The sequence below is a fragment of the Ranitomeya variabilis genome, chromosome 6 (assembly GCF_051348905.1).
Source record: "Ranitomeya variabilis isolate aRanVar5 chromosome 6, aRanVar5.hap1, whole genome shotgun sequence".
Lineage (NCBI taxonomy): Eukaryota > Metazoa > Chordata > Amphibia > Anura > Dendrobatidae > Ranitomeya > Ranitomeya variabilis.
The window spans coordinates 583,009,384-583,297,741 of NC_135237.1; the positions used below are offsets into that span (position 1 = coordinate 583,009,384).

At 49.0% G+C, this 288,358-nt stretch overlaps 3 protein-coding genes and 1 long non-coding RNA gene across 5 annotated transcripts; 3 read left to right on the top strand and 1 right to left on the bottom strand.

Moving 5' to 3' along the window:
* Positions 1 to 741: 741 nt before the first annotated feature.
* On the top strand, positions 742 to 53,813 carry HGH1 (HGH1 cochaperone). The gene is made up of 7 exons (XM_077271601.1): positions 742 to 1,052; positions 4,588 to 5,135; positions 27,903 to 28,003; positions 52,390 to 52,488; positions 52,671 to 52,762; positions 53,159 to 53,281; positions 53,389 to 53,813. Exons 1-7 carry the CDS (start codon positions 999 to 1,001, stop codon positions 53,521 to 53,523), a joined length of 1,152 nt encoding a protein of 383 aa, XP_077127716.1. The 5' UTR covers positions 742 to 998; the 3' UTR covers positions 53,524 to 53,813.
* LOC143783194 (uncharacterized) lies at positions 43,295 to 49,378 on the top strand. Its single transcript, XM_077271602.1, has 6 exons — positions 43,295 to 43,925; positions 44,024 to 44,073; positions 44,415 to 45,419; positions 47,849 to 47,916; positions 48,756 to 48,805; positions 49,146 to 49,378. The coding sequence occupies exons 3-6, from the start codon at positions 45,206 to 45,208 to the stop codon at positions 49,195 to 49,197; spliced, it is 384 nt and encodes a 127-aa protein (XP_077127717.1). The 5' UTR covers positions 43,295 to 43,925; positions 44,024 to 44,073; positions 44,415 to 45,205; the 3' UTR covers positions 49,198 to 49,378.
* Positions 53,814 to 66,520: 12,707 nt separating the features above from the next.
* MAPK15 (mitogen-activated protein kinase 15) lies at positions 66,521 to 215,123 on the bottom strand. Of its 2 annotated transcripts, none has more exons than XM_077268466.1 (15): positions 214,970 to 215,123; positions 204,461 to 204,628; positions 180,683 to 180,781; positions 180,543 to 180,572; positions 105,694 to 105,784; positions 96,627 to 96,757; positions 96,308 to 96,471; positions 96,093 to 96,232; positions 91,114 to 91,171; positions 90,882 to 91,019; positions 90,640 to 90,745; positions 79,864 to 80,143; positions 79,696 to 79,781; positions 70,319 to 70,483; positions 66,521 to 67,110 (listed from the first exon to the last, which is right to left on the bottom strand). In XM_077268466.1, the coding sequence occupies exons 2-15, from the start codon at positions 204,527 to 204,529 to the stop codon at positions 66,913 to 66,915; spliced, it is 1,755 nt and encodes a 584-aa protein (XP_077124581.1). In that variant the 5' UTR covers positions 204,530 to 204,628; positions 214,970 to 215,123; the 3' UTR covers positions 66,521 to 66,912. The 2 variants fall into 2 exon arrangements, with proteins under 2 accessions (XP_077124581.1, XP_077124580.1); XM_077268465.1 differs by having other exon boundaries at positions 204,461 to 204,595; positions 214,970 to 215,095.
* An 18,905-nt stretch (positions 215,124 to 234,028) lies between these two features.
* LOC143783195 (uncharacterized) lies at positions 234,029 to 236,123 on the top strand. The gene is made up of 3 exons (XR_013217117.1): positions 234,029 to 235,133; positions 235,325 to 235,858; positions 236,081 to 236,123. It is a non-coding gene; the product is annotated as an uncharacterized LOC143783195 (long non-coding RNA).
* The last annotated feature ends 52,235 nt before the right edge of the window (positions 236,124 to 288,358 follow it).

The window sequence follows — 288,358 nt, forward strand, 5'->3', positions numbered from 1 at the left end:
GACCACAAGAGGGAGCCCAAAAACAGAGTTCACAACACCCCCGATCCCCCCTCAGTGTCCCCGATCCCCCCAGTGTCCTCCAATCCCCCCCTCAGTGTGCCCCGGTCCCCCTCACTGCCCCCCCGATCCCCCCTCAGTGTCCCCCGTTCCTCTTGCTCCCCCCACGGCCACCAGCATCTTCCAGTAAGACAATGACGAGCACATGCGCAGTGACCCCCGAGATCTGCCGACACCCGGCAACAAGAGGAGGTTTTTGCTATTGGTTCATTTTGATCACGGTGATAAACCCTATAACCCTATTATTATTATACTATTATAAATAAACCGCCCCTTTATCACCCCCGACCTGGGGAGCAATAATGACATAAAATCTAGACATTTATTTCCATTTTTTTTAGGAGGGTTAGAGTCGGGCTAGAGTTGGGGTTCCGGGTGGCGGCAGCGAGTGGCTCCTGCTATAACTGTGGAGTCAGCGGTGACCGGGAGCTGTAACTATCTATATATATAATTGTCTAAGGGTTTTTCCGTCTGTCTGTCTGTCCTGGAAATCCCGCGTCTTTGATTGGTCGAGGCCTTCGGGCCTCGACCAATCAGCGACGGGCACAGTCTGCCGCGTATTCTGGAATCATCATTGTCCATATACTACGGGGACATGCATATTCTAGAATACCCGATGCGTTAGAATCGGGCCACAGTCTAGTATATATATATAACTACAGATAGAACCTGTGGGCGGAATCCGCCAGCCGCTGCCTCCATCACTCCTCACTGTGTCATTGTCCCGGTGACTGGCGGCAGCGGTGCTCTGTGCCCGCTTCTTCCTGCAGAGCGGCCATTGTGGCGCCTCACAGGGGGACACGGGACCGGCAGGCCGGACACTACGCACGGGGACTCCACCGGGAACCCAGTGACGTCACCACTCCGCGCCGCCGCGCACACAACTGCGACTGCGCAAAGCCATCCGGCGCACACACAATCTGCTCGGCGGTGATTGGAGGATGGCAGTGACGTCACACACCGGCCGGAAAACAAGTCACGTGTGCGGTACAACAGTAAGTGACCGAGTCCTGAACAACGGCCGCGTCCTGCCCGTGTGTCCCCCCCATTATACATATATATATATCCCCGGAGCCCCCCATTATATATATATATATACCCGGAGCTCCCCCTCCCCCATTATATCCCCGGAGCTCCCCCTCCCCCATTATATCCCCGGAGCTCCCCTCCCCCATTATATCCCCGGAGCTCCCCTCCCCCATTATATCCCCTGTGCTCCCCCCCATTATATCCCCGGAGCCCCCCCCCCCCATTATATCCCCGGAGCTCCCCTCCCCCATTATATCCCCGGAGCTCCCCCCTCCCCCATTATATCCCCTGTGCTCCCCCCCATTATATCCCCGGAGCCCCCCATTATATATATATATATATACCCGGAGCTCCCCCTCCCCCATTATATCCCCGGAGCTCCCCTCCCCCATTATATCCCCGGAGCTCCCCTCCCCCATTATATCCCCTGTGCTCCCCCCCATTATATCCCCGGAGCTCCCCCCCCCCCCATTATATCCCCGGAGCTCCCCCTCCCCCATTATATCCCCGGAGCTCCCCCCCATTATATCCCCGGAGCTCCCCCTCCCCCATTATATCCCCGGAGCTCCCCCCCATTATATCCCCGGAGCTCCCCCTCCCCCATTATATCCCCGGAGCTCCCCCTCCCCCATTATATCCCCGGAGCTCCCCCTCCCCCATTATATCCCCGGAGCTCCCCCCCATTATATCCCCGGAGCTCCCCCTCCCCCATTATATCCCCGGAGCTCCCCCCCATTATATCCCCGGAGCTCCCCCTCCCCCATTATATCCCCGGAGCTCCCCCTCCCCCATTATATCCCCGGAGCTCCCCCTCCCCCATTATATCCCCGGAGCTCCCCCCCATTATATCCCCGGAGCTCCCCCTCCCCCATTATATCCCCGGAGCTCCCCCTCCCCCATTATATCCCCGGAGCTCCCCCTCCCCCATTATATCCCCGGAGCTCCCCCCCCATTATATCCCCGGAGCTCCCCCTCCCCCATTATATCGCCGGTGCTCCCCCCCCATTATATCCCCGGAGCTCCCCCTCCCCCATTATATCCCCGGAGCTCCCCCCCATTATATCCCCGGAGCTCCCCCTCCCCCATTATATCCCCGGTGCTCCCCCCCATTATATCCCCGGTGCTCCCCCCCCCCATTATATCCCCGGTGCTTCCCCCCCATTATATCCCCGGAGCTCCCCCCTCCCCCATTATATCCCCGGAGCTCCCCCTCCCCCATTATATCCCCGGAGCTCCCCCCCATTATATCCCCGGAGCTCCCCCTCCCCCATTATATCCCCGGTGCTCCCCCCCATTATATCCCCGGAGCTCCCCCTCCCCCATTATATCCCCGGTGCTTCCCCCCCATTATATCCCCGGAGCTCCCCCCTCCCCCATTATATCCCCGGAGCTCCCCCTCCCCCATTATATCCCCGGAGCTCCCCCCCCCCCTATTATATCCCCGGAGCTCCCCCTCCCCCATTATATCCCCGGAGCTCCCCTCCCCCATTATATCCCCGGAGCTCCCCTCCCCCATTATATCCCCGGAGCTCCCCTCCCCCATTATATCCCCTGTGCTCCCCCCCATTATATCCCCGGAGCCCCCCTCCCCCATTATATTCCCGGTGCTCCCCCCCATTATATCCCCGGAGCTCCCCCTCCCCCATTATATCCCCGGAGCCCCCCCTCCCCCATTATATCCCCGGAGCCCCCCCTCCCCCATTATATCCCCGGAGCCCCCCTCCCCCATTATATCCCCGGAGCTCCCCTCCCCCATTATATCCCCGGAGCTCCCCCTCCCCCATTATATCCCCAGAGCTCCCCCTCCCCCATTATATCCCCGGAGCTCCCCCTCCCCCATTATATCCCCGGAGCTTCCCTCCATTATATCCCCTGTGCTCCCCCCCCCATTATATCCCCGGAGCCCCCCTCCCCCATTATATCCCCGGAGCCCCCCTCCCCCATTATATCCCCGGAGCTCCCCTCCCCCATTATATCCCCGGAGCTCCCCCTCCCCCATTATATCCCCGGAGCTCCCCCTCCCCCATTATATCCCCGGAGCTCCCCCTCCCCCATTATATCCCCGGAGCTCCCCTCCCCCATTATATCCCCGGAGCTCCCCCCATTATATCCCCGGAGCTCCCCCTCCCCCATTATATCCCCGGTGCTCCCCCCCCATTATATCCCCGGAGCTCCCCCTCCCCCATTATATCCCCGGAGCTCCCCCTCCCCCATTATATCCCCGGAGCTCCCCTCCCCCATTATATCCCCGGAGCTCCCCCTCCCCCATTATATCCCCGGAGCTCCCCCCCATTATATCCCCGGAGCTCCCCCTCCCCCATTATATCGCCGGTGCTCCCCCCCCATTATATCCCCGGAGCTCCCCCTCCCCCATTATATCCCCGGAGCTCCCCCCCATTATATCCCCGGAGCTCCCCCTCCCCCATTATATCCCCGGTGCTCCCCCCCCCCATTATATCCCCGGTGCTTCCCCCCATTATATCCCCGGAGCTACCCCTCCCCCATTATATCCCCGGTGCTTCCCCCCATTATATCCCTGGAGCTCCCCCCTCCCCCATTATATCCCCGCAGCCCCCCCTCCCCCATTATATCCCCGGTGCTCCCCCATTATATCCCCGGTGCTCCCCCCCCATTATATCCCCGGAGCTCCCCCATTATATCCCCGGAGCTCCCCCTCCCCCATTATATCCCCGGAGCTCCCCTCCCCCATTATATCCCCGGAGCTCCCCCTCCCCCATTATATCCCCGGAGCTCCCCCCCATTATATCCCCGGAGCTCCCCCTCCCCCATTATATCGCCGGTGCTCCCCCCCCCATTATATCCCGGGAGCTCCCCCTCCCCCATTATATCCCCGGAGCTCCCCCCCATTATATCCCCGGAGCTCCCCCTCCCCCATTATATCCCCGGTGCTCCCCCCCATTATATCCCCGGTGCTCCCCCCCCCCATTATATCCCCGGTGCTTCCCCCCATTATATCCCCGGAGCTCCCCCTCCCCCATTATATCCCCGGTGCTTCCCCCCATTATATCCCCGGAGCTCCCCCCTCCCCCATTATATCCCCGGAGCTCCCCCTCCCCCATTATATCCCCGGTGCTTCCCCCCATTATATCCCTGGAGCTCCCCCCTCCCCCATTATATCCCCGCAGCCCCCCCTCCCCCATTATATCCCCGGTGCTCCCCCATTATATCCCCGGTGCTCCCCCCCCATTATATCCCCGGAGCTCCCCCTCCCCCATTATATCCCCGGAGCTCCCCCTCCCCCATTATATCCCCGGAGCTCCCCCTCCCCCATTATATCCCCGGAGCTCCCCCTCCTCCATTATATCCCCGGTGCTTCCCCCCATTATATCCCCGGAGCTCCCCCTCCCCCATTATATCCCCGGAGCTCCCCCTCCCCCCATTATATCCCCGGAGCTCCCCCATTATATCCCCGGAGCTCCCCCTATCCCTACATCCTCCGCCTGTCGCGCTCGCTCACCGCTCCTCCGTCTCCTCCGGCAGGTTGCTGCGCAGTCTATGGATCCGGCGCTCTGCTCTGAGTTCTTGGCCTTCCTGAGGCCGGGCACGCGGGCGGACGTGAAGAGCCAGGCCCTGGAGTATGTGCTGGGTGTAAGTGCTACACCCGAGGGTAGGCGGAGCCTGTGTGAGCTGCCGGGATTGGTGCGTGCCGTGCTGGATGTGACCTCTGACCCCTCACCGCCACTGATCCAGGACTCTTACCACATACTGGTGAATCTGACCTCTGACCCCTGCACTCACCGCTTCTTGCTGGAGATCCCCCCTCTGCTCCCTGCTCTGGCGGAGCGGCTGACGGACCCTCACTACGTGTATGCGGACCCTGTGTGCACCGTGCTGTGTAACCTGAGCCGCGAGGAGGCGTCCTGCCGCGCCGTCATCACCTCGCTGACCGATCGGGGTCTGAACAAACTACTGGAGATGATCTGCAGCCCCCACTACAACGCAGCCGCGGCCCTCCACTACCTGGGGCCCCTGATGTGCAACCTGACGCAGCTGCCCGAGGGCCGCAGCTTTATACTGGACCGGAGCAGGTGAGCGCTGCTGTGCACCCGAAGCCCCCCGCCGGGTAATGTGTACCCCTCATATGTGACATCCCGGGGGTCCTCCCCACTGTCATGTATCACCGTCCAGTATGTGTATATGTACATGTATGACCCGGTCACCGGCCAGTATGTGTATATGTACATGTATGACCCGGTCACCTGCCAGTATCTGTATATGTACATGTATGACCCGGTCACCGGCCAGTATGTGTATATGTACATGTATGACCCGGTCACCGGCCAGTATGTGTATATGTACATGTATGACCCAGTCACCGGCCAGTATGTGTATATGTACATGTATGACCCGGTCACCGGCCAGTATGTGTATATGTACATGTATGACCCGGTCACCGGCCAGGATGTGTATATGTACATGTATGACCCGGTCACCGGCCAGTATGTGTATATGTACATGTATGACCCGGTCACCGGCCAGTATGTGTATATGTACATGTATGACCCGGTCACCGGCCAGTATGTGTATATGTACATGTATGACCCGGTCACCGGCCAGTATGTGTATATGTACATGTATGACCCGGTCACCTGCCAGTATCTGTATATGTACATGTATGACCCGGTCACCGGCCAGTATGTGTATATGTACATGTATGACCCGGTCACCGGCCAGTATGTGTATATGTACATGTATGACCCGGTCACCGGCCAGTATGTGTATATGTACATGTATGACCCGGTCACCGGCCAGTATCTGTATATGTACATGTATGACCCGGTCACCGGCCAGTATCTGTATATGTACATGTATGACTCGGTCACCGGCCAGTATGTGTATGTGTATATGTACATGTATGACCCAGTCACCGGCCAGTATGTGTATATGTACATGTATGACCCGGTCACCGACCAGTATGTGTATATGTACATGTATGATCCGGTCACCAGCCAGTATGTGTATATGTACATGTATGACCCGGTCACCGGCCAGTATGTGTATATGTACATGTATGACCCGGTCACCGGCCAGTATGTGTATATGTACATGTATGACCCGGTCACCGGCCAGTATGTGTATATGTACATGTATGACCCGGTCACCGGCCAGTATGTGTATATGTACATGTATGACCCGGTCACCGGCCTGTATATGTACATGTATGACCCAGTCACCGGCCAGTATGTGTATATGTACATGTATGACCCGGTCACCGGCCAGTATGTGTATATGTACATGTATGACCCGGTCACCGGCCAGTATGTGTATATGTACATGTATGACCCGGTCACCGGCCAGTATGTGTATATGTACATGTATGACCCGGTCACCGGCCAGTATGTGTATATGTACATGTATGACCCGGTCACCGGCCAGTATGTGTATATGTACATGTATGACCCGGTCACCGGCCTGTATATGTACATGTATGACCCGGTCACCAGCCAGTATGTGTATATGTACATGTATGACCCGGTCACCGGCCAGTATGTGTATATGTACATGTATGACCCGGTCACCGGCCAGTATATGTACATGTATGACCCGGTCACCGGCCAGTATGTGTATATGTACATGTATGACCCGGTCACTGGCCAGTATCTGTATATGTACATGTATGACCCGGTCACCGGCCAGTATGTGTATATGTACATGTATGACCCGGTCACCGGCCAGTATGTGTATATGTACATGTATGACCCGGTCACCGGCCTGTATATGTACATGTATGACCCAGTCACCGGCCAGTATGTGTATATGTACATGTATGACCCGGTCACCGGCCAGTATGTGTATATGTACATGTATGACCCGGTCACCGGCCAGTATGTGTATATGTACATGTATGACCCGGTCACCGGCCAGTATGTGTATATGTACATGTATGACCCGGTCACCGGCCAGTATGTGTATATGTACATGTATGACCCGGTCACCGGCCAGTATGTGTATATGTACATGTATGACCCGGTCACCGGCCTGTATATGTACATGTATGACCCGGTCACCAGCCAGTATGTGTATATGTACATGTATGACCCGGTCACCGGCCAGTATGTGTATATGTACATGTATGACCCGGTCACCGGCCAGTATATGTACATGTATGACCCGGTCACCGGCCAGTATGTGTATATGTACATGTATGACCCGGTCACTGGCCAGTATCTGTATATGTACATGTATGACCCGGTCACTGGCCAGTATCTGTATATGTACATGTATGACCCGGTCACCGGCCAGTATATGTACATGTATGACCCGGTCACCGGCCAGTATGTGTATATGTACATGTATGACCCGGTAACTGGCCAGTATCTGTATATGTACATGTATGACCCGGTCACCGGCCAGTATATGTACATGTATGACCCGGTCACCGGCCAGTATGTGTATATGTACATGTATGACCCGGTCACCGGCCAGTATGTGTATATGTACATGTATGACCCGGTCACCGGCCAGTATATGTACATGTATAACCCGGTCACCGGCCAGTATGTGTATATGTACATGTATGACCCGGTCACCGGCCAGTGTGTGTATATGTACATGTATGACCCGGTCACCGGCCAGTATGTGTATATGTACATGTATGACCCGGTCACCGGCCAGTATGTGTATATGTACATGTATGATCCGGTCACCGGCCAGTATCTGTATATGTACATGTATGACCCGGTCACCGGCCAGTATATGTACATGTATGACCCGGTCACCGGCCAGTATGTGTATATGTACATGTATGATCCGATCACCGGCCAGTATCTGTATATGTACATGTATGACCCGGTCACCGGCCAGTATCTGTATATGTACATGTATGACCCGGTCACCGGCCAGTGTCTGTATATGTACATGTATGACCCGGTCACCGGCCAGTATCTGTATATGTACATGTATGACCTGGTCACCGGCCAGTATCTGTATATGTACATGTATGACCCGGTCACCGGCCAGTATCTGTATATGTACATGTATGACCCGGTCACCGGCCAGTATCTGTATATGTACATGTATGACCCGGTCACCGGCCAGTATGTGTATATGTACATGTATGACCCGGTCACCGGCCAGTATCTGTATATGTACATGTATGACCCGGTCACCGGCCAGTGTCTGTATATGTACATGTATGACCCGGTCACCGGCCAGTATCTGTATATGTACATGTATGACCTGGTCACCGGCCAGTATCTGTATATGTACATGTATGACCCGGTCACCGGCCAGTATCTGTATATGTACATGTATGACCCGGTCACCGGCCAGTATCTGTATATGTACATGTATGACCCGGTCACCGGCCAGTATGTGTATATGTACATGTATGACCCGGTAACTGGCCAGTATCTGTATATGTACATGTATGACCCGGTCACCGGCCAGTATATGTACATGTATGACCCGGTCACCGGCCAGTATGTGTATATGTACATGTATGACCCGGTCACCGGCCAGTATGTGTATATGTACATGTATGATCCGGTCACTAGCCAGTATGTGTATATGTACATGTATGACCCGGTCACCGGCCAGTGTCTGTATATGTACATGTATGACCCGGTCACCGGCCAGTGTGTGTATATGTACATGTATGACCCGGTCACCGGCCAGTATGTGTATATGTACATGTATGACCCGGTCACCGGCCAGTATGTGTATATGTACATGTATGACCCGGTCACCGGCCAGTATGTGTATATGTACATGTATGACCCGGTCACCGGCCAGTATGTGTATATGTACATGTATGACCCGGTCACCGGCCAGTATGTGTATGACCCGGTCACCGGCCAGTATCTGTTATTGTACATGTATGACCCGGTCACCGGACAGTATCTGTATATGTACATGTATGACCCGGTCACCAGCCAGTATGTGTATGACCCGGTCACCGGCCAGTATGTGTATATGTACATGTATGACCCGGTCACCGGCCTGTATATGTATGACCCGGTCACCGGCCAGTATGTGTATATGTACATGTATGATCCGGTCACCGGCCAGTATGTGTATATGTACATGTATGATCCGGTCACCGGCCAGTATGTGTATATGTACATGTATGACCCGGTCACCGGCCAGTATGTGTATATGTACAGGTATGACCCGGTCACCGGCCAGTATCTGTATATGTACATGTATGATCCGGTCACCGGCCAGTATGTGTATATGTACATGTATGACCCGGTCACCGGCCAGTATGTGTATATGTACAGGTATGACCCGGTAACCGGCCAGTGTGTGTATATGTACATGTATGACCCGGTCACCGGCCAGTGTGTGTATATGTACATGTATGACCCGGTCACCGGCCAGTGTGTGTATATGTACATGTATGACCCGGTCACCGGCCAGTGTGTGTATATGTACATGTATGACCCGGTCACCGGCCAGTATCTGTATATGTACATGTATGACCCGGGCACCGGCCAGTATCTGTATATGTACATGTATGACCCGGTCACCAGCCAGGATGTGTATATGTACATGTATGACCCGGTCACCAGCCAGGATGTGTATATGTACATGTATGACCCAGTCACCGGCCTGTTATGAACTGGTGGTTTAGGAGCAACATGGGACGTGCTCTGGAGGAGGTGGTACCTGTACTGACCGCAGTTCCTGAGCTTAACACAACACTAGAAGTAGCCGTGGGATGTTCCTGTCACTTCCTAGACACCTCGTCACAGCCGGAGGACTAGCTACCCCTAAAGATAGAAACAGGAAAGCTATCTTGCCTCAGAGAAAATTCCCAAAGGACAGACAGCCCCCCACAAATATTGACTGTGAGTGGAGAGGGAAATGACATACACAGAATGAAACTAGGATGTAGCAAAGGAGGCCAGTCTAGCTAGATAGATAGAACAGGACAGAATACTGTGCGGTCAGTATAAAAATACTAGAAAAATCCACCACAGAGTTTTACAAAAATCTCCACACCTGACTAAAGGTGCTAAATCCAAGGAGCAGCAGTACCACTTAAAACCACCGGAGGGAGCCCAAGAGCGGAAATCACAACAGTACCCCCCCCCCCCCCCCCCCCCTTGAGGAGGGGTCACCGAACCCTCACCAGAGCCCCCAGGCCGATCAGGACGAGCCAAGTGAAAGGCACAAACCAAATCGGCGGCATGGACATCGGAGGCAACAACCCAAGAATTATCCTCCTGGCCATAACCCTTCCACTTGACAAGATACTGAAGCCTCCGCCTCGAAAAACAAGAATCCAAAATTTTCTCCACCACATATTCCAACTCCCCCTCAACCAACACCGGGGCAGGAAGATCAACCGACGGAACAACGGGCACCACATATCTCCGCAACAAAGATCTATGAAAAACATTATGGATGGCAAAAGAGCCTGGAAGGGCCAACACACCGACGGCGGTTAGCAAAACGTTGAGCCTTTTCCTGAAACAACGTCAAATTGTCTACCACATGAGTCCAAATCTGCTGTAACCTGTCCACCACAGAATCCACACCAGGACAATCAGAAGGCTCAACCTGCCCTGAAGAAAAACGAGGATGAAAACCAAAATTACAAAAGAAAGGCGAAACCAATGTAGCCGAACTAGCCCGATTATTAAGGGCAAACTTGGCCAACGGCAAGAAAGCCACCCAATCATCCTGATCAGCAGACACAAAGCATCTCAAATAGGTTTCCAAGGTCTGATTAGTTCGCTCAGTTTGGCCATTTGTCTGAGGATGGAACGCCGAAGAAAAAGACAAATCAATGCCCATCCTAGCACAAAAGGCCCGCCAAAACCTAGAAACAAACTGGGAACCTCTGTCAGACACAATATTCTCCGGAATGCCATGCAAATGAACCACATGCTGAAAAAACAATGGAACCAAATCAGAGGAGGAAGGCAGTTTAGGCAAAGGTACCAAATGGGCCAGTTTAGAGAACCGGTCACAAACCACCCAGATAACAGACATCTTCTGGGAAACAGGAAGATCCGAAATAAAATCCATGGAAATATGCGTCCAGGGCCTCTCAGGGACTGGCAAAGGCAAAAGCAACCCACTAGCGCGGGAAAAGCAAGGCTTGGCCCGGGCGCAAGTCCCACAGGACTGCACAAAAGAACGCACATCCCGCGACAAGGAAGGCCACCAAAAGGACCTAGCAACTAAATCTCTGGTACCAAAAATCCCAGGATGACCAGCCAACACTGAACAATGAACCTCAGAAATTACCTTACTAGTCCATCTATCAGGAACAAACCGCTTCCCCACTGGACAGCGGTTAGGTTTATCAGCCTGAAATTCCTGAAGCACCCGCCGCAAATCAGGGGAGATGGCAGAAAGAATCACTGCTTCTTTAAGAATGCCAACCGGCTCAAGGACTCCAGGAGAATCAGGCAAAAAACTCCTAGAGAGGGCATCAGCCTTAACATTCTTAGATCCCGGAAGATACGAGACCACAAAATCAAAACGGGAGGAAAACAGGGACCATCGAGCCTGTCTAGGATTCAGCCGCTTGGCCGACTCGAGGTAAATCAGATTCTTATGATCGGTCAAGACCACAACGCGGTGCTTGGCTCCCTCAAGCCAATGTCGCCACTCCTCAAATGCCCACTTCATAGCCAACAACTCCCGATTGCCAACGTCATAATTGCGCTCCGCAGGCGAAAACTTTCTGGAAAAAAAGGCACACGGTTTCATCAAAGAACCATCAGAATTCCTCTGAGACAAAACGGCCCCTGCCCCAATCTCAGAAGCGTCAACCTCAACCTGAAAAGGAAGAGAAACATCCGGCTGACGCAACACAGGGGCAGAAGTAAATCAGCGTTTAAGCTCCTGAAAGGCCTCAACAGCCGCAGAGGGCCAATTTGTCACATCAGCACCTTTCTTCGTCAAATCGGTCAGGGGCTTAACCACACTGGAAAAGTTGGCAATGAAACGGCGATAAAAATTAGCAAAGCCCAAAAATTTCTGAAGACTCTTCACCGATGTGGGTTGAATCCAGTCATGAATGGCTTGGACCTTAACAGGATCCATTTCTATAGACGAAGGAGAAAAAATAAACCCCAAAAAAGAGACCTTCTGAACTCCAAATAGGCACTTAGACCCCTTCACAAATAAAGCATTATCACGAAGGATCTGGAATACCATCCTGACCTGCTTCACATGAGACTCCCAATCATTGGAAAAAATCAAAATATCATCCAAATACACAATCAAGAATTTATCAAGATAATTGCGGAAAATATCATGCATGAAGTACTGAAATACAGAAGGAGCATTAGAGAACCCGAATGGCATCACAAGGTATTCAAAATGGCCTTCGGGCGTATTAAATGCAGTTTTCCATTCGTCACCCTGTTTAATATGAACAAGATTATATGCCCCTCGAAGGTCAATCTTAGTAAACCAACTAGCCCCCTTAATCTTAGCAAACAAATTAGAAAGCAAAGGCAAAGGGTATTGTAATTTGACCGTGATCATATTCAGAAGGCGATAATCAATACAGGGTCTCAAGGAGCCATCCTTCTTGGCAACAAAAAAGAATCCCGCTCCCATTGGTGACGAAGACGGCCGAATATGCCCCTTCTCCAAAGACTCCTTGACATAACTCCGCATGGCTGCATGTTCTGGCACAGACAGATTGAAAAGTCGGCCCTTAGGGAACTTACAGCCAGGAATCAAGTCAATAGCACAATCACAGTCCCTATGTGGAGGAAGGGAGCTGGACTTGGGCTCATCAAATACATCCTGGAAATCCGACAAAAACTCAGGGACTTCAGAAGAGGGGGAAGAGGAAATAGACATAAAAGGAACGTCACAATGTACCCCCTGACAACCCCAACTAGTCACAGACATAGATTTCCAATCCAGCACCAGATTGTGTACCTGCAACCATGGAAAACCCAGCACAATAGCATCATGCAAATTATGCAACACCAGAAAGCGACAATCCTCCCGATGGGCTGGAGCCATGTACATGGTCAACTGTGTCCAGTACTGAGGTTTATTCTTGGCCAATGGTGTAGCATCAATGCCCCTTAAAGGAATAGGGCTCTGCAAAGGCTGCAAGGAAAAACCACAGCGCCTGGCGAATTCCAAGTCCATTAAGTTCAGGACAGCGCCTGAATCCACAAATGCCATGACAGAAAAGGACGATAATGAGCAAATCAGGGTCACAGATAAGAGAAATTTAGGCTGTACAGTACTGATGGTAACAGACCTAGCGACCCTCTTAATACGCTTAGGGCAATCAGAAATAACATGAGCAGAATCACCACAGTAAAACCACAGCCCATTCTAACGTCTGAATCCCTGTCATTCCGCTCTAGACACAATCCTATCACACTGCATAGGCTCAGGACTCCGCTCAGATGACACTGCCATATGGTGCACCACTTTGCGCTTGCGCAGGCGCAGATCAATCTGAATGGCTAGAGACATAGATTCGCTCAAACCAGCAGGCGTGGGGAACCGCACCATAACATCTTTAAGGGCTTCAGAAAGACCCTTTCTGAAAATTGCTGCCAGAGCGTTCTCATTCCATTTAGTGACCACAGACCATTTTCTAAATTTCTGGCAGTATAATTCTGCCGCTTCCTGACCCTGACATAGGGCCAACAAGGTTTTTTCTGCATGATCCACAGAATTAGGTTCGTCATACAATAATCCGAGCGCTTGAAAAAATGCGTCTACATTAAGCAATGCCGGATCCCCTGATTCAAGGAAGAATGCCCAGTCCTGAGGGTCACCACGCATCAGAGAGATGACGATTTTAACCTGCTGAATGGGATCACTAGAGGAACAGGGTTTCAGAGCAAAAAACAATTTGCAGTTATTTTTAAAGTTCAAAAAGTTGGATCTGTCCCCAAAAAACAAATCAGGAGTTGGAATTCTAGGCTCTAAAGCCGGAGTCTGGACAACATAATCTTGGATACTCTGTACCCTTGCAGCAAGTTGATCCACACGAGAAAACAAACCCTGAACATCCATGCCAGCGCCAAAATCCTGAACCACCCAGAGATTAAAAGGAAAAAAAAGACAAAACGGACTGCAAAAAAAAAAATGGCTCAGAATTTTTTTTTCCTTCTTTTGAGATGCATTTAATTCATTTTCGGCCAGTTGTACTGTTATGAACTGGTGGTTTAGGAGCAACATGGGACGTGCTCTGGAGGAGGTGGTACCTGTACTGACCGCAGTTCCTGAGCTTAACACAACACTAGAAGTAGCCGTGGGATGTTCCTGTCACTCCCTAGACACCTCGTCACAGCCGAAGGACTAATTACCCCTAAAAATAGAAACAGGAAAGCTATCTTGCCTCAGAGAAAATTCCCAAAGGACAGACAGCCCCCACAAATATTGACTGTGAGTAGAGAGGGAAATGACATACACAGAATGAAACTAGGATGTAGCAAAGGAGGCCAATCTAACTAGATAGATAGGACAGGACAGAATACTGTGCGGTCAGTATTAAAATACTAGAAAAATCCACCACAGAGTTTTACAAAAATCTCCACACCTGACTAAAGGTGTGGAGGGTAAATCTGCTTTCCAGAGGTTCCAGCTTAAAGAATAAATCCATACTGACAAGCTGGACAAGAAAAAACATAGAATGTGCTGAACGATTAAGTCCACAATATGTGGACAGCAAAAGAACAAGCAAGGACTTATCTTTGCTGAACTGGTCAGAATACCAGGGAAATCCAAGCAGAGATGTGAATCCAACCAGGAACCATTGACAACTGGCACTGGCTGAAGGATAGAGCCAGGCTATATAGCCGAGCCAGAATAGACGATCAGTGGAAGCAGCTGCTGACTGTTAAATCCAAGGAGCAGCAGTACCACTTAAAACCACCGGAGGGAGCCCAAGAGCAGAACTCACAAAAGTGCCACTTACAACCACCGGAGGGGAGCCCAAGAGCGGAAATCACAACACCCGCCAGTATGTGTATATGTACATGTATGATCCGGTCACCGGCCAGTATGTGTATATGTACATGTATGACCCTGTCACCGGCCAGTATATGTACATGTATGATCCAGTCACCGGCCAGTATGTGTATATGTACATGTATGACCCGGTCACAGGCCAGTATACAGTGCCTACAAGTAGTATTCAACCCCCTGCAGATTTAGCAGGTTTGCACATTTGGAGTTAACTTGGCATTGTGACATTTGGACTGTAGATCAGCCTGGAAGTGTGAAATGCACTGCAGCAAAAAAGAATGTTATTTCTTTGTTTATTTTTTTTTTTTAAATTGTGAAAAGTTTTTTCAGAGGGTCATTTATTATTTAACCCCTCAACCCCCCAGAATTCTGTTTGGTTCCCCTAAAGTATTAAGAAGTAGTTCAGGCACAAAGAACAATGAGCTTCACATGTTTGGATTAATTATCTCTTTTTCCAGCCTTTTCTGACTATTTAAGACCCTCCCCAAACTTGTGAACAGCACTCATACATGGTCAACATGGGAAAGACAAAGGAGCATTCCAAGGCCATCAGAGACAAGATCGTGGAGGGTCACAAGGCTGGCAAGGGGTACAAAACCCTTTCCAAGGAGTTGGGCCTACCTGTCTCCACTGTTGGGAGCATCATCCGGAAGTGGAAGGCTTATGGAACTACTGTTAGCCTTCCACGGCCTGGAGAGCCTTTGAAAGTTTCCTCCCGTGCCGAGGCCAGGCTTGTCCGAAGAGTCAAGGCTAACCCAAGGACAACAAGGAAGGAGCTCCGGGAAGATCTCATGGCAGTGGGGACATTGGTTTCAGTCAATACCATAAGTAACGTACTCCACCGCAATGGTCTCCGTTCCAGACGAGCCCGTAAGGTACTTTTACTTTCAAAGATTCATGTCAAGGCTCGTCTACAGTTTGCTCATGATCACTTGGAGGACTCTGAGACTGACTGGTTCAAGGTTCTCTGGTCTGATGAGACCAAGATCGAGATCTTTGGTGCCAACCACACACGTGACGTTTGGAGACTGGATGGCACTGCATACAACCCCAAGAATACCATCCATACAGTCAAGCATGGTGGTGGCAGCATCATGCTGTGGGGCTGTTTCTCAGCCAAGGGGCCTGGCCATCTGGTCCGCATCCATGGGAAGATGGTTAGCACGGCCTACCTGGAGATTTTGGCCAAGAACCTCCGCTCCTCCATCAAGGATCTTAAGATGGGTCGTCATTTCATCTTCCAACAAGACAACGACCCAAAGCACACAGCCAAGAAAACCAAGGCCTGGTTCAAGAGGCAAAAAATCAAGGTGTTGCAGTGGCCTAGTCAGTCTCCTGACCTTAACCCAATTGAAAACTTGTGGAAGGAGCTCAAGATTAAAGTCCACATGAGACACCCAAAGAACCTAGATAACTTGGAGAAGATCTGCATGGGGGAGTGGGCCAAGATAACTCCAGAGACCTGTGCCGGCCTGATCAGGTCTTATAAAAGACGATTATTAGCTGTAATTGCAAACAAAGGTTATTCCACAAAATATTAAACCTAGGGGTTGAATAATAATTGACCCACACTTTTATGTTTAAAATTTATAAAAATTTAACTGAGCAACAAAACTTTTTGGTTTGTAAGATTTATGCATCTGTTAATAAATCCTGCTCTTGTTTGAAGTTTGAAGGCTCTAACTTATTTGCATCTTATTAAACCTGCTAAATCTGCAGGGGGTTGAATACTACTTGTAGGCATTATATATATATGTACATGTATGACCCGGTCACCGGCCAGTATGTGTATATGTACATGTATGATCCGGTCACCAACCAGTATCTGTATATGTCCATGCATGACCCGGTCACTGGCCAGTATGTGTATATGTACATGTATGACCCGGTCACCGGCCAGTATATGTACATGTATGACCCGGTCACCGGCCAGTATGTTTACATGTATATGTATGACCTTGTCACCGGCCAGTATGTGTATATGTATATGTATGACCCCGTCACCGGCCAGTATGTGTATATGCACATGTATGACCCGGTCACCAGCCAGTATGTGTATATGTACATGTATGACCCGGTCACCGGCCAGTATCTGTACATGTATGACCCGGTCACAGGCGAGTATGTGTATATGTACATGTATGACCCGGTCACCGACCAGTATGTGTATATGTACATGTATGACCCGGTCACCAGCCAGTATATGTACATGTATGACCCGGTCACCGACCAGTATTTGTATATGTACATGTATGACCCGGTCACCGGCCAGTATGTGTATATGTACATGTATGACCCGGTCACCGACCAGTATGTGTATATGTACATGTATGACCCGGTCACCGGCCAGTATGTGTATATGTACATGTATGACCCGGTCACTGGCCAGTATGTGTATATGTACATGTATGACCCGGTCACCGGCCAGTATGTGTATATGTACATGTATGACCCGGTCACCGGCCAGTATGTGTATGTGTACATGTATGACCCGGTCACCAGCCAGTATGTGTATATGTACATGTATGACCCGGTCACCGGCCAGTATATGTACATGTATGACCCGGTCACCGGCCAGTATGTGTATGTGTACATGTATGACCCGGTCACCGGCCAGTATGTGTATATGTACATGTATGACCCGGTCACCGGCCAGTATATGTACATGTATGACCCGGTCACCGGCCAGTATGTGTATATGTACATGTATGATCTGGTCACCGGCCAGTATGTGTATATGTACATGTATGATCTGGTCACCGGCCAGTATGTGTATATGTACATGTATGACCCGGTCACCGGCCAGTATGTGTATATGTACATGTATGATCCGATCACCGGCCAGTATGTGTATATGTACATGTATGACCCGGTCACCGGCCAGTATATGTACATGTATGATCCGATCACCGGCCAGTATGTGTATATGTACATGTATGACCCGGTCACCGGCCAGTATATGTACATGTATGACCCGGTCACCGGCCAGTATGTGTATATGTACATGTATGATCTGGTCACCGGCCAGTATGTGTATATGTACATGTATGATCTGGTCACCGGCCAGTATGTGTATATGTACATGTATGATCTGGTCACCGGCCAGTATGTGTATATGTATGACCCGGTCACCGGCCAGTATGTGTATATGTACATGTATGATCTGGTCACCGGCCAGTATGTGTATATGTACATGTATGACCCGGTCACCGGCCAGTATGTGTATATGTACATGTATGACCCGGTCACCGGCCAGTATGTGTATATGTACATGTGTGACCCGGTCACCGGCCAGTATGTGTATATGTACATGTATGACCCGGTCACCGGCCAGTATCTGTATGTGTACATGTATGACCCGGTCACCGGCCAGTATGTGTATATGTACATGTGTGACCCGGTCACCGGCCAGTATGTGTATATGTATGACACTGTCATGTCCTGCCTCTCTCTGAAACTGAACTCCTCGTGTTCTCTCCCTCTACTAACCTACCTTTGCCCGACATTGCCATCTCCGTGTGCGGTTCCACCATTACTCCAAAGCAACATGCCCGCTGCCTTGGAGTCATCCTTGATTCCGAGCTTTCATTCACCCCCCACATCCGATCACTGGCTCGCTCTTCTTATCTTCATCTCAAAAACATTTCTAGAATTCGCCCTTTTCTTACTTTCGACTCTGCAAAAACTCTTACTGTCTCACTTATTCATTCTCGTCTGGACTATTGTAACTCTCTACTAATCGGCCTCCCTCTTACCAAACTCTCCCCGCTCCAATCTGTCCTGAATGCTGCTGCCAGGATCATATTCCACACCAACCGTTACACCAATGCCTCTACCCAGGCTGGGTGCTTGTGTGCGAGCGGTGCTTGTGTGTGTGTGTGTGTGTGTGTGTGCGGTGCTTGTGTGTGTGTGTGTGTGTGTGTGTGTATGTGTGTGTGTACGTGTGTGTGTGTGCGCGCGCGGTGGGTGTGTGTGTGTGCGCGCGCGGTGTGTGTGCGTGCGTGCGCGGTGCGTGTGTATGTGTGCGCGCGGTGCGTGTGTGCACGCGGTGCTTGTGTGCACGCAGTGCTTGTGCGTGTGCACGCGGTGCTTGTGTGTGTCGTGTGTATGGGGCTTATTGTATACACCTTGTTCTTACAGCGTGACGTGTTATTTAGAGGTGGGGACCCGCACACAATTCCTGCACTAGGGCCCTTTGCTCTCAGTTTCGGTTCCTGACCTCTGTATAATGCACATATTTAGAATTACTTACGTTAATGTTCTGTCCTATACTACAACCTTTTAGGTGCACGCGGTCAGTAAACGCTGCGGGTTGGATTCTACGTACTTGTGCAGATGTTATAGCACAGTGGGTGGGATATCGGGAAGCCCCATGTCCACTATGGGTCCTGACACAGCTCACCTGTGGAGACGGACATGCGGCGTTCCCTCCAGACAGCAGCATGTACGGTACATTTCTTTCCGGTGAGCGAGGCCTTGGTAAGATGGTGGTTATGAATTGCACTGCAGCGCTTCTGTTTTGCTCGTTTGGCCGTAATTCAGTGTGCGGCCTATAATCCCGTTATGCTGCAGATACAATGCGCGATAACGTGGGAACGTGGCTGCAGTGCATCCGGGACACAAGTGGGAAAAGCCAAATCATAGCTGTTTTCACCAGGGATCACATTTGTTCCCGTTCTGGTGCTTTGAGGTCGGTTACTCGTGATCTTTGGAGTCGTGGGCAAATAGAAATAATCGACCTCTGGATAGGCGGTACCTTTCCAATGGCTGGGGTCCGAATGCTGAGACCACCACGATCCTGAGAACCAGCGCTCTGATGACACCATGTAATGGAGCTGTGGTCGATCATACACCCTGCGCCGCCATTCACATGTGACTCCTCAAATGTCTCCTTTAAGAGAGTGGTGAGGGGCCGAACCGAGGAACGGAAAACTCACTGCTCGGGGTGGGGAGTGTGTGGTGTGTGTGCTGGTGAGGAGTGTGCGGTGTGTGCTGGTGAAGAGTGTGTGGTGTGTGCTGGTGAGGAGTGTGTGGTGTGTGCTGGTGAGGAGTGTGGTGTGTGCTGGTGAGGAGTGTGTGGTGTGTGCTGGTGAGGTGTGTGGTGTGTGCTGGTGAGGAGTGTGTGTGGTGTGTGCTGGTGAGGAGTGTGTGGTGTGTGCTGGTGAGGAGTGTGTGGTGTGTGCTGGTGAGGAGTGTGGTGTGTGCTGGTGAGGAGTGTGTGGTGTGTGCTGGTGAGGAGTGTGTGGTGTGTGCTGGTGAGGAGTGTGTGGTGTGTGCTGGTGAGGAGTGTGCGGTGTGTGCTGGTGAGGAGTGTGCGGTGTGTGCTGGTGAGGAGTGTGCGGTGTGTGCTGGTGAGGAGTGTGCGGTGTGTGCTGGTGAGGAGTGTGCGGTGTGTGCTGGTGAGGAGTGTGCGGTGTGTGCTGGTGAGGAGTGTGCGGTGTGTGCTGGTGAGGAGTGTGCGGTGTGTGCTGGTGAGGAGTGTGCGGTGTGTGCTGGTGAGGAGTGTGCGGTGTGTGCTGGTGAGGAGTGTGCGGTGTGTGCTGGTGAGGAGTGTGCGGTGTGTGCTGGTGAGGAGTGTGCGGTGTGTGCTGGTGAGGAGTGTGCGGTGTGTGCTGGTGAGGAGTGTGCGGTGTGTGCTGGTGAGGAGTGTGCGGTGTGTGCTGGTGAGGAGTGTGCGGTGTGTGCTGGTGAGGAGTGTGCGGTGTGTGCTGGTGAGGAGTGTGCGGTGTGTGCTGGTGGGGATTGTGCGGTGTGTGTGCTGGTGAGGAGTGTGCGGTGTGTGCTGGTGAGGAGTGTGCGGTGTGTGCTGGTGAGGAGTGTGCGGTGTGTGCTGGTGAGGAGTGTGCGGTGTGTGCTGGTGAGGAGTGTGCGGTGTGTGCTGGTGAGGAGTGTGCGGTGTGTGCTGGTGAGGAGTGTGCGGTGTGTGCTGGTGAGGAGTGTGCGGTGTGTGCTGGTGAGGAGTGTGCGGTGTGTGCTGGTGAGGAGTGTGCGGTGTGTGCTGGTGAGGAGTGTGCGGTGTGTGCTGGTGAGGAGTGTGCGGTGTGTGCTGGTGAGGAGTGTGCGGTGTGTGCTGGTGAGGAGTGTGCGGTGTGTGCTGGTGAGGAGTGTGCGGTGTGTGCTGGTGAGGAGTGTGCGGTGTGTGCTGGTGAGGAGTGTGCGGTGTGTGCTGGTGGGGAGTGTGCGGTGTGTGCTGGTGAGGAGTGTGCGGTGTGCTGGTGGGGATTGTGTGGTGTGTGGGCTGGTGGGGAGTGTTACGGTGTGTGCGCTGGTGGGGAGTGTTACGGTGTGTGCGCTGGTGGGGAGTGTTACGGTGTGTGCGCTGGTGGGGAGTGTTACGGTGTGTGCGCTGGTGGGGAGTGTTACGGTGTGTGCGCTGGTGGGGAGTGTTACGGTGTGTGCGCTGGTGGGGAGTGTTACGGTGTGTGCGCTGGTGGGGAGTGCGTGGTGTGTGCGCTTGTCACGATTCACACCGTGACCGTCACCCCTACGTCACGGATTGGGGTGACTTTAGGCCAACGGACGGCAATCACATGTGCAGGGGGGCTTATCTTAGTTATCCCTCCACTGCTACAATGTGATGAAAAACACACACAAGTCTATTGACCTCCTAGTTTACAGCAGGGGCTTATTTTAGGTATCCCACTGCTCTTCCATATACCACAAGCTGCAGGGATTTATGTATATCCCGCTTTACAGCTCTGCTTAAACTTGCAGCTCTCTGGCGCCCCCCCTTACCCTCAGGTCAGATTAGGTACTGCACCTAGGGTAATTAGTCGCCAGAAAGGCTGCCTGCTATGTACTGGCTATTGGGCACGCTGCAGCGAGGCGATTTAACTACTCTCGCTCAGGCAGGAACAATATCAACGCTGCAGTCGCTACAACGACACCCAAAAGCCTGCACACGGTATGCTGCCACCAGCTTTGATTACACGGGTCCGAAGCTAACCCAACACAGCGTAATTCCCTTCAGAAGCCTTAGGGTACGTTTTAGAGCATGAAGAACGAATCTAGTATTTTAAATATTTTACTCCATTAAAGATTAAGGGGAGTGTGTGGTGTGTGCGCTGGTGGGGAGTGTGTGGTGTGTGCGCTGGTGGGGAGTGTGGTGTGTGCGCTGGTGAGGGGTGTGGTGTGTGCGCTGGTGTGGTGTGTGGGCTTCTGGAACTCAGTTTTCGATGCCTTTCACTTGATGACTGGGGTCCGCCCCGAACCCTCCCCCCAAATGGCCCTACTGTCCCTGATACCCAGTTCGATAGCTTCCGTTAAAAAGGGGATCCTGAGATTTTGCCTAATAGCTGCCAGGGCAGTTATTCCCCGGCATTGGAGGTCTACTGAGGTCCCCTCCACGGAGGAATGGATAGCTGAAATGGATAGATTACATCGTCTGCAGTCGCTGGTGGCGGGTGATGGTGATGCTGCATATGTCCAGGGGCGCACCTGGTCCCTCTGGCAATCCTTCAAGGAGAGCACAGGGTTCCTGACTTGGCTGCGTACATACTCATAATTCTCAATACGTGGGCGTGTACATTGCTGGTTTCCCCTTTTCCCCCATTCCCCCCCCCCCTTTTTTTTTTTCTCTCTTTCTTTCCTTTCTCCTATTTCTACAATTGCTTTTCTTACAGGTTCTGTATTTTGTATATAAGGTCTATGTCCCGAGGTGATTCTCAAGATGAGGACCATGTACCCTTTATGTGCCAGAGTTCTTGTTCAACTACACTTGTGCTGTGTTCTCAGAGGCGTAATGTATAGCTCTGGACATTGTAATGATTCTTTTTACTGTTTTTCCTGTTTAAAATTTCAATAAATATATTTACTGAAAAAAAAAAAGAATGCCAAGAGTGTGCAAAGCAGTCATCAAAGCAAAAGGTGGCTACTTTGAAGAACCTAGAATATAAGACATAATTTCAGTTGTTTCACAATTTTTTGTTAAGTATATATTTCCACATGTGTTAATTCATAGTTTTGATGCCTTCAGTGTGAATGTACAATTTTCATAGTCATCAAAATACAGAAGAATCTTTAACCCCTTAACGACCGCCGATACGCCTTTTAACGGCGGCCGCTAAGGGTACTTAATCCACAGCGCCGCTAATTAACGGCGCTGTGGAAAAAGTGAATAGCGCCCCCCAGAGTCGGATTTTCTCTGGGGTCTCGGTTGCCGAGGGTAGCCGAGACCCCAGAGAACATGATTCGGGGGGTTTTTACCGACCCCCGAGTTGCGATCGCCGGTAATTAACCGTTTACCGGCGGTCGCAACAAAAAAAAAAAAAAAACGCGATTTGCCGTTTAATTTCTCTGTCCTCCGATGTGATCGCACATCGGAGGACAGAGAAATGTGGTCCCCAATGGCCCCCAATAGCCCCCCAATACTTACCTACCTCCCCCGGTGCTCCTCGTGTCTCCCCATGGGCGCCGCCATCTTTCTTCCGGGAAAAAATGGCGGGCGCACGCGCAGTGCGCCCGCCGCCCGGCACCCGGATGTTCTTTGGGGTCTCGGCTGCCGGGGGTAGCCGAGACCCCAAAGAACATGATCGGGGTCGGTTTGCACCGACCCCTGCTTTGCGATCGCCGGTAATTAACAGTTTACCGGCGACCGCAAAAAAAAAAAAAAGCGATCAGTTATTTCTCTGCCCTCTGATGTGATCGCACATCAGAGGACAGAGAAATAGGGGGATTCGGGGACCCTATCATACTCACCCGGGGTCCCTGGGTCCTCTTCTGTCTTCTCCTGCCAGCCGGCTTTTTCATCATGGCGGGCGCATGCGCAGTGCGCCCGCCATCTGCTGCCATCTGCCGGCCGGCAGGAGAAGACAAGTTGGGGCTAAAATTAGGGTTAGGGTTAGGGTTAGGGTTAGAGTTAGGGTTAGGGTTAGAGTTAGGGTTAGAGTTAGGGTTAGGGTTGGGGCTAAATTTAGGGTTAGGGTTAGGGCTAGGGTTAGGGTTAGGCTACTTTCACACTAGCGTTTTTGGCTTCCGTCGCAATGCGTCGTTGGAGAAAAAACGCATCCTGCAAAAGTGCTTGCAGGATGCGTTTTTTCTCCATTGGCTTGCATTAGCGACGCATTGCGACGGATTGCCACATGTCGCATCCGTCGTGCGACGGATGCGTCGTGCTTCGGCGGACCGTCGACACAAAAAAAACTACATGTAACTTTTTTGTGCGACGTGTCCGCCATTTCCGACCGCGCATGCGTGGCCGGAACTCCGCCCCCGCCTCCCCGCACCTCACAATGGGGCAGCGGATGCGTTGAAAAAACAGCATCCGCTGCACCCGTTGTGCGGCGCTTACAACGCTAGCGTCGGTACGTCGGCCCGACACACTGCGATGGGCCGAGTACGACGCTAGTGTGAAAGTAGCCTTAGGCTTCTTTCACACTTGCGTCGGTACGGGGCGGTCGCAATGCGTCGGCCCGATGTACCGACGCACGTTGTGAAAATTGTGCACAACGTGGGCAGCGGATGCAGTTTTTCAACGCATCCGCTGCCCAGTCTATGTCCTGGGGAGGAGGGGGCAGAGTTACGGCCACGCATCCGCGGAAATGGCGGACGCGACGTACAAAAAAAAGGTTACATTGAACTTTTTTTGTGACGACGGGGGCTAAAGTTATGGTTAGGGTTGGGGCTAAAGTTAGGGTTGGGGCTAAAGTTAGGGTTAGAGTTGGGATTAGGGTTAGGGTTTGGATTAGGGTTGGGATTAGTGTTACGTTTGGGATTAGGGTTGGGATTAGGGTTAGGGTTGGGATTAGGGTTAGGGGTGTGTTGGATTTAGGGTTTTGATTAGGGTTATGGTTAGGGTTGAGATTAGGGCTGTTTTGGGGTTAGGGTTGTGATTATCGTTAGGGTTGTGATTAGGATTATGGATCGGGTTGAGATTAGGGTTAGGGCTGTGTTGGGGTTAGGGTTGGAGTTAGAATTGGGGGGTTTCCACTGTTTAGGTACATCAGGGGGTCTCCAAACACGACAGCCAATTTTGCGCTAAAAAAGTCAAATGGTACTCCCTCCCTTCTGAGCTCTGCCGTGCGCCCAAACAGTGGTTTACCCCCACATATGGGGCATCAGCGTACTCGGGATAAATTGGACAACAACTTTTGGGGTCCAATTTCTCCTGTTACCCTTGTGAAAATAAAAACTTGGGGGCTAAAAATCTTTTTTGTTGGAAAAAAATATATTTTTTTATTTTCACTACTCTGCATTATAAATTTCTGTGAAGCACTTGAGCTTTCAAAGTTCTCACCACATATCTAGATAAGTTCCTTAGGGGGTCTAGTTTCCAAAATTTGGTCACTTGTGGGGGTTTCTACTGTTTAGGTACATTAGGGGTCTGCAAACGCAACATAACGCCCGCAGACAATTCTATCAAAGTCTGCATTCCAAAATGGCGCTCCTTCCCTTCCGAGCTCTGCCGTGCGCCCAAACAGTGGTTTACCCCCACATATGGGGTACCAGCATACTCAGGACAAATTGGACAACAACTTTTGGGGTCCAATTTCTCTTGTTACCCTTGTGAAAATAAAAACTTGGGGGCTAAAAATCTTTTTTGTTGGAAAAAAATATATTTTTTTATTTTCACTACTCTGTATTATAAATTTCTGTGAAGCACTTGAGCTTTCAAAGTTCTCACCACATATCTAGATAAGTTCCTTAGGGGGTCTAGTTTCCAAAATTTGGTCACTTGTGGGGGTTTCTACTGTTTAGGTACATTAGGGGTCTGCAAACGCAACATAACACCCGCAGACAATTCTATCAAAGTCTGCATTCCAAAATGGCGCTCCTTCCCTTCCGAGCTCTGCCGTGCGCCCAAACAGTGGTTTACCCCCACATATGGGGTACCAGCATACTCAGGACAAATTGGACAACAACTTTTGGGGTCCAATTTCTCTTGTTACCCTTGTGAAAATAAAAACTTGGGGGCTAAAAAATCTTTATTGTTAAAAAATATATATTTTTTATTTTCACAACTCTGCATTATAAACTTCTGTGATGCACTTGGGCATTCAAAGTTCTCACTACACATCTAGATAAGTTCCATGGGGGGTCTAGTTTCCAAAATGGGGTCACTTTTGGGGGGTTTCTGCTGTTTAGGCACATCAGGGGCTCTCCAAACGCGACATGGCGTCCGATCTCAATTCCAGTCAATTTTGCATTGAAAAGTCAAATGGCGCTCCTTTGCTTCCGAGCTCAGCCATGCGCCCAAACAGTGGTTTACCCCCACATATGGGGTGTCGGCGTACTCAAGACAAATTGTACAACAGCTTCTGGGGTCCATTTTCTCCTGTTACCCTTGGTAAAATAAAAATTTGGAGGCAAAAAGATCATTTTTGTAGAAAAAATGCGATTTTTTTATTTTCTTGGCTCTACGTTATAAACTTCTGTGAAGCACCTGGGGGTTTAAAGTGCTCACCACACATCTAGATAAGTTCCTTAAGGGGTCTAGTTTCCAAAATGGTGTCATTTGTGGGGGGTTTCCACTGTTTAGGCACATTAGCGGCTCTCCAAACGTGACATGGCGCCCGATCTCAATTCCAGCCAATTCTACATTGAAAAAGTAAAACGACACTCCTTCTCTTCCAAGCTCTGCGGTGCGCCCAAACAGTGGTTTACCCCCATATATGGGGTATCGACGTACTCAGGAGAAATTGCACAACAACTTTTGTGGTCTAATTTCTCCTGTTACCCTTGTGAAAATAAGAATTTGTGGGCGAAAAAATCATTTTTGTGAAAACAAATGCGATTTTTTATTTTCACGGCTCTACGTTATAAACTTCTGTGAAGCACTTGGGGGTTCAAAGTGCTCACCACACATCTAGATAAGTTCCTTGGGGGGTCTAGTTTCCAAAATGGTGTCACTTGTGGGGGGTTTCCACTGTTTAGGCACATTAGGGGCTCTCCAAACGCGACATGGCGTCCGATCTCAATTCCAGCCAATTCTGCATTGAAACAGTCAAACGGTGCTCCTTCACTTCCAAGCTCTGCGGTGCGCCCAAACAGTGGTTTACCTCCACATATGGGGTATCGGTGTACTCAGGAAAAATTGCACAACAAAATTTGTGGTTAAATTTCTGTTTTTACACTTGTGAAAATTAAAAAAAATGGTTCTGAAGTAAAATGTTTGCAAAAAAAAGTAAAATGTTCATTTTTTTCTTCCACATTGTTTTAGTTCCTGTGAAGTACGTAAAGGGTTAATAAACTTCTTGAATGTGGTTTTGAGCAGCTTCAGGGGTGCAGTTTTTAGAATGGTGTCACACTTGGTTATTTTCTATCATATAGACCCCTCAAAATGACTTCAAAGGTGATGTGGTCCCTAAAAAAAACATGGTGTTGTAAAAATGAGAAATTGCTGGTCAACTTTTAACCCTTATAACTCCCTAACAAAAAAAAAAATTGTTTCCAAAATTGTGCTGATGTAAAGTAGACATGTGGGAAATGTTATTTATTAACTATTTTTTGTGACATATCTCTCTGATTTAAGGGCATAAAAATACAAAGTTTGAAAATTGCAAAATTTTAAAAATTTTCGCCATATTTCCATTTTTTTCATAAATAATCGCAAGTAATATCGAAGAAATGTTACCACTAACTTGAAGTACAACATGTCACGAAAAAACAGTCTCAGAATCAGCGGGATCCGATAAAGCGTTCCAGAGTTATAACCTCATAAAGTGACACTGGTCAGAATTGTAAAAATTGGCTCGGTCATTAAGTACCAAATTGGCTCTGTCACTAAGGGGTTAAATGAGAAGGTGTGTCCAAACTTCTGGTCTGTATTGTATATATGCGTCTGTGTGTATATGTATATGTGTGTGTGTATAAATCACATTTATACTTCTCTGTACACGTAGATACCACATAACATTGGCGGCTTCTACTTGTGCCGCCCCCAGGTGCGTGTTGCAGCGTCTCCTACCGTACACTCATTTCCAGGGGTCAGTTGTGCGCAGAGGAGGCATCGTGGGGACCCTGAGGAACTGCTGCTTCAGTCACGGTGAGTTATACTGCTGCCTCTCCTCCAGCTTTCGGCTTCCATTCTTACCTGACATTCCCATGGCTGATACACTGTAGCGCTACTTTTGGCGCCCCTGCATGGTGCCCCCCCGTCTCCCTCCATGTAGGGATGCAGGCTTACTCGCTGCCCCAGCATGCCCCTGCTCCTGGTTTGTGTACACCCACAGTTCTGGCCGTCCTGTCTGCACAGTCAGTACCTGTCCCAAGTAGCCATCCTGTCTGCACAGTCAGTACCTGTCCCAAGTGGCCGTCCTGTCTGCACCTGTCCCAAGTGGCCATCCTGTCTGCACAGTCAGTACCTGTCCCAAGTGGCCGTCCTCTCTGCAACTGGCCCAAGTGGTTATCCTGTCTGCACCTGTCCCAAGTGGCCGTCCTGTCTGCACCTGTCCCAAGTGGCCGTCCTGTCTGCACCTGTCCCAAGTGGCCGTCCTGTTATGTTGAGCTGGTGGTTAGGAGCACTAGAAATGACCAGATGAGCAAACTAGCAATACAGGACAAGCTCTGGGAAGTGGGAGCTCTGCTGACCGCAACCCCTAATCCTATCACAACAACTAGAAATAGCCGTGGGGCGTACCTGACTCTGCCTAGACGCCTCTTCACAGCCTAAGAGCTAACTACCCCTAAAGATAGAAAATACAGCCTACCTTGCCTCAGAGAATTTCCCCAAAGAAATAGGCAGCCCCCACATATATTGACTGTGAGTTAAGATGGAAGTCACAAACACAGGAATGAAATAGGTTTCAGCATAGGAGGCCAGACTTAACTAAACAAACTGAGGATAGAAAAGGTATCTTTGCGGTCAGCATAAAAAACTAACAAAAAACCACGCAGAGTGTGCGAAAGAAACCACCGCACCGACTCGGCGCGGTGGTGCCACTCTGCATCCCAGAGCTTCCAGCTAACAAGATAAAATCATAATAGCAAGCTGGACAAAAACACAGTGGTAACAAATAAGCTAGCAGGGACTTAGCTTTTGCTGAAGTAGACAGGTCATCTGAAAGATCCAAGAGAACTGAACCAGTACTAGGACATTGACAGCTGGCATCAGGTAACGATCTGAGTGGAGTTAAATAGAGCAGCCAGCCAAGACCTGAACGAGATCAGCTGGAGAAGGAATCTCAGAACCAGCAGCTCCACTCACAGCCACCAGAGGGAGTCCATGAACAGAACTCGCCGAAGTACCATTCATAACCACAGGAGGGAGCTCGAGAACAGAATTCACAACAGTACCCCCCCCTTGAGGAGGGGTCACCGAACCCTCACCAGAGCCTCCAGGCCGCTCCGGACGAGCCAAATGAAAGGCACGAACAAGATCGGCAGCATGAACATCAGAGGCAACCACCCAGGAATTATCCTCCTGACCATAACCTTTCCACTTGACTAGGTACTGAAGTTTCCGTCTCGAAATACGAGAATCCAAAATCTTCACCACATACTCCAACTCCCCCTCAACCAACACCGGGGCAGGAGGATCAACGGAGGGAACCATAGGAGCCACATATCTCCGCAACAACGACCTATGGAACACATTATGGATGGCGAAAGAAGCTGGAAGGTCCAAACGAAATGACACAGGATTAATAATTTCAGAAATCTTATAAGGACCAATGAAACGAGGCTTAAACTTAGGAGACGAAACCTTCATAGGAACAAAACGAGACGACAACCAAACCAAATCCCCAACACGAAGTCGGGGACCAACACAGCGACGGCGGTTAGCGAAACGTTGAGCCTTCTCCTGGGACAATGTCAAATTGTCCACTACGTGAGTCCAAATTTGCTGCAACCTGTCCACCACAGAATCCACACCAGGACAGTCCGAAGGCTCAACCTGCCCTGAAGAAAAACGAGGGTGGAAACCAGAATTACAGAAAAAAGGCGAAACCAAAGTGGCCGAGCTGGCCCGATTATTAAGGGCGAACTCAGCCAAAGGCAAGAAGGACACCCAATCATCCTGATCAGCAGAAACAAAGCATCTCAGATAGTTCTCCAAAGTCTGATTGGTTCGTTCAGTTTGGCCATTTGTCTGAGGATGGAAAGCAGAAGAAAAAGACAAATCAATGCCCATCTTAGCACAAAAGGACCGCCAAAACCTCGAAACAAACTGGGAACCTCTGTCCGACACAATGTTCTCCGGAATGCCATGCAAACGAACCACATGCTGGAAAAACAACGGAAACAAATCAGAGGATGAAGGCAACTTAGGCAAGGGTACCAAATGGACCATCTTAGAGAAGCGATCACAAACCACCCAGATGACCGAAATCCTTTGAGAGACAGAGAGATCTGAAATAAAATCCATGGAAACATGCGTCCAGGGCCTCTTCGGGACCGGCAAGGGCAAAAGTAACCCACTGGCATGAGAACAGCAGGGCTTCGCCCGAGCACAAGTCCCACAGGACTGCACAAAAGCACGCACATCCCGGGACAAGGAAGGCCACCAAAAGGACCTAGCCACCAAATCTCTGGTACCAAAAATTCCAGGATGACCAGCCAACACCGAACAATGAACCTCCGAGATAACCCTACTAGTCCATCTATCAGGGACAAACAGTCTCTCTGCAGGACAGCGGTCAGGTCTATCCGCCTGAAACTCCTGCAGAACCCGCCGCAAATCAGGGGAGATGGCAGACAAAATCACCCCCTCTTTGAGAATACCAGCCGGCTCAGAAACTCCCGGAGAATCAGGCACAAAACTCCTTGAAAGGGCATCAGCCTTCACATTCTTAGAACCCGGAAGGTATGAAACCACGAAATCGAAACGGGAGAAAAACAGTGACCATCGAGCCTGTCTAGGGTTCAACCGCTTGGCAGACTCGAGATAAATCAGATTCTTGTGATCCGTCAAGACCACCACACGATGCTTGGCGCCCTCAAGCCAATGTCGCCACTCCTCAAACGCCCACTTCATAGCCAACAACTCCCGATTGCCAACATCATAATTACGCTCAGCAGGCGAAAACTTTCTAGAAAAGAAAGCACATGGTTTCACCACAGAGCCATCAGAACCTCTTTGAGACAAAACAGCCCCTGCTCCAATCTCAGAAGCATCCACCTCGACCTGAAACGGGAGCGAAACATCTGGCTGACACAACACAGGGGCAGAAGAAAAACGACGCTTCAGCTCCTGAAAAGCCTCAACGGCCGCAGAGGACCAATTGACCACATAAGCACCTTTCTTGGTTAAATCAGTCAATGGTTTAACAACACTAGAAAAATTAGCGATGACCGACGGTAAAAATTAGCAAAGCCCAGAAATTTCTGAAGGCTCTTCACAGAAGTAGGCTGAGTCCAATCATAAATGGCCTGAACTTTAACAGGGTCCATCTCAATAGTAGAAGGGGAAAAAATGAAGCCCAAAAATGAAACCTTCTGAACTCCAAAGAGACATTTAGACCCCTTCACAAACAAGGAATGAGCACGAAGGACCTGGAACACCATTCTGACCTGCTTCACATGAGACTCCCAATCAACCGAAAAGACCAAAATATCCAAATATACAATCATGAATCTATCCAGGTACTTTCGGAAGATGTCATGCATAAAGGACTGAAACACAGATGGAGCATTAGAAAGCCCGAATGGCATCACCAAGTACTCAAAATGGCCCTCGGGCGTATTAAATGCTGTTTTCCATTCGTCGCCCCGTTTAATACGCACAAGATTATACGCCCCTCGAAGATCTATCTTGGTGAACCAGCTAGCTCCCTTAATCCGAGCAAACAAATCAGACAGTAGCGGCAAAGGGTACTGAAATTTGACGGTGATTTTATTAAGAAGGCGGTAATCTATACAAGGTCTCAGAGAACCATCCTTCTTGGCCACAAAAAAGAACCCTGCTCCCAACGGTGACGACGACGGGCGAATATGCCCTTTCTCCAAGGACTCCTTTATATAACGCCGCATTGCAGCGTGTTCTGGCACAGATAAATTGAACAGTCGACCCTTCGGAAACTTACTACCAGGAATCAAATTAATAGCACAATCGCAATCCCTATGAGGAGGTAGAGCACTGGATTTGGGCTCATCAAATACATCCCGGTAATCTGACAAGAACTCAGGGACTTCAGAAGGATGGGAAGACGAAATAGACAACAATGGGACATCCCCATGTACCCCTTGACACCCCCAACTGGATACAGACATTGATTTCCAATCCAATACAGGATTATGGACCTGTAGCCATGGCAAACCCAAAATGACCACATCATGCAGATTATGCAACACCCAAAAGCGAATATCCTCCTGATGTGCAGGAGCCATGCACATGGTCAACTGAGTCCAGTAATGAGGCTTATTCTTGGCCAAAGGTGTAGCATCAATTCCTCTCAATGGAATAGGATACTGCAAGGGCTCCAAGAAAAAACCACAGCGCCTGGCAAACTCCAAGTCCATCAAATTCAGGGCAGCGCCTGAATCCACAAATGCCATAACAGAATAGGACGACAAAGAGCAAATCAGAGTAACGGACAAAAGAAATTTTGGCTGTGCCGTACCAATGGTGGCAGACCTAGCGAACCGTTTAGTGCGCTTAGGACAATCAGAGATAGCATGAGTGGAGTCACCACAGTAAAAACACAGCCCATTCTGACGTCTGTATTCTTGCCGTTCAGCTCTGGTCAAGGTCCTATCACATTGCATAGGCTCAGGCCTCTGCTCAGAAAACACCGCCAAATGGTGCACATTTTTGCGCTCACGTAAGCGTCGATCGATCTGAATGGCCAAGGACATAGACTCATTCAGACCAGCAGGCGTGGGGAATCCCACCATAACATCCTTAAGGGCTTCAGAAAGACCCTTTCTGAAAATTGCCGCCAGTGCACACTCACTCCACTGAGTAAGCACAGACCACTTTCTGAACTTCTGACAATATACCTCCGCTTCATCCTGACTCTGACACAAAGCCAGCAAAATTTTCTCTGCCTGATCCACTGAATTTGGTTCATCATAAAGCAATCCAAGCGCCAGAAAAAACGCATCTACATTACGCAATGCAGGATCTCCTGGCGCAAGGGAAAATGCCCAGTCTTGAGGGTCGCCACGTAGCAAAGAAATAACAATTTTTACTTGCTGAATGGGGTCACCAGAGGAGCGGGGTTTCAAAGCAAAAAACAGTCTACAATTATTTTTGAAATTCAGGAACTTAGATCTATCCCCAGAAAACAAATCAGGAATTGGAATTCTGGGTTCTAACATCGGGTTCTGAACTACATAATCTTGAATGCTTTGTACCCTTGCAGTGAGTTGATCCACACAAGAGGACAGACCTTGAATGTCCATATCTACACCTGTGTCCTGAACCACCCAGAGGTTAAGGGGAAAAGAAATACACAACACACTGCAGAGAAAAAAAAATGGTCTCAGAGCTTCTCTTATCCCTCTATTGAGATGCATTAACACTTTGTGGGCCAGCTGTACTGTTATGTTGAGCTGGTGGTTAAGAGCACTAGAAATGACCAGATGAGCAAACTAGCAATACAGGACGAGCTCTGGGAAGTGGGAGCTCTGCTGACCGCAACCCCTAATCCTATCACAACAACTAGAAATAGCCGTGGAGCGTACCTGACTCTGCCTAGACGCCTCTTCACAGCCTAAGAGCTAACTACCCCTAAAGATTGAAAATACAACCTACCTTGCCTCAGAGAAATTCCCCAAAGAAATAGGCAGCCCCCACATATATTGACTGCGAGTTAAGATGGAAGTCACAAACACAGGAATGAAATAGGTTTCAGCATAGGAGGCCAGACTTACCTTTTCTATCCTGTTTGTTTAGTTATCTTTGCGGTCAGCATAAAAAACTAACAAACCACGCAGAGTGTGCAAAAGAAACCACCGCACCGACTCTCACGGCGCGGTGGTGCCACTCTGCATTCCAGAGCTTCCAGCTAACAAGATAAAATCATAATAGCAAGCTGGACAAAAACACAGTGGTAACAAATAAGCTAGCAGGGACTTAGCTTTTGCTGAAGTAGACAGGTCATCTGAAAGATCCAAGAGAACTGAACCAGTACTAGGACATTGACAGCTGGCATCAGGTAACGATCTGAGTGGAGTTAAATAGAGCAGCCAGCCAAGACCTGAACGAGATCAGCTGGAGAAGGAATCTCAGAACCAGCAGCTCCACTCACAGCCACCAGAGGGAGTCCATGAACAGAACTCGCCGAAGTACCATTCATAACCACAGGAGGGAGCTCGAGAACAGAATTCACAACACCGTCCTGTCTGCACCTGTCCCAAGTGGCCGTCCTGTCTGCACCTGTCCCAAGTGGCCGTCCTGTCTGCACCTGTCCCAAGTGGCCGTCCTGTCTGCACCTGTCCCAAGTGGCCGTCCTGTCTGCACCTGTCCCAAGTGGCCGTCCTGTCTGCACCTGTCCCAAGTGGCCGTCCTGTCTGCACCTGTCCCAAGTGGCCGTCCTGTCTGCACCTGTCCCAAGTGGCCGTCCTGTCTGCACCTGTCCCAAGTGGCCGTCCTGTCTGCACCTGTCCCAAGTGGCCGTCCTGTCTGCACCTGTCCCAAGTGGCCGTCCTGTCTGCACCTGTCCCAAGTGGCCGTCCTGTCTGAACCTGTCCCAAGTGGCCGTCCTGTCTGCACCTGTTCCAAGTGGCCGTCCTGTCTGCATCTGTCCCAAGTGGCCGTCCTGTCTGCATCTGTCCCAAGTGGCCGTCCTGTCTGTACCTGTCCCAAGTGGCCGTCCTGTCTGTACCTGTCCCAAGTGGCCGTCCTGTCTGAACCTGTCCCAAGTGGCCATCCTGTCTGAACCTGTCCCAAGTGGCCGTCCTGTCTGTACCTGTCCCAAGTGGCCGTCCTGTCTGTACCTGTCCCAAGTGGCCGTCCTGTCTGCACCTGTCCCAAGTGGCCGTCCTGTCTGCACCTGTCCCAAGTGGCCGTCCTGTCTGCACCTGTCCCAAGTGGCCGTCCTGTCTGCACCTGTCCCAAGTGGCCGTCCTGTCTGCACCTGTCCCAAGTGGCCGTCCTGTCTGCACCTGTCCCAAGTGGCCGTCCTGTCTGCACCTGTCCCAAGTGGCCGTCCTGTCTGCACCTGTCCCAAGTGGCCGTCCTGTCTGCACCTGTCCCAAGTGGCCGTCCTGTCTGCACCTGTCCCAAGTGGCCGTCCTGTCTGAACCTGTCCCAAGTGGCCGTCCTGTCTGCACCTGTTCCAAGTGGCCGTCCTGTCTGCATCTGTCCCAAGTGGCCGTCCTGTCTGCATCTGTCCCAAGTGGCCGTCCTGTCTGTACCTGTCCCAAGTGGCCGTCCTGTCTGTACCTGTCCCAAGTGGCCGTCCTGTCTGAACCTGTCCCAAGTGGCCATCCTGTCTGAACCTGTCCCAAGTGGCCGTCCTGTCTGTACCTGTCCCAAGTGGCCGTCCTGTCTGTACCTGTCCCAAGTGGCCTTCCTGTCTGCACCTGTCCCAAGTGGCCGTCCTGTCTGCACCTGTCCCAAGTGGCCGTCCTGTCTGTACCTGTCCCAAGTGGCCGTCCTGTCTGAACCTGTCCCAAGTGGCTGTCCTGTCTGTACCTGTCCCAAGTGGCCATCCTGTCTGCACAGTCAGTACCTGTCCCAAGTGGCCGTCCTGTCTGAACCTGTCCCAAGTGGCCGTCCTGTCTGCATCTGTCCCAAGTGGCCGTCCTGTCTGTACCTGTCCCAAGTGGCCGTCCTGTCTGCACCTGTCCCAAGTGGCCGTCTTGTCTGCACCTGTCCCAAGTGGCCGTCCTGTCTGCACCTGTCCCAAGTGGCCGTCCTGTCTGCACCTGTCCCAAGTGGCCGTCCTGTCTGCACCTGTCCCAAGTGGCCGTCCTGTCTGTGCCTGTCCCAAGTGGCCGTCCTGTCTGAACCTGTCCCAAGTGGCCGTCTTGTCTGTACCTGTCCCAAGTGGCCATCCTGTCTGCACAGTCAGTACCTGTCCCAAGTGGCCGTCCTGTCTGCATCTGTCCCAAGTGGCCGTCCTGTCTGTACCTGTCCCAAGTGGCCGTCCTGTCTGTACCTGTCCCAAGTGGCCATCCTGTCTGCACAGTCAGTACCTGTCCCAAGTGGCCGTCCTGTCTGAACCTGTCCCAAGTGGCTGTCCTGTCTGTACCTGTCCCAAGTGGCCATCCTGTCTGCACAGTCAGTACCTGTCCCAAGTGGCCGTCCTGTCTGAACCTGTCCCAAGTGGCCGTCCTGTCTGCATCTGTCCCAAGTGGCCGTCCTGTCTGTACCTGTCCCAAGTGGCCGTCCTGTCTGCACCTGTCCCAAGTGGCCGTCTTGTCTGCACCTGTCCCAAGTGGCCGTCCTGTCTGCACCTGTCCCAAGTGGCCGTCCTGTCTGCACCTGTCCCAAGTGGCCGTCCTGTCTGAACCTGTCCCAAGTGGCCATCCTGTCTGAACATGTCCCAAGTGGCCATCATGTCTGCACAGTCAGTACCTGTCCCAAGTGGCCATCATATCTGCACAGTCAGTACCTGTCCCAAGTGGCCGACGTGTCTGAGCCTGTCCCAAGTGGCCGTCATGTCTGCACAGTCTGAACCTGTCCCAAGTGGCCGTCCTGTCTGCACAGTCTGTACCTGTCCCAAGTGGCCGTCCTGTCTGCACAGTCTGAACCTGTCCCAAGTGGCCGTCCTGTCTGCACAGTCTGAACCTGATCCAAAAGGCCGTCCTGTCTGCACAGTCTGAACCTGTCCCAAGTGGCCGTCCTGTCTGCACAGTCTGAACCTGATCCAAAAGGCCGTCCTGTCTGCACAGTCAGTACCTGTCCCAAGTGGCCGACGTGTCTGAGCCTGTCCCAAGTGGCCGTCCTGTCTGCACAGTCTGAACCTGTCCCAAGTGGCCGTCCTGCCCTCTCTTGGACTCTATCCGAGTTACGTCTCTGACTCTTGGCGTCAGCTGCTACTGCTGGACGCTGTCCTTGCCACCTGCCACACAACCCTGACTTCACCACTAGAGGCTCCAGTGAACACCAAGGTAGTGGCTTAGTCACGCCTCTCCATGGTATGTACAGACCGTGGCACAGTGGGTCCGCAAACCATGTGCGCCACCTGCGAGCGTGACATATACACAGTGACTGCAGTTCTGTCGTCCTGTGTCTCATGGACAAATGGTAACTCCATCACACAAGAGAACCTCAGGAACAAGTATGATTCCAGCACATGTTCGGTGTAGGTGGACGCCATACAACCTCACATGTGTCTGTATTGAGCGGGAGACTTCCTTCAGCCTGTGCACTGGTTCGTTAATGATGGAGGAAGCTCGGTGCTGCTGGCCATCATTACACACTAAAGCATGACCGAGGCTCATGATGGCTTCTCTTTCTGTCAGAGGAGTCCATGCAGCTTCTCATGTGTCTACTTAGAGTGAGATTTAAGTGTAGATGTAGGCACCACTAGGGGGGGTGGTGCTCAAGTAGGGGCCCAAGCCGTATACAGTCACTGGACAAGCGGTGGATACTGCGTCCACGGTCTGCAGACACTGAAAGACACTGGTCTCCTCCCACTTTGCGGTCTGCTCCCGCTCAACTTGCAGGAGCTATTCCTCCATAATAGGGACTTCTTGTCCACTGCACGAATTGGGGCACCCCATTTATAAACTGAGTGAGGTACATTGATGAAGGTCTATTGATTAGACCGAAACGTCTACTGTATGTACTCAACCTCATTTAATAAATCCCCCTCTTTTTCACTACAACTAATTGGTGTGTGCCGAGTCTATCACTATACTTAGAGTGAGAGGCCTACCCTGGCCTATGTACTGTAGTAATTATTGCTGGAGGAAGCCTCGGTAGTGGCTTCCTGTCCTGTAGGAGGGGGCATATGTAGTCATGCTGTTTACATGCATGGCGTCTCATTTGATCAGAGGGGTTCTGCTGTTTGGATCCCTGCCTTCTCATTCCATCATGGAGGTCTTGCTGTTTGGGTGTTGGATTGTCATGCAAATTGAGAGGCTGTTTTGGGTAAAGGCTTTTCCTTCTGCCAGAGGGGTCTGTGCAGCCTCTCTTGTGTCTGCGGCAAGTGGGTAACACTCCAGTATCATGTGACTGCCAGAAAATGACAGACACTTGCCCAATCTCCTCATGTCTCATAAAGCTGATAGAATAGCATTTGGCAGGTGGAGATGAAAATGGGCACTCACTCCATTCCTCACCTCTCCTGGAGCTGATAGACCAGCAGGTGGAGATGAGGACAGGCGCTCGCCCCATTCCTTATCTCTCCTGGAGCTGATAGACCAGTAGTTGGCAGAGGAGGACAGGCGCTCACTCCATTCCTTATCTCTCCTGGAGCTGATACACCAGTAGTTGGCAGAGGAGGACAGGCGCTCACTCCATTCCTTATCTCTCCTGGAGCTGATAGACCAGTAGTTGGTAGGTGGAGATGAGGACAGGCGCTCACCCCATTCCTCACCTCTCCTGGAGCTGATAGACCAGCAGGTGGAGATGAGGACAGGCGCTCACCCCATTCCTTATCTCTCCTGGAGCTGATACACCAGCAGGTGGAGATGAGGACAGGCGCTCGCCCCATTCCTTATCTCTCCTGGAGCTGATAGACCAGCAGGTGGAGATGAGGACAGGCGCTCGCCCCATTCCTTATCTCTCCTGGAGCTGATACACCAGCAGGTGGAGATGAGGACAGGCGCTCGCCCCATTCCTTATCTCTCCTGGAGCTGATAGACCAGCAGGTGGAGATGAGGACAGGCGCTCACCCCATTCCTTATCTCTCCTGGAGCTGATACACCAGTAGTTGGTAGGTGGAGATGAGGACAGGCGCTCACTCCATTCCTTATCTCTCCTGGAGCTGATAGACCAGCAGGTGGAGATGAGGACAGGCGCTCGCCCCATTCCTTATCTCTCCTGGAGCTGATACACCAGTAGTTGGTAGGTGGAGATGAGGACAGGCGCTCGCCCCATTCCTTATCTCTCCTGGAGCTGATAGACCAGCAGGTGGAGATGAGGACAGGCGCTCACTCCATTCCCCGTCTCTCCTGGAGCTGATAGACCAGTAGTTGGTAGGTGGAGATGAGGACAGGCGCTCACCCCATTCCTCATGTCTGCTGTTGCTGACAGACCAGCGTGTGGAGATGAGGACAGGCGCTCGCCCCATTCCTTATCTCTCCTGGAGCTGATAGACCAGCAGGTGGAGATGAGGACAGGCGCTCACCCCATTCCTTATCTCTCCTGGAGCTGACAGACCAGCGTGTGGAGATGAGGACAGGCGCTCGCCCCATTCCTTATCTCTCCTGGAGCTGATAGACCAGCAGGTGGAGATGAGGACAGGCGCTCGCCCCATTCCTTATCTCTCCTGGAGCTGATAGACCAGCGTGTGGAGATGAGGACAGGCGCTCGCCCCATTCCTTATCTCTCCTGGAGCTGATAGACCAGCGTGTGGAGATGAGGACAGGCGCTCGCCCCATTCCTTATCTCTCCTGGAGCTGATAGACCAGCAGGTGGAGATGAGGACAGGCGCTCACCCCATTCCTTATCTCTCCTGGAGCTGATACACCAGTAGTTGGTAGGTGGAGATGAGGACAGGCGCTCGCCCCATTCCTTATCTCTCCTGGAGCTGATACACCAGTAGTTGGTAGGTGGAGATGAGGACAGGCGCTCGCCCCATTCCTTATCTCTCCTGGAGCTGACAGACCAGTAGTTGGTAGGTGGAGATGAGGACAGGCGCTCACCCCATTCCTTATCTCTCCTGGAGCTGATAGACCAGCAGGTGGAGATGAGGACAGGCGCTCGCCCCATTCCTTATCTCTCCTGGAGCTGATAGACCAGCAGGTGGAGATGAGGACAGGCGCTCGCCCCATTCCTTATCTCTCCTGGAGCTGATAGACCAGCAGGTGGAGATGAGGACAGGCGCTCACCCCATTCCTCATGTCTGCTGTTGCTGACAGACCAGCGTGTGGAGATGAGGACAGGCGCTCGCCCCATTCCTTATCTCTCCTGGAGCTGATAGACCAGCAGGTGGAGATGAGGACAGGCGCTCGCCCCATTCCTTATCTCTCCTGGAGCTGACAGACCAGTAGTTGGTAGGTGGAGATGAGGACAGGCGCTCACCCCATTCCTTATCTCTCCTGGAGCTGACAGACCAGCGTGTGGAGATGAGGACAGGCGCTCACCCCATTCCTTATCTCTCCTGGAGCTGATAGACCAGCAGGTGGAGATGAGGACAGGCGCTCGCCCCATTCCTTATCTCTCCTGGAGCTGATAGACCAGCAGGTGCAGATGAGGACAGGCGCTCGCCCCATTCCTTATCTCTCCTGGAGCTGATAGACCAGCAGTTGGTAGGTGCAGATGAGGACAGGCGCTCGCCCCATTCCTTATCTCTCCTGGAGCTGATAGACCAGTAGTTGGTAGGTGCAGATGAGGACAGGCGCTCGCCCCATTCCTTATCTCTCCTGGAGCTGATAGACCAGCATGTGGAGATGAGGACAGGCGCTCACCCCATTCCTCATGTCTGCTGTTGCTGATAGACCAGCAGGTGGAGATGAGGACAGGCGCTCGCCCCATTCCTTATCTCTCCTGGAGCTGACAGACCAGTAGTTGGTAGGTGGAGATGAGGACAGGCGCTCGCCCCATTCCTTATCTCTCCTGGAGCTGATACACCAGTAGTTGGTAGGTGGAGATGAGGACAGGCGCTCGCCCCATTCCTTATCTCTCCTGGAGCTGATACACCAGTAGTTGGTAGGTGGAGATGAGGACAGGCGCTCACCCCATTCCTTATCTCTCCTGGAGCTGATAGACCAGCAGGTGCAGATGAGGACAGGCGCTCGCCCCATTCCTTATCTCTCCTGGAGCTGATAGACCAGCATGTGGAGATGAGGACAGGCGCTCACCCCATTCCTCATGTCTGCTGTTGCTGATAGACCAGCATAGTATAGGAAAAATCAGCCGCACTCAATTGGTTGAAAGTTCAGCAAACTGTGTAGTTTCTTTATTAACATATACAATAAACATCACCAGGTGCTTTTTTAGGAGGTAAATGGGTGGCGGACTATTCAATTCGGGTAACGTTTCGACCCCAGCGGGTCTTTATCAAAACCTCACTGTAAAACAGATACAAACATATAAGTGAACTGTACATATATACATGTAATCTATTAAAAAGAACCGAAAAAAAAGGGAAAACAAGAAAAATAACAACAACAACAACAACATCAGGTCCAAAATTAATAATGGTACTAATTGACAGCTGTAACAACAGTATTTCTGCCCCATACAATTACAAGAACATACTGTGAATACCCTATCATAGGGGTGGGGAGTCCCCCAATTCTTTGCAGGTAGGAGCAAGGCTATTACGGAGAAACAGTCATATAGAGCACATATATAGGTCTAGAGCAGGAAACCAGGTGCAGCGATCAGGTCGCTGATGCAATGTACTGACCTTGTGCCAAAGAGGTAGAGGAGAGGAGAAAGAGCCGAGTTCCCATAGGGCTAAAGGGAAGTAGAGAGAAAAAACAACAGGGAATAAGCAAATAGCCAGTAAAGCAAGTAAGCCACTATAAGCAAGAGGAGAACGACTTAATAATTACCAGCTCTGGTGCAGTTGTGTGGAAGCGCGTCCGCCTGGTGGGTGATGTAGGAGCAAATGTGTAAGGCTGCAAGTATTTATACACAAGACCCATGCGGTGATATCCGGGTCTGCGCAGTGGCTCAGACTGGGAAAGAGGCTAGGAACGCTGTGTATTCAGACCGAGTCTGCGCTGTGGCCGCAGAGTAGACGCCAGCAGCGTGATAGTCCGGCGCCTGCGTAGTGTGTTCAGGGAGATATGTAGAGCGCTCTGGCTAAAGCTACTGCAGGTTGGGGCGGAGTCCAAGCAACCAGCGTGGAGGACTAAGGGAGCGTGTATGTAAAGAGAGAAGTTAGGGAGCGTGTATAAAGAGAAAACAAAAAGAACATGAAAGTAAAAGGCTGGGAACCGAGTGTATGTGTATTGGAGGTATAGATGGAGGTGTCTCAGAGTCAGCAAAAGAAAAAGAAGATGGAAAAAATAAAACGCTGTGAATGAAAAAAATAAAAAATAGTAATAGAAAAAAAGGAGAAGAGAGGAAGGTGTGTATGTTTAAAGTAAGCAGAGTTATGTCTAATATCGGTAAGCAAGCTTCTTTTCACAAGCTGTCATCCTAGGTCTACCCGTGAGAGTCTCCCACGCTCCCAATTCCTGCGGGTCACCAACATTGTTTCTGATCCAGACTTGGTTGGTTCACGGTTGGAGGACATGGCCCAAAAATTCAGGAGCAGGAAATACCCAGAAAAAATTCTTACAATGGAAAAACAGAGGGCACTTGAACGCCCTCCTAGTAGATCCAGCGTTTCTAAACCTGAACGGGTTCCTTTCGTACACACACACCACCCCGTCATGCCACTAATCTATAAAACCATCAACAAGCACTGGCCTCTCCTTTCAGAAGCCTACCCACAAGTAGCATCCTTCCAAACACCAGCACTGATGTGCAAACGCAGACCTAGGAACTACAAAGACTCCCTGGTCAGGGCCGACATTGGCAGTCTCACTAAACAACCTATACAACAATTCCTGAGCTCGCAGCGAATGGGTACATTCCCATGCTTGAATTGCGCATGTTGTGCCAATGTAATTAGATCCAGTGAATTCCTACATCCGCACACAGGCAAGAGTTTTAAGATTAATGGATTTTATACTTGTGAAACCAACTTTGTGGTGTACCTTATTAAATGCCCGTGTGGCCTCCTGTATATAGGGGAGACCACGCAGCATGTGCGTGACAGAATTTCGAGCCACAAATCTACAATTAGACTGAAAAAAACTTGGCTCCCACTTCCACACCACTTTGCTCTGGCCAACCACTCCGTTTCCCAACTCCGCTACCAGGTGATAGAAAGGGTGAAAAAACCCAGACGTGGGGGTGATCACGTTAAACTCCTGAAGGAAAGAGAATCCTTTTGGATTTATACGCTACAAACTATGGCCCCCAAAGGTCTCAACAGGGAATTAGATTTGATCTTTTAGTTGAGTAGATTGTTCTATATGTAACTTTGATATGTTGTAACTATATCTGCCGCAGGTTCTCCAGGTTCTTCGGTCAAGGTCGCCCCTGTTTCTAACCTATGTCATTCTTTTTGTCTCCACTCTTCCTTCCCACATCAGACCTCTTGAGCAAATATTATAAGAAAAATGTGTATTTGGTTTTCTTTTCCTCTATTCGGCTGCTCTGGGTAAGTCCCTTATATTTTTCTCATTTTTTCATTTTTTCATTTCTCATTTTTCCTCCTTTTCTTTGAGATTTTTATTTTTTATTTTTGATATTACTTTTGTATATTTTTTTATTTATGTACCATTCCCTATTTTTTCCTCCCGTCTAGAGGGAGTGTATACCCCCATTTTAACTTGCTTACCGATATTAGACATAACTCTGCTTACTTTAAACATACACACCTTCCTCTCTTCTCCTTTTTTTCTATTACTATTTTTTATTTTTTTCATTCACAGCGTTTTATTTTTTCCATCTTCTTTTTCTTTTGCTGACTCTGAGACACCTCCATCTATACCTCCAATACACATACACTCGGTTCCCAGCCTTTTACTTTCATGTTCTTTTTGTTTTCTCTTTATACACGCTCCCTAACTTCTCTCTTTACATACACGCTCCCTTAGTCCTCCACGCTGGTTGCTTGGACTCCGCCCCAACCTGCAGTAGCTTTAGCCAGAGCGCTCTACATATCTCCCTGAACACACTACGCAGGCGCCGGACTATCACGCTGCTGGCGTCTACTCTGCGGCCACAGCGCAGACTCGGTCTGAATACACAGCGTTCCTAGCCTCTTTCCCAGTCTGAGCCACTGCGCAGACCCGGATATCACCGCATGGGTCTTGTGTATAAATACTTGCAGCCTTACACATTTGCTCCTACATCACCCACCAGGCGGACGCGCTTCCACACAACTGCACCAGAGCTGGTAATTATTAAGTCGTTCTCCTCTTGCTTATAGTGGCTTACTTGCTTTACTGGCTATTTGCTTATTCCCTGTTGTTTTTTCTCTCTACTTCCCTTTAGCCCTATGGGAACTCGGCTCTTTCTCCTCTCCTCTACCTCTTTGGCACAAGGTCAGTACATTGCATCAGCGACCTGATCGCTGCACCTGGTTTCCTGCTCTAGACCTATATATGTGCTCTATATGACTGTTTCTCCGTAATAGCCTTGCTCCTACCTGCAAAGAATTGGGGGACTCCCCACCCCTATGATAGGGTATTCACAGTATGTTCTTGTAATTGTATGGGGCAGAAATACTGTTGTTACAGCTGTCAATTAGTACCATTATTAATTTTGGACCTGATGTTGTTGTTGTTGTTGTTATTTTTCTTGTTTTCCCTTTTTTTTCGGTTCTTTTTAATAGATTACATGTATATATGTACAGTTCACTTATATGTTTGTATCTGTTTTACAGTGAGGTTTTGATAAAGACCCGCTGGGGTCGAAACGTTACCCGAATTGAATAGTCCGCCACCCATTTACCTCCTAAAAAAGCACCTGGTGATGTTTATTGTATATGTTAATAAAGAAACTACACAGTTTGCTGAACTTTCAACCAATTGAGTGCGGCTGATTTTTCCTATACTTGGACTATTTTTGTTCATGCCTGCACCAACCCAGTGACAGTGTGCACATCTTTTTCCTGGATTTGCATGATCTCGTTGATGACTGCACCTGTCTTCCAATGTCTACTCAAACATTCGCATTCGACGATGTAACAGCTTCAACTATCCTCTCCAAAATCACTAAGTCTGGTGATTTCTTACGGACACCAACGCAGGATATTAGAAGCAAGGACTATGAAAGAGAACGTAGAAGATTAATGTCTTACGATCTTCATTCTATCACTTTGGCAGAATACTACAAACTGGGCCATATTCCGAGGGGTTTGCGATGTAATCTGCGTCCAACACTTTTTTCGGACAGACCCGCTTATTGTGAGAAGTATAAGCAGATCTTAAACAAGTGTTCCTTGGACATAATTCTCCTGACTATAGAAACCCTCCAGACGGCCATTGAAGAAACAGAAGCCAAAGTTAAATCCATTGAAGAACAACTTTGCTCAACTACCTCTTCCTCGGATTGGCAGAACTTAAAGTCTAAAATTGACAAAATTATTGAAGACAACCGCAGATCATTACAAGAAAAGAAAAGAAGTAAATTCTATAGGGACTCAGAAGACTACAGACTGGAACGTGTTTACAGATGGAACGAATCAACAAATTATGGACGAGGACAATTCTCTACAAGGCGCCCTGGCTCATTCAGTTCGGACAGCAGTGGTTCTTCCCACAATTACAATCAGAGACATTTTTTAGGCAAGGGACCTCCTCCGAGGGGCAACTCACGACAACAAGGAGGAGACCGACCAGGAGATCGTACCGTAAATCCAACAGATCGCATGGTGACGAGGTCGCAGGTAGGGATTCCAAATCCGTCATAAACATTTCCTCTTATACCCTGAGCCCCTCTGAGCTTTCTGTTTTACAATGTGGTCTTTCTTTTTGCCCAACCCCCCCATGGGATAGCTTTAAACTTGAGCAGGACCTCCAACATTTTTTTCGCAATATTAGATTAAAAACACACTTTGGCCTACAGAATGATCGTGTCCGGGATAGACCTCCCTTTAACTCAGGGAGCCCCATCCCCGAATTATCCATCTCATCCTTAGGTTTATTTAACAAGAGCTCTTTCCATCCGCCACGTACGTACCATGCAGCAGAAACTTGTATTGATTTAATACATAGAGATGTACAAAGTATTCTCGTCAAACAACAAAAGGGGTTGCTCCCAACTAAAAACAACATTACACCCTTGGAAAGACAAGCCTTAGAATCTCTACGCCATAACAATAATATAGTAATCAAGCCGGCAGACAAAGGGGGTGCCATAGTCATCATGAATAAAAACGATTACCTAAGAGAAATCAACAATCAATTGGCGGACACATCTACTTATCTAAAAATCTCCCATGATCCCACTCCCGTGACTAGGTCCAAGATCAACACTATTCTCAGTAAATACCTCGCCCTTGGATGCATTGACCAAAAAACAGCTACCTTTCTATCCAACCCACACCCCACATTACCTGTCTTTTATGTTCTCCCCAAAATTCATAAATCCCTCACGAATCCCCCGGGCCGCCCCATAGTCGCATCAACAGACTCCATCCTAGCACCTCTGTCCATTTTTTTAGAAAAGTATCTGACCCCATTGGTTAAAAATACAAAATCTTTTATCCTGGATACAGGCCACTTTATCAGGACAATCAAGCAGTTTTCCACGGTCACATCACATTGCCTTTTGACTACTCTTGATGTCAAGAGTTTATACACATCCATCAAGCACGAACTAGGCTTGGAGGCGGTGGATAACCTACTACAGACCCTAGATCTTAGCCCACAATCCCAGCAGTTTATTTTAGACCTTCTCTCTGTAGTCCTCAAGGACAATTTTTTTATGTTTGGGGATCAGTTCTACCTTCAAACCTGCGGGACCGCCATGGGCTCTAATGTGGCACCAGCATACGCGAACATCTACATGGACACATTTGAGAACGAACACATTTACAACAACACACTGTTCCTGAAACACTCTAAATGCTGGCTCCGATACATCGATGATGTGTTCTGCCTATGGGATGGAACACCAGATACTTTTTCTTCTTTTGTTTCACAGATCAACAACATCAGACCAGAGCTGCAGTTCACCCCTAGCTGTGACACCCAGAAAATCCCATTTTTGGACACCTTGGTGACCAAAAATGACAAAGGGGGTTTGGACACGGATATTTTTGTAAAACCCACTGACTCTAATAATTTACTTCTTTTCACAAGCTGTCATCCTAGGTCTACCCGTGAGAGTCTCCCACGCTCCCAATTCCTGCGGGTCACCAACATTGTTTCTGATCCAGACTTGGTTGGTTCACGGTTGGAGGACATGGCCCAAAAATTCAGGAGCAGGAAATACCCAGAAAAAATTCTTACAATGGAAAAACAGAGGGCACTTGAACGCCCTCCTAGTAGATCCAGCGTTTCTAAACCTGAACGGGTTCCTTTCGTACACACACACCACCCCGTCATGCCACTAATCTATAAAACCATCAACAAGCACTGGCCTCTCCTTTCAGAAGCCTACCCACAAGTAGCATCCTTCCAAACACCAGCACTGATGTGCAAACGCAGACCTAGGAACTACAAAGACTCCCTGGTCAGGGCCGACATTGGCAGTCTCACTAAACAACCTATACAACAATTCCTGAGCTCGCAGCGAATGGGTACATTCCCATGCTTGAATTGCGCATGTTGTGCCAATGTAATTAGATCCAGTGAATTCCTACATCCGCACACAGGCAAGAGTTTTAAGATTAATGGATTTTATACTTGTGAAACCAACTTTGTGGTGTACCTTATTAAATGCCCGTGTGGCCTCCTGTATATAGGGGAGACCACGCAGCATGTGCGTGACAGAATTTCGAGCCACAAATCTACAATTAGACTGAAAAAAACTTGGCTCCCACTTCCACACCACTTTGCTCTGGCCAACCACTCCGTTTCCCAACTCCGCTACCAGGTGATAGAAAGGGTGAAAAAACCCAGACGTGGGGGTGATCACGTTAAACTCCTGAAGGAAAGAGAATCCTTTTGGATTTATACGCTACAAACTATGGCCCCCAAAGGTCTCAACAGGGAATTAGATTTGATCTTTTAGTTGAGTAGATTGTTCTATATGTAACTTTGATATGTTGTAACTATATCTGCCGCAGGTTCTCCAGGTTCTTCGGTCAAGGTCGCCCCTGTTTCTAACCTATGTCATTCTTTTTGTCTCCACTCTTCCTTCCCACATCAGACCTCTTGAGCAAATATTATAAGAAAAATGTGTATTTGGTTTTCTTTTCCTCTATTCGGCTGCTCTGGGTAAGTCCCTTATATTTTTCTCATTTTTTCATTTTTTCATTTCTCATTTTTCCTCCTTTTCTTTGAGATTTTTATTTTTTATTTTTGATATTACTTTTGTATATTTTTTTATTTATGTACCATTCCCTATTTTTTCCTCCCGTCTAGAGGGAGTGTATACCCCCATTTTAACTTGCTTACCGATATTAGACATAACTCTGCTTACTTTAAACATACACACCTTCCTCTCTTCTCCTTTTTTTCTATTACTATTTTTTATTTTTTTCATTCACAGCGTTTTATTTTTTCCATCTTCTTTTTCTTTTGCTGACTCTGAGACACCTCCATCTATACCTCCAATACACATACACTCGGTTCCCAGCCTTTTACTTTCATGTTCTTTTTGTTTTCTCTTTATACACGCTCCCTAACTTCTCTCTTTACATACACGCTCCCTTAGTCCTCCACGCTGGTTGCTTGGACTCCGCCCCAACCTGCAGTAGCTTTAGCCAGAGCGCTCTACATATCTCCCTGAACACACTACGCAGGCGCCGGACTATCACGCTGCTGGCGTCTACTCTGCGGCCACAGCGCAGACTCGGTCTGAATACACAGCGTTCCTAGCCTCTTTCCCAGTCTGAGCCACTGCGCAGACCCGGATATCACCGCATGGGTCTTGTGTATAAATACTTGCAGCCTTACACATTTGCTCCTACATCACCCACCAGGCGGACGCGCTTCCACACAACTGCACCAGAGCTGGTAATTATTAAGTCGTTCTCCTCTTGCTTATAGTGGCTTACTTGCTTTACTGGCTATTTGCTTATTCCCTGTTGTTTTTTCTCTCTACTTCCCTTTAGCCCTATGGGAACTCGGCTCTTTCTCCTCTCCTCTACCTCTTTGGCACAAGGTCAGTACATTGCATCAGCGACCTGATCGCTGCACCTGGTTTCCTGCTCTAGACCTATATATGTGCTCTATATGACTGTTTCTCCGTAATAGCCTTGCTCCTACCTGCAAAGAATTGGGGGACTCCCCACCCCTATGATAGGGTATTCACAGTATGTTCTTGTAATTGTATGGGGCAGAAATACTGTTGTTACAGCTGTCAATTAGTACCATTATTAATTTTGGACCTGATGTTGTTGTTGTTGTTGTTATTTTTCTTGTTTTCCCTTTTTTTCGGTTCTTTTTAATAGATTACATGTATATATGTACAGTTCACTTATATGTTTGTATCTGTTTTACAGTGAGGTTTTGATAAAGACCCGCTGGGGTCGAAACGTTACCCGAATTGAATAGTCCGCCACCCATTTACCTCCTAAAAAAGCACCTGGTGATGTTTATTGTATATGTTAATAAAGAAACTACACAGTTTGCTGAACTTTCAACCAATTGAGTGCGGCTGATTTTTCCTATACTTGGACTATTTTTGTTCATGCCTGCACCAACCCAGTGACAGTGTGCACATCTTTTTCCTGGATTTGCTGATAGACCAGCAGGTGGAGATGAGGACAGGCGCTCGCCCCATTCCTTATCTCTCCTGGAGCTGATAGACCAGCAGGTGGAGATGAGGACAGGCGCTCACCCCATTCCTTATCTCTCCTGGAGCTGGTAGACCAGCAGGTGGAGATGAGGACAGGCGCTCGCCCCATTCCTTATCTCTCCTGGAGCTGATAGACCAGCAGTTGGTAGGTGCAGATGAGGACAGGCGCTCACCCCATTCCTCATGTCTGCTGTTGCTGATAGACCAGCAGGTGGAGATGAGGACAGGCGCTCACCCCATTCCTTATCTCTCCTGGAGCTGATAGACCAGCAGGTGGAGATGAGGACAGGCGCTCGCCCCATTCCTTATCTCTCCTGGAGCTGATACACCAGTAGTTGGTAGGTGGAGATGAGGACAGGCGCTCGCCCCATTCCTTATCTCTCCTGGAGCTGATAGACCAGCAGTTGGTAGGTGCAGATGAGGACAGGCGCTCACCCCATTCCTCATGTCTGCTGTTGCTGATAGACCAGCAGGTGGAGATGAGGACAGGCGCTCACCCCATTCCTCATGTCTGCTGTTGCTGACAGACCAGCAGGTGGAGATGAGGACAGGCGCTCGCCCCATTCCTTATCTCTCCTGGAGCTGACAGACCAGCGTGTGGAGATGAGGACAGGCGCTCGCCCCATTCCTTATCTCTCCTGGAGCTGATAGACCAGCAGGTGGAGATGAGGACAGGCGCTCACCCCATTCCTCATGTCTGCTGTTGCTGACAGACCAGCAGGTGGAGATGAGGACAGGCGCTCGCCCCATTCCTTATCTCTCCTGGAGCTGACAGACCAGCGTGTGGAGATGAGGACAGGCGCTCGCCCCATTCCTTATCTCTCCTGGAGCTGATAGACCAGCAGGTGGAGATGAGGACAGGTGCTCACCCCATTCCTCGTCTCTCCCGGAGCTGATAGACCAGCATGTGGAGATGAGGACAGGCGCTCACCCCATTCCTCATGTCTGCTGTTGCTGACAGACCAGCAGGTGGAGATGAGGACAGGCGCTCGCCCCATTCCTTATCTCTCCTGGAGCTGATAGACCAGCAGGTGGAGATGAGGACAGGCGCTCGCCCCATTCCTTATCTCTCCTGGAGCTGATACACCAGTAGTTGGTAGGTGGAGATGAGGACAGGCGCTCGCCCCATTCCTTATCTCTCCTGGAGCTGATAGACCAGCAGGTGGAGATGAGGACAGGCGCTCGCCCCATTCCTTATCTCTCCTGGAGCTGATAGACCAGCAGGTGGAGATGAGGACAGGCGCTCGCCCCATTCCTTATCTCTCCTGGAGCTGATACACCAGTAGTTGGTAGGTGGAGATGAGGACAGGCGCTCGCCCCATTCCTTATCTCTCCTGGAGCTGATACACCAGTAGTTGGTAGGTGGAGATGAGGACAGGCGCTCGCCCCATTCCTTATCTCTCCTGGAGCTGATACACCAGTAGTTGGTAGGTGGAGATGAGGACAGGCGCTCGCCCCATTCCTTATCTCTCCTGGAGCTGATAGACCAGCAGGTGGAGATGAGGACAGCCGCTCGCCCCATTCCTTATCTCTCCTGGAGCTGATAGACCAGTAGTTGGTAGGTGCAGATGAGGACAGGTGCTCACCCCATTCCTCGTCTCTCCCGGAGCTGATAGACCAGTAGTTGGTAGGTGGAGATGAGGACAGGCGTTCACCCCATTCCTTATCTCTCCTGGAGCTGATAGACCAGCAGTTGGTAGGTGCAGATGAGGACAGGCGCTCGCCCCATTCCTCGTCTCTCCCGGAGCTGATAGACCAGCAGGTGGAGATGAGGACAGGCGCTCGCCCCATTCCTTATCTCTCCTGGAGCTGATACACCAGTAGTTGGTAGGTGGAGATGAGGACAGGCGCTCGCCCCATTCCTTATCTCTCCTGGAGCTGATAGACCAGCATGTGGAGATGAGGACAGGCGCTCACCCCATTCCTCATGTCTGCTGTTGCTGACAGACCAGCAGGTGGAGATGAGGACAGGCGCTCGCCCCATTCCTTATCTCTCCTGGAGCTGATAGACCAGCAGGTGGAGATGAGGACAGGTGCTCACCCCATTCCTCGTCTCTCCCGGAGCTGATAGACCAGCATGTGGAGATGAGGACAGGCGCTCCCCCCATTCCTCATGTCTGCTGTTGCTGACAGACCAGCAGGTGGAGATGAGGACAGGCGCTCACCACATCTCCTCATGCCCCCTGTAGCTGACAGACCAGCAGGTGGAGATGAGGACAGGCGCTCGCCCCATTCCTTATCTCTCCTGGAGCTGATAGACCAGCAGGTGGAGATGAGGACAGGCGCTCACCACATCTCCTCATGTCTGCTGTTGCTGACAGACCAGCAGGTGGAGATGAGGACAGGCGCTCGCCCCATTCCTTATCTCTCCCGGAGCTGATAGACCAGCATGTGCAGATGAGGACAGGCACTCACCCCATTCCTCATGTCTGCTGTTGCTGACAGACCAGCAGGTGGAGATGAGGACAGGCGCTCGCCCCATTCCTTATCTCTCCTGGAGCTGATAGACCAGTAGTTGGTAGGTGGAGATGAGGACAGGCGCTCACCCCATTCCTTATCTCTCCTGGAGCTGATAGACCAGCAGGTGGAGATGAGGACAGGCGCTCGCCCCATTCCTCGTCTCTCCCGGAGCTGATAGACCAGCAGGTGGAGATGAGGACAGGCGCTCACCCCATTCCTCATGTCTGCTGTTGCTGACAGACCAGCAGGTGGAGATGAGGACAGGCGCTCACCCCATTCCTCATGTCTGCTGTTGCTGACAGCCCAGCAGGTGGAGATGAGGACGGGCGCTCACCACATCTCCTCATGCCCCCTGTAGCTGACACACCAGCAGTGGGGTGAGAGGTTGTGCTCATCTCCACCTATCTCATGTCCCCTTGAGCTGACAGACCAGGTTTTTGCTGGTGGAATTTGTGGAGGTGCTCACCCTGTTTCCTCATGTGTTGCAGGAGATCATTCATGGCTGCTGGGAGATGACATTGATTTGCTGCCATTCCTGTTGCTGCCTTTGGCCGGAGGAGAAGAGTACGGAGAAGATGAAGTGGAAGGTAAGAGAGAGGTTGGAGCAGCAGATAAGATAGTGTTCTTTTAATGATAGAGCAGTTATGGGGTGAACCATTCATATGCCCTTCTGTCCATGCTGCAGTGTTCACCTCCATAGTTCATCAATGTATAGCATGTGTATTTCGGTATAATCAGTTCATCTCTCTTTCCTCTTCTGTGTCTGCAGTCTTGCCACCAGATCTGCAGTACCTGCCCGAGGACAAACAACGGGAGCCCGACCCTGATATAAGGAAGATGCTGATCGAATGCCTGCAGTTGGTGAGGTGTAATGCTGGCCACACTAAACCTTCCCTGGAGGTTATCTTCTGCCTCCAGGCTGCTGAAGTCCTACATGACTGACTGGCAGGTGTCCACTCGGTACCATAGCATCACATTCCCTGGTGAAGGGCTGGTGGTGTTCCCGAATGTAATGTGTGGCTCAGGTCTGTGGCCGAATCTACTGCTCCCAATATATTCTGGTATACCCACCGGGGGCCGGGATTATCCTCCTCAGATGACAAGGCTGCAAATTTCTGAAATTGTGGTTTATCAAGTCATTTGTTTATACTCGGAAGAGAACGAAGGTCCACGTGGTGATGGTCAGACTGTCACCCACACACGGTCTGTGTACCCAATTCTACTGCTGTGTTGAACTGTTCTGTTTGCTTACTGCAGCTCTGTGCTACCCCAGACGGGCGCCGTATTCTTAAAGGTCGAGGAACCTACCTAATCCTGAGATCATTGCATTCCTGGGAGACAGAGGCTGATGTGAAAAGGAGTTGTGAAAAAGTCATTCAGGTGAGCAGCGCCGAAGGTCTAATGTGACCCCCAGCATAACATGCCGTAAGGTTTACAGCCACGGTGTCTGAGATACTGACCTGATGATCCTTGTTCCTCCATGTTAGATACTAATTGGTGATGAGCCGGAGTCTGGATTAGAAAACCTGTTAGAAGTGAGTGTGCCCCCAGAGGTGGAGAAACAGCTGAAGCGGCTGGACGAAGAGGAGGAGCGAGCGCAGCAGGAAGAGGCAGCCGAGTGACTCCTCAGCTTGGTTCTCCTTCATATTTGCGTCTTCTGCTACCGCCGGACATTGGGTTCATCGACTAATGACGGACTGTGCACCATAACCAGATCAAAACTGCTGTGTGACAGTGTGTACTTCCTACAGAAGACATCTATACACCCCAATGTAAGACTGAGCGCTGTGGAGGAGGGTGCTCTTCATGAGACAGCAAATTACTGGATCTTTCCAAGCTTCCGGAAGCATTCCCGCCATCCACATCCACCCAGCAATAATCGAAAGCTGAAATAATAAACTTTTGTAACATATCTTATTAACGATAAACTTTCTGACTAATTGTCACTGCATTGATGTGAGCAAGGCTGATCAGCTACATCACGGTGGTGTATAACCTTTGGCCCCAACTCTATAATATCCACCCACATTGAACCTTTTCCATAATATTGCCCCTCACTGCTGCTCTCCATAATGTCCTCCCCACAGTGCACCTCTCCAAAATATCTCCCCCAAACGGCTTCTCTACATAATATTTCTCATTCCATAATATCCCCTCAAACTGCCACTCTATAAAATCCCCCCATGCTGAACCTTTTCCATAATATTCCTCCACACTGCTCCTCTCCAAAATATCCCCACTCTGCTTCTCTCCAATGTCTCCCCAATACTTTCTATAATACTTGCCAACCCTGTCCCTCTCCAAAATATCCCATACATTGCACCTCTATCATGTCCCCCCACACTGCCCCTGTACATAACATCCCCTCACAGTGGCCCTCTATAAATATCCCACACACTGCTCCTCTCCAACATGTTCCCCCAATGCCCCTTTCTATAATACTCGCCCACACTGCCCTTCTCCATAATGTCCCTCCAATGCTCCTTTCCAGAATATCCACTCACTACCCTTCTCCAAAATATATCCCCCACACTGTCCCTCTTCATAAATATCCTTCCCCACTGCACCTCTTTAAAATACCTCCCAATACTTCTCTCCATAATGATCCTCCACACTTCCCCTTTCCGTAATATCCCCCACATACTGTCCTCCTTCGTAATGTCCTCCCCACACTGGCCCTCTATAAATATCCCACACACTGCCCTTTTCTAAAATATGCCCTCACACACACTGATCCTCTATAATAGGATCAACACCAGAGCTGCTGCAACCCCCGACCTGCCTCTTCCCCACCACCCTGTAGAATGTAAGTCCGCAGTTTACTGTAAACGATATCTATGACCCTGTATGTAACCCCTTCTCATGTACAGCACCATGGAATTAATGGTGCTATAATAATAATAATATCCCCACCACACACTCTCCCTTGCTATACTGTGCTCCCTTCCACAATTTCCCCCCATTGCCCCATAATGTATCCTCACAGTAATGCCGACCCTCCCCTTACCCCTCTTCTAAAAATTATTAAGAATTGGGCTCCTCCATTGTGCACTTACCATTGCCCTCAGTCTCCACTGCCTCGTCTCTGGTGCCAATAGCAGCGTGATGATGTCAGCAGAGTGACGAGGTCGGCAGCGTGACGAGGTCGGCAGCGTGACGAGGTCGGCAGAGTGACGAGGTCGGCAGCGTGACGAGGTCGGCAGCGTGACGAGGTCGGCAGCGTGACGAGGTCGGCAGCGTGACGCGGTCGGCAGAGTGACGAGGTCGGCAGCGTGACGAGGTCGGCAGAGTGACGAGGTCGGCAGCGTGACGAGGTCGGCAGCGTGACGAGGTCGGCAGAGTGACGAGGTCGGCAGCGTGACGAGGTCGGCAGAGTGACGCGGTCGGCAGAGTGACGAGGTCGGCAGCGTGACGAGGTCGGCAGCGTGACGAGGTCGGCAGAGTGACGAGGTCGGCAGCGTGACGAGGTCGGCAGAGTGATGACCTCATCACGCTGCTGCACACGTGAGTAGGGGCTGAGGAGAGCTGCTCTGCTCCAGTTCCGGCACTCAAGTGATTAAATATATTTGCGTCTGTAATATGTGAATACATTTGGATATAAAAAGAAGGGAGCCAACATCTCCTAGTTCCTGCAGGCCGCATGAAACGCTTTGGTGGTCCACGCTTTGGTGGACAATAATTTTACAGGGTATATACACTAGATTCCTTGATAGGGCGTTGATCCAGGGAACTAGTCTGATTGCCGTATGTGGAGTCGGGAAGGAATTTTTTTCCCCATGGTGGAGTTACTCTTTGCCACATGGGGTTTTTTGCCTTCCTCTGGATCAACATGTTAGGTTAGGCTATAGGCTGAACTAGATGGACTTAAAGTCTTCCTTCAACCTTAATAACTATGTAACTATGTAGACTGTGCAGGCCTGATCTACATCGATAGATAGAAAAACCTAGCCCTCAACTTAAAGGCAAATACAGAAGAACTTTATTCAGTCCATAGGGAGTAGTACAGCAAAATGTTTCGGTCAAACGTGACCTTCGTCAGTTACGCACTATGCAAGAGACAAGCGGTGGATACTGCGTCGACGAGTACTCAGGCGTACCCAATCCATTATACAAGGCCATTCTTTGTACTAGTTCTCGGACTGCCCATTATAGTCCTCAGATTACCCACTACATACAGTCCTGACGGATGCTGAGACATCCATATGAACACACTCTGATATCTATGTGAATCCCCTACTTGCATAGTACGTAACTGACGGAGGTCACGTTGGACCGAAACGTTTTGCTTTACTACTCCCTATGGACTGAATAAAGTTCTCTATTTGCATTTAAATGCTAGGTTTTTCTATCATATTACGGTTTGGGAACCTCATCTACATCCATAGATGCTGTGGGGGAAGCTGGGCTCACAATCTGCATTATTTGTGCTGGATGGGGTTGGGGTCCAGGCTCTGTGCGGCCACTCATGTCCACCTCCATGTCTTACTGGGCACAAATTCGGGTCTTCCTCAAACTGTTCCCACAAAGCTGAAGCTATAATGGTTCACAGTGTCTTGTGCTGAAGATTAAGATGACCCATCCCTGGAGCTGAGGGTCTGAGGCGGCCCCCTGATAACAGCCCATAGCACTATCCCCTCCACCATCTGTACAGGGAGCACAATGCAGTCAGGGGTAACGTTCTCCTGGAATCACCAGACCCAAGCTCCTCCATCAGACGCAGATAGAGAAGTGCAATCCGTCATTGTACAGAACACATCTCCTCCAGAGTCCAGCAGTGGCGGCTTTACACCACTTCATACAACACACGCCATTGTGCGCGGTAATGTATGGCTGCATGCAGCTGTTCGGCCATGACGCTCCTGGCCCGGTCGCAATGTTTGTACTGATGTTAATACCAGAGGAGATCCGGACTCTTCAGTTGCGGGGTCAGGAAAGCCATGTGAGTGGTGAAGAGCAGAGGGCAGATGAGTCAGTCTCCCACTCTGTAACATTACGGGGTCTCCACTTTGTGACTGAGTTGCTGCTGTTCTTTCCACTAAATAATATTACAAAAAGGTGATGAGGGAACATTCAGGAGAAAGTAATGTTGTGGACGGACTTGTTACCCCGGTGGCTTCTATTACTGCTGGCTCTGCGCTGGTATCGGGGCGCTCTGCACCACCGGCCGCTCTGTCACATGGTAGTAAAGGTTTCTATCTATCCATAAAAGAAGTCATTGCTGGGAGAGGTGTCCACATTCACCCAGGAATTCAGACATCAGCCTGAGGTATTCATACATGTAGGGACTAGTGATGAGCGAATATACTCGTTACTCGAGATTTCCCGAGCACGCTCGGGTGTCCTCCGAGTATTTTTTAGTGCACGGATATTTAGTTTTCATCGCCGCAGCTGAATAATTTACAGCTACTAGCCAGCCTGAGTACATGTGCCTGGTTGCTAGGGAATCCCCACATGTACTTATGCTGGCTAACAGATGTAAATCATTCAGCTGCGGCGATGAAAACTAAATCTCCGAGCACTAAAAAATACTCGGAGGTCACCCGAGCATGCTCGAGAAATATGGAGTAACGAGTATATTCACTCATCACTAGTAGGGACCCATCAGTGTTTTCTGAGACCACATTAACGTTAGTTGATGTGCAGAAATAACTTGGCCAAATTATGTGCAAAGCGTCTCTTTCATTGTACTGGTTGCTCGGGTTTTCCCCAGCACGCTCAGGTGTCCTCCGAGTATTTGTGACGGCTCGGAGATTTAGTTTTCATCACCGCAGCTGAATGATTTACATCTATTAGCCAGCCTAGTGCATGTGGGGGTTGCCTGGTTGTTAGGGAATCCCCACATGTAATCAAGCTGTCTAATAGCTGTATATCATTCAGTTGAGGTGATGAAAACAAAATATCCGAGCAGTTACAAATACTCGGAGATCACCCGAGCGTGTCGGGGAAAACCTGAGCAACGAGTACACTCGCTCATCGCTAGTTAGCACCTATTCACACTAGCTTGGATGTGCCCGTTAGATTTTTGTTATTTCTATGGTAGTAAAGGCCGACGGCTTGGAGGGATATTATGGAGAAAAGCAGGGTGGGGGTGGGGTGGGGTGGAGTAATATGGCAAGCACTACTATCTGGCATGTAGTGGATCAATTCTTCAAGATGTCTACACTGCTCAAAAAAATAAAGGGAACACTACAATCCCACATCCTAGATATCACTGAATGAAATATTCCAGATGTAAATCTGTATTCATTACATAGTAGAATGTGTTGAGAACAATAAAATCTAAAAATTATCAACGTAAATCACAACTAATATCCCACGGAGGTCTGGAGTTGGAATGATGCTCAAAATCAAAGTGGAAACTGAAGTTACAGGCTGATCCAACTTCAGTGGAAATGCCTCAAGACAAGGAAATTATGCTTAGTAGTGTGTGCGGCCTCCACGTGCCTGTATGACCTCCCTACAATGCCTGGGCATGCTCCTGATGAGGCGGCAGATGGTCTCCTGAGGGATGTCCCACACCTGGACTACAGCATCCGCCAACTCCTGGACAGTCTGTGGTGCAACGTGACGTTGGTGGATGGAGCGAGACATGATGTCCCAGATGTGTTCAATCGGATTCAGGTCTGGGGAACGGGCGGCCAGTCCATAGCTTCAATGCCTTCATCTTATAGGAACTGCTGACACACTCCAGCCACATGAGGTATGGCATTGTCCTGCATTAGGAGGAACCCAGGGCCAACCGCACCAGCATATGGTCTCACAATGGGTCTGAGGATCTCATCTCGGTACCAAATGGCAGTCAGGCTACCTCTGGTGAGCACATGGAGGGCTGTGCAGCCCTCCAAAGACATGCCACCCCACACCATTACTGACCCACTGCCAAACCGGTCATGCTGAAGGATGTTGCAGGCAGCAGATCGCTCTCCATGGCGTCTCCAGACTCTGTCACATCTGTCACATGTGCTCAGTGTGAACCTGCTTTCATCTGTGAAGAGCACAGGGTGCCAGTGGTGAATTTGTCAATCCTGATGTTCTGTGGCAAATGCCAAGCATCCTGCATGGTATTAGGCTGTGAGCACAACACCCAACTGTGGATGTCGGGCACTCAGACCATCCTCATAGAGTCGGTTTCTAACCGTTTGTGCAGACACCTGCTGGAGGTCATTTTGCAGGGCTCTGGCAGTGCTGCTCCTGTTCCTTCTTGCACAAAGGCTGAAGTAGCGGTCCTTCTGCTGGTAGCGCTTCCAGCTTCTGGACACTACGCTGACAGACACAGCAAACCTTGCCACAGCTCGCATTGATGTGCCATCCTGGATGAGCTGCACTACCTGAGCCACTTGTCTGGGTTGTAGAGTCCATCTCATGCTACCACAAGTGTGAAAGCACGACCAACATTCAAAAGTTACCAAAACATCAGCCACAAAGCATTGGTACTGAGATGTGGTCCCCACCTGCAGAACCACTCCTTTATTGAGTGTGTCTTGATAATTGCTAATAGATTCCATCTTTTATCTTTTCCATTTCCACAACAGCATGTGAAATTTATTGTCAATCAGTGTTGCTTCCTAAGTGCACAGTTTGATTTCACAGAAGTTTGATTTACTTGGAGTTAGATTCTGTTGTTTAAAGGCCCCGTCTCACATAGCGATTTACCAACGATCGCGACCAGCGATATGACCTGGCCGTGATCGTTGGTAAGTCGTTGTGTGGTCGCTGGGGAGCTGTCACACAGACAGCTCTCTCCAGCGACCAACGATCAGGGGAACGACTTTGGCATCGTTGAAACTGTCTTCAACGATGCCAAAGTCCCCCTGCAGCACCCGGGTAACCAGGGTAAACATCGGGTTACTAGCGCAGGGCCGCGCTTAGTAACCTGATGTTTACCCTGGTTACCAGCGTAAATGTAAAAAATAACAAACAGTACATACTTGCCTTCTGATGTCCGTCAGGTCCCTTGCCGTCTGCTTCCTGCTCTGACTGAGCCGCCGTACAGTGAGAGCAGAGCGCAGCGGTGACGTCACTGCTGTGCTGTGCTCTCACTGTACGGCGGCACTCAGAGCAGGAAGCAGACGGCAAGGGACCTGACGGACATCAGAAGGCAAGTATGTACTGTTTGTTATTTTTTACATTTACGCTGGTAACCAGGGTAAACATCGGGTTACTAAGCGCGGCCCTGCGCTTAGTAACCCGATGTTTACCCTGGTTACCAGTGAAGACATCGCTGGATCGGTGTCACACACACCGATTCAGCGATGTCAGCGGGACCTCAACGACCAAAAAAAGGTCCAGGCCATTCCGACACGACCAGCGATCTCACAGCAGGGGCCTGATCGCTGGTACGTGTCACACATAGCGAGATCGCTACTGAGGTCGCTGTTGCGTCACAAAACTTGTGACTCAGCAGCGATCTCGCTAGCGATCTCGCTATGTGAGACGGGGCCTTTAGTGTTCCCTTTATTTTTTTGAGCAGTGTAGCTCTGTACCTTTACCTGGTCTTTCATCCACTCCACAGGTGGCTCTGCATTTTCTAGAGAAATTTTCTAGTTCCATGGCCTTTCCACTCGTGTTTCCAGGAGCTGGAGACGGCTCTGCAAGAACTTAATCATTTCTCTGGACTTTTTGTCGGCCTTGTGACGAAACCAGATTGTATCTTAATTTCCCAGACAACCATGTTTTGCAAAAACAAAAGAACTGGCTTTTTATCTGTATATTGGCTTGTGAATTTAAGTGTTTATGTCTGGTGGGTCAAGAAGACAGACTTGCCCACTAATATATTATCTAACATACTGTGTAAGGGTACTGTCACACATTGAAATTTCCATCGCTACGACGTTACGATTCGTGACGTTCTAGCGATATCGTTACGATATCGCTGTGTCTGACACGCTACTGCGATCAGACACCCTGCTGAGAATCGTACGTCGTAGCAGATCGTTTGGAACTTTCTTTCGTCGCTTGATCACCCGCTGACATCGCTGGATCGTTGTGTGTGACAGCGATCCAGCGATGTCTTCGCTTGTAACCAGGGTAAACATCGGGTAACTAAGCGCAGGGCCGCGCTTAGTAACCCGATGTTTACCCTGGTTACAAGCGTAAACGTAAAAAAACAAACCGTACATGCTCACCCGTCGGTGTCCTTCAGGTCCCTTGCCGTCTGCTTCCTGCTCTGAGTGCCGGCCGGAAAGTGAGAGCAGATCACAGCGGTGCTGCACTCTGCTCTCACTGTACGGCTGCACTCAGAGCAGGAAGCAGACGGCAAGGGACCTGAAGGACACCGACGGGTGAGTATGTACTGTTTGTTTTTTTACATTTACGCTGGTAACCAGGGTAAACATCGGGTTACTAAGCGCGGCCCTGCGCTTAGTTACCCGATGTTTACCCTGGTTACCCGGGGACTTCGGCATCGCTCCAGCGCCGTGATTGCAACGTGTGACCGCAGTCTACGACGCTGGAGCGATGATTATACGACGCTGCGACGTCACGAATCGTGCCGTCGCAGCGATGAAAATTTCAATGTGTGACGGTACCCTTAGTCTGTAATAGTGACTGTACATTGAGTGGGTTTAGCTTTGTTTATTGATGTGTGCTTATATGCTAATAGTGCTACTTAATCCTATCACCATTGTTTACCTTATCTTGATGTTGGACTGAAAGACCCTGGGTAATTCTAAAAATAGCTTACATGTCTTGGGTATAAAAAGACTCAGAGATCACATCCTGGGAGACTGAAGTAACATAGAGCTACCAGCAAGAGATTCTGCAAACCACCCAACAGACAAGAGAAAGGACTGCAGCCAATTCATCATGGCACCATCACAAGGGACACTGATCTATGATTCTACAGGAAACAACCCAGGGGTTTTCGGCTCCGGTTGGAAGGACATAGATCTGATCCAGTGACCATCTCTGCACCATGGATATGTTTGGAGAAAGCCAGGGTTGGGACCCGCTGCTCGCCTGGTTCCATGGAGATGGTCAGATAAGCCAGGTGGTGACTCTCGTGTCAACTGGCTTTGGACCTTGTATGGACTCTATGGACAGTTCTTGGTCATCTCCCTATGCTTGTCGTTACCCCTTCTCTGTGCGTACATCCACAGATGGAGTAGCGACCCTGGGAGCTCTGACATCATGTCATACTGGAAATACATGGAGACGCAGTGATCTTTTATATGCGCCCATGTGACCCTGGGAGCTCTGACATCGTGTCATACTGGAACTACGTGGAGACGCAGTGATATTTTATATGCGCCCATGTAACCAAACAATTCCAGCCATGGTGAGATTGTTCTGTTTGCTATTGTGTGTTGTGGTTCAATAAAGTATTGCCACACTGTTTTACCTTAACCCTGTCTGTGTAGTGTATTGCCGACGGGGAGATAGAGCGGGCATTCAGTGGTATGAGCCGTGGTCCATGCAGTCTTGCTAAAGACAGCCGGGCCAGCGGACGAGAGCACCCACTGACCCCGTTTCTCTGTTACAGGCCTATCACACTCAAAGTAATGGACAGACTGAAAGAATCAGTCCATGGAACAGTATTGACGAACCTTCTCTGATTCTCACCAAGATAACGACGCAGACCAGCTTCCTTGGGCTGAGTTCACTCTTAACAATTCTACTTCGGAGTCTTCTGGGAGATCTCCATTGGTTACGCGTTTGATCTGGAACCTGCCTATTCCAGCTAAAAGCCTATGTCCTGTTGTGAACGGCGTCTATCAGGACATCCATACATCTGGACTGAGGTACAAGCTAAGACAAGTAATGACAGACATCGCTGACTGTCCCCAACATCGCCCCCAAAGATCAGGTGTGGCCTTCCACTAAAATATCAGATTGAAGATTCAATGCACTCAAATGCAAAAAACTGGCACCCAAGTTCATTGGCCCATTCCAAATTATTGAGCAAATAAACCCAGTGCCCTTCCGTCTTACACGACCGTCTCTGAGAATCCCTAATGCCTTTTGTGTCTCTCTTCGACGTCCTCTAGTCCTCAATAGGTTCTCTCAAACGATCTGTTCCTGCTCCTGCTACGGAATATGCGATAAACCAAATTCTGGACGGTAACAAGGTTCCCGGTTACCTCCTCTACTTGATTTACTGAAAGGGATATGATCCTCAGGAGAGATCAAGAAAGCCAAATAAAGGACTTAAATGCTCCAAAGTTGCTCAGAAAATTTCATGCTAAGCATCTGCTTTCTTGCATCAGGGAGGGGTCCTAAAAGGGGGAGGGTACTGTTACGCACCTGTCCCAGATCTGGGCTTTGCTCCTCTCACCTCGGTCCACTGAACTCTGTTGTGCTCCACGTCGGCATTTGCAGATGGCCCGCTGTGATCCCGTATGATCATCTGCCTTAACCTATATAAGGCTCACTAAGACACACACCTGTGTCTTGGTATTAAGACTTTTAAGTGTTCCACAGACCTGTCCACCTGCAGGCTCGAGGACCCCTGCTAAGTGTTCCTGGTCTCCTGACCGCCTATAGTCTCCAGGACCTCTGGTACCTGGTCCTGGTCTCCTGACCGCCTTCGACCTCCAAGACCTTTGCCATCTGTTGTCGGTCTCCTGCAACCTCCAATATCTCTGCTAAATATTCCCTGTCTCCTGTCTGCCTCTTGTCTCCAATACCTTTGCTGCCGGATCCCACGAGACTCGCCTGCTTCACCAACTCGTGAGGCCAGTGTGAGCACCCGGACCTTAGAGGATCCATCGCACCAGCTGAGCCTAATATGCAAGTTCACACTGATTTTTTGGGGAGAAGAAACTCTTGGAATCATCTTCAAATACTCCGGAGGTGGATGTGGGGGCACATACTTTCTCCATATTAATGTCTATGGATGTAGATGAGGACAGAGAAGCCCCCGGAGGTGGATGTGGGGGGCACATACTTTCTCCATATTAATGTCTATGGATGTAGATGAGGACAGAGAAGCCCCCGGAGGTGGATGTGGGGGGCACATACTTTCTCCATATTAATGTCTATGGATGTAGATGAGGACAGAGAAGCCCCCGGAGGTGGATGTGGGGGGCACATACTTTCTCCATATTAATGTCTATGGATGTAGATGAGGACAGAGAAGCCCCCGGAGGAGGATGTGGGGGGCACATACTTTCTCCATATTAATGCCTATGGATGTAGATGATGACACAGAAGCCCCCGGAGGTGGATGTGGGGGGCACATACTTTCTCCATATTAATGTCTATGGATGTAGATGAGGACAGAGAAGCCCCCGGAGGAGGATGTGGGGGGCACATACTTTCTCCATATTAATGTCTATGGATGTAGATGAGGACAGAGAAGCCCCCGGAGGAGGATGTGAGGGGCACATACTTTCTCCATATTAATGTCTATGGATGTAGATGAGGACAGAGAAGCCCCCGGAGGAGGATGTGGGGGGCACATACTTTCTCCATATTAATGTCTATGGATGTAGATGAGGACAGAGAAGCCCCCGGAGGAGGATGTGGGGGGCACATACTTTCTCCATATTAATGTCTATGGATGTAGATGAGGACAGAGAAGCCCCCGGAGGTGGATGTGGGGGGCACATACTTTCTCCATATTAATGTCTATGGATGTAGATGAGGACAGAGAAGCCCCCGGAGGAGGATGTGGGGGCACATACTTTCTCCATATTAATGTCTATGGATGTAGATGAGGACAGAGAAGCCCCCGGAGGTGGATGTGGGGGGCACATACTTTCTCCATATTAATGTCTATGGATGTAGATGAGGACAGAGAAGCCCCCGGAGGAGGATATGGGGGGCACATACTTTCTCCATATTAATGTCTATGGATGTAGATGAGGACACAGAAGCCCCCGGAGGTGGATGTGGGGGGCACATACTTTCTCCATATTAATGTCTATGGATGTAGATGAGGACAGAGAAGCCCCCGGAGGAGGATGTGGGGGGCACATACTTTCTCCATATTAATGTCTATGGATGTAGATGAGGACAGAGAAGCCCCCGGAGGTGGATGTGGGGGCACATACTTTCTCCATATTAATGTCTATGGATGTAGATGAGGACAGAGAAGCCCCCGGAGGTGGATGTGGGGGCACATACTTTCTCCATATTAATGTCTATGGATGTAGAGGAGGACAGAGAAGCCCCCGGAGGAGGATGTGGGGGGCACATACTTTCTCCATATTAATGTCCATGGATGTAGATGAGGACAGAAAAGCCCCCGGAGGTGGATGTGGGGGCACATACTTTCTCCATATTAATGTCTATGGATGTAGATGAGGACAGAGAAGCCCCCGGAGGAGGATGTGGGGGGCACATACTTTCTCCATATTAATGTCTATGGATGTAGATGAGGACAGAGAAGCCCCCGGAGGAGGATGTGGGGGGCACATACTTTCTCCATATTAATGTCTATGGATGTAGATGAGGACAGAGAAGCCCCCGGAGGAGGATGTGGGGGGGCACATACTTTCTCCATATTAATGTCTATGGATGTAGATGAGGACAGAGAAGCCCCCGGAGGAGGATATGGGGGGCACATACTTTCTCCATATTAATGTCTATGGATGTAGATGAGGACACAGAAGCCCCCGGAGGTGGATGTGGGGGGCACATACTTTCTCCATATTAATGTCTATGGATGTAGATGAGGACAGAGAAGCCCCCGGAGGAGGATGTGGGGGGCACATACTTTCTCCATATTAATGTCTATGGATGTAGATGAGGACAGAGAAGCCCCCGGAGGTGGATGTGGGGGCACATACTTTCTCCATATTAATGTCTATGGATGTAGATGAGGACAGAGAAGCCCCCGGAGGTGGATGTGGGGGCACATACTTTCTCCATATTAATGTCTATGGATGTAGATGAGGACAGAGAAGCCCCCGGAGGTGGATGTGGGGGGCACATACTTTCTCCATATTAATGTCTATGGATGTAGATGAGGACAGAGAAGCCCCCGGAGGAGGATGTGGGGGGCACATACTTTCTCCATATTAATGTCTATGGATGTAGATGAGGACAGAGAAGCCCCCGGAGGAGGATGTGGGGGGCACATACTTTCTCCATATTAATGTCTATGGATGTAGATGAGGACAGAGAAGCCCCCGGAGGTGGATGTGGGGGGCACATACTTTCTCCATATTAATTTCTATGGATGTAGATGAGGACAGAGTAGCCCCCGGAGGAGGATGTGGGGGGCACATACTTTCTCCATATTAATGTCTATGGATGTGGATGAGGACAGAGAAGCCCCCGGAGGTGGATGTGGGGGGCACATACTTTCTCCATATTAATGTCTATGGATGTAGATGAGGACAGAGAAGCCCCCGGAGGTGGATGTGGGGGGCACATACTTTCTCCATATTAATTTCTATGGATGTAGATGAGGACACAGAAGCCCCCGGAGGAGGATGTGGGGGGCACATACTTTCTCCATATTAATTTCTATGGATGTAGATGAGGACAGAGTAGCCCCCTGGAGGTGGATTTGGGGGAACATACTTTTCTCCATATTCATGTCTGTGGATAGAGAAGCCCTTGGAGGTGCACCTGGGGGGTACATACTTTTGGCCACATTTTGTGAAATTTGAAGACATTTCCTACCTTACAGAAGTTTCCTCCCACTCCCAGAGAATTCAACCACACAAGACGCAATAAATAATCACCTCTATTATCAGTAGAAAACAGGAGCTGTGAGGGGCGCTCGTGCCTCACCTGGACCTCCCCGCTGGGTCCGTGCCTCACCTGGACCTCCCCACTGGGTCAGTGCCTCACCTGGACCTCCCCGCTGGGTCCGTGCCTCACCTGGACCTCCCCACTGGGTCAGTGCCTCACCTGGACCTCCCTGCTGGGTCCGTGCCTCATCTGGACCTCCCCGCTGGGTCCGTTTCCCCCCCCGGGTGGATCATGTACAAGGCACATAGTTCTGAGAGGACACCAGCGCGCATCGCTAAATGGAAGAAGGCACTTATACAGCTGCTGATGCGGAAGACCCTGCACCGCACAGGCCCGTACGTGGCCCCCAGATGCTGTGGCCAGTTCATTCATGGTCTCGGGTCACTCGGCAGCGGGAGATTCTGCAGCGCTGATTTACTGATGGTTCCATAGGCCTGCGTGTAACTGTGCAGTGAAGCTTTGGGGTCCCCAGATGTGCTCACGTTGGACGCTGCCTGAAACATCTTTCTACTGAACTTCGGGGCAGGTCTCACTTCGCGGGTCTGCACCAGTGGAGTTCGCAGGTTCTGGAGGGGACAGAAAATCCAGATCAACGGATTTGTGATAACAGTCTTACCAGTAGGGAGTGGAGCTCAGATGCCACCAGTACAGAGAAATCCTCCATCACCACCAGTAATCAGTACAGAAAATCCCCCATCGCCACCAGTATCACCAGTAGAGAAATCCTCCATCACCGCCAGTATCACCAGTACAAAAAAATCCTCCATCACCACCAGTATCACCAGTACAGAGAAATCCTCCATCACCACCAGTATCATCAGTACAGAGAAATCCTCCATCGCCACCAGTATCACCAGTACAGAAAAATCCTCCATCACCACCAGTATCACCAGTACAGATACATCCTCCATCACCACCAGTATCACCAGTACAGAGAAATCCTCCATCACCACCAGTATCATCAGTACAGAGAAATCCTCCATCGCCACCAGTATCACCAGTACAGAAAAATCCTCCATTACCACCAGTATCACCAGTACAGAAAATCCTCCATCACCACCAGTATCACCAGTACAGAGAAATCCTCCATTACCACCAGTTTCACCAGTACAGAGAAATCCTCCATCACCACCAGTATCATCAGTACAGAGAAATCCTCCATTACCACCAGTTTCACCAGTACAGAGAAATCCTCCATCACCACCAGTATCATCAGTACAGAAAATCCTCCATCTCCACCAGTATCATCAGTACAGAGAAATCCTCCATCGCCACCAGTATCACCAGTACAGAGAAATCCTCCATTACCACCAGTATCACCAGTACAGAGAAATCCTCCATTACCACCAGTATCACCAGTACAGAGAAATCCTCCATTACCACCAGTTTCACCAGTACAGAAAATCCTCCATCACCACCAGTATCACCAGTACAGAGAAATCCTCCATTACCACCAGTATCACCAGTACAGAGAAATCCTCCATTACCACCAGTTTCACCAGTACAGAGAAATCCTCCATCACCACCAGTATCATCAGTACAGAAAATCCTCCATCACCACCAGTATCACCAGTACAGAGAAATCCTCCATCACCACCAGTATCATCAGTACAGAAAATCCTCCATCACCACCAGTATCACCAGTACAGAGAAATCCTCCATTACCAGCAGTATCACCAGTACAGAAAATCCTCCATCACCACCAGTATCACCAGTACAGAGAAATCCTCCATTACCACCAGTATCACCAGTACAGAGAAATCCTCCATTACCACCAGTATCACCAGTACAGAGAAATCCTCCATTACCACCAGTTTCACCAGTACAGAGAAATCCTCCATCACCACCAGTATCATCAGTACAGAAAATCCTCCATCACCACCAGTATCACCAGTACAGAGAAATCCTCCATCACCACCAGTATCACCAGTAAAGAGAAATCCTCCATCACCACCAGTATCACCAGTACAGAGAAATCCTCCATTACCACCAGTATCACCAGTACAGAGAAATCATCCATCACCACCAGTATCACCAGTACAGAGAAATCCTCCATCACCACCAGTATCATCAGTACAGAAAATCCTCCATCTCCACCAGTATCACCAGTAGAGAAATCCTCCATCACCGCCAGTATCACCAGTACAAAAAAATCCTCCATCACCGCCAGTATCACCAGTACAGAAAAATCCTCCATTACCACCAGTATCACCAGTACAGAGAAATCCTCCATCACCACCAGTATCATCAGTACAGAAAATCCTCCATCACCACCAGTATCACCAGTACAGAGAAATCCTCCATTACCACCAGTATCACCAGTACAGAGAAATCCTCCATTACCACCAGTATCACCAGTACAGAGAAATCCTCCATTACCACCAGTATCACCAGTACAGAGAAATCCTCCATTACCACCAGTTTCACCAGTACAGAGAAATCCTCCATCACCACCAGTATCATCAGTACAGAAAATCCTCCATCACCACCAGTATCACCAGTAAAGAGAAATCCTCCATCACCACCAGTATCATCAGTACAGAGAAATCCTCCATCACCACCAGTATCACCAGTACAGAGAAATCCTCCATCACCACCAGTATCACCAGTACAGAAAATCCTCCATCACCACCAGTATCACCAGTACAGAGAAATCCTCCATTACCACCAGTATCACCAGTACAGAGAAATCCTCCATCACCACCAGTATCATCAGTACAGAAAATCCTCCATCACCACCAGTATCACCAGTACAGAGAAATCCTCCATTACCACCAGTATCACCAGTACAGAGAAATAATCCATCACCACCAGTATCACCAGTACAGAGAAATTCTCCATTACCACCAGTATCACCAGTACAGATACATCCTTCATCACCACCAGTATCACCAGTACAGAGAAATAATCCATCACCACCAGTATCACCAGTACAGAGAAATCCTCCATCACCACCGGTATCACCAGTATAGAAAATCCTCCATCACCACCAGTATCACCAGTACAGATACATCCTCCATCACCACCAGTATCACCAGTACAGAAAATCCTCCATCACCACCAGTATCACCAGTACAGAGAAATCCTCCATTACCACCAGTAAAGATACATCCTCCATCACCACCAGTATCACCAGTACAGAGAAATCCTCCATCACCACCAGTATCACCAGTAAAGAGAAATCCTCCATCACCACCAGTACAGAGAAATCCTCCATTACCACCAGTAAAGATACATCCTCCATCACCCCCAGTATCACCAGTACATATACATCCTCCATCACCACCAGTCCTCACCAGTACAGAGAAATCCTCCATCACCACCAGTATCACCAGTACAGAGAAATCCTCCATTACCGCCAGTATCACCAGTACAGAGAAATCCTCCATTACCACCAGTATCACCAGTACAGATACATCCTCCATCACCACCAGTATCACCAGTACAGAAAATCCTCCATCACCACCAGTATCATCAGTACAGAAAATCCTCCATTACCGCCAGTATCACCAGTACAGAGAAATCCTCCATCACCACCAGTATCACCAGTACAGAGAAATCCTCCATCACCACCAGTATCATCAGTACAGAAAATCCTCCATCACCACCAGTATCACCAGTACAGAGAAATCCTCCATTACCCCCATTACCACCAGTAAAGATACATCCTCCATCACCCCCAGTATCACCAGTACATATACATCCTCCATCACCACCAGTCCTCACCAGCCGCTTCCCTAGCCCTTGTATATCAGTATTTCCAGTTGTACGTACCAGTCTGGCGCTGATGGCGGCTACGCTCACTGTGGTAGCGGGCACTGTATCCTTCCGAGTGAGAAGGTTGTTGGGTGCCGCTGCCCGCGCCTGCTGGGTCAGTGAGAATGAGCGGGTCCTTGTGACAGGAGCAGTTTTCCCTCGAGACTCTAGACCTTTATTCACCTTGAGGAGAAATCAGAATGTACGTAGATTATGTGTGAACAGCACTAACATCAGAAAGGCCTCTACACCGAGGATGCGATTACAGGGCAGCTCCACTCACCCAGCAGAGGCGCTGTATGCCTCATCATGGGGCAGGAGGATCAGCGTTGCCCTGCACCGTGCATTTTGTCAGAGAGGTGGAAGGGCAGGATTGGAGTTACCGTGCACATTGTCAGAGGGGACGAAGGGCAGGATTGGAGTTACCATGCACATTGTCAGAGGGGACGAAGGGCAGGATTGGAGTTACCATGCACATTGTCAGAGGGGACGAAGGGCAGGATTGGAGTTACCATGCACATTGTCAGAGGGGTGGAAAGGCAGGATTGGAGTTACCGTGCATTTTGTCAGAGGGGTGGAAAGGCAGGATTGGAGTTACCATGCACATTGTCAGAGGGGACGAAGGGCAGGATTGGAGTTACCATGCACATTGTCAGAGGGGACGAAGGGCAGGATTGGAGTTACCATGCACATTGTCAGAGGGGACGAAGGGCAGGATTGGAGTTACCATGCACATTGTCAGATGGGTGGAAGGGCTGGATTTGAGTTACCATGCACTTTGTCAGAGGGGTGGAAGGGCAGGATTGAAATTACCATGCATTTTGTCAGAGAGGTGGAAAGGCAGGATTAGAGTTACCATGCACTTTGTCAGAGAGGTGGAAAGGCAGGATTAGAGTTACCATGCACTTTGTCAGAGAGGTGGAAAGGCAGGATTAGAGTTACCATGCACTTTGTCAGAGGGGTGGAAGGGCAGGATTGAAGTTACCATGCACTTTGTCAGAGAGGTGGAAGGGCAGGATTGGAGTTACCGTGCATTTTGTCAGAGAGGTGGAAGGGCAGGATTGGAGTTACCGTGCATTTTGTCAGAGAGGTGGAAGAGCAGGATTGGAGTTACCATGCATTTTGTCAGAGAGGTGGAAGGGCAGGATTGGAGTTACCATGCACTTTGTCAGAGAGGTGGAAGAGCCAGGATTGGAGTTACCATGCATTTTGTCAGAGAGGTGGAAGGGCAGGATTGGAGTTACCACGCATTTTGTCAGAGAGGTGGAAGGTCAGGATTGAAGTTACCGTGCATTTAGTCAGAGAGGCGGAAGAGCAGGATTGCAGTTACCATGCATTTTGTCAGAGAGGTGGAAAGGCAGGATTGGAGTTACCATGCATTTTGTCAGATGGGTGGAAGGGCAGGATTGAAGTTACCATGCACTTTGTCAGAGAGGTGGAAAGGCAGGATTGGAGTTACCATGCACTTTGTCAGAGGGGTGGAAGGGCAGGATTGGAGTTACCACGCATTTTGTCAGAGAGGTGGAAGGTCAGGATTGAAGTTACCGTGCATTTAGTCAGAGAGGCGGAAGAGCAGGATTGGAGTTACCACGCATTTTGTCAGAGAGGTGGAAGGGCAGGATTGGAGTTATCGTGCATTTTGTCAGAGAGGTGGAAGGGCAGGATTGGAGTTACCGTGAATTTTGTCAGAGAGGCGGAAGAGTAGGATTGGAGTTACCATGCATTTTGTCAGAGAGGTGGAAGGGCAGGATTGGAGTTATCATGCATTTTGTCAGAGGGGTGGAAAGGCAGGATTGGAGTTACCGTGCATTTTGACAGATGGGTGGAAGGGCAGGATTGAAGTTACCATGCACTTTGTCAGAGAGGTGGAAAGGCAGGATTGGAGTTACCATGCACTTTGTCAGAGGGGTGGAAGGGCAGGATTGGAGTTACCATGCACTTTGTCAGAGAGGTGGAAGGGCAGGATTGGAGTTACCGTGCATTTTGTCAGAGAGGCGGAAGAGCAGGATTGGAGTTACCATGCATTTTGTCAGAGAGGTGGAAAGGCAGGATTGGAGTTACCACGCATTTTGTCAGAGAGGCGGAAGAGCAGGATTGCAGTTATCATGCACTTTGTCAGAGGGGTGGAAGGGCAGGATTGGAGTTATCGTGCATTTTGTCAGAGGGGTGGAAGGGCAGGATTGGAGTTACCGTGAATTTTGTCAGAGAGGCGGAAGAGTAGGATTGGAGTTACCATGCACTTTGTCAGAGAGGTGGAAGGGCAGGATTGGAGTTACCATGCACATTGTCAGAGGGGTGGAAAGGCAGGATTGGAGTTACCATGCACATTGTCAGAGGGGACGAAGGGCAGGATTGGAGTTACCATGCACATTGTCAGAGGGGACGAAGGGCAGGATTGGAGTTACCATGCACATTGTCAGATGGGTGGAAGGGCTGGATTTGAGTTACCATGCACTTTGTCAGAGGGGTGGAAGGGCAGGATTGAAATTACCATGCATTTTGTCAGAGAGGTGGAAAGGCAGGATTAGAGTTACCATGCACTTTGTCAGAGAGGTGGAAAGGCAGGATTAGAGTTACCATGCACTTTGTCAGAGAGGTGGAAAGGCAGGATTAGAGTTACCATGCACTTTGTCAGAGGGGTGGAAGGGCAGGATTGAAGTTACCATGCACTTTGTCAGAGAGGTGGAAGGGCAGGATTGGAGTTACCGTGCATTTTGTCAGAGAGGTGGAAGGGCAGGATTGGAGTTACCGTGCATTTTGTCAGAGAGGTGGAAGAGCAGGATTGGAGTTACCATGCATTTTGTCAGAGAGGTGGAAGGGCAGGATTGGAGTTACCATGCACTTTGTCAGAGAGGTGGAAGAGCCAGGATTGGAGTTACCATGCATTTTGTCAGAGAGGTGGAAGGGCAGGATTGGAGTTACCACGCATTTTGTCAGAGAGGTGGAAGGTCAGGATTGAAGTTACCGTGCATTTAGTCAGAGAGGCGGAAGAGCAGGATTGCAGTTACCATGCATTTTGTCAGAGAGGTGGAAAGGCAGGATTGGAGTTACCATGCATTTTGTCAGATGGGTGGAAGGGCAGGATTGAAGTTACCATGCACTTTGTCAGAGAGGTGGAAAGGCAGGATTGGAGTTACCATGCACTTTGTCAGAGGGGTGGAAGGGCAGGATTGGAGTTACCACGCATTTTGTCAGAGAGGTGGAAGGTCAGGATTGAAGTTACCGTGCATTTAGTCAGAGAGGCGGAAGAGCAGGATTGGAGTTACCACGCATTTTGTCAGAGAGGTGGAAGGGCAGGATTGGAGTTATCGTGCATTTTGTCAGAGAGGTGGAAGGGCAGGATTGGAGTTACCGTGAATTTTGTCAGAGAGGCGGAAGAGTAGGATTGGAGTTACCATGCATTTTGTCAGAGAGGTGGAAGGGCAGGATTGGAGTTATCATGCATTTTGTCAGAGGGGTGGAAAGGCAGGATTGGAGTTACCGTGCATTTTGACAGATGGGTGGAAGGGCAGGATTGAAGTTACCATGCACTTTGTCAGAGAGGTGGAAAGGCAGGATTGGAGTTACCATGCACTTTGTCAGAGGGGTGGAAGGGCAGGATTGGAGTTACCATGCACTTTGTCAGAGAGGTGGAAGGGCAGGATTGGAGTTACCGTGCATTTTGTCAGAGAGGCGGAAGAGCAGGATTGGAGTTACCATGCATTTTGTCAGAGAGGTGGAAAGGCAGGATTGGAGTTACCACGCATTTTGTCAGAGAGGCGGAAGAGCAGGATTGCAGTTATCATGCACTTTGTCAGAGGGGTGGAAGGGCAGGATTGGAGTTATCGTGCATTTTGTCAGAGGGGTGGAAGGGCAGGATTGGAGTTACCGTGAATTTTGTCAGAGAGGCGGAAGAGTAGGATTGGAGTTACCATGCATTTTGTCAGAGAGGTGGAAGGGCAGGATTGGAGTTATCATGCATTTTGTCAGAGGGGTGGAAGGGCAGGATTGGAGTTACCGTGCATTTTGACAGATGGGTGGAAGGGCAGGATTGAAGTTACCATGCACTTTGTCAGAGAGGTGGAAAGGCAGGATTGGAGTTACCATGCACTTTGTCAGAGGGGTGGAAGGGCAGGATTGGAGTTACCATGCACTTTGTCAGAGAGGTGGAAGGGCAGGATTGGAGTTACCGTGCATTTTGTCAGAGAGGCGGAAGAGCAGGATTGGAGTTATCGTGCATTTTGTCAGAGAGGTGGAAGGGCAGGATTGAAGTTACCATGCATTTTGTCAGAGAGGTGGAAAGGCAGGATTGGAGTTACCACGCATTTTGTCAGATGGGTGGAAGGGCAGGATTGGAGTTACCGTGCATTTTGTCAGAGAGGTGGAAGGGCAGGATTGAAGTTACCATGCATTTTGTCAGAGAGGTGGAAAGGCAGGATTGGAGTTACCACGCATTTTGTCAGAGGGGTGGAAGGGCAGGATTGGAGTTACCGTGCATTTTGTCAGAGAGGCGGAAGAGTAGGATTGGAGTTACCATGCATTTTGTCAGAGAGGTGGAAGGGCAGGATTGGAGTTACCGTGAATTTTGTCAGAGGGGTGGAAGGGCAGGATTGGAGTTACCGTGCATTTTGTCAGAGAGGTGGAAGAGCAGGATTGGAGTTACCATGCATTTTATCAGAGAAGTGGAAGGGCAGGATTGGAGTTACCATGCATTTTGTCAGATGGGTGGAAGGGCAGGATTGGAGTTACCATGCACTTTGTCAGGGAGGTGGAAAGGCAGGATTGGAGTTACCATGCATTTTGTCAGAGGGGTGGAAGGGCAGGATTGGAGTTACCATGCACTTTGTCAGAGAGGTGGAAGGGCAGGATTGGAGTTACCGTGCATTTTGTCAGAGAGGCGGAAGAGCAGGATTGGAGTTACCATGCATTTTATCAGAGAAGTGGAAGGGCAGGATTGGAGTTACCATGCATTTTGTCAGATGGGTGGAAGGGCAGGATTGGAGTTACCATGCACTTTGTCAGGGAGGTGGAAAGGCAGGATTGGAGTTACCATGCATTTTGTCAGAGGGGTGGAAGGGCAGGATTGGAGTTACCATGCACTTTGTCAGAGAGGTGGAAGGGCAGGATTGGAGTTACCGTGCATTTTGTCAGAGAGGCGGAAGAGCAGGATTGGAGTTACCATGCAATTTGTCAGAGAGGTGGAAGGGCAGGATTGGAGTTACCGTGCATTTTGTCAGAGAGGCGGAAGAGCAGGATTGGAGTTACCATGCATTTTGTCAGAGAGGTGGAAGGGCAGGATTGGAGTTACCATGCATTTTGTCAGAGAGGTGGAACGGCAGGATTGAAGTTACCGTGCATTTTGTCAGAGAGGTGGAAGGGCAGGATTGAAGTTACCATGCATTTTGTCAGAGGGGTGGAAGGGCAGGATTGGAGTTACCGTGAATTTTGTCAGAGAGGCGGAAGAGTAGGATTGGAGTTACCATGCATTTTGTCAGAGAGGTGGAAGGGCAGGATTGGAGTTATCATGCATTTTGTCGGAGAGGTGGAAGGGCAGGATTGAAGTTACCGTGTATTTTGTCAGAGAGGCGGAAGAGCAGGATTGCAGTTACCATGCACTTTGTCAGAGAGGCGGAAGAGCAGGATTGCAGTTACCATGCATTTTGTCAGAGAGGTGGAAGGGCAGGATTGGAGTTACCATGCATTTTGTCAGAGAGGCGGAAGAGCAGGATTGGAGTTACCATGCATTTTGTCAGAGAGGTGGAAGGGCAGGATTGGAGTTACCATGCATTTTGTCAGAGAGGTGGAAGGGCAGGATTGAAGTTACCGTGCATTTTGTCAGAGAGGTGGAAGGGCAGGCTTGGAGTTACCGTGCATTTTGTCAGAGAGGTGGAAGGGCAGGATTGGAGTTACCGTGCATTTTGTCAGAGGGGTGGAAAGGCAGGATTGGAGTTACCGTGCATTTTGTCAGAGAGGTGGAAGGGTAGGATTGGAGTTACCGTGAATTTTGTCAGAGAGGCGGAAGGGTAGGTTTGGAGTTATCATGCATTTTGTCAGAGAGGTGGAAGGGCAAAATTGGAGTCACCGTGCATTTTGTCAGAGAGGTGGAAGGGCAGGATAGAAGTTACCATGCATTTTGTCAGAGAGGCGGAAGAGCAGGATTGCAGTTACCATGCATTTTGTCAGAGGGGTGGAAAGGCAGGATTGGAGTTACCATGCACTTTGTCAGAGGGGACGAAGGGCAGGATTGGAGTTACCATGCACATTGTCAGATGGGTGGAAGGGCTGGATTTGAGTTACCATGCACTTTGTCAGAGGGGTGGAAGGGCAGGATTGAAGTTACCATGCATTTTGTCAGAGAGGTGGAAGAGCAGGATTGGAGTTACCGTGCATTTTGTCAGAGAGGTGGAAGGGCAGGATTGGAGTTACCGTGCATTTTGTCAGAGGGGTGGAAGGGCAGGATAGGAGTTACCGTGCATTTTGTCAGAGTGGTGGAAGGGCAGGATTGAAGTTACCATGCATTTTGTCAGAGAGGTGGAAGCGCAGGATTGAAGTTACCGTGCATTTTGTCAGAGGGGTGGAAAGGCAGGATTGGAGTTACCATGCACTTTGTCAGATGGGTGGAAGGGCTGGATTTGAGTTACCATGCACTTTGTCAGAGGGGTGGAAGGGCAGGATTGAAGTTACCGTGCATTTTGTCAGAGAGGTGGAAGGGCAGGATTGAAGTTACCATGCATTTTGTCAGAGAGGTGGAAGAGCAGGATTTGAGTTACCGTGCGTTTTGTCAGAGAGGTGGAAGGGCAGGATTGGAGTTACCGTGCATTTTGTCAGAGGGGTGGAAGGGCAGGATAGGAGTTACCGTGCATTTTGTCAGAGGGGTGGAAAGGCAGGATTGGAGTTACCATGCACTTTGTCAGAGGGGACGAAGGGCAGGATTGGAGTTACCATGCACTTTGTCAGATGGGTGGAAGGGCAGGATTGGAGTTACCATGCACTTTGTCAGAGGGGTGGAAGGGCAGGATTGAAGTTACTATGCATTTTGTCAGAGAGGTGGAAGGGCAGGATTTGAGTTACCATGCATTTTGTCAGAGAGGTGGAAGGGCAGGATTGGAGTTACCGTGCATTTTGTCAGAGAGGTGGAAGAGCAGGATTGGAGTTACCATGCATTTTGTCAGAGAAGTGGAAGGGCAGGATTGGAGTTACCATGCACTTTGTCAGAGAGGTGGAAGAGCAGGATTGGAGTTACCATGCATTTTGTCAGATGGGTGGAAGGGCAGGATTGAAGTTACCATGCACTTTGTCAGGGAGGTGGAAGGGCAGGATTTGAGTTACCATGCATTTTGTCAGAGAGGTGGAAGGGCAGGATTGGAGTTACCGTGCATTTTGTCAGAGAGGTGGAAGAGCAGGATTGGAGTTACCATGCATTTTGTCAGAGAAGTGGAAGGGCAGGATTGGAGTTACCATGCACTTTGTCAGAGAGGTGGAAGAGCAGGATTGGAGTTACCATGCATTTTGTCAGATGGGTGGAAGGGCAGGATTGAAGTTACCATGCACTTTGTCAGGGAGGTGGAAAGGCAGGATTGGAGTTACCATGCACTTTGTCAGAGAGGTGGAAGAGCAGGATTGGAGTTACCATGCATTTTGTCAGATGGGTGGAAGGGCAGGATTGAAGTTACCATGCACTTTGTCAGGGAGGTGGAAAGGCAGGATTGGAGTTACCATGCACTTTGTCAGAGGGGTGGAAGGGCAGGATTGGAGTTACCATGCACTTTGTCAGAGAGGTGGAAGGGCAGGATTGGAGTTACCGTGCATTTTGTCAGAGAGGCGGAAGAGCAGGATTGGAGTTACCATGCATTTTGTCAGAGAGGTGGAAGGGCAGGATTGAAGTTACCGTGCATTTTGTCAGAGAGGTGGAAGAGCAGGATTGGAGTTACCATGCATTTTGTCAGATGGGTGGAAGGGCAGGATTGAAGTTACCATGCACTTTGTCAGGGAGGTGGAAGGGCAGGATTTGAGTTACCATGCATTTTGTCAGAGAGGTGGAAGGGCAGGATTGGAGTTACCGTGCATTTTGTCAGAGAGGTGGAAGAGCAGGATTGGAGTTACCATGCATTTTGTCAGAGAAGTGGAAGGGCAGGATTGGAGTTACCATGCACTTTGTCAGAGAGGTGGAAGAGCAGGATTGGAGTTACCATGCATTTTGTCAGATGGGTGGAAGGGCAGGATTGAAGTTACCATGCACTTTGTCAGGGAGGTGGAAAGGCAGGATTGGAGTTACCATGCACTTTGTCAGAGAGGTGGAAGAGCAGGATTGGAGTTACCATGCATTTTGTCAGATGGGTGGAAGGGCAGGATTGAAGTTACCATGCACTTTGTCAGGGAGGTGGAAAGGCAGGATTGGAGTTACCATGCACTTTGTCAGAGGGGTGGAAGGGCAGGATTGGAGTTACCATGCACTTTGTCAGAGAGGTGGAAGGGCAGGATTGGAGTTACCGTGCATTTTGTCAGAGAGGCGGAAGAGCAGGATTGGAGTTACCATGCATTTTGTCAGAGAGGTGGAAGGGCAGGATTGGAGTTACCATGCATTTTGTCAGAGAGGTGGAAGGGCAGGATTGAAGTTACCATGCATTTTGTCAGAGAGGTGGAAGGGCAGGATTGGAGTTACCATGCATTTTGTCAGAGAGGTGGAAGGGCAGGCTTGGAGTTACCGTGCATTTTGTCAGAGAGGTGGAAGGGCAGGATTGGAGTTATCATGCATTTTGTCAGAGAGGTGGAAGGCCAAGATTGGAGTTACTGTGCATTTTGTCAGAGAGGCGGAAGGGTAGGATTGGAGTTACTGTGCATTTTGTCAGAGAGGCGGAAGAGCAGGATTGCAGTTACCATGCATTTTGTCAGAGAGGTGGAAGGGCAGGATTGGAGTTACCGTGCATTTTGTCAGAGAGGTGGAAGGGCAGGATTGGAGTTACCATGCACTTTGTCAGAGAGGCGGAAGAGCAGGATTGCAGTTACCATGCATTTTGTGAGAGAGGTGGAAGGGCAGGATTGGAGTTACCGTGCATTTTGTGAGAGAGGGGGAAGGGCAGGATTGGAGTTACCGTGCATTTTGTCAGAGAGGTGGAAGGGCAGGATTGGAGTTACCGTGCATTTTGTGAGAGAGGGGGAAGGGTAGTATTGGTTACCAGGCATTTTGTCAGAGAGGTGGAAGGGCAGGATTGGAGTTACCATGCATTTTGTGAGAGAGGGGGAAGGGTAGTATTGGTTACCAGGCATTTTGTCAGAGAGGTGGAAGAGCAGGATTGGAGCAGTTGTACATGCTGTTTGCACCTGGACAGGTGGGACGCTATACAAAGTAGATCCTGTGACCAATAACACAAGTGGCATCAGCAATTCTCTGTCTGTGTGATGAACACTCCTCTTACCCCTGGGCTGGTCATGGTGTGCTCCTGGCTTTGCCGACTTCCTGATCTTTTTTGGTGTGATGCAGCTCGCCAATGTACAGACCCCTCTGAAAGAAAAAACATGTTCTTATGTTGTGTGGGCTGCGGTAATAACACATTCTTCAGTGATCGAGGGTGCATAGCACATACGCTGGCTGACACTGTGGGTGATGGGATTGTATACGGGTGACTTGGGTTTCGTTGCGCCCTGTGGATTGTGCTGGTCACAGCCTTCAGTTTTTGGAGCAGATTCACAAGTAATGGTTTTTCTGGGAGCCTCTGATACACGGCTAGTGCTTGATACTGGAGACAACGCATCCTTCGACTGTGGACATCCAGCATCGTGTATGTTTTCGGTCACGGGTTCAGCACGTTCCTTAAGGGTCTCTCTTTTCTGCCTTCGAGCGTTAGTCTTCCTTTCAAGAATCATCTACACGACAAAAGTAAAGATGGGACAGGAAGCCGGCATCATCTTTCCCAAACCCTAACCCGAGAACCGATATCCGATCATGAGCAGCACACAAACCTGCTGTGCAACCTGGAGGTAATTCAAGGCGACAGGTTCCAAATAGAAGGAGCAGGCCGGCCTATCCAAGCAGCCAGCGAGCCTAAGTAGTCGCCCGCCCACCTATCTAAGCAGCCAGTCCAAGCAGTCTCCCCGCCCCCTATTCAAGCAGTAAGCCCAAGCAGTCGCCGGCCTATCCAAGCAGCCAGCCTAAATAGTCGCCCGCCCACCTATCTAAGCAGCCAGTCCAAGCAGTCGCCCCGCCCCCTATTCAAGCAGTGAACCCAAGCAGTCGCCGGCCTATCTAGGAAGCCAGCCAGCCTAAGTAGTTGCCCGCCCACCTATTTAAGCAGCCAGTCCAAGAAGACACCCCGCCCCCTATTCAAACAGCGAGCCCAAGCAGTCGCCGGCCTATCTAGGAAGCCAGCCAGCCTCAGTAGTCGCCCGCACACCTATCTAAGTGGCCAGTCCAAGAAGACGCCCCGCCCCCTATTCAAGCAGTGAGCCCAAGCAGTCGCCGGCCTATCTAGGAAGCCAGCCAGCCTAAGTAGTTGCCCGCCCACCTATTTAAGCAGCCAGTCCAAGAAGACAACCCCGCCCCCTATTCAAACAGCGAGCCCAAGCAGTCGCCGGCCTATCTAGGAAGCCAGCCAGCCTCAGTAGTCGCCCGCACACCTATCTGTTATGATGGACCTGGTGGTTAGGTGCACCTGGAATGACCTGATAATCAAAACTGCAAAATTGAGCGAGCTCTGGGAAGTGAGAGCTCTGCTGACCGCAGCCCTAATCTATTATCACACACACTAGAATTAGCCGTGGATCGTACCTGACTCTGCCTAGACGACTCTTCACAGCCTGAGAGGTAACTACCCCTAAAGAGAAATATAGCCTCACCTTGACTCAGAGAAATTCCCCAAAGGAAAAGAGCAGCCCCCCACATATATTGACGGTGAGTTAAGAGGAAGGCACAAACATAGGAATGAGACAGGTTTCAGCAAAGGAGGCCAGACTTACTAAATAGACAGAAGATAGATAAAGGGATCTTTGCGGTCAGCACAAAAAACTACAAAAAGCCACGCAGAGTGAGCAAGAAACCCCCCGCGCCGACTCACGGGGCGGTAGGTGCCACTCTGCAACCCAGAGCTTCCAGCTAGCGAGACAATATCATGATAGCCAGCTGGACAAAACTTAGCAGGTACTTAGAAATATATTCAGCACACAAATGAACAACAAATGAGCTTAACAGGGACTTAGCTTCTGCTGAAGTAGACAGGTCATCAGGAGATCCAAGTGAGATCTGAACCAGTACAGAGACATTGACAACTGGCATCAGGTAACGATCTGAGCAGAGTTAAATAGAGGAACCAGCCCAGTCCTAAACGATGCAGCTGAGGAAGCCACTTCCAGACCAGCAGCTCCACTTTCAGCCACCAGAGGGAACCCACGGACAGAACTCACAGAAATACCATTCCTGACCACAGGAGGGAGTTCGAAAACATAGTTCACAACAGTACCCCCCCCTTGAGGAGGGGTCACCGAACCCTCACCAGAACCCCCCGGCCGATTAGGACGAGCCAAATGAAAGGCACAAACCAAATCGGCAGCATGGACATCAGAAGCAAGAACCCAGGAATTATCTTCCTGACCATAGCCCTTCCATTTGACCAGATACTGAAGTTTCCGTCTCGAGATACGAGAATCTAAAATCTTCTCCACCACATACTCCAATTCTCCCTCGACCAACACCGGAGCAGGAGGGTCAACGGAAGGAACCATAGGCGCCACATATCTCTGCAACAACGACCTATGGAACACATTATGGATGGCAAAAGAAGCTGGAAGGTCCAAACGAAATGACACAGGATTGAGGATTTCAGAAATCTTATAAGGCCCAATAAAACGAGGCTTAAACTTAGGAGAAGAAACCTTCATAGGAACATAACGAGATGACAACCAAACCAGATCCCCAACACGAAGTCGAGGACCAACACGGCGACGGCGGTTAGCGAAACGTTGAGCCTTCTCCTGTGACAATGTCAAATTGTCCACTACATAAGTCCAAATTTGCTGCAACCTGTCCACCACTGAATCCACACCAGGACAGTCCGAAGGCTCAACCTGCCCTGAAGAGAAACGAGGATGGAAACCAGAATTACAATAAAAAGGTGAAACCAAAGTAGCCGAACTGGCCCGATTATTAAGGGCGAACTCAGCCAATGGCAAGAAGGTCACCCAATCATCCTGATCAGCAGAAACAAAGCATCTCAGATAGTTCTCCAAAGTCTGATTGGTTCGTTCAGTTTGGCCATTTGTCTGAGGATGGAAAGCAGAAGAAAAAGACAAATCAATGCCCATCTTAGCACAAAAGGACCGCCAAAACCTCGAAACAAACTGGGAACCTCTGTCCGACACAATGTTCTCCGGAATGCCATGCAAACGAACCACATGCTGGAAAAACAACGGAAACAAATCAGAGGATGAAGGCAACTTAGGCAAGGGTACCAAATGGACCATCTTAGAGAAGCGATCACAAACCACCCAGATGACCGAAATCCTTTGAGAGACAGAGAGATCTGAAATAAAATCCATGGAAACATGCGTCCAGGGCCTCTTCGGGACCGGCAAGGGCAAAAGTAACCCACTGGCATGAGAACAGCAGGGCTTCGCCCGAGCACAAGTCCCACAGGACTGCACAAAAGCACGCACATCCCGGGACAAGGAAGGCCACCAAAAGGACCTAGCCACCAAATCTCTGGTACCAAAAATTCCAGGATGACCAGCCAACACCGAACAATGAACCTCCGAGATAACCCTACTAGTCCATCTATCAGGGACAAACAGTCTCTCTGCAGGACAGCGGTCAGGTCTATCCGCCTGAAACTCCTGCAGAACCCGCCGCAAATCAGGGGAGATGGCAGACAAAATCACCCCCTCTTTGAGAATACCAGCCGGCTCAGAAACTCCCGGAGAATCAGGCACAAAACTCCTTGAAAGGGCATCAGCCTTCACATTCTTAGAACCCGGAAGGTATGAAACCACGAAATCGAAACGGGAGAAAAACAGTGACCATCGAGCCTGTCTAGGGTTCAACCGCTTGGCAGACTCGAGATAAATCAGATTCTTGTGATCCGTCAAGACCACCACACGATGCTTGGCGCCCTCAAGCCAATGTCGCCACTCCTCGAATGCCCACTTCATGGCCAACAACTCCCGATTGCCAACATCATAATTACGCTCAGCAGGCGAAAACTTTCTAGAAAAGAAAGCACATGGCTTCATCACAGAGCCATCAGAACTTCTCTGAGACAAAACAGCCCCTGCTCCAATCTCAGAAGCATCAACCTCCCCCTGAAAAGGGAGCGAAACATCTGGCTGACACAACACAGGAGCCGAATAAAAACGACGTTTCAGCTCCCGAAACGCCTCAACGGCCGCAGAGGACCAATTCCCCACATCCGCACCTTTCTTGGTCAAATCAGTCAGTGGTTTGACAACACTAGAAAAATTAGCGATAAAGCGACGGTAAGAATTCGCAAAGCCCAGGAATTTCTGAAGGCTCTTTACAGATGTAGGCTGAGTCCAATCATAAATGGCCTGGACTTTAACTGGATCCATCTTGATAGTAGAAGGGGAAAAAATGAAGCCCAAAAAGGAAACCTTCTGAACTCCGAAGAGACACTTAGACCCCTTCACAAACAAGGAATTAGCACAAAGGACTTGGAACACCATTCTGACCTGCTTCACATGAGACTCCCAATCATCCGAAAAGACCAAAATATCATCCAAATATACTATCATGAATCTATCCAGATACTTTCGGAAGATGTCATGCATAAAGGACTGGAATACAGATGGCGCATTAGAAAGCCCGAATGGCATCACCAGATACTCAAAATGGCCCTCAGGCGTATTAAATGCGGTTTTCCATTCATCGCCCCGCTTAATACGCACAAGATTATACGCTCCTCGAAGATCTATCTTGGTAAACCAATTAGCCCCCTTAATCCGAGCAAACAAATCAGACAATAGAGGCAAAGGGTACTGAAATTTGACCGTGATTTTATTAAGAAGGCGGTAATCTATGCAAGGTCTCAGAGAACCATCCTTCTTGGCCACAAAAAAGAACCCTGCTCCCAACGGTGACGACGACGGGCGAATATGCCCTTTCTCCAAGGACTCCTTTATATAGCTCCGCATAGCGGCGTGTTCTGGCACAGATAAATTGAAAAGTCGGCCTTTAGGAAACTTACTACCAGGAATCAAATTAATAGCACAATCACAATCCCTATGAGGAGGCAGGGCAATGGGCTTGGGCTCATCAAATACATCCTGGTAATCCGACAAAAACTCAGGTACTTCAGAAGGAGTGGAAGAAGAAATTGACAACGCTGGAACATCACCATGGGCCCCTTGACAACCCCAACTGTACACAGACATAGATTTCCAGTCCAATACTGGATTATGGACCTGTAGCCATGGCAAACCCAACACGACCACATCATGCAAATTATGCAACACCAAAAAGCGAATATCTTCCCGATGTGCAGGAGCCATGCACATGGTCAACTGGGTCCAGTACTGAGGCTTATTCTTGGCCAAAGGCGTAGCATCAATTCCCCTTAAAGGAATAGGATGCTGCAAGGGCTCCAAGAAAAAACCACAGCGCCTGGCATACTCTAAGTCCATCAAATTCAAGGCTGCGCCTGAATCCACAAACGCCATAACAGAGTAGGACGACAAAGAGCAAATCAAAGTAACGGACAAAAGAAATTTAGGCTGTATAGTACCAATGGTGACAGACCTAGCGGACCGCTTAGTGCGCTTAGGACAATCAGAGATAGCATGAGTGGAGTCACCACAGTAAAAACACAGCCCATTCTGACGTCTGTGCTCTTGCCGTTCAGCTCTGGTCAAAGTCCTATCACATTGCATAGGCTCAGGCCTCTGCTCAGAGAACACCGCCATATGGTGCACAAAATTCCGCTCCCGCAAACGCCGATCGATCTGAATAGCCAAGGACATTGATTCATTCAGACCAGCAGGTGTGGGGAACCCCACCATAACATCCTTAAGGCCCTCAGAAAGACCCTTTCTGAAAATTGCTGCCAGAGCACACTCATTCCATTGAGTAAGCACAGACCACTTTCTAAACTTCTGACAATACATTTCAGCATCATCCTGACCCTGACATAGAGCCAGCAAGATTTTCTCTGCCTGATCCACAGAATTTGGTTCGTCATAGAGCAATCCAAGCGCCAGAAAAAACGCATCTACATTAAGCAATGCAGGATCTCCTGGCGCAAGGGAGAATGCCCAGTCTTGAGGGTCACCACGCAACAAGGAAATAATGATTTTTACTTGCTGACTAGGGTCACCAGAGGAGCGAGGTTTCAGGGCAAGAAACAGTTTACAATTATTCTTGAAATTCAGAAACTTAGATCTATCCCCAGAAAACAAATCAGGAATTGGGATTCTAGGCTCTAACATAGGATTCTGAACTATATAATCCTGAATGCTTTGTACCCTTGCAGTGAGATTATCCACACAAGAGGACAGACCTTGAATGTCCATATCTACACCTGAGTCCTGAACCACCCAGAGGTCTAGGGGAAAAAAAAGACTAAACACACTGCAGAGAAAAAAAAATGGTCTCAGAACTTCTCTTATCCCTCTATTGAGATGCATTAACACTTTTTGGCCAGTTGTACTGTTATGATGGACCTGGTGGTTAGGTGCACCTGGAATGACCTGATAATCAAAACTGCAAAATAGAGCGAGCTCTGGGAAGTGGGAGCTCTGCTGACCGCAGCCCTAATCTATTATCACACACACTAGAATTAGCCGTGGATCGTACCTGACTCTGCCTAGACGACTCTTCACAGCCTGAGAGGTAACTACCCCTAAAGAGAAATATAGCCTCACCTTGCCTCAGAGAAATTCCCCAAAGGAAAAGAGCAGCCCCCCACATATATTGACGGTGAGTTAAGAGGAAGGCACAAACATAGGAATGAGACAGGATTCAGCAAAGGAGGCCAGACTTACTAAATAGACAGAAGATAGATAAAGGGATCTTTGCGGTCAGCACAAAAAACTACAAAAAGCCACGCAGAGTGAGCAAGAAACCCCCCGCGCCGACTCACGTCGCGGTAGGTGCCACTCTTAGAAGGTACTTAGAAATATATTCAGCACACAAATGAACAACAAATGAGCTTAACAGGGACTTAGCTTCTGCTGAAGTAGACAGGTCATCAGGAGATCCAAGTGAGATCTGAACCAGTACAGAGACATTGACAACTGGCATCAGGTAACGATCTGAGCAGAGTTAAATAGAGGAACCAGCCCAGTCCTAAACGATGCAGCTGAGGAAGCCACTTCCAGACCAGCAGCTCCACTTTCAGCCACCAGAGGGAACCCACGGACAGAACTCACAGAAATACCATTCCTGACCACAGGAGGGAGTTCGAGAACATAGTTCACAACACCTATCTAAGCGGCCAGTCCAAGAAGACGCCGCGCTCCCTATTCAAGCAGTGAGCCCAAGCAGTCTCAGGTCTATCTAGGAAGCCAGTCAGCCTAAGTAGTCGCCCGCCCACCTATCTAAGTAGCCAGTCCAAGAAGACACCCCGACCCCTATTCAAGGAGTGAGCCCAAGCAATCTCCATCCTATCTAGGAAGCCAGCCAGCGTAAGTAGTCGCCCACCCACCTATCTAAGCAGCCAGTTAAAGCAGTCAGCCAACCCCCTATTCAAGCTGTGGGCCCAAGCAGTCGCTAGCCTATCTAGGAAGCCAGGCAGCCTAAGCAGTCACCTGCCCACCTATCTAAGCAGCTAGTCCAAGCAGTCGCCCTGCCTCCTATTCAAACAGTGAGCCCAAGCAGTCGCCCCGCCTCACCTATCCAAACAGCCAGCCCAAGCAGTTGCCCGTCTATCCAAGCAGCTAGCCAGTAAGTCGGAGCAGCCACACCACCCACCAATCCGACAAGCTAGCCCTAGCCAAACAGCCAGCCAGCTAGCCTACGCAGCCACCCTGCCCTCCTATCCAATCAGCTGCCCAGCTCGCTAATGCAAGCAGCTAGCCAGATAGTCCAAGCAGCCACCCCACATGCCTATCCAAGTAGCCGGCCTTCAAAAAGAAGCAGCCACCCTGCCCCTTGACCTAAGGAACCAGCCAGCCTGAGCAGCCACTTATCTATGCAACAAGCCAGCTAGCCTAAGCGGCCAACCAGCCCATTTATCCAAGCAGCTATCTTACTCGCCTATGCAAGCAGCCGACCCGAGCAGCCACCCATGCAGCCAACCAGCACGAGCAGCCACCCCACCCACCGATTCAAGCAGTCATCCCAAGTTGCCACCCTGCTCGCCTATCCAAGCAGTCAGACAAACAGCTATGCCAACCACCTAGCCACACAGCAAACACAAGCAGCCAGCCCGCTCGCCTATCCATGCAGCAAGCCAGCGAACCTGGTAAGCAGCCAGCTTGTGATCCCGAGCTGCCACCTCGTCAGTCTATCCATGCAGCAAGCCTGAGTAGCCATCACTCCCACCTATCCAAGCAGCCAGCCAGTGAGCCCGAGCAGCCACCCCGTCCGCCTATACCAAGCAGCCAGCCAGCAAACCCAAACAGCCATCCTAATTGCTAATCCAAGCAGCCAATCAGTGAGCATGAGCAGCCACCCTGCCTGCCTATCAAAGCAGCTACCACACCAGTCTATCCATGCAGTAAGTCAGCTAGCCCTAGTGGCCACCCCACACTCCTACCCAAGTAGCCAGTCAGCCCAAGCAGCCACCACGCCAGTCTATCTATGCAGAAAGCCAGCTAGCCCAAGCAGCCACCCTGTCCGCCTATCCAAACAGCCAGCCCGAGCAGCCACCCCGCCCGCCTATCCAAGCAGCCAGCAAGCCCGAGCATCAACTCCACTCACCTATCCAGCCACCTAGCTTGAGCAGACACCCTGCCCTCCTATCCAGGCAGCTGCTCCCCTCGTCTTTGCAAGCAGCTAGCCAGATAGTCTGAGCAGCCACACCACATGTCTATAGCCGGCCTTAGAGAACAAGCAGCCACCCTGCCTGCCGACCTGAACAGCCAGCCAGTCTGGGCAGCCACCCCATCCACGTATCCAAGCAGCCATCTTACTCGCATGTGCAAGCAGCCAGCCAGCTATCCCGAGCAGCCAACCAGCTAGCCCTACCCATGCAACCAGCCTGAGCAGCCACCCTGCCCACCTATTCAAGCAGCCATCCCAAACTGCATGCCCGCCTATCCAAGCAGCCAGACAGCTACCCCAATCACCTAGACACAAAGCAAACATGAGCAGCCTCCCCGCTCGCCTATTCATGCAGCAAGCCAGTGAACCTGGGAAGCCACCCCACCTAACCAACCAGCCAGCTAGTGAGCCCGTGCAGCCACCTCGTTAGTCTATCCATGCAGCAAGCCTGAGTAGCCATCAGCCATCCTGCCCACCTATCCAAGTAGCCAGTCAGTGAGCCCGAGCAGCCACCGCGTTCACCTATCCCAAGCAGCCAGCCTGTAAGCCGAGCATCCACCACACCGGCCTATCCAAGCAACCAGCCAGTAAACCTGAGCAGCCACCCTGGTCGCTTATCCAAGCAGCCAATCAGTGAGCCCAAGCAGCCACCCTGCCCACGTATCCAAGAAGCCATGACGCCAGTCTATCCATGCAGCAAGTCAGCTAGCCCGAGGGGCCACCCCGCACACCTACCCAAGCAGCCATCACGCCAATCTATGCATGCAGTAAGCCAGCTAGCTAGAACAACCACCCTGTCTGCCTATCCAAGCAGCCAGCCAGCCTGAGCATCAACTCCACCCACCTATGCAGCCACCTAATCTGAGCATTCACCCAGCACACCTATCTAAGCAGGCAGCCCGAGCAGCCACTACACCTGCCTATCAAAGCAGCCAGCCAGCTAGTCGGAGCAGCCTCCTTACATGCCTATCCAAGCAGCCAGCCATCGTGTCCCAGCAGCCAACCTGCCCACCTATCCAAGGAGCCAGTCCAAGCAGCCACCACCCCTGCCTATCCAAGCAGCCAGCCAGACCGAGCATCAACTCCACCCACCTATCCAGCCAGCTAGTCTGAGTAGGCATCTACTGACGAAGCCACGTTGTGGCGATACGCGTTGGGCCTCTTGCCCCCTTTGACCGGCTTCACACTCCATGGCTGCTGTCTCTTGCTCTGGGCAGGTTCTATGGCGCATTTTTTGATATCTACATGCCTTTTCATCTTGTTATGGTCTAGGCCCTTCTATCTTCTTCAGGCAGGTCTGGTATGATGTTCTGCGACGTCTCTATCTCATATATACATCTCCTTTGTACTGGCTGAAATCGATGCTTAGGCACTGCTTTGCAGCCTATACTATATATTTAAATATTTAATACTTCATGTATCTAAATAATTGATGGGTACATTCAAGTGTTTGTTCACCTGGTGCATCATACCAGGTTCACTTGGTATCTAGGGTGCCTTGATATATGATAAGATTAATTATTTTATTGAGACTTCACACCTCACTAAGATCTGCATTCATTAGTGGCGCTGGGCCATACCTGCTATATCAATTTAAAGGCTACATTGATTAGATGCCTGTAAAAACAACTATTTTAGCTTTATTATTATTTTTTTGAGCAGCAGCATATTCCATATTCCATATTCATTGTGTATGCTCATAGGAATTGTATAATGCTATTTGAATAGTATATTACACACGCATATATTTGTTGTGGAGTGAGCCTTCTTTTTGGTCTTGGGGGGCATCCCCCCTGTTTTTGGGGTATGTACCATTTCTGGTTTTTAAATGTTTTTAATTGTTTGTTGTGCCTTGTTTGATCATAATAAAATTTATTCTATTATTATATATAATTTCTTGGTGATCCCTGGACTTGTGTATGTCTCTTTTTTCTCTTGACATTACTTGGTTATGACATACTCCGGGTGGATCCCAGCTAGCGATTATGCGATGGTGCCCTCCATTTCTTCTTTTTTCTTCAGTCTGAGTAGGCACCCCGCACACCTATCCAAGAACCAGCCCGAGCAGCCACCACCCCTGCCTATCCAAGCAGCCAGACCAAGAATCAAATCCACTCTACCTGTCTATCCAGTTAATCTGCGTAGGCACCCCGCACAGCTATACAAGCAGCCAGCCCGTCTATCCAAGCAGCCACTCAACTCGCCTATCCAAGCAGCCAGCTAGCCCGAGCAGCCAGGTAGCCAGCCTGAGCAGCAAACCCCAGCTGTCTATCCAATCAGTCTGACAGCCCACACAACCATCCGCCTGCCTATCCAAGTAGCCAGCCATCCAGTCTGGGCAGCCAGGGTGAGCAACAGAGACACTTCTTCACTACTGCCCTTTATAAGACCCTCTTGAGAATATCCCCCACCAATGTGTGACTTCCGTGGCCATCACCTCGTACAACTTGTTCCGATACTCGGCAACAGATAACTGAATGTCGTCATCCAGAGGGAGAATGACATCGTAATCCAACGCCGGCTCCCGAGCTGCAGAGTGAAATCTGGACAACAGATGAGAGGAGAAATGCGGCCGTGTAAACACAAACATATACAGGCCATAAGATGGGGGGAACGCACAGTACAGATGTAATAGGATGGGGGTCCACACGCAAAACAGAACTGGTGCCAATCACGAACCTACGCACATACGGGTGCTCCAGGGCCTCCTCCGCCGTCAGCCTCCTGTCCGGATTGAAGACCAGCAGCTTGGTCAGAAGATCAATGGCATCTGGGGGGCAACTAGGGGGAAGCAGCTCCAAGAGTGGGACCCTCTGACTGCAATCACAGAAGACCGCACAACTTCATGTCACTTACATGCTACATCCACATGCAGCTCCGAGCCCAGGATGTGGCACAGACTGTCACTTACCGAGCATTCATCCTGCTGACAACCGATGCTCCATAGTCTGAACGTATAGCTGAGATGTCTACAAAAGGTGCGAGGAAAAGTCACTGAGTAGGAAAAGCTGTGACTGGGTGATACGGGCAGTATGTCTAGGTAACATGGAGCCACTTCCTCCCACACCCTGGTGACACGGCGGCACTTCCCCTTTCCCACACCACCCCCAGGTGACAAGACGGCGCTCCCTCCCACACCCAGGTGACACTGAGGCGCTCTCCCACACCCAGGAGACACTGAGGCGCTCTTCCACACCCAGGAGACACTGAGGCGCTCTCCCACACCCAGGAGACACTGAGGCGCTCTCCCACACCCAGGAGACACTGAGGCGCTCTCCCACACCCAGGAGACACTGAGGCGCTCTCCCACACCCAGGAGACACTGAGGCGCTCTTCCACACCCAGGAGACACTGAGGCGCTCTCCCACACCCAGGAGACACTGAGGCGCTCTTCCACACCCAGGAGACACTGAGGCGCTCTCCCACACCCAGGAGACACTGAGGCGCTCTTCCACACCCAGGAGACACTGAGGCGCTCTCCCACACCCAGGAGACACTGAGGCGCTCTCCCACACCACCCCCAGGTGACAAGACGGCGCTCCCTCCCACACCCAGGAGACACTGAGGCGCTCTCCCACACCCAGGAGACACTGAGGCGCTCTCCCACACCCAGGAGAAACTGAGGCGCTCTCCCACACCCAGGAGACACTGAGGCGCTCTCCCACACCACCCTCAGGTGACAAGACGGCGCTCCCTCCCACACCCAGGTGACACTGAGGCGCTCTCCCACACCACCCCCCGGAGACAATGAGGCGCTCTCCCACATCCAGAAGACACTGAGGCGCTCTCCCACAACCAGGAGACACTGAGGCGCTCTCCCACACCACCCCCAGGTGACAAGATGGCGCTCCCTCCCACACCCAGGAGATACTGAGGCGCTCTCCCACACCACCCCCAGGTGACACGGCGGCACTCCCTCCCACACCCAGGAGACACTGAGACGCTCTCCCACACCACACCCAGGTGACATGGCAGCGCTCCCTCCCAAACCCAGATAACACGGCGGCACCCTCTCCCACACTCAGGTGACACTAAGGAGCTCCCTCTCATACCCAGGTGACACGAAGGTGCTCCCTCCCATACCCAGATAACATGGCGGAACTCCCTCCTACACCCAGGTGACACTAAGGAGCTCCCTCTCATACCCAGGTAACAAGGAGGCGCTCCCTCCCACACACAGGTGACACAGCGGACCCCCTCCCACACCCAGGTGACACTAAGGTGTTCCCTCCCATACCCAGGTGACAAGGAGGCGCTCCGTCCCATACCCAGGTGACAAGGTGGCGCTCCCTCCCACACACAGGTGACATGGCGGAACTCCCTTCCACACTCAGGTGACATGGAGGTGCTCCCTCCGACACTCAGGTGACACTCCATCCAATACCCAGAAAACACGGCACTCCCGACCAAACCCAGGTGACACGGCGGCACTCCCTCCCACACCCAGGTGACACTCCCTCCTATACCCAGATAACACTGCACTCCCTCCCAAACCCAGGTGACTCGGCGGCACTCTCTCCCACACCCAGGTGACACAGAGGCGCTCCCTCCCACACCCAGATAAGATCGCGGAACTCCCTCCCACACCCAGGTGACACAGCAGCACTCCATCCCACACCCAGGGGACATGGAGGCGCTCCCTCCCACACCCAGGTGACACGGAGGCGCTCCCTCCCACACCCAGGTGACACGGAGGCGCTCCCTCCCACACCCAGATAAGATCGCGGAACTCCCTCCCACACCCAGGTGACACAGCAGCACTCCATCCCACACGCAGGTGACATGGAGGCGCTCCCTCCCACACCCAGGTGACACGGAGGCGCTCCCTCCCACACCCAGGTGACACGGAGGCGCTCCCTCCCACACCCAGGTGACACGGAGGCGCTCCCTGCCACACCCAGATAAGATGGCGGAACTCCCTCCCACACCCAAGTGACACAGCAGCACTCCATCCCACACCCAGGGGACATGGAGGCGCTCCCTCCCACACCCAGGTGACACGGAGGCGCTCCCTCCCACACCCAGATAAGATCGCGGAACTCCCTCCCACACCCAGGTGACACAGCAGCACTCCATCCCACACCCAGGGGACATGGAGGCGCTCCCTCCCACACCCAGGTGACACGGAGGCGCTCCCTCCCACACCCAGGTGACACGGAGGTGCTCCCTGCCACACCCAGATAAGATGGCGGAACTCCCTCCCACACCCAAGTGACACAGCAGCACTCCATCCCACACCCAGGGGACACGGAGGCGCTCCCTCCCACACCCAGATAAGATCGCGGAACTCCCTCCCACACCCAGGGGACACAGCAGCACTCCATCCCACACCCAGGTGACATGGAGGCGCTCCCTCCCACACCCAGGTGACACGGAGGCGCTCCCTCCCACACCCAGGTGACACGGAGGCGCTCCCTGCCACACCCAGATAAGATGGCGGAACTCCCTCCCACACCCAAGTGACACAGCAGCACTCCATCCCACACCCAGGGGACATGGAGGCGCTCCCTCCCACACCCAGGTGACACGGAGGCGCTCCCTCCCACACCCAGATAAGATCGCGGAACTCCCTCCCACACCCAGGTGACACAGCAGCACTCCATCCCACACCCAGGGGACATGGAGGCGCTCCCTCCCACACCCAGGTGACACGGAGGCGCTCCCTCCCACACCCAGGTGACACGGAGGTGCTCCCTGCCACACCCAGATAAGATGGCGGAACTCCCTCCCACACCCAAGTGACACAGCAGCACTCCATCCCACACCCAGGGGACATGGAGGCGCTCCCTCCCACACCCAGGTGACACGGAGGCGCTCCCTCCCACACCCAGATAAGATCGCGGAACTCCCTCCCACACCCAGGGGACACAGCAGCACTCCATCCCACACCCAGGTGACATGGAGGCGCTCCCTCCCACACCCAGGTGACACGGAGGCGCTCCCTCCCACACCCAGATAAGATGGCGGAACTCCCTCCCACACCCAGGTGACACAGCAGCACTCCCTCCCACACCCAGGTGACACGGAGGCGCTCCCTCCCACACCCAGGTGACACGGAGGCGCTCCCTGCCACACCCAGATAAGATGGCGGAACTCCCTCCCACACCCAGGTGACACAGCAGCACTCCATCCCACACCCAGGTGACATGGAGGCGCTCCCTCCCACACCCAGGTGACACGGAGGCGCTCCCTCCCACACCCAGATAAGATGGCGGAACTCCCTCCCACACCCAGGTGACACAGCAGCACTCCCTCCCACACCCAGGTGACACGGAGGCGCTCCCTCCCACACCCAGGTGACACGGAGGTGCTCCCTGCCACACCCAGATAAGATGGCGGAACTCCCTCCCACACCCAAGTGACACAGCAGCACTCCATCCCACACCCAGGGGACATGGAGGCGCTCCCTCCCACACCCAGGTGACACGGAGGCGCTCCCTCCCACACCCAGATAAGATCGCGGAACTCCCTCCCACACCCAGGGGACACAGCAGCACTCCATCCCACACCCAGGTGACATGGAGGCGCTCCCTCCCACACCCAGGTGACACGGAGGCGCTCCCTCCCACACCCAGATAAGATGGCGGAACTCCCTCCCACACCCAGGTGACACAGCAGCACTCCCTCCCACACCCAGGTGACACGGAGGCGCTCCCTCCCACACCCAGGTGACACGGAGGCGCTCCCTGCCACACCCAGATAAGATGGCGGAACTCCCTCCCACACCCAGGTGACACAGCAGCACTCCATCCCACACCCAGGTGACATGGAGGCGCTCCCTCCCACACCCAGGTGACACGGAGGCGCTCCCTCCCACACCCAGATAAGATGGCGGAACTCCCTCCCACACCCAGGTGACACAGCAGCACTCCCTCCCACACCCAGGTGACACGGAGGCGCTCCATCCCACACCCAGGTGACACGGAGGCGCTCCCTGCCACACCCAGATAAGATGGCGGAACTCCCTCCCACACCCAAGTGACACAGCAGCACTCCATCCCACACCCAGGGGACATGGAGGCGCTCCCTCCCACACCCAGGAGACACAGCAGCACTTCTTCCCACACCCAGGTGACATGGAGGCGCTCCGTCCCATACCCAGGTGACAAGGTGGCGCTCCCTCCCACACACAGGTGACATGGCGGAACTCCCTTCCACACTCAGGTGACACTCCCTCCTATACCCAGAAAACACAGCGCTCCCTCCCACACCCAGGTGACACGGAGACGCTCCCTCCCACACCCAGATAACACGGCACTCCCTCTCACACCTAGAAGACATGGCGGCACTCCCTCCCACACCCAGGTGACACAGCAGCACTCCTTCCCACATCCAGGTGACACGGAGGCGCTCCCTCCCACACCCAGGTGACACGGAGGCGCTCCCTCCCACACCCAGATAAGATGGCGGAATTCACCCCTACACCCAGGTGAAATGGAGGCGCTCCCTCCCACACCCAGATAAGATGGCGGAATTCACCCCCACACCCAGGTGACACGGCAGCGCTCCCTCCCACACCCAAGTGACACGGCGGCACTCCCTCCCACACCAAGATAATACGGCACTCCCTCATGCACTTAGGAGACATGGCGGCACTCCCTCCCACACCCAGATAGGATGACGGCACTCCCTCCCACACCCAGATAGGACGACGGCACTCCCTCCCACACCCAGATAGGACGACGGCACTCCCTCCCACACCCAGATAACACGGCACTCCCTCCCAAACCCATGTGACACAGAAGCACTCCCTCCCACACCCATATAATACGGTGCCACTCCCTCCCACATCCAGATAATACAACGGCACTCCCTTCCACACCCAGGTGACACATTGACATACCTTCCCTTCCACCCCATCTTTCCCAAGTGACACCGCGGCACGCTCACCTTCCTGTGACGGCGCTGGGATGACGTTCATGATGCGTTCGATCTGGTTGATGGTGGAAGTTCCCGGGAAGAGTGGTTTCCCCAGCAGCATCTCGGCCAGGATACAGCCAACACTCCACATGTCCACACCCTTCGTGTACCTGTGGGAGACGACAGCAGGCATCAGCTCACCAGTAGATGGGGGGTACTGCCTGCCCACTACATTCCCCACATACCTGTGAGATGCCAGTAATATCTCGGGGGCGCGGTACCAGCGCGTGGCTACGTACTCTGTAAGTGCTGGATTCCCAGGATCCTCCTGGATCTGATATAGTGAGCGGGCCAGGCCAAAGTCACACAGCTTCACCAGGCAGTCAGCATCCAGCAGGATATTAGAGGGCTGAAGGCACAGAGCGAAGCCCCATATGAGAGACCGAACAAGGGGTCCTCACCCCGAAGAATGACACCTGCCCTGGACACCGCCTCGTGGGATGACGCCTGCCAACGGCACTGACCCCATCAACCTGAGGCATGATGCCCATCCCAACCTCTCACCTTCTGGTCTCTGTGGATGACGTTCCCGGAGTGAAGGAACTTGGTGGCCTTCAGCAGCTGGTGCAGGATGTATCTCATGTGCACATCCTTCAGGAGACTGCCCTTCTTTATCACCGCATGAAGGTCGGTCTCTAAGGGGACGACACCATGAAGTACAATGTACAGCACACCTCATCATGTACCATATCCCCATCACTACAGACTGAGGCACTCCATATCTCAGTAAACAGTGAGGAAAATAAGTATTTGATACTCTGCCAATTTTGCAAGTTTTCCCAACTACAAAGAATGAAGAGGTCTGTAATTTTTATAGTAGGTACACTTCACCTGTGAGACAAAATCTAAAAAATAATAAACAGAAAATCACATTGTATGATTCTTACATAATTAATTTGCCTTTTATTGCATGAAATAAGTATTTGATAAAATAGAAAACAGAACTTAATATTTGGTACAGAAACCTTTTTTTTGCAATTACAGAGGTCAGACATTTCCTGTAGTTCTTGACCAAGTCTGCACACACTGCAGCAGGGATTTTGGCCCCCTCCTCTATAAAGATCCTCTCTAGATTTTTCAGGTTTCGGGACTGTCGCTGGGCAACATTGAGTTTCAGCTCCCTCCAAAGATTTTCTATTGGGTTCAGGTCTGGAGACTGTCTAGGCCACTCCAAGACCTTGAAATTCTTCTTACAGAGCAACTCCTTAGTTGGCCTGGCTGTGTGTTTTGGGTCATTATCATCCTGGAAGACCCAGCCACGACCCATCTTCAATGCTCTTACTGGGGGAAGGAGGTTGTTGGCTAAAATCTTGTGATACATGATATTTTTTATTCCATAAATCCATGGTTGTACAACACATCAATGTAGATGGCCAAAATACAATGTCCTAAGTCCACAAGTTCCCAATCTGAGATCGATAGTTTCACTGTATAGTGTGCAGTCACAGCCTATGTTCCTCAAGATGATGGATATCACAACCTTAGCTCACGGATACCCCTCCAGCCATCAATCAATCTCCAAACCTCCATAGATCATCCATCCATCCCAGCTTGGATCCTCTCCCTCCAAATTCCCTCCAACAACTGTCCGATTCAAACCCCATGTCTTTTTCTCCCTACCCCTTAAACATTTTCCTTTAGCTCCCAGAATGAGGCATATTACATCACCTGGGGCTGATGTGAGACCCGTTGTGGTGACGGCTCCCCTGGGTCTACTATCTCCATCCACACAATGGGCCTAGGGTTGCGAGTCCAATGGGAGTGAGACCTTGAGACACAGAGGGGGGTTGATGGAATGATTGCTTTACATTTATCTTTAGAAATCTACTGTCTGGCCTTAAGGCCCCGTCTCACTTAGCGATTTACCAACGATCACGACCAGCGATACGACCTGGCCGTGATCGTTGGTAAGTCGCTGTGTGGTCGCTGGGGAGCTGTCACACAGACCGCTCTCTCCAGCGACCAACGATCAGGGGAACGACTTCGGCATCGTTGAAACTGTCTTCAACGATGCCGAAGTCCCCCTGCAGCACCCGGGTAACCAGGGTAAACATCGGGTTACTAAGCACAGGGCCGCGCTTAGTAACCCGATGTTTACCCTGGTTACCAAAAAAAACAAACAGTACATACTCGCCTTTCGGTGTCCAGGTCCCTTGCCGTCTGCTTCCTGCTCTGACTGACTGAGCCGCCATACAGTGAGAGCAGAGCGCAGCGGTGACGTCACTGCTGTGCTCTCACTTCTCACTGTACGGCGGCACTCAGAGCAGGAAGCAGACGGCGAGGGACCTGACGGACATCAGAAGGCGAGTATGTATTGTTTGTTTTTTTTTACATTTACGCTGGTAACCAGGGTAAACATCGGGTTACTAAGCGCGGCCCTGCGCTTAGTAACCCGATGTTTACCCTGGTTACCAGTGAAGACATCGCTGGATCGGTGTCACACACACCGATTCAGTGATGTCAGCGGGGCCTCAACGACCAAAAAAAGGTCCAGGCCATTCCGACACGACCAGCGATCTCGCAGCAGGGGCCTGATCGCTGGTACGTGTCACACATAGCGAGATCGCTATGGAGGTCGCTGTTGCGTCACAAAACTTGTGACTCAGCAGCGATCTCGCTAGCGATCTCGCTATGTGAGACGGGGCCTTTAGCTATACATAAGATCCATCCAGCACGTCCTTCTCTGCTTGCCATTACTGAATGGAAACATTAATTCCTGAGGATGAACTGATGAGCAAAAAACTCACTAATAAAACACAGTAATAAAATATCTAATAAAACACAACAATATCGACGCTACCGGTGCTCCGTGCTCTATCCCTTAGTGCTGTGGACTCCACTCTACGTCCATAAGTCCATTCATCCTATAGCCTTTAGTGAGTGGCCATAACCTCACAAGGTTGTACTTCTCCTTCTTCTTCCTCCAAACATAGCGAGTGCAGTTGATACCAAAAGTTTTAGTAAATGCCATTGTAGGCATTTACTACAGGCCACCTGTGCAAGCTAAAGATATGGATGAACTCTTTATGCATCAAATGGCCAAGTTCTCCAAAAAATATGACATAGTGGTCATGGGAGACTTCAACTATCCAGACATTTGTTGGGAATCTCTCTCAAGCAAAACTAACAGGTCAAGCAAATTCTTATCCTCTCTTGTTGACAACTTTATCTTCCAAAAGGTAGGGGCGAAAACAAGGGGATCTGCTACCTTGGATCTAATCCTTATAAACAGGGAGGAAATGGTTGAGGAGGTAAGAGTGGCTGGGACCCTAGGAGTTAGCGACGATGCTATTTTAGAATTTTGGATAACTAGAAGAGGAAGACCTGTGAAGACTCAGACGTCAAGGTTAGATTTCAGAAAGGAAAGTTTTAAGGGACTCAGAAAGAGAATCAGAGGGATCCAATGGCTGGATATCCTTAAGGACAAAAATGTCCAGGAAGGATGGGAAATCTTGAAAAATTAGATTCTCAAAGCACAATCGTTAACAATTCCGAAAAGAGGGAAGAATAGGAAGCATTTAGGGAAACCAGGATGGATGAACACAGAACTTAAACACATGCTAAAAAGGAAGAAAGAAATGTTTATCTAATGGAAAGAGGGAGGCATATCTAAAGAATATAATGCTGTCTGCAGAACCTGCAGGGCACAAATCAGATTAGCTAAAGCTGACAATGAATTAAGGCTTGCAAGAGACGTCAAAAGCAATAAAAAAGGATTTTGGGGATATGTCAAACGTAAAAGAAAAGTCAAAGATGCAATAGGATTTTTACAGGATGAAAATGATGAAATGGTAAGAAAGGATGTTGAGAAGGCCGAACTTTTAAATTCCTATTTTGCATCTATTTTCTCTCAGGAAGGAAATGTAACTGTGAAGAAACCAGATTGTATCTTAATTTCCCAGACAACCATGTTTTGCAAACCAAAAGAACTGGCTTTTTATCTGTATATTGGCTTGTGAATTTAAGTGTTTATGTCTGGTGGGTCAAGAAGACAGACTTGCCAACTGATATACTATCTAACATACTGTGTAAGGGTACTGTCTCACAGTGGCACTTTTGTCGCTACGACGGTACGATCCGTGACGTTCCAGCGATATCCATACGATATCGCTGTGTCTGACATGCAGCAGCGATCAGGGACCCTGCTGAGAATCGTACGTCGTAGCAGATCGTTTGGAACTTTCTTTCGTCGCTTGATCTCCCGCTGTCATCGTTGGATCAGTGTGTGTGACACCGATCGAACGATGCGTTCGCTTGTAACCAGGGTAAACATCGGGTTACTAAGCACAGGGCCGCGCTTAGTAACCCGATGTTTACCCTGGTTACCATCGTAAAAGTAAAAAAAAAAAAACACTACTCACATTCCGGTGTCCGTCAGGTCCCTAGCCGTCTGCTTCCCGCTCTGACTGACTGCCGGCCGTAAAGTGAATGCACAGCACAGCGGTGACGTCACCGCTCTGCTGTTAGGGCCGGGGCTCAGTCAGTGCGGGGAAGCGGACGCCGGGGGAGGCGAATGTGAGTATGTACGGTTTGTTATTTTACATTTTACACTGGTAACCAGGGTAAACATCGGGTTACTAAGCGCGGCCCTGCGCTTAGCAACCCGATGTTTACCCTGGTTACCCGGGGCCTTCGGCATCGTTGGTCGCTGGAGAGCTGACTGTGTGACAGCTCTCCAGCGACCAAACAACGACTTACCAACGATCATGGCCAGGTCGTATCGCTGGTCGTGATCGTTGGAAAGTCGCAGAGTGTGACAGTACCCTAAGTCTGTAATAGTGACTGTACATTGGGTGTGTTAAGCTTTGTTTATTGATGTGTGCTTATATGGTAATAGTGCTACTTAATCCCATCACCATTGTTTGCCTTATCTTGATGTTGGACTGAAAGACCCTGGGTAATTCTAAAAATAGCTTACATGTCTTGGGTATAAAAAAGACTCAGAGATCACATCCTGGGAGACTGAAGTAAGACAGAGCTACCAGCCGGACATTCTGCAAACCTCCCAACAGACAAGAGAAAGGACTGCAGCCAATTCATCATGGCACCATCACGAGGGACACTGATCTATGATTCTATAGGAAACAACCTAGGGGTTTTCGGCTCTGGTTGGAAGGACACAGATCTGATCCAGTGACCATCTCTGCACCATGGATCTGTTTGGAGAAAGCCAGGGTTGGGACCCGCTGGTTGCCTGGTTCCATGGAGATGGTCAGATAAGCCAGGTGGGGACTCTTGTATCAACTGGCTTTGGACCTTGTATGGACTCTATGGACAGTTTTTGGTCATCTCCCTATGCTTGTCGTTACCCCTTCTCTGTGTGTTCATCCACAGATGGAGTAGTGACCCTGGGAGCTCTGACATTGTGTCAACTGGCTTTGGACCTTGAACATAAATTAGACGTCAGTAAATTTCCTTACACTTACAGCCACTCGATCATAGACTTATTTAAACTGGAGAAAAACGAGTCATATTACGCCTGGATATGAAAAAAATATCCTTTATTACAAGACTATAAACAATCTTGCTTTTGAAACAATAGTACATACAATACATATATTGGTAAGTCCACTAGGTTACTAGACAGTGACTACAAAGGTGCAACCCATGAACCGGGACACATGGCAGGATATAAATATTTAAAAAGTAATAAAATTAATATCCAATAAATACCAACAAACAGAAAGGCCCAAAACTGCAGCACATAGCAGAATTCAATATTTTTAACATGGCTAAATTGCCACAGTGAGTACCGCCATCATGTGCCACATTAATATGCCCATATTCGCTGTATTAACAAAAGTAAGTACACAGATTTACCCATTTAGTGGTGAAATGTCCTGGCTGGGTCCCGGTCCCGTACCCCAACGCGCGTTTCGCGTTCACGTGTGCCGCTTCCTCAGGGGGCGTGGCTAAATCCGGCTCTACATCCGGTATATATGCGTGTTAAATTAGATCACATGTGAAGTAAAAGAAGGGGGCGTGCGCTGCGGTGAACCGCAGGTGACTGAGACGTGCAGCGCCTCAAGCCTCGATCTCGTCACATAAGGCCGGGTCACATGAGCGGGTCGGCGCCACGCCCACTCCACATGACACCGGACCGTCGGCGAGAAAGAGGTAAACAGAGGCAACTATATGTGCAAATAGTTATAAATCAGTACGAAATAAAGTGCAGAGATGAATATGCATGTCAATATACATGCGCATATATTATAAAAGTGAAAAAGTGCATAAAAAGTGACTTGTGCAAATTACAATATAAACCTAGTGATTTAAACCACTTAAAAACTGAATCACTTTATTTCTCTTTCAAGCGCTTGAAATACCTTAGAAGACGTCCGCAGCTTCTGATTGGTCGCGTAGCGGACGCGTGACCGCTACGCGACCAATCACAAAGCCGTGACGTCACCTACGCGACCAATCAGAAGCTGCGGACGTCTTCTAAGGTATTTCAAGCGCTTGAAAGACCTTAGGTGACGTCACGGCTTTGTGATTGGTCACGTAGCGGTCACGCGACCGCTACGGACCAATCACAGCGCAGTGACGTCATCTAAGGCCCTTCAAGCGCGCATTCTTAGGTACAACGGCTCCCGGTTACGGCGGTAAAGTCCAGGCTGCGTCGGAGGGGTGAGTATATCCCTATTTTTTATTTTAATTCTTTCTTTTACACATTGATATGGATCCCAGGGCCTGAAGGAGAGTTTCCTCTCCTTCAGACCCTGGGAACCATCAGGATACCGTCCGATACTTGAGTCCCATTGACTTGTATTGGTATCGGGTATCGGTATCGGATTAGATCCGATACTTTGCCGGTATCGGCCGATACTTTCCGATACCGATACTTTCAAGTATCGGACGGTATCGCACAACACTACTTATTACATACAATACAATGATAATTAATTATGTAAAAATCATACATTGTGATTTTATTTTTAGATTCTGTTTTCTGTGTATTTTTTGTAGGTGGGAAAACCTGAAAAATCGACATTGTATCAAATACTTATTTTCTTATTTTCCATACTGTACAATGGGCGGTACATTCTGATATACAGACATGTCTGAAAATGTTGGCACCCTTGAAATTGTTCCAGAAAATTAAGTATTTCTCCCAGACAATTACTGCAATTACACGTTTTGTTATACACATGTTTATTCCCTTTGTGTGTATTGGAACAACACAAAAAAAGAGAAAAATAGGCAAATTGGACATAATTTTACACAAAACCCCCAAAATGGCCGGACAAAATAGTTGGCACACTCAATTTAATATTTGGCTGCACTCCCTTTGGAATAAATAACTGCAAATCAATCGCTTCCTCTAATCCACAAGTATCTTACTCCTCTCAGCCGGGATCTTGGACTCTTCTTTAAGAAACTGCTCCCGGTCTCTCAAATCTGAAGGCGCCTTCTCTTAACAACAATTTTCAGATCTCTCCACAGGTGATCAATGGGATTTACATCCGGACTCATTGCCGTCACTTCAGAACTCTGCAGCATTTTGCTTCCATCCATTTCTGGGGGCTTTTTGAAGTATGTTTGGAGTCGGTGTCCTGCTGGAGTACCCAAAACCTAGGTGGCAAATCCAGATTTCTGACACTAGGCAGTACATTGTGACCCAAAATCAGTTGGTAATCTTCAGATTTCATGATGCCTTGCACAGCCTAGGCAGCAAGTAACAGAGGCAGTAAAACAACCCCAAAACATCTTTGAACCTCCACCATATTTGACTGTAGGTAGTGTGTTCTTTTCTTTGTAGACCTAATTCAGTTTTCAGTAAACATTATTATTATTATTATTATTATTATTTATTTATATAGAACCATTAATTCCATGGTGCTGTACATGAGAAGGGGTTACATCAAAATACAAATATCACTTACAGTAAACAAAACTAACAATGACAGACTGGTACAGAGAGAAGAGGACCCTGCCCTTGCGGGCTTACATTCTACATTAGAATGAAGTGCTTTATCAAAAAGCTCTATCTTGGTCTCCTCTGTCCACAAGACACTTTCCCAGAATGATTTTGACTCGTGTACATTTTGGCAAACTGCAGTCACATGTGGACAGATAATTTGCGCTGACAATGATGCACGCTGAGCCTGCAAGAGAGCTTGAATTTCTTTGGAACTTGATTAGGGCTGCTTTTCCGCCATCCGGACTATCATGCATTGCAAACTGTCATCAATTTTTCTCTGCAGTCCATGCCCAGGGAGATTAGCTACAGTGCCATGGGTTCTAAACTTTTTGATTATGTCGTGCACCGTAGACAAAGGAACATTAAGATCTCTGGAGATGGACTTCTAACCTTGAGATTGTTGAAATATTTCAACAATTTTGGTTCACAAGTCCTCAGACAGAGCTCTTCTCCTCTTTCTGTTCTCCATGCTTGGTGTGGAATCCAAGGGGTAATGTTTCTCCTTGCGGAGAGTGACATGTTAAGAATGCCGAGATGAGGAGACTTTTAATCCGCAATGTTCCTCTGGGAAATATGCAAATTATCTTTTCAGAAAGGTAGAGGACTAGAACTCTAGTGCCACCTATACGAAGTAGCAATCCTAAAAGTCAATGTCGACCCTTTAACGAGCCTTGTCACATGACTTAGGTTTTGACTTTTATCCTAAGTCGTGTGACAAGGCTCGTTAAAGGGTCGACATTGACTTTTAGGATTGCTACTTCATATAGGTGGCACTAGAGTTCTAGTTCTCTTCCTCTCTGAAGAGACAATTAGAGATTATCTACAGCGCCATGGGTTGTAAACTTCTTGACTGTGTTGTGCACCTTGGACAAAGGAACATCAAGATCTCTGGAGATGGACTTGTAACCCTGAGATTGTGGATAATGTCCACAATTTTGGTTCTCAAGTCCTCAGACAGTTCTCTTCTTCTCTTTCTGTTCTCCATGCTTATTGTGGCACACAGACTCACAATGCAAAGACTGAGTCAACTTCTCCCCTTTGTATCTGGTTTCAGGTGTGATTTTCATATTGTGCACACCTGTTACTTGCCACAGGTAAGTGACAACGAGCATCACATGCTTAAAACAAGGTTGTTTATCCACAATCTTGTAAAGGTGACATCAATTTTGTTCGGCCCATTTTTTAGTTTTTATGTGGAATTATGTCCAACACAAACACACAAAATTAACGTGTGTATAACAAAAAGTGTAATTGCAATAATTTTCTGGGAGAAATACTTAATTTTCTGGACCAATTTCAAGGGTGCCAAAACGTTTGGCCATGACTGTACCCATCACTACAGACTGAGGCGCCATATACCTCATTATATACAGCAGTGTTCCCCGGTCCTCAAGAGCCATAACAGGTCATGTTTTCAGGATTTCCTTAGTATTGCTCAGGTGATTGAATGCTTGGTTATCCAGGTGATGCAATTATCACTTGGGCAATACTAAGGAAATCCTGAAAACATGACCTGTTGTGGCTCCTGAGGACCGGAGTTGGGGAACACTGATATACAGTATAATGGGGGGGACATTACCATAAACCCATCACTACAGACTAAGGCGCCTCGTACCTTACACATCAGTATATATAATGGTGGAACTTTACCCATATACTCAAACACCAGGTAGATGTCTTTGTCGTTCTGAGCTCGGATGACATTCAGCAACTTAATGATGTTTGGATGTTCCCCGAACTCCTAGAAATACAGAACAGATCACATGATCGGGTGACAGCGGTGATGTCGTGTCCTATATTATCGTCAGAGACAAACATGTGTCATGTGATTGAGACATCTGTAGTGAGGTCACGTCCTATACTGTCACCGGAGAGAAGATAGAGTTATCAGGCATCTGTAGTGATGTCACATCCTATAGCGGCCCTGGAGACAATCGTGTGGTCAGATGTCAGTAGTGATGTCACGTCCTATACCGGCCCCAGATATGGTCATGTGAATGGGGCATCTGTAGTGATGTCACGTCCTATACTGGCCCCAGATATGATCATGTGAATGGGGCATCTGTAGTGATGTCACGTCCTATACCGGCCCCAGATATGGTCATGTGAATGGAGCATCTGTAGTGATGTCACGTCCTATACCGGCCCCAGATATGATCATGTGAATGGGGCATCTGTAGTGATGTCACGTCCTATACCGGCCCCAGATATGATCATGTGAATGGGGCATCTGTAGTGATGTCACGTCCTATACTGGCCCCAGATATGATCATGTGAATGGGGCATCTGTAGTGATGTCACGTCCTATACCGGCCCCAGATATGGTCATGTGAATGGAGCATCTGTAGTGATGTCACGTCCTATACCGGCCCCAGATATGATCATGTGAATGGGGCATCAGTAGTGATGTCACGTCCTATACCGGCCCCAGATATGGTCATGTGAATGGGGCATCTGTAGTGATGTCACGTCCTATACCGGCCCCAGATATGATCATGTGAATGGGGCATCTGTAGTGATGTCACGTCCTATACCGGCCCCAGATATGATCATGTGAATGGGGCATCTGTAGTGATGTCACGTCCTATACAGGCCCCAGATATGATCATGTGAATGGGGCATCAGTAGTGATGTCACCTCCTATACCGGCCCCAGATATGGTCATGTGAATGGGGCATCAGTAGTGATGTCACGTCCTATACCGGCCCCAGATATGGTCATGTGAATGGGGCATCTGTAGTGATGTCACGTCCTATACCGGCCCCAGATATGGTCATGTGAATGGGGCATCTGTAGTGATGTCACGTCCTATACCGGCCCCAGATATGATCATGTGAATGGGGCATCTGTAGTGATGTCACGTCCTATACCGGCCCCAGATATGGTCATGTGAATGGGGCATCAGTAGTGATGTCACGTCCTATACCGGCCCCAGATATGGTCATGTGAATGGGGCATCTGTAGTGATGTCACCTCCTATACCGGCCCCAGATATGATCATGTGAATGGGGCATCAGTAGTGATGTCACGTCCTATACCGGCCCCAGATATGGTCATGTGAATGGGGCATCTGTAGTGATGTCACGTCCTATACCGGCCCCAGATATGATCATGTGAATGGGGCATCAGTAGTGATGTCACCTCCTATACCGGCCCCAGATATGGTCATGTGAATGGGGCATCAGTAGTGATGTCACCTCCTATACCGGCCCCAGATATGGTCATGTGAATGGGGCATCAGTAGTGATGTCACGTCCTATACCGGCCCCAGATATGGTCATGTGAATGGGGCATCTGTAGTGATGTCACGTCCTATACCGGCCCCAGATATGATCATGTGAATGGTGCATCTGTAGTGATGTCACCTCCTATACCGGCCCCAGATATGATCATGTGAATGGGGCATCTGTAGTGATGTCACGTCCTATACCGGCCCCAGATATGGTCATGTGAATGGGGCATCTGTAGTGATGTCACGTCCTATACCGGCCCCAGATATGATCATGTGAATGGAGCATCAGTAGTGATGTCACGTCCTATACCGGCCCCAGATATGGTCATGTGAATGGGGCATCTGTAGTGATGTCACGTCCTATACCGGCCCCAGATATGATCATGTGAATGGGGCATCAGTAGTGATGTCACCTCCTATACCGGCCCCAGATATGGTCATGTGAATGGGGCATCAGTAGTGATGTCACGTCCTATACCGGCCCCAGATATGGTCATGTGAATGGGGCATCTGTAGTGATGTCACGTCCTATACCGGCCCCAGATATGATCATGTGAATGGGGCATCAGTAGTGATGTCACGTCCTATACCGGCCCCAGATATGATCATGTGAATGGAGCATCTGTAGTGATGTCACGTCCTATACCGGCCCCAGATATGATCATGTGAATGGGGCATCAGTAGTGATGTCACGTCCTATACCGGCCCCAGATATGATCATGTGAATGGGGCATCTGTAGTGATGTCACCTCCTATACCGGCCCCAGATATGGTCATGTGAATGGAGCATCAGTAGTGATGTCACGTCCTATACCGGCCCCAGATATGATCATGTGAATGGGGCATCTGTAGTGATGTCACGTCCTATACCGGCCCCAGATATGATCATGTGAATGGAGCATCTGTAGTGATGTCACGTCCTATACCGGCCCCAGATATGATCATGTGAATGGAGCATCTGTAGTGATGTCACCTCCTATACCGGCCCCAGATATGATCATGTGAATGGGGCATCTGTAGTGATGTCACGTCCTATACCGGCCCCAGATATGATCATGTGAATGGGGCATCTGTAGTGATGTCACGTCCTATACCGGCCCCAGATATGATCATGTGAATGGGGCATCTGTAGTGATGTCACGTCCTATACCGGCCCCAGATATGATCATGTGAATGGGGCATCTGTAGTGATGTCACGTCCTATACCGGCCCCAGATATGATCATGTGAATGGGGCATCAGTAGTGATGTCACCTCCTATACCGGCCCCAGATATGGTCATGTGAATGGAGCATCAGTAGTGATGTCACGTCCTATACCGGCCCCAGATATGATCATGTGAATGGAGCATCTGTAGTGATGTCACGTCCTATACCGGCCCCAGATATGATCATGTGAATGGGGCATCAGTAGTGATGTCACGTCCTATACCGGCCCCAGATATGGTCATGTGAATGGGGCATCTGTAGTGATGTCACGTCCTATACCGGCCCCAGATATGGTCATGTGAATGGGGCATCTGTAGTGATGTCACCTCCTATACCGGCCCCAGATATGGTCATGTGAATGGGGCATCAGTAGTGATGTCACGTCCTATACCGGCCCCAGATATGGTCATGTGAATGGAGCATCTGTAGTGATGTCACGTCCTATACCGGCCCCAGATATGGTCATGTGAATGGAGCATCAGTAGTGATGTCACGTCCTATACCGGCCCCAGATATGGTCATGTGAATGGGGCATCTGTAGTGATGTCACGTCCTATACCGGCCCCAGATATGGTCATGTGAATGGAGCATCAGTAGTGATGTCACGTCCTATACCGGCCCCAGATATGGTCATGTGAATGGGGCATCTGTAGTGATGTCACGTCCTATACCGGCCCCAGATATGATCATGTGAATGGGGCATCTGTAGTGATGTCACGTCCTATACCGGCCCCAGATATGATCATGTGAATGGAGCATCTGTAGTGATGTCACGTCCTATACCGGCCCCAGATATGATCATGTGAATGGAGCATCTGTAGTGATGTCACGTCCTATACCGGCCCCAGATATGATCATGTGAATGGGGCATCTGTAGTGATGTCACGTCCTATACCGGCCCCAGATATGATCATGTGAATGGAGCATCAGTAGTGATGTCACGTCCTATACCGGCCCCGGATATGGTCATGTGAATGGGGCATCTGTAGTGATGTCACGTCCTATACCGGCCCCAGATATGACCATGTGAATGGAGCATCAGTAGTGATGTCACGTCCTATACCGGCCCCAGATATGACCATGTGAATGGAGCATCAGTAGTGATGTCACGTCCTATACCGGCCCCGGATATGGTCATGTGAATGGGGCATCTGTAGTGATGTCACGTCCTATACCGGCCCCAGATATGGTCATGTGAATGGGGTATCTGTAGTGATGTCACGTCCTATACCGGCCCCAGATATGATCATGTGAATGGGGCATCAGTAGTGATGTCACGTCCTATACCAGCCCCAGATATGGTCATGTGAATGGAGCATCTGTAGTGATGTCACGTCCTATACCGGCCCCAGATATAATCATGTGAATGGGGCATCTGTAGTGATGTCACGTCCTATACCGGCCCCAGATATGATCATGTGAATGGAGCATCAGTAGTGATGTTACGTCCTATACCGGCCCCAGATATGATCATGTGAATGGGGCATCTGTAGTGATGTCACCTCCTATACCGGCCCCAGATATGATCATGTGAATGGAGCATCTGTAGTGATGTCATGTCCTATACCGGCCCCAGATATGGTCATGTGAATGGGGCATCTGTAGTGATGTCACGTCCTATACCGGCCCCAGATATTATCATGTGAATGGGGCATCTGTAGTGATGTCACCTCCTATACCGGCCCCAGATATGATCATGTGAATGGAGCATCTGTAGTGATGTCATGTCCTATACCGGCCCCAGATATTATCATGTGAATGGAGCATCTGTAGTGATGTCACGTCCTATACCGGCCCCAGATATGGTCATGTGAATGGAGCATCAGTAGTGATGTCACGTCCTATACCGGCCCCAGATATGGTCATGTGAATGGAGCATCTGTAGTGATGTCACGTCCTATACCGGCCCCAGATATGGTCATGTGAATGGGGCATCAGTAGTGATGTCACGTCCTATACCGGCCCCAGATATTATCATGTGAATGGGGCATCAGTAGTGATGTCACGTCCTATACCGGCCCCAGATATAATCATGTGAATGGAGCATCAGTAGTGATGTCACGTCCTATACCGGCCCCGGATATGGTCATGTGAATGGGGCATCTGTAGTGATGTCACATCCTATACCGGCCCCAGATATGGTCATGTGAATGGGGCATCAGTAGTGATGTCACGTCCTATACCGGCCCCGGATATGGTCATGTGAATGGGGCATCTGTAGTGATGTCACATCCTATACCGGCCCCAGATATGGTCATGTGAATGGGACATCTGTAGTGATGTCATGTCCTATACCGGCCCCAGATATGATCATGTGAATGGAGCATCTGTAGTGATGTCACGTCCTATACCGGCCCCAGATATGGTCATGTGAATGGGGCATCTGTAGTGATGTCACGTCCTATACCGGCCCCAGATATGATCATGTGAATGGAGCATCAGTAGTGATGTCAGGTCCTATACCGGCCCCAGATATGGTCATGTGAATGGGGCATCTGTAGTGATGTCACGTCCTATACCGGCCCCAGATATGATCATGTGAATGGAGCATCTGTAGTGTAGTGATGTCACGTCCTATACCGGCCCCAGATATGATCATGTGAATGGGGCATCAGTAGTGATGTCACGTCCTATACCGGCCCCAGATATAATCATGTGAATGGAGCATCAGTAGTGATGTCACCTCCTATACCGGCCCCAGATATGATCATGTGAATGGGGCATCTGTAGTGATGTCACGTCCTATACCGGCCCCAGATATGATCATGTGAATGGGGCATCAGTAGTGATGTCACCTCCTATACCGGCCCCAGATATAATCATGTGAATGGGGCATCAGTAGTGATGTCACCTCCTATACCGGCCCCAGATATGGTCATGTGAATGGAGCATCTGTAGTGATGTCACGTCCTATACCGGCCCCAGATATGATCATGTGAATGGAGCATCTGTAGTAATGTCACGTCATATACCGGCCTCAGATATGGTCATGTGAATGGAGCATCTGTAGTGATGTCACGTCCTATACCGGCCCCAGATATGATCATGTGAATGGGGCATCTGTAGTGATGTCACCTCCTATACCGGCCCCAGATATGATCATGTGAATGGGGCATCAGTAGTGATGTCACGTCCTATACCGGCCCCAGATATAATCATGTGAATGGAGCATCAGTAGTGATGTCACCTCCTATACCGGCCCCAGATATGATCATGTGAATGGGGCATCTGTAGTGATGTCACCTCCTATACCGGCCCCAGATATGGTCATGTGAATGGGGCATCTGTAGTGATGTCACGTCCTATACCGGCCCCAGATATGGTCATGTGAATGGAGCATCTGTAGTGATGTCACGTCCTATACCGGCCCCAGATATAATCATGTGAATGGGGCATCTGTAGTGATGTCACGTCCTATACCGGCCCCAGATATGGTCATGTGAATGGAGCATCTGTAGTGATGTCACGTCCTATACCGGCCCCAGATATGATCATGTGAATGGAGCATCTGTAGTGATGTCACGTCCTATACCGGCCCCAGATATGATCATGTGAATGGAGCATCAGTAGTGATGTCACGTCCTATACCGGCCCCAGATATGATCATGTGAATGGAGCATCTGTAGTGATGTCACGTCCTATACCGGCCCCAGATATGATCAAGTGAATGGAGCATCAGTAGTGATGTCACGTCCTATACCGGCCCCAGATATGATCATGTGAATGGAGCATCTGTAGTGATGTCACGTCCTATACCGGCCCCAGATATGGTCATGTGAATGGAGCATCTGTAGTGATGTCACCTCCTATACCGGCCCCAGATATGATCAAGTGAATGGAGCATCTGTAGTGATGTCACGTCCTATACCGGCCCCAGATATGATCATGTGAATGGAGCATCTGTAGTGATGTCACGTCCTATACCGGCCCCAGATATGATCATGTGAATGGAGCATCTGTAGTAATGTCACGTCATATACCGGCCTCAGATATGGTCATGTGAATGGAGCATCTGTAGTGATGTCACGTCCTATACCGGCCCCAGATATGATCATGTGAATGGGGCATCTGTAGTGATGTCACGTCCTATACCGGCCCCAGATATGATCATGTGAATGGGGCATCAGTAGTGATGTCACCTCCTATACCGGCCCCAGATATGATCATGTGAATGGAGCATCAGTAGTGATGTCACGTCCTATACCGGCCCCAGATATAATCATGTGAATGGAGCATCTGTAGTGATGTCACCTCCTATACCGGCCCCAGATATGGTCATGTGAATGGGGCATCTGTAGTGATGTCACGTCCTATACCGGCCCCAGATATGGTCATGTGAATGGAGCATCTGTAGTGATGTCACGTCCTATACCGGCCCCAGATATAATCATGTGAATGGGGCATCTGTAGTGATGTCACGTCCTATACCGGCCCCAGATATGATCATGTGAATGGAGCATCAGTAGTGATGTCACGTCCTATACCGGCCCCAGATATGATCAAGTGAATGGAGCATCTGTAGTGATGTCACGTCCTATACCGGCCCCAGATATGATCATGTGAATGGAGCATCTGTAGTAATGTCACGTCATATACCGGCCTCAGATATGGTCATGTGAATGGAGCATCTGTAGTGATGTCACGTCCTATACCGGCCCCAGATATGATCAAGTGAATGGAGCATCTGTAGTGATGTCACGTCCTATACCGGCCCCAGATATGATCATGTGAATGGAGCATCTGTAGTAATGTCACGTCCTATACCGGCCCCAGATATGATCATGTGAATGGAGCATCTGTAGTGATGTCACGTCCTATACCGGCCCCAGATATGATCATGTGAATGGAGCATCTGTAGTAATGTCACGTCATATACCGGCCTCAGATATGGTCATGTGAATGGAGCATCTGTAGTGATGTCACGTCCTATACCGGCCCCAGATATGATCATGTGAATGGGGCATCTGTAGTGATGTCACGTCCTATACCGGCCCCAGATATGATCATGTGAATGGGGCATCAGTAGTGATGTCACGTCCTATACCGGCCCCAGATATGATCATGTGAATGGGGCATCAGTAGTGATGTCACGTCCTATACCGGCCCCAGATATGATCATGTGAATGGGGCATCTGTAGTGATGTCACGTCCTATACCGGCCCCAGATATGATCATGTGAATGGGGCATCAGTAGTGATGTTACGTCCTATACCGGCCCCAGATATGATCATGTGAATGGGGCATCTGTAGTGATGTCACCTCCTATACCGGCCCCAGATATGATCATGTGAATGGGGCATCTGTAGTGATGTCACGTCCTATACCGGCCCCAGATATGATCATGTGAATGGGGCATCTGTAGTGATGTCACGTCCTATACCGGCCCCAGATATGATCATGTGAATGGAGCATCAGTAGTGATGTCACGTCCTATACCGGCCCCAGATATGATCATGTGAATGGGGCATCTGTAGTGATGTCACCTCCTATACCGGCCCCAGATATGATCATGTGAATGGGGCATCTGTAGTGATGTCACGTCCTATACCGGCCCCAGATATGATCATGTGAATGGGGCATCTGTAGTGATGTCACGTCCTATACCGGCCCCGGATATGATCATGTGAATGGGGCATCTGTAGTGATGTCACGTCCTATACCGGCCCCAGATATGATCATGTGAATGGAGCATCAGTAGTGATGTCACGTCCTATACCGGCCCCAGATATAATCATGTGAATGGAGCATCTGTAGTGATGTCACATCCTATACCGGCCCCAGATATGGTCATGTGAATGGAGCATCAGTAGTGATGTCACGTCCTATACCGGCCCCAGATATGATCATGTGAATGGAGCATCTGTAGTGATGTCACGTCCTATACCGGCCCCAGATATGATCATGTGAATGGAGCATCAGTAGTGATGTCACGTCCTATACCGGCCCCAGATATGGTCATGTGAATGGGGCATCTGTAGTGATGTCACGTCCTATACCGGCCCCAGATATGATCATGTGAATGGAGCATCTGTAGTGTAGTGATGTCACGTCCTATACCGGCCCCAGATATGGTCATGTGAATGGAGCATCAGTAGTGATGTCACGTCCTATACCGGCCCCAGATATGATCATGTGAATGGGGCATCTGTAGTGATGTCACCTCCTATACCGGCCCCAGATATGGTCATGTGAATGGAGCATCAGTAGTGATGTCACCTCCTATACCGGCCCCAGATATGATCATGTGAATGGAGCATCAGTAGTGATGTCACGTCCTATACCGGCCCCAGATATGATCATGTGAATGGGGCATCTGTAGTGATATCACGTCCTATATCGGCCCCAGATATGGTCATGTGAATGGAGCATCTGTAGTGATGTCACGTCCTATACCGGCCCCAGATATGATCATGTGAATGGAGCATCTGTAGTGATGTCACGTCCTATACCGGCCCCAGATATGATCATGTGAATGGGGCATCTGTAGTGATGTCACGTCCTATACCGGCCCCAGATATGATCATGTGAATGGGGCATCTGTAGTGATGTCACGTCCTATACCGGCCCCAGATATGATCATGTGAATGGGGCATCTGTAGTGATGTCACGTCCTATACCGGCCCCAGATATGGTCATGTGAATGGAGCATCAGTAGTGATGTCACGTCCTATACCGGCCCCAGATATGATCATGTGAATGGAGCATCTGTAGTGATGTCACGTCCTATACCGGCCCCAGATATGATCATGTGAATGGAGCATCAGTAGTGATGTCACGTCCTATACCGGCCCCAGATATGGTCATGTGAATGGGGCATCTGTAGTGATGTCACGTCCTATACCGGCCCCAGATATGATCATGTGAATGGAGCATCTGTAGTGTAGTGATGTCACGTCCTATACCGGCCCCAGATATGGTCATGTGAATGGAGCATCAGTAGTGATGTCACGTCCTATACCGGCCCCAGATATGATCATGTGAATGGGGCATCTGTAGTGATGTCACCTCCTATACCGGCCCCAGATATGGTCATGTGAATGGAGCATCAGTAGTGATGTCACCTCCTATACCGGCCCCAGATATGATCATGTGAATGGAGCATCAGTAGTGATGTCACGTCCTATACCGGCCCCAGATATGATCATGTGAATGGGGCATCTGTAGTGATATCACGTCCTATATCGGCCCCAGATATGGTCATGTGAATGGAGCATCTGTAGTGATGTCACGTCCTATACCGGCCCCAGATATGATCATGTGAATGGAGCATCTGTAGTGATGTCACGTCCTATACCGGCCCCAGATATGATCATGTGAATGGGGCATCTGTAGTGATGTCACGTCCTATACCGGCCCCAGATATGATCATGTGAATGGGGCATCTGTAGTGATGTCACGTCCTATACCGGCCCCAGATATGATCATGTGAATGGGGCATCTGTAGTGATGTCACGTCCTATACCGGCCCCAGATATGATCATGTGAATGGAGCATCTGTAGTGATGTCACGTCCTATACCGGCCCCAGATATAATCATGTGAATGGAGCATCTGTAGTGATGTCACCTCCTATACCGGCCCCAGATATGGTCATGTGAATGGGGCATCTGTAGTGATGTCACGTCCTATACTGGCCCCAGATATGATCATGTGAATGGGGCATCTGTAGTGATGTCACCTCCTATACCGGCCCCAGATATGATCATGTGAATGGGGCATCTGTAGTGATGTCACGTCCTATACCGGCCCCAGATATAATCATGTGAATGGGGCATCTGTAGTGATGTCACGTCCTATACCGGCCCCAGATATAATCATGTGAATGGAGCATCAGTAGTGATGTCACGTCCTATACCGGCCCCAGATATGATCATGTGAATGGAGCATCAGTAGTGATGTCACGTCCTATACCGGCCCCAGATATAATCATGTGAATGGAGCATCTGTAGTGATGTCACCTCCTATACCGGCCCCAGATATGGTCATGTGAATGGGGCATCTGTAGTGATGTCACGTCCTATACCGGCCCCAGATATAATCATGTGAATGGAGCATCTGTAGTGATGTCACCTCCTATACCGGCCCCAGATATGGTCATGTGAATGGGGCATCTGTAGTGATGTCACGTCCTATACCGGCCCCAGATATGGTCATGTGAATGGGGCATCTGTAGTGATGTCACGTCCTATACCGGCCCCAGATATGGTCATGTGAATGGGGCATCAGTAGTGATGTCACGTCCTATACCGGCCCCAGATATGGTCATGTGAATGGAGCATCAGTAGTGATGTCACGTCCTATACCGGCCCCAGATATGGTCATGTGAATGGGGCATCAGTAGTGATGTCACGTCCTATACCGGCCCCAGATATGGTCATGTGAATGGGGCATCTGTAGTGATGTCACGTCCTATACCGGCCCCAGATATAATCATGTGAATGGGGCATCTGTAGTGATGTCACGTCCTATACCGGCCCCAGATATAATCATGTGAATGGAGCATCAGTAGTGATGTCACGTCCTATACCGGCCCCAGATATAATCATGTGAATGGAGCATCTGTAGTGATGTCACCTCCTATACCGGCCCCAGATATGATCATGTGAATGGGGCATCTGTAGTGATGTCACGTCATATACCGGCCCCAGATATGGTCATGTGAATGGGGCATCTGTAGTGATGTCACGTCCTATACCGGCCCCAGATATAATCATGTGAATGGGGCATCTGTAGTGATGTCACCTCCTATACCGGCCCCAGATATGGTCATGTGAATGGGGCATCTGTACTGATGTCACCTCCTATACCGGCCCCAGATATAATCATGTGAATGGAGCATCTGTAGTGATGTCACCTCCTATACCGGCCCCAGATATGGTCATGTGAATGGAGCATCTGTAGTGATGTCACGTCCTATACCGGCCCCAGATATGATCATGTGAATGGAGCATCAGTAGTGATGTCACGTCCTATACCGGCCCCAGATATAATCATGTGAATGGAGCATCTGTAGTGATGTCACGTCCTATACCGGCCCCAGATATAATCATGTGAATGGGGCATCTGTAGTGATGTCACGTCCTATACCGGCCCCAGATATAATCATGTGAATGGAGCATCAGTAGTGATGTCACATCCTATACCGGCCCCAGATATGATCATGTGAATGGGGCATCAGTAGTGATGTCACGTCCTATACCGGCCCCAGATATGATCATGTGAATGGAGCATCTGTAGTGATGTCACGTCCTATACCGGCCCCAGATATGGTCATGTGAATGGGGCATCTGTAGTGATGTCACGTCCTATACCGGCCCCAGATATGATCATGTGAATGGGGCATCTGTAGTGATGTCACCTCCGATACCGGCCCCAGATATGATCATGTGAATGGAGCATCTGTAGTGATGTCACCTCCTATACCGGCCCCAGATATGGTCATGTGAATGGAGCATCTGTAGTGATGTCACGTCCTATACCGGCCCCAGATATGGTCATGTGAACGGGGCATCAGTAGTGATGTCACGTCATATACCGGCCCCAGATATAATCATGTGAATGGAGCATCAGTAGTGATGTCACGTCCTATACCGGCCCCAGATATGACCATGTGAATGGGGCATCTGTAGTGATGTCACGTCCTATACCGGCCCCAGATATGGTCATGTGAATGGAGCATCTGTAGTGATGTCACGTCCTATACCGGCCCCAGATATGATCATGTGAATGGAGCATCTGTAGTGATGTCACCTCCTATACCGGCCCCAGATATGGTCATGTGAATGGAGCATCTGTAGTGATGTCACTTCCTATACCGGCCCCAGATATGGTCATGTGAATGGAGCATCTGTAGTGATGTCACGTCCTATACCGGCCCCAGATATGGTCATGTGAATGGAGCATCTGTAGTGATGTCACGTCCTATACCGGCCCCGGACATGGTCATGTGAATGGAGCATCTGTAGTGATGTCACGTCCTATACCGGCCCCAGATATGATCATGTGAATGGAGCATCTGTAGTGATGTCACGTCCTATACCGGCCCCAGATATGATCATGTGAATGGGGCATCTGTAGTGATGTCACGTCCTATACCGGCCCCGGATATGATCATGTGAATGGAGCATCAGTAGTGATGTTACGTCCTATACCGGCCCCAGATATGGTCATGTGAATGGGGCATCTGTAGTGATGTCACGTCCTATACCGGCCCCAGATATGATCATGTGAATGGGGCATCTGTAGTGATGTCACCTCCGATACCGGCCCCAGATATGATCATGTGAATGGAGCATCTGTAGTGATGTCACCTCCTATACCGGCCCCAGATATGGTCATGTGAATGGAGCATCTGTAGTGATGTCACGTCCTATACCGGCCCCAGATATGGTCATGTGAACGGGGCATCAGTAGTGATGTCACGTCATATACCGGCCCCAGATATGATCATGTGAATGGAGCATCTGTAGTGATGTCACCTCCTATACCGGCCCCAGATATGGTCATGTGAATGGAGCATCTGTAGTGATGTCACGTCCTATACCGGCCCCAGATATGATCATATGAATGGGGCATCTGTAGTGATGTCACGTCCTATACCGGCCCCAGATATGGTCATGTGAATGGAGCATCTGTAGTGATGTCACGTCCTATACCGGCCCCGGACATGGTCATGTGAATGGAGCATCTGTAGTGATGTCACGTCCTATACCGGCCCCAGATATGATCATGTGAATGGAGCATCTGTAGTGATGTCACGTCCTATACCGGCCCCGGATATGATCATGTGAATGGAGCATCTGTAGTGATGTCACGTCCTATACCGGCCCCAGATATGATCATGTGAATGGAGCATCTGTAGTGATGTCACGTCCTATACCGGCCCCAGATATGATCATGTGAATGGGGCATCAGTAGTGATGTCACGTCCTATACCGGCCCCAGATATGATCATGTGAATGGGGCATCTGTAGTGATGTCACGTCCTATACCGGCCCCAGATATGATCATGTGAATGGGGCATCTGTAGTGATGTCACGTCCTATACCGGCCCCAGATATGATCATATGAATGGGGCATCTGTAGTGATGTCACGTCCTATACCGGCCCCAGATATGATCATATGAATGGAGCATCAGTAGTGATGTCACGTCCTATACCGGCCCCAGATATGATCATGTGAATGGGGCATCTGTAGTGATGTCACGTCCTATACCGGCCCCAGATATGGTCATGTGAATGGAGCATCAGTAGTGATGTCACGTCCTATACCGGCCCCAGATATGACCATGTGAATGGAGCATCTGTAGTGATGTCACGTCATATACCGGCCCCAGATATGATCATGTGAATGGGGCATCTGTAGTGATGTCACGTCCTATACCGGCCCCAGATATGATCATGTGAATGGGGCATCTGTAGTGATGTCACGTCCTATACCGGCCCCAGATATGGTCATGTGAATGGGGCATCTGTAGTGATGTCACGTCCTATACCGGCCCCAGATATGATCATGTGAATGGAGCATCAGTAGTGATGTCACGTCCTATACCGGCCCCAGATATGATCATGTGAATGGGGCATCTGTAGTGATGTCACACGTCCTATACCGGCCCCGGATATGATCATGTGAATGGGGCATCTGTAGTGATGTCACCTCCTATACCGGCCCCAGATATGATCATGTGAATGGGGCATCTGTAGTGATGTCACGTCCTATACCGGCCCCAGATATGATCATGTGAATGGAGCATCTGTAGTGATGTCACGTCCTATACCGGCCCCAGATATGGTCATGTGAATGGGGCATCTGTAGTGATGTCACGTCCTATACCGGCCCCAGATATGATCATGTGAATGGGGCATCTGTAGTGATGTCACGTCCTATACCGGCCCCAGATATGATCATGTGAATGGGGCATCTGTAGTGATGTCACCTCCTATACCGGCCCCAGATATGATCATGTGAATGGGGCATCTGTAGTGATGTCACGTCCTATACCGGCCCCAGATATGATCATGTGAATGGAGCATCTGTAGTGATGTCACGTCCTATACCGGCCCCGGATATGGTCATGTGAATGGAGCATCTGTAGTGATGTCACGTCCTATACCGGCCCCAGATATGATCATGTGAATGGGGCATCTGTAGTGATGTCACCTCCTATACCGGCCCCAGATATGATCATGTGAATGGGGCATCTGTAGTGATGTCACGTCCTATACCGGCCCCAGATATGATCATGTGAATGGAGCATCTGTAGTGATGTCACGTCCTATACCGGCCCCAGATATGATCATGTGAATGGGGCATCTGTAGTGATGTCACCTCCTATACCGGCCCCAGATATGATCATGTGAATGGGGCATCTGTAGTGATGTCACCTCCTATACCGGCCCCAGATATGATCATGTGAATGGGGCATCTGTAGTGATGTCACGTCCTATACCGGCCCCAGATATGGTCATGTGAATGGAGCATCTGTAGTGATGTCACGTCCTATACCGGCCCCAGATATTATCATGTGAATGGGGCATCTGTAGTGATGTCACGTCCTATACCGGCCCCAGATATGGTCATGTGAATGGAGCATCTGTAGTGATGTCACGTCCTATACCGGCCCCAGATATTATCATGTGAATGGGGCATCTGTAGTGATGTCACGTCCTATACCGGCCCCAGATATGATCATGTGAATGGGGCATCTGTAGTGATGTCACGTCCTATACCGGCCCCAGATATGATCATGTGAATGGAGCATCTGTAGTGATGTCACGTCCTATACCGGCCCCAGACATGATCATGTGAATGGAGCATCTGTAGTGTTGTCACGTCCTATACAAGCCCCAGATATGGTCATGTGAATGGGGCATCTGTAGTGATGTCACGTCCTATACCGGCCCCAGATATGGTCATGTGAATGGAGCATCTGTAGTGATGTCAGGTCCTATACCGGCCCCAGATATGATCATGTGAATGGGGCATCTGTAGTGATGTCACGTCCTATACCGGCCCCAGATATAATCATGTGAATGGGGCATCAGTAGTGATGTCACGTCCTATACCGGCCCCAGATATGATCATGTGAATGGGGCATCTGTAGTGATGTCACGTCCTATACCGGCCCCAGATATGATCATGTGAATGGGGCATCTGTAGTGATGTCACGTCCTATACCGGCCCCAGATATGATCATGTGAATGGGGCATCAGTAGTGATGTCACGTCCTATACTGGCTCCAGATATGATCATGTGAATGGAGCATCTGTAGTGATGTCACGTCCTATACCGGCTCCAGATATGATCATGTGAATGGAGCATCTGTAGTGATGTCACGTCCTATACCGGCCCCAGATATGATCATGTGAATGGGGCATCTGTAGTGATGTCACGTCCTATACCGGCCCCAGATATGATCATGTGAATGGGGCATCAGTAGTGATGTCACGTCCTATACCGGCTCCAGATATGATCATGTGAATGGAGCATCTGTAGTGATGTCACGTCCTATACCGGCCCCAGATATGATCATGTGAATGGAGCATCAGTAGTGATGTCACGTCCTATACCGGCTCCAGATATGATCATGTGAATGGAGCATCTGTAGTGATGTCACGTCCTATACCGGCCCCAGATATGATCATGTGAATGGGGCATCTGTAGTGATGTCACGTCCTATACCGGCCCCAGATATGGTCATGTGAATGGGGCATCAGTAGTGATGTCACGTCCTATACCGGCCCCAGATATGGTCATGTGAATGGGGCATCTGTAGTGATGTCACCTCCTATACCGGCCCCAGATATGGTCATGTGAATGGGGCATCTGTAGTGATGTCACCTCCTATACCGGCCCCAGATATGATCATGTGAATGGGGCATCAGTAGTGATGTCACGTCCTATACCGGCCCCAGATATGATCATGTGAATGGGGCATCTGTAGTGATGTCAGGTCCTATACCGGCCCCAGATATGATCATGTGAATGGAGCATCAGTAGTGATGTCACGTCCTATACCGGCCCCAGATATGATCATGTGAATGGGGCATCTGTAGTGATGTCACGTCCTATACCGGCCCCAGATATGGTCATGTGAATGGGGCATCTGTAGTGATGTCACCTCCTATACCGGCCCCAGATATGGTCATGTGAATGGGGCATCTGTAGTGATGTCACCTCCTATACCGGCCCCAGATATGATCATGTGAATGGGGCATCAGTAGTGATGTCACGTCCTATACCGGCCCCAGATATGATCATGTGAATGGGGCATCTGTAGTGATGTCACGTCCTATACCGGCCCCAGATATAATCATGTGAATGGGGCATCAGTAGTGATGTCACGTCCTATACCGGCCCCAGATATGATCATGTGAATGGGGCATCAGTAGTGATGTCACGTCCTATACCGGCTCCAGATATGATCATGTGAATGGAGCATCTGTAGTGATGTCACGTCCTATACCGGCCCCAGATATGGTCATGTGAATGGGGCATCTGTAGTGATGTCACGTCCTATACCGGCCCCAGATATGGTCATGTGAATGGGGCATCTGTAGTGATGTCACCTCCTATACCGGCCCCAGATATGGTCATGTGAATGGGGCATCTGTAGTGATGTCACCTCCTATACCGGCCCCAGATATGATCATGTGAATGGGGCATCAGTAGTGATGTCACGTCCTATACCGGCCCCAGATATGATCATGTGAATGGGGCATCTGTAGTGATGTCAGGTCCTATACCGGCCCCAGATATGATCATGTGAATGGAGCATCAGTAGTGATGTCACCTCCTATACCGGCCCCAGATATGATCATGTGAATGGAGCATCTGTAGTGATGTCACGTCCTATACCGGCCCCAGATATGGTCATGTGAATGGAGCATCAGTAGTGATGTCACGTCCTATACCGGCCCCAGATATGATCATGTGAATGGGGCATCTGTAGTGATGTCACGTCCTATACCGGCCCCAGATATGATCATGTGAATGGGGCATCTGTAGTGATGTCACGTCCTATACCGGCCCCAGATATGATCATGTGAATGGGGCATCTGTAGTGATGTCACGTCCTATACCGGCCCCAGATATGATCATGTGAATGGAGCATCTGTAGTGATGTCACGTCCTATACCGGCCCCAGATATGATCATGTGAATGGGGCATCTGTAGTGATGTCAGGTCCTATACCGGCCCCAGATATGATCATGTGAATGGAGCATCAGTAGTGATGTCACCTCCTATACCGGCCCCAGATATGATCATGTGAATGGAGCATCTGTAGTGATGTCACGTCCTATACCGGCCCCAGATATGGTCATGTGAATGGAGCATCAGTAGTGATGTCACGTCCTATACCGGCCCCAGATATGATCATGTGAATGGAGCATCTGTAGTGATGTCACGTCCTATACCGGCCCCAGATATGGTCATGTGAATGGGGCATCTGTAGTGATGTCACGTCCTATACCGGCCCCAGATATAATCATGTGAATGGAGCATCAGTAGTGATGTCACGTCCTATACCGGCCCCAGATATGATCATGTGAATGGAGCATCAGTAGTGATGTCACGTCCTATACCGGCCCCAGATATAATCATGTGAATGGAGCATCAGTAGTGATGTCACCTCCTATACCGGCCCCAGATATAATCATGTGAATGGGGCATCTGTAGTGATGTCACGTCCTATACCGGCCCCGGATATGATCATGTGAATGGGGCATCAGTAGTGATGTCACGTCCTATACCGGCCCCAGATATAATCATGTGAATGGAGCATCTGTAGTGATGTCACGTCCTATACCGGCCCCAGATATGATCATGTGAATGGGGCATCAGTAGTGATGTCACGTCCTATACCGGCCCCAGATATGGTCATGTGAATGGGGCATCTGTAGTGATGTCACGTCCTATACCGGCCCCAGATATGGTCATGTGAATGGGGCATCTGTAGTGATGTCACCTCCTATACCGGCCCCAGATATGATCATGTGAATGGAGCATCTGTAGTGATGTCACGTCCTATACCGGCCCCAGATATGATCATGTGAATGGGGCATCTGTAGTGATGTCACCTCCTATACCGGCCCCAGATATGATCATGTGAATGGAGCATCTGTAGTGATGTCACGTCCTATACCGGCCCCGGATATGATCATGTGAATGGAGCATCTGTAGTGATGTCACGTCCTATACCGGCCCCAGATATGGTCATGTGAATGGAGCATCTGTAGTGATGTCACGTCCTATACCGGCCCCAGATATGATCATGTGAATGGGGCATCTGTAGTGATATCACGTCCTATACCGGCCCCGGATATGATCATGTGAATGGGGCATCTGTAGTGATGTCACGTCCTATACCGGCCCCAGATATGGTCATGTGAATGGGGCATCAGTAGTGATGTCACGTCCTATACCGGCCCCAGATATGGTCATGTGAATGGAGCATCTGTAGTGATGTCACGTCCTATACCGGCCCCAGATATAATCATGTGAATGGAGCATCTGTAGTGATGTCACGTCCTATACCGGCCCCAGATATGGTCATGTGAATGGGGCATCTGTAGTGATGTCACGTCCTATACCGGCCCCAGATATAATCATGTGAATGGAGCATCTGTAGTGATGTCACGTCCTATACCGGCCCCAGATATGGTCATGTGAATGGAGCATCTGTAGTGATGTCACGTCCTATACCGGCCCCAGATATAATCATGTGAATGGAGCATCTGTAGTGATGTCACGTCCTATACCGGCCCCAGATATAATCATGTGAATGGGGCATCTGTAGTGATATCACGTCCTATACCGGCCCCAGATATGGTCATGTGAATGGAGTATCAGTAGTGATGTCACGTCCTATACCGGCCCCCGATATGATCATGTGAATGGAGCATCTGTAGTGATGTCACATCCTATACCGGCCCCAGATATGGTCATGTGAATGGGGCATCAGTAGTGATGTCACGTCCTATACCGGCCCCAGATATGATCATGTGAATGGGGCATCTGTAGTGATGTCACGTCCTATACCGGCCCCAGATATGATCATGTGAATGGGGCATCTGTAGTGATGTCACGTCCTATACAGGCCCCGGATATAATCATGTGAATGGAGCATCAGTAGTGATATCACGTCCTATACCGGCCCCAGATATGGTCATGTGAATGGAGCACCAGTAGTGATGTCACGTCCTATACCGGCCCCAGATATGATCATGTGAATGGAGCATCTGTAGTGATGTCACGTCCTATACCGGCCCCAGATATGATCATGTGAATGGAGCATCTGTAGTGATGTCACATCCTATACCGGCCCCAGATATGGTCATGTGAATGGGGCATCAGTAGTGATGTCACGTCCTATACCGGCCCCAGATATGATCATGTGAATGGGGCATCTGTAGTGATGTCACGTCCTATACCGGCCCCAGATATGGTCATGTGAATGGGGCATCTGTAGTGATGTCACGTCCTATACCGGCCCCAGATATGGTCATGTGAATGGAGCATCTGTAGTGATGTCACCTCCTATACCGGCCCCAGATATGATCATGTGAATGGGGCATCTGTAGTGATGTCACGTCCTATACCGGCCCCAGATATGGTCATGTGAATGGGGCATCTGTAGTGATGTCACGTCCTATACCGGCCCCAGATATGGTCATGTGAATGGGGCATCTGTAGTGATGTCACGTCCTATACCGGCCCCAGATATGGTCATGTGAATGGAGCATCTGTACTGATGTCACGTCCTATACCGGCCCCAGATATGATCATGTGAATGGGGCATCTGTAGTGATGTCACGTCCTATACAGGCCCCGGATATAATCATGTGAATGGAGCATCAGTAGTGATATCACGTCCTATACCGGCCCCAGATATGGTCATGTGAATGGAGCACCAGTAGTGATGTCACGTCCTATACCGGCCCCAGATATGATCATGTGAATGGAGCATCTGTAGTGATGTCACGTCCTATACCGGCCCCAGATACGATCATGTGAATGGAGCATCTGTAGTGATGTCACGTCCTATACCGGCCCCAGATATGATCATGTGAATGGGGCATCTGTAGTGATGTCACGTCCTATACCGGCCCCAGATATGATCATGTGAATGGAGCATCAGTAGTGATGTCACGTCCTATACCGGCCCCAGATATGATCATGTGAATGGGGCATCTGTAGTGATGTCACGTCCTATACCGGCCCCAGATATGATCATGTGAATGGAGCATCAGTAGTGATGTCAGGTCCTATACCGGCCCCAGATATGATCATGTGAATGGGGCATCTGTAGTGATGTCACGTCCTATACCGGCCCCAGATATGGTCATGTGAATGGAGCATCTGTAGTGATGTCACGTCCTATACCGGCCCCAGATATGATCATGTGAATGGAGCATCTGTAGTGATGTCACCTCCTATACCGGCCCCAGATATGGTCATGTGAATGGGGCATCTGTAGTGATGTCACGTCCTATACCGGCCCCAGATATGATCATGTGAATGGAGCATCAGTAGTGATGTCACGTCCTATACCGGCCCCAGATATAATCATGTGAATGGAGCATCTGTAGTGATATCACGTCCTATACCGGCCCCAGATATGATCATGTGAATGGAGCACCTGTAGTGATGTCACGTCCTATACCGGCCCCAGATATGATCATGTGAATGGGGCATCTGTAGTGATGTCACGTCCTATACCGGCCCCAGATATGGTCATGTGAATGGAGCATCTGTAGTGATGTCACGTCCTATACCGGCCCCAGATATGATCATGTGAATGGAGCATCTGTAGTGATGTCACGTCCTATACCGGCCCCAGATATGATCATGTGAATGGAGCATCTGTAGTGATGTCACGTCCTATACCGGCCCCAGATATGGTCATGTGAATGGGGCATCTGTAGTGATGTCACCTCCTATACCGGCCCCAGATATGATCATGTGAATGGGGCATCTGTAGTGATGTCACGTCCTATACCGGCCCCAGATATAATCATGTGAATGGGGCATCTGTAGTGATGTCACGTCCTATACCGGCCCCAGATATGATCATGTGAATGGAGCATCTGTAGTGATGTCACGTCCTATACCGGCCCCGGATATGATCATGTGAATGGAGCATCTGTAGTGATGTCACGTCCTATACCGGCCCCGGATATGATCATGTGAATGGGGCATCTGCAGTGATGTCACGTCCTATACCGGCCCCAGATATGATCATGTGATTGGGGCATCTGTAGTGATATCACGTCCTATACCGGCCCCAGATATGATCATGTGAATGGAGCATCAGTAGTGATGTCACGTCCTATACCGGCCCCAGATATGATCATGTGAATGGAGCATCTGTAGTGATGTCACGTCCTATACCGGCCCCAGATATGATCATGTGAATGGAGCATCAGTAGTGATGTCACGTCCTATACCGGCCCCCGATATGATCATGTGAATGGAGCATTTGTAGTGATGTCACGTCCTATACCGGCCCCAGATATGATCATGTGAATGGAGCATCAGTAGTGATGTCACGTCCTATACCGGCCCCAGATATGATCATGTGAATGGGGCATCAGTAGTGATGTCACGTCCTATACCGGCCCCAGATATGATCATGTGAATGGGGCATCTGTAGTGATGTCACGTCCTATACCGGCCCCAGATATGGTCATGTGAATGGGGCGTCAGTAGTGATGTCACGTCCTATACCGGCCCCAGATATGATCATGTGAATGGGGCATCTGTAGTGATGTCACGTCCTATACCGGCCCCAGATATGATCATGTGAATGGGGCATCTGTAGTGATGTCACGTCCTATACCGGCCCCAGATATGATCATGTGAATGGAGCATCTGTAGTGATATCACGTCCTATACCGGCCCCAGATATGATCATGTGAATGGGGCATCTGTAGTGATGTCACCTCCTATACCGGCCCCAGATATGATCATGTGAATGGGGCATCTGTAGTGATGTCACGTCCTATACCGGCCCCAGATATGGTCATGTGAATGGAGCATCAGTAGTGATGTCACGTCCTATACCGGCCCCAGATATGATCATGTGAATGGGGCATCTGTAGTGATGTCACGTCCTATACCGGCCCCAGATATGATCATGTGAATGGAGCATCTGTAGTGATGTCACCTCCTATACCGGCCCCAGATATGATCATGTGAATGGGGCATCTGTAGTGATGTCACGTCCTATACCGGCCCCAGATATGATCATGTGAATGGAGCATCTGTAGTGATGTCACCTCCTATACCGGCCCCAGATATGATCATGTGAATGGGGCATCTGTAGTGATGTCACGTCCTATACCGGCCCCAGATATGATCATGTGAATGGGGCATCTGTAGTGATGTCACGTCCTATACCGGCCCCAGATATGATCATGTGAATGGGGCATCAGTAGTGATGTCACGTCCTATACCGGCCCCAGATATGGTCATGTGAATGGGGCATCTGTAGTGATGTCACGTCCTATACCGGCCCCGGATATAATCATGTGAATGGGGCATCTGTAGTGATGTCACGTCCTATACCGGCCCCAGATATGATCATGTGAATGGGGCATCAGTAGTGATGTCACGTCCTATACCGGCCCCAGATATGGTCATGTGAATGGAGCATCAGTAGTGATGTCACGTCCTATACCGGCCCCAGATATGATCATGTGAATGGAGCATCAGTAGTGATGTCACGTCCTATACCGGCCCCAGATATGATCATGTGAATGGAGCATCAGTAGTGATGTCACGTCCTATACCGGCCCCAGATATGATCATGTGAATGGGGCATCTGTAGTGATGTCACCTCCGATACCGGCCCCAGATATGGTCATGTGAATGGGGCATCTGTAGTGATGTCACGTCCTATACCGGCCCCAGATATGATCATGTGAATGGAGCATCAGTAGTGATGTCACGTCCTATACCGGCCCCAGATATGATCATGTGAATGGAGCATCAGTAGTGATGTCAGGTCCTATACCGGCCCCAGATATGATCATGTGAATGGGGCATCTGTAGTGATGTCACGTCCTATACCGGCCCCAGATATGATCATGTGAATGGGGCATCTGTAGTGATGTCACGTCCTATACCGGCCCCAGATATGATCATGTGAATGGAGCATCAGTAGTGATGTCAGGTCCTATACCGGCCCCAGATATGATCATGTGAATGGGGCATCAGTAGTGATGTCACGTCCTATACCGGCCCCAGATATGATCATGTGAATGGAGCATCAGTAGTGATGTCACGTCCTATACCGGCCCCAGATATGATCATGTGAATGGAGCATCAGTAGTGATGTCACGTCCTATACCGGCCCCAGATATGATCATGTGAATGGAGCATCAGTAGTGATGTCACGTCCTATACCGGCCCCAGATATGATCATGTGAATGGAGCATCAGTAGTGATGTCACGTCCTATACCGGCCCCAGATATGATCATGTGAATGGGGCATCAGTAGTGATGTCACCTCCTATACCGGCCCCAGATATGGTCATGTGAATGGGGCATCTGTAGTGATGTCACCTCCGATACCGGCCCCAGATATGGTCATGTGAATGGGGCATCTGTAGTGATGTCACGTCCTATACCGGCCCCAGATATGGTCATGTGAATGGAGCATCTGTAGTGATGTCACGTCCTATACCGGCCCCAGATATGGTCATGTGAATGGGGCATCTGTAGTGATGTCACCTCCTATACCGGCCCCAGATATGATCATGTGAATGGGGCATCTGTAGTGATGTCACGTCCTATACCGGCCCCAGATATAATCATGTGAATGGGGCATCTGTAGTGATGTCACGTCCTATACCGGCCCCAGATATGATCATGTGAATGGAGCATCTGTAGTGATGTCACGTCCTATACCGGCCCCGGATATGATCATGTGAATGGAGCATCTGTAGTGATGTCACGTCCTATACCGGCCCCGGATATGATCATGTGAATGGGGCATCTGCAGTGATGTCACGTCCTATACCGGCCCCAGATATGATCATGTGAATGGGGCATCTGTAGTGATGTCACGTCCTATACCGGCCCCAGATATGATCATGTGAATGGGGCATCTGTAGTGATGTCACGTCCTATACCGGCCCCAGATATGATCATGTGAATGGGGCATCTGTAGTGATGTCACGTCCTATACCGGCCCCGGATATGATCATGTGAATGGAGCATCTGTAGTGATGTCACGTCCTATACCGGCCCCGGATATGATCATGTGAATGGGGCATCTGCAGTGATGTCACGTCCTATACCGGCCCCGGATATGATCATGTGAATGGGGCATCTGTAGTGATGTCACGTCCTATACCGGCCCCAGATATGGTCATGTGAATGGGGCATCTGTAGTGATGTCACGTCCTATACCGGCCCCGGATATGATCATGTGAATGGAGCATCTGTAGTGATGTCACGTCCTATACCGGCCCCAGATATGATCATGTGAATGGAGCATCAGTAGTGATGTCACGTCCTATACCGGCCCCAGATATGGTCATGTGAATGGAGCATCTGTAGTGATGTCACGTCCTATACCGGCCCCAGATATGGTCATGTGAATGGAGCATCTGTAGTGATGTCACGTCCTATACCGGCCCCAGATATGATCATGTGAATGGAGCATCAGTAGTGATGTCACCTCCTATACCGGCCCCAGATATGATCATGTGAATGGGGCATCAGTAGTGATGTCACGTCCTATACCGGCCCCAGATATGATCATGTGAATGGGGCATCAGTAGTGATGTCACCTCCTATACCGGCCCCAGATATGGTCATGTGAATGGAGCATCTGTAGTGATGTCACGTCCTATACCGGCCCCAGATATGGTCATGTGAATGGGGCATCTGTAGTGATGTCACGTCCTATACCGGCCCCGGATATGGTCATGTGAATGGGGCATCTGTAGTGATGTCACGTCCTATACCAGCCCCAGATATGGTCATGTGAATGGGGCATCAGTAGTGATGTCACCTCCTATACTGGCCCCAGATATAATCATGTGAATGGAGCATCTGTAGTGATGTCACCTCCTATACCGGCCCCAGATATGATCATGTGAATGGGGCATCAGTAGTGATGTCACCTCCTATACCGGCCCCAGATATGATCATGTGAATGGGGCATCAGTAGTGATGTCACCTCCTATACCGGCCCCAGATATGATCATGTGAATGGGGCATCAGTAGTGATGTCACCTCCTATACCGGCCCCAGATATGATCATGTGAATGGGGCATCTGTAGTGATGTCACCTCCTATACCGGCCCCAGATATGATCATGTGAATGGGGCATCAGTAGTGATGTCACGTCCTATACCGGCCCCAGATATGATCATGTGAATGGGGCATCTGTAGTGATGTCACGTCCTATACCGGCCCCAGATATAATCATGTGAATGGGGCATCTGTAGTGATGTCACGTCCTATACCGGCCCCAGATATGATCATGTGAATGGAGCATCAGTAGTGATGTCACGTCCTATACCGGCCCCAGATATGGTCATGTGAATGGGGCATCTGTAGTGATGTCACGTCCTATACCGGCCCCAGATATAATCATGTGAATGGGGCATCAGTAGTGATGTCACGTCCTATACCGGCCCCAGATATGATCATGTGAATGGGGCATCTGTAGTGATGTCACGTCCTATACCGGCCCCAGATATGGTCATGTGAATGGGGCATCTGTAGTGATGTCACGTCCTATACCGGCCCCAGATATGATCATGTGAATGGGGCATCAGTAGTGATGTCACGTCCTATACCGGCCCCAGATATGATCATGTGAATGGAGCATCAGTAGTGATGTCACCTCCTATACCGGCCCCAGATATGATCATGTGAATGGAGCATCAGTAGTGATGTCACGTCCTATACCGGCCCCAGATATGATCATGTGAATGGAGCATCAGTAGTGATGTCACGTCCTATACCGGCCCCAGATATGATCATGTGAATGGGGCATCAGTAGTGATGTCACGTCCTATACCGGCCCCAGATATGATCATGTGAATGGAGCATCAGTAGTGATGTCACCTCCTATACCGGCCCCAGATATGATCATGTGAATGGGGCATCAGTAGTGATGTCACGTCCTATACCGGCCCCAGATATGATCATGTGAATGGGGCATCAGTAGTGATGTCACGTCCTATACCGGCCCCAGATATGACCATGTGAATGGAGCATCTGTAGTGATGTCACGTCCTATACCGGCCCCAGATATGATCATGTGAATGGAGCATCAGTAGTGATGTCACGTCCTATACCGGCCCCAGATATGATCATGTGAATGGAGCATCTGTAGTGATGTCATGTCCTATAGCGGCCCCAGATATGATCATGTGAATGGGGCATCTGTAGTGATGTCACGTCCTATACCGACCCCAGATATAATCATGTGAATGGGGCATCTGTAGTGATGTCACCTCCTATACGGGCCCCAGATATGATCATGTGAATGGAGCATCAGTAGTGATGTCACGTCCTATACCGGCCCCAGATATAATCATGTGAATGGAGCATCTGTAGTGATGTCACGTCCTATACCGGCCCCAGATATGGTCATGTGAATGGGGCATCTGTAGTGATGTCACGTCCTATACCGGCCCCAGATATGATCATGTGAATGGGGCATCTGTAGTGATGTCACGTCCTATACCGGCCCCGGATATGATCATGTGAATGGAGCATCTGTAGTGATGTCACGTCCTATACCGGCCCCAGATATGATCATGTGAATGGAGCATCAGTAGTGATGTCACCTCCTATACCGGCCCCAGATATGATCATGTGAATGGGGCATCAGTAGTGATGTCACGTCCTATACCGGCCCCAGATATGGTCATGTGAATGGGGCATCTGTAGTGATGTCACGTCCTATACCGGCCCCAGATATAATCATGTGAATGGAGCATCTGTAGTGATGTCACGTCCTATACCGGCCCCAGATATGGTCATGTGAATGGAGCATCTGTAGTGATGTCACGTCCTATACCGGCCCCAGATATGATCATGTGAATGGAGCATCAGTAGTGATGTCATGTCCTATACCGGCCCCAGATATGATCATGTGAATGGGGCATCAGTAGTGATGTCACGTCCTATACCGGCCCCAGATATGGTCATGTGAATGGGGCATCTGTAGTGATGTCACGTCCTATACCGGCCCCAGATATAATCATGTGAATGGAGCATCTGTAGTGATGTCACGTCCTATACCGGCCCCAGATATGGTCATGTGAATGGAGCATCAGTAGTGATGTCACGTCCTATACCGGCCCCAGATATGATCATGTGAATGGAGCATCAGTAGTGATGTCATGTCCTATACCGGCCCCAGATATGATCATGTGAATGGGGCATCAGTAGTGATGTCACGTCCTATACCGGCCCCAGATATGATCATGTGAATGGGGCATCTGTAGTGATGTCACGTCCTATACCGGCCCCAGATATGATCATGTGAATGGGGCATCAGTAGTGATGTCACCTCCTATACCGGCCCCAGATATGATCATGTGAATGGAGCATCTGTAGTGATGTCACGTCCTATACCGGCCCCAGATATAATCATGTGAATGGGGCATCAGTAGTGATGTCAGGTCCTATACCGGCCCCAGATATGATCATGTGAATGGGGCATCTGTAGTGATGTCACGTCCTATACCGGCCCCAGATATGATCATGTGAATGGAGCATCAGTAGTGATGTCACGTCCTATACCGGCCCCAGATATGATCATGTGAATGGGGCATCTGTAGTGATGTCACCTCCTATACCGGCCCCAGATATGATCATGTGAATGGAGCATCTGTAGTGATGTCACGTCCTATACCGGCCCCAGATATAATCATGTGAATGGGGCATCAGTAGTGATGTCAGGTCCTATACCGGCCCCAGATATGATCATGTGAATGGGGCATCTGTAGTGATGTCACGTCCTATACCGGCCCCAGATATGGTCATGTGAATGGGGCATCAGTAGTGATGTCACGTCCTATACCGGCCCCAGATATGGTCATGTGAATGGGGCATCAGTAGTGATGTCACGTCCTATACCGGCCCCAGATATGATCATGTGAATGGGGCATCTGTAGTGATGTCACGTCCTATACCGGCCCCAGATATGGTCATGTGAATGGAGCATCTGTAGTGATGTCACCTCCTATACCGGCCCCAGATATGATCATGTGAATGGAGCATCGGTAGTGATGTCACGTCCTATACCGGCCCCAGATATGGTCATGTGAATGGGGCATCTGTAGTGATGTCACGTCCTATACCGGCCCCAGATATGGTCATGTGAATGGAGCATCTGTAGTGATGTCACGTCCTATACCGGCCCCAGATATAATCATGTGAATGGAGCATCAGTAGTGATGTCACGTCCTATACCGGCCCCAGATATAATCATGTGAATGGAGCATCAGTAGTGATGTCACCTCCTATACCGGCCCCAGATATGATCATGTGAATGGAGCATCAGTAGTGATGTCACCTCCTATACTGGCCCCAGATATGATCATGTGAATGGGGCATCTGTAGTGATGTCACGTCCTATACCGGCCCCAGATACGATCATGTGAATGGAGCATCTGTAGTGATGTCACGTCCTATACCGGCCCCAGATATGATCATGTGAATGGGGCATCTGTAGTGATGTCACCTCCTATACCGGCCCCAGATATGATCATGTGAATGGAGCATCTGTAGTGATGTCACGTCCTATACCGGCCCCAGATATGATCATGTGAATGGAGCATCAGTAGTGATGTCACCTCCTATACTGGCCCCAGATATGGTCATGTGAATGGAGCATCTGTAGTGATGTCACCTCCTATACTGGCCCCAGATATGGTCATGTGAATGGAGCATCAGTAGTGATGTCACGTCCTATACCGGCCCCAGATATGATCATGTGAATGGGGCATCTGTAGTGATGTCACCTCCTATACCGGCCCCAGATATGATCATGTGAATGGAGCATCTGTAGTGATGTCACGTCCTATACCGGCCCCAGATATGATCATGTGAATGGAGCATCAGTAGTGATGTCACCTCCTATACTGGCCCCAGATATGGTCATGTGAATGGAGCATCTGTAGTGATGTCACCTCCTATACTGGCCCCAGATATGGTCATGTGAATGGAGCATCAGTAGTGATGTCACGTCCTATACCGGCCCCAGATATGGTCATGTGAATGGGGCATCTGTAGTGATGTCACGTCCTATACCGGCCCCAGATATGATCATGTGAATGGGGCATCTGTAGTGATGTCACGTCCTATACCGGCCCCAGATATGGTCATGTGAATGGGGCATCAGTAGTGATGTCACGTCCTATACCGGCCCCAGATATGATCATGTGAATGGAGCATCAGTAGTGATGTCACGTCCTATACCGGCCCCAGATATGATCATGTGAATGGGGCATCTGTAGTGATGTCACGTCCTATACCGGCCCCAGATACGATCATGTGAATGGAGCATCTGTAGTGATGTCACGTCCTATACCGGCCCCAGATATGATCATGTGAATGGAGCATCAGTAGTGATGTCACCTCCTATACTGGCCCCAGATATGATCATGTGAATGGGGCATCTGTAGTGATGTCACGTCCTATACCGGCCCCAGATATGATCATGTGAATGGAGCATCTGTAGTGATGTCACGTCCTATACCGGCCCCAGATATGATCATGTGAATGGGGCATCTGTAGTGATGTCACCTCCTATACCGGCCCCAGATATGATCATGTGAATGGAGCATCTGTAGTGATGTCACGTCCTATACCGGCCCCAGATATGATCATGTGAATGGAGCATCAGTAGTGATGTCACCTCCTATACTGGCCCCAGATATGGTCATGTGAATGGAGCATCAGTAGTGATGTCACGTCCTATACCGGCCCCAGATATGATCATGTGAATGGAGCATCAGTAGTGATGTCACCTCCTATACCGGCCCCAGATATGATCATGTGAATGGAGCATCTGTAGTGATGTCACGTCCTATACCGGCCCCAGATATGATCATGTGAATGGAGCATCAGTAGTGATGTCACCTCCTATACCGGCCCCAGATATGGTCATGTGAATGGAGCATCAGTAGTGATGTCACGTCCTATACCGGCCCCAGATATGATCATGTGAATGGGGCATCTGTAGTGATGTCACCTCCTATACCGGCCCCAGATATGATCATGTGAATGGAGCATCTGTAGTGATGTCACGTCCTATACCGGCCCCAGATATGATCATGTGAATGGAGCATCAGTAGTGATGTCACCTCCTATACTGGCCCCAGATATGGTCATGTGAATGGAGCATCTGTAGTGATGTCACCTCCTATACTGGCCCCAGATATGGTCATGTGAATGGAGCATCAGTAGTGATGTCACGTCCTATACCGGCCCCAGATATGGTCATGTGAATGGGGCATCTGTAGTGATGTCACGTCCTATACCGGCCCCAGATATGGTCATGTGAATGGGGCATCTGTAGTGATGTCACGTCCTATACCGGCCCCAGATATGATCATGTGAATGGGGCATCTGTAGTGATGTCACGTCCTATACCGGCCCCAGATATGGTCATGTGAATGGGGCATCAGTAGTGATGTCACGTCCTATACCGGCCCCAGATATGATCATGTGAATGGAGCATCAGTAGTGATGTCACGTCCTATACCGGCCCCAGATATGATCATGTGAATGGGGCATCTGTAGTGATGTCACGTCCTATACCGGCCCCAGATATGATCATGTGAATGGAGCATCTGTAGTGATGTCACGTCCTATACCGGCCCCAGATATGATCATGTGAATGGAGCATCTGTAGTGATGTCACGTCCTATACCGGCCCCAGATATGATCATGTGAATGGAGCATCAGTAGTGATGTCAAGTCCTATACCGGCCCCAGATATGGTCATGTGAATGGAGCATCTGTAGTGATGTCACGTCCTATACCGGCCCCAGATATGGTCATGTGAATGGGGCATCTGTAGTGATGTCACGTCCTATACCGGCCCCAGATATGGTCATGTGAATGGGGCATCTGTAGTGATGTCACCTCCTATACCGGCCCCAGATATGGTCATGTGAATGGGGCATCTGTAGTGATGTCACGTCCTATACCGGCCCCAGATATGGTCATGTGAATGGAGCATCAGTAGTGATGTCACGTCCTATACCGGCCCCAGATATGGTAATGTGAATGGAGCATCTGTAGTGATGTCAGGTCCTATACCGGCCCCAGATATGATCATGTGAATGGGGCATCTGTAGTGATGTCACGTCCTATACCGGCCCCAGATATGATCATGTGAATGGGGCATCTGTAGTGATGTCACGTCCTATACCGGCCCCAGATATGGTCATGTGAATGGAGCATCTGTAGTGATGTCACGTCCTATACCGGCCCCGGATATGATCATGTGAATGGAGCATCTGTAGTGATGTCACCTCCTATACCGGCCCCAGATATGGTCATGTGAATGGGGCATCTGTAGTGATGTCACGTCCTATACCGGCCCCAGATATGATCATGTGAATGGAGCATCTGTAGTGATGTCACGTCCTATACCGGCCCCAGATATAATCATGTGAATGGAGCATCAGTAGTGATGTCACGTCCTATACCGGCCCCGGATATAATCATGTGAATGGAGCATCAGTAGTGATGTCACGTCCTATACCGGCCCCAGATATGATCATGTGAATGGGGCATCTGTAGTGATGTCACGTCCTATACCGGCCCCGGATATGATCATGTGAATGGAGCATCAGTAGTGATGTCACGTCCTATACCGGCCCCGGATATAATCATGTGAATGGAGCATCAGTAGTGATGTCACGTCCTATACCGGCCCCGGATATGATCATGTGAATGGAGCATCTGTAGTGATGTCACGTCCTATACCGGCCCCGGATATGATCATGTGAATGGGGCATCTGTAGTGATGTCACGTCCTATACCGGCCCCAGATATGGTCATGTGAATGGAGCATCAGTAGTGATGTCACGTCCTATACCGGCCCCAGATATGATCATGTGAATGGGGCATCAGTAGTGATGTCACCTCCTATACCGGCCCCAGATATAATCATGTGAATGGAGCATCTGTAGTGATGTCACGTCCTATACCGGCCCCAGATATGATCATGTGAATGGAGCATCAGTAGTGATGTCACCTCCTATACCGGCCCCAGATATAATCATGTGAATGGAGCATCTGTAGTGATGTCACGTCCTATACCGGCCCCAGATATGGTCATGTGAATGGGGCATCAGTAGTGATGTCACGTCCTATACCGGCCCCAGATATGATCATGTGAATGGGGCATCTGTAGTGATGTCACCTCCTATACCGGCCCCAGATATGATCATGTGAATGGGGCATCTGTAGTGATGTCACGTCCTATACCGGCCCCAGATATGATCATGTGAATGGGGCATCTGTAGTGATGTCACGTCCTATACCGGCCCCAGATATGGTCATGTGAATGGAGCATCAGTAGTGATGTCACCTCCTATACCGGCCCCAGATATAATCATGTGAATGGAGCATCTGTAGTGATGTCACGTCCTATACCGGCCCCAGATATGGTCATGTGAATGGGGCATCAGTAGTGATGTCACGTCCTATACCGGCCCCAGATATGATCATGTGAATGGGGCATCTGTAGTGATGTCACGTCCTATACCGGCCCCAGATATGATCATGTGAATGGGGCATCTGTAGTGATGTCACGTCCTATACCGGCCCCAGATATGATCATGTGAATGGGGCATCTGTAGTGATGTCACGTCCTATACCGGCCCCAGATATGGTCATGTGAATGGAGCATCAGTAGTGATGTCACGTCCTATACCGGCCCCGGATATGATCATGTGAATGGAGCATCTGTAGTGATGTCACGTCCTATACCGGCCCCAGATATGGTCATGTGAATGGGGCATCTGTAGTGATGTCACGTCCTATACCGGCCCCAGATATGATCATGTGAATGGGGCATCTGTAGTGATGTCACGTCCTATACCGGCCCCAGATATGATCATGTGAATGGGGCATCTGTAGTGATGTCACCTCCTATACCGGCCCCAGATATAATCATGTGAATGGAGCATCTGTAGTGATGTCACGTCCTATACCGGCCCCAGATATGGTCATGTGAATGGGGCATCAGTAGTGATGTCACGTCCTATACCGGCCCCAGATATGATCATGTGAATGGGGCATCTGTAGTGATGTCACGTCCTATACCGGCCCCAGATATGATCATGTGAATGGGGCATCTGTAGTGATGTCACGTCCTATACCGGCCCCAGATATGATCATGTGAATGGGGCATCTGTAGTGATGTCACGTCCTATACCGGCCCCAGATATGATCATGTGAATGGAGCATCAGTAGTGATGTCACGTCCTATACCGGCCCCGGATATGATCATGTGAATGGAGCATCTGTAGTGATGTCACGTCCTATACCGGCCCCAGATATGATCATGTGAATGGGGCATCTGTAGTGATGTCACGTCCTATACCGGCCCCAGATATGATCATGTGAATGGGGCATCTGTAGTGATGTCACGTCCTATACCGGCCCCGGATATGATCATGTGAATGGAGCATCTGTAGTGATGTCACGTCCTATACCGGCCCCAGATATGATCATGTGAATGGGGCATCAGTAGTGATGTCACGTCCTATACCGGCCCCAGATATGATCATGTGAATGGGGCATCAGTAGTGATGTCACGTCCTATACCGGCCCCAGATATGGTCATGTGAATGGAGCATCAGTAGTGATGTCACGTCCTATACCGGCCCCAGATATGGTCATGTGAATGGGGCATCTGTAGTGATGTCACGTCCTATACCGGCCCCAGATATGATCATGTGAATGGGGCATCTGTAGTGATGTCACGTCCTATACCGGCCCCAGATATGATCATGTGAATGGGGCATCTGTAGTGATGTCACGTCCTATACCGGCCCCGGATATGATCATGTGAATGGAGCATCTGTAGTGATGTCACGTCCTATACCGGCCCCGGATATGATCATGTGAATGGGGCATCTGTAGTGATGTCACGTCCTATACCGGCCCCAGATATGGTCATGTGAATGGAGCATCTGTAGTGATGTCACGTCCTATACCGGCCCCAGATATAATCATGTGAATGGGGCATCTGTAGTGATGTCACGTCCTATACCGGCCCCAGATATGATCATGTGAATGGAGCATCTGTAGTGATGTCACGTCCTATACCGGCCCCAGATATGGTCATGTGAATGGGGCATCAGTAGTGATGTCACGTCCTATACCGGCCCCAGATATGATCATGTGAATGGAGCATCAGTAGTGATGTCACGTCCTATACCGGCCCCAGATATGATCATGTGAATGGAGCATCTGTAGTGATGTCACGTCCTATACCGGCCCCAGATATGATCATGTGAATGGGGCATCTGTAGTGATGTCACGTCCTATACCGGCCCCAGATATGGTCATGTGAATGGAGCATCAGTAGTGATGTCACGTCCTATACCGGCCCCAGATATGGTCATGTGAATGGAGCATCAGTAGTGATGTCACGTCCTATACCGGCCCCAGATATGGTCATGTGAATGGGGCATCTGTAGTGATGTCACGTCCTATACCGGCCCCAGATATGGTCATGTGAATGGGGCATCTGTAGTGATGTCACGTCCTATACCGGCCCCAGATATGGTAATGTGAATGGAGCATCTGTAGTGATGTCAGGTCCTATACCGGCCCCAGATATGATCATGTGAATGGGGCATCTGTAGTGATGTCACGTCCTATACCGGCCCCAGATATGATCATGTGAATGGGGCATCTGTAGTGATGTCACGTCCTATACCGGCCCCAGATATAATCATGTGAATGGAGCATCAGTAGTGATGTCACGTCCTATACCGGCCCCGGATATAATCATGTGAATGGAGCATCAGTAGTGATGTCACGTCCTATACCGGCCCCGGATATGATCATGTGAATGGAGCATCTGTAGTGATGTCACGTCCTATACCGGCCCCGGATATGATCATGTGAATGGGGCATCTGTAGTGATGTCACGTCCTATACCGGCCCCAGATATGATCATGTGAATGGGGCATCTGTAGTGATGTCACGTCCTATACCGGCCCCAGATATGATCATGTGAATGGGGCATCTGTAGTGATGTCACGTCCTATACCGGCCCCAGATATGGTCATGTGAATGGAGCATCAGTAGTGATGTCACGTCCTATACCGGCCCCGGATATGATCATGTGAATGGGGCATCTGTAGTGATGTCACCTCCTATACCGGCCCCAGATATGGTCATGTGAATGGGGCATCTGTAGTGATGTCACGTCCTATACCGGCCCCAGATATGATCATGTGAATGGGGCATCAGTAGTGATGTCACGTCCTATACCGGCCCCAGATATGGTCATGTGAATGGGGCATCTGTAGTGATGTCACGTCCTATACCGGCCCCAGATATGGTCATGTGAATGGGGCATCTGTAGTGATGTCACGTCCTATACCGGCCCCAGATATGGTCATGTGAATGGGGCATCTGTAGTGATGTCACGTCCTATACCGGCCCCAGATATGGTAATGTGAATGGGGCATCAGTAGTGATGTCACGTCCTATACCGGCCCCAGATATGATCATGTGAATGGAGCATCAGTAGTGATGTCACGTCCTATACCGGCCCCAGATATGATCATGTGAATGGGGCATCTGTAGTGATGTCACGTCCTATACCGGCCCCAGATATGATCATGTGAATGGGGCATCAGTAGTGATGTCACCTCCTATACCGGCCCCGGATATGATCATGTGAATGGGGCATCAGTAGTGATGTCACGTCCTATACCGGCCCCAGATATGATCATGTGAATGGAGCATCAGTAGTGATGTCACGTCCTATACCGGCCCCAGATATGGTCATGTGAATGGAGCATCTGTAGTGATGTCACCTCCTATACCGGCCCCAGATATGATCATGTGAATGGGGCATCTGTAGTGATGTCACGTCCTATACCGGCCCCAGATATGATCATGTGAATGGGGCATCAGTAGTGATGTCACGTCCTATACCGGCCCCAGATATGGTCATGTGAATGGGGCATCTGTAGTGATGTCACGTCCTATACCGGCCCCAGATATGATCATGTGAATGGAGCATCTGTAGTGATGTCACCTCCTATACCGGCCCCAGATATGATCATGTGAATGGGGCATCTGTAGTGATGTCACGTCCTATACCGGCCCCAGATATGATCATGTGAATGGGGCATCTGTAGTGATGTCACCTCCTATACCGGCCCCAGATATGATCATGTGAATGGGGCATCTGTAGTGATGTCACGTCCTATACCGGCCCCAGATATGATCATGTGAATGGGGCATCAGTAGTGATGTCACGTCCTATACCGGCCCCAGATATGGTCATGTGAATGGAGCATCAGTAGTGATGTCACGTCCTATACCGGCCCCAGATATGGTCATGTGAATGGAGCATCTGTAGTGATGTCACCTCCTATACCGGCCCCAGATATGATCATGTGAATGGGGCATCTGTAGTGATGTCACGTCCTATACCGGCCCCAGATATGATCATGTGAATGGGGCATCTGTAGTGATGTCACGTCCTATACCGGCCCCAGATATGATCATGTGAATGGGGCATCTGTAGTGATGTCACGTCCTATACCGGCCCCAGATATGATCATGTGAATGGAGCATCTGTAGTGATGTCACGTCCTATACCGGCCCCAGATATGGTCATGTGAATGGAGCATCAGTAGTGATGTCACGTCCTATACCGGTCCCAGATATGGTCATGTGAATGGGGCATCAGTAGTGATGTCACGTCCTATACCGGCCCCAGATATGGTCATGTGAATGGAGCATCTGTAGTGATGTCACCTCCTATACCGGCCCCAGATATGATCATGTGAATGGGGCATCTGTAGTGATGTCACGTCCTATACCGGCCCCAGATATGATCATGTGAATGGGGCATCAGTAGTGATGTCACGTCCTATACCGGCCCCAGATATGATCATGTGAATGGGGCATCTGTAGTGATGTCACGTCCTATACCGGCCCCAGATATGGTCATGTGAATGGGGCATCAGTAGTGATGTCACGTCCTATACCGGCCCCAGATATGGTCATGTGAATGGGGCATCTGTAGTGATGTCACGTCCTATACCGGCCCCAGATATGGTCATGTGAATGGGGCATCTGTAGTGATGTCACGTCCTATACCGGCCCCAGATATGGTCATGTGAATGGGGCATCAGTAGTGATGTCACGTCCTATACCGGCCCCAGATATGATCATGTGAATGGGGCATCTGTAGTGATGTCACGTCCTATACCGGCCCCAGATATGATCATGTGAATGGGGCATCAGTAGTGATGTCACCTCCTATACCGGCCCCAGATATTATCATGTGAATGGAGCATCTGTAGTGATGTCACGTCCTATACCGGCCCCAGATATGGTCATGTGAATGGAGCATCTGTACTGATGTCACCTCCCATACCGGCCCCAGATATGATCATGTGAATGGGGCATCTGTAGTGATGTCACGTCCTATACCGGCCCCAGATATGATCATGTGAATGGGGCATCTGTAGTGATGTCACGTCCTATACCGGCCCCAGATATGATCATGTGAATGGGGCATCAGTAGTGATGTCACGTCCTATACCGGCCCCAGATATGGTCATGTGAATGGAGCATCAGTAGTGAGGTCACGTCCTATACCGGCCCCAGATATGATCATGTGAATGGGGCATCAGTAGTGATGTCACGTCCTATACCGGCCCCAGATATGGTCATGTGAATGGGGCATCAGTAGTGATGTCACGTCCTATACCGGCCCCAGATATGATCATGTGAATGGGGCATCTGTAGTGATGTCACGTCCTATACCGGCCCCAGATATAATCATGTGAATGGAGCATCTGTAGTGATGTCACGTCCTATACCGGCCCCGGATATGGTCATGTGAATGGAGCATCAGTAGTGATGTCACGTCCTATACCGGCCCCAGATATGATCATGTGAATGGGGCATCTGTAGTGATGTCACGTCCTATACCGGCCCCAGATATGATCATGTGAATGGGGCATCTGTAGTGATGTCACCTCCTATACCGGCCCCAGATATGATCATGTGAATGGGGCATCTGTAGTGATGTCACGTCCTATACCGGCCCCAGATATGGTCATGTGAATGGGGCATCAGTAGTGATGTCACCTCCTATACCGGCCCCAGATATGATCATGTGAATGGGGCATCTGTAGTGATGTCACGTCCTATACCGGCCCCAGATATGGTCATGTGAATGGGGCATCAGTAGTGATGTCACCTCCTATACCGGCCCCAGATATGATCATGTGAATGGAGCATCAGTAGTGATGTCACGTCCTATACCGGCCCCAGATATGATCATGTGAATGGGGCATCAGTAGTGATGTCACCTCCTATACCGGCCCCAGATATGATCATGTGAATGGGGCATCAGTAGTGATGTCACGTCCTATACCGGCCCCAGATATGGTCATGTGAATGGAGCATCAGTAGTGAGGTCACGTCCTATACCGGCCCCAGATATGATCATGTGAATGGGGCATCAGTAGTGATGTCACGTCCTATACCGGCCCCAGATATGGTCATGTGAATGGGGCATCAGTAGTGATGTCACGTCCTATACCGGCCCCAGATATGGTCATGTGAATGGAGCATCTGTAGTGATGTCACGTCCTATACCGGCCCCAGATATAATCATGTGAATGGGGCATCTGTAGTGATGTCACGTCCTATACCGGCCCCAGATATGATCATGTGAATGGAGCATCTGTAGTGATGTCACGTCCTATACCGGCCCCAGATATGGTCATGTGAATGGGGCATCAGTAGTGATGTCACGTCCTATACCGGCCCCAGATATGATCATGTGAATGGAGCATCAGTAGTGATGTCACGTCCTATACCGGCCCCAGATATGATCATGTGAATTGAGCATCTGTAGTGATGTCACGTCCTATACCGGCCCCAGATATGATCATGTGAATGGGGCATCTGTAGTGATGTCACGTCCTATACCGGCCCCAGATATGGTCATGTGAATGGAGCATCAGTAGTGATGTCACGTCCTATACCGGCCCCAGATATGGTCATGTGAATGGAGCATCAGTAGTGATGTCACGTCCTATACCGGCCCCAGATATGGTCATGTGAATGGGGCATCTGTAGTGATGTCACGTCCTATACCGGCCCCAGATATGGTCATGTGAATGGGGCATCTGTAGTGATGTCACGTCCTATACCGGCCCCAGATATGGTAATGTGAATGGAGCATCTGTAGTGATGTCAGGTCCTATACCGGCCCCAGATATGATCATGTGAATGGGGCATCTGTAGTGATGTCACGTCCTATACCGGCCCCAGATATGATCATGTGAATGGGGCATCTGTAGTGATGTCACGTCCTATACCGGCCCCAGATATAATCATGTGAATGGAGCATCAGTAGTGATGTCACGTCCTATACCGGCCCCGGATATAATCATGTGAATGGAGCATCAGTAGTGATGTCACGTCCTATACCGGCCCCGGATATGATCATGTGAATGGAGCATCTGTAGTGATGTCACCTCCTATACCGGCCCCAGATATGATCATGTGAATGGGGCATCAGTAGTGATGTCACGTCCTATACCGGCCCCAGATATGGTCATGTGAATGGGGCATCAGTAGTGATGTCACCTCCTATACCGGCCCCAGATATGATCATGTGAATGGGGCATCTGTAGTGATGTCACGTCCTATACCGGCCCCAGATATGATCATGTGAATGGGGCATCTGTAGTGATGTCACGTCCTATACCGGCCCCGGATATGATCATGTGAATGGGGCATCTGTAGTGATGTCACGTCCTATACCGGCCCCAGATATGATCATGTGAATGGGGCATCTGTAGTGATGTCACGTCCTATACCGGCCCCAGATATGATCATGTGAATGGGGCATCTGTAGTGATGTCACGTCCTATACCGGCCCCAGATATGGTCATGTGAATGGAGCATCAGTAGTGATGTCACGTCCTATACCGGCCCCGGATATGATCATGTGAATGGGGCATCTGTAGTGATGTCACCTCCTATACCGGCCCCAGATATGGTCATGTGAATGGGGCATCTGTAGTGATGTCACGTCCTATACCGGCCCCAGATATGATCATGTGAATGGGGCATCTGTAGTGATGTCACGTCCTATACCGGCCCCAGATATGGTCATGTGAATGGGGCATCTGTAGTGATGTCACGTCCTATACCGGCCCCAGATATGGTCATGTGAATGGGGCATCTGTAGTGATGTCACGTCCTATACCGGCCCCAGATATGGTAATGTGAATGGGGCATCAGTAGTGATGTCACGTCCTATACCGGCCCCAGATATGATCATGTGAATGGAGCATCAGTAGTGATGTCACGTCCTATACCGGCCCCAGATATGATCATGTGAATGGGGCATCTGTAGTGATGTCACGTCCTATACCGGCCCCAGATATGATCATGTGAATGGGGCATCAGTAGTGATGTCACCTCCTATACCGGCCCCGGATATGATCATGTGAATGGGGCATCAGTAGTGATGTCACGTCCTATACCGGCCCCAGATATGATCATGTGAATGGAGCATCAGTAGTGATGTCACGTCCTATACCGGCCCCAGATATGGTCATGTGAATGGAGCATCTGTAGTGATGTCACCTCCTATACCGGCCCCAGATATGATCATGTGAATGGGGCATCTGTAGTGATGTCACGTCCTATACCGGCCCCAGATATGATCATGTGAATGGGGCATCAGTAGTGATGTCACGTCCTATACCGGCCCCAGATATGGTCATGTGAATGGGGCATCTGTAGTGATGTCACCTCCTATACCGGCCCCAGATATGATCATGTGAATGGGGCATCTGTAGTGATGTCACGTCCTATACCGGCCCCAGATATGGTCATGTGAATGGAGCATCAGTAGTGATGTCACGTCCTATACCGGCCCCAGATATGGTCATGTGAATGGAGCATCAGTAGTGATGTCACGTCCTATACCGGCCCCAGATATGATCATGTGAATGGGGCATCAGTAGTGATGTCACGTCCTATACCGGCCCCAGATATGATCATGTGAATGGGGCATCTGTAGTGATGTCACGTCCTATACCGGCCCCAGATATGATCATGTGAATGGGGCATCTGTAGTGATGTCACGTCCTATACCGGCCCCAGATATGATCATGTGAATGGAGCATCTGTAGTGATGTCACGTCCTATACCGGCCCCAGATATGGTCATGTGAATGGAGCATCAGTAGTGATGTCACGTCCTATACCGGTCCCAGATATGGTCATGTGAATGGGGCATCAGTAGTGATGTCACGTCCTATACCGGCCCCAGATATGGTCATGTGAATGGAGCATCTGTAGTGATGTCACCTCCTATACCGGCCCCAGATATGATCATGTGAATGGGGCATCTGTAGTGATGTCACGTCCTATACCGGCCCCAGATATGATCATGTGAATGGGGCATCAGTAGTGATGTCACGTCCTATACCGGCCCCAGATATGGTCATGTGAATGGGGCATCTGTAGTGATGTCACGTCCTATACCGGCCCCAGATATGGTCATGTGAATGGGGCATCTGTAGTGATGTCACGTCCTATACCGGCCCCAGATATGGTCATGTGAATGGGGCATCAGTAGTGATGTCACGTCCTATACCGGCCCCAGATATGATCATGTGAATGGGGCATCTGTAGTGATGTCACGTCCTATACCGGCCCCAGATATGATCATGTGAATGGGGCATCAGTAGTGATGTCACGTCCTATACCGGCCCCAGATATGATCATGTGAATGGAGCATCAGTAGTGATGTCACGTCCTATACCGGCCCCAGATATGATCATGTGAATGGGGCATCAGTAGTGATGTCACCTCCTATACCGGCCCCAGATATTATCATGTGAATGGAGCATCTGTAGTGATGTCACGTCCTATACCGGCCCCAGATATGGTCATGTGAATGGAGCATCTGTACTGATGTCACCTCCCATACCGGCCCCAGATATGATCATGTGAATGGGGCATCTGTAGTGATGTCACGTCCTATACCGGCCCCAGATATGATCATGTGAATGGGGCATCTGTAGTGATGTCACGTCCTATACCGGCCCCAGATATGATCATGTGAATGGGGCATCAGTAGTGATGTCACGTCCTATACCGGCCCCAGATATGGTCATGTGAATGGAGCATCAGTAGTGAGGTCACGTCCTATACCGGCCCCAGATATGATCATGTGAATGGGGCATCAGTAGTGATGTCACGTCCTATACCGGCCCCAGATATGGTCATGTGAATGGGGCATCAGTAGTGATGTCACGTCCTATACCGGCCCCAGATATGATCATGTGAATGGGGCATCTGTAGTGATGTCACGTCCTATACCGGCCCCAGATATAATCATGTGAATGGAGCATCTGTAGTGATGTCACGTCCTATACCGGCCCCGGATATGGTCATGTGAATGGAGCATCAGTAGTGATGTCACGTCCTATACCGGCCCCAGATATGATCATGTGAATGGGGCATCTGTAGTGATGTCACGTCCTATACCGGCCCCAGATATGATCATGTGAATGGGGCATCTGTAGTGATGTCACCTCCTATACCGGCCCCAGATATGATCATGTGAATGGGGCATCTGTAGTGATGTCACGTCCTATACCGGCCCCAGATATGATCATGTGAATGGGGCATCTGTAGTGATGTCACGTCCTATACCGGCCCCAGATATGGTCATGTGAATGGGGCATCAGTAGTGATGTCACCTCCTATACCGGCCCCAGATATGATCATGTGAATGGGGCATCTGTAGTGATGTCACGTCCTATACCGGCCCCAGATATGGTCATGTGAATGGGGCATCAGTAGTGATGTCACCTCCTATACCGGCCCCAGATATGATCATGTGAATGGGGCATCAGTAGTGATGTCACCTCCTATACCGGCCCCAGATATGATCATGTGAATGGGGCATCAGTAGTGATGTCACGTCCTATACCGGCCCCAGATATGGTCATGTGAATGGAGCATCAGTAGTGAGGTCACGTCCTATACCGGCCCCAGATATGATCATGTGAATGGGGCATCAGTAGTGATGTCACGTCCTATACCGGCCCCAGATATGGTCATGTGAATGGGGCATCAGTAGTGATGTCACGTCCTATACCGGCCCCAGATATGGTCATGTGAATGGGGCATCAGTAGTGATGTCACGTCCTATACTGGCCCCAGATATGATCATGTGAATGGGGCATCTGTAGTGATGTCACGTCCTATACCGGCCCCAGATATAATCATGTGAATGGAGCATCTGTAGTGATGTCACGTCCTATACCGGCCTCAGATATGGTCATGTGAATGGGGCATCAGTAGTGATGTCACGTCCTATACCGGCCCTAGATATGATCATGTGAATGGAGCATCAGTAGTGATGTCACGTCCTATACCGGCCCCAGATATGATCATGTGAATGGAGCATCTGTAGTGATGTCATGTCCTATACCGGCCCCAGATATGATCATGTGAATGGAGCATCAGTAGTGATGTCACGTCCTATACCGGCCCCAGATATGATCATGTGAATGGAGCATCTGTAGTGATGTCATGTCCTATACCGGCCCCAGATATGATCATGTGAATGGAGCATCAGTAGTGATGTCACGTCCTATACCGGCCCCAGATATGATCATGTGAATGGAGCATCTGTAGTGATGTCACGTCCTATACCGGCCCCAGATATGATCATGTGAATGGGGCATCTGTAGTGATGTCACGTCCTATACCGGCCCCAGATATGATCATGTGAATGGAGCATCTGTAGTGATGTCATGTCCTATACCGGCCCCAGATATGATCATGTGAATGGAGCATCAGTAGTGATGTCACGTCCTATACCGGCCCCAGATATGATCATGTGAATGGGGCATCTGTAGTGATGTCACGTCCTATACCGGCCCCAGATATGGTCATGTGAATGGGGCATCAGTAGTGATGTCACGTCCTATACCGGCCCCAGATATGATCATGTGAATGGAGCATCAGTAGTGATGTCACGTCCTATACCGGCCCCAGATATGATCATGTGAATGGGGCATCAGTAGTGATGTCACGTCCTATACCGGCCCCAGATATGATCATGTGAATGGGGCATCTGTAGTGATGTCACGTCCTATACCGGCCCCAGATATAATCATGTGAATGGAGCATCAGTAGTGATGTCACGTCCTATACCGGCCCCAGATATGGTCATGTGAATGGAGCATCTGTAGTGATGTCACGTCCTATACCGGCCCCAGATATGATCATGTGAATGGAGCATCAGTAGTGATGTCACGTCCTATACCGGCCCCAGATATGATCATGTGAATGGAGCATCTGTAGTGATGTCACCTCCTATACCGGCCCCAGATATGATCATGTGAATGGAGCATCAGTAGTGATGTCACGTCCTATACCGGCCCCAGATATGATCATGTGAATGGAGCATCAGTAGTGATGTCACGTCCTATACCGGCCCCAGATATGGTCATGTGAATGGGGCATCAGTAGTGATGTCACGTCCTATACCGGCCCCAGATATTATCATGTGAATGGAGCATCTGTAGTGATGTCACGTCCTATACCGGCCCCAGATATGATCATGTGAATGGAGCATCTGTAGTGATGTCACGTCCTATACCGGCCCCAGATATTATCATGTGAATGGAGCATCTGTAGTGATGTCACGTCCTATACCGGCCCCAGATATGATCATGTGAATGGAGCATCAGTAGTGATGTCACGTCCTATACCGGCCCCAGATATTATCATGTGAATGGAGCATCTGTAGTGATGTCACGTCCTATACCGGCCCCAGATATGATCATGTGAATGGAGCATCTATAGTGATGTCACGTCCTATACCGGCCCCAGATATTATCATGTGAATGGAGCATCTGTAGTGATGTCACGTCCTATACCGGCCCCAGATATGATCATGTGAATGGAGCATCTGTAGTGATGTCACGTCCTATACCGGCCCCAGATATTATCATGTGAATGGAGCATCTGTAGTGATGTCACGTCCTATACCGGCCCCAGATATGGTCATGTGAATGGAGCATCAGTAGTGATGTCACGTCCTATACCGGCCCCAGATATGATCATGTGAATGGGGCATCAGTAGTGATGTCACCTCCTATACCGGCCCCAGATATGATCATGTGAATGGAGCATCTGTAGTGATGTCACGTCCTATACCGGCCCCAGATATGGTCATGTGAATGGGGCATCAGTAGTGATGTCACCTCCTATACCGGCCCCAGATATGATCATGTGAATGGAGCATCAGTAGTGATGTCACGTCCTATACCGGCCCCAGATATGGTCATGTGAATGGAGCATCAGTAGTGATGTCACGTCCTATACCGGCCCCAGATATGGTCATGTGAATGGAGCATCAGTAGTGATGTCACGTCCTATACCGGCCCCAGATATGATCATGTGAATGGAGCATCTGTAGTGATGTCACCTGCTATACCGGCCCCAGATATAATCATGTGAATGGGGCATCTGTAGTGATGTCACGTCCTATACCGGCCCCAGATATGATCATGTGAATGGAGCATCAGTAGTGATGTCACGTCCTATACCGGCCCCAGATATGGTCATGTGAATGGAGCATCTGTAGTGATGTCACGTCCTATACCGGCCCCAGATATGGTCATGTGAATGGGGCATCTGTAGTGATGTCACGTCCTATACCGGCCCCAGATATGATCATGTGAATGGAGCATCTGTAGTGATGTCACGTCCTATACCGGCCCCAGATATGATCATGTGAATGGGGCATCTGTAGTGATGTCACCTGCTATACCGGCCCCAGATATAATCATGTGAATGGGGCATCTGTAGTGATGTCACCTCCTATACCGGCCCCAGATATGATCATGTGAATGGAGCATCTGTAGTGATGTCACGTCCTATACCGGCCCCAGATATGGTCATGTGAATGGAGCATCAGTAGTGATGTCACGTCCTATACCGGCCCCAGATATGGTCATGTGAATGGAGCATCAGTAGTGATGTCACGTCCTATACCGGCCCCAGATATGGTCATGTGAATGGAGCATCAGTAGTGATGTCACGTCCTATACCGGCCCCAGATATGGTCATGTGAATGGAGCATCTGTAGTGATGTCACGTCCTATACCGGCCCCAGATATGGTCATGTGAATGGAGCATCAGTAGTGATGTCACGTCCTATACCGGCCCCAGATATGATCATGTGAATGGAGCATCAGTAGTGATGTCACGTCCTATACCGGCCCCAGATATGGTCATGTGAATGGGGCATCTGTAGTGATGTCACGTCCTATACCGGCCCCAGATATAATCATGTGAATGGAGCATCAGTAGTGATGTCACGTCCTATACCGGCCCCAGATATGGTCATGTGAATGGGGCATCTGTAGTGATGTCACCTCCTATACCGGCCCCAGATATGATCCTGTGAATGGGGCATCAGTAGTGATGTCACGTCCTATACCGGCCCCAGATATGATCATGTGAATGGGGCATCTGTAGTGATGTCACGTCCTATACCGGCCCCAGATATGGTCATGTGAATGGGGCATCAGTAGTGATGTCACGTCCTATACCGGCCCCAGATATGGTCATGTGAATGGAGCATCAGTAGTGATGTCACATCCTATACCGGCCCCGGATATGATCATGTGAATGGGGCATCTGTAGTGATGTCACGTCCTATACCGGCCCCAGATATGATCATGTGAATGGGGCATCAGTAGTGATGTCACGTCCTATACCGGCCCCAGATATGATCATGTGAATGGAGCATCTGTAGTGATGTCACGTCCTATACCGGCCCCAGATATGATCATGTGAATGGGGCATCAGTAGTGATGTCACGTCCTATACCGGCCCCAGATATGATCATGTGAATGGAGCATCTGTAGTGATGTCACGTCCTATACCGGCCCCAGATATAATCATGTGAATGGGGCATCTGTAGTGATGTCACGTCCTATACCGGCCCCAGATATGATCATGTGAATGGAGCATCTGTAGTGATGTCACGTCCTATACCGGCCCCAGATATTATCATGTGAATGGAGCATCTGTAGTGATGTCACGTCCTATACCGGCCCCAGATATGGTCATGTGAATGGAGCATCAGTAGTGATGTCACGTCCTATACCGGCCCCAGATATGATCATGTGAATGGGGCATCAGTAGTGATGTCACCTCCTATACCGGCCCCAGATATGATCATGTGAATGGAGCATCTGTAGTGATGTCACGTCCTATACCGGCCCCAGATATGGTCATGTGAATGGGGCATCAGTAGTGATGTCACCTCCTATACCGGCCCCAGATATGATCATGTGAATGGAGCATCAGTAGTGATGTCACGTCCTATACCGGCCCCAGATATGGTCATGTGAATGGAGCATCAGTAGTGATGTCACGTCCTATACCGGCCCCAGATATGGTCATGTGAATGGAGCATCAGTAGTGATGTCACGTCCTATACCGGCCCCAGATATGATCATGTGAATGGGGCATCTGTAGTGATGTCACGTCCTATACCGGCCCCAGATATGATCATGTGAATGGGGCATCAGTAGTGATATCACGTCCTATACCGGCCCCAGATATGATCATGTGAATGGGGCATCTGTAGTGATGTCACGTCCTATACCGGCCCCAGATATGATCATGTGAATGGAGCATCTGTAGTGATGTCACCTGCTATACCGGCCCCAGATATAATCATGTGAATGGGGCATCTGTAGTGATGTCACGTCCTATACCGGCCCCAGATATGATCATGTGAATGGAGCATCAGTAGTGATGTCACGTCCTATACCGGCCCCAGATATGGTCATGTGAATGGAGCATCTGTAGTGATGTCACGTCCTATACCGGCCCCAGATATGGTCATGTGAATGGGGCATCTGTAGTGATGTCACCTGCTATACCGGCCCCAGATATAATCATGTGAATGGGGCATCTGTAGTGATGTCACCTCCTATACCGGCCCCAGATATGATCATGTGAATGGAGCATCTGTAGTGATGTCACGTCCTATACCGGCCCCAGATATGGTCATGTGAATGGAGCATCAGTAGTGATGTCACGTCCTATACCGGCCCCAGATATGGTCATGTGAATGGAGCATCAGTAGTGATGTCACGTCCTATACCGGCCCCAGATATGGTCATGTGAATGGAGCATCAGTAGTGATGTCACGTCCTATACCGGCCCCAGATATGGTCATGTGAATGGAGCATCTGTAGTGATGTCACGTCCTATACCGGCCCCAGATATGGTCATGTGAATGGAGCATCAGTAGTGATGTCACGTCCTATACCGGCCCCAGATATGATCATGTGAATGGAGCATCAGTAGTGATGTCACGTCCTATACCGGCCCCAGATATGGTCATGTGAATGGGGCATCTGTAGTGATGTCACGTCCTATACCGGCCCCAGATATAATCATGTGAATGGAGCATCAGTAGTGATGTCACGTCCTATACCGGCCCCAGATATGGTCATGTGAATGGGGCATCTGTAGTGATGTCACCTCCTATACCGGCCCCAGATATGATCCTGTGAATGGGGCATCAGTAGTGATGTCACGTCCTATACCGGCCCCAGATATGATCATGTGAATGGGGCATCTGTAGTGATGTCACGTCCTATACCGGCCCCAGATATGGTCATGTGAATGGGGCATCAGTAGTGATGTCACGTCCTATACCGGCCCCAGATATGGTCATGTGAATGGAGCATCAGTAGTGATGTCACATCCTATACCGGCCCCGGATATGATCATGTGAATGGGGCATCTGTAGTGATGTCACGTCCTATACCGGCCCCAGATATGATCATGTGAATGGGGCATCAGTAGTGATGTCACGTCCTATACCGGCCCCAGATATGATCATGTGAATGGAGCATCTGTAGTGATGTCACGTCCTATACCGGCCCCAGATATGATCATGTGAATGGGGCATCAGTAGTGATGTCACGTCCTATACCGGCCCCAGATATGATCATGTGAATGGAGCATCTGTAGTGATGTCACGTCCTATACCGGCCCCAGATATAATCATGTGAATGGGGCATCTGTAGTGATGTCACGTCCTATACCGGCCCCAGATATGATCATGTGAATGGGGCATCTGTAGTGATGTCACGTCCTATACCGGCCCCAGATATGATCATGTGAATGGAGCATCTGTAGTGATGTCACGTCCTATACCGGCCCCTGATATGGTCATGTGAATGGAGCATCAGTAGTGATGTCACGTCCTATACCGGCCCCAGATATGATCATGTGAATGGGGCATCTGTAGTGATGTCACGTCCTATACCGGCCCCAGATATGATCATGTGAATGGGGCATCTGTAGTGATGTCACGTCCTATACCGGCCCCAGATATGATCATGTGAATGGGGCATCTGTAGTGATATCACGTCCTATACCGGCCCCAGATATGGTCATGTGAATGGAGCATCTGTAGTGATGTCACGTCCTATACCGGCCCCAGATATGGTCATGTGAATGGGGCATCAGTAGTGAGGTCACGTCCTATACCGGCCCCAGATATGATCATGTGAATGGAGCATCAGTAGTGATGTCACGTCCTATACCGGCCCCAGATATGATCATGTGAATGGGGCATCTGTAGTGATGTCACGTCCTATACCGGCCCCAGATATGATCATGTGAATGGAGCATCAGTAGTGATGTCACGTCCTATACCGGCCCCAGATATGGTCATGTGAATGGGGCATCTGTAGTGATGTCACGTCCTATACCGGCCCCAGATATGATCATGTGAATGGGGCATCTGTAGTGATGTCACGTCCTATACCGGCCCCAGATATGGTCATGTGAATGGGGCATCTGTAGTGATGTCACGTCCTATACCGGCCCCAGATATGATCATGTGAATGGGGCATCTGTAGTGATGTCACGTCCTATACCGGCCCCAGATATGGTCATGTGAATGGAGCATCAGTAGTGATGTCACGTCCTATACCGGCCCCAGATATGATCATGTGAATGGGGCATCAGTAGTGATGTCACGTCCTATACCGGCCCCAGATATGATCATGTGAATGGAGCATCAGTAGTGATGTCACGTCCTATACCGGCGCCAGATATAATCATGTGAATGGAGCATCTGTAGTAATGTCACGTCCTATACCGGCCCCAGATATGATCATGTGAATGGGGCATCTGTAGTGATGTCACCTCCTATACCGGCCCCAGATATGGTCATGTGAATGGAGCATCAGTAGTGATGTCACGTCCTATACCGGCCCCAGATATGATCCTGTGAATGGGGCATCAGTAGTGATGTCACATCCTATACCGGCCCCAGATATGGTCATGTGAACGGGGCATCTGTAGTGATGTCACGTCCTATACCGGCCCCAGATATTATCATGTGAATGGGGCATCTGTAGTGATGTCACGTCCTATACCGGCCCCAGATATGATCATGTGAACGGGGCATCTGTAGTGATGTCACCTCCTATACCGGCCCCAGATATGATCATGTGAATGGGGCATCAGTAGTGATGTCACGTCCTATACCGGCCCCAGATATGGTCATGTGAATGGAGCATCTGTAGTGATGTCACGTCCTATACCGGCCCCAGATATGGTCATGTGAATGGAGCATCAGTAGTGATGTCACCTCCTATACCGGCCCCAGATATGGTCATGTGAATGGGGCATCTGTAGTGATGTCACCTCCTATACCGGCCCCAGATATGATCATGTGAATGGGGCATCTGTACTGATGTCACCTCCTATACCGGCCCCAGATATGATCATGTGAATGGGGCATCAGTAGTGATGTCACCTCCTATACCGGCCCCAGATATGATCATGTGAATGGAGCATCTGTAGTGATGTCACGTCCTATACCGGCCCCAGATATGATCATGTGAATGGAGCATCAGTAGTGATGTCACGTCCTATACCGGCCCCAGATATGATCATGTGAATGGGGCATCTGTAGTGATGTCACCTCCTATACCGGCCCCAGATATGATCATGTGAATGGAGCATCAGTAGTGATGTCACGTCCTATACCGGCCCCGGATATGATCATGTGAATGGAGCATCAGTAGTGATGTCACGTCCTATACCGGCCCCAGATATGGTCATGTGAATGGGGCATCAGTAGTGATGTCACGTCCTATACCGGCCCCAGATATGATCATGTGAATGGGGCATCAGTACTGATGTCAGGTCCTATACCGGCCCCAGATATGGTCATGTGAATGGGGCATCTGTACTGATGTTACGTCCTATACCGGCCCCAGATATGATCATGTGAATGGGGCATCTGTAGTGATGTCACCTCCTATACCGGCCCCAGATATGGTCATGTGAATGGGGCATCTGTAGTGATGTCACGTCCTATACCGGCCCCAGATATGGTCATGTGAATGGAGCATCAGTAGTGATGTCACGTCCTATACCGGCCCCAGATATGATCATGTGAATGGGGCATCTGTACTGATGTCACCTCCTATACCGGCCCCAGATATGATCATGTGAATGGGGCATCTGTAGTGATGTCACGTCCTATACCGGCCCCAGATATGGTCATGTGAATGGAGCATCAGTAGTGATGTCATGTCCTATACCGGCCCCAGATATAATCATGTGAATGGAGCATCAGTAGTGATGTCACCTCCTATACCGGCCCCAGATATGATCATGTGAATGGAGCATCTGTAGTGATGTCACCTCCTATACCGGCCCCAGATATGATCATGTGAATGGGGCATCTGTAGTGATGTCACGTCCTATACCGGCCCCAGATATGATCATGTGAATGGGGCATCTGTAGTGATGTCACGTCCTATACCGGCCCCAGATATGATCATGTGAATGGAGCATCTGTAGTGATGTCACGTCCTATACCGGCCCCAGATATGATCATGTGAATGGGGCATCTGTAGTGATGTCACGTCCTATACCGGCCCCAGATATGGTCATGTGAATGGGGCATCAGTAGTGATGTCACGTCCTATACCGGCCCCACATATGGTCATGTGAATGGAGCATCAGTAGTGATGTCACGTCCTATACCGGCCCCAGATATGGTCATGTGAATGGAGCATCTGTAGTGATGTCACGTCCTAAACCGGCCCCAGATATGATCATGTGAATGGAGCATCAGTAGTGATGTCACCTCCTATACCGGCCCCAGATATGATCATGTGAATGGAGCATCAGTAGTGATGTCACCTCCTATACCGGCCCCAGATATGATCATGTGAATGGGGCATCTGTAGTGATGTCAGGTCCTATACCGGCCCCGGATATGGTCATGTGAATGGGGCATCAGTAGTGATGTCACCTCCTATACCGGCCCCAGATATGACCATGTGAATGGAGCATCAGTAGTGATGTCACGTCCTATACCGGCCCCAGATATAATCATGTGAATGGAGCATCAGTAGTGATGTCACGTCCTATACCGGCCCCAGATATGATCATGTGAATGGGGCATCTGTAGTGATGTCACGTCCTATACCGGCCCCAGATATGGTCATGTGAATGGGGCATCTGTAGTGATGTCACGTCCTATACAGGCCCCAGATATGGTCATGTGAATGGGGCATCTGTAGTGATGTCACGTCCTATACCGGCCCCAGATATGATCATGTGAATGGGGCATCTGTAGTGATGTCACGTCCTATACCGGCCCCAGATATGGTCATGTGAATGGGGCATCTGTAGTGATGTCAGGTCCTATACCGGCCCCAGATATGATCATGTGAATGGAGCATCTGTAGTGATGTCACGTCCTATACCGGCCCCAGATATGATCATGTGAATGGAGCATCTGTAGTGATGTCACGTCCTATACCGGCCCCGGATATGATCATGTGAATGGGGCATCTGTAGTGATGTCACGTCCTATACCGGCCCCAGATATGATCATGTGAATGGAGCATCAGTAGTGATGTCACGTCCTATACCGGCCCCAGATATGATCATGTGAATGGAGCATCTGTAGTGATGTCACGTCCTATACCGGCCCCAGATATGATCATGTGAATGGAGCATCTGTAGTGATGTCACCTCCTATACCGGCCCCAGATATGATCATGTGAATGGAGCATCTGTAGTGATGTCAGGTCCTATACCGGCCCCAGATATGATCATGTGAATGGAGCATCTGTAGTGATGTCACGTCCTATACCGGCCCCAGATATGATCATGTGAATGGAGCATCTGTAGTGATGTCACCTCCTATACCGGCCCCAGATATGGTCATGTGAATGGAGCATCAGTAGTGATGTCACCTCCTATACCGGCCCCAGATATGATCATGTGAATGGAGCATCAGTAGTGATGTCACGTCCTATATCGGCCCCAGATATGATCATGTGAATGGGGCATCAGTAGTGATGTCACGTCCTATACCGGCCCCAGATATGATCATGTGAATGGGGCATCAGTAGTGATGTCACGTCCTATACCGGCCCCAGATATGATCATGTGAATGGGGCATCAGTAGTGATGTCACGTCCTATACCGGCCCCAGATATGATCATGTGAATGGGGCATCAGTAGTGATGTCACGTCCTATACCGGCCCCAGATATGGTCATGTGAATGGAGCATCTGTAGTGATGTCACGTCCTATACCGGCCCCAGATATGGTCATGTGAATGGAGCATCTGTAGTGATGTCACGTCCTATACCGGCCCCAGATATGATCATGTGAATGGGGCATCTGTAGTGATGTCACGTCCTATACCGGCCCCAGATATGATCATGTGAATGGAGCATCTGTAGTGATGTCACGTCCTATACCGGCCCCAGATATGATCATGTGAATGGAGCATCTGTAGTGATGTCACCTCCGATACCGGCCCCAGATATGATCATGTGAATGGAGCATCTGTAGTGATGTCACGTCCTATACCGGCCCCAGATATGATCATGTGAATGGAGCATCTGTAGTGATGTCACGTCCTATACCGGCCCCAGATATGGTCATGTGAATGGGGCATCTGTAGTGATGTCACGTCCTATACCGGCCCCAGATATTATCATGTGAATGGAGCATCTGTAGTGATGTCACGTCCTATACCGGCCCCAGATATGATCATGTGAATGGAGCATCTGTAGTGATGTCACGTCCTATACCGGCCCCAGATATGATCATGTGAATGGAGCATCTGTAGTGATGTCACGTCCTATACCGGCCCCAGATATGGTCATGTGAATGGGGCATCTGTAGTGATGTCACCTCCTATACCGGCCCCAGATATGATCATGTGAATGGGGCATCTGTAGTGATGTCACGTCCTATACCGGCCCCAGATATGATCATGTGAATGGGGCATCTGTAGTGATGTCACGTCCTATACCGGCCCCAGATATGATCATGTGAATGGAGCATCAGTAGTGATGTCACGTCCTATACCGGCCCCAGATATGATCATGTGAATGGGGCATCAGTAGTGATGTCACGTCCTATACCGGCCCCAGATATAATCATGTGAATGGGGCATCAGTAGTGATGTCACCTCCTATACCGGCCCCAGATATGATCATGTGAATGGGGCATCTGTAGTGATGTCACGTCCTATACCGGCCCCAGATATGATCATGTGAATGGGGCATCTGTAGTGATGTCACCTCCTATACCGGCCCCAGATATGATCATGTGAATGGGGCATCTGTAGTGATGTCACGTCCTATACCGGCCCCAGATATGGTCATGTGAATGGGGCATCTGTAGTGATGTCACGTCCTATACCGGCCCCAGATATGATCATGTGAATGGGGCATCTGTAGTGATGTCACGTCCTATACCGGCCCCAGATATGATCATGTGAATGGGGCATCTGTAGTGATGTCACGTCCTATACCGGCCCCAGATATGATCATGTGAATGGAGCATCTGTAGTGATGTCACGTCCTATACCGGCCCCAGATATGATCATGTGAATGGAGCATCTGTAGTGATGTCACCTCCTATACCGGCCCCAGATATGATCATGTGAATGGGGCATCAGTAGTGATGTCACGTCCTATACCGGCCCCAGATATGGTCATGTGAATGGGGCATCAGTAGTGATGTCACGTCCTATACCGGCCCCAGATATGATCATGTGAATGGAGCATCTGTAGTGATGTCACCTCCTATACCGGCCCCAGATATGATCATGTGAATGGAGCATCAGTAGTGATGTCACGTCCTATACCGGCCCCAGATATGATCATGTGAATGGAGCATCAGTAGTGATGTCACGTCCTATACCGGCCCCAGATATGATCATGTGAATGGGGCATCTGTAGTGATGTCACGTCCTATACCGGCCCCAGATATGATCATGTGAATGGAGCATCAGTAGTGATGTCACGTCCTATACCGGCCCCAGATATGGTCATGTGAATGGAGCATCAGTAGTGATGTCACGTCCTATACCGGCCCCAGATATGATCATGTGAATGGGGCATCAGTAGTGATGTCACGTCCTATACCGGCCCCAGATATGATCATGTGAATGGAGCATCAGTAGTGATGTCACGTCCTATACCGGCCCCAGATATAATCATGTGAATGGAGCATCTGTAGTAATGTCACGTCCTATACCGGCCCCAGATATGATCATGTGAATGGAGCATCTGTAGTGATGTCACCTCCTATACCGGCCCCAGATATGGTCATGTGAATGGAGCATCAGTAGTGATGTCACGTCCTATACCGGCCCCAGATATGATCCTGTGAATGGGGCATCAGTAGTGATGTCACATCCTATACCGGCCCCAGATATGGTCATGTGAACGGGGCATCTGTAGTGATGTCACGTCCTATACCGGCCCCAGATATTATCATGTGAATGGGGCATCTGTAGTGATGTCACGTCCTATACCGGCCCCAGATATGATCATGTGAACGGGGCATCTGTAGTGATGTCACCTCCTATACCGGCCCCAGATATGATCATGTGAATGGGGCATCAGTAGTGATGTCACGTCCTATACCGGCCCCAGATATGGTCATGTGAATGGAGCATCTGTAGTGATGTCACGTCCTATACCGGCCCCAGATATGGTCATGTGAATGGAGCATCAGTAGTGATGTCACCTCCTATACCGGCCCCAGATATGGTCATGTGAATGGGGCATCTGTAGTGATGTCACCTCCTATACCGGCCCCAGATATGATCATGTGAATGGGGCATCTGTACTGATGTCACCTCCTATACCGGCCCCAGATATGATCATGTGAATGGGGCATCAGTAGTGATGTCACCTCCTATACCGGCCCCAGATATGATCATGTGAATGGAGCATCTGTAGTGATGTCACGTCCTATACCGGCCCCAGATATGATCATGTGAATGGAGCATCAGTAGTGATGTCACGTCCTATACCGGCCCCAGATATGATCATGTGAATGGGGCATCTGTAGTGATGTCACCTCCTATACCGGCCCCAGATATGATCATGTGAATGGAGCATCAGTAGTGATGTCACGTCCTATACCGGCCCCGGATATGATCATGTGAATGGAGCATCAGTAGTGATGTCACGTCCTATACCGGCCCCAGATATGGTCATGTGAATGGAGCATCAGTAGTGATGTCACGTCCTATACCGGCCCCAGATATGATCATGTGAATGGGGCATCTGTACTGATGTCACCTCCTATACCGGCCCCAGATATGATCATGTGAATGGGGCATCTGTAGTGATGTCACGTCCTATACCGGCCCCAGATATGATCATGTGAATGGGGCATCTGTAGTGATGTCACGTCCTATACCGGCCCCAGATATGGTCATGTGAATGGGGCATCTGTAGTGATGTCACGTCCTATACCGGCCCCAGATATGATCATGTGAATGGGGCATCTGTAGTGATGTCACGTCCTATACCGGCCCCAGATATGGTCATGTGAATGGGGCATCTGTAGTGATGTCACGTCCTATACAGGCCCCAGATATGGTCATGTGAATGGGGCATCTGTAGTGATGTCACGTCCTATACCGGCCCCAGATATGATCATGTGAATGGGGCATCTGTAGTGATGTCACGTCCTATACCGGCCCCAGATATGGTCATGTGAATGGGGCATCTGTAGTGATGTCAGGTCCTATACCGGCCCCAGATATGATCATGTGAATGGAGCATCTGTAGTGATGTCACGTCCTATACCGGCCCCAGATATGATCATGTGAATGGAGCATCTGTAGTGATGTCACGTCCTATACCGGCCCCGGATATGATCATGTGAATGGGGCATCTGTAGTGATGTCACGTCCTATACCGGCCCCAGATATGATCATGTGAATGGAGCATCAGTAGTGATGTCACCTCCTATACCGGCCCCAGATATGATCATGTGAATGGAGCATCAGTAGTGATGTCACCTCCTATACCGGCCCCAGATATGGTCATGTGAATGGAGCATCAGTAGTGATGTCACCTCCTATACCGGCCCCAGATATGATCATGTGAATGGAGCATCAGTAGTGATGTCACGTCCTATACCGGCCCCAGATATGATCATGTGAATGGGGCATCAGTAGTGATGTCACGTCCTATACCGGCCCCAGATATGATCATGTGAATGGAGCATCAGTAGTGATGTCACGTCCTATACCGGCCCCAGATATGATCATGTGAATGGGGCATCAGTAGTGATGTCACGTCCTATACCGGCCCCAGATATGATCATGTGAATGGGGCATCAGTAGTGATGTCACGTCCTATACCGGCCCCAGATATGATCATGTGAATGGGGCATCAGTAGTGATGTCACGTCCTATACCGGCCCCAGATATGGTCATGTGAATGGAGCATCTGTAGTGATGTCACGTCCTATACCGGCCCCAGATATGGTCATGTGAATGGAGCATCTGTAGTGATGTCACGTCCTATACCGGCCCCAGATATGATCATGTGAATGGGGCATCTGTAGTGATGTCACGTCCTATACCGGCCCCAGATATGATCATGTGAATGGAGCATCTGTAGTGATGTCACGTCCTATACCGGCCCCAGATATGATCATGTGAATGGAGCATCTGTAGTGATGTCACCTCCGATACCGGCCCCAGATATGATCATGTGAATGGAGCATCTGTAGTGATGTCACGTCCTATACCGGCCCCAGATATGATCATGTGAATGGAGCATCTGTAGTGATGTCACGTCCTATACCGGCCCCAGATATGGTCATGTGAATGGGGCATCTGTAGTGATGTCACGTCCTATACCGGCCCCAGATATTATCATGTGAATGGAGCATCTGTAGTGATGTCACGTCCTATACCGGCCCCAGATATGATCATGTGAATGGAGCATCTGTAGTGATGTCACGTCCTATACCGGCCCCAGATATGATCATGTGAATGGAGCATCTGTAGTGATGTCACGTCCTATACCGGCCCCAGATATGGTCATGTGAATGGGGCATCTGTAGTGATGTCACCTCCTATACCGGCCCCAGATATGATCATGTGAATGGGGCATCTGTAGTGATGTCACGTCCTATACCGGCCCCAGATATGATCATGTGAATGGGGCATCTGTAGTGATGTCACGTCCTATACCGGCCCCAGATATGATCATGTGAATGGAGCATCAGTAGTGATGTCACGTCCTATACCGGCCCCAGATATGATCATGTGAATGGGGCATCTGTAGTGATGTCACGTCCTATACCGGCCCCAGATATGATCATGTGAATGGAGCATCAGTAGTGATGTCACCTCCTATACCGGCCCCAGATATGATCATGTGAATGGGGCATCTGTAGTGATGTCACGTCCTATACCGGCCCCAGATATGGTCATGTGAATGGGGCATCTGTAGTGATGTCACGTCCTATACCGGCCCCAGATATGATCATGTGAATGGAGCATCAGTAGTGATGTCACCTCCTATACCGGCCCCAGATATGATCATGTGAATGGAGCATCTGTAGTGATGTCACGTCCTATACCGGCCCCAGATATGATCATGTGAATGGAGCATCTGTAGTGATGTCACGTCCTATACCGGCCCCAGATATGATCATGTGAATGGAGCATCTGTAGTGATGTCACCTCCTATACCGGCCCCAGATATGATCATGTGAATGGGGCATCAGTAGTGATGTCACGTCCTATACCGGCCCCAGATATGGTCATGTGAATGGGGCATCAGTAGTGATGTCACGTCCTATACCGGCCCCAGATATGATCATGTGAATGGAGCATCTGTAGTGATGTCACCTCCTATACCGGCCCCAGATATGATCATGTGAATGGAGCATCAGTAGTGATGTCACGTCCTATACCGGCCCCAGATATGATCATGTGAATGGAGCATCAGTAGTGATGTCACGTCCTATACCGGCCCCAGATATGATCATGTGAATGGAGCATCAGTAGTGATGTCACGTCCTATACCGGCCCCAGATATGGTCATGTGAATGGAGCATCAGTAGTGATGTCACGTCCTATACCGGCCCCAGATATGGTCATGTGAATGGGGCATCTGTAGTGATGTCACGTCCTATACCGGTCCCAGATATGATCATGTGAATGGGGCATCTGTAGTGATGTCACGTCCTATACCGGCCCCAGATATGATCATGTGAATGGAGCATCAGTAGTGATGTCACGTCCTATACCGGCCCCAGATATGATCATGTGAACGGGGCATCAGTAGTGATGTCACGTCATATACCGGCCCCAGATATGATCATGTGAATGGGGCATCTGTAGTGATGTCACATCCTATACCGGCCCCAGATATGATCATGTGAATGGAGCATCAGTAGTGATGTCACGTCCTATACCGGCCCCAGATATGGTCATGTGAATGGAGCATCAGTAGTGATGTCACGTCCTATACCGGCCCCAGATATGATCATGTGAATGGGGCATCTGTAGTGATGTCACGTCCTATACCGGCCCCAGATATGGTCATGTGAATGGGGCATCTGTAGTGATGTCACGTCCTATACCGGCCCCAGATATGATCATGTGAATGGAGCATCAGTAGTGATGTCACCTCCTATACCGGCCCCAGATATGATCATGTGAATGGGGCATCTGTAGTGATGTCACCTCCTATACCGGCCCCAGATATGATCATGTGAATGGGGCATCTGTAGTGATGTCACCTCCTATACCGGCCCCAGATATGATCATGTGAATGGGGCATCTGTAGTGATGTCACGTCCTATACCGGCCCCAGATATGATCATGTGAATGGGGCATCTGCAGTGATGTCACGTCCTATACCGGCCCCAGATATGGTCATGTGAATGGAGCATCTGTAGTGATGTCACGTCCTATACCGGCCCCAGATATGGTCATGTGAATGGGGCATCTGTAGTGATGTCACCTCCTAAACCGGCCCCAGATATGATCATGTGAATGGAGCATCAGTAGTGATGTCACGTCCTATACCGGCCCCAGATATGGTCATGTGAATGGGGCATCAGTAGTGATGTCACGTCCTATACCGGCCCCAGATATGATCATGTGATTGGGGCATCTGTAGTGATATCACGTCCTATACCGGCCCCAGATATGATCATGTGAATGGGGCATCAGTAGTGATGTCACGTCCTATACCGGCCCCGGATATGATCATGTGAATGGAGCATCTGTAGTGATGTCACATCCTATACCGGCCCCAGATATGATCATGTGAATGGAGCATCAGTAGTGATGTCACGTCCTATACCGGCCCCAGATATGATCATGTGAATGGAGCATCAGTAGTGATGTCACATCCTATACCGGCCCCAGATATGATCATGTGAATGGAGCATCAGTAGTGATGTCACGTCCTATACCGGCCCCAGATATTATCATGTGAATGGGGCATCTGTAGTGATGTCACGTCCTATACCGGCCCCAGATATGGTCATGTGAATGGAGCATCTGTAGTGATGTCACGTCCTATACCGGCCCCAGATATGGTCATGTGAATGGGGCATCAGTAGTGATGTCACGTCCTATACCGGCCCCAGATATTATCATGTGAATGGGGCATCAGTAGTGATGTCACGTCCTATACCGGCCCCAGATATAATCATGTGAATGGAGCATCAGTAGTGATGTCACGTCCTATACCGGCCCCAGATATGATCATGTGAATGGGGCATCTGTAGTGATGTCACCTCCTATACCGGCCCCAGATATGATCATGTGAATGGGGCATCTGTAGTGATGTCACCTCCTATACCGGCCCCAGATATGATCATGTGAATGGGGCATCTGTAGTGATGTCACGTCCTATACCGGCCCCAGATATGATCATGTGAATGGGGCATCTGCAGTGATGTCACGTCCTATACCGGCCCCAGATATGGTCATGTGAATGGAGCATCTGTAGTGATGTCACGTCCTATACCGGCCCCAGATATGGTCATGTGAATGGGGCATCTGTAGTGATGTCACGTCCTAAACCGGCCCCAGATATGATCATGTGAATGGAGCATCAGTAGTGATGTCACCTCCTAAACCGGCCCCAGATATGATCATGTGAATGGAGCATCAGTAGTGATGTCACGTCCTATACCGGCCCCAGATATGATCATGTGAATGGAGCATCTGTAGTGATGTCACGTCCTATACCGGCCCCAGATATGATCATGTGAATGGAGCATCAGTAGTGATGTCACCTCCTAAACCGGCCCCAGATATGATCATGTGAATGGAGCATCTGTAGTGATGTCACGTCCTATACCGGCCCCAGATATGGTCATGTGAATGGGGCATCTGTAGTGATGTCACGTCCTATACCGGCCCCAGATATGGTCATGTGAATGGGGCATCAGTAGTGATGTCACGTCCTATACCGGCCCCAGATATGATCATGTGATTGGGGCATCTGTAGTGATATCACGTCCTATACCGGCCCCAGATATGATCATGTGAATGGGGCATCAGTAGTGATGTCACGTCCTATACCGGCCCCAGATATGATCATGTGATTGGGGCATCTGTAGTGATATCACGTCCTATACCGGCCCCAGATATGATCATGTGAATGGGGCATCTGTAGTGATGTCACATCCTATACCGGCCCCAGATATGATCATGTGAATGGAGCATCAGTAGTGATGTCACCTCCTATACCGGCCCCAGATATGACCATGTGAATGGGGCATCTGTAGTGATGTCAGGTCCTATACCGGCCCCAGATATGGTCATGTGAATGGAGCATCTGTAGTGATGTCACGTCCTATACCGGCCCCAGATATTATCATGTGAATGGGGCATCTGTAGTGATGTCACGTCCTATACCGGCCCCAGATATGATCATGTGAATGGAGCATCTGTAGTGATGTCACGTCCTATACCGGCCCCAGATATGACCATGTGAATGGAGCATCTGTAGTGATGTCACGTCCTATACCGGCCCCAGATATAATCATGTGAATGGAGCATCTGTAGTGATGTCACGTCCTATACCGGCCCCAGATATGATCATGTGAATGGAGCATCTGTAGTGATGTCACGTCCTATACCGGCCCCGGATATGATCATGTGAATGGGGCATCTGTAGTGATGTCACGTCCTATACCGGCCCCAGATATGATCATGTGAATGGAGCATCTGTAGTGATGTCACGTCCTATACCGGCCCCGGATATGATCATGTGAATGGAGCATCAGTAGTGATGTCACGTCCTATACCGGCCCCAGATATGATCATGTGAATGGGGCATCTGTAGTGATGTCACCTCCTATACCGGCCCCAGATATGGTCATGTGAATGGAGCATCAGTAGTGATGTCACGTCATATACCGGCCCCAGATATGATCATGTGAATGGGGCATCTGTAGTGATGTCACGTCCTATACCGGCCCCAGATATGATCATGTGAATGGAGCATCTGTAGTGATGTCACGTCCTATACCGGCCCCAGATATGATCATGTGAATGGGGCATCTGTAGTGATGTCACGTCCTATACCGGCCCCGGATATGATCATGTGAATGGGGCATCTGTAGTGATGTCACGTCCTATACCGGCCCCAGATATGGTCATGTGAATGGAGCATCAGTAGTGATGTCACCTCCTATACTGGCCCCAGATATAATCATGTGAATGGGGCATCAGTAGTGATGTCACCTCCTATACCGGCCCCGGATATAATCATGTGAATGGAGCATCAGTAGTGATGTCACCTCCTATACTGGCCCCAGATATAATCATGTGAATGGGGCATCAGTAGTGATGTCACGTCCTATACCGGCCCCAGATATGGTCATGTGAATGGGGCATCTGTAGTGATGTCACGTCCTATACCGGCCCCAGATATGATCATGTGAATGGAGCATCTGTAGTGATGTCAGGTCCTATACCGGCCCCAGATATGGTCATGTGAATGGGGCATCAGTAGTGATGTCACGTCCTATACCGGCCCCAGATATGATCATGTGAATGGAGCATCAGTAGTGATGTCACGTCCTATACCGGCCCCAGATATGGTCATGTGAATGGAGCATCTGTAGTGATGTCAGGTCCTATACCGGCCCCAGATATGGTCATGTGAATGGGGCATCAGTAGTGATGTCACGTCCTATACCGGCCCCAGATATGATCATGTGAATGGAGCATCAGTAGTGATGTCACGTCCTATACCGGCCCCAGATATGATCATGTGAATGGAGCATCTGTAGTGATGTCACGTCCTATACCGGCCCCAGATATGGTCATGTGAATGGAGCATCAGTAGTGATGTCACGTCCTATACCGGCCCCAGATATGATCATGTGAATGGAGCATCTGTAGTGATGTCACGTCCTATACCGGCCCCAGATATGATCATGTGAATGGAGCATCTGTAGTGATGTCACGTCCTATACCGGCCCCAGATATGATCATGTGAATGGAGCATCAGTAGTGATGTCACGTCCTATACCGGCCCCAGATATGGTCATGTGAATGGAGCATCAGTAGTGATGTCACGTCCTATACCGGCCCCAGATATGATCATGTGAATGGGGCATCAGTAGTGATGTCACGTCCTATACCGGCCCCAGATATGATCATGTGAATGGGGCATCTGTAGTGATGTTACCTCCTATACCGGCCCCAGATATGATCATGTGAATGGGGCATCAGTAGTGATGTCACGTCCTATACCGGCCCCAGATATGATCATGTGAATGGAGCATCAGTAGTGATGTCACGTCCTATACCGGCCCCAGATATGGTCATGTGAATGGGGCATCTGTAGTGATGTCACGTCCTATACCGACCCCAGATATAATCATGTGAATGGGGCATCTGTAGTGATGTCACGTCCTATACCGGCCCCAGATATGATCATGTGAATGGAGCATCAGTAGTGATGTCACGTCCTATACCGGCTCCAGATATGATCATGTGAATGGGGCATCAGTAGTGATGTCACGTCCTATACCGGCCCCAGATATGATCATGTGAATGGGGCATCAGTAGTGATGTCACGTCCTATACCGGCCCCAGATATAATCATGTGAATGGGGCATCTGTAGTGATGTCACGTCCTATACCGGCCCCAGATATGATCATGTGAATGGGGCATCAGTAGTGATGTCACCTCCTATACCGGCCCCAGATATGGTCATGTGAATGGAGCATCTGTAGTGATGTCACGTCCTATACCGGCCCCAGATATGATCATGTGAATGGGGCATCAGTAGTGATGTCACGTCCTATACCGGCCCCAGATATAATCATGTGAATGGGGCATCAGTAGTGATGTCACGTCCTATACCGGCCCCAGATATGATCATGTGAATGGGGCATCAGTAGTGATGTCACGTCCTATACCGGCCCCAGATATGATCATGTGAATGGGGCATCAGTAGTGATGTCACGTCCTATACCGGCCCCAGATATGATCATGTGAATGGGGCATCAGTAGTGATGTCACGTCCTATACCGGCCCCAGATATAATCATGTGAATGGGGCATCTGTAGTGATGTCACGTCCTATACCGGCCCCAGATATGATCATGTGAATGGGGCATCTGTAGTGATGTCACGTCCTATACCGGCCCCAGATATGGTCATGTGAATGGGGCATCTGTAGTGATGTCACGTCCTATACCGGCCCCAGATATGATCATGTGAATGGAGCATCTGTAGTGATGTCACGTCCTATACCGGCCCCAGATATGGTCATGTGAATGGGGCATCTGTAGTGATGTCACGTCCTATACCGGCCCCAGATATGATCATGTGAATGGGGCATCAGTAGTGATGTCACCTCCTATACCGGCCCCAGATATTATCATGTGAATGGGGCATCCGCAGTGATGTCACTTTCTGTACCAGCCCTGGAGATGATCACATGATCAGGTGTCAGTAGTGATCTCACATCCATACAGGGTAAATTGCATGTCAGTGCCATATCGATTACATATTTTGTTCTCCCGCAACCTCATGGACAGTTTGTGTCTCAGGGTCTTTGGTCACTGACATCACCTCAGACCCCTATCATCATTAGTTGCCAGGTGCCCAATTAAAGGGAAACTACTTAAGAACTTTCCACATTATTAAGCAGCCACAAGTTTCCAGCAACATGGGAAAGAGAAAGGATCTCTGTTAAAAAGCGTGACATAGTGCAATACCTCAGGCCAGGTATGAAAACATTAGATATTTCATGAAAACTTAAGTGTGATCATCATACTACTGTGATGAGACTTGTGGCTGATACAGAGCACAGACGAGTCTGTGCAGATAAAGGCATAATGAGGAAGGTTTCTGTCAGATAAATTCCATCAAATAAAGATGCTAAAATACTATTACAAAGCAGCAAATTGGTATACGAAGCTCCTGGAACCTCTGCTGTCCGCGAACCTCAAGCTGTAGGATCCTTAGAGCAGCTGTGCAAAACAATGGCCGCCCTAAACACAAGCAGAAACTGCTGCACTGGCCACAACAGACATGAAAGAATACAGCGGGCTCTGTAACGGCAGAGGTATCTGCAAACATGGAATATATCAATCTGAATGGCATTACAGCTATACAGAATGTACTCATATAATGAAGGGACTTACAGTGGGGCATTGCATGGGGCATAAGCTGGCCAATTCATGCGAGCCCATCAGCCATGGCATGGTCCTTTTCTGCCTGTGCCCTCCTCCCATCATCAGCCTTAGGCCAGAGACACACAAGCGTATCATATCCGATGTGATATGCTAATGACCCGCGTGCGAGCGTGAGCCCAGTGTCCGTGATCTGAGGATCGCAGCACAGCGGAGAAATTCATTTCTCCATCTCCTCCATTGCTGACGTCCACAGGAATCTCACTGCACTTGGGTGACATCCGAGTGCAGTGCGATGTGTCACACACACCTATACACTTATATGGGTGTGTGTGATATCCAAATTTAGCATCCTGGTGTTTTTTTTCCATTCATTTGCGATCCGATCGCAACAGGGAAAAAAAACTCCATTGAGGACACAAACATTAAGGAACTTGATTCCAGCTCACCCAGTTGCTCCATGCTCATCCACCTGGGGCCCAGACTCCGGCCTCGCCCTGGCCTCACATCAAGGAAAATGGAAAAAATTGGAGTCCGGTTCAACAGGACTGGATTTTCCTTTTCAAAAGAAATTATAGTGCATGCAAAAGAAAAATGTACATGGCCGACATGACATGGCCGACATGACCCGTCCGATGCGTTTCGCCTGTACTAGGCAGTCTACTCAGGAGATGCATTTCGCCTGTACTAGGCAGTCTGCTCCGGAGACGCGTTTCGCCTGTACTAGGCAGTCTGCTCAGGAGACGCATTTCGCCTGTACTAGGCAGTCTGCTCAGGAGACGCGTTTCGCCTGTACTAGGCAGTCTGCTCAGGAGACGCGTTTCGCCTGTACTAGGCAGTCTGCTCAGGAGACGCGTTTCGCCTGTACTAGGCAGTCTGCTCAGGAGACGCGTTTCACCTGTACTAGGCAGTCTGCTCAGGAGACGCGTTTCGCCTGTACTAGGCAGTCTGCTCAGGAGACGCGTTTCGCATGTACTAGGCAGTCTGCTCAGGAGACGTGTTTCGCCTGTACTAGGCAGTCTGCTCAGGAGACGCGTTTCGCCTGTACTAGGCAGTCTGCTCAGGAGACGCGTTTCGCCTGCGTTTTCGCGCAGCAGAAAAAATTCTATATAAAGTCACACCAAAATGATAAAAAACACATGCAATAGTGAGATGGTGAAATAAGAAAAAATGAATCATGCACCAGAAGAAAAACCCCAAAGTGTATTTAATAATGACATGATAGAATGATACCATGTTATGGAGGTGAATGTGAATTCTACCAATTTTTATTTTTTTAAATACTAAAAAATTATTTTTATTTAATATATAAAAAATGTGCAATTTTGGTGTTTAATTATTATTGCAATTTTTCTAATTCCATATTTCAACATTATTAAGAAAGAATATAAAGTGAAATCTGCACCATTTTCCACAACGTGAGCACGTGGCCTAAAGAGGATTGTTTCTACACAGAAAAAGAAAACAAAACAAAACATTTCTGTCTCATATGAGACCACGGGGAGCTGGTTACAAGGTAGAACAAGCTGCAAACAGCGGCACATCCTCCTAGGTAACACACTCGCAGCTCATTGATACATACTCATAGAAACATTGTGTTCTCTCTTTCATGCGTTTCTTATCCACCTTTAGGAGCAGTTAAGGTGATGAATTAGTGTAAGTGTTACAAACTAATCCGATACACAATGGCATCATAACTAATTCAATGACATCGCATCATCTGTGCATGTGCCGGGGTGTAACCTCACTGGGAAATTATATCCATTGTACCCCGAGGTCTGAGAATCAGAACATGGCATCATTCTATCATGCCATTATTAAATACACTTTGGGGTTTTTCTTCTGGTGCATGATTTCGTTTTTCTTATTTCACCATCTCACTATTGCATGTGTTTTTTATCATTTTGGTGTGACTTTATATAGAATTTTTTCTGCTGCGCTGTGGTACAGTTCATGAACACTAATAATTTGCGGTTTTGTAATGTCCTTCTAGTATTTGTTACATCGCTTGCTATATGTAACACCCAATTGTTACGTGAATTAGGAACATCTGTGCTAGACCTTGTAAAGAATATATAAAAGCCTGCATGTTATCTGACCAGGAGTCCTGAGCAGACTGCCTAGTACAGGCGAAACACGTCTCCTGAGCAGACTGCCTAGTACAGGCGAAACGCGTCTCCTGAGCAGACTGCCTAGTACAGGCGAAATGCGTCGGTCGGGTCATGTCGGCCATGTACATTTTTTCTCATGTACGCACTATAATTTCTTTTGGAAAATCCAGTCCTGTTGATCCGGACTCCAATTTTTCTTATTTTCCACAAACATTAAGGATTAAATTGGTACGAATGCAATCAGACTTTGGATAGGACTGCATTCATCCGATTTAACCCCTTTACCCCCGAGGGTGGTTTGCACGTTAATGACCGGGCCAATTTTTACAATTCTGACCACGGTCTCTTTATGAGGTTATAACTCTGGAGCTTCCACAGATCCTGATGATTCTGACAATGTTTTTTCGTGACATATTGTACTTCATGATAGTGGTAACATTTATTTGATATTACCTGCGTTTATTTGTGAAAAAAATGGAAATTTGGCAAAAATGTAGAAAATTTGGCAATTTTCAAGCTTTGAGTTTTTATGCCCTTAAATCACAGAGAGTTATGTCACACAAAATAGTTAATAAGTAACATTCTCCACATGTCTACTTTACATCAGCACAATTTTGGAACCTAATTTTTTTTTTTGTTAGGAAGTTATAACTGTTAAAAGTTGACCAGCAATTTCTCATTTTTACACCATTTTTTGGGGGGACCACATCACATGTGAAGTCACTTTGAGGAGTCTATATGATAGAAAATACCCAAATGTGACACCATTCTAAAAACTGAACCCCTCAAGGTGCTCAAAACCACATTCAAGAAGTTTATTAACCCTTCAGGTGCTTCAAAATAATTTTTGGAATGTTTAAAAAAAATTAACATTTAACTTTTTTTCACAAAAAATTAACTTCAGATCCAATTTTTTTTATTTTCCCAATGGTAACAGGAGAAAGTGGACCCCAAAAGTTGTTGTACAATTTCTCCTGAGTACGCTGATACCCCATATGTGGGGGGGAACCACTGTTTGGGCGCATGGCAGAGCTCAGACGGGAAGGAGCGCCCGCCGTTTGACTTTTTCAATGCAGAATTGACTGGTATTGAGATCGGACGCCATGTTGCGTTTGCAGAGCCCCTGATGTGGCTAAACATTGAAACCCCCCACAAGTGACACCATTTTGTAAACTAGACCCCCCCAAGGAACTTATCTAGATGTGTTGTGAGAACTTTGAACCCCCAAGCGCTTCACAGAAGTTTAGAACGTAGTCGTAAAAATAAAAAATCATGTTTCTTCCACAAAAATAATCCTTTCGCCCAAAATTTTTTATTTTACCAACGAAAACAGGAGAAATTAGACCCCAAAGTTGTTGTGCAATTTCTCCTGAGTACGTGGATACCCCATATGTGGGGGAATACTACTTTTGAGGCACAGTGCAAAGCTCAGAAGGGAAGAGGCGCCATTTTGGAGTTATGATTTTGCTGGAATGGTGTGAGGGGCCATATCACATTGGCAGAGCCCCTGAGGGGCCAGAACAACAGAAACCCCCCATATGTGACCTCATTTTACAAACTACGCCCCCCAATGAATTCCTCTAGGGGTGCAGTGATCATATTGACACCACATGAGCCTCACAGAATTTTATCCCACTGAGCGGTGACGAAAGAATAAATTACATTTTTACCCCTGAAATGTTGCTATAGCCCCAAGTTTGTAATTTTTCTAAGGGCTAATAATTTTTTTTACAACAAGCTACATTTTTACCACCAAAATTTTTTGTTTTAGCCAAAGATTTTACATTTTCACACAAAAAGTGGGTAAAAATGGCAACAAAATTTGTCCCACAATTTCTGCTAAACGTGGCAATACCCCATATGTGGCCGTACAGTGCTACTTAGCCATGTGGAGAGACTCGGGAGGGACGGAGCGCTATTTGCCTATTCAAGTGAATGGGTCTGTGCACACGTCAGTGTGTTTCCACGCAAAACACGCAGACATGTCTGTTTTTTAATGTCAGCACGGACCATAAAATGTCCCACACTCGTGCACACGCATAACACACATTGATGTCATCCATGTGACACGCATCGGCACCGGGGAAGAAGCGTTACAGTAAGCGCTGCTCCCCGGGTGCTGAACACGGCTCTCTTCATTCTTCCCTGCTCTGCCGGTGATCAGCGCGAGAATGATGATAGTTACATTTAAGAGATAAGAGACAGCAGGCTGCAGCTGATAGGACTATTATTCCTATCAGCCTACCCCTGCTGCTGCTAATAACAGTGACACCCGGAGAGGCTGATGGGGGTATTCATCAGCCGCCGCCTGCCCTATAAATAAATGAAAAAAATGGAGTGCGTTACCCTGTATTTTATTTAACCAGCCAGGCAAAACTCTCAGCTTCAGCAAGGTCGGTTATCAAGAATAAAGGGGTCCCCCCCATTTTTGACAACCAGCCTTGCTAAAGCTCACAGCTGGGGCTGTTATTCTCAGGCTGGTAATGGGCCATGGCTATTGACCCTCCCAGCCTAAAAACAGCAGCCTGCAGCTGCCCAGAAAAGGTACATATATTAGATGCGCCAATTCTGGCGCTTTGCCCAGCTCTTCCCACTTGCCCTGTAGCGGTGGAAAGTAGGGTTCATATTTGTGGGGTTGATGTCACCTTTGCACTGTCAGGTGACATCAAGCCCACAGGTTAGTAATGGAGAGGCATCTGTAAGACACCTATCCATTACTAATCCTATAGTTACATGGTAAATAAAGACACAACCAGAATAAAGTCCTTTACACTGTGTGCAGAATTATTAGGCAAGTTGTATTTTAGAGGAATATTTTTATTATTGATCAACAACTATGTTCTCAACCCAAAAGACTCATAAATATCAAAGCTTAATATTTTTGCAAGTCGGGTTGGTTTTTTTTTTATTTGGCTATCTTATGAGGATATCTGTTTGTGCAGGTAACTATTAATGTGCAGAATTATTAGGCAACTTAATAAAAACCAAATATATTCCCATCTCACTTGTTTATTTTCACCAGGTAAACCAATATGACTGCACAAAATTTAGAAATAAACATTTCTGACGTGCAAAAAAAAAACCCAAAATGAGTGACCAATATAGCCCCCTTTCTTTATGATGACGCTCAGCAGCCTCCATTCATAGATTCTGTCAGTTGCTTGATCTGGTTACGACCAACATTGCGTGCAGCAGCCACCACAGCCTCCAGACACTGTTCTGAGAGGTGGACTGTTCTCCCTCCCTGTAGATCTCACATTTTATGAGGGACCACAGGTTCTCTATGGGGTTCAGATCAGGTGAACAAGGGGGCCATGTCATTATTTTTTCTTCTTTGAGACCTTTACTGGCCAGCCACGCTGTGGAGTAGTTGGAGGCATGTGATGGAGCATTGTCCTGCATTAAGATCATGTTTTTCTTGAACGATACCGACTTCTTCATGTACCACTGCTTGAAGAAGTTGTCTTCCAGAAACTGGCAGTAGGTCTGGGAGTTGAGCTTCACTCCATCCTCAACCCGAAAAAGGTCCCACAAGTTCATCTTTGATGATACCAGCCCATACCAGTACCCCACCTCCACCTTGCTGGCATCTGAGTCGAAGTGGAGCTCTCTGCCCTTTACTGATCCAGCCTCTGGCCCATCCAGAGTCAGAGTCACTCTCATTCCATCAGTCCATAAAACCTTTGAAAAGTCAGTCTTAAGATATTTCTTGACCCAGTCTTGACGTTTTATCTTATGTTTCTTGTTCAAAGGTGGTCGCTTTTCAGCCTTCCTTACCCTTGGCCATGTCCCTGAGTATCGCACACCTTGTGCTTTTTGTTACTCCAGTAACGTTGCAGCTCTGAAATATGGCAAAACTGGTGGCAAATGGCATCTTGGCAGCTTCACCCTTGGTTTTCCTCAATTCATGGGCCTTTATTTTGCACCTTTTTTGCCCAACATGCTTTTTGCGACTCTGTTGGCTGTTTGCCATGAAACGCTTGATTGTTCGGTGATCACGCTTCAAAAGTTTGGCAATTTCAAGATTGCTGCATCCCTCTGCAAGACATCTCACAATTTTGGACTTTTCAGAGCCGTCAAGTCTCTCTTATGACCCATTTTGCCAAATCAAAGGAAGTTGCCTAATAATTAAGCACACCTTATATAGGGTGTTGGTGTCATTAGACAACACCCCTCCTCATTACAGAGATGCACATCGCCTGATTTACTTAATTGGTAGTTGGCTCTCAGCCTGAACAGCTTGGAGTACGACAACATGTATAAAAAGTATCATGTGATCAAAATACAACTGCACACAGTGTATTAGAAAAAAGACTAAACACAGTTTTACTATTTTATTTAAAAAAAACAAACACAGTTATACTCACCTGACGCTTAATTCTACTGAAGCCCTCGATCTCCTGTAATAAAACTAAAATAAAAAAACAACAATATACCATACCTGTCTGTCGTTCTGTCCCACGCCGTAATCCATGTCTGGGGGATAGTTTTCAACCTGGACTGTGCCAAGATGCAACTGTCCAGGCTGAGAAGCACTGGTGAATGAGCTGCGGGGAATGCAGCATCAGTGACCAGGGGTGATGTCCTCGAGGTTACCTCCGGTCACTGAGGCTGCGTTCCCAGTAGGGCTGAACTGCGGCGACTTCGGTGAGATCCCAGCTAGCACCATGTGCCATGCACAGCAGATCATGATGACGTAATGATCCGTACCTGGTCAGATAGACCCAGGTCACATGGATGGACCATTACGTCCGATGTCAGAGAGGGGTTAACAGCAAGTGGGAGTGAGCCCTAAGACTGTTTTTCATTAATTCTGGATCCTAGATGCCCTTTCTATTTGTAGGCTAATAGCTCAGCAGAGGCATACATAAATATTAGGGTCAGGGTCCCATCAAAGAAAGGTCGCCTTGCCATGGTTGATGGGCTCTGATCAATTGGCCAATTTATGCACCAAGTCCCTTCATTATATAAGATTATTCTACACAGCAGTAATGCAGTTCAGGTTTCATAAATTCAATGTTTGCAGACATCTTGGGACTTACAGAGCTGGCTGGATTTACTTGTTCATATACTATGCAGTTATGGCAGCTTGTACTTGTTCACACCTGCTTTATCCTGTTCAGAGGTGCTGGTTACTTCTTTGCAGATATACATGAAGACTAATTGCAAACAAGCCAGGTTTACTGATGATGCTGTGTAACCCTGGATGGTGCAGGTGGAGTAGTGGATGGTTGGTGGACGGTGGTTGAGGTCACTACGTCCCAACAGGACTGCGGTGTCAGCAAGGAGCTGGTGGAGTCATGTTTTTAGCAGGAATCATGAGGAGAGAGCTGGTAGCCCTTTTAGGGTCTCTGAAGGTGTGAAAATGACCTCATCAAAGTGTATAGTGTCTAACTGACCACAATCATCTTCATGCTGACAATGTCCCATCTCACACTACAAAGAAACCTCTGACTCGCTGGCTGCTATGGACATAAAAGGAGAGAATCTCATGGAGCGGCCATCACCCTCACCTGACCTCAACCCTATTGAGAACTTTTGGAGTATCCTCAGCAGAAGATTTATGAGAGTGGGAGGCCGATCCCATCAGAACAGCAGCTCTGGAGACGATTCTGATATGAGGAGTAATGTGTGAATTGTGACCAGGAGCGACTCACCTGAAGAAACATGATTTCCCGGAAGGTTCGCTGAAATGAGAGGGGAAGACATTAGATTAGGCATAAGTGTCACAGTGCTCCCAGCCCTCACACATGTTGGGGGATGGGGATATCACATTGTGGGCAGTGCGCCTCCTCACCTGAGCGTCTGTCCTGTTTCTAAATGCATCAAAAATTTTCTTCACAGCCACAATTTCTCCAGATTTGCGGTCAATGGCCTTCCACACAATCCCATATGCCTACAAGAGGAAGCATGGACAGGTGAAAGGCCCCTGAGGGACAGCGACAAGAGACTCATCAGCAAGGCAGAGGAAATCTCCCCTGTGAAAAATAACACCTCACAGCCCAGCCTGACCTCACTAATACATCAGGGATCACACGGTACAGTCTCCGCACTTTCACCAATATGAGAAGAACCGCAACTCACAGCCCCTCCTGACGTCACTAATACATCAGGGATCACACAGTACAGTCTCCGCACTTTCACCAATATGAGAAGAACCGCACCTCACAGCCCCGCCTGACGTCACTAATACATCAGGAATCACACGGTACAGTCTCCGCACTTTCACCAATATGTGAAGAACCGCATCTCACAGCCCCGCCTGACGTCACTAATACATCAGGAATCACACGGTACAGTCTCCCTACTTTCACCAATATGAGAAGAACCGCAACTCACAGCCCCGCCTGACCTCACTAATACATCAGGGATCACACGGTACAGTCTCCTCACTTTCACCAATATGTGAAGAACCGCACCTCACAGCCCCGCCTGACGTCACTAATACATCAGGGATCACACGGTACAGTCTCCCTACTTTCACCAATATGAGAAGAACCGCACCTCACAGCCCCGCCTGACCTCACTAATACATCAGGGATCACACGGTACAGTCTCCTCACTTTCACCAATATGTGAAGAACCGCACCTCACAGCCCCGCCTGACGTCACTAATACATCAGGGATCACACGGTACAATCTCTACCATCTCACCAATATGTGAAGAACCGCACCTCACAGCCCCGCCTGACGTCACTAATACATCAGGGATCACACGGTACAGTCTCCGCACTTTCACCAATATGAGAAGAACCGCACCTCACAGCCCCGCCTGACGACACTAATACATCAGGGATCACACGGTACAGTCTCCGCACTTTCACCAATATGAGAAGAACCGCACCTCACAGCCCCGCCTGACGTCACTAATACATCAGGGATCACACGGTACAATCTCTACCATCTCACCAATATGTGAAGAACCGCACCTCACAGCCCCGCCTGACGTCACTAATACATCAGGGATCACACGGTACAGTCTCCGCACTTTCACCAATATGTGAAGAACCGCACCTCACAGCCCCGCCTGACCTCACTAATACATCAGGGATCACACAGTACAGTCTCCCTACTTTCACCAATATGTGAAGAACCGCACCTCACAGCCCCGCCTGACGTCACTAATACATCAGGGATCACACAGTACAGTCTCCCTACTTTCACCAATATATGAAGAACCGCACCTCACAGCCCGCCTGATGTCACCAATACATCAGGGATCACACAGTAAAGTCTCCTCACTTTCACCAATATGTGAAGAACCGCACCTCACAGCCCTGCCTGACGTCACTAATACATTGGGGATCACACAGTACAGTCTCCCTACTTTCACCAATATGTGAAGAACCGCACCTCACAGCCCCGCCTGACCTCACTAATACATCAGGGATCACACGGTACAGTCTCCCTACTTTCACCAATATGTGAAGAACCGCACCTCACAGCCCCGCCTGACCTCACTAATACATCGGGGATCACACAGTACAGTCTCCCTACTTTCACCAATATGTGAAGAACCGCACCTCACAGCCCCGCCTGACATCACTAATACATCAGGGATCACACTGTACAGTCTACTCACTTTCACCAATATGAGAAGAACCGCACTTCACAGCCCCGCCTGACCTCACGAATACATCGGGGATCACACAGTACAGTCTCCCTACTTTCACCAATATGAGAAGAACCGCACTTCACAGCCCCGGCTGACGTCACTAATACATCAGGGATCACACGGTACAGTCTCCTCACTTTCACTAATATGTGAAGAACCGCACCTCACAGCCCTGCCTGATGTCACTAATACATCAGGGATCACACAGTACAGTCTCCGCACTTTCACCAATATGTGAAGAACCGCACCTCACAGCCCCGCCTGACCTCACTAATATATCAGGGATTACACGGTACAGTCTCCGCACTTTCACCAATATGAAAAGAACCGCACCTCACAGCCCCGCCTGACGTCACTAATACATCAGGGATCACACGGTACAATCTCCACCATCTCACCAATATGTGAAGAACCGCACCTCACAGCCCTGCCTGACATCACTAATACATCAGGAATCACAGAGTACAGTCTCCGCACTTTCACCAATATGTGAAGAACCGCACCTCACAGCCCTGCCTGACGTCACTAATACATCAGGGATCACACAGTACAGTCTCCCCACTTTCACCAATATGTGAAGAACCGCACCTCACAGCCCCGCCTGATGTCACTAATACATTAGGGATCACACAGTACAGTCTCCCTACTTTCACCAATATGTGAAGAACCGCACCTCACAGCCCCGCCTGACATCACTAATACATCAGGGATCACACTGTACAGTCTACTCACTTTCACCAATATGAGTAGAACCGCACCTCACAGCCCCGCCTGACGTCACTAATACATCAGGGATCACACGGTACAGTCTCCACACTTTCACCAATATGTGAAGAACCGCACCTCACAGCCCCGCCTGACCTCACTAATACATCAGGGATCACACAGTACAGTCTCCCCACTTTCACCAATATGTGAAGAACCACACCTCACAGCCCCGCCTGACGTCACTAATACATCAGGGATCACACAGTACAGTCTCCTCACTTTCACCAATATATGAAGAACCGCACCTCACAGCCCGCCTGATGTCACCAATACATCAGGGATCACACGGTACAGTCTCCGCACTTTCACCAATATGTGAAGAACCGCACCTCACAGCCCGCCTGACCTCACTAATACATCAGGGATCACACGGTACAGTCTCCCTACTTTCACCAATATGTGAAGAACCGCACCTCACAGCCCCACCTGACCTCACTAATACATCAGGGATCACACAGTACAGTCTCCTCACTTTCACCAATATGTGAAGAACCGCACCTCGCAGCCCTGCTTGACGTCACTAATACATCAGGGATCACACGGTACAGACTCCCTACTTTCACCAATATATGAAGAACCGCACCTCACAGCCTCGCCTGTCCTCACTAATACATCAGGGATCACACGGTACAGTCTCCACACTTTCACCAATATATGAAGAACCGCACCTCACAGCCCCGCCTGACATCACTAATACATCAGGGATCACACAGTACAGTCTCCCCACTTTCACCAATATGAGAAAAACCGCACCTCACAGCCCGGCCTGACGTCACTAATACATCAGGGATCACACAGTACAGTCTCCCCACTTTCACCAATATGAGAAGAACCGCACCTCACAGCCCGCCTGACGTCACTAATACATCAGGGATCACACAGTACAGTCTCCGCACTTTCACCAATATGAGAAGAACCGCACCTCACAGCCCCGCCTAACCTCACTAATACATCGGGGATCACACAGTACAGTCTCCATACTTTCACCAATATGAGAAGAACCGCACTTCACAGCCCCGCCTGACGTCACTAATACATCAGGGATCACACGGTACAGTCTCCTCACTTTCACTAATATGTGAAGAACCGCACCTCACAGCCCCGCCTGACCTCACTAATACATCAGGGATCACACAGTACAGTCTCCTCACTTTCACTAATATGTGAAGAACCGCACCTCACAGCCCCGCCTGACGTCACTAATACATCAGGGATCACACAATAAAGTCTCCTCACTTTCACCAATATATGAAGAACCGCACCTCACAGCCCGCCTGATGTCACCAATACATCAAGGATCACACGGTACAGTCTCCGCACTTTCACCAATATGTGAAGAACCGCACCTCACAGCCCCGCCTGACGTCACTAATACATCAGGGATCACACAGTACAGTCTCCGCACTTTCACCAATATGTGAAGAACCGCACCTCACAGCCCCGCCTGACCTCACTAATATATCAGGGATTACACGGTACAGTCTCCGCACTTTCACCAATATGAAAAGAACCGCACCTCACAGCCCCGCCTGACGTCACTAATACATCAGGGATCACACGGTACAATCTCCACCATCTCACCAATATGTGAAGAACCGCACCTCACAGCCCTGCCTGACATTACTAATACATCAGGAATCACAGAGTACAGTCTCCGCACTTTCACCAATATGTGAAGAACCGCACCTCACAGCCCTGCCTGACGTCACTAATACATCAGGGATCACACAGTACAGTCTCCCCACTTTCACCAATATGTGAAGAACCGCACCTCACAGCCCCGCCTGATGTCACTAATACATTAGGGATCACACAGTACAGTCTCCCTACTTTCACCAATATGTGAAGAACCGCACCTCACAGCCCCGACTGACATCACTAATACATCAGGGATCACATTGTACAGTCTACTCACTTTCACCAATATGAGTAGAACCGCACCTCACAGCCCCGCCTGACGTCACTAATACATCAGAGATCACACGGTACAGTCTCCACACTTTCACCAATATGTGAAGAACCGCACCTCACAGCCCCGCCTGACCTCACTAATACATCAGGGATCACACAGTACAGTCTCCCCACTTTCACCAATATGTGAAGAACCGCACCTCACAGCCCCGCCTGACGTCACTAATACATCAGGGATCACACAGTACAGTCTCCCTACTTTCACCAATATGTGAAGAACCGCACCTCACAGCCCCGCCTGACGTCACTAATACATCAGAGATCACACGGTACAGTCTCCTCACTTTCACCAATATGTGAAGAACCGCACCTCACAGCCCCGCCTGACGTCACTAATACATCAGGGATCACACGGTACAATCTCTACCATCTCACCAATATGTGAAGAACCGCACCTCACAGCCCCGCCTGACGTCACTAATACATCAGGGATCACACGGTACAGTCTCCGCACTTTCACCAATATGAGAAGAACCGCACCTCACAGCCCCGCCTGACGTCACTAATACATCAGGGATCACACGGTACAATCTCTACCATCTCACCAATATGTGAAGAACCGCACCTCACAGCCCCGCCTGACGTCACTAATACATCAGGGATCACACGGTACAGTCTCCGCACTTTCACCAATATGTGAAGAACCGCACCTCACAGCCCCGCCTGACCTCACTAATACATCAGGGATCACACAGTACAGTCTCCCTACTTTCACCAATATGTGAAGAACCGCACCTCACAGCCCCGCCTGACATCACTAATACATCAGGGATCACACAGTACAGTCTCCCTACTTTCACCAATATATGAAGAACCGCACCTCACAGCCCCGCCTGACGTCACTAATACATCAGGGATCACACAGTACAGTCTCCCTACTTTCACCAATATATGAAGAACCGCACCTCACAGCCCGCCTGATGTCACCAATACATCAGGGATCACACAGTAAAGTCTCCTCACTTTCACCAATATGTGAAGAACCGCACCTCACAGCCCCGCCTGACCTCACTAATACATCAGGGATCACACGGTACAGTCTCCCTACTTTCACCAATATGTGAAGAACCGCACCTCACAGCCCCGCCTGACCTCACTAATATATCGGGGATCACACAGTACAGTCTCCCTACTTTCACCAATATGTGAAGAACCGCACCTCACAGCCCCGCCTGACCTCACTAATACATCGGGGATCACACAGTACAGTCTCCCTACTTTCACCAATATGAGAAGAACCGCACTTCACAGCCCCGCCTGACCTCACTAATACATCGGGGATCACACAGTACAGTCTCCCTACTTTCACCAATATGAGAAGAACCGCACCTCACAGCCCCGCCTGACGTCACTAATACATCAGGGATCACACAGTACAGTCTCCGCACTTTCACCAATATGTGAAGAACCGCACCTCACAGCCCCGCCTGACCTCACTAATATATCAGGGATTACACGGTACAGTCTCCGCACTTTCACCAATATGAAAAGAACCGCACCTCACAGCCCCGCCTGACGTCACTAATACATCAGGGATCACACGGTACAATCTCCACCATCTCAACAATATGTGAAGAACCGCACCTCACAGCCCTGCCTGACATTACTAATACATCAGGAATCACAGAGTACAGTCTCCGCACTTTCACCAATATGTGAAGAACCGCACCTCACAGCCCTGCCTGACGTCACTAATACATCAGGGATCACACAGTACAGTCTCCCCACTTTCACCAATATGTGAAGAACCGCACCTCACAGCCCCGCCTGATGTCACTAATACATTAGGGATCACACAGTACAGTCTCCCTACTTTCACCAATATGTGAAGAACCGCACCTCACAGCCCCGCCTGACATCACTAATACATCAGGGATCACATTGTACAGTCTACTCACTTTCACCAATATGAGTAGAACCGCACCTCACAGCCCCGCCTGACGTCACTAATACATCAGAGATCACACGGTACAGTCTCCACACTTTCACCAATATGTGAAGAACCGCACCTCACAGCCCCGCCTGACCTCACTAATACATCAGGGATCACACAGTACAGTCTCCCCACTTTCACCAATATGTGAAGAACCGCACCTCACAGCCCCGCCTGACGTCACTAATACATCAGGGATCACACAGTACAGTCTCCCTACTTTCACCAATATGTGAAGAACCGCACCTCACAGCCCCGCCTGACATCACTAATATATCAGGGATCACACAGTACAGTCTCCCTACTTTCACCAATATGAGAAGAACCGCACCTCACAGCCCCGCCTGATGTCACCAATACATCAGGGATCACACAGTACAGTCTCCGCACTTTCACCAATATGAGAAGAACCGCACCTCACAGCCCCGCCTAACCTCACTAATACATCGGGGATCACACAGTACAGTCTCCCTACTTTCACCAATATGAGAAGAACCGCACTTCACAGCCCCGCCTGACGTCACTAATACATCAGGGATCACATGGTACAGTCTCCTCACTTTCACTAATATGTGAAGAACCGCACCTCACAGCCCCGCCTGACCTCACTAATACATCAGGGATCACACAGTACAGTCTCCTCACTTTCACTAATATGTGAAGAACCGCACCTCACAGCCCCGCCTGACGTCACTAATACATCAGGGATCACACAATAAAGTCTCCTCACTTTCACCAATATATGAAGAACCGCACCTCACAGCCCCGCCTGACGTCACTAATACATCAGGGATCACACAGTACAGTCTCCCTACTTTCACCAATATGTGAAGAACCGCACCTCACAGCCCCGCCTGACGTCACTAATACATCAGAGATCACACGGTACAGTCTCCTCACTTTCACCAATATGTGAAGAACCGCACCTCACAGCCCCGCCTGACGTCACTAATACATCAGGGATCACACGGTACAATCTCTACCATCTCACCAATATGTGAAGAACCGCACCTCACAGCCCCGCCTGACGTCACTAATACATCAGGGATCACACGGTACAGTCTCCGCACTTTCACCAATATGAGAAGAACCGCACCTCACAGCCCCGCCTGACGTCACTAATACATCAGGGATCACACGGTACAATCTCTACCATCTCACCAATATGTGAAGAACCGCACCTCACAGCCCCGCCTGACGTCACTAATACATCAGGGATCACACGGTACAGTCTCCGCACTTTCACCAATATGTGAAGAACCGCACCTCACAGCCCCGCCTGACCTCACTAATACATCAGGGATCACACAGTACAGTCTCCCTACTTTCACCAATATGTGAAGAACCGCACCTCACAGCCCCGCCTGACATCACTAATACATCAGGGATCACACAGTACAGTCTCCCTACTTTCACCAATATATGAAGAACCGCACCTCACAGCCCCGCCTGACGTCACTAATACATCAGGGATCACACAGTACAGTCTCCCTACTTTCACCAATATATGAAGAACCGCACCTCACAGCCCGCCTGATGTCACCAATACATCAGGGATCACACAGTAAAGTCTCCTCACTTTCACCAATATGTGAAGAACCGCACCTCACAGCCCCGCCTGACCTCACTAATACATCAGGGATCACACGGTACAGTCTCCCTACTTTCACCAATATGTGAAGAACCGCACCTCACAGCCCCGCCTGACCTCACTAATATATCGGGGATCACACAGTACAGTCTCCCTACTTTCACCAATATGTGAAGAACCGCACCTCACAGCCCCGCCTGACCTCACTAATACATCGGGGATCACACAGTACAGTCTCCCTACTTTCACCAATATGAGAAGAACCGCACTTCACAGCCCCGCCTGACCTCACTAATACATCGGGGATCACACAGTACAGTCTCCCTACTTTCACCAATATGAGAAGAACCGCACCTCACAGCCCCGCCTGACGTCACTAATACATCAGGGATCACACAGTACAGTCTCCGCACTTTCACCAATATGTGAAGAACCGCACCTCACAGCCCCGCCTGACCTCACTAATATATCAGGGATTACACGGTACAGTCTCCGCACTTTCACCAATATGAAAAGAACCGCACCTCACAGCCCCGCCTGACGTCACTAATACATCAGGGATCACACGGTACAATCTCCACCATCTCAACAATATGTGAAGAACCGCACCTCACAGCCCTGCCTGACATTACTAATACATCAGGAATCACAGAGTACAGTCTCCGCACTTTCACCAATATGTGAAGAACCGCACCTCACAGCCCTGCCTGACGTCACTAATACATCAGGGATCACACAGTACAGTCTCCCCACTTTCACCAATATGTGAAGAACCGCACCTCACAGCCCCGCCTGATGTCACTAATACATTAGGGATCACACAGTACAGTCTCCCTACTTTCACCAATATGTGAAGAACCGCACCTCACAGCCCCGCCTGACATCACTAATACATCAGGGATCACATTGTACAGTCTACTCACTTTCACCAATATGAGTAGAACCGCACCTCACAGCCCCGCCTGACGTCACTAATACATCAGAGATCACACGGTACAGTCTCCACACTTTCACCAATATGTGAAGAACCGCACCTCACAGCCCCGCCTGACCTCACTAATACATCAGGGATCACACAGTACAGTCTCCCCACTTTCACCAATATGTGAAGAACCGCACCTCACAGCCCCGCCTGACGTCACTAATACATCAGGGATCACACAGTACAGTCTCCCTACTTTCACCAATATGTGAAGAACCGCACCTCACAGCCCCGCCTGACATCACTAATATATCAGGGATCACACAGTACAGTCTCCCTACTTTCACCAATATGAGAAGAACCGCACCTCACAGCCCCGCCTGATGTCACCAATACATCAGGGATCACACAGTACAGTCTCCGCACTTTCACCAATATGAGAAGAACCGCACCTCACAGCCCCGCCTAACCTCACTAATACATCGGGGATCACACAGTACAGTCTCCCTACTTTCACCAATATGAGAAGAACCGCACTTCACAGCCCCGCCTGACGTCACTAATACATCAGGGATCACATGGTACAGTCTCCTCACTTTCACTAATATGTGAAGAACCGCACCTCACAGCCCCGCCTGACCTCACTAATACATCAGGGATCACACAGTACAGTCTCCTCACTTTCACTAATATGTGAAGAACCGCACCTCACAGCCCCGCCTGACGTCACTAATACATCAGGGATCACACAATAAAGTCTCCTCACTTTCACCAATATATGAAGAACCGCACCTCACAGCCCGCCTGATGTCACCAATACATCAAGGATCACACGGTACAGTCTCCGCACTTTCACCAATATGTGAAGAACCGCACCTCACAGCCCTGCCTAACCTCACTAATATATCAGGGATTACACGGTACAGTCTCCGCACTTTCACCAATATGAAAAGAACCGCACCTCACAGCCCCGCCTGACGTCACTAATACATCAGGGATCACACGGTACAATCTCCACCATCTCACCAATATGTGAAGAACCGCACCTCACAGCCCTGCCTGACATCACTAATACATCAGGAATCACAGAGTACAGTCTCCGCACTTTCACCAATATGTGAAGAACCGCACCTCACAGCCCTGCCTGACGTCACTAATACATCAGGGATCACACGGTACAATCTCCACCATCTCACCAATATGTGAAGAACCGCACCTCACAGCCCCGCCTGACGTCACTAATACATCAGGGATCACACGGTACAATCTCCACCATCTCACCAATATGTGAAGAACCGCACCTCACAGCCCTGCCTGACATCACTAATACATCAGGAATCACAGAGTACAGTCTCCGCACTTTCACCAATATGTGAAGAACCGCACCTCACAGCCCTGCCTGACATCACTAATACATCAGGAATCACAGAGTACAGTCTCCGCACTTTCACCAATATGTGAAGAACCGCACCTCACAGCCCTGCCTGACGTCACTAATACATCAGGGATCACACAGTACAGTCTCCCCACTTTCACCAATATGTGAAGAACCGCACCTCACAGCCCCGCCTGACATCACTAATACATCAGGGATCACACTGTACAGTCTACTCACTTTCACCAATATGAGTAGAACCGCACCTCACAGCCCCGCCTGACGTCACTAATACATCAGGGATCACACGGTACAGTCTCCACACTTTCACCAATATGTGAAGAACCGCACCTCACAGCCCCGCCTGACCTCACTAATACATCAGGGATCACACAGTACAGTCTCCCCACTTTCACCAATATGTGAAGAACCGCACCTCACAGCCCCGCCTGACGTCACTAATACATCAGGGATCACACAGTACAGTCTCCCTACTTTCACCAATATGTGAAGAACCGCACCTCACAGCCCCGCCTGGCATCACTAATATATCAGGGATCACACAGTACAGTCTCCCTACTTTCACCAATATGAGAAGAACCGCACCTCACAGCCCCGCCTGACGTCACTAATACATCAGGGATCACACAGTAAAGTCTCCTCACTTTCACCAATATATGAAGAACCGCACCTCACAGCCCGCCTGATGTCACCAATGCATCAGGGATCACACGGTACAGTCTCCGCACTTTCACCAATATGTGAAGAACTGCACCTCACAGCCCCGCCTGACCTCACTAATACATCAGGGATCACACGGTACAGTCTCCCTACTTTCACCAATATGTGAAGAACCGCACCTCACAGCCCCGCCTGACCTCACTAATACATCAGGGATCACACAGTACAGTCTCCTCACTTTCACCAATATGTGAAGAACCGCACCTCGCAGCCCTGCTTGACGTCACTAATACATCAGGGATCACACGGTACAGACTCCCTACTTTCACCAATATATGAAGAACCGCACCTCACAGCCTCGCCTGACCTAATACATCAGGGATCACACGGTACAGTCTCCCCACTTTCACCAATATGTGAAGAACCGCACCTCACAGCCCCGCCTGACCTCACTAATACATCAGGGATCACACGGTACAGTCTCCCCACTTTCACCAATATGAGAAGAACCGCACCTCACAGCCTGCCTGACGTCACTAATACATCAGGGATCACACAGTACAGTCTCCGCACTTTCACCAATATGAGAAGAAATGCACCTCACAGCCCCGCCTAACCTCACTAATACATCGGGGATCACACAGTACAGTCTCCATACTTTCACCAATATGAGAAGAACCGCACTTCACAGCCCCGCCTGACGTCACTAATACATCAGGGATCACACGGTACAGTCTCCTCACTTTCACTAATATGTGAAGAACCGCACCTCACAGCCCCGCCTGACCTCACTAATACATCAGGGATCACACAGTACAGTCTCCTCACTTTCACTAATATGTGAAGAACCGCACCTCACAGCCCCGCCTGACGTCACTAATACATCAGGGATCACACAATAAAGTCTCCTCACTTTCACCAATATATGAAGAACCGCACCTCACAGCCCGCCTGATGTCACCAATACATCAAGGATCACACGGTACAGTCTCCGCACTTTCACCAATATGTGAAGAACCGAACCTCACAGCCCCGCCTGACGTCACTAATACATCAGGGATCACACAGTACAGTCTCCGCACTTTCACCAATATGTGAAGAACCGCACCTCACAGCCCTGCCTGACCTCACTAATATATCAGGGATTACACGGTACAGTCTCCGCACTTTCACCAATATGAAAAGAACTGCACCTCACAGCCCCGCCTGACGTCACTAACACATCAGGGATCACACGGTACAATCTCCACCATCTCACCAATATGTGAAGAACCGCACCTCACAGCCCTGCCTGACATTACTAATACATCAGGAATCACAGAGTACAGTCTCCGCACTTTCACCAATATGTGAAGAACCGCACCTCACAGCCCTGCCTGACGTCACTAATACATCAGGGATCACACAGTACAGTCTCCCCACTTTCACCAATATGTGAAGAACCGCACCTCACAGCCCCGCCTGATGTCTCTAATACATTAGGGATCACACAGTACAGTCTCCCTACTTTCACCAATATGTGAAGAACCGCACCTCACAGCCCCGCCTGACATCACTAATACATCAGGGATCACATTGTACAGTCTACTCACTTTCACCAATATGAGTAGAACCGCACCTCACAGCCCCGCCTGACGTCACTAATACATCAGAGATCACACGGTACAGTCTCCACACTTTCACCAATATGTGAAGAACCGCACCTCACAGCCCCGCCTGACCTCACTAATACATCAGGGATCACACAGTACAGTCTCCCCACTTTCACCAATATGTGAAGAACCGCACCTCACAGCCCCGCCTGACGTCACTAATACATCAGGGATCACACAGTACAGTCTCCCTACTTTCACCAATATGTGAAGAACCGCACCTCACAGCCCCGCCTGACATCACTAATATATCAGGGATCACACAGTACAGTCTCCCTACTTTCACCAATATGAGAAGAACCGCACCTCACAGCCCCGCCTGACGTCACTAATACATCAGGGATCACACAGTAAAGTCTCCTCACTTTCACCAATATATGAAAAACCGCACCTCACAGCCCGCCTGATGTCACCAATACATCAGGGATCACACGGTACAGTCTCCACCATCTCACCAATATGTGAAGAACCGCACCTCACAGCCCTGCCTGACATCACTAATACATCAGGAATCACAGAGTACAGTCTCCCCACTTTCACCAATATGTGAAGAACCGCACCTCACAGCCCCGCCTGATGTCACTAATACATTAGGGATCACACAGTACAGTCTCCCTACTTTCACCAATATGTGAAGAACCGCACCTCACAGCCCCGCCTGACATCACTAATACATCAGGGATCACACTGTACAGTCTACTCACTTTCACCAATATGAGTAGAACCGCACCTCACAGCCCCGCCTGACATCACTAATACATCAGGGATCACACGGTACAGTCTCCGCACTTTCACCAATATGTGAAGAACCGCACCTCACAGCCCCGCCTGACCTCACTAATACATCAGGGATCACACAGTACAGTCTACCCACTTTCACCAATATGTGAAGAACCGCACCTCACAGCCCCGCCTGACGTCACTAATACATCAGGGATCACACGGTACAGCCTCCCTACTTTCACCAATATATGAAGAACCGCACCTCACAGCCTCGCCTGACCTCACTAATACATCAGGGATCACATGGTACAGTCTCCCCACTTTCATTAATATGTGAAGAACCGCACCTCACAGCCCCGCCTGACCTCACTAATACATCAGGGATCACACGGTACAGTCTCCCCACTTTCACCAATATGTGAAGAACCGCACCTCACAGCCCCGCCTGACCTCACTAATACATTGGGGATCACACAGTACAGTCTCCCTACTTTCACCAACATGTGAAGAATCGCACCTCACAGCCCTGCCTGATGTCACTAATACATCAGGGATCACACGGTACAGTCTCCCCACTTTCACCAATATGAGAAGAACCGCACCTCACAGCCCGCCTGACGTCACTAATACATCAGGGATCACACAGTACAGTCTCCCCACTTTCACCAATATGAGAAGAAATGCACCTCACAGCCCCGCCTAACCTCACTAATACATCGGGGATCACACAGTACAGTCTCCCTACTTTCACCAATATGAGAAGAACCGCACTTCACAGCCCCGCCTGACGTCACTAATACATCAGGGATCACACGGTACAGTCTCCTCACTTTCACTAATATGTGAAGAACCGCACCTCACAGCCCCGCCTGACCTCACTAATACATCAGGGATCACACAGTACAGTCTCCTCACTTTCACTAATATGTGAAGAACCGCACCTCACAGCCCCGCCTGACGTCACTAATACATCAGGGATCACACAATAAAGTCTCCTCACTTTCACCAATATATGAAGAACCGCACCTCACAGCCCGCCTGATGTCACCAATACATCAAGGATCACACGGTACAGTCTCCGCACTTTCACCAATATGTGAAGAACCGCACCTCACAGCCCCGCCTGACCTCACTAATATATCAGGGATCACACAGTACAGTCTCCCTACTTTCACCAATATGTGAAGAACCGCACCTCACAGCCCCGCCTGATGTCACTAATACATTAGGGATCACACAGTACAGTCTCCCTACTTTCACCAATATGTGAAGAACCGCACCTCACAGCCCCGCCTGACCTCACTAATACATCGGGGATCACACAGTACAGTCTCCCTACTTTCACCAACATGTGAAGAACAGCACCTCACAGCCCTGCCTGACGTCACTAATACATTGGGGATCACACAGTACAGTCTCCTCACTTTCACCAATATGTGAAGAACCGCACCTCGCAGCCCTGCTTGACGTCACTAATACATCAGGGATCACACGGTACAGTCTCCCTACTTTCACCAATATATGAAGAACCGCACCTCACAGCCTCGCCTGACCTCACTAATACATCAGGGATCACATGGTACAGTCTCCCCACTTTCATTAATATGTGAAGAACCGCACCTCACAGCCCCGCCTGACCTCACTAATACATCAGGGATCACACGGTACAGTCTCCCCACTTTCACCAATATGTGAAGAACCGCACCTCACAGCCCCGCCTGACCTCACTAATACATCGGGGATCACACAGTACAGTCTCCCTACTTTCACCAACATGTGAAGAACAGCACCTCACAGCCCTGCCTGACGTCACTAATACATTGGGGATCACACAGTACAGTCTCCCTACTTTCACCAACATGTGAAGAATCGCACCTCACAGCCATGCCTGATGTCACTAATACATCAGGGATCACACGGTACAGTCTCCCCACTTTCACCAACATGTGAAGGACCGCACCTCACAGCCCCGCCTGACGTCACTAATACATCAGGGATCACACGGTACAGTCTCCCCACTTTCACCAACATGTGAAGAACCGCACCTCACAGCCCCGCCTGACCTCACTAATACATCAGGGATCACAGGGTACAGTCTCCCTACTTTAACCAACATGTGAAGAACCGCACCTCACAGCCCGGCCTGACGTCACTAATACATCAGGGATCACACAGGACAGTCTCCCTACTTTCACCAACATGTGAAGAACAGCACCTCACAGCCCCGCCTGACGTCACTAATATATGAGGGATCATACGGTACAGTCTCCCTACTTTCACCAATATGTGAAGAACCGCACCTCACAGCCCCGCCTGACGTCACTAATACATCAGGGATCACACGGTACAGTCTCCCTACTTTCACCAATATGTGAAGAACCGCACCTCACAGCCCCGCCTGACGTCACCAATACATCAGGAATCACACGGTACAGTCTCCCTACTTTCACCAACATGTGAAGAATCGCACCTCACAGCCCTGCCTGATGTCACTAATACATCAGGGATCACACGGTACAGTCTCCCTACTTTCACCAACATGTGAAGAACCGCACCTCACAGCCCTGCTTGACGTCACCAATACATCAGGGATCACACAGTACAGTCTCCGCACTTTCACCAATATGTGAAGAACCGCACCTCACAGCCCCGCCTGACGTCACTAATACATCAGGAATCACACGGTACAGTCTCCCTACTTTCACCAACAAGTGAAGAACCGCACCTCACAGCCCGGCCTGACCTCACTAATATATCAGGGATCATACGGTACAGTCTCCCTACTTTCACCAATATGTGAAGAACCGCACCTCACAGCCCCGCCTGACGTCACTAATACATCAGGGATCACACGGTACAGTCTCCCTACTTTCACCAATATGTGAAGAACCGCACCTCACAGCCCCGCCTGACGTCACCAATACATCAGGAATCACACGGTACAGTCTCCCCACTTTCACCAATATATGAAGAACCGCACCTCACAGCCCTGCCTGACCTCACTAATATATCAGGGATCACACAGTACAGTCTCCCTACTTTCACCAATATGTGAAGAACCGCACCTCACAGCCCCGCCTGACGTCACTAATATATCAGGGATCACACGGTACAGTCTCCCCACTTTCACCAATATATGAAGAACCGCACCTCACAGCCCGCCTGACGTCACTAATACATCAGGGATCACACAGTACAGTCTCCCTACTTTCACCAATATGTGAAGAACCGCACCTCACAGCCCCGCCTGACCTCACTAATATATCAGGGATCACACGGTACAGTCTCCCCACTTTCACCAATATATGAAGAATCGCACCTCACAGCCCCGCCTGACGTCACTAATATATCAGGGATCACACGGTACAGTCTCCCCACTTTCACCAATATATGAAGAACCGCACCTCACAGCCCCGCCTGACGTCACTAATACATCAGGGATCACACGGTACAGTCTCCCCACTTTCACCAATATGTGAAGAACCGCACCTCACAGCCCCGCCTGACGTCACTAATACATCAGGGATCACACGGTACAGTCTCCCTACTTTCACCAATATATGAAGAATCGCACCTCACAGCCCCGCCTGACGTCACTAATACATCAGGGATCACACGGTACAGTCTCCCCACTTTCACCAACATGTGAAGGACCGCACCTCACAGCCCCGCCTGACGTCACTAATACATCAGGGATCACAGGGTACAGTCTCCCCACTTTCACCAACATGTGAAGAATCGCACCTCACAGCCCCGCCTGACATCACTAATACATCAGGGATCACACGGTACAGTCTCCCCACTTTCACCAACATGTGAAGGACCGCACCTCACAGCCCCGCCTGACGTCACTAATACATCAGGGATCACAGGGTACAGTCTCCCCACTTTCACCAACATGTGAAGAATCGCACCTCACAGCCCCGCCTGACATCACTAATACATCAGGGATCACACGGTACAGTCTCCCCACTTTCACCAACATGTGAAGGACCGCACCTCACAGCCCCGCCTGACGTCACTAATACATCAGGGATCACACGGTACAGTCTCCCCACTTTCACCAACATGTGAAGGACCGCACCTCACAGCCCCGCCTGACGTCACTAATACATCAGGGATCACACGGTACAGTCTCCGCACTTTCACCAATATGTGAAGAATCGCACCTCACAGCCCCGCCTGACATCACTAATACATCAGGGATCACACGGTACAGTCTCCCCACTTTCACCAACATGTGAAGGACCGCACCTCACAGCCCCGCCTGACGTCACTAATACATCAGGGATCACAGGGTACAGTCTCCCCACTTTCACCAACATGTGAAGGACCGCACCTCACAGCCCCGCCTGACGTCACTAATATATCAGGGATCACACAGTACAGTCTCCCCACTTTCACCAATATGAGAAGAACCGCACCTCACAGCCCCGCCTGACCTCACTAATACATCAGGGATCACACGGTACAGTCTCCCCACTTTCACCAATATATGAAGAACCGCACCTCACAGCCCCGCCTGACGTCACTAATACATCAGGGATCACACGGTACAGTCTCCGCACTTTCACCAATATGTGAAGAATCGCACCTCACAGCCCCGCCTGACATCACTAATACATCAGGGATCACACGGTACAGTCTCCCTACTTTCACCAACATGTGAAGGACCGCACCTCACAGCCCCGCCTGACGTCACTAATACATCAGGGATCACACGGTACAGTCTCCCCACTTTCACCAATATATGAAGAATCGCACCTCACAGCCCCGCCTGACATCACTAATACATCAGGGATCACACGGTACAGTCTCCCCACTTTCACCAATATGTGAAGAACCGCACCTCACAGCCCCGCCTGACGTCACTAATACATCAGGGATCACACGGTACAGTCTCCCCACTTTCACCAATATATGAAGAATCGCACCTCACAACCCCGCCTGACCTCACTAATACATCAGGGATCACACGGTACAGTCTCCGCACTTTCACCAATATGTGAAGAATCGCACCTCACAGCCCCGCCTGACATCACTAATACATCAGGGATCACACGGTACAGTCTCCCCACTTTCACCAACATGTGAAGGACCGCACCTCACAGCCCCGCCTGATGTCACTAATACATCAGGGATCACACGGTACAGTCTCCGCACTTTCACCAATATATGAAGAACCGCACCTCACAGCCCGCCTGATGTCACCAATACATCAGGGATCACACAGTAAAGTCTCCTCACTTTCACCAATATGTGAAGGACCGCACCTCACAGCCCCGCCTGATGTCACTAATACATCAGGGATCACATGGTACAGTCTCCCCACTTTCACCAACATGTGAAGAATCGCACCTCACAGCCCCGCCTGACGTCACTAATACATCAGGGATCACAGGGTACAGTCTCCTCACTTTCACAGAACTCCACCCCCGCCTCCCCGCACCTCACAATGGGGCAGTGGATGCGTTGAAAAACATCTTCCTCTGCCCCCGTTTTGCGGCGCATTCACTGCTAGCGTCGGTACGTCGCAACGACGCAATTCATCGTGCGTCGTATGACGCTAGTGTGAAAGTAGCCTAAGTCACATGTTGAGTTAGTTGATGCTGTGTTTTGGGAAGGATGAGGATCTGCAGCTGCGGCCAGGTCCTGTGTCATGAATGGAGCTGAAAGATCTTTGGCCACATGGGACAGATGTCTTACGGCCCAACTGGATTTGAGGACCAAATCTAGAGATTGTTGTTACGCATTCCTTGGCATTGGATTACCCGGTGGTGCCCCCGGATTTGTCCCTTTTGTGTGGTCACCTTGCAGACTCTAAAGAATCTATGTTTGTTGTTATAATTTCCCCGTCTCAATAAAAGTTGTTGGATTGTTCACCGGCCATCTGCCCCTGCCTGCTCTGTCATGCACCCCGTCACAGTCACCAGGGATCACCCGGCACAGTCTCCCCACTTTCACCAACATGACATTCCGCCCCCCCTGGGACTATGCAATTACAGCTTGGCACATTTTTACACAGACACCCCTCTCCACATGGGCACAGGGAGACAACCGCCGCATGGCATCACACTCGCTCACAACCCTGACAGGCTGAGAGACCCCATTCACTAGCACCAGTGTAATAGAGCCTTGCCAGCACAGTAGGACTGCCAGCAGTCCCTCATTAGATATAAGCTTGGTCCGTTCACATGGTTAAAACTGAGCCAAACTCCAGCCCCATGTGAGGTTAAACCGAGAATACGCACGTGTGGATTCGTGGATCAAGATAAAAGAGTAGCCCAGGGCAAAACTGGATATTTCATTGCCTTAAGGGCACACTAGACAATACAGTATATACACAATGGTTATACAGATTGTGAGATGGCGCTCACTAACGGGCAGGAGAGTACTCGCTTGGCAACGGGATAAATGCAAGCGGGTACGGTTTTTAGCACAAAACAGTCTATCCGGTATATTCAGGTATCATAAACCACAACCATGAACAGTTCATTACATCACTTCATATACGGCTTCATCTCGCAGACACTAAACATGCTGGACCTTACTTTGTCCAGTTGCCATGGGTGACCGCATGCCGCACAGTTCATTAGTTCATAGAACACAATAAGCACCAACAGTCTGTGGACGTACCTTACGGGAACTCCTGCTCCACACGCTGACTCCTTGTCAGGTCTCTCTATCCTCTGGAGAACCTGCCTTATGGGGATCACCAACTTGCCTGGCCAGCACACGTCAGTCAGTTCCAGACCCACTGAAGGACGGTAGCTTCCCCAACACAGTAGCCGTCACCGGCTCTGCAGGTCCTTGGCCTCACCTCACCTCGTGCTCTTCAGTGATCCAGTCCACACACAGGACCTCCCAACACAGAGGCCACTCAGGACAACGGCCTCGCCAGGTGCTCTTCAGGGATCCGGTCCACACTCTGGACCTCCCAACACTCAGGCCTTTCCTCTCACAGGACCTTCCAGCCAACAAGACCGATTCAGGTTCCTTACACATGAACCATGTGACCCACACCCTGGTCACATTACATACTTGTAACCACTCCCATAGGTGGGAGGTGTGTGTGTGGCTAGTCCGACCCTCCAAGCTCTCAAACTAGCCCTGCCAGCCTCCCTCTAAAACAACACAATTACTTGTGGTACTACAGGTCCCAGAACAACCTTACTTCAGACTTACAGCGCAGAGAATCTTCCTCTGCGACACACACACCAGCCATTCACAATAATGCCGGACTTTGTCTCATCACCATAGTTATGCCTGCTGTCACGATATGGTATGAAATATCATATAAGTTTAGTTCTCTTGCTAGCCTGCTGTGGGCTAAGCCCCCCTTCTTGGAGTGATTCTGCGGCAGCTTGTGGCTGCAAATACCTGACTTTCAGCTCACAAGCCCTCATCCCCCGCACCAAGGTATTTACGACCGGCATTTCCTGTAGTGGAAAGTGCCCAGCTTTAACTGGATTAGAAACTTCTAGAATCTTGAAAGTCTTTTGTTCTGTTTTTGGAAGATATTAGGCAAATCGTTTAAGTTAAGACCACGAAAACATATATTTGTAATCTCCATCGAAGGATCTACCCATCACTCTAAACATGAGCTTTTAACTCCATCAGGTGAAGAAGTAGGGATTTCTCTGTAAATATGTATCCCAGATAGGACATATTTGATCTTATTAGAATGCACACGTTAATCCGAGATGAATGCTGGGTTTGATATGACTATGACATGTTCTGGAGCGAAGTTACAGGCATCAGATATATTTAATGCACAGTGAGTAACACTGACGAGGTAGGAGGGGTTGGAAAAGCCAGCCCTTTCTGTGAGGTCACAGACTGTAGGTTTTAAGTTGCTGGCAGACTTTCAGGAGGCAGATTTGAGTTTTTACCTGAAGAGCCCAGAGTGCACGCCCTGATGCACTGGGATAGATGGAAAGTTCCCCTAGCCTGTTGCCTGCAATGCTTTGAACAACTGTAAGTGTTATTTCTCATGTTATTCCCTGTTTTTTTTATAATTACCTTGTACATATTTGCAATTGTCTCTTTTGTAACATCTTTGTAAAATATTTTGATAAAGCACTGCCTACATTTTGTGGGGTATATTATTTCATGCCAGTTCTTTCTCCATGCTCTAAAAACGTACCCTAAGTCTCTGAAGGGAATTACGCTACTGTTTTGGGTTAGCTTCGGACCCGTGTAATCGAAGCTGGTGGCGGCACTACCGTGTGCAGGCCTTTGGGTGTTGTAGCGATTGCGGCTTGATAATTATTGTTCCTGCCTGAGCGGGAGTAGTTTATCGCGTCGCTGCAGCGTGCCCAATAGCCAGTACATAGCAGGCAGCCTTTCTGGCAACTAATTACCCTAGGTGCAGTACCTAACCTGACCTGATAGAAAGGGGGGCGCCAGAGAGCTGCAAGGTTTAAGTGGAACTGTAAGTGGGATACACAAAAATCCCTGCAGTTCGTGGTATATTGAAGAGCAGTGAGATACCTAAAATAAGCCCCTGCTGTAAACTAAAAGGTCCCTAGCCTTGTGTGTGTTTTTTCATCACATTGTGGCAGTGGAGGGATAACTAAGATAAGCCCCCCTGCACATGTGATAGCCGTCTGTTGGTCTAAAGTCACCCCGATCCGTGACATATTGGTGACAGTGGTCAGGAATCCCTGTGGATTTCGTGACCAATTGGTGGCAGTGGTTAAGGGATCGTGACAACTGGTGACAGTCACGGTGTGAGTCGTGACACCTGCACCTGCCATGCATTCCTATGGCCTCAATACGCCTCCATGCGTATTCTGGGGAGACCATGCAGCGCCCCCTACCTGTAACAGGGGTCACTGCATCACTATATACAATGGTCAGAAATGCAAATACAGGTGGTAGTACCGTAAGTATAAGTAGATGATACAAAAGGAAGTTACCAGTTGGATATTAGTTCTCGGTACTGGCAGCCACATGGTAGGTGTGGGGTGCCAGCGATTTCCAGTTTCTTCCAACACAATACACAGAGTGACCTCCCTTAGAAGAGAACAGTGGGCCGCAGCCTCACACGGGCAATTGACCCCTTGTTTGGTCACTCCCTTTCCCGCCCCTGGGATGGTCCAAGCTTCCTTCTCCTTTGGTCTGGTAGCTGAAACTTCAAAACCTATGCTGGATCATAACATCTCAATGGAAGTTAATGATGACGCAGTTTGGGCACCACGGGATCCAGTCGGGACCCAGATATACTTGTAGACCCAACACAGCTTTCCCACCTGGCTTCTACTAGCCATTCTATGTATCTCCACCCCGGGACGCTAGAATGGGTTGAAACCCCAGGGGCGTCCGTCCCATTCCAGATATTTTGAAAATGTAACCGATATATGGCTAGGGCGTACAATAGCTCCATAACTCCTAATGAAATTAGTGCTCCCATCCATTGAGGGAAGAGGGGATTCTATTAAGCAGTTAAGCAGATTGGGCTACCATCAGGGGTTCATCCTACCAGAAAGACCTTTGTACCAGCCAGGCTGCTAGGGGTATGAGTTTTTCCACTTGGAGCTTTTGAAGCTGGACCACCTGCCAAGCTAGGTGCCCCGTCTCAGCTTCACATTTTGAAGGAGGTCTATAAATCTCGGACCAGATATGATACAGCTCATTGCATGCAATTATATCCCCCATCCTCTTCACATCTTCACCAGTACCCCTCCCCTTCTCACCCCGAGGAGTAGCAGTCAGAGAGAGGTCACCCCCCTGAGAGACAGAGGCAAGAGAGAGGGGGCGACCTCCAAGAAGCAGCGACAAGAAAGATGGTGAGCCCCAGCAGAGAGGCAGCAATACGAAAGAGGGAGCTATCCAAGAAAGGGCAGTGGCAAGAGAGCGACGCTCCCCCAGAGAGGAAATCCCCTCCCAAGAGAGGACAAACCCCTCAGGGGCAACGGTAAAATTGAGGAAATCCTACCCCCCTGAGAGGCAGTGACACATGGTGCCCCAACCTCACCCCCAACGGGCAGAGGCAAGAGAGGGTGCCCCCACAACACCCACGAGAGAAGAAGCACGAAAGATGAAAACACTCATTAAGAAGCAACAACAACAGAGGATAGGGTACTTGTCACTAAGAGGCAGTGACAAGAGTGGTTGCCCGCTCGCCCAACTCTCCCCGCGAAGGGCAACGACAAGAGAGGAAATCCTCCAACAGGCAGTGACTAGAGAGGGGGCAAATACAGCAATCTCGGGCACAATTTTCTTGAAGACACAAAATAAATGTAAAATTAAAAACGCTCGTCACCCGGGCGAAGAATGGGTTCAAAAGCTAGTTATAAATATGTTATATACACACGGGGCACATATCCCGCTGGTGCTCACCCCTTTCCCGAGACGTTTCTTGATCTGGTACTTCTGGGAGATGTGGTCCTCCACCTCTGGGCTGCTCATTGTGCTCCCTTCACCGGCACATTCATCAGCTACAGGTGTCGCAAAGTCAGCAATGTCCGGAGAGTCCTGTACACACAGGACCGAAATCAGATCCCCCGACTACAGAGGAGACGGGAAAAAGTCAGCAACAGCACCCCAGCCGCAACAAACTGCCCACCCTACATCCAACTCACAGAGTCCAGACCCCAACCACCACCTGCCGCTATACAGAGGGGTCCGACTCTGTAATCAGTGAACAGGGGTCTGTGTCTCTCTGTAGTCAGTGTACAGGGGTCTGTGTCTCTCTGTAATCAGTGTACAGGGGTCTGTGTCTCTCTGTAATCAGTGTACAGGGGTCTGTGTCTCTCTGTAGTCAGTGTACAGGGGTCTGTGTCTCTCTGTAGTCAGTGTACAGGGGTCTGTATCTCTCTGTAGTCAGTGTGCAGGGGTCTGTGTCTCTCTCTGTAGTCAGTGTGCAGGGGTCTGTGTCTCTCTGTAGTCAGTGTACAGGGGTCTGTATCTCTCTGTAGTCAGTGTACAGGGGTCTGTGTCTCTCTGTAGTCAGTGTACAGGGGTCTGTGTCTCTCTGTAGTCAGTGTACAGGGGTCTGTGTCTCTCTGTAGTCAGTGTACAGGGGTCTGTGTCTCTCTGTAGTCAGTGTACAGGGGTCTGTATCTCTCTGTAGTCAGTGTACAGGGGTCTGTGTCTCTCTGTAATCAGTGTACAGGGGTCTGTGTCTCTCTGTAGTCAGTGTACAGGGGTCTGTGTCTCTCTGTAGTCAGTGTACAGGGGTCTGTATCTCTCTGTAGTCAGTGTACAGGGGTCTGTGTCTCTCTCTGTAGTCAGTGTGCAGGGGTCTGTGTCTCTCTGTAGTCAGTGTACAGGGGTCTGTATCTCTCTGTAGTCAGTGTACAGGGGTCTGTGTCTCTCTGTAGTCAGTGTACAGGGGTCTGTGTCTCTCTGTAGTCAGTGTACAGGGGTCTGTGTCTCTCTGTAGTCAGTGTACAGGGGTCTGTGTCTCTCTGTAGTCAGTGCGCAGGGGTCTGTGTCTCTCTCTGTAGTCAGTGTGCAGGGGTCTGTGTCTCTCTGTAGTCAGTGTACAGGGGTCTGTGTCTCTCTGTAGTCAGTGTACATGGGTCTGTGTCTCTCTGTAGTCAGTGTACAGGGGTCTGTGTCTCTCTGTATTCAGTGTACAGGGGTCTGTGTCTCTCTGTAGTCAGTGTACAGGGGTCTGTGTCTCTCTGTAGTCAGTGTACAGGGGTCTGTGTCTCTCTGTAGTCAGTGTACAGGGGTCTGTGTCTCTCTCTGTAGTCAGTGTACAGGGGTCTGTGTCTCTCTGTAGTCAGTGTACAGGGGTCTGTGTCTCTCTGTAGTCAGTGTACAGCGGTCTGTGTCTCTCTGTAGTCAGTGTACAGGGGTCTGTGTCTCTCTGTAGTCAGTGTACAGGGGTCTGTGTCTCTCTGTAGTCAGTGTACAGGGGTCTGTGTCTCTCTGTAGTCAGTGTACAGGGGTCTGTGTCTCTCTGTAGTCAGTGTACAGGGGTCTGTGTCTCTCTGTAGTCAGTGTACAGGGGTCTGTGTCTCTCTGTAGTCAGTGTACAGGGGTCTGTGTCTCTCTGTAGTCAGTGTACAGGGGTCTGTGTCTCTCTGTAGTCAGTGTACAGCGGTCTGTGTCTCTCTGTAGTCAGTGTACAGGGGTCTGTGTCTCTCTGTAGTCAGTGTACAGGGGTCTGTGTCTCTCTGTAGTCAGTGTACAGGGGTCTGTGTCTCTCTGTAGTCAGTGTACAGGGGTCTGTGTCTCTCTGTAGTCAGTGTACAGGGGTCTGTGTCTCTCTGTAGTCAGTGTACAGGGGTCTGTGTCTCTCTGTAGTCAGTGTACAGGGGTCTGTGTCTCTCTGTAGTCAGTGTACAGGGGTCTGTGTCTCTCTGTAGTCAGTGTACAGGGGTCTGTCTCTCTCTGTAGTCAGTGTGCAGGGGTCTGTGTCTCTCTGTAGTCAGTGTACAGGGGTCTGTATCTCTCTGTAGTCAGTGTACAGAGGTCTGTGTCTCTCTGTAGTCAGTGTACAGCGGTCTGTGTCTCTCTCTGTAGTCAGTGTGCAGGGGTCTGTGTCTCTCTGTAGTCAGTGTGCAGGGGTCTGTGTCTCTCTGTAGTCAGTGTACAGGGGTCTGTGTCTCTCTCTGTAGTCAGTGTACAGGGGTCTGTGTCTCTCTGTAGTCAGTGTACAGGGGTCTGTGTCTCTCTGTAGTCAGTGTACAGGGGTCTGTGTCTCTCTGTAGTCAGTGTACAGGGGTCTGTGTCTCTCTGTAGTCAGTGTACAGGGGTCTGTGTCTCTCTGTAGTCAGTGTACAGGGGTCTGTGTCTCTCTGTAGTCAGTGTACAGGGGTCTGTGTCTCTCTGTAGTCAGTGTACAGGGGTCTGTGTCTCTCTGTAGTCAGTGTACAGGGGTCTGTGTCTCTCTGTATTCAGTGTACAGGGGTCTGTGTCTCTCTGTAGTCAGTGTACAGCGGTCTGTGTCTCTCTCTGTAGTCAGTGTACAGGGGTCTGTGTCTCTCTGTAGTCAGTGTACAGGGGTCTGTGTCTCTCTGTAGTCAGTGTACAGCGGTCTGTGTCTCTCTCTGTAGTCAGTGTGCAGGGGTCTGTGTCTCTCTGTAGTCAGTGTACAGCGGTCTGTGTCTCTCTCTGTAGTCAGTGTGCAGGGGTCTGTGTCTCTCTGTAGTCAGTGTACAGGGGTCTGTGTCTCTCTGTAGTCAGTGTACAGCGGTCTGTGTCTCTCTGTAGTCAGTGTACAGCGGTCTGTGTCTCTCTCTGTAGTCAGTGTGCAGGGGTCTGTGTCTCTCTGTAGTCATTGTACAGGGGTCTGTGTCTCTCTGTAGTCAGTGTACAGGGGTCTGTGTCTCTCTGTAGTCAGTGTACAGTGGTCTGTGTCTCTCTCTGTAGTCAGTGTGCAGGGGTCTGTGTCTCTCTGTAGTCATTGTACAGGGGTCTGTGTCTCTCTGTAGTCAGTGTACAGGGGACTGTGTCTCTCTGTAGTCAGTGTACAGGGGTCTGTGTCTCTCTGTAGTCAGTGTACAGGGGTCTGTGTCTCTCTGTAGTCAGTGTACAGGGGTCTGTGTCTCTCTGTAGTCAGTGTACAGGGGTCTGTGTCTCTCTGTAGTCAGTGTACAGGGGTCTGTGTCTCTCTGTAGTCAGTGTACAGGGGTCTGTGTCTCTCTGTAGTCAGTGTACAGGGGTCTGTGTCTCTCTGTAGTCAGTGTACAGGGGTCTGTCTCTCTCTGTAGTCAGTGTGCAGGGGTCTGTGTCTCTCTGTAGTCAGTGTACAGGGGTCTGTATCTCTCTGTAGTCAGTGTACAGAGGTCTGTGTCTCTCTGTAGTCAGTGTACAGCGGTCTGTGTCTCTCTCTGTAGTCAGTGTGCAGGGGTCTGTGTCTCTCTGTAGTCAGTGTGCAGGGGTCTGTGTCTCTCTGTAGTCAGTGTACAGGGGTCTGTGTCTCTCTCTGTAGTCAGTGTACAGGGGTCTGTGTCTCTCTGTAGTCAGTGTACAGGGGTCTGTGTCTCTCTGTAGTCAGTGTACAGGGGTCTGTGTCTCTCTGTAGTCAGTGTACAGGGGTCTGTGTCTCTCTGTAGTCAGTGTACAGGGGTCTGTGTCTCTCTGTAGTCAGTGTACAGGGGTCTGTGTCTCTCTGTAGTCAGTGTACAGGGGTCTGTGTCTCTCTGTAGTCAGTGTACAGGGGTCTGTGTCTCTCTGTAGTCAGTGTACAGGGGTCTGTGTCTCTCTGTATTCAGTGTACAGGGGTCTGTGTCTCTCTGTAGTCAGTGTACAGCGGTCTGTGTCTCTCTCTGTAGTCAGTGTACAGGGGTCTGTGTCTCTCTGTAGTCAGTGTACAGGGGTCTGTGTCTCTCTGTAGTCAGTGTACAGCGGTCTGTGTCTCTCTCTGTAGTCAGTGTGCAGGGGTCTGTGTCTCTCTGTAGTCAGTGTACAGCGGTCTGTGTCTCTCTCTGTAGTCAGTGTGCAGGGGTCTGTGTCTCTCTGTAGTCAGTGTACAGGGGTCTGTGTCTCTCTGTAGTCAGTGTACAGCGGTCTGTGTCTCTCTGTAGTCAGTGTACAGCGGTCTGTGTCTCTCTCTGTAGTCAGTGTGCAGGGGTCTGTGTCTCTCTGTAGTCATTGTACAGGGGTCTGTGTCTCTCTGTAGTCAGTGTACAGGGGTCTGTGTCTCTCTGTAGTCAGTGTACAGTGGTCTGTGTCTCTCTCTGTAGTCAGTGTGCAGGGGTCTGTGTCTCTCTGTAGTCATTGTACAGGGGTCTGTGTCTCTCTGTAGTCAGTGTACAGGGGACTGTGTCTCTCTGTAGTCAGTGTACAGGGGTCTGTGTCTCTCTGTAGTCAGTGTACAGGGGTCTGTGTCTCTCTGTAGTCAGTGTACAGGGGTCTGTGTCTCTCTGTAATCAGTGTACAGGGGTCTGTGTCTCTCTGTAGTCAGTGTACAGGGGTCTGTGTCTCTCTCTGTAGTCAGTGTACAGGGGTCTGTGTCTCTCTGTAGTCAGTGTACAGGGGTCTGTGTCTCTCTGTAGTCAGTGTACAGGGGTCTGTGTCTCTCTGTAGTCAGTGTACAGGGGTCTGTGTCTCTCTGTAGTCAGTGTACAGGGGTCTGTGTCTCTCTGTAGTCAGTGTACAGGGGTCTGTGTCTCTCTGTACTCAGTGTACAGGGGTCTGTGTCTCTCTGTACTCAGTGTACAGGGGTCTGTGTCTCTCTGTACTCAGTGTACAGGGGTCTGTGTCTCTCTGTAGTCAGTGTACAGCGGTCTGTGTCTCTCTGTAGTCATTGTACAGGGGTCTGTGTCTCTCTGTAGTCAGTGTACGGGGGTCTGTGTCTCTCTGTAGTCAGTGTACAGCGGTCTGTCTCTCTCTGTAGTCAGTGTACAGGGGTCTGTGTCTCTCTGTAATCAGTGTACGGGGGTCTGTCTGTAGTCAGTGTACGGGGGTCTGTGTCTCTCTGTAGTCAGTGTATGGGGGTCTGTGTCTCTCTGTAGTCAGTGTACGGGGGTCTGTGTCTCTCTGTAGTCAGTGTACGGGGGTCTGTGTCTCTCTGTAGTCAGTGTACAGGGGTCTGTCTCTCTGTATAGGGGTCTGTCTCTCTGTATAGGGGTCTCTCTCTGTATAGGGGTCTGTCTCTCTGTATAGGGGGTCTGTCTCTCTGTATAGGGGTCTCTCTCTCTCTGTATAGGGGTCTGTCTCTCTGTATAGGGGGTCTGTTTCTCTGTATAGGGGTCTCTCTCTCTCTCTGTATAGGGCTCTGTCTCTCTGTATAGGGGTCTGTCTCTCTGTATAGGGGGTCTGTCTCTCTGTATAGGGGTCTGTCTCTCTCTGTATAGGGGTATGTGTCTCTCTGTATAGGGGGTCTGTCTCTCTGTACAGGGGTCTGGCTCTCTGTACAGGGGTCTGTCTCTCTGTATAGGGGTATGTCTCTCTGTATAGGGGTCTGTCTCTGTATAGGGCTCTGTCTCTCTGTATAGGGGGTCTGTCTCTGTATAGGGGGTCTGTCTCTCTGTATAGGGGTCTGTCTCTCTCTGTACAGGGGTCTGTCTCTCTCTGTATAGGGGGTCTGTCTCTCACTATAGGTCTCTGTCTCTCTGTATAGGGGTCTGTCTCTCTGTATAGGGGGTCTGTCTCTCTGTATAGGGGGTATGTCTCTCTGTATAGGGGTCTGTCTCTCTCTGTATAGGGGTCTGTCTTTCTGTATAGGGGTCTGTCTTTCTGTATAGGGGTCTGTCTCTCTGTATACGGGTCTGTCTCTCTCTGTATAGGGGTCTGTCTCTCTGTATAGGGGTCTGTCTCTGTATAGGGGTCTGTCTCTTTGTATAGGGGTCTGTCTCTCTATATAGGGGTCTGTCTCTCTATATAGGGGTCTGTCTCTCTGTGTATAGGGGTCTGTCTCTCTGTACAGGGGTCTGTCTGTATAAGGGTTTGTCTCTCTGTATAGGGGGTCTGTCTCTGTATAGGGGTCTGTCTCTGTATAGGGGTCTGTCTCTCTGAATAGGGGTCTGTCTCTCTGTATAGAGGTCTGTCTCTCTGTGTATAGGGGTCTGTCTCTCTGTATAGGGGTCTGTCTCTCTGTATAGGGGTCTGTTTCTCTGTATAGGGGTCTGTCTCTCTCTGTATAGGGGTCTGTCTCTCTGTACAGGGCTCTGTCTCTCTCTGTATAGGGGTCTGTCTCTCTCTGTGTACAGGGCCCTGTCTCTCTGTACAGGGGTCTGTCTCTCTCTGTATAGGGGGGTCTGTCTCTCTGTATAGGGGGTCTGTCTCTCTGTACAGGGGTCTGTCTCTCTGTATAGGGGTCTGTCTCTCTGTATAGGGGTCTGTCTCTCTCTGTATAGGGGTCTGTTTCTCTCTGTATAGGGGTCTGTCTCTCTGTACAGGGGTCTGTCTCTCTGTATAGTGGTCTGTCTCTCTGTATAGGGGTCTGTCTCTCTGTACAGGGGTCTGTCTCTCTGTATAGGGGTCTGTCTCTCTGTACAGGGGTCTGTCTCTCTGTACAGGGGTCTGTCTCTGTCTGTATAGGGGTCTGTCTCTCTGTATAGGGGTCTGTCTCTCTGTACAGGGGTCTTTCTCTCTGTATAGTGGTCTGTCTCTCTGTACAGGGGTTTCTCTCTGTATAGTGGTCTGTCTCTCTGTACAGGGGTCTGTCTCTCTGTACCGGGCTCTGTCTCTCTGTATAGGGGTCTCTCTCTGTATAGGGGTCTGTCTCTCTGTATAGGGGTCTGTCTCTCTGTACAGGGGTCTGTCTCTCTGTACAGGGGTCTGTCTCTCTGTATAGGGGTCTGTTTCTCTCTGTATAGGGCTCTGTTTCTCTGTACAGGGGTCTGTCTTTCTGTACAGGGGTCTGTCTCTGTCTGTATAGGGCTCTGTCTCTCTGTATAGGGGTCTGTCTCTGTATAGGGGTCTGTCTCTCTGTATAGGGGTCTGTCTCTCTCTGTACAGGGGTCTGTCTCTCTGTACAGGGGTCTGTCTCTCTGTACAGGGGTCTGTCTCTCTGTATAGGGGTCTGTCTCTCTGTACAGGGGTCTGTCTCTCTGTACAGGGGTCTGTCTCTGTCTGTATAGGGGTCTGTCTCTCTGTATAGGGGTCTGTTTCTCTGTACAGGGGTCTTTCTCTCTGTATAGTGGTCTGTCTCTCTGTACAGGGGTCTTTCTCTCTGTATAGTGGTCTGTCTCTCTGTACAGGGGTCTGTCTCTCTGTACCGGGCTCTGTCTCTCTGTATAGGGGTCTCTCTCTGTATAGGGGTCTGTCTCTCTGTATAGGGGTCTGTCTCTCTGTACAGGGGTCTGTCTCTCTGTACAGGGGTCTGTCTCTCTGTATAGGGGTCTGTTTCTCTCTGTATAGGGCTCTGTTTCTCTGTACAGGGGTCTGTCTTTCTGTACAGGGGTCTGTCTCTGTCTGTATAGGGCTCTGTCTCTCTGTATAGGGGTCTGTTTCTCTGTACAGGGGTCTTTCTCTCTGTATAGGGGTCTGTCTCTCTGTACAGGGCTCTGTCTCTCTGTATAGGGGTCTCTCTCTGTATAGGGGTCTGTCTCTCTGTATAGGGGTCTGTCTCTCTGTATAGGGGTCTGTCTCTCTGTACAGGGGTCTGTTTCTCTCTGTATAGGGCTCTGTTTCTCTGTACAGGGGTCTGTTTCTCTGTACAGGGGTCTGTCTCTCTGTACAGGGGTCTGTCTCTCTGTATAGGGGTCTGTCTCTCTGTACAGGGGTCTGTCTCTCTGTACAGGGGTCTGTCTCTCTGTATAGGGCTCTGTCTCTCTGTATAGGGCTCTGTCTCTCTGTATAGGGCTCTGTCTCTCTGTATAGGGGTCTGTTTCTCTGTACAGGGGTCTGTCTCTCTGTATAGGGGTCTGTCTCTCTGTATAGGGGTCTGTCTCTCTGTATAGGGGTCTGTTTCTCTGTACAGGGGTCTGTCTCTCTGTATAGGGGTCTGTCTCTCTGTATAGGGGTTTGTTTCTCTGTACAGGGGTCTGTCTCTCTGTATAGGGGTCTGTCTCTCTGTACAGGGGTCTGTCTCTCTGTATAGTGGTCTGTCTCTCTGTATAGGGGTCTGTCTCTCTGTATAGGGGTCTGTCTCTCTGTACAGGGGTCTGTCTCTGTCTGTATAGGGGTCTGTCTCTCTGTATAGGGGTCTGTCTCTCTGTACAGGGGTCTGTCTCTCTGTACAGGGGTCTGTCTCTGTCTGTATAGGGGTCTGTCTCTCTGTATAGGGCTCTGTCTCTCTGTACAGGGGTCTGTCTCTGTCTGTATAGGGGTCTGTCTCTTTGTATAGGGCTCTGTCTCTCTGTACAGGGGTCTGTCTCTCTGTATAGGGGTCTGTCTCTCTGTACAGGGGTCTGTCTCTGTCTGTATAGGGGTCTGTCTCTTTGTATAGGGCTCTGTCTCTCTGTATAGGGGTCTGTCTCTGTATAGGGGGTCTGTCTCTCTGTATAGGGGTCTGTCTCTCTGTATAGGGGTCTGTCTCTGTCTGTATAGGGGGTCTGTCTTTCTGTATAGGGGTCTGTCTCTCTGTATAGGGGGTCTGTCTCTCTGTATAGGGGTCTGTCTCTGTCTGTATAGGGGGTCTGTCTCTCTATATAGGGGTCTATCTCTCTGTACAGGGGTCTGTCTCTCTGTATAGGGGTCTGTCTCTCTATATAGGGGTCTATCTCTCTGTACAGGGGTCTGTCTCTCTGTATAGGGGTCTGTCTCTCTGTATAGGGGGTCTGTCTCTCTGTATAGGGGTCTGTCTCTCTGTACAGGGGTCTTTCTCTCTGTACAGGGGTCTGTCTCTCTGTATAGGGGTCTGTCTCTCTCTGCATAGGGGTCTGCCTCTCTCTGTACAGGGGTCTGTTTCTCTGTATATGGGTCTGCCTCTCTGTACAGGGGTCTTTCTCTCTGTATAGTGGTCTGTCTCTCTGTACAGGGGTCTGTCTCTCTGTATAGGGCTCTGTCTCTCTGTATAGGGGTCTGTCTCTCTCTGTACAGGGCTCTGTTTCTCTCTGTACAGGGGTCTGTCTCTCTGTATAGGGGTCTGTCTCTCTGTATAGGGGTCTGTTTCTCTCTGTATAGGGGTCTGTTTCTCTCTGTATAGTGGTCTGTCTCTCTGTACAGGGGTCTGTCTCTCTGTACAGGGGTCTGTCTCTCTGTATAGGGCTCTGTCTCTCTCTGTACAGGGCTCTGTTTCTCTCTGTACAGGGCTTTGTCTCTCTGTATAGGGGTCTGTTTCTCTCTGTATAGGGGTCTGTTTCTCTCTGTATAGGGGTCTGTCTCTCTGTGTACAGGGGTCTGTTTCTCTGTATATGGGTCTGTCTCTCTGTACAGGGGTCTTTCTCTCTGTACAGGGGTCTGTCTCTCTGTACAGGGGTCTGTCTCTCTCTGTATAGGGCTCTGTCTCTCTGTACAGGGGTCTGTTTCTGTCTGTACAGGGGTCTGTCTCTCTGCATAGGGGTCTGTTTCTCTCTGTACAGGGCTCTGTCTCTCTGTACAGGGGTCTGTCTCTCTCTGTATAGGGGTCTGTCTCTCTGTATAGGGGTCTTTCTCTCTGTATAGTGGTCTGTCTCTCTGTATAGGGCTCTGTCTCTCTGTACAGGGGTCTGTCTCTCTCTGTACAGGGCTCTGTTTCTCTGTATAGGGGTCTCTCTCTGTACAGGGCTCTGTCTCTCTGTACAGGGGTCTGTCTCTCTCTGTACAGGGGTCTGTCTCTCTCTGTATAGGGGTCTGTCTCTCTCTGTACAGGGCTCTGTTTCTCTGTATAGGGGTCTCTCTCTGTATAGGGGTCTGTCTCTCTGTATAGGGGCTCTGTCTCTCTCTGTATAGGGGTCTGTCTCTCTGTACAGGGCTCTGTCTCTCTCTGTATAGGGGTCTGTCTCTCTGTATAGGGGTCTTTCTCTCTGTATAGTGGTCTGTCTCTCTGTATAGGGCTCTGTCTCTCTGTACAGGGGTCTGTCTCTCTCTGTATAGGGCTCTGTCTCTCTGTATAGGGGTCTCTCTCTGTACAGGGCTCTGTCTCTCTGTACAGGGGTCTGTCTCTCTCTGTACAGGGGTCTGTCTCTCTCTGTATAGGGGTCTGTCTCTCTCTGTACAGGGCTCTGTTTCTCTGTATAGGGGTCTCTCTCTGTATAGGGGTCTGTCTCTCTGTATAGGGGCTCTGTCTCTCTCTGTATAGGGGTCTGTCTCTCTGTACAGGGCTCTGTCTCTCTCTGTATAGGGGTCTGTCTCTCTGTATAGGGGTCTGTCTCTCTGTACAGGGGTCTGTCTCTCTGTATAGGGGTCTGTTTCTCTCTGTACAGGGGTCTGTCTCTCTGTACAGGGCTCTGTCTCTCTGTATAGGGGTCTGTCTCTCTGTATAGGGCTCTGTCTCTCTGTATAGGGGTCTGTTTCTCTCTGTATAGGGGTCTGTCTCTCTGTATAGGGGTCTTTCTCTCACACATTACTCGTCCTGCTCGTTACCTCGGTTCTGTCTCCGGTGCGGGGGTCGCAGTGGATACTGGGACTGTCGCGGAAAGAACGCTGTTGTCCGTGGTTGTCATAGTAACCTTCACCAGCAGCTGAGTAACGCGCACGCGCAGTTAGCTCTTCTGTTCCTTTGCCGTGACCAAAGGGAAGGGGAGAGACTAGAACGGAGTTGATGGTTTGAGGGAATGACGTCACAGGAAGGGGCGGGGTTACTTACTTCACTCCAGGCCAGTAGAGCAGTGATGGGAAATCTAGTTCATTTTGGTGATTAGTTCACCATGAACTAGTTCACTGAAAAGATTAGTTCAAAAGATTAGTTCATTTAGTTCATTTAGTTCAGTATTGCTCTGGATTCTGCTGAGAAGAGATGGATCAGTTCTAGTTCGTTACACAGAAGCTGTGGCTCCAAGGATGAGTTATAGTTTTGTTAAAATGATCAGAAATAGTTAATACATCTGATCATTACATAAAAAACTCTTGTTAAAGGGGTACTCAGTCTGGAGAAAAAAAATTCTAAAGTTATTTATTCAAGTTAGTAATTTCTTTTTTTTCTTTGTGAAATATTCAAACCTCCCAGGGCGCAGTGTATTATTATCTGCACACATTATGGTCACTTGCAATGTCTCTGGCATTGAGCACTGAGCAGGCAGACAGGATTCATTTCACACCACTGCAATAGGTTACAAAAGGAAGAGATGTGGTGAAACTACACAGAACTACAGATTTACCAAGCTGCCTTAGGGTATGTGCACACGTTCAGGTTTTTTCGCATTTTTTTCGCTATAAAAACGCTATAAAAACTCATTAAAAACGCATACATTATGCATCCTATCATTTAGAATGCATTCTGCGTGTTTTGTGCACATGGTGCGTTTTTTTCCGCGGAAAAAACGCATCGCGGTAAAAAAAGCAGCATGTTCATTAATTTTGCGGGTTTTTTTGCGTTTTTCCAGCTATTCTATGCATTGGGAAAAAACGCACAAAAAACGTAAAATGGATCTTTTGCTGCCCATAGCAACCAATCACAGCTCAGATTTCACTTGCCAGAGCACTGCACTACTGCAGTATCAGAAAGCTGACCTGTGATTGGTTGCTATGGGGCAAAGAAAATCTTCCTATTAGACAGCCTGATAATTCTCCACCCTATCCTGTGAGGAGCTGATAGGAAATGCATCAGGTCATGTGACCTGTGAACTAAATGAACTACATGAACTGCTGAACTAGATGTTCTGTTGAGAATGACTCAGGACAGCCTAGTTCAACGTGATGCATCTCACTGAGCCCAGCAGCAGTTCCCCCTGTATTAGTGTAGAGTACTGACTAATAATGATTGTGTATGAGGGAGCTGAGAAGCCGTTCAGCATCCTGAGAACAGAACAGGAGCCAGTGGTAAAGATTTTAGCAAGGCTGATCCTCTACAGGAGGCTGATCCTGTACAGGAGGCTGATCTTATCATAAAGACTGGTGAGGGGCATGAACCACACCACAGAATCACTCTCATACACACATGAGCTGTGTCTGTCTACTGTACAATTTCAGTTTTTATTATTACTATTATACTTGTATTTGATGTGTGGTATAGTGTTTACTACCTTCTTTTCCAGCATCAGGAGCTATAAAGAGCAAGTGTGAGACCAGGGATCTTCAGTGTGAGGAGCTGTATGAGGGATCACTCTCTGTCTCCTCCCACTTGCTGTTTAGTTCATAATGAACTAATCTCTGTCAGGATGGTGAACTAGATGAACTAGTTCACTCTGAAGATTAGTTCATTTTGAACTACTCACTCACGAACTACCCATCACTACAGTAGAGAAGACACTATGGCGGCAGCAGGATTGTGCTGCATTGCTGGGAAGGAGAGGAGGGAAATGCTGGATCCGTGCGAGAGCTGCAGGGGCGGGAGAGAGAGTTGATGCTACTTGAGTGGGGCTGTGTGGAGAAGAGGGCCACGATGAGGGGCTTTGTGGAGAAGAGGGGGGCACGATGAGGGGCTTTGTGGAGAAGAGGGGGGCACAATGAGGGGCTTTGTGGAGAAGAGGGGGGCACGATGAGAGGCTTTGTGGAGAAGAGGGGCGCAATGAGGGGCTGTGTGGAGAAGAGTGGGGCACAATGAGGGGCTTTGTGGAGAAGAGTGGGGCACAATGAGGGGCTTTGTGGAGAAGAGGGGGGCACGATGAGGGGCTTTGTGGAGAAGAGGGGGGCACGATGAGGGGTGTGTGGAGAAGAGTGGGGCACAATGAGGGGCTTTGTGGAGAACAGGGCCACGATGAGGGGATTGTGGAGAAGAGTGGGGCACAATGAGGGGCTTTGTGGAGAACAGGGCCACGATGAGGGGTTTGTGGAGAAGAGTGGGGCACAATGAGGGGCTGTGTGGAGAAGAGTGGGGCACGATGAGGGGCTTTGTGGAGAACAGGGCCACGATGAGGGGATTGTGGAGAAGAGTGGGGCACAATGAGGGGCTTTGTGGAGAACAGGGCCACGATGAGGGGATTGTGGAGAAGAGTGGGGCACAATGAGGGGCTTTGTGGAGAACAGGGCCACGATGAGGGGTTTGTGGAGAAGAGTGGGGCACAATGAGGGGCTGTGTGGAGAAAAGTGGGGCACGATGAGGGGTGTGTGGAGAAGAGTGGGGCACGATGAGGGCTGTGTGGAGGAAAGGGGGGCACAATGAGGGGCTGTGTGGAGAAGAGTGGGGCACAATGAGGGGCTGTGTGGAGAAGAGTGGGGCACGATGAGGGGCTTTGTGGAGAAGAGTGGGGCACGATGAGGGGCTTTGTGGAGAAGAGTGGGGCACGATGAGGGGCTTTGTGGAGAAGAGGGGGGCACGATGAGAGGCTTTGTGGAGAAGAGGGGGGCACGATGAGAGGCTTTGTGGAGAACAGGGCCACGATGAGGGGCTGTGTGGAGAAGAGGGGGGCACGATGAGAGGCTTTGTGGAGAACAGGGCCACGATGAGGGGCTGTGTGGAGAACAGGGCCACGATGAGGGGCTGTGTGGAGAAGAGGGGCGCAATGAGGGGCTTTGTGGAGAAGAGTGGGGCATGATGAGGGGCTGTGTGGAGAAGAGTGGGGCATGATGAGGGGCTGTGTGGAGAAGAGTGGGGCACGATGAGGGGCTTTGTGGAGAAGAGGGGGGCACGATGAGGGGCTTTGTGGAGAACAGGGCCACAATGAGGGGTTTGTGGAGAAGAGCGGGGCACGATGAGGGGCTGTGGAGAAGAGTGGGGCACGATGAGGGGCTTTGTGGAGAAGAGGGGGGCACGATGAGGGGTGTGTGGAGAAGAGTGGGGCCCAATGAGGGGCTTTGTGGAGAACAGGGCCACGATGAGGGGTTTGTGGAGAAGAGTGGGGCACAATGAGGGGCTGTGTGGAGAAGAGTGGGGCACGATGAGGGGTGTGTGGAGAAGAGTGGGGCACGATGAGGGCTGTGTGGAGGAAAGGGGGGCACAATGAGGGGCTGTGTGGAGAAGAGTGGGGCACAATGAGGGGCTGTGTGGAGAAGAGTGGGGCACGATGAGGGGCTTTGTGGAGAAGAGTGGGGCACGATGAGGGGCTTTGTGGAGAAGAGTGGGGCACGATGAGGGGCTTTGTGGAGAAGAGGGGGGCACAATGAGGGGCTTTGTGGAGAACAGGGCCATGATGAGGGGTTTGTGGAGAAGAGTGGGGCACGATGAGGGGCTGTGTGGAGAAGAGTGGGGCACGATGAGGGGTGTGTGGAGAAGAGGGGCACGATGAGGGCTGTGTGGAGAGGGGGGCACAATGAGGGGCTGTGTGGAGAAGAGTGGGGCACGATGAGGGGCTGTGTGGAGAAGAGGGGGGCATGATGAGGGGCTGTGTGGAGAAGAGTGGGGCACGATGAGGGGTGTGTGGAGAAGAGGGGCACGATGAGGGCTGTGTGGAGAGGGGGGCACAATGAGGGGCTGTGTGGAGAAGAGTGGGGCACGATGAGGGGCTGTGTGGAGAAGAGTGGGGCACGATGAGGAGCTTTGTCGAGAAGAGGGGGGCACGATGAGGGGCTTTGTGGAGAACAGGGCCATGATGAGGGGTTTGTGGAGAAGAGTGGGGCACGATGAGGGGCTGTGGAGAAGAGTGGGGCACGATGAGGGGCTTTGTGGAGAAGAGGGGGGCACGATGAGGGGCTTTGTGGAGAACAGGGCCACGATGAGGGGTTTGTGGAGAAGAGTGGGGCACGATGAGGGGCTTTGTGGAGAACAGGGCCACGATGAGGGGTTTGTGGAGAAGAGTGGGGCACAATGAGGGGCTGTGTGGAGAAGAGTGGGGCACGATGAGGGGTGTGTGGAGAAGAGTGGGGCACGATGAGGTGTGGAGAAGAGTGGGGCACGATGAGGGCTGTGTGGAGGAAAGGGGGGCACAATGAGGGGCTGTGTGGAGAAGAGTGGGGCACGATGAGGGGCTGTGTGGAGAAGAGTGGGGCACGATGAGGGGCTTTGTGGAGAACAGGGCCATGATGAGGGGTTTGTGGAGAAGAGTGGGGCACGATGAGGGGCTGTGTGGAGAAGAGTGGGGCACGATGAGGGGTTTGTGGAGAAGAGGGGCACGATGAGGGCTGTGTGGAGAGGGGGGCACAATGAGGGGCTGTGTGGAGAAGAGTGGGGCACGATGAGGGGTTTGTGGAGAAGAGTGGGGCACGATGAGGGGCTTTGTGGAGAAGAGGGGCACAATGAGGGGCTTTGTGGAGAAGAGGGGGGCACAATGAGGGGCTTTGTGGAGAACAGGGCCACGATGAGGGGTTTGTGGAGAAGAGTGGGGCACGATGAGGGGCTGTGTGGAGAAGAGTGGGGCACGATGAGGGGCTGTGTGGAGAAGAGTGGGGCACGATGAGGGGCTTTGTGGAGAAGAGTGGGGCACAATGAGGGGCTTTGTGGAGAAGAGGGGGGCACAATGCGGGACTTTGTGGAGAACAGGGCCATGATGAGGGGTTTGTGGAGAAGAGTGGGGCACGATGAGGGGCTGTGTGGAGAAGAGTGGGGCACGATGAGGGGTGTGGAGAAGAGGGGCACGATGAGGGCTGTGTGGAGAGGGGGGCACAATGAGGGGCTGTGTGGAGAAGAGTGGGGCACGATGAGGGGTTTGTGGAGAAGAGTGGGGCACAATGAGGGGCTTTGTGGAGAACAGGGCCACGATGAGGGGTTTGTGGAGAAGAGTGGGGCACGATGAGGGGCTGTGTGGAGAAGAGTGGGGCACGATGAGGGGCTGTGGAGAAGAGTGGGGCACGATGAGGGGTTTGTGGAGAAGAGTGGGGCACAATGAGGGGCTTTGTGGAGAACAGGGCCACGATGAGGGGTTTGTGGAGAACAGGGCCACGATGAGGGGCTGTGTGGAGAAGAGTGGGGCACGATGAGGGGCTTTGTGGAGAAGAGGGGGGCACGATGAGGGGCTTTGTGGAGAACAGGGCCACGATGAGGGGTTTGTGGAGAAGAGTGGGGCACAATGAGGGGCTTTGTGGAGAACAGGGCCACGATAAGGGGTTTGTGGAGAAGAGTGGGGCACGATGAGGGGCTGTGTGGAGAAGAGTGGGGCACGATGAGGGGCTGTGTGGAGAAGAGTGGGGCACGATGAGGGGCTTTGTGGAGAAGAGTGGGGCACGATGAGGGGCTTTGTGGAGGAGGGGGGCACGATGAGGGGCTTTGTGGAGAAAAGGGCCACGATAAGGGGTTTGTGGAGAAGAGTGGGGCACGATGAGGGGCTGTGTGGAGAAGAGTGGGGCACGATGAGGGGCTTTGTGGAGAAGAGTGGGGCACGATGAGGGGCTTTGTGGAGGAGGGGGGCACGATGAGGGGCTTTGTGGAGAAAAGGGCCGCGATGAGGGGTTTGTGGAGAAGCGTGGGGCACGATGAGGGGCTGTGTGGAGAAGAGTGGGGCACGATGAGGGGCTTTGTGGAGAAGAGTGGGGCACAATGAGGGGCTTTGTGGAGAACAGGGCCACGATGAGGGGTTTGTGGAGAACAGGGCCACGATGAGGGGCTGTGTGGAGAAGAGTGGGGCACGATGAGGGGCTTTGTAGAGAAGAGGGGGGCACGATGAGGGGCTTTGTGGAGAACAGGGCCACGATGAGGGGTTTGTGGAGAAGAGTGGGGCACAATGAGGGGCTTTGTGGAGAACAGGGCCACGATAAGGGGTTTGTGGAGAAGAGTGGGGCACGATGAGGGGCTGTGTGGAGAAGAGTGGGGCACGATGAGGGGCTTTGTGGAGAAGAGTGGGGCACGATGAGGGGCTTTGTGGAGGAGGGGGGCACGATGAGGGGCTTTGTGGAGAAAAGGGCCGCGATGAGGGGTTTGTGGAGAAGAGTGGGGCACGATGTGGGGCTGTGTGGAGAAGTGGGGCACGATGAGGGGCTTTGTGGAGAAGAGGGGGGCACGATGAGGGGCTTTGTGGAGAACAGGGCCACGATGAGGGGTTTGTGGAGAAGAGTGGGGCACAATGAGGGGTTTGTGGAGAACAGGGCCACGATGAGGGGTTTGTGGAGAAGAGTGGGGCACGATGAGGGGCTGTGTGGAGAAGAGTGGGGCACGATGAGGGGTGTGTGGAGAAGAGTGGGGCACGATGAGGGGTGTGTGGAGGAGATGGGGCACAATGAGGGGCTGTGTGGAGAAGAGTGGGGCACGATGAGGGGCTGTGTGGAGAAGAGTGGGGCACGATGAGGGGCTGTGTGGAGAAGAGTGGGGCACGATGAGGGGCTTTGTGGAGAAGAGGGGGGCACGATGAGGGGCTGTGTGGAGAAGAGTGGGGCACGATGAGGGGTTTGTGGAGAAGAGTGGGGCACGATGAGGGGCTGTGTGGAGAAGAGTGGGGCACGATGAGGGGCTTTGTGGAGAAGAGTGGGTCACGATGAGGGGCTTTGTGGAGAAGAGGGGGGCACGATGAGGGGCTTTGTGGAGAACAGGGCCACGATGAGGGGTTTGTGGAGAAGAGTGGGGCACGATGAGGGGCTGTGTGGAGAAGAGTGGGGCACGATGAGGGGCTTTGTGGAGAAGAGGGGGGCACGATGAGGGGCTTTGTGGAGAACAGGGCCACGATGAGGGGTTTGTGGAGAAGAGTGGGGCACAATGAGGGGCTTTGAGGAGAACAGGGCCACGATGAGGGGTTTGTGGAGAAGAGTGGGGCACGATGAGGGGCTGTGTGGAGAAGAGTGGGGCACGATGAGGGGCTGTGGAGAAGAGTGGGGCACGATGAGGGGTTTGTGGAGAAGAGTGGGGCACAATGAGGGGCTTTGTGGAGAACAGGGCCACGATGAGGGGTTTGTGGAGAACAGGGCCACGATGAGGGGCTGTGTGGAGAAGAGTGGGGCACGATGAGGGGCTTTGTGGAGAAGGGGGGCACGATGAGGGGCTTTGTGGAGAACAGGGCCACGATGAGGGGTTTGTGGAGAAGAGTGGGGCACAATGAGGGGCTTTGTGGAGAACAGGGCCACGATAAGGGGTTTGTGGAGAAGAGTGGGGCACGATGAGTGGCTGTGTGGAGAAGAGTGGGGCACGATGAGGGGCTTTGTGGAGAAGAGTGGGGCACGATGAGGGGCTTTGTGGAGAAGAGGGGGGCACGATGAGGGGCTTTGTGGAGAACAGGGCCACGATGAGGGGTTTGTGGAGAAGAGTGGGGCACAATGAGGGGCTTTTTGGAGAACAGGGCCACGATGAGGGGTTTGTGGAGAAGAGTGGGGCACGATGAGGGGCTGTGTGGAGAAGAGTGGGGCACGATGAGGGGCTTTGTGGAGAAGAGGGGGGCACGATGAGGGGCTTTGTGGAGAACAGGGCCACGATGAGGGGTTTGTGGAGAAGAGTGGGGCACGATGAGGGGCTGTGTGGAGAAGAGTGGGGCACGATGAGGGGTGTGTGGAGAAGAGTGGGGCACGATGAGGGGTGTGTGGAGGAGATGGGGCACAATGAGGGGCTGTGTGGATTAGAGTGGGGCACGATGAGGGGCTGTGTGGAGAAGAGTGGGGCACGATGAGGGGCTGTGTGGAGAAGAGTGGGGCACAATGAGGGGCTTTGTGGAGAAGAGGGGGGCACAATGAGGGGCTTTGTGGAGAACAGGGCCACGATGAGGGGTTTGTGGAGAAGAGTGGGGCACGATGAGGGGCTTTGTGGAGAAGAGGGGGGCAGGATGAGGGGCTTTGTGGAGAACAGGGCCACGATGAGGGGTTTGTGGAGAAGAGTGGGGCACGATGAGGGCCTGTGTGGAGAAGAGTGGGGCACGATGAGGGGCTTTGTGGAGGGGGGCACGATGAGGGGCTTTGTGGAGAACAGGGCCACGATGAGGGGTTTGTGGAGAAGAGTGGGGCATGATGAGGGGCTGTGTGGAGAAGAGTGGGGCACGATGAGGGGCTTTGTGGAGAAGAGGGGGGCACGATGAGGGGCTTTGTGGAGAACAGGGCCACGATGAGGGGTTTGTGGAGAAGAGTGGGGCACAATGAGGGGCTTTGTGGAGAACAGGGCCACGATGAGGGGTTTGTGGAGAAGAGTGGGGCACGATGAGGGGCTGTGTGGAGAAGAGTGGGGCACGATGAGGGGTGTGTGGAGAAGAGGGGGGCACGATGAGGGGTGTGTGGAGGAGATGGGGCACAATGAGGGGCTGTGTGGAGAAGAGTGGGGCACGATGAGGGGCTGTGTGGAGAAGAGTGGGGCACGATGAGGGGCTTTGTGGAGAAGAGTGGGGCACAATGAGGGGTTTGTGGAGAAGAGTGGGGCACGATGAGGGGCTGTGTGGAGAAGAGTGGGGCACGATGAGGGGCTTTGTGGAGAAGAGGGGGGCAGGATGAGGGGCTTTGTGGAGAACAGGGCCACGATGAGGGGTTTGTGGAGAAGAGTGGGGCACGATGAGGGGCTGTGTGGAGAAGAGTGGGGCACGATGAGGGGTGTGTGGAGAAGAGTGGGGCACGATGAGGGGTGTGTGGAGGAGATGGGGCACAATGAGGGGCTGTGTGGATTAGAGTGGGGCACGATGAGGGGCTGTGTGGAGAAGAGTGGGGCACGATGAGGGGCTGTGTGGAGAAGAGTGGGGCACAATGAGGGGCTTTGTGGAGAAGAGGGGGGCACAATGAGGGGCTTTGTGGAGAACAGGGCCACGATGAGGGGTTTGTGGAGAAGAGTGGGGCACGATGAGGGGCTTTGTGGAGAAGAGGGGGGCAGGATGAGGGGCTTTGTGGAGAACAGGGCCACGATGAGGGGTTTGTGGAGAAGAGTGGGGCACGATGAGGGCCTGTGTGGAGAAGAGTGGGGCACGATGAGGGGCTTTGTGGAGGGGGGCACGATGAGGGGCTTTGTGGAGAACAGGGCCACGATGAGGGGTTTGTGGAGAAGAGTGGGGCATGATGAGGGGCTGTGTGGAGAAGAGTGGGGCACGATGAGGGGCTTTGTGGAGAAGAGGGGGGCACGATGAGGGGCTTTGTGGAGAACAGGGCCACGATGAGGGGTTTGTGGAGAAGAGTGGGGCACAATGAGGGGCTTTGTGGAGAACAGGGCCACGATGAGGGGTTTGTGGAGAAGAGTGGGGCACGATGAGGGGCTGTGTGGAGAAGAGTGGGGCACGATGAGGGGTGTGTGGAGAAGAGGGGGGCACGATGAGGGGTGTGTGGAGGAGATGGGGCACAATGAGGGGCTGTGTGGAGAAGAGTGGGGCACGATGAGGGGCTGTGTGGAGAAGAGTGGGGCACGATGAGGGGCTTTGTGGAGAAGAGTGGGGCACAATGAGGGGTTTGTGGAGAAGAGTGGGGCACGATGAGGGGCTGTGTGGAGAAGAGTGGGGCACGATGAGGGGCTTTGTGGAGAAGAGGGGGGCAGGATGAGGGGCTTTGTGGAGAACAGGGCCACGATGAGGGGTTTGTGGAGAAGAGTGGGGCACGATGAGGGCCTGTGTGGAGAAGAGTGGGTCACGATGAGGGGCTTTGTGGAGAAGAGGGGGGCACGATGAGGGGTTTGTGGAGAAGAGTGGGGCACAATGAGGGGCTTTGTGGAGAACAGGGCCACGATGAGGGGTTTGTGGAGAAGAGTGGGGCACGATGAGGAGCTGTGTGGAGAAGAGTGGGGCACAATGAGGGCTGTGTGGAGAGGGGGGCACAATGAGGGGCTGTGTGGAGAAGAGTGGGGCACAGTAGTAGAGCATAGGGACCTTTCGTCAAACTCAATTTGACAGGTGGACCCGCCCCTATCAAAGTGTGTAACCCCTCCCTGTCAGCCAGCTGTCCCTCCTTGTCTGGCTGTCCCCTTTTGATATAGTTTAATATTATCACAGTATTTGATGCAGTGAATGTTATCCCGGTAATTGTTTGATATTAGATGTTTATATGCTGTATTAAGATTACTCTTATTTGATAATCCGCTGATAGTTGGAGTGAGGATGTGTTTCTGCAGTATTATCGGCTAGTGGTATTCTCATTTATATGTGATTTATAATGGGCACATTATGTATGTGGCCATATTACAACACCCGCAAGTATGAAGCGTGGTGTTTTATACCTTTATAAAAAGCAAAGACACGGTATTGTAAAAATGTAAAAGATTTTTATTGTAAAATAAACACATCTCAAAGACATTTCGCTGCTGCATCGTACAAAAATAGTATCGCTTGAATATACAGCAACACACTTCTTACAAAATAAATATCAATGCTGCATCGTACAAAATAAATAGCACGATGATTATACATCATTACACTTCTTACAAAATAAATAGTATCGCTTGAATATACAGCATTACACTTCTTACAATGAACACATTCTATAGTGAATATTGCAGAAACGACAAGCAGGAGCTGGCTCCTACATAATCACATAAGCAGCTGTGCTCATGATGCTTGGGATATGGCTGCAAAGCCTGTTCACACACACACAACAGGCATTCACAAACATCATCATCCACATGGTTCATCAATCAGTACAGCAAAAACTGGCTGCATTTGCTTCCCACCGATGTTTTGGGGGGTCCCAACAGCTGTTTATCTGCTATCCCAGATAACTGCGCAAACACAGAATTGTTAAAAATCTTTTATTGTGTGAAGTAAAGCATAACAGAGCTCCCAGTTAGCTGAGCAAACACAGAATGGTTTAAAATCTTTTATTGTGTGAAGTAAACCATAACAGAGCTAATTGCTAGCAGCTGTCACCCTTGAAGGCCTTCTAACTAGGACCTGGACAATTATTTAGATCATCGAAAGCAAGTGCATTTTTTATTAAAATGATAATTACAATTAGAATGAGTTAAATTTGAAAATGTTGATGAAATAAAATCTGTTACGGTTCTATCGTTTCTTTGTACATCAGAACTGAAACGTAAAAGCATCTTGAATGGTAATCCGAGCGCTAAATGATGCAAAACATATACGCAGTAATGTCCGCATGTATGGCTATACAGATCTTGGATTTGGGCGTTTTGATAACAATACGCGTCACAATTCTTGTTCAGGAATGACACAAAATCGCGTGGGAAGATAATATTTTCAGGGCTAAAGCCGTAACTATCAAAAAATATGCCCGTCTTATCGCAGAGTACGATTAATACCCAGTGGTGTCCGGTTTGATTCGCCGGGTCTGTATTCACGATATATGCCGCGGGTCTCTGAGTCACCCTTTCTTCCGGAAGCAAATCACACGGAAACACACCGGCGAATATGCGGGCTGTATAATTATCGGCCTTCAGTATCGTAAGCTGCAGACTGTCCATCGTTACTTAATTAAAATCGTACAAGATCTCTCTCCTATTATTAATTTCCAGAATGGTGTGATTGACTGCAAAAACAATCATATTTATCGTGTGGGGTGTCGCTAGCGCAAAGCGGACTTCAGCACGTAGGTTACCTGTTTCAATGAGCGAGAAATGTCCTCCAGGCTCTTGATCAGGCGATAAATCAAAAGCAAATAGAGTGAATCCATCCATAAATTCTTCACGATCTATCGCCATGGCACAATCAGCCTTTTGCTTGCCGGATATATGGGCAAGCGCCATATACTCTCTGATGGCTAAACCATCATTAAAATTAGGATTATAAGGTCTCGCGGGTATCTGCTGACCGTCCAGATATAAAGCGGCGTGATTGATATGGTAGTGGCCGAACTGCAACGAATTTTTTGCATAAGCCCCACTGAACGATTCATTATCCACAAAGCCCAATATAACAGTCTTTGGTATCTGGCCTAGGAAGAGGTTCTCGTGGTTTGTTATCCGTGTCCCTGCGGCGATGCTGTACACTTTCAGACATGTTCGGTCAATAGCGTACTTGGCGGTTGCGGATAGGAGGGCCTGGCTGTGACCAATTCGGACAGCCGGAGACACCTGCACTCTTTTCACGTAGAGCCGCTTGCGAGATTTGCACCTTCAACGGCTCGGTTTCTGTGGACATGAGGCAGAAAGCATCCTTATTTCTTGTTAACTTAACCTTAAGGTCAAGACCATTCAATATTAACTTGGTTGATTAAATATATCCCCAAAAATGGGCCCCAAGAGGTCGATGGGCTTTGAGCGAGAAGCCGCATTGGCTCTTTTGATAAACCCCGCATTTGCGCCATCCAAGCTCCGGTCATTATGATGGCCCGCAGTGTCTTTATAGAATAAACCGGCTGTAAATTGTGATGCCAGCGTCTGCGAGCTGTAATTTAAAAGGGTCTCTATGTACGCTCTATAGCTGTAGAGATTGTCCGATTGCGAGATAAGTCGGTCTCCCAGAGTAATATCGACCTGGTTAAAAAGGGTGGCTAGAGGATAATTTATGAGAGCCACCCGGGCACCATCGCCAATAGCCGTGTTATTTTGCTTCACGATGCGACAGCTTACGTACAACAGAGTATTGTTCAGATCATAATAATAATCGCCGCTCCCAGATATGAAAAATTCCAACGGACCTTTGTCTGACAGAGCCGCAACCGGCTGTACTTCTACAAATAGAGATTTCTCTATACTTGTTTGTGTCGGGGGTACGTCAAAAATATCCAGTTCAGATTTTGCGCACTCTACAGAAGCGTCATGCAGGAAAGCCATGATAACTGATTAGAAGATGTCTTACGCGTTTCTGACGGTGACATCTCTTGACGGTAGTTTTATTCATGAGCATCGGCGGTAAAGGCGGGCAAGTGCGCCTCTTTCTTTTTTGCGCTTTTTTAGCGACATAAATTAACCCAGACCCGTCTTGCTGCGGTTGTGTATTTATCCGTTTCATAAGGGCCGTTGAGGCGGTCGTGACGGCGTCCGTTGCGATGTTCCGGACCGCCGTCTTTATGTGCGGTTTTACTAATTCTAAGCCTTTTCTGAAAAGCGGTACGGCGCGTCGAAATAATCCTTTAAATATCCCGGCCAGGCCGGAGCCATACATGTACTCGCTCCCGCGGAATCCCTCTAGCCCGTGCCCCGACTGGGCAGTATAGTAGCGGGCATAGACAGCGGGATCTCCATACACCCTTTGAGACACCATTTTATCGTGTCAATACTGTCGCGGTCTGAAATGTAATCGCACTATACACTTTCCGTATCTGAATTTAACAGGCGTAGCCTGGTCCGACATGACTGTAATGCTTATGGAGTCAAAGTGTTGTTTGCACAGCGGTATGTAATCGGGCCGCGTGTAGCGCACCGTGACAATATCATTATCATCGCCGCTAACTTCTACGGTTCGTAACAGCTGAACGTAACTGTCGCCTACAAGCTGATGCTGAATTATATCGGTGTATACAAAAAGCGAATAAAAACCAGCCTTTGAATCGGGGTAAAAGCGTCGATTCCACGGCATTAAAGCAACGGGGGAGTCATCGACGGTCTGTAGTCCGAAGATAAATTTTAGCTTAGTACCCAGAGCAAACTGTATAGGGGCCGGGTCGGGCAGGATCACCTCTCGGCGTAGCTCATACCGTATTCTGTAGGGAGGCGTGGATAAATTCAGCGCTTCTATTCGGGCATTGACCGCGGTAACCAGCTTATGAATGTTCGAGTAAAATCCTGATTTTATGTGATAATGTTCTAACGGTTCGCCGTGTTTGGCGGCGTAGAAGTTCCCTTCAAAAGCCTCAAACGTGTTCCACGTATGGGGGTACTGTATTTCCGTTAACGCCACTTCATAAGCGTCTGAAAGATGAACGGCCCTTGCTAACTTGGTGTTGTAATTCGATATGGTGTTATCGGGGTAGATATTAATTGACGAATTACTGGGCAGGGTCACGAAAAAGGAGCGCGCTTCCATAGCTATATATCTGACAACTCCGAAGCCGGGATCCAACTATTGAATTTTTCGGGGTACCCCAGCCATTTGACGAGGCAGTGACTTACACCCCCGACACGTTTTTTTCTCAAAATCTTTTCCACTCTGTAGACGCGATTCTCATCCGCAGGTATTTTTTGCAGTTCTTCCTTATAAAATGACCCCTCTACAGGGTCCCCGGCTAAATCACTAATTTTATAAAGAGGTTTATGAAATTTATCGGAGACGCCGGTAATTATAAAAATCTCTTCGCTGTACGTTTTCTCATACCCCTTACAGAATGTACCTTTATAGGTCGATATCCTGACATGATCCCCGACCTTTAAAGTCGGTTTAATCGGTTTATTAGTAATAGTAGAACTGTAAATATTGCGCCAGATTTGCATAGCGTTTTTCTCTGTCACTTCAGCGGGAGTACAGCGTATGGTAGAATGATAAGTATGATTGTAGCTATGCACCAAATCCGGTAAAATATCAATATACCTAAAGGTATTATGCTTCGTGAGATAGCGCCACATACGAGTTTTTAATGTGCGATTAAAGCGCTCTACCATAGCTGCTTTCACAGCGTTGTTGGTAAAAAAGTGGTGAATATTATGTAAATTACATAGTTGCTTGACTGACGAATTTATAAATTCTTTGCCGCGATCCGTCTGCAATTTCTTCGGAATGCGCTTATCATTTTCAAATATTAATTTGAACGATCTAGCCACACTAGCGCCCGTTTTGTTTGACAAAGCCACACACCACGCATATCTCGATAGAGTATCAATCACCGTCAGGATGTATTTGACATTATCATTTTCCCTTGAATAGTCGAGTAAACTTACGAGATCCGCCTGCCATTGCGCATCAATGTTCGAGACGTAAATTTTATTTGTCAAAAAACGTTTTCTAATAGGCTTGTGCAGCGTATAAGCGTCTTGTCTACCCAGCCACTCAGTCACGTCAGATTTCTTTATTCCGCGGTCTCTCGTCGCTCTAAATAATTTGTCAATTCCCCCGAACGATCTGGACTTGCTAGCTGTAAAATATTGTTTTTCTAATATGTGATCCCAGGTATTAGAACCCATGGCTGAATAAAATGATTGTGTCTCGATAATCAGCAGCCTCCTGCTTTCAGAAATTCAGTTGTATAAAATTTCATATTAAACGCTGTATTTATACCAAACATTCCAGCCCTAGATAATATATTTCATAGGAATTAGAAGCCATGATTGAATAAAACGATTGTGTCCCAATGAACAATATCCGGCTGCTTCGTACAGAAATTCAACTGTATAAAATTTCATATTAAACGCTGTATTTACCCCAAATATTCCAGTCCAAGATGTTATTTAGATTTTAACACAACAGCTGCGAGTCATTAGTGTAATCCGATACTGGCTGGTTGAAAACGCTGAAGAGCCGGACACAGGCACGTTGTTTCTTTTCTCTTTAAATACAGGTCAGACTGCTACAGCTTTGGCACAGAAGACACCTTTTCTGCGAGTCTGAATAGCTGTTATTTTAAAAGGTAAGTGCTAACTGATTTATTTGCACCCCGATATTACATAGTTACATAGTTATTAAGGTTGAAGGAAGACTGTAAGTCCATCTAGTTCAACCCATAGCCTAACCTAACATGCCCTAACATGTTGATCCAGGGGAAGGCAAAAAAAAACCATGTGGCAAAGAGTAACTCCACCATGGGGAAAAAAATTCCTTCCCGACTCCACATACGGCAATCAGACTAGTTCCCTGGATCAACGCCTTATCAAGGAATCTAGTGTATATACCCTGTAACATTATACTTTTCCAGAAAGGTATCCAGTCCCCTCTTAAATTTAATTAATGAATCACTCATTACAACATCATACGGCAGAGAGTTCCATAGTCTCACTGCTCTTACAGTAAAGAATCCGCGTCTGTTATTATGCTTAAACCTTCTTTCCTCCAGACGTAGAGGATGCCCCCTTGTTCCTGTCTCAGGTCTATGATTAAAAAGATCATCAGAAAGGTCTTTGTACTGTCCCCTCATATATTTATACATTAAAATAAGATCACCCCTTAGTCTTCGTTTTTCCAAACTAAATAGCCCCAAGTGTAATAACCTATCTTGGTATTGCAGACCCCCCAGTCCTCTAATAACCTTGGTCGCTCTTCTCTGCACCCGCTCCAGTTCAGCTATGTCTTTCTTATACACCGGAGACCAGAACTGTGCACAATATTCTAAGTGTGGTCGAACTAGTGACTTGTATAGAGGTAAAATTATGTTCTCCTCATGAGCATCTATGCCTCTTTTAATACATCCCATTATTTTATTTGCCTTTGTAGCAGCTGCCTGACACTGGCCACTGAATGAGTTTGTCATCCACCCATACACCCAGGTCTTTTTCATTGACGGTTTTGCCCAGAGTTTTAGAATTAAGCACATAGTTATACATCTTATTACTTCTACCCAAGTGCATGACCTTACATTTATCCCCATTAAAGTTCATTTGCCATTTATCAGCCCAAGCTTCTAGTTTACATAAATCATCCTGTAATATAAAATTGTCCTCCCCTGTATTGATTACCCTGCAGAGTTTAGTGTCATCTGCAAATATTGAAATTCTACTCTGAATGCCCCCTACAAGGTCATTAATAAATATGTTAAAAAGAAGAGGGCCCAATACTGACCCCTGTGGTACCCCACTGCTAACCGTGACCCAGTCCGAGTGTGCTCCATTAATAACCACCCTTTGTTTCCTATCCCTGAGCCAGCTCTCAACCCACTTACACATATTTTCCCCTATCCCCATTACTCTCATTTTATGTAACAACCTTTTGTGTGGCACCGTATCAAAAGCTTTGGAAAAGTCCATATACACTACGTCCACTGGGTTCCCTTGGTCCAGTCCGGAACTTACTTCTTCATAGAAGCTGATCAAATTAGTCTGACATGATCGGTCCCTAGTAAACCCGTGCTGATACTGGGTCATGAGGTTATTCCTCTTCAGATACTCCAGTATAGCATCCCTTAGAATGCCCTCCAGGATTTTACCCACAGTAGGGGTTAAGCTTACTGGCCTATAATTACCCAGTTCAGTTTTTGCCCCTTTTTGAATATTGGCACATTTGCTATACGCCAGTCCTGTGGTACAGACCCTGTTATTATGGAGTCTTTAAAGATTAAAAATAATGGTCTATCAATGACTGTACTTAGTTCCTGCAGTACTCGGGGGTGTATCCCATCCGGGCCCAGAGATTTGTCAATTATAGTGATTTTTAGACGCCGCTGTACTTCCTGCTGGGTTAAGCAGGTGACATTTAATGGGGAATTTTTATCACTAGTCATTTTGTCTGCCATGGGATTTTCTTTTGTAAATACTGATGAAAAAAAGTCATTTAGCAGATTGGCTTTTTCCTCATCCTCATCCACCATTTCACCCAGACTATTTTTAAGGAGCCAACACTCTCATTTTTTAGTTTCTTACTATTTATATAGTTAAAGAATATTTTGGGATTATTTTTACTCTCTCTGGCAATGAGTCTCTCTGTCTCAATCTTTGCTGCCTTGATTTGCTTTTTACAGAATTGATGTAATTTTCTGTATTTATTTAATGCCTCCTCACTACCTACTTCCTTTAATTCTCTAAATGCTTTCTTTTTGTCCCTTATTGCGCCCCTTACAGCTCTATTTAGCCATATTGGTTTCCTCCTATTTCTAGTATGTTTATTCCCATACGGTATATACTGTGCACAGGTCCTATCCAGGATACTAATAAATGTCTCCCATTTTCTTTGTGTATTTTTGTGTCTCAGGATATCGTCCCAGTTAATTGCACCAAGATCCTCTCTCATCCGTTGGAAATTTGCCCTCCTGAAGTTTAGTGTCCTTGTCACCCCCCTACTACACATCTTATTAAAGGTTACATGAAAACTTATTATTTTGTGATCACTATTCCCCAAGTGACCCCCAACCCTTATATTTGATATGCGGTCTGGCCTGTTGGTTAATATTAGGTCTAGCAGTGCCCCCCTCCTTGTTGGGTCCTGAACCAGTTGTCAGAGGTAATTGTCTCTCATAGTTGTCAGACCCCGATCACCTTTACTGGAACTGCAGGTTTCTGTTCCCCTATCTATTTCAGGGTAGTTGAAGTCCCCCATAATAATGACTTCTCCTTGAGTCGCAGCTTCATCTATTTGCTTTACGAGGATATTCTCCATTGCTTCCATTAGTTTTGGAGATTTATAACAAACCCCTATCAGTAATTTATTATTTTTTCCCCCTCACCTTATCTCCACCCACAGGGACTCTACATTTTCATTAAATTCACCTATATTATCACGCAGGATGGGTTTTAAGGAAGATTTTACATACAGACACACCCCACCTCCTCGCTTATCTGTACGGTCATTTCTGAACAGGCTATAGCCCTGCAAGTTAACAGCCCAGTCATGGCTCTCATCCAGCCACGTGTCAGATATCCCCACCATGTCATCATTATACTCCAACAACATTAGTTCTAATTCGTCCATTTTGTTGGCGAGGCTTCTGGCATTAGTATACATGCACTTGATGTTACTCTCTGTACCTCTATTCTTTCTTAAATTATTAACTGTTCTAACCCCACCCCCCATGCCACCGCCACCCCCAACTTCCTTATTTGTGCCCAGGTCTCTATCTGCACTATCTTCCCCTCCTATAAAATGAATACCCTCCCCCCCAATCCCTAGTTTAAATATAAATTATAATTCATGTACAGTATATATCTACCGCTGCAATGTCTAGTTAGTTATATTTGTCTTTTTTTTTTATTATAATTCATATATAGTTGTCTCTTGTTTGAAGAAGCCGAAAAGCGAAACAGCACTTGTCGGGCACAGGAGGTGACCTGCCTTCCCATGTTCATCTCTACCCGTCCCCACTCAGCTTCAGGTAAATACCTCACGGCTCTGTGATCAGTGTTTTTCTGTCTTTTTCATGTACCGTCTGCCTTAGGAATTTAAGTTTCCTTCTGCGGTATCACACTGTCATCTAGTGGCCATCTCTTTAACTTCAGTATTTTACTATCTCTCTCTTGCTTAGCAGCAATTATTATTCCCACATTTGTGCCATTATAGAATCTATCAACACCATCACCAAAGCCATTTTTGATGTGAGGGCATTGCCATGTATATATTTATACTTCTGATTGCCTATTTTTAGTTATACCCTTCAATCAGATATAAGACTGACATGCGGTTCTTCTAAAGAGGCGTTGGAGGTCCTATTTCTTTCAACACCCTGTCTTTTAAAGATATGTAATTTTTAAAATAATATGTCAATAAAGATATTTTTACTTTTATTTACTAATGTGTCAGTTCATACCTTGTTAGGTAATTTTTGTCAGCACTAATTCATATATAGTAGTTAAATCTGTATTTATCGTCGGTATAAAGGCTTGTGATGGGGCGTAACTGGGGTGTGTTTCTGGGTGTTAACACTCGGCTTGCTTTCTGACCCGCAGAATAAATACAGCTGTCTGTAGTCCTGTACAGCCACCAGAAGTCAGACGCAGTCTAATCTCTGAGCTATTCTGAAATGTAAGTATATAAGACAGTTGTCTTATTATTCGCAAATGCTTAATTATATTTAACTATGCGTCTCTAAAACATAATTAAGGTTGTTACTTGTTTAATAATTTGTGTAATACAGTAGTTAATAGCTGTTAATACATCCTAACTAGCGTATTCAGCACGTACTTATTACCTATTTTTGCTTAGTATAAACATATTTATGCCGCACACGCAAATTTAGTTGCGCTGTATAATATAGTTTAACTGTATAAACAATATTTGTGGTGTGAAATTAATATAGACAGTACAAAAATTTACACGGATAATTTATTTTTAGATGGAATCCCAAAATTTTTCGGCTTTTTCCGGCCTACTTGAGGAAACGATATTAGGTATGTTTCAAGCTTTATATAAATGCATCTGTTAGTGTACCATTCTAAGTAAGTGCTGTTATGTATATTATATTTATATTGTTTTTTATTCTTTCTTGTTTAAGATGAGCTTGTCAGGAACCTCTCGGATGATATTTTTAACACCTGCAGTGTGCCTGCTCTGGAGTGCGATACAGCCGGAGCTGAGTATAGCATCGCTGATGAGACTGATGCGTGGGATTTTGCCCAGGACATTATAGGTGCGTTGTGTGTATATATCTTTTAAGTATTTAGACGTGTAATCATATATTCATTCTTTACAGATGGCGACATGAATCTCTTTTAAGTATTTAGACGTGTAATCATATATTAATTCTTTACAGATGGCGACATGAATCTCTTTTAAGTATTTAGACGTGTAAATATATATTCAATCTCTACAGATGTCGACCTGATTCCAGAACCATCTACCTCGGAACACAATCAGATGATCGTTGAAGACCTGTCGTACCAGACCCCTACACCGAGAAACAGCCCTGTTTCTAGAGCCCCTAAAAAACCGCGAGGAGCTGCGAGCAAGAAAGGAAAAGGTAGCAATCGTATGAAAACGTGTTTTTGCACAACCGCTCTGAGAAAATCCCCCTCGTCACTACTAAGGCCTATATCTTTATTTATAGCTTGTAAACTGAAGCCTAGAAGGATTTTCACAAAAGAGAATATACACCTGCTAGTGGAGAACCCCACAGAACCTCCAGAAGCCGCCACGGCAGTCATCCGCCCCATATCGCTAGCCCGTAAGTGTATGTTTTGATATACGTGCACACTCTCTGTACAGTCAATGATACACGTGCTTCTCTAGTAAGATCCTAATCACACACATATCTGACACATATCTGGCACATATCTGACACATATCTGGCACATATCTGACACATGTATAATCTTCCCCAGCAGCTATGCGCAGCGACACGCGGCGGTCGCGCACATATCTGACACATGTATAATCTTTCCTGCAGCTAAAAGCAAAGTCATGAGAAAAACAGGATAAAATTAAAAAAGGGAATACACTGGCGCTCGGAAGATGAAAGGTAAGGGGGAAGGGCGGGGGAAGGGGATAGCTGCTTGTGATGGAAACGAGGTTTGTGCGTACCCTGTATGCTAAGATGAGAGAAACGATAGTATATCACCTGCGCTTGTATGTGAGGGCTAACAGTTCCCCTGAGAGTTGTGCTACAGCGTGAATAATGGGCAAATACAGGGCTTGCAGTACTGATGTACTTACTCCGTGCCGGTAAGGTGGTATAGCTGCGGGTCCCCCTATTGCTTGGAGTCCGGTTCACTGCTGCAAGGTTGTGGGCTCAGGGGAGCTCGACTCGCTCCGCGCGAGTTAGGTCTGCTAGAAGGACGCAGGAGTCAGATGGAAGCTGCTAACTTCTGGCGTGCCCCGGCCGGAAGCAACGCTGAAGCGGTAGCGGCGTTGAGAAGGGGCGTGGTGAGCAGTGTGACGTCACAGCTAGTGGGCGGGCGCGTATGTGGATTAACCAATCCAACGCGTTTCGAAGGATGCAATCCTTCTTCGTCAGGGCTCATTTGCCCATTATTCACGCTGTAGCACAACTCTCAGGGGAACTGTTAGCCCTCACATACAAGCGCAGGTGGTATACTATCGTTTCTCTCATGAGAAAAACACCTCCGGCACCTCTACAGCCGCTACAGCTCTCCGAGAATGGCGCAGTACCAGCGTGGCCGGCAATACAGTAGTCTAATGGACCTGTTAGAACAGCCCCGGCAGCGTCGAGCTGTGTGGTGCACGGCCTGGGAAACCCTGTGTCTGCGGTCCAGCGTGAAATACCCCATTCAAGTGCTGGACAGCCATCGATCAGCCGTGTGAATGACCCTTCGCTACTATATCCAGAAGTGGTAGAGGCACCCCGAAAACATAAGCGAAAAACAAAGCATATTACAGAGCCACCAACCACATCCAGCACCGTGGGTGTCACAGCTCCACTGTCTGGTGAAGCGCTTGATCGCGCGATTGATCAGCTCGCTGATGGTAAGCAATCAGCCGTAGAACCGATCATTATACGTATGTCACACACTATGCAGCCGCCAGCGGCATATCTAACTGTACCTGCTAACTCCTCTGGCGCTGCCCCCACAGGCGCCTCTAATTTGGGTAGTACATCTCATGCTTGTGTATCTAACTCTGTTAATGCTAAGAAACGGTTAAAGAGGGCTTTACCAGCGAGTGTTAAGTTGTGTAAAAAGCCGAGGATTCAAGCGCCATCTACAAATCTGACGCATGAATCCATCTGTTGGGGGGTCGCTGAAATGACTGTGTTTCAGGAGCTGTTCACGCGCTACTTACGCTACAAACTCTGGGGCCCCAACATGTTTTTTTGTGATACTTTTGAAAAATTATTATCAACACAAACCCCAACACACGCTAATAAGGCCGTACTATATGCACTCCGGAATCTGCAGCTGGATGGCGAGACAACAGCTGCCGCTAGCCCATTATGACTGAATATGGTCGGCCACGGTATGCATAAATCACCTAAATCAACACCACACAGCTATAATAGGGCTAGAGTTATAAAGAGGGCTCTAAAATTGTTGGTCAGCGCCAGACGCTCGCTATGCGCTAGGAGGCGTCGTGGCGGCATGTGTCCTGCAATACCGCTAGTCGCCACAGTTGCAGCCACATGCGTCAGACCCGCATTCACATAGCCGAGACAACTCTGCAGGTGCCCTGCACGCATCTACACAAAATTCACAAGCCTCAGACGTTGACACAGCCGCTGATGGTGATGTGTTGTACAACGATCATACAGTATTTTTACAACGCATCTATCATCATCATAGGCCTCTCCGCAATTTCAACGGGCATATACATACAAATCATTTTAGATTTGTAAATTTGGAGCGTGTACAATCATTTGTAGAGGGCGTGAATATTGTTCATGACGGTATTCAGTCATTACTGGATAGCATCATCAGGGACATTGAACCTGGTGACTTTGAACAGTTAAGACTTGAATGTGGCGATACTCTAGACCCTATTTTCGCTACAAAACAGACCAGGGAAGATTTTAATTCCGAATCTTTTTTAAATGCCGTTGCCCGTACACTTCAATGTAACGCTGAATGCATAGCAACCAATTCGCTAAAGCTAGTCGTCACCATCATTAAAAACCGACGCGGTGGTGTAAAACAAAGGCGCTTGAAATCTATAGCGAGCAGTCAGATCATTAAACAAAAGAGGCAGTGGCTGTATGATTTTAACAATTACACGACAAATCTGTGTTTGGCTGCTAGTGTGTGCGCCCTGATGGACGACACGGGTCTCGCTGATGGCGATTTACTGAGCCGCTCTAAAAACATACACACAGCACTGGGCATCCCTGATGGGCAGTTAGTGAGCTTTAGCGACATTCCAGCATTTGAAAAATATTTGGGGGTCACTATTAAAGTACTGTACTATAGCCAGGGTGATTGGCGCTACTTTCAGAGTGGCAATACAGCTAATGGTAAAACCGTATTCATATTGTTCCATGATTACCACTACTACGGTATCAAAAATATGAAGGGTTTTATCGGTGCTGATTACTTTTGCGAACGCTGCAATTCTGTGTTTCATCACAAGAGCAATCATTTCTGCCAGTATTTTTGTAAATCCTGTCAGAGAGATGATTGTGTAGACGCCACTGGCGAGCAACAGCCCAGGTGCCCTATTTGCAGGACTTATTGCCGATCGAGCGAGTGCTTAGATTATCACACACAATTGGGTGTAGCCGACTTAACATTCTGCAGGCTTAAAACATTTTGTGATAAATGCAACCGTTTTGTTTTCAGAAATAGCGAGACTGAGCATAAATGTAATGGTTTGCGCTGTCCTGTATGTCGCGGACGTATAAATAAATTCGATGCTCATCTTTGTTACATGCGGCGGTATGTAGCACAGGATGAGACAGATTGTTATATCTTTTATGATTTTGAATGTATGCAGGAGACAGGCACACACATTCCGAACTACATTTATGCTACTACGCTGTATGGTCACCGCTCCTGGGAGTTTGAGGGTGATACCTGTACACATGACTTTGTACAGTTCTTTACAAGCGGTAAATTTTCAGATCACACATTTATTGCCCACAATGGTGGTAGATACAACTCATACTTTATTGTTAAGGAACTGATTTCTGAAAAACTACATGTAAAGTTGATAACCCGAGGTGGCCGCCTCTTGTGTGTGACGCTGCCCAATCTGTCTATAAGGTTCATAGACTCTCTAAATTTTATCCCCATGAAACTCAGTAAATTACCACAGGCCATGGGTTTTTCAGGAGGCAAAGGGCATTTTCCACACTTTTTTAATACCAGAGAAAACCAAAACTATGTAGGTCCCATACCTGATGTAAAATATTATGGGGCGGAGTACATGTCACCTGGTGAGAAGGTAGAGTTCCTGGAGTGGTATGCGACACAGGTAAATACAACTTTTGACTTCAAGGCTGAGCTAAAATCTTATTGCAAACAAGATGTTGAAATTCTGAGACACGCCTGCGAGATCTATAGAGAGCGTATTATGCAGATGACACAGAAAAATGTCAAAAAATACTGTAAGCGTCAAAGGCAAATGATTGTAGTGAGCAGATGTGTTGATCCTTTTCAGCTCATCACTCTGGCCTCAGTGTGTATGGCAATGTACAGATTTAAATTTCTTCCAAAAAAGACCATCGGCATTTTGCCTGGTGATAATTATCACAAGGCAAAAAAGCGCTACTCGTCACCGGCTATACAATGGCTCATGTATGTAGCACAAACCGAGAACATCGACATCCGCCACGCATTGAGAGGCGGTGAAAAACGAGTCGGGAAATATTTTCTAGATGGTTATGCCTATGTTAGCGGCCAACACATAGCATTTGAATTTCAAGGGTGTTTTTACCACGGGTGTCCCGTGTGCTATAATGAAAATGACACGAATAAGGTCACAAACACGTCCTACGGCCAGTTATATTACACCTTTTTAGCTAAAAAGCGCTACTTACAGGCCTGCGGCTACACAATAAGAGTGATGTGGGAGCATGAGTGGAATGAAATGGTTGAAAATGATTCTAACCTTAAATCATTTCTCCACCAGATGGAATTCCCCGTTCCTTTAGACCCCCGTGATGCGCTTTATGGCGGGCGAACTAACGCCATTAAGCTCTATCACCAGCTGGCAGAAGGGGAGACTTTACATTACTACGATTTCACCAGTCTGTACCCCTTTGTAAACAAAACTAAAACATACCCTGTAGGTCATCCAGACATCATCTATGACAATTTTGGATTCATTAAAAAATACTTTGGCATTGCTAAAGTCAAGGTCTACCCACCGAGAGATTTATTTTTTCCAGTTCTACCGGTAAAACTTAACAAAAAATTAATATTTCCCCTATGCTACACATGCGCTGTAAATTCCCAGGCAGATATTTGTGCGCATAGTGATGAAGAGCGTGCATTGTCAGGCACCTGGTGCACTATAGAGCTCGAGATGGCGATAGAAAAAGGGTATCGGATCGCGCACATCTATGAAATATGGCATTTTCCTAAAACCACTGATGATCTGTTTGCACCCTACATTAAATTACCTCTGAGGGAGGAGCAGGAAGCCTCTGGTTACCCTAGCTGGTGCACTGATGAGGTCAAGAAAAGGCAGTACATTGACTCCTTTCTTGAAAAAGAAGGTGTGCAATTACGACCTGAAAATATAGCTGTCAATCCTGCTAAGAGACAGATCTCCAAGCTTTTCTTAAATTCTTTATGGGGGAAGTTTGCTCAGAGATCTAATCTATCATGTACCAGCATTGTTAGGGATCCAGATGAGCTTTTTAAGTATTTGTTCCTGCCTTACTATGACATCTCGATGTTACATTTCCTTGATGATGACACCGCAACCATTAACTGGACATACGCAAAAGGTCACCACACCGTCAACAAAAACACAAACATTTTTATAGCTTGTTTTACAACAGCGTATGCCCGGCTAGAGCTCTATTCACTGCTGGACCGGCTGCAGGAGAGGTGCCTTTATCACGACACAGATTCTGTTATTTTTGTACAGAGAGATGGTGAGTGGCAGCTGCCTTTAGGCGATTACCTGGGGGAGCTGACCAGTGAAATACCCGATGGCACACACATCACAGAATTTGTATCCGCGGGCCCCAAAACTTACGGGTACAAACTCAACACCGGTAAAACTGTCTTAAAAGTTAAGGGGATAACACTAAATGTTAGTAACTCTCAATCTATTAATTTCAACAGTCTAAAAGATCTAGTTCTGGACTACCCGAGCAATTCTGACACCGATACACAGAAACGTATTGTCGTACAGCAGCCGTCCATTGTAAGAAATAAAAAGTACTGGGAGATTGAAGCGAGGCCGTTACGCAAAACACAAAAGTGCGTTTATACAAAGCGGCGACTAATTGACGGTTTCACAACCCTGCCTTTTGGGTATTAGCAGAGTATTGTGGTGATGGATACACGCTTGCAACATCCATTCTCATGCATTCTAGCAGGACCGTCTAATTCTGGAAAGAGCTATTTTGTAAAACAACTGCTGTATAATATTGAAACTAATTTTTCTCAGAAACCTGATAATATTGTTTGGTTTTATTCGTGTTGGCAAAAACTATATGATGAAATCTCTCTCTCTTTTCCCCACGCCAGATTTGTGGAGGGTCTGCCGAATACATGCGTAGATGACGAATTATTCCCACCGGAGAAGGTGAATTTGGCTATTGTTGATGATCTCATGGAGAGTGCTAGTGAAAATTGTGAGATAGAAAAAGCCTTTACCAAGTATGTGCACCACAGAAATCTCAGCATTTTCTACCTGGTACAAAACATATTTTGCCAGGGTAAGAAAAGCCGTACGATAAATTTAAATCAGATATTTTTTATTAAAGTTTTCAGAACATAACAGAATTTTTTCCAAAATACCCCACAGTCTTTTCCCATTCCCAACAACTCCCCCCCCCCCCCCCCCCAACCCTGGTCCAATGATAAAATATATCACAAGAAAAATACAGACATAGATAAGGCACATATCCCAAGGCACCAGTCATGGAGTACAACTAAATCACTTTCAGGGTGATATAAACATGGTATCACGAGAATAAACTTACAGACGGTAAGCCTGGAACATTCAACCATCCTGCCCAAATTTTCTCAAACACTGCCGGTCTACCCCGTTTAAGATAAATGGCCTTCTCTCTGCATAGTATGAGGTTTAGCTTATTTACATACTCCTTCCTCGTGGGAACTTTATCTGAGATCCAGTGATATGCTATTAATTTTCTAGCAGTAAAAAGCATTCTGGCAACAGCTATTTGTGAATGATCATCTCCTCCCGCCTCCTCAACATATCCAAGCACACAGACAATAGGATCTCTGGGAATATCCTGCTCTGTGGCCATATATATTAAGTTGAGAACCATAATCCAGAATATTTGTATACAGGGACACGTCCAGAACATATGTAGGATATCTGCATTATCGAGCGTACACTTGGGACATTTTGAATTTGGCCTTAGACCTAAATCAAACAGCCACTTAGGAGTCCTATAAACCCTATAAAGGATATATAGTTGAGACAGACGGTTAGGCTCACTGAGAGACAACTTAGGGATCATTTGCATTATTGACTCCCATTGATCTACCGAAATCCCCCCCACTTGATGTTCCCATTTCGCCAATGCAGTCATCGGGTGACCTAATAGCGCCCTCGAGAGGAGCTCCCCGTACACGAATGAAATTAGTCCCCTTGTAGATGCCTGTAAACCGAGCCTATTAATAACAGTATCATGATGTATAATAATAGGGTGTATATGAGTCTGCATTATATAAGCGTGTCTTACTTGTAAATACTGATAAAACATAGAATGCTGAAGTGAGAACTCCCTTCGTAAGTCCTCAAATGATTTAAAGACACCCCCATCTATCAGCTGTGAGAGCCACCAGATACCCACTCGTCGCCATTGCGCAAACCCCTTCAGTGTCCTCAATTGCGGCAGATATGGATTATCCCATATAGGGGTATACCTTGTGAACCCAGTAATTCCCCTTAAACTTTTAATTTTACCCCACACTTTGACCATAAGCATTACCGTCGGAAATTTAGACACCCACGGTTTAAATTTATTTGCCTCTAACTTAGACAATAGGGGACCCCGACCCCCGAGAAACTGAAGAATCCCTCGACCTCCCCCTATTTCCACAGATGTGTCCTCCACTCTACTTGCCAGATGTTGACACTGGGAAGATAAAAAATATAGCCAAGGGTTAGGCAATGCCAACCCTCCTTCCTCCTTACTCCTTTGTAAGTGCTCTAACTTAATTCTCGCACCCTTTTTCAACCATATAAGTTCCCTAAACAGTGCATTAATTTTAAAGAACCTATTTTGGGGAAGCCAAATTGGGGAGTTATGAAGAACATATAAAAGCTGAGGCATAATCACCATTTTCAACAGGTTCACTCTCCCAACTATTGACAAATGTAACTTAGCCCAGGCCTTAATCTTCTGTTTAATCCTAGCCACAAGTGGGGAAAGATTTAAGTGTTCATAAGCTAATATGTTGTTTGATATATTAATACCCAGGTATTTAAAACATGACACTACTGGCACCTGTGGAGCTCTAACCACAGTTGGGTCTAATGGTAAAATAGCAGACTTTTCCCAATTTATGGCCAAACCCGATATAGCCCCAAACGCAGCAAAAAGTGACATTACGCCATTGAGCGATTCGTCAGAGTCAGCCAAAAACAGGAGAATGTCATCGGCGTAGAGAGCCACTTTCTCCTCTAATGTCCCGTATCTAAACCCTTCAATTTCTGGGCTAAGCCTTATCCTTGAAGCCAAAGGCTCCACCGCCAGGGCGAAAAGCAGCGGAGACAGAGGACAACCTTGCCTCGTACCCCTATACAGATTGAAGGACTCAGACAGCAGTCCATTTGCTCGTATTCTTGCTGACGGTTCTGAGTACAAAAGCTTAATCCAACCAATAAAGCCTGGACCAAAACCCATGCACTGAAGCGTAGCAAACAGGTATTTCCATTCCACGCTGTCAAACGCCTTAGCGGCATCAAGGGACAGAACTGCCCTCCTCCCCACATTGTCTGCCCCCACTTGCATATTGAGATATAGTCTTCTAACATTTAGGGCCGTTGACTTATGAGGCATGAAACCCGTCTGATCCGAGTGTATTAGAGATTCCACGACTTTTGAAAGACGAATGGCCAACACCTTTGCTAATAGCTTAATATCTACTGTCAGAAGGGAAATTGGTCTATACGAGGCCGGGAGGGTAGGATCCCTATCTTTTTTTGGTAAGACAGTAATAATAGCTTCCCGCATAGAAGGCGGAAGGACCCCAAGCCCGAGGCTATCATTAAGTGTAGTCAATAATATTGGGAGTAGAACCGACTTATATTTTTTATAGACCTCCACTGGTATGCCATCCACCCCCGGTGATTTGTTATTAGAAATAGTGTTCAGAGCCTCTTCAAGCTCATCTAAACCCAAAGGTTCATCTAACAAAGCTCTATCCGCATCAGAAAGTTGCGGGAGCCTGGCGGCTTCTAAAAAGTCCGCAAGCTCTTCCGTGGAAGCCCCAAAATGAGAGGAATACAAGTTAGTGTAAAAGGCCCTCAAAATCCTTAGAATTCCCGGTGAATCCGTAATAAGTGTCCCATCCCCACCACTGAGCCCAGGTATGAACGAGGACCCTTTTTGTGCTGACGTTATAACCGAGAGTAGGTGCCCCACACTCTCTGCACTTTCAAAGAATTGGGTTGATTGGAACATACGTTTCTGCGCGGCCGCCTCTAGAGTCATTTTGGTCACTCGTGACTGAGCATCCCTAAGTCTCCTCTGTGTGTTAGGGGTGACCTGCATTGAGAAAGCCCCCTCTGCAGCCTCCAACTCCTGAAGTACAAGTTTAGATTTTTGTCTTGAACTAGACTTAATCTTTGAAATCTCGCGAATAAACATACCACGCAAGTATGCCTTCAGAGTCTCCCACACCACCAGACTAGAGGCTGAGTTCTCATTAAACTGAAGGAATTCCTGTAATTCCGAGGTGAACATATCTGTCTTATCCACTAGCTGCAACCAAAATGGATTTAAGCGCCACAAAGGCCTACCCCGTGACACCACGTCATCCCCCTTGATCACAATGGACAGGGGTGAATGGTCCGACACTGTCCTTGGCAAATATTCAACATTTTTAATTTTCCCCAGCATGAGACCATCCCCCAAGGCCAGATCGATACGAGATAGAGAAGTAAAAGTAGGAGAAAAACATGAATACTGATACACCTCGGGATTCCTGCATCTCCACAGATCAGTTAAAGCTAGTTCTCGCAGGAGCGCCCCAAATGGTGTGCAATTACCTTCCGGTTTTATAGGTGCGTGATTACCTCTATCCCAATGGGCATCTAAAATGTTATTGAAATCACCCACCACTAAATATGGGACCCCTGGAAAACCTCTCAAAATAGTAAGAATTTGATATATGATCTTACTACTATATGGCGGAGGAATATATAAAGATATGAGTGTCATTGTAACTGCAGACAAGGTACAACATAAAATAACAAACCGCCCCTCTTCGTCCACCACCACCTGATTACATGAAAACTGAGCACCCCGTCCAATTAGTATACTAACCCCTCTGGAATACTGGGAATAAGTGGAGTGATATCCCGCCAATATCCATCTCTTATCTAGAATATTGAGTGTCTCTCGGGTAAGATGCGTCTCCTGCAGACAGATTACCGTTGGCTTATGATCCGCAATAAAAGAAAAAATTGCCTGTCTTTTTACTGGGGATTTCATCCCTCTAACATTCCAACTAAGAATCCTAACTTCCCCCATAACTAGTAGTTTCAGTCATACAAAACAATATCCAGTTAATCTTAGCCAAACCTATTTTAACATATGTGCACATATCAAAGGACCTAACACCCCCCCCATTCCCTCCCACCCTCCTAACAACCCATCCCAACATAACTTTAAATTGTGTTGGATTCATCCCACTCTGGTATAGATAAAACCCCCAACACCAGGCGTTTCAGTTCCCATCTCGCCCCCCACATTTTACAGGATAACACCCCACAGCACAATGTGACCATCTGAGCACAGAGACAACTTAAAATGTCTAAAAGTTCACTTTTCCCCACTGCGGTCTTCCATCTCTCTTCTTAAATGTTGTTCATTCAGATCCAACCAATCAGCTGCCTCCATAGCGTCCAGAAAAAAATGAGATTTATTCCCAGCCTCGACCCGCAATTTAGCCGGGAACATCATTGAGTATTTCAGGCCAAGAGCCCTCAGCCGTTTTTTAATGTCAACAAATTTTGCTCTCATTTTCTGCACTGTCGGCGAAAAATCCGGATAAAATGAAACTCTAGAACCATCAATAGTTAGTTCAGGGTGATCTCTTGAAAACCGAAGAATGTTGTCTCTGTCTCTGTAGTGAAGTATTTTGGCCAAAATAGGTCTTGGTGGATGGCCGGGGGGAGGGGTACGGGTCGGAATTCTATGAGCGCGCTCCACCGCGTACAAGTGAGTCAGAGTGGCCGGTCCAACTTTCTCCTTTATCCAGGTCTCAATAAAAGTAGTAGGATTTTTGCCCTCGCATCGTTCTGGCACACCGACAATGCGAACATTATTGCGCCTGGACCTGTTCTCCAAATCATCCGTTTTGTTCCAAATCGCAGCAATATCTTTCGTGATCTCCTTATTGTGCTGCGCAGACGCAGAAACTGTATTTTCAACCACACCAACTCTTTTTTCCAATTGCCCAGTTCTGTCCTTAACTGTGTGAAGATCATGTTTTACATTTTGCATTGATTCCTGTAAAAAGCCCAACTGAGTGAGCACATTAGTAATAGCTGATCCACACTGCATAACAGCCACCAGCACGTCCTTTATAGTGGGCTCAGCAGGAACCTGCAGCTTCAGCGCTGTGAGCTGCTTCTTATTTTGTTCCACCAGCTCTCCCCAGCTAGCCAGGGCCTCCTGGTTCCTCTGCCCTCCAGCACTTTCAGTCTCCTCCTCCCCCTCTTCACTCATCCCCCGCTCTGTACCTTCTCCTCCTGTGTCCGGATCTTTTCCAACTGCATGGGGAGATTCCTTCTCCAATTCCTCCACTCGGGCAAATCGCTGCAGACGAGCCGCTACTTCTTCTCTGTTTCTGGCTGCACTATCAGTCTCTGCATCTGCCAGAGCATGTGCTGAAGCAGCAGCGCTATCTTGGGAACCAGAGGCCATCTCTCCTGTAATCCTCCTTTGACCTTTTTTCGGCATGTTGCACGCCTGGAATGCTCCCTCGATGGCCCGAGGACCTCCACCAGTCCCCAGGGCCTCTCCACAGATAATTACTGGCTGTGCTGTGGGGATTTAGCAGCAGTAATTCACTAGGTCATGCAGGAGCTCTGCAAGCACACGTCCTCCTCACATGCTGCTAGGCCACGCCCCCCGCCGTACGATAAATTTAAACACAAAATACATGGTGCTTTTTAATAACCCCCGAGATAAATTACAAATTTTAACTCTAGCTCGCCAGATGTATACCAGAAAAACACGTTTTTTCCTAGAAGCTTTTGAGGATGCCACGCGGGAACCTTATGGGTATTTGCTTGTAGATTTGAGAGCTAATACCCCTGAAAAACTTCGCTTAAGGACCGGCTTGTTTCCACCAGCGTTGCCTGCTGTTTATATTCAAAAGAAAAAAACGTCTAAAAAGTGAATTTTACCCGGTATCAGACATTCCTCGCTGTGTGTGTTGTGCTGTAAAGATGTCTGAGAGACTCCGGCGTAACTGGGCTCTCTTAAAAACTCTGGTGAAGGCAACCCCGGCTGTCCGAAAGTCTATTTTGCGCAATGCAAGCAATGATTTAATTACAGCCATAGGCGAGATTGCTTTAAACATCTTAAAAGGCAGGATTCCGCTGAAAGAGTGTCAAAAAGGCATATTAAAGAAGTGGCGTAAAGCTATAAGAACCCTGAGCGACAGATCTCAGCCCATAAAGAAAAAGAAGCGGCTACTAAAGCAGGCCGGCGGGTTTATCGGCCCTCTTTTAGCTTTTGCAATTCCAATAATAACAAGTCTGCTCACAGGAAAATAATGGAGCATACAGAGAAAAGGTATCTAGTCCCCAAACAGGAGCTAGACAAACTAAGACCCGGCGCTACAGCTAACATACGCGACAGTGTTATTCATCGCCTTGATGGCGAAATTAGCGACATTTTACAACGTCGTGACATTCCCGATGATGTGAAAATTAAAATGTATAGCACCGTGCTACAACGATACTTGGTGCATACGCGGCACAGCTCAAAAGAAGTAACGGCTTTAAATCTCGTTAGCACCCCTGATCCTGGTCAGCAACAATTGTCAAATACTGACTCTGATAAAAATCAAGAGATCGCTGAAATTGTCAGCCACATAAACCAAAGAAATAAAACGAATGCTGAATTTTTACTAAACAGGTTACTACAGAATAAAAATGTTACAGACTGGAATAATAAAGCTGAATTTATTTTCAAAGGATCCGTAATACCAGGGTCTAACTTACTGGATTTGGTACGTAGTACTACGCAGAGTCATGCTCTGACCGGCCGGAATTTACCGCCGGGTTGGGAATCATTTATGCAAGCTATGGCCGAGCTAAATATACCGTCTACAGTTGTTGGTAACCCCACTACTAGGAAGCTTTTAGATGAATTAAAAATTTCCAACAGCGAGAAACGCTGTATCTACGCCGCAGAAGCTAGCTCCGACGCCGCGTACAATCCAATCTTTACATTCCCCGTCATTAGGTACCACACGTGGAACTCTGCTACCTAAAAAAAAGGTCTCTACCGATGCTGCAAACCATGTGGCTCACGATGTAAAGAATGTACTGGATAAATATGACGTATCTAATATAAAACAATTACCGGGATAACATTCACTGCATCAAATACTGTGATAATAATATTAAACTATATCAAAAGGGGACAGCCAGACAAGGAGGGACAGCTGGCTGACAGGGAGGGGAGGGGTTACACACTTTGATACACTTTGATAGGGGCGGGTCCACCTGTCAAATTGAGTTTGACGAAAGGTCCCTATGCTCTACTACTGGGCACGATGAGGGGCTGTGTGGAGAAGAGTGGGGCACGATGAGGGGTGTGTGGAGAAGAGTGGGGCACGATGAGGGGTGTGTGAAGAGTGGGGCAAGATGAGGGCTGTGTGGAGGAGAGGGGCACAATGAGGGGCTGTGTGGAGAAGAGTGGGGCATGATGAGGGGCTGTGTGGAGAAGAGTGGGGCACGATGAGGGGCTTTGTGGAGAAGAGGGGGCACAATGAGGGGCTTTGTGGAGAACAGGGCCACGATGAGGGGTTTGTGGAGAAGAGTGGGGCACGATGAGGGGCTGTGTGGAGAAGAGTGGGGCACGATGAGGGGCTGTGTGGAGAAGAGTGGGGCACAATGAGGGGCTTTGTGGAGAAGAGTGGGGCACAATGAGGGGCTTTGTGGAGAAGAGGGCCACGATGAGGGGTTTGTGGAGAAGAGTGGGGCACGATGAGGGGCTGTGTGGAGAAGAGTGGGGCACGATGAGGGCTGTGTGGAGGAGAGGGGGGCACAATGAGGGGCTGTGTGGAGAAGAGTGGGGCACGATGAAGGGTGTGTGGAGAAGTGGGGCACGATGAGGGGTGTGTGGAGAAGAGTGGGGCACGATGAGGGGCTGTGTGGAGAAGAGTGGGGCACGATGAGGGCTGTGTGGAGGAGAGGTGGGCACAATGAGGGGCTGTGTGGAGAAGAGTGGGGCACGATGAGGGGTGTGTGGAGAAGAGTGGGGCACGATGAGGGGTTTGTGGAGAAGAGGGGGACACGATGAGGGGCTTTGCGGAGAAGAGGGAGGGCACGATGAGGGGCTGTGTGGAGAAGAGGGGCATGATGAGGGGCTGTGGTTAAGGGGGGAGAATGAGGGGCTTTGTGGAGAAGGTACGATGATTGTCGGTTCCCTCTGTTGACTGTCGGTTGTGCTTTCTTTTATGATGACTGTCGGTTGCGCTTTCTTTTATGGTGAATGCTGGTGGCGCTTTCTTTTATGATGACTGTCAGTTGCCCTCTCTTATGATGACTGTCTGTTGCCCTCTCTTATGATGACTATCGGTTGCCCTTTCTCTTATGATGACTGTCGGTTGCGCTCTCTCTTGATGACTGTCTGTTGCGCTTTCTCTTATGATGACTGTCGGTTGCGCTCTCTTTTGATGACTTGGTTGCGCTCTCTCTTGATGACTGTCGGTTGCTCTTTCTCTTATGATGACTGTCGGTTGCGCTCTCTCTTGATGACTCGGTTGCGCTCTCTCTTGATGACTGTCGGTTGCCTTCTCTTATGATGACTGTCGGTTGCCCTCTCTTATGATGACTGTCGGTTGCGCACTCTCTTGATGACTGTTGCGCTTTCTCTTATGACTGTCGGTTGCGCTCTCTCTTGATGACTCGGTTGCGCTCTCTCTTGATGACTGTCAGTTGTGCTTTCTCTTATGATGACTGTCGGTTGCGCTCTCTCTTGATGACTGTCGGTTGCGCTCTCTCTTGATGACTGTCGGTTGCGCTCTCGATGACTGTCGGTTGCGCTCTCTCTTGATGACTGTCGGTTGCTATCTTTCATGATGACTGTCGGTTGCGCTCTCTCATGATGACTGTCGGTTGCGCTCTCTCTTGATGACTGTCGGTTGCGCTCTCTCTTGATGACTGTCGGTTGCGCTCTCTTGATGACTGTCGGTTGCGCTCTCTCTTGATGTCTATCGGTTGCGCTCTCTCTTAAACAAATTGGGCATGAATATGGCACTTTCAGATTCACGATCGGAAACCCGAGCAAACTTAGCAATGATAATGGTGGTGTCTCATGAGTGTTTGGCACGTGTTTGAGGGGAGGGGGTTTGCAGAGCTCAGAGGCGCAGCGTTCTTTTAAGCAATCATTTTTTTTCCTGTCTTTGTGTTCACATTGCGGCTAGGCAAAAAGACGCACGAAATACAATGTCCTGACAACAACTTGTGTCATTGGCTGCTGAAATCACATGTCCCTCTCCATAAAAATAGCAGACGTGTTGTTTTAGCGCCATTTTGACATTGATACAGGACAGAGAGGCTGCTCCTGACGCTGGCACTGTTAGCAGCAAGTTTTCAGTTTAGTTAGGCGGTTGTACATCAGTCAGGTAGTAGCTAGCTAGTGCCCAATGTGGCTGTTAAATTTACCTTCCAGCACTTTTTTTTTTCTTTTTTGACCATACTGAGTGCACAAAGAAAGCTAGCAGGGTACGTGTTGTGCACTGCTTCTATTGTGCTCCATGCATGAGTATTGCATTCTAAATAATAATTCACTAGTTAAATGTGAAAAAACAGCCTGCTGTATCCCACATTGTAGCTGGTTAGTTAGGTGGTTGTATATCAGTCAGATAGTGTAGCGAGCTATTGTCTAGTGTGGCTGTAAAATTTACCTTCCAGCATTTTTTCTTTTTTTGACATTACTGAGGTCCACAAAGAAAGCCAGCAGGGCACATGTCCTACAAGTGTGTTGTTCACTGCTTCTATTGTGCTCCTTGCACAAGTACAGCATTCTAATTAATATTTTTTCACTAGCTAAACGTGATGCAGCCTGCTGTATCCCACCTTATTTAGTGCTGTTGTGAAATAAAACGGTCTGCAGACCTAAGGCACATTACAAAAAAAGTTAATTTTTTTTCTGTTGCTAAATGTAAAACAGCCTGCTGTATCCCACGTAGTCATTTTGTGGCGGTGAAATGAACCTGTCTGCAGACCTAAGGCACATTAAAAAAATTATAATTTTTCAGTTGCAAAAAGTTAGACAGCCCGCCGTATCACACTTCATCATTTGTTTGGGTTGAAATTAAGCTGTAGAGGCCTAATCTAGAGGCCACAAACAAATTCTTCTGTTATTAACATCAGACAGTAAGGGACCTGACTTAAAAAATAGTTTGTAGCATCTAGTGTGTTATAGAGGCCTGATCCTTGGTCCAAAAAAAATTGTTTTCTGTGATTAACACGATACAGCACGCCCTATTTCACCTTGGCATTTACTGTCGCTGAAATTCAGCTGTTTGCAGAGGTGGTGCAGAGTGTAAAATCTAATTTTTGGTTGTTAATACCGTGCTCCTATCACACTACCTGAGCAACATGACTGGGAAAAAGCGAGGCCATTGTGGAAGGGGAATTAGGCCTGGTGGTCAAGGTGTACGTGGGGTAGGTGGTAATGTTTGTGAAAGCACTAGTGAAGCAACGTCATGTCCTGTGCAAAGACAACTGACAACTTATGTTACTGGACAGGCTACAACACTACGTTTCTTTGGCATAGCACATCGGTACGCCTTGTTGATGATGCCCAGAAAGATGAAAACCACAAAAAGAGGAAAAATCCCCCAATATTCAAGGAAACAAACCAAAAACAGGCAGAGATGCTTAGCTGTCTAAATGGGCCTCAATACAATTGCACTGACAGGGTGCAGCGGACCCAAGTAAAATGGCAACTACACAGGTGCAATACCAAATGAAACAGCCAGCCTTCAATCAGGGATTGGCCGTGTGGCACACCAATGCAAAAAAATATGCTCTATATGTGGCGTGTTCACACAAGGAGTACAGAGCATCTGGTTCTTAGCCTATTAATGACGCCCTATGGCGGGCTGCCCAGTGCTAACTATGATGCATCCTGTGTGAACAGAGGCCATAGTGTACAGAACCATTTGGGCCCAACTACACCCCGAAAAAATACAACATGCAAAAAAAAATATATATTGTATTTTTTTCGGGGTGCAGTTGGGCCCAAATGGTTCTGTACACTGTGGCCTCTGTTTACACAGGATGCATCATAGCACTGGGCAGCCCGCCATAGGGCGTCATTAATAGGCTGAGAACCAGATTCTCTGCACTCCTTGTGTGAACATGCCACATACAGAGTATATTTTTTTGCATTGGTGTGCCACACGGCCAATCCCTGATTGAAGGCTGGCTGTTTCATTTGGTATTGCACCTGTGTAGTTACCATTTTACTTGGGTCCGCTGCACTTTGTCAGAGCAATTGTATTGAGGCCCATTTAGACAGATGCCAAGAACGAGCATGTACTTAAGTGGATGGCAAGTGCAGCTCTAGTGGCCTATCTTCCTCAACATCACACCCAGTACAGTCCACAGATGTGGTACCCAAATTCCCCTTGCTTCCCCCCACCTCCCAACTCTACAACCGTACAACTGACTGTACGGAACCACATATGGGTGAGTCTGAAGAGCTGTTCACACATTCTATGCCATGTTTATAAGAAGTGTACGCAAAAGCTTCTCAAAGTCAAGAGGAGGAAATCTGTACCGATGCCCAAATTTTTTTAGCTTGGATCTGGGGCAGGAAGAAGTACTGTCCGAACAGCATCCAGACCCTCATCGTCAGATGTTAATCCCTGGGGGAATGGTGATCCTGAAGAGACTCGGATATCTGAGGCTTACGTGGACTGTACTGTTCTGTCAGGGTAAGAGGAGGATGACTCCAATGGCGAGGAATGTAATAACACAGAGGATGATGGTGAGGTGTTAGATCCCAGGTTGCGTGAACATAGAGGCACACAGCTGAGTAGGAAGACAAGGAGGTTACATTGCACCATCGCAGACACGTAGTGATGCAGCCACGACGAGCGATGTATCCTCGGCCACAATTGCCTCTGACCAGCATCGTCCACGGGACTGCAGCTCGTAGGGGTGGCAAGGGTTGCCTAGCCTGGACCTTTTTTGACATTGCAAAGGATGAGCCAACTCATGTAATCTGCAACCTTTGCAAAAAAAAAAAAAACAGAGTAGAGGTAAAAAGTGCAATAATTTGATTATCACATGTATGAACCTTCACATGCGCAATCAACATGTTTTAGTGTGGGAATCCCACTGCACAAAAATGTGGACATCAACCACCATCATCCCGACGGCCCATCGCATCTTCTGACTTCATGCTCTGTTACCGTGCCAGCTATTGAGACGCAGGTCTTTGACCGTAGAACCTCGGGTTCTTTACCTGATCGAATCACGCTGACTGGGAGCCCGCCTTCAGTTGTAATGGAAGCGGACATGCCTGCTGTTTTGACTGATCTCAGAGAATGAGCACACCACAAGTTTCTCAATCCACAGTAACATCTCCGCCTGCACCTCTCTCACGGTGCAGCAGTTTGTCCGGTTCACCGTACTCAGCCCTCTCACAGCACTGCAGCCAGTCCACGGTTCTGTAGTTGTAGTCACGTAAAAGATTGTTTCCTCCAACACATGACAAAGCTGGGAGGTAGATCTCCATCATCTCCAATCTGTTGGCTACAGAAATGCTGCCTTTCCGCCTGGTGGATACCGACAGTTTCCAAAAGCTGCTGGCCATCGCAGTCCCCCAGTACCAATTACCCAGTCACCATTATAAGAAAGCTGTGCCTGCAGTGCACCAGAAGACAACATAACCCGTTCCTTAACAAAATCCCTGCCAGAGTAAATTTTAATTAATATTCTTAAAAATCCAAGCAGAAGGAAACACAAAAAGTGGCACAATATTATTGATGGCATGCTAAATCCTATTTAGGATCAACATCACAAGCAGACATGTTGTATGGGTATGTATAACAGTGACAAAAAAAGAAAGTATTGAATCTGACACTTCCTACTTCAGAGTTCACATGTCAAAAGGTCAGCAGCTTTCCATTACAAAGTGCATGTGCATATAATTATTTCTAAAGCTTTAGACATCATTGTGTTGCTTGAAGCATAGTGTGTCACAACCCCGGGGACTACGCCATTTCGCTGAATACCTTCTCTACAATGGCCCTGTTGAGAAAGCATTTGGCAAAACTGCATTGTTCCGGAGTTGTGACATTCTATCATTCATCTCACAACCACTCGGACATTTTGTAAGTACTTTTATTTCTTCATGAGAAACCCTTGTTTCTGTTGTACCAAATAGGTACCTCTGCTTCAAGCAACACAACGATAAAGTCTAAAGCTTTAGAAATAATTGTATGCACATGCGCTTTGTAATGGAAAGCTGCTGCCCTTTTGACATGTGAACTCTGAAGTAGGAAGTGTCAGATTCAATACTTTCTTTTTTGTCACTGTTATACATACCCATACAAGATGTCTGCTTGTGATGTTGATCCTAAATAGGATTTATTTAGCATACCATCAATAATATTGTGCCACTTTTTGTGTTTCCTTCTGCTTGGATTTTTAATATTTTTAAGAATTATGAATTAAAATTTAAAGATTTTAAATATTTTTTCCACAATGGATTCTCATTTCCCTAAATAATTTTTTTAGGTTTGTGGTGTTTTCACAGCAATCAGGCAGCCTTAAAATTGATATGCCTTGGAGATTGCAGTCATACAGCTGAAGAGTTGTGAACAGCTATCCAGGCTGAGTGTGAGTAATGGCTTTCTCCGCTGATACTGCATCCAGGGAAGGCCGCGTCCAATAACTGTGAACCTGGTGGCGGCCCTATGGCGAGGCAAGCTCACACACGTGCCTTGCACGGCTCACATCCTCAACCTGGTGGTACAGCGTTTTCTTAGCCACTATCCTGACCCAAGTGACCTGCTCCAGAAAGCACAAAAGCTGTCTGCTCATTTTCCGCCTTTCGCACCCCACAGGTCATCAACTTGCATCGATACAGAGGTCTTTGTCCATGCCAGTTAACAGGTTGATATGCAATGTGCCGACACAGTGGAATTCCACTCTGCACATGTTGCAGTGACACTGGCAGCAGCAACGAGTCCTGACGCAGTATGTTGTGTCGTATAGCCTGGACCAAGGCAGTACGGAGGTGGCACATAACAGGTTTACACAGTGGGCAAAGATTAAGGACCTTTGCACCCTACAGCACAGTGCTGAAATGGCTACTAAGATGCTTAGCTTTGACGATGACGTCACCAGCATCGCTATTCCAGTCATTTATATGCTGGAGCAGACTTTGAATAGCCTGCAGGATGAGGTGGTTGTCCCATAAGAGGGGGAAGTAGAGGAGGCTGCGGAAGGGATAACATTGTCTCGAAGTTCAAGACTGTCACACAGGTGGTTGCCAAGGGAGGGTGGATTACTGTGCTCGACGGGGGCTGGTGTAACAAATTGTTATTGAAGGTGCAAGATCCGAGGAACAAATGGAGGCGGAAGAGGTGATGGGCGAGCAACTGTCGGATGGAGAGGATAATCCTACCCTCTCTGTTGTTCGGGGTTGGCGGGAGGGGATGGAGGAAAGGAGCCTCATTGTTACCCAGTCACCAACATAGCATGGGCTCGGACCTCATGTTTGAGGCTGACATAGGAGTTCCTTCGCGCTATCTACAACATGATCCCCGTATTGTAATGATTAGGAATAATGCTGACTACTGGGTTGCTACTTTATTAGATCCACGTTATAAAACCAAATTTTGCCAGATGATTCCCGCCGTAGAAAGGGACCCGGGAATGCTGGAGTATCAAAACATGCTTTTATACAACCTTAAGAAAACTTTTCCCCGAGACAGCAGTGAAGCACACAGATCGCAGCTGTAGATAGACAACCTCCGGCCCGTCAATTCATCAATGCCAAAACAGCAGAAGAAGCGGTGGAAAAAGCAATTTCTACGAGTCCTTTGACACTTATTTTTTAGACCAACTCGTGCATCAGCACAACAGAGTCCAAGTCTTATACGTGGTGAACGAACAGAGAGGATGGTGCAGGAGTATCTAAAACTAAATATTAGTGATGAGCGAATATACTCATTACTCGAGAGTTCCGGAGCACGCTCGGGTGTCCTCTGAGTATTTGTAAGTGCTCGGTGATTTAGTTTTTATCGCCGCAGCTGAATGATTTACAGCTACTAGCTAGGCTGAGTACATGTGGGGGTTGCCTGGTTGCTAGGAAATCCCCACATGTAATCAAGCTGGCTAACAGATGTAAATCATTCAGCTGCTGCAAGGAAAACGAAATCTCCAAGCACTTACAAATACTTGGAGGACACCCGAGCGTGCTCGGGAAATTTCAAGTAACGAGTATATTCGCCCATCACTACTAAATAATACCATCAGGGAGGGTTTAGACCCTTTCACATTTTTGTCTTCCAAAATAGATGAGTTGCCTGAGCTCACCTCACATGCCTTGGAGGTTTTATCATGCCCGGCAGCCAGCGTTCTCTCAGAACGTGTCTTCAGCGCTGCTGGTGGTATCCTGATAAATTAACGCATACAGCTGTCCCCTGAAAGTGTTGATCGCCTAACTTTCATTAAGATGAACAAGTCATGGATCTCCGAGGACTTTTGCACCCCAATCGCAGACTATACAGACTAGGTGATATTGCATTTTTTAGTGTAATGCATTAATGCACGTACAGTGGGGCAAAAAAGTATTTAGTCAGTCAGCAATAGTGCAAGTTCCACCACTTAGAAAGATGAGAGGCGTCTGTAATTTACATCATAGGTAGACCTCAACTATGGGAGACAAACTGAGAAAAAAAAATCCAGAAAATCACATTGTCTGTTTTTTTTATAATTTTATTTGCATATTCTGGTGGAAAATAAGTATTTGGTCAGAAACAAAATTTCATCTCAATACTTTGTAATACATCCTTTGTTGGCAATGACAGAGGTCAAACGTTTTCTGTAAGTCTTCACAAGGTTGTGGCACACACTGTTGTTGGTATGTTGGCCCATTCCTCCATGCAGATCTCCTCTAGAGCAGTGATGTTTTTGGCTTTTCGCTTGGCAACACGGACTTTCAACTCCCTCCAAAGGTTTTCTATAGGGTTGAGATCTGGAGACTGGCTAGGCCACTCCAGGACCATGAAATGCTTCTTACGAAGCCACTTCTTCGTTGCCCTGGCGGTGTGCTTTGGATCATTGTCATGTTGAAAGACCCAGCCACGTTTCATCTTCAATGCCCTTGCTGATGGAAGGAGGTTTGCACTCAAAATCTCACGATACATGGCCCCATTCATTCTTTCATGTACCCGGATCAGTCGTCCTGGCCCCTTTGCAGAGAAACAGCCCCAAAGCATGATGTTTCCACCACCATGCTTTACAGTAGGTATGGTGTTTGATGGATGCAACTCAGTATTCTTTTTCCTCCAAACACGACAAGTTGTGTTTCTACCAAACAGTTCCAGTTTGGTTTCATCAGACCATAGGACATTCTCCCAAAACTCCTCTGGATCATCCAAATGCTCTCTAGCAAACTTCAGACGGGCCCGGACATGTACTGGCTTAAGCAGTGGGACACGTCTGGCACTGCAGGATCTGAGTCCATGGTGGCGTAGTGTGTTACTTATGGTAGGCCTTGTTACATTGGTCCCAGCTCTCTGCAGTTCATTCACTAGGTCCCCCCACGTGGTTCTGGGATTTTTGCTCACCGTTCTTGTGATCATTCTGACCCCACGGGGTGGGATTTTGCATGGAGCCCCAGATCGAGGGAGATTATCAGTGGTCTTGAATGTCTTCCATTTTCTAATTATTGCTCCCACTGTTGATTTCTTCACTCCAAGCTGGTTGGCTATTGCAGATTCAGTCTTCCCAGCCTGGTGCAGGGCTACAATTTTGTTTCTGGTGTCCTTTGACAGCTCTTTGGTCTTCACCATAGTGGAGTTTGGAGTCAGACTGTTTGAGGGTGTGCACAGGTGTCTTTTTATACTGATAACAAGTTTAAACAGGTGCCATTACTACAGGTAATGAGTGGAGGAAAGAGGAGACTCTAAGGCTACGTTCACACTAGCGTTGTGCGCCGCTGCGTCGGCGACGCAACGCACAACGCACGCAAAAACGCGGCAAAACGCACGCAAAAACGCTGCGTTTTGCGACGCATGCGTCGGTTTTTGCTGAAAATCGGACGCAAGAAAAATGCAACTTGTTGCGTTTTCTTGGTCCGACGCTTGCGGCAAAAAAGACGCATGTGTGGCACAACGCAACAAAAAAAAACGCATGCGTCCCCCATGTTAAGTATAGGGGGCGCATGACGCATGCGTCGCCGCTGCGTCGCCGACGCAAACCCGACGCACATTAGCTTAACGCTAATGTGAACGTAGCCTTAAAGAAGAAGTTACAGGTCTGTGAGAGCCAGAAATCTTGATTGTTTGTTTCTGACCAAATACTTATTTTCCACCATAATATGCAAATAAAATGATAAAAAAACAGACAATGTGATTTTCTGGATTTTTTTTTTCTCAGTTTGTCTCCCATAGTTGAGGTCTACCTATGATGTAAATTACAGACGCCTCTCATCTTTTTAAGTGGTGGAACTTGCACTATTGCTGACTAAATACTTTTTTGCCCCACTGTAACTGCACTTTGTGATATCTTTAGTTGGCTTCTGTGGCTGCTGTTAACACAAATTTGTGGAAATGTGAATGACACCAGTATGTCACGGATCCCAACGGATATGTCAGGGATCTCACCAATCTGTCACGGTTCACGGTGAAGATACCTTTATCATCCCCACCACTCACACCAATTTGTCAAGAACCGGGTTTGTTTGGTTGCCCCTGGTTCTTTCTGAAGGGGATTCATCTATATCCCAGTTCCGGTTAGGAACTTGCAGCTTTCTGGCACCCCCTTACCCTCAGGTCAGACTAGGTACTGCACCTAGGGTAATTAGTCACCAGAAATGCTGCCTGCTATGTACTGGCTATTGGGTACGCTGCAGCGAGGGTGATATAACTACTCCCACTCAGGCGGGAACAATAATGATCAACGCCACTGTCGCTACAAAGCCTCCCAAACGCACAGAACAAAGTATTCTGCCACCAGCTCCGATTTCCTAAGGGTTAATGGGTCTGGAGCCAAAACAAATCAGTAGCGTAATTCACTTCAGAGGATGCTCGTTTAGAGCATGAAGAGACAAGCTTGTAAATTGTATATTTTACTCCAAAAAAAGGTAGGCAGTGTTTACAAAGTATAAAAAAGATATGAAGAAGACAAAATCATGTGTATAATGCAATTACAAATAAACGGATTAAAATTGAAAGAAGAACACTTACATGTCGTTATTGCATTTTATCTCATGACTGGTCGTGAGCTTTGTAGGATGCACACATCTAGATGTATATCACATCTGCACGCAGCTGGACCCTGGAAACAAAAACACTCCCAAAATGCTGTCTCACTTAGTTATTCTAGCTCAAAACCCAGGCACTCCCCATGTGGTGACATCACTTAGAGGCTGACACCTCCCCATTACTTAGAGCTATGTTAACTATTTTTATGCATAACTTGCTATGTGAACCTCGCGTAAGTACGACACCATGCTCATGTTCCCCACATCAGGGGCGTTCTTTTAAGTGTGAACATGGAGTAGTTCCATGCACCCCTTACTGAGAAATCCGCACTTTGCACTCAGGGTTTAACTGCTAGCGCTTTCAGTGAGGGATGAATCTATCGATGGACATCCGGAATATATAATTCTTATGACCCTAGCCCCGATCGGTGCCCCTATATATCACATTAATAGAAAAAAGAAAGTACCAGTTTTGGCTGGTATTGGTTGGGAGGAGGGAATGAGTAGTTTTCACAGAGACTGGTATTTGCAGCTAAGCCATAAAACTCCAGTGATTCTAGTGAGAGTTTTGAATTACATACAAGAGCAGTCAGAGAGAGAACGTGGCGTCAGAATGGCCCGCAGCATGTGTCTGGTAAAGTTACGTAGATACTCAAACATGGGATATTCGCATTATCGTGACACCTCCCAATTTTGGACTGCGCTACGGAGGCAGAACCCCTTGGTACCAGGGTAGCAACCTTCTGTTGGTTGCACACATGGCTTGTAGCCAGCGCAGATGGTGGTGGTCCATCACCACAGTGAATGTGCTCCCGTACAGGTAGGGCTGAAAGTGTTGCAGGGCCCAGACTATGGCCAGGCACTTTTTCTCGATGGTTGAATAGGCCACTTCCCTCGGCAGAAGCTTCCGGCTCAGGTAAAACACAGGGTGCTCGTGGTTCCCCGAGTCGACCTGGCTGAGCACAGCACCAAGGCCAAACTTGCATCAGTCTGCACCAAGAATGGTCGACTGCTATCAACACAGGAGCGTTGCACAGGGCTGTTTTCAACACCTGGAAGGCCCCTCACAGCCGTCGGCCCAGTCGACTATGTGGGGTAGCTTCTTCCTGGTGAGGTCCATCAAGGGTTTTGCCAGGCTACAATAGTTCTGTACGAAGCACCTATAGTCCCTTGCAGTGCCCAGGAAGGATATCACCTGTTTCTTGGTCCTGGGCGTGGGCCAAGCCACGATCGTGTCCACTTTCCCAGGCTCTGGCTTTATGGACTTCCCACCTACCCGGTGCCCCAGGTAGTGGACCTCTCTCATGCCCATCTGGCACTTTCCCGGTTTGATGGTCAGAACCGCTAGGTGAATTTGCACCTCCTCAAGATGCTGCAGGTGTTCGTCCCAGGAGGAACAGAAGATGGCAATGTCATCCAGGTACGCCACCGCATACTTCTTCAGTCCCAGAAGGAGGTCGTTGACCATCCACTGGAAAGTGGCAGGGGCATTCTTCATGCCGAAGGGCATGACCGTGGACTCGTACAGTCTGAAGGGTGTGATAAAGGCGGACTTCTCCTGCGACTCGGGGCTCAGGTGAATTAGCCAGTATCCGTGACTCAGATCCATTATGGTCAGATATTTTGCACCAGCTAACCGGTCAAGCAGTTCCTCAATGCATGGCATTGGGTGTGCGTCAGAGGCTGTGAGGCGCTGAGCCCCCTGTAGTCCACACAGAACCGGTTGGTCCGATCCTTCTAAGGCACGAGAACTACATGTGAGGCCCACGCTCTCTTTGACCGTTGAATCACCCCCAGCTGTAACATCTCATTGATCTCCCAGCGCATAACCTGCTGCACCTCATCGGAGATCCGATACGGTGTTCGCCATAGTGGGGCATGATTCCCGTTGTCCACCACGTGGACCTGTCACGATTCACACCGTGACCGTCACCAATACGTCACGGATCTTGGTGACTTTAGGCCAACAAATGGCTATCACATGTGCAGGGGGGCTTATCCTAGTTATTCCTCCACTGCTAGCAATGTGATAAAAAAAACACCCACAAGGCTATTGACCTCTTGATTTACAGTAGGGGCTTATTTTAGGTATCCCACTGCTCTACCATATACCACGAACTGCAGGGATTTATGTATATCCCGCTTTACAGCTTAAACTTGCAGCTCTCTGGTGCCCCCCTTACCCTCAGGTCAGATTAGGTACTACACCTAGGGTAATTAGTCGCCAGAAAGGCTGCCTGCTATGTACTGGCTATTGGGCACGCTGCAGCGAGGCGATTTAACTATTCCCGCTCAGGCAGGAACAATAATTATCAATGTGGCCGTCGCTACGACTCCCAAAGGCACAGTGCATGGTATTGCTGCCACCAGCTTCGGTTAAAAGGGTCCGAAGCTAACCCGAAACAGTAGCGTAATTCCCTTCAGAAGACTTAGGATACGTTTTAGAGCATGAAGAACGAATCTAGTATTAAATATTATACTCCATTAAAGTTTAGGCAGTGTTTATAGAAAAATATTACAAGGATGTTACAAAAGAGACAATTGCAAATATGTACAAGGTAATTATAAAACAAACAGGGATTAAATGAGAAATAACACTTACATGTGTTCAGATCATTTGAGGCAACCAGGCTAGTGGGCGGAGTTCCCAAATGTCCCAATTCATCAGGGTTCTGGAGTAAGATCAGGCTCACACAGACTCCAGCAGACAGACCCCAGGCTGGGGTGAGGCTAGAAACTTATAAAGTGTAGCTCAGTGACATCACCAAAAGGGCTGGCTTACCCAGACCCTCCTCTCTCATCAGTCTTAGTAAATTTCACACAAGTTTGTCTAATGCCTGTATCTCCGCTACCGAGCATGTCAGAATCATAACACACCCAGCATTCATCTTGTATTAAGATTTGCTCTCTATAGATACTAAATTCAGGCTAATAGGGACACTCAGTTCCAGAGAAATCCAAACTCTGTCCCTGTTGGACTTGGAAGTTCCTGCTTACAGTGATGGATAGAGGCGCCGATGGACTTTAGCAATATGTACCCATTATTTTCCTAGCCTAAATCGTTTGCCCAATATCTTGCAATATTAGGACAAAGGACCGCATGTTTTAAAAGGGAGACAGACCAGTTTCTGCTAGCACAACTGCAGCTATGCCAGTCGTAAATACCTTTCTTCAATAAAACTCCCCCACATACATTGACAAGGCAAGCTCTTGGCTGAGTGAAAGGGAAGGGGGGGGTTAGCCCACAGCCTGGGCTAACAGGAGAAACTAAACTTATATGGTATTTCATATCATATCGTGACAGGACCGCTAACATAGTCCTTCCGGGTCGGTTGGAGAACATGGCCCGGACGGGTTCCAGCGTGGTCTGCAACTGCGACCGCTGGGGTTCGGTTAACAAGGCGCTTACTTCCACATCCTCAGTGGACCCACCGGCCTTGGCTTGGGCCAGCATGTCCAGGAGGTCTTCTGCCCCATCTTCGGGCAGGCTGCAGACCGGTAGGATGTAAGGTTCATGTTTGTGATGAGCCTTCATGTTGACGTGAAAGGCATTTCACCTACCCCTAGCGTGGTCAGGTGTGACCACGTAGGTGATCGGGTTGAGCTGTTGGATGACGTATGGGCTTTCTCAGGCTGCCTGAAGCTTATCCTTTTGGTACGGGGACCAGCACCCACACCTTGTGACCCACATGGTAGGTCCACTCCCGGGTGTTCTGATCGTACCAGTGCTTCTGATCAGCCTGAGTCATGTTGTCATTCACGAACTGCGTCAAGGTCTGCATTTTGTCAGGAAAGCGCATGACATACTCCACTATAGACACTTCAGAAGGGTAAGGCTCCTCTTCCCAGGATTCCCTCACCAACCTAAGGGGTCCCCGGACTTGCCTGCCATACAGGAGCTTGAAGGGGGAGAACCCCGTCGAGGCCTGCGGTTCTCTCGGTAAGCAAATAGCAGGTGTAGGAGGTACCGCTCCCAGTCGTGTTCTTGGGTCTCAACCAGCATGCATAGCATCTGTTTGAGGGTACCATTGAAGCGCTCACACAAGTCATTGGTCTCTGGGTGATACGCAATTAATACCAGACGCTTCACCTGCATTTCCTTACAGAGAGCCTCCATTATGCGAGACATGAATTAGGTCCCTTGATCGGTAAGCATCTCCCTGAGAAATCCTACCCGTGAAAAGATGGCCAACAGTGCATCCGCCACCTTATCTGCCCTAGTTGAGGACAGAGCTACTGCCTCTGGGTACCGGGTAGCATAGTCTACCACAATGAGGATGTATTGCTTTCCAGAGCTGCTGGGGATGGCCAGCGGGCCCACAATGTCCACCGCGATCCCCTGGAAAGGTTCCTCTATCACTGGCAAAGGGATCAGTGGAGCCTTAAGAGCAGGCCCCGCCTTCCCCACTCTGGCAGGTCATACAGGAGCGGCAGTAGTTTGTCACATCTGTCCCCATCTTGGGCCAATAGAAGTGTTGAGACAGCCGGGCCTTGATTTTGCTGATCCCCAAGTGTCCAGCGAGCGGGAGCTCATGGGCAATCCGCAACAACTCACCCTGGAATTGCTGCGGGATGACCAGCTGTCTTTCCCTCAACCGCTAACGTTGCGATTTTCTGGGTACTGTCTCCCAGTACAACCTCTCTCGTTCCCAGAACACCTACTCCTTATCAGTCACGGAGGTGGGCATATCGGCGAGGTGTCTCAAATTCTCCAGGCTCGCATCTGTGTGCAGAGCGGCCTGGAACTCCTGGCTAGGGGCAGCCAGAAGTGACGTCAGGGTCCCTTCCGCACAGGAACCCTCTGGGACCTGTTCCAGGCCATCTCTCGTTCAGCCGGCGCTGCTATGGGTACTACCTCCCCATCCACCCCCATTATGTCAGGAGCAGTGCTACTTATGGGGAAGTTTCCTTCCTCTGTGGCACTGGTCAGTTGCACAGCATCACCTTCCTCACGGTTCCCATGCATCTCCCCATTTCCCATAGCACCATCACTTGCTCCTGTTAGGGGTTCCTCAGCCGTCCCACCCCGCGGAGTGACGTGGCTGTGCACTCCTGCACCTGTGAACACAACATCCTTAGGACACAAATGGTTATCAGGTAATACATGCACATTTTCATCATTAGCATTAACGGTATTACCCTCATTGTCTCTTCAGAGAGGAAGAGGACTAGAACTCTAGTGCCACCTATTGGAAGTAACAATACTAACAGTCAATGTCGACCCTTTAACGAGCCTTGTCACATGACTTAGGATAAAAGCCTAAAGCATTGCGGCTTTAACCCCTTCATGACCTTGGGATTTTCCATGTTCGTTTTTCGCTTCCCTTCTTCCTAGAGCCATAACTTTTTTATTTTTCCATCAATATGGCCATGTGAGGGCTTATTTTTTGCAAAACAAGTTGTACTTTTGAACAATATCATTGGTTTTAGCATGTCGTGTACTAGAAAACAGGAAAAAAAATCCAAGTGCGGTGAAACTGCAAAAAAAGTGCAATCCCACACTTGTTTTTTGATTGGCTTTTATACTAGGTTCACTAAATGCTAAAACTGACCGGATATTATGATTCTCCATGTCATTACAAGTTCATAGACACCAAACATGTCTAGGTTCTCTTTTATCTAAGTGGTAAAAAAAATTTCCAAACTTTTCTAAAAAAAAAAAAAAAAAATTGCGCCATTTTCCGATACCCGTAGTGTCTCCATTTTTCGTGACCTGGGATCGGGTGAGGGCTTATTTTTTGCGTGCCGAGCTGGCGTTTTTAATTATAGACTTTTGATGCAAATACGTTCTTTTGATCGCCCGTTATTGCATTTTAATGCAATGTCGCGGCGACCAAAAAAACGTAATTCTGGCATTTCAAATTTTTTTCTCGCTACACCGTTTAGCGATCAGGTTAATCCTTTTTTTACTGATATATCAGTAAATATATCAGGCGATACCAAATATGTGTAGGTTTGATTTTTTTTTTAATTGATTTATTTTGAATGGGGCGGAAGGGGGGTGATTTAAACTTTTATATATTTTCTTATTTTTTTCACATTTTTTTTTTTACTTTTGCCATGCTTCAATAGCCTCCATGGGGGGGGGGGGGCTAGAAGCTGGCACAACTCGATCGCCTCTGCTACATAGCAGCGATCATCAGATCGCTGCTATGCAGCTGAAATGCAGGCTTGCTATGAGGGCCGACCACAGGGTGGCGCTCACAGCTAGCCAGGATCAGTAACCATAGAGGTCTCAAAGACCTCTATGGTTACCATTCTGATGCATCGCTGACCCCCGATCATGTGACGGGGTCAGCGATGCGCTCATTTCCGGCCAGAAGCGCAGGTTAAATGCCGCTGTCTGCGTTTGACAGCGGCATTTAACTAGTTAATAGCGGCGGGTGAATCGCGATTTCACCCACCGCTATTGCGAGCACATGTCAGCTGTTCAAAACAGCTGACATGTCCCGGCTTTGATGCGGGCTCACCGCCGGAGCCCACATCAAAGTGGGGTATCTGACCTCGGACGTACTATCCCGTCCGAGGTCAGAAAGAGGTTAAGTCTCCTCACCTCAACATGCTTCACATGTCACTCTCCGCAAGGAGAATCGGTACTTCTTGGATCCCGGTATTACCCTTGGCATTTTCAGAAAAATGATTATCAGGTACATCATTAATCGATAACGCATTGTCAGGTAATACATGCAATTTCCCATCGCTATCATCAGCATTCGATCGGGGAGGGGAGTCAGGGACATAATATGCAACCATCCTCCCCAAATCAGTCCCCAATAAAACATCAGTGGGCAAGTTATCGCACAGCCCCACTTCCTTCACCCCGCTCCCGGCGCCCCAATCTATATACACCCGGGCCATTGGCAGGGGACAGCGGATGCCCCCAATCCTGGTGACAGTCAGGGTTTTCCCCGGAATGATTTCTTCAGGGGCCGCCAGTTCAGGTCGGATGAGGGTTCGTTCAGCCCCGGTGTCCTTGAGGCCTGTAGCGACCTGGTCCCCCACGGTGACGCGCTGCACGTTGTCACGCACCCTCCCAACCGCCCCACCAACCAAAAGAACGGCTGCATTTGGCAAAGGGGCCTTGGCTGAGGGGTTCTTCTGCTTCTCTGGACAGTGGGCGCTGATATGACCAGTCCGCTTGCAGAAAAAACACTGGCGAGGGTCGGTGGTAGGTCTGTGTTGTGAATTAGACTTTTTGGCTCCCTCTTGTGGTTAGTTACTAGTGATATGACTCTGGGATTTTCTTCCCTCAGTTTGCACCCAGCTGGGTCGTTAGTTCAGGGGTGTTGCTATATAAACCTCCTGGAACCTTAGTCCAGTGCCTGGCATCGTTGTAATCAGACACATTCTGTTTGCTCCTATCTGCTGGTCCTGGTTCGTGCAAAATTAAGCTAAGTCCTGCTTCTTTGTTTTTTGGGTTATTTGCTTGCTCTCATTTTTGTCCAGCTTGTACTAAATGTGATTCCTGATCTTGCTGGAAGCTCTAGGGGGCTGGTGTTCTCCCCCCGGGCCGTTAGACGGTTCGGGGGTTCTTGAATTTCCAGTGTGGATATTTTTGATAGGGTTTTTGCTGACCATATAAGTTATCTTTCTATATTCTGCTATTAGCTAGTGGGCCTCTCTTTGCTAAATACCTAGCTCATTCTTATGTTTGTCTTTTCCTCTTACCTCACCGTTATTATTTGTTGGGGGCTTGTATCCAACTTTTGGGGTCTATTCTCTGGAGGCAAGAAAGGTCTTTCTTTTCCCTTCTAGGGTTAGCTAGTTCTCCGGCTGGCGCGAGACGTCTAGAACCAACGTAGGAACGTTCCCCGGCTGCTGTTATTTGTGGTGCTAGGATTAGATATATGGTCAGCCCAGTTACCACTGCCCTATGAGCTGGTTTTTTGTGTTTGCAGACTTAGAAATTATTTCTGAGACCCTCTGCCATTGGGGTCATAACAGGTCTGGTGCAGTTGGCAACGGGGACAGGGCCTCTGGTGAGTTGGCTGGCAGGGGTACTGACGATGGTTGCAGGCTTACCCCCTCTCCAGCTGGCGGTGACTGGCTTTCGCACTTCCGATCTAAGGTTGGTCTAATAGGCGTCGGCAGTCTGCGCTAGTTTTCGCTGGTATTGATTGGGAGGAGGGAATGAGTAGTTTTCACAGAGACTGGTATTTGCAGCTAATCCATAAAACTCCAGTGATCCTAGTGAGGGTTTTGAACTACACACATACAAGCAGCAGGCAGAGAGAAGAGGGGGGGTCAGAATGGCCCGCAGCGTGTCTGGTAAAGTTGGGTAGATACTCAAACATGGGATATTCACATTATCGTGACAGTGAACAGTCATGGTTGGTCTACATCTGCTGTGTTAGCTGTAGTGGAAAATGTGTCGGTCTCAATTATATTATTTCTATTCTCGTGAAAGGTATTCCACTTCTGTGGTGTAAGGCCCTCATTTTTTTAAATATGAACATTCCAGTTGGGTGTCCATCTGCTGGATTTGGTGTAGTGAAATACCTGTTGGTCCCTATTCTACTATTTCTACTGTGGTGAAATTGATGCCACTTTGGTGGTGTCTGCCAATCATTTTTGGAAATGTGAACACTCCTGATTGTGTTGCCTGTAGCAGTAGGCTCCTGAGACTGTCAGGCCTCCACTTCCTTGTACTCGACTACTAATGTTACTATCCTTACATTTTTCTGACAATGGTAGTCTACAAAACTGATATTTGTGCCACCTGAGTGCGGCTCAGCATGAAAGCAGGTAGAGGTGTTGCACGTGGTATCAGGGCTCTCAGCACAGGGGCCTACACCGATCCCTCACCCACCTCATCTTACTGTGACGTTCATTGGAAAGCTTTAAATGCTGTCACAGATCCCAATACCTCATACCTGGCTGATTGCTGCAGTTCCATGCTACAATTTGTACTGTGGGTGAATTGAGGCCTCTTTCCTGGTGTTTGTCCCTCATTTGATGTGTTTTGACAGCATTTGGGGGCTTCTAAGGTGTTGTGCATGCATTTGTTTTTGCCTCCCATTGACGTGAATGGTGTCTGTTTATATTTGTCGAAAGTAATCCGAATTGAACATTGAAATATTCGTTCATCTCTAGTTATGAGTCTGTTTTTTATGATGACTGTCGTTTGCGCTCTGTTCTGATGACTATAGGTTGCTCTCTTTTATGATGACTATAGGTTGCTCTCTTTTATGATGACTGTCGGTTGCTCTCCATTATGATTGTCGGTTGAGCTATTATGATGACTGTTGCATCAGTAACATCTGCGCTGTATCGTACGCCTTCCTATTTGCACTCTGGGGACAGCGGTAAGGGAACCTGGATGCTGATATCCATGTGAAGGTGCATGAGGTGGTTGTTGGGGTTGAGACCGATTTCTCCACTGGATAGCTGGGTATGTGGCCAGCAGATGCCCGGGATGCCCACAACCATAACACCTGTGCTCTACTATTTTCTTTCCTTGTCACATTCCAGAGGAGGAAGCAGGATTTTTTGGAGGGTGATGCACATGGTCATCAACATGAGGTGGTTTTCGAGTGGGACAGCAAACTTTGGGGACTGAAGGACAAGGGACCTCTGGTGGTGGGGTGCTGGGAGTTTTCACTTCATCCACCGGTACATTTTTCCACTGAGGCTTGATGGTGAGAACCTCATCAGCTAAAGCGGCAGCTTGTTCTACTGTCGCTGGTTTTCTCTCACGCACTTATTCCCTTATCTCAGAGGGGCATTTAGCAAAGCACTGATCTTTTAAGATGACCTGGATGATGGTCTCATTGAGTTAAGGCCCCCTCTCCCTCCAGCCAGTGATGACACGCCTGTTTGAGCCTGTTTTAAAGGAGCCTTCCCCGTTACAGGCTAACGAGCGGAGCCGAGTCCTGTAAGTGACTGGAGTTACCGCATAATGTTCCAGGATGGTTTCCTTAATATCCTCATAATCACGGTTCCACTGAGGGTCCATAGCTCGATATGCTTCTGCATCCCCACCCTCTAAGAACCCCACCAGATGACTGACCCTCTCCATTTCTGGAACTTCCATTAACTGACACTGATGTCCAAAATCTTGGAAGAATCTTTCAATGTCCCCTGAAGGCTCATTAAATGGCTTAAGGTCCTTGCGGGATACTCTTGGGGTTTCTCTCATGGTGGGTGCTGTGATTAATGTCTGCCTGGGGCTTCTAGCTGCTTCCACAGTGAGCTGTGTTATGACCCCAATGGCAGAGGGTCTCAGGAATAATGCTAAGTCAGTAAATACAGAAAACCAGCTCATAGGGCAGTGGTAACTGGGCTGACCATATAACTAATCCTAGCACCACAAATAGCAGCAGCCGGGGAACGTGCCTACGTTGATCCTAGACGTCTCGCGCCAGCCGGAGAGCTAACTACCCCTAGAAGGGAAAAGAAAGACCTTTCTTGCCTCCAGAGGAAATACCCCAAAAAGTTGGATAGAAGCCCCCCACAAATAATAACGGTGAGGTAAGAGGAAAAGACAAACATAAGAATGAGCTAGGAATTTAGCAAAGAGAGGCCCACTAGCTAATAGCAGAATATAGAAAGATAACTTATATGGTCAGCAAAAAATCCTATCAAAAATATCCGCACTGGAAATTCAAGAACCCCCGAACCGTCTAACGGCCGGGGGGAGAACACCAGCCCCCTAGAGCTTCCAGCAAGGTCAGAAATCACATTTAGTACAAGCTGGACAAAAAAGATAGCAAACAAATAACCCAAAAAAACAAAGAAGCAAGACTTAGCTTAATTTAGCACGAACCAGGACCAGCAAACAGGAGCAAACAGAATGTGTCTGATAACACCGATGCCAGGCACTGGACTAAGGTTCCAGGAGGTTTATATAGAAACACCCCTGAAGTAACGACCCAGCTGGGTGCAAACAGAGGGAAGGAAATCCCAGAGTCATATCACTAGTAACCACTAGAGGGAGCCAAAAAAGTCTAATTCACAACAGTACCCCCCCCTTAAGGAGGGGTCACCGAACCCTCACCAAGACCACCAGGGCGATCAGGATGAGCAGCGTGAAAGGCACGAACCAAATCGGCCGCATGCACATCAGAGGCAACCACCCAGGAATTATCCTCCTGACCATAACCCTTCCACTTGACCAAATACTGAAGCCTCCGCCTGGAGAGACGAGAATCCAAGATCTTCTCCACCACGTACTCCAACTCGCCCTCAACCAACACCGGAGCAGGAGGCTCAGCAGAAGGAACCACAGGCACAACGTAGCGTCGTAACAAAGACCTATGGAACACGTTGTGAATGGCAAACGAAACCGGAAGATCCAAGCGAAAGGACACAGGATTAAGGATTTCCAATATCTTGTAAGGACCGATGAAGCGAGGCTTAAATTTAGGAGAGGAGACCTTCATAGGAACAAATCGAGAAGACAGCCACACCAAATCCCCAACACGAAGTCGGGGACCCACACCGCGGCGGCGGTTGGCAAAACGCTGAGCCTTCTCCTGTGACAACTTCAAGTTGTCCACCACATGATTCCAGATCTGCTGCAACCTATCCACCACAGAATCTACTCCAGGACAGTCAGAAGGCTCCACATGTCCCGAGGAAAAACGAGGATGGAAACCAGAGTTGCAGAAAAATGGCGAAACCAAAGTAGCGGAACTAGCCCGATTATTTAGGGCAAACTCAGCCAACGGCAAGAAGGTCACCCAATCATCCTGATCTGCCGAAACAAAACACCTCAAGTAAGCTTCCAGAGTCTGATTAGTTCGCTCAGTTTGTCCATTAGTCTGAGGATGAAAGGCAGACGAGAACGATAAATCAATGCCCATCCTAGCACAAAAGGATCGCCAAACCTGGAAACAAACTGGGATCCTCTGTCAGACACAATATTCTCAGGAATGCCGTGTAAACGAACCACATTCTGAAGGAACACAGGAACCAGATCGGAAGAGGAAGGCAGCTTAGGCAAAGGCACCAAATGGACCATTTTTGAAAAGCGATCACATACCACCCAGATGACAGACATACCCCGAGACACCGGGAGATCAGAAATGAAATCCATGGAAATATGTGTCCAAGGCCTCTTCGGGACAGGCAAGGGCAAGAGCAACCCGCTGGCACGGGAACAGCAAGGCTTAGCTCGAGCACAAGTCCCACAGGACTGCACAAATGACCGTACATCCCGTGACAAGGAAGGCCACCAAAATGACCTAGCCACCAGATCTCTGGTGCCAAAAATTCCCGGATGACCTGCCAACACCGAGGAATGAACCTCGGAAATGACTCTGCTGGTCCACTTATCAGGAACAAACAGTCTGTCAGGTGGACAAGAGTCAGGTCTACCAGCTTGAAATCTCTGCAACACACGTCGCAAATCAGGAGAAATGGCTGACAAAATAACTCCTTCTTTAAGAATACCAACAGGTTCTGTGACTCCAGGAGAGTCAGGCACAAAGCTCCTTGAAAGAGCATCAGCTTTCACATTCTTTGAACCTGGTAAATACGAGACCACAAAGTCAAAACGGGAGAAAAACAATGACCAGCGGGCCTGTCTAGGATTCAAGCGTTTAGCAGACTCGAGATACATCAAATTTTTGTGATCAGTCAAGACCACCACACGATGCTTAGCACCCTCGAGCCAATGACGCCACTCCTCAAATGCCCACTTCATGGCCAGTAATTCCTGATTGCCCACATCATAATTCCGCTCAGCAGGCGAAAACTTCCTAGAGAAGAAAGCACATGGTCTCATTACCGAGCAACCAGGGCCTCTCTGTGACAAAACGGCCCCTGCCCCAATCTCAGAAGCATCCACCTCGACCTGAAAGGGAAGTGAGACATCAGGCTGGCACAAAACAGGCGCCGAAGTAAACCGGCGCTTCAACTCCTGGAACGCCTCCACGGCTGCAGGAGCCCAGTTAGCAACATCAGAACCTTTCTTGGTCATATCCGTCAAAGGTTTAACAACGCTAGAAAAATTAGCGATAAAATGACGGTAGAAGTTAGCAAAACCCAAGAACTTCTGAAGACTCTTTCTGACGTGGGTTGAGTCCACTCATGAATAGCTCGGACCTTGACTGGGTCCATCTCCACAGCAGAAGGGGAAAAAATAAACCCCAAAAAGGGAACTTTCTGTACTCCAAAGAGACACTTTGAGCCTTTAACAAACAAGGCATTCTCACGCAAAACCTGAAACACCATCCTGACCTGCTCCACATGTGAGTCCCAATCTTCAGAGGAAACCAGAATATCGTCCAGATAAACAATCATAAATTTATCCAGATACTTCCGGAAAATATCATGCATAAAGGACTGAAATACTGAGGGAGCATTAGAAAGCCCAAAAGGCATCACCAAGTACTCAAAATGACCTTCGGGCGTATTAAATGCAGTCTTCCATTCATCACCTTGCTTAATGCGCACAAGGTTGTATGCACCACGAAGATCTATCTTGGTGAACCACTTGGCACCCTAAATCCGGGCAAACAAGTCCGACAAGAGAGGCAAAGGATACTGAAATTTTACAGTGATTTTATTCAGTAGCCGATAGTCAATACAAGGTCTCAAAGATCCGTCCTTCTTAGCCACAAAAAAGAATCCCGCACCAAGAGGGGAAGAGGATGGACGGATATGCCCCTTCTCCAGAGACTCCTTGATATATGAACGCATTGCGGCATGCTCAGGTACTGACAGATTAAATAATCTTCCCTTAGGAAATTTACTACCTGGAATCAAATCTATGGCGCAGTCACAGTCCCTATGAGGAGGCAGAGCACTGGATCTGGACTCGCTGAATACATCCTGATAATCAGACAAATACTCAGGAACTTCCGAAGGAGTAGAGGAAGCAATAGACACCGGCGGGGAATCAGCATGAATTCCCTGACAGCCCCAACTTGACACAGACATTGCCTTCCAATCCAAGACTGGATTGTGGGTCTGTAACCATGGCAGACCTAAAACGACCAAATCATGCATTTTATGCAGAACAAGAAAACGAATCACCTCCCGATGTTCAGGAGTCATGCACATGGTCACCTGCGTCCAAAACTGCGGTTTATTTTCCGCCAATGGCGTAGCATCAATACCTCTAAGAGGAATAGGATTTACTAACGGTTCAAGAACAAAACCACAGCGCTTGGCAAATGACAGATCCATAAGACTCAGGGCAGCACCAGAATCCACAAACGCCATAACAGGGTAAGAAGACAAAGAGCAAATCAAAGTCACAGACAAAATAAATTTAGGTTGCAAATTACCAATGGCGACAGGACTAACAACCCTTGTTAGGCGTTTAGAGCATGCTGATATAACATGTGTAGAATCACCACAGTAAAAACACAACCCATTCTGACGTCTATGATTTTTCCGTTCATTTCTAGTCTGAATTCTATCACATTGCATTAAATCAGGTGTTTGTTCAGACAACACCACCAGAGGATTAGCGGTTTTGCGATCCCGCAAACGCCGGTCAATTTGAATAGCAAGCGCCATAGAATTATTCAGACTTGTAGGAATGGGGAAACCCACCATCACATTCTTAATGGCTTCAGAAAGGCCATTTCTGAAATTTGCGGCCAGAGCACACTCATTCCACTGAGTAAGCACGGACCATTTCCGAAATTTTTGGCAATACACTTCAGCTTCATCCTGACCCTGAGAAATAGCCAGCAAGGCTTTTTCTGCCTGAATTTCAAGATTGGGTTCCTCGTAAAGCAATCCGAGCGCCAGAAAAAACGCATCAATATTCGCCAATGCCGGATCTCCTGGCGCTAGCGAAAAAGCCCAATCCTGAGGGTCGCCCCGTAAAAAAGAAATAACAATTTTAACTTGCTCAGCAGAATCTCCAGATGAACGGGGTCTCAGAGAAAGAAACAATTTACAATTATTCTTGAAATTCCTAAACCTAAATCGATCTCCAGAAAACAATTCCGGAATAGGTATTTTAGGTTCAGACATAGGACTACTGGTAACAAAATCTTGTATGCCCTGCACACGAGCTGCCAGCTGGTCTACACTTGTAATCAAGGTCTGCACATTCATGTCTGCAGCAAGCACACGCCACTCAAAGGTAAAGGGGAGAAAGAGAGGAAAAAAAAACAAAACTCAGAATTTCCTTTCTTATTATCCCACTTCTGCAATGCTTTAAACATTCAATATTGGCCTGGCATACTGTTATGACCCCAATGGCAGAGGGTCTCAGGAATAATGCTAAGTCTGTAAATACAGAAAACCAGCTCATAGGGCAGTGGTAACTGGGTTGACCATATACCTAATCCTAGCACCACAAATACCAGCAGCCGGGGAACGTTCCTACGTTGATCCTAGACGTCTCGCGCCAGCCGGAGAGCTAACTACCCCTAGAAGGGAAAAGAAAGACCTTTCTTGCCTCCAGAGGAAATACCCCAAAAAGTTGGATAGAAGCCCCCCACAAATAATAACGGTGAGGTAAGAGGAAAAGACAAACATAAGAATGAGCTAGGAATTTAGCAAAGAGAGGCCCACTAGCTAATAGCAGAATATAGAAAGATAACTTATATGGTCAGCAAAAAATCCTATCAAAAATATCCACACTGGAAATTCAAGAACCCCCGAACCGTCTAACGGCCCGGGGGGAGAACACCAGCCCCCTAGAGCTTCCAGCAAGGTCAGGAATCACATTTAGTACAAGCTGGACAAAAAAGATAGCAAACAAATAACCCCAAAAAACAAAGAAGCAAGACTTAGCTTAATTTAGCACGAACCAGGACCAGCAAACAGGAGCAAACAGAATGTGTCTGATAACACCGATGCCAGGCACTGGACTAAGGTTCCAGGAGGTTTATATAGAAACACCCCTGAAGTAACGACCCAGCTGGGTGCAAACAGAGGGAAGGAAATCCCAGAGTCATATCACTAGTAACCACTAGAGGGAGCCAAAAAAGTCTAATTCACAACAGAGCTGCCTTTCATGGGCTCCCTTTCATGGGCTCTCCCAATGGCCACCTGTATGTCTTCTATGGTGGCTTCATCCCCAAGCAATGCCATCTCCTCCTCATGCCACGCAACCCAGACTTTTCTGGGTATTTGCCTAGAGGTTCCGCCTTTTCTCCACCTGCTCTGGGAATCCCTCTCCAGTGCCATCTTGAAGGCTAGCTTCTTCCAGAACCTCAGTAAATCGATCTTTGGATAGTCCTTTGTAACTAACCCCTAATTCACGGGCCTTTGTATGAAGGTTCCCCGCAGTCCAATTCCTGTATACAGAGATTCTTGCTCCATTCGTGGCCGGACCGCTGTTCTCCATTCCTTCTGCTCGGATCCCTCTGCTGCCAACCAGTTTGTGATGGGGTGTGTGACAGAGCAGGCAGGGGCAGATGGCCGATGAACAATCCAACAACTTCTATTGAGACGGAGAAAATAAAACGCCAAACATAGATTCTTTAAGAGTCTGCAAGGTGGCCGCACAAAAGGGACAAATCCAGGGGCGCTACCTCGTAATTCGACGCCAAGGAATTTTTTTTTTTACAACAAACTCTAGATTTGGTCATCAAATCCAGCTGGGGGTGAGACATCGCAATCCTATGTGGCCAATGATCTTACTTCTCCAATCATGACACAGGACCTGGCCACAGCTGCAGATCCTCGTCCTTCCCAAGACAAAGCATCAAGTAACTTAACATGTGACTTATTGTCCTACCACTCTTGGGATCAGGCCCTTGTTGCGCAGAGATACTAACACCCACCCACTTAATCATGGCTGCAAGGATTAACAATGTTCCAGAAACCCAGTCTCAGCCTGTCTGCAGGTTTGTGTATTGGAGACGCCCCCTGCAGAGGAGAACAAAGACAACCATGCGCCCACCAGATACAGGACAAGGAATGCTAATGTAAAGGTACCGTTACACTAAACGACTTACCAACGATCACGACCAGCGATACGACCTGGCTGTGATCGTTGGTAAGTCGCTGTGTGGTCGCTGGGGAGCTGTCACACAGACAGCTCTCTCCAGCGACCAACGATCAGGGGAACGACTTCGGCATCGTTGAAACTGTCTTCAACGATGCCAAAGTCCCCCTGCAGCACCCGGGTAACAAGGATAAACATTGGGATACTACGTGCAGGGCCACGCTTAGTAACCCGATATTTACCCTGGTTACCATTGTAAAAGTAAAAAAAAAAAACACTACATACTCACATTCTGATGTCTGTCACGTCCCCTGCCGGCGTCCACCGGCGTGCACTGACTTTGTCAGCGCCGGCAGTAACAGCGGTGATGTCACCGCTGTGCTCTGCTTTACGGCCGGCGCTGACACAGTCAGTGCAGGGAAGCTCTCGGCAGCAGCGCGTGCATTAGCAGCGCTCCTGCCGAAAGCAGTTTTAACCCTGTGGATGCCGGGGGACGTGACAGACATCAGAATGTGAGCATGTACTGTGTTTTTTTTTTTACTTTTACAATGGTAACAAGGGTAAATATCAGGTTACTAAGCGCGGCCCTGCGCTTAGTAACCCGATATTTACCCTGGTTACAAGTGAACACATCGCTGGATCGGCGTCACACACGCCGATCCAGCGATGACAGCGGGTGATCAGCGACCAAAAAAAGGTCCTGATCATTCCCATCGACCAACGATCTCCCAGCAGGGGCCTGATCGTTGGTCGCTGTCACACATAATGAGATCATTAGCGGGATCGTTGCTTACGTCACCAAAAGCGTGGCGAAAACCGGATGAAACGTAAAGTCATGCAGCACTAATACAAGTTTATGGGGAAAAAATAGATCAGGCGGCATCTTTCGCCGGATCCAGTTTTTTCAAAATTTGCCGGATTGAGCCTGACGGCGAAAGACGGATGTGTGAAAATAGCCTAAAGCAGGCGCTTAACCCCTTAATGACGAAGCCAATTTGCAGCTTAATGAGCGGGCCAATTTTTACAATTCTGACCACTGTCCCTTTATGAGGTTATAACTCTGGAGCTTCCATGGATCCTGATGATTCTGACATTGTTTTCTCGTGACATATTGTACTTCATGAGAGTGGTAACATTTCTTTACTATTACTTGTGCTTATTTGTGAAAAAAACAAACAGAAATATGTCACTTTTTTAAAACATTTTGCAATTTTCAAGCTTTGAACTTTTATGCCCTTAAATCACAGAGATATGTCAAACAAAATACTTAATAAGTAACATTTCCCACATGTCTACTTTACATCAGCACAATTTTGGAACCAAAATTATTTTTTGTTAAGGAGTTATAAGGGTTAAAAGTTGACCAGCGATTTCTCTTTTTTACACAATTTTTTTAGGGACCATCACACTTGAAGTCATTATGAGGGTTAGGGTTATGAGGGGTCTATATGATAGAAAATACCCAAAAGTTACAACATTCTAAAAACTGCACCCTTCAAGGTGCTCAAAACCACATTCAAGAAGTTTATTAACCCTTCTGGTGCTTCACAACATTTTTTGGAATGTTTAAAAAAAAAAAAAAAAAACTTGCTTCAGATCCAATTTGTTTTATTTTACCAAGGGTAACAGGAGAAATTGGACCACAAAAGTTGTAGTACAATTTGTCCTGAGTACATATGTGAGGGCAAACCACTGTTTGGGCGCACAGCACAGCTCGGAAGGGAAGGAGCACTGTTTGACTTTTCAATGCAAAATTGGCTGGAATTGAAATGGGACGCCATGTCGCGTTTGGAGAGCCGCTGATGTGCCTAAACAGTGGAAACCCCCCACAAGTGACTCCATTTTGGAAAGTAGACCCTCTAAGGCACTTATCTAGATGTGTGGTGAGCACTTTGACCCCCAGGGGCTTCACGGAAGTTTATAATGTAGCGCCGTAAACGTAAAAAATCATATTTTTCCTATCGCCACAACAGCACCCACGGAGAAAGGGGATCCAGCCACCATCAGGACAGGAACCTACAGAATAAAAAGGGGGCAGTCCCCCTCGCCTCCTCAGTTGGGTTCCTGTTTTGACTAGGAACCGGCAGAAGTCTTACCTGGGACCTGGAGCCTCTGTGCAGAATCCATAGAGAGCGGCAGAGACGGGGGCACCAGAAGCAGTCGGGGGTGTTCTCTCATAGACCCCTCCCTCGTCTGGCCAGGATGTCGCGATCCCCAGGGTTCGGGTGAGGCCGCCCTGGGTCGCCCAGGCGCAGCACGGGGGAGGGAATGAGTCCCTGTGTTCATCCAGAAGACACGGCTGGCTCCGCATGTGGAGCTATAGGCGGCGGCAGCATGGAGAGGAAGAAGTGCCCATGACCTGGAAGTGATGATGACAACTTCCGGGAGGGACTGAGGAGGCGTGTTACAGGAGGCGGGGCCGGGCCTCCTTATGCCGGTGTTGTGCAGCAGGAAGTGTGCTGCACTGATGTTGTCTGTGGACGCCGTGGAGGAGCACTTGCCACCGCTGGTGGTAGAGACACCGGAGCAACAGAAAAGAAGCAAGGGCAACAGCGGTCACTCCAGAGGGAGCAGAACCACTGACAGCTGCAGTGGACCATCAAGGACCCCTACGTCACATGTTGGATCACCGCCTCCGGGGCCGGTATCCTGCTAGGACAGCTACATTGGTGAGTGCTGATATGGTCACCTAAATAGCTGAATCCCCCTTCTTTTGTGCTGTGTTCCCAGGTTAAGAGGTTAGTAGTGATGAGGGAACGTGCTCACCACTACTCGGTACTCACCCAAGTATCACTATGCTCGGTGTACTCGGCGAGCACAGAGTATTTCCAGGATTATTCGGCTGGAGCTCGGGTCTCATCCCTGCAATTCTGCAGCACCCCAGGTGACCAGCTGCTTCAGTGATGTTGCTTTTCCTTCGGGGAAGGTAATGTCATGCTCAGAAGCAATGGAGTTCTCTTCACCAGGTAAGGCTCACACATGCAACACATTCTGAATCCAGGCCAGGAGGGGGAGTTCAGCACCCGGATTCAGGGGAGCTTCCCTAGGCTTTATGTATCCTGACCTGGAGAAGGAGCTAGTTAGTTGGTCCTGGAAGACCAAGCAAGTTAGTTGTTCAGAGACACTGAAGTAGAAGGAAGTCTGGAACTGAGTGCAGACAGACAGGCCTTGCAGCCACGAGGGAGCTGCAGCCTCCGGAAGGAGGAAGACCTGAAGGGTTGGATGTGGAGTAGCCAGAAGGAGCACAGGAGAGGAACAGAGCTCGAAGGGGAACTGGGCAGGGCACCCTCAGAGCTGAACCGGTACCGGGAGCCCGAGGCTTTTGTCGGACTCTAAGACACAGAGCAGAACCGGAGGGCACGACACTACATGTTAACTGCCCGCACCACGCCTGAGACGCAGCAGCACTTGAGGAGCCCGGGGCATGTTAGAGTCCCTGTAAAAAGACTCAAGCTGCCTGTCATGCAGGTACCTGTCTCAGGAAGGGAATAGAGGACTCTGCAGGAAGGTTCAGGCAGCAGGGACCTCACCTTTAATGGCGCTAGTTGGAAAGGCTCACAGACCTCTACTGGAAAAGGGAACCCTCTATTGCCTCTGAGCTGGCTGGACCACCATCACCCATGCCTGGTACCCTGAACTGTGGCCAGCAACCTACAGTAAACCAGGTAAAGACTTACAACTGTCTCCTCTATTTATTCATCGGCACAAACTATCCACGCCCTACACCATAGGACCCCTGGGGACCCCGCTTCACCTGTGGGAAGTGTAACACCCGTGCTGCCGCAACATCTCCCAGGGGACTCATTCAATGCAGCGTCAGTCCCACTACTGACCGAACACCACAGGTGGCGTCACAACAAACTTTGAACATTTTCCCCTTTAACGTTGAGGCCCAGGGCCACGGACCGGGTCGCAGCCACCGTGACATTCCCTTGTGACTGGACCTGGTACTGAGTACCTCACTGCCCTGCGGGCGACTTAGAGACAAGGAAAAGCTGTAGAGGGGGACGATGACACCCAGGGAGAACAAAGGAAAGGCTGAAGAGGAAGGCACCCAGGAGAGACAAAATAGCTTCCAAGGAGGATGACGACACCCAGGAGGAATAAAGGTAAGGGTGAAGAAGATAATATACTGGACAGACATTTGAAAGGTTTCAGAGTAGGATAATGAAACACAGGGGGAACAAGGGGAGAGGTGAAGAGGATAACACCCAGGAGAGACAATGAGAAGCCTGTGGAGGAAGCAACACCCAAGAGGAACAAGGGGAAGGCCCAAGAGAGACACCCAAGAGAGACAATGAGAAGCCTGTGGAGGGGGCGTGGGCTAACTGCACAGGAGGAAAGACATGTCTGAGGAGAGCGCTAACAAATACGAGACAAATCAAAGCAAAATTGCTCTTCTTCAAGAAAGCAGACCTCTAAAACAAGTCACAACGTAACTAACACCACCCAGAAGAGAGGACAGGACCGAAAAGAACCCTCTGCTTTCCTGAGCTGAGCAGCTGAAGAGGCCGTGAGAACTTAGAGGAAGACAGGCGCCATCTTCCTGCCATGAACAGACGCTGCTTGCAGCATCAAAGCCAGCGATCTATACCGTGAAGGTACCTCTGAACATAATCTCCGGCTTTCCCTCACCCCCTCCTCCTACTTACCCTGGTAGGTGCCTTCTAGTCATGCGAGTTCTTACCGACAGTCGTCCTGCTGCATAGAGCGTGGCAAGAACCCCTCTGGCCGCCCCCAACGCTCCCTCATTCTCCTGCATTGCGGAGCTACACCAACAGGGGAGCGACACACGGCGCCCGTCAAGGCGCAGTAGAGCATGGTGTTTTCCTTGTTCTCCCTGCAGGCTAGAGCTGGGACACTGGGAGGACGGATCTGGGGCTGTGGCGGTGAACCGGAGATTTTCCCGCCCTGGGCCGGCGCCAAATTGGATAATATAATATAATGATCTTTATTTTTATATAGCGCTAACATATTCCGCAGCGCTTTACAGGGTGCACACTTTATTGTCTTCGTTGGGGCTCACAATCTAAATTCCCTATTAGTATGTCTATGGAATGTGGGAGGAAACTGGAGAACCTGGAGGAAACCCACGCAAACACGGGGAGAACATACAAACTCTTTGCAGATGTTGTCCTTGGTGGGGTTTGAACCCAGGACTCCAGCACTGCAAGGCTGCTGTGCTATCTACTGAGCCACCATGCTGTCCTGGATAAGCACCATAATATCCACCGCACTACAGCACAACCTGTCAGAGGCTGTTACTATCTAAGCCTCTAAGTTGGAAGAAAACCACATCTCCCCCCATCTTGCTAAGTAAAAGGGATAAAGGAGACACCTCGGGACAATTTTAATAACAATCTATGACTGTACTTACTGGATCAGATTAGCACTATCCTGACGCCTAGTGCCCACCCTAAGAATCTACTTCTCCCAGATATTACAAGGAGCACACGCAGCCTCCATTGAAATCCCTGTGCTCTACTTTCCTCTTAGGATTTCTTATAAAGCTAAAAATTTAATCTTTTTTTTTTTCTTTTTCTCTTTATCTTTATAATTTACTAGTTGGAGATCCCGGCGTTGCCTGGGCATAGTAAATATCTGTGGTTAGTTATAGCACCTCACTTCTCTTATTTTCCCATCACGCCTCTCATTTTCCCCCTCACTTCTCTCATTTTCTCCCTTACACCTCTCAATTTCCCCCTCACTCCTCTCATTCCCCCCTAACACTTGTCATTTCAACGTCACATCTGTCATTTTCCGATCACTCCACTATTTTCCCTCACTCCTCTCATTTTGCACTCACACCTTTTCATTTTCACCTCACACCTCTCATTTTCCCCTCAGTATATACGTTTGTCATCTCCCTTATTACTATTATTTATTTATAAAGCACCATTGATTCCATGGTGCTGTACATGAGAAGGGGTTACATACAAGTTACAGATATCACTTACAGTAAACAAACTTACAATGACAGACTGATACAGAGGGGCGAGGACCCTGCCCTTGCGGGCTTACATTCTGCAGGATTATGGGGAAGGAGACAGTAGGTTGGGGTTTGCAGGAGCTCCGGTGGTGTTGAGGTGGCCGTGTGGTCATTACAGGCTGTAAGCTTCTTTGAAGAGGGGGCTTTTCAGGTTTCATTTGAAGAATCCGAATGTGGTTGATAGTCGGATGAATTCCAGAGGATGGGGGATATTCGGGAGAAGTCTTGGAGGCGATTGGATGAGGAGCGAATAAGTGTGGAGGAGAGAAGGAGGTCTTGGGAGGACCGGAGATTACGTGAGGGAAGATATATGGAGATTAGTTCAGAGATATATGGAGGAGACAGGTTATGGATGGCTTTGTAGGTCAGTATTAGTAATTTGAACTGGATACGCTGAGGGAATGGGAGCCAGTGAAGAGATTTGCAGAGGGGGGAAGCGGAGGAGTAGCGAGGAGAGAGATGGATTAGTCGGGCAGCAGCGTTAAGGATGGACTGGAGAGGTGCAAGGGTGTTAGCAGGGAGGCCGCAGAAAAGGATGTTGCAGTAGTCAAGGCGGGAGATGATGAGGGCATGCACAAGCATTTTAGTAGATTGAAGGTTGAGGAAAGGACGGATTCTGGAGATGTTTTTGAGCTGGAGGCGACAGGAGGTGGAAAGAGCTTGGATGTGCGGTTTGAAGGACAGGGCAGAGTTGAAGGTTACTCCGAGGCAGCGGACTTCTGGTACGGGGAAAAGCATGATGTCCTTGATTGCGATAGATAGGTCAGGTAAGGAAGATCTGTGGGATGGAGGAAAGATGATGAGTTCAGATTTGTTCACATTGAGTTTGAGGAAGCGAGAGGAGAAGAAGGAGGATATAGCTGATAAGCACTCTGGGATTCCGGACAGCAGAGCGGTGACGTCTGGGCCAGAGAGGTAGATCTGAGTGTCATCAGCATAGAGGTGGTACTGGAATCCATGGGACTTTATGAGTTGTCCCAAGCCAAGTGTATAGATTGAGAAGAGTAGGGGTCCTAGAACAGAGCCTTGGGGGACTCCAACAGAGAGAGGGTGGGATGAGGAGGTAGTGTGGGAGTGGGAGACACTGAATGTGCGGTTGGAAAGGTACGAGGTGATCCAGGATAGGGCGAGGTCTTTGATGCCAAAGGAGGAGAGGATCTGTAGTCGGAGGCAGTGGTCAACTGTGTCAAAAGCAGAGGACAGGTCTAGAAGGAGGAGTACAGAGTAATGTCCAGTAGCTTTGGCGGTAAGTAGGTCGTTAGTGATTTTGGTCAGGGCAGTCTCAGTTGAGTGATGGGGGCGGAAACCAGATTGTAGATTGTCGAACAACAAGTTAGATGAGAGGTGGGAGGAAAGTTCAGCATGGACGTGCTGCTCCAGGAGTTTGGAAGCGAATGGGAGCAGCGATATTGGGCGATAGCTGAACATAGCAGTTGGATCGAGGGTTGGCTTTTTAAGGATAGGCGTGATTGTGGCATGTTTGAACGCAGAGGGGAAGGTGCCAGAAGTTAGTGATAGGTTGAACAGGTGGGTTAGGGATGGGATAAGTGTGGTGGTGAGGTTGGGGAGGAGGTGGGATGGGGTCAAGCGCACAGGTGGTGAGGTGCGATTTGGAGAGGAGACAGTTAAGCCCCCGTTCAGTGATGTTGGATAGGGATGTTATGGGGTTTGGGCATTGGTCTGGTATACAAAGGGGTTGTGGTGGTTGAACAATGAAGACTTGCCTTGTCTGGTCGATCTTATTTTTAAAGTGTGTGGCAAAGTCCTCAGCAGAGATGAGGGAGGTTGGAGGGGGCAGTTAAAGGTTTTGAATAACTGTTTGGGGTTGTAGGATAGGGAAGATATGAGGGTTGTGAAGTAGGCCTGTTTAGCAGAGGTGAGAGCAGATTTAAAAGTGAGTGTTGGATGTTTGAATGCAGTGAAATCGTCTTGCGAATGTGTTTTCTTCCAACGCCGCTCCGCAACCCTGGACACTTGCCGGAGCTTTTTAGTGGTGTTATTGTGCCAAGGTTGTCTATTGATACGTCACACTCTGCCATGGACGAGAGGGGCAACCGTGTCAATAGCTGATGCGAGAGTGGCATTGTAGAAAGCAGTGGCAGTGTCTGTGTCGTGGAGTGAGGATATGGATGCCAGTGGTAGGATGGAGTCAGAGAGTGTGTGGGCGTCTAGGTGTGCAAGGTTTCTGCGTGGGTACGCATGTTGCTGGACATGGATGACCGGTGAGGAGGACAGGGATGAGAAGGTGAGCAGATGGTGGTCGGAGGGAGAGGGGAGGTGGTGAAGTTAGATAGAGAGCAGAGACGGGTGAATACCAGGTCTAGTTATGCCCATGTGTGTGGGTGGCTGCGGAGGACCATTGAGTAAGTCCAAAGGATGAGGTAAGGGACAGAAGTTTGGAGGCTGTTGACTGAAGGTTATCAATGGGAATGTTGAAGTCACCCATGATGATGGTGGGAATGTCAGCAGAGAGAAAGTGAAGAAGCCAGGTGGAGAATTGGTCAATAAAGGCAGTGGCTGGGCCTGGAGGTCGGTATATGACTGCCACTTGGAGGTTGGAGGGAGAGTAGATGCGGACAGATTGGACTTCAAAAGAGGGGAGAATAAGGGAGGGAAGAGGCGGGAATGGGTTAAAGGTGCAGTTTGAAGAAAGGAGAAGACCCACTCCTCCACCATGTTTGTTGCCGGGTCGAGGAGTGTGGGTGAAGTGGAGGCCTCCGTAACACAGAGCAGCAGGGGAGGCGGTGTCAGCCATGTTTCTGTGAGGCCAAGGAAGGCAAGATTGCGGGAGAGAAAAAGGTCGTGAATCACATGAAGCTTATTGCAGATTGAGCGGGCATTCCAGAGTGCTCCAGAGAGAGGGAGCAGGGGGGTGGGCGTCAGGGGCACGGGTTTTATGTTGGAAAGATCGCGGTAGTTCATGTTGGATAGGGAGCGATAGGAGGGAGTAGTAATGGGAGGTATGGGATGTGGGGGTCCAGGGATGGGGGATATGTCTCCAGCAGTGAGGAGAAGCAGAGAGAGAGAGAGCAGGTGGGAGAAAGAAGAGTGGCCGACTTGTTTTATGTTCTCTTAGGAGAGATTTAAGGTTGAGTATAGTATGGTTTGAGGTTATATATAGTATACACCTGTATGTCATCTCCTGTATATAGTATATACCTGTATGTCATCTCCTCCTGTATATTGTATATACCTATGTGTCATCTCCTCCTGTATATAGTATATACCTGTATGTCATCTCCTCCTGTATATTGTATATACCTATGTGTCATCTCCTCCTGTATATAGTATATACCTGTATGTCATCTCTTCTGTATATAATATATACCTGTATGTCATCTCCTCCTATATATAGTATATACCTGTATGTCATCTCCTGTATATAGTATATACCTGTATGTCATCTCCCCTGTATATAGTATATACCTGCTGTATGTCATCTCCTCCTCTATATACCGGTCATCTCCTCTTTTATATAGTATATACCTGTATGTCATCTCCTCCTGTATATAGTATGTACCCGTGTGTCATCTCCCCTGTATATAGTATATACCAGTGTGTCATCTCCCCTGTATATAGTATATATGAGTGTGTCATCTCCTCCTGTATATAGTATATACCTGTGTCATCTCCTCCTGTATATAGTATATACCTGTGTGTCATCTCCTCCTGTTTATAGTGTATACCTGTGTGTCATCTCCTCCTGTATACAGTATATACCTGTGTGTCATCTCCTCCTGTATATAGTATATACGTGTGTCATTTCCTCCTGTATATAGTATATACCTGTGTGTCATCTCACCTGTATATAGTATATACCTGTGTCATCTGCTCCTGTATATAGTATATACCTGTGTCATCTCCTCCTGTATATAGTATATACCTGTGTGTCATCTCCTCCTGTATTAGACCTCGTTCACACGTTATTTGCTCAGTATTTTTACCTCAGTATTTGTAAGCTAAATTGGCAGCCTGATAAATCCCCAGCCAACAGGACGCTCTCCCCCCTGGCAGTATATATCAGCTCACACACAGTAGACAGCTCATGTGACGGACAGCTGCCGGATTTCCTATATGGTACATTTGTTGCTCTTGTAGTTTGTCTGCTTATTAATCAGATTTTTATTTTTAACCCCTTCATGACCCAGCCTATTTTGGCCTTAATGACCTTGCCGTTTTTTGCAATTCTGACCAGTGTCCCTTTATGAGGTAATAACTCGGGAACGCTTCAACGGATCCTTGCGGTTCTGAGATTGTTTTTTCGTGACATATTGGGCTTCATGTTAGTGGTAAATTTAGGTCGATAATTTCTGAGTTTATTTGTGAAAAAAACGGAAATTTGGTGAAAATTTTGAAAATTTCGCAATTTTCACATTTTGAATTTTTATTCTGTTAAACCAGAGAGTTATGTGACACAAAATAGTTAATAAATAACGTTTCCCACATGTCTACTTTACATCAGCACAATTTTGGAAACAAATTTTTTTTTTGCTAGGAAGTTATAAGGGTTAAAATTTGACCAGTGATTTCTCATTTTTACAACAAAATTTACAAAACCATTTTTTTTAGGGACCACCTCACATTTGAAGTCATTTTGAGGGTTCTATATGGCTTAAAATACCCAAAAGTGACACCATTCTAAAAACTGCACCCCTCAAGGTGCTCAAAACCACATTCAAGAAGTTTATTAACCCTTCAGGTGTTTCACAGCAGCAGAAGCAACATGAAAGTAAAAAATGAACATTTTACTTTTTAGTCACAAAAATGATCTTTTAGCAACAATTTTTTTATTTTCCCAAGGGTAAAAGGAGAAACTGGACCACGGACGTTGTTGTCCAATTTGTCCTGAGTACGCTGATACTTCATATGTGGGGGGGAACCACTGTTTGGGCGCACGGCAGGGCTTGGAAGGGAAGGAGAGCCATTTGACTTTTTGAATGAAAAATTGGCTCCAATCTTTAGCGGACACCCTGTCGCGTTTGGAGAGCCCCCGTGTGCCTAAACATTGGAGCTTCCCCACAAGTGACCCCATTTTGGAAACTAGACCCCCCAAGGAACTTATCTAGAAGCATAGTGAGCACTTTAAACCCCCAGGTGCTTCACAAATTGATCCGTAAAAATGAAAAACTACTTTTTTTTCACAAAAAAATTATTTTAGCCTCAATTTTTTCATTTTCACATGGGCAACAGGATAAAATGGATCCTAAAATTTGTTGGGCAATTTCTCCTGAGTACACCGATACCTCACATGTGGGGTAAACCACTGTTTGGGCACATGGTAAGGCTCGGAAGGGAAGGAGCGCCATTTGACTTTTTGAATGAAAAATTATCTCCATTGTTAGCGGAC

What these genes read in the sequence shown, in the direction of transcription:
- LOC143783194 (XM_077271602.1), top strand. Translation starts at nt 45,206, where the DNA reads ATGGAACGAATCAACAAATTATGGACGAGGACAATTCTCTACAAGGCG. An exon ending in CCTCTATTCGGCTGCTCTGG is followed by an intron (nt 47,917 to 48,755) that starts GTAAGTCCCTTA and finishes ACTTCCCTTTAG; the next exon opens with CCCTATGGGAACTCGGCTCT. An exon ending in CTCTACCTCTTTGGCACAAG is followed by an intron (nt 48,806 to 49,145) that starts GTCAGTACATTG and finishes TCTGTTTTACAG; the next exon opens with TGAGGTTTTGATAAAGACCC.
- HGH1 (XM_077271601.1), top strand. Translation starts at nt 999, where the DNA reads ATGGCAGTGACGTCACACACCGGCCGGAAAACAAGTCACGTGTGCGGT. An exon ending in GAACTGCTGCTTCAGTCACG is followed by an intron (nt 28,004 to 52,389) that starts GTGAGTTATACT and finishes CATGTGTTGCAG; the next exon opens with GAGATCATTCATGGCTGCTG. An exon ending in TGATCGAATGCCTGCAGTTG is followed by an intron (nt 52,763 to 53,158) that starts GTGAGGTGTAAT and finishes TGCTTACTGCAG; the next exon opens with CTCTGTGCTACCCCAGACGG.
- MAPK15 (XM_077268466.1), bottom strand. Translation starts at nt 204,529, where the DNA reads ATGAGCAGCCCAGAGGTGGAGGACCACATCTCCCAGAAGTACCAGATC. An exon ending in AGAAACGTCTCGGGAAAGGG is followed by an intron (nt 180,782 to 204,460) that starts GTGAGCACCAGC and finishes TTCCTCTTGTAG; the next exon opens with GCATATGGGATTGTGTGGAA. An exon ending in CCGCCATCAGCGCCAGACTG is followed by an intron (nt 67,111 to 70,318) that starts GTACGTACAACT and finishes TGTCCCCTCCAG; the next exon opens with AACCTGCGAACTCCACTGGT.